The sequence below is a fragment of the Oncorhynchus tshawytscha genome, linkage group LG03, assembly GCF_018296145.1.
Source record: "Oncorhynchus tshawytscha isolate Ot180627B linkage group LG03, Otsh_v2.0, whole genome shotgun sequence".
NCBI classification, from domain to species: Eukaryota; Metazoa; Chordata; class Actinopteri; order Salmoniformes; family Salmonidae; genus Oncorhynchus; species Oncorhynchus tshawytscha.
In genome coordinates this window covers 9,240,230-9,528,587 of record NC_056431.1, presented here as the reverse complement: position 1 = coordinate 9,528,587, position 288,358 = coordinate 9,240,230, and the positions used below count along the sequence as shown (strand labels likewise).

General features: G+C 42.6%; 11 protein-coding genes, 1 long non-coding RNA gene and 2 pseudogenes across 27 annotated transcripts in view; 8 read left to right on the top strand and 6 right to left on the bottom strand.

The window, feature by feature from the left end:
- LOC112226805 (amyloid-like protein 1) overlaps positions 1–48,716 on the top strand; it is a 51,989-nt gene extending 3,273 nt beyond the window's left edge. The window contains exons 2-17 of one of the 2 annotated variants that reach the window (XM_024391382.2): positions 32,974–33,153; positions 35,461–35,590; positions 37,858–37,970; positions 38,590–38,780; positions 38,866–39,236; positions 40,059–40,186; positions 40,697–40,771; positions 40,900–41,058; positions 41,477–41,605; positions 42,194–42,293; positions 42,674–42,841; positions 42,979–43,002; positions 43,123–43,187; positions 43,562–43,627; positions 43,782–43,925; positions 45,433–48,716. In XM_024391382.2, the coding sequence (XP_024247150.1) occupies positions 32,974–33,153; positions 35,461–35,590; positions 37,858–37,970; positions 38,590–38,780; positions 38,866–39,236; positions 40,059–40,186; positions 40,697–40,771; positions 40,900–41,058; positions 41,477–41,605; positions 42,194–42,293; positions 42,674–42,841; positions 42,979–43,002; positions 43,123–43,187; positions 43,562–43,627; positions 43,782–43,925; positions 45,433–45,531 (2,142 nt within the window). In that variant the 3' untranslated portion in view covers positions 45,532–48,716. Of the gene's footprint in view, positions 1–32,973; positions 33,154–35,460; positions 35,591–37,857; positions 37,971–38,589; positions 38,781–38,865; positions 39,237–40,058; positions 40,187–40,696; positions 40,772–40,899; positions 41,059–41,476; positions 41,606–42,193; positions 42,294–42,673; positions 42,842–42,978; positions 43,003–43,122; positions 43,188–43,561; positions 43,628–43,781; positions 43,926–45,429 lie in introns of both variants that reach the window. The other variant, XM_024391373.2, reaches the window with a different exon arrangement.
- A 30,929-nt stretch (positions 48,717–79,645) lies between these two features.
- Positions 79,646–93,470, top strand: LOC112226865 (zinc finger and BTB domain-containing protein 16-like). The gene is made up of 5 exons (XM_024391500.2): positions 79,646–79,738; positions 86,260–87,470; positions 88,962–89,062; positions 91,185–91,358; positions 91,464–93,470. The coding sequence occupies exons 2-5, from the start codon at positions 86,359–86,361 to the stop codon at positions 91,691–91,693; spliced, it is 1,617 nt and encodes a 538-aa protein (XP_024247268.1). The 5' UTR covers positions 79,646–79,738; positions 86,260–86,358; the 3' UTR covers positions 91,694–93,470.
- A 10,821-nt stretch (positions 93,471–104,291) lies between these two features.
- LOC112226920 (IGF-like family receptor 1) lies at positions 104,292–107,784 on the top strand. Its single transcript, XM_024391595.2, has 7 exons — positions 104,292–104,494; positions 104,620–104,815; positions 104,954–104,993; positions 105,248–105,377; positions 105,543–105,644; positions 105,790–105,897; positions 106,732–107,784. Exons 1-7 carry the CDS (start codon positions 104,392–104,394, stop codon positions 107,043–107,045), a joined length of 993 nt encoding a protein of 330 aa, XP_024247363.1. The 5' UTR covers positions 104,292–104,391; the 3' UTR covers positions 107,046–107,784.
- Positions 107,785–114,276: 6,492 nt separating this feature from the next.
- Positions 114,277–116,651, bottom strand: LOC112244276 (histone-lysine N-methyltransferase 2B-like). Its single transcript, XM_024412024.2, has 4 exons — positions 116,408–116,651; positions 115,654–115,761; positions 115,034–115,121; positions 114,277–114,483 (listed from the first exon to the last, which is right to left on the bottom strand). The coding sequence occupies exons 1-4, from the start codon at positions 116,581–116,583 to the stop codon at positions 114,277–114,279; spliced, it is 579 nt and encodes a 192-aa protein (XP_024267792.1). The 5' UTR covers positions 116,584–116,651.
- A 16,704-nt stretch (positions 116,652–133,355) lies between these two features.
- LOC112244267 (IGF-like family receptor 1) lies at positions 133,356–137,328 on the top strand. Its single transcript, XM_042309472.1, has 5 exons — positions 133,356–133,546; positions 133,675–133,714; positions 133,981–134,101; positions 134,524–134,688; positions 135,529–137,328. Exons 1-5 carry the CDS (start codon positions 133,518–133,520, stop codon positions 135,849–135,851), a joined length of 678 nt encoding a protein of 225 aa, XP_042165406.1. The 5' UTR covers positions 133,356–133,517; the 3' UTR covers positions 135,852–137,328.
- A 428-nt stretch (positions 137,329–137,756) lies between these two features.
- On the bottom strand, positions 137,757–216,447 carry LOC112226731 (histone-lysine N-methyltransferase 2B-like). 6 transcript variants are annotated; one of them, XM_024391248.2, is made up of 34 exons: positions 216,063–216,431; positions 210,607–210,685; positions 197,454–201,773; positions 197,068–197,261; positions 196,726–196,839; positions 196,342–196,504; positions 195,951–196,185; positions 195,526–195,827; positions 193,528–193,631; positions 192,767–192,877; positions 192,139–192,252; positions 191,812–191,952; positions 191,211–191,421; positions 190,962–191,075; positions 170,547–170,731; positions 170,122–170,223; positions 169,858–169,968; positions 168,472–168,548; positions 167,059–167,294; positions 166,797–166,951; positions 166,453–166,590; positions 166,138–166,296; positions 165,921–166,038; positions 165,732–165,810; positions 165,482–165,642; positions 164,129–164,272; positions 160,730–164,003; positions 159,985–160,094; positions 159,708–159,845; positions 159,140–159,392; positions 150,509–150,616; positions 149,895–149,978; positions 141,198–141,327; positions 137,757–140,596 (listed from the first exon to the last, which is right to left on the bottom strand). In XM_024391248.2, the coding sequence occupies exons 1-34, from the start codon at positions 216,393–216,395 to the stop codon at positions 140,321–140,323; spliced, it is 12,573 nt and encodes a 4,190-aa protein (XP_024247016.2). In that variant the 5' UTR covers positions 216,396–216,431; the 3' UTR covers positions 137,757–140,320. The 6 variants fall into 6 exon arrangements, 5 of the variants coding, with proteins under 5 accessions (XP_024247016.2, XP_024247024.2, XP_042165238.1 ...); XM_024391256.2 differs by having other exon boundaries at positions 216,087–216,431; XM_042309304.1 differs by lacking the exon at positions 197,454–201,773 and having other exon boundaries at positions 216,063–216,433.
- Positions 216,448–217,278: 831 nt separating this feature from the next.
- On the top strand, positions 217,279–218,994 carry LOC112227019 (gamma-secretase subunit PEN-2). Its single transcript, XM_024391799.2, has 4 exons — positions 217,279–217,435; positions 217,812–217,922; positions 218,134–218,238; positions 218,498–218,994. The coding sequence occupies exons 2-4, from the start codon at positions 217,862–217,864 to the stop codon at positions 218,635–218,637; spliced, it is 306 nt and encodes a 101-aa protein (XP_024247567.1). The 5' UTR covers positions 217,279–217,435; positions 217,812–217,861; the 3' UTR covers positions 218,638–218,994.
- A 1,000-nt stretch (positions 218,995–219,994) lies between these two features.
- Positions 219,995–223,364, top strand: LOC112227010. Of its 2 annotated transcripts, none has more exons than XR_006080416.1 (4): positions 219,995–220,797; positions 220,999–221,164; positions 222,046–222,168; positions 222,387–223,364. It is a non-coding gene; the product is annotated as an uncharacterized LOC112227010 (long non-coding RNA). The 2 variants fall into 2 exon arrangements; XR_006080417.1 differs by having other exon boundaries at positions 219,996–220,598.
- A 78-nt stretch (positions 223,365–223,442) lies between these two features.
- On the bottom strand, positions 223,443–231,260 carry LOC112226817 (proline and serine-rich protein 3-like). Of its 5 annotated transcripts, none has more exons than XM_024391419.2 (14): positions 230,982–231,260; positions 230,660–230,744; positions 230,438–230,549; positions 230,029–230,321; positions 229,659–229,810; positions 229,081–229,187; positions 228,466–228,551; positions 228,211–228,344; positions 227,765–227,979; positions 227,183–227,622; positions 226,882–227,098; positions 226,540–226,702; positions 225,901–225,993; positions 223,443–223,620 (listed from the first exon to the last, which is right to left on the bottom strand). In XM_024391419.2, exons 2-13 carry the CDS (start codon positions 230,668–230,670, stop codon positions 225,908–225,910), a joined length of 2,016 nt encoding a protein of 671 aa, XP_024247187.1. In that variant the 5' UTR covers positions 230,671–230,744; positions 230,982–231,260; the 3' UTR covers positions 223,443–223,620; positions 225,901–225,907. The 5 variants fall into 5 exon arrangements, with proteins under 5 accessions (XP_024247187.1, XP_024247179.1, XP_024247209.1 ...); XM_024391411.2 differs by having other exon boundaries at positions 225,912–225,993; XM_024391441.2 differs by having other exon boundaries at positions 225,912–225,993; positions 227,183–227,472.
- Positions 231,261–231,352: 92 nt separating this feature from the next.
- On the top strand, positions 231,353–234,540 carry LOC112226962 (protein lin-37 homolog). Of its 4 annotated transcripts, none has more exons than XM_024391685.2 (10): positions 231,353–231,427; positions 231,811–231,857; positions 231,983–232,058; positions 232,203–232,250; positions 232,390–232,419; positions 232,514–232,599; positions 232,744–232,904; positions 233,024–233,155; positions 233,249–233,322; positions 233,499–234,540. In XM_024391685.2, exons 2-10 carry the CDS (start codon positions 231,824–231,826, stop codon positions 233,584–233,586), a joined length of 729 nt encoding a protein of 242 aa, XP_024247453.1. In that variant the 5' UTR covers positions 231,353–231,427; positions 231,811–231,823; the 3' UTR covers positions 233,587–234,540. The 4 variants fall into 4 exon arrangements, with proteins under 4 accessions (XP_024247453.1, XP_024247444.1, XP_024247461.1 ...); XM_024391676.2 differs by having other exon boundaries at positions 231,390–231,461; XM_024391693.2 differs by having other exon boundaries at positions 231,404–231,461; positions 231,989–232,058.
- On the bottom strand, positions 232,408–236,686 carry si:dkey-42l23.2 (C3a anaphylatoxin chemotactic receptor). The gene is made up of 2 exons (XM_024391580.2): positions 236,603–236,686; positions 232,408–235,984 (listed from the first exon to the last, which is right to left on the bottom strand). Exons 1-2 carry the CDS (start codon positions 236,637–236,639, stop codon positions 234,948–234,950), a joined length of 1,074 nt encoding a protein of 357 aa, XP_024247348.1. The 5' UTR covers positions 236,640–236,686; the 3' UTR covers positions 232,408–234,947.
- Positions 236,687–244,427: 7,741 nt separating this feature from the next.
- On the bottom strand, positions 244,428–246,570 carry LOC112226956 (annotated as a pseudogene).
- A 1,101-nt stretch (positions 246,571–247,671) lies between these two features.
- LOC112226873 lies at positions 247,672–254,754 on the bottom strand (annotated as a pseudogene).
- A 10,054-nt stretch (positions 254,755–264,808) lies between these two features.
- LOC112226926 lies at positions 264,809–272,313 on the top strand. Of its 2 annotated transcripts, XM_024391607.2 has the most exons (9): positions 264,809–264,968; positions 265,205–265,265; positions 265,367–265,744; positions 265,847–265,894; positions 266,034–266,072; positions 271,084–271,186; positions 271,351–271,428; positions 271,571–271,652; positions 271,973–272,313. In XM_024391607.2, the coding sequence occupies exons 1-9, from the start codon at positions 264,903–264,905 to the stop codon at positions 272,045–272,047; spliced, it is 930 nt and encodes a 309-aa protein (XP_024247375.1). In that variant the 5' UTR covers positions 264,809–264,902; the 3' UTR covers positions 272,048–272,313. The 2 variants fall into 2 exon arrangements, with proteins under 2 accessions (XP_024247375.1, XP_024294981.1); XM_024439213.1 differs by lacking the exon at positions 265,205–265,265 and having other exon boundaries at positions 264,889–264,968.
- Positions 272,314–288,358: the final 16,045 nt, after the last annotated feature.

Genomic DNA, 288,358 nt, shown 5'->3' with positions numbered 1-288,358 from the left:
TTTATTTTTTTACTGTTTACTTCACATCAGTGTCAATGAAGCTGACACAGTAGCGTGACACTCCTAGCATGATACTTTGACAGTTTATCTATACTGTCCTATGTGGCTTTACCTCAGCCACCTTGGATGCAATGACATGTGCCACTTGCAGTGCTGAGAGTATTTAGTTGATTGACAACCTAGCATAGATCTTGCCTGACGACTCAAACGGAATTCTTAATTTGCTACATACTTCAATCTGAGACTGCAATCATTGAAGTCATTTGTGGTGACGTCAAAATGAGGGGTGTTGTACAAAACAAAGCCATCAGCGATTGGATCATCTCTAACCAATCAGAGTACCAAAGGCAAAGATGAATTTTCAAAACGTCGCTTTACCCACGTGTGTTTTGGCTCTGGCCCAACCCTGGATTGCTGATGGATTGGCCATTAGAAGTCTTTGAAGCCACCGTTCTACCATATTGGCACTTCCTAGTATGAGCAGTCCTCCATAGGAATTAATGGAATTCTACAGCATTTCAATACAATTTCTCAAGGACAAAATTACATGTATTTTTTTTGTTGAACTAGTGGGGACAGTAACATCATTTGGGAAAAAAATGAATTTTTAAGGAATTTTTATACATTTTCATTTGAAATGTTTTATGTTTACCTCACATAATCTAATTTAAAAGTATGCATTAGGGTGTCTGCAGACATTAATAAATGCATTTGTATTGCTTCCAAAATATTTTTTATAATGGTTGGGAAGTGCCAAGTTGGAGGCACAGTGGTGTCAACACAGTGCCCCCTATCAGTCATATTGTGTGTGTGTATATATATATATATATATATATATATCTCTCTCCTTGGGCCCAACCCATCGGTTTCTGGGACCAATCAGACTGTCTAGAATGACCAATCAGCAGTCTAGGACATTCTAGTGTTTGCATTCTAGAAATCGTAGGGAGGTACTCCGATCCAGACTCATTGCAGAGAAGAAACTGATGTCTGTGGGCGCGGCGTAGCATTTGGCCGGAGCAAAGAGTTTTGGTAGCCAGGGAAGCAGAGGTCACCTTCCCTACAATAACACAGCATGTGTCATGACTCCGACAGACAATAACTGCTATAAAAAGATGACATTGATGATTTTAAACATTCTGTTTAACAGCACTTCAGCCTCATGCTACTTCCACCTGCCTGAAAATGGAAAGATGGCAATGATGAAGATTAATGTATTCTCAAAGACATGTTTTGTATCAAGCGGAAGTGTCAGAGTCAAGTGATGTATTAATGATGAGGAATGAGCAGGTTCTGCCAATGCATATATTTGAGTACACTACTGGCCTCCCGAGTGGTGCAGTGGTCTGAGCCACTGCATCGCAGTTGCTAGCTATGCTACTAGAGATTCTGGATCGAGTCCAGACTCTGTCGTGACCGGGAGACCCATGGGGCGGCGCACAATTTGGTCCAGCGGCGTCCGGGTTAGGGGAGGGTTTGGCCGACAGGGACATCCTTGTCCCGTCACAAACTAGTGGCTCCTGTGGCGGGCCGGGCGCATGCACACTGATGCAGTCGCCAGGTGTACAGTGTTTCCTCCGACACATTGGTGCGCCTGGGTTCCTGGTTAAGCGGGCATTGTGTAAAGAAGCAGTGCGGCTTGGTTGGGTTGTGTTTCGGAGGACGCATGACTCTCGACCTTCACCTCTCCCGAGTCTGTACGGGAGTTGCAGCAATGAGACAAGACTAACTACCAATTGGATACCATGAAAAAGGGGTAAAGTTTTTTTTTTTAAGAGTACAGTAAACTGCAAGCTTTGGGGGAAATGCACACCTCTGTGTTTTTCAAGATAAATTACTGCAGAGAAGGCCGCAGGAACCCAGGGAGACCAGAGAAGCTAATGGCCATTGGTAGATCCATGAAACACAGCTCTCCAGGTCACATATGCTCTCCAATTTATGAGGGCAGGAGAGAGGAAGGGGGAGAAAGATAGTGGGGTATGTTTAGAAGAGGAGGAGGAAGAAGATTAAACGGATACAGGGAGTTGCTAAATTGCTGCGCATGTTCCCCCTTCAGCATTTTCAGGCCTTGTGTTGGAAACACAGAAGCTCAGCCCTCCACTCCCTCTGCCTGTGACTGCAGTGCTATGGATATGTAGAAATAGTTACAGGATACTAGCATCTCTCTCGCTCTCGCTCTGTGTCTGTCTGTATATCTTTCTCGTTTAATTCATTTTCGAGGAAGGAGATAATGGTTTCATTAATGTTTCCCTTGTGCTTTGCTCTGCCGTGTGCCTGTGCTTTAGGACATGAAATGTGCTGTTTTATTGGATCCCATCTTTCCTCTCTTATTGTGCTCTTTCCAAGCGTTTGAAGTGAAAAGCACATAACAAGGACATAACAAGCACATAACAAGGACATAACAAGCACATAACAAGGACATAACAAGCACATAACAAGGACATAACAAGGACATAACAAGGACATAACAAGCACATAACAAGGACATAACGAGGACATAACGAGGACATAACGAGGACATAACGAGGACATAACGAGGACATAACGAGGACATAACGAGCACATAACGAGGACATAACGAGGACATAACGAGGACATAACAAGGACATAACGAGGACATAACGAGGACATAACAAGGACACGATCCAAAATCTTGCACAGTCAGTGTGAAATTAAACCCGGGCACAATGAAAGGAAAGGCATAAGATAAAAGAATTGCTGTAAATGTGCCTCAACAATTAAGCCATTACCAGAGGTGACAGCTAAATGAAAAGATGTTACGTGGGCCATTTAATAATGGTCTGGGTTATTCGTGCCATGACAGACATTCAAGGAAGTCCATGGTATCACGAAGTACGAAAGGCCATCGGGAGTCTCATGCAAATCCAACAGCTAAGGAGAGTTGAGAGAGTGCAGCACAAAGGGGAACTAAGATTCCCTAAAACTGTGTTGTGCATGTTTAGGAGTTAGGGGAGAGAGGGAGTGTGAGGCATATACAGTACATACATAGCCACTGATCACGTCTGGCTCCAGTGCCTGCGTGCATGTCAGAACTTCTGGCAGGCCGGAGATATCACTCCAATCCAAGGTCCCCCATCCCAAAGGCTTGGCCTGGTAAGCCTAATTGGCTACATTTCTGCTGAAAAAAATTGAAGCGAAAGGGAGCTGTGGTTCTGGCTTGTCCCTGCCGAAGCGAGCAGGAGGTTTCAGCAGAGCCGCCCGTGAGACATCTGCAGTGTAGTGATAACATTTGTCCTCTGTGTTTGGGAGGAGAGCAAGAGCGTGTCCTCCATTAGGCAGAGAGCGAGAGTGGGGGAGGCTAGATAGAGGAGACAGTTTACTGAGAGAGAGCGGCGATATAGGCTTGGTGGGTAGGAGGGCAGTAGAGGGCAAGTTGTTGGTGCTAAGAGAAACTCTAAACCCACAGGCTCTCTGGTGTCTGGAAAGGCAGAGATTCATCTCTGTCATGTACTGTATATGTATTCACAGGTGACCCAGGGAAAGTGGAGGAAGTACACTGCCTGCAGGCCATAGCACTGAGCCTAGTCATTACCCATTCACACACATGCACACACATGCAGAGAGCCAGTGAAGAGGAGGGTGAGGCGGGGCTGGACTGCAACAGGACGTTTCCATAATGACACCGGGACGCATGGATAGCTTTGTGGAGGCTGGCCTGGCTGACAGGGAGTGGGGAGGAGGCTGGCTGATAGGGAGTTGGGAAGAGGCTGGCTGACAGGGAGTTGGGAAGAGGCTGGCTGACAGGGAGTTGGGAGGAGGAGGCTGGCTGACAGGGAGTTGGGAGGAGGCTGGTCTGGCTGACAGGGAGTTGGGAGGAGGCTGGCTGGCTGACAGGCTGGCCTGGCTGGAGTTGGGAGGAGGCTGACAGGGAGTTGGGAGGCTGGCTGACAGGGAGTTGGGAGGAGGCTAGGCTGGCTGACAGGGAGTTGGGAGGAGGCTAGGCTGGCTGACAGGGAGTTGGGAGGAGGCTAGGCTGGCTGACAGGGAGTTGGGAGGAGGCTAGGCTGGCTGACAGGGAGTTGGGAGGAGGCTGGTCTGGCTGACAGGGAGTTGGGAGGAGGCTGGTCTGGCTGACAGGGAGTTGGGAGGAGGCTGGCCTGGCTGACAGGGAGTTGGGAGGAGGCTGGCCTGGCTGACAGGGAGTTGGGAGGAGGCTGGCCTGGCTGACAGGGAGTTGGGAGGAGGCTGGCCTGGCTGACAGGGAGTTGGGAGGAGGCTGGCCTGGCTGACAGGGAGTTGGGAGGAGGCTGGGCTGGCTGACAGGGAGTTGGGAGGAGGCTGGGCTGGCTGACAGGGAGTTGGGAGGAGGCTGGGCTGGCTGACAGGGAGTTGGGAGGAGGCTGGGCTGGCTGACAGGGAGTTGGGAGGAGGCTGGGCCTGGCTGACAGGGAGTTGGGGGAGGCTGGCCTGGGAGGAGTTGGGAGGAGGCTGGCTGGGAGGAGGCTGGCCTGGCTGACAGGGAGTTGGGGGAGGCTGGCCTGGCTGGGAGGAGGCTGGCCTGGCTGACAGGGAGTTGGGAGGAGGCTGGCCTGGCTGACAGGGAGTTGGGAGGAGGCTGGCCTGGCTGACAGGGAGTTGGGAGGAGGCTGGCCTGGCTGACAGGGAGTTGGGAGGAGGCTGGCCTGGCTGACAGGGAGTTGGGAGGAGGCTGGCCTGGCTGACAGGGAGTTGGGAGGAGGCTGGCCTGGCTGACAGGGAGTTGGGAGGAGGCTGGAGCTGGCTGACAGGGAGTTGGGAGGAGGCTGGGCTGGCTGACAGGGAGTTGGGAGGAGGCTGGCCTGGCTGACAGGGAGTTGGGAGGAGGCTGGCCTGGCTGACAGGGAGGAGAATTTCAGAGGGTCCGATGAGGTTGTTCAGCAGTGCACTAACATTCCACACACCGTTGGATGGGTGGAATGGATTGGCATTGAGGGAGATGTCTGGATCAGTGTCAGTGCCCTGCTCTCTGCCATCTCTAGCAGCAGAGGGATGCAACTTGGCACAGCAGTAGCGAGGGCAAACCCAGCAGCTGGTGGCAGGGAGTGAAGTGAGGTGGTGTGCAGCGGGCTAGCTAGCGGCTCATTTCCTCCTTCCTATGCTCGCATGAATACAAAAGGTGCAGTGGGTACACAATGCACCTCAATGACACACACACACCTCGACACGCATTGACGGACAAACAGCCCAGACACACGCAGGGTACACCAACACACACACACTATCCAGGCACACACACACATACTCACTGCTTTAAAAAGATGGCACGCTGCGGCAGTTGCATCAATTATTGACGGCCTTGGAAAGGTCTGGGCTCTTGCTTGTTGGATTGGGCACTGGCACTCTTGTCACGCACGCATTCATCCCCAGAACCCACCCCATTCCCCTTCCAGCCTCAGAGTGGATCCTGACTGTACACCAGCTCTTCCCTACACGTAAACTGTTTGCTCTTGAAATATTCATCCTCCACTCTCTGTTCTCACTCTCTCTCTCTCTCTCTCTCTCTCTCTCTCTCTCTCCTCCTGTCCTCTTTCTCTTTTTCTCTCTACCTCTCTCTCTCTCCTCTTTATCTCTATGTTCTCTCTCACAATACACAGACACTCTGTCTCCATCTTCCTTGTCGTCCATCGTCACCCAACCTCATCAGACCTGCTGCTCGCCTGAGTGTATATTTTTCATACCTCCGAGACAATATCCTCCACATATTTGAATATGAAATATAATGGGCAACATAATGTGTGGTGAGAGGTAATGTTGTTCTAGAGATATTTATTTATTTATTTTTATTTCACTTTTATTTAACCAGGTAGGCAAGCTGAGAACAAGTTCTCATTTACAATTGCGACCTGGCCAAGATAAAGCAAAGCAGTTCGACACATACAACGACACAGAGTTACACATGGAGTAAAACAAACATAGTCAATAATACAGTAGAAACAAGTCTATTATACGATGTGAGCAAATGAGGTGAGATAAGGGAGGTAAAGGCAAAAAAAGGCCATGGTTGCAAAGTAAATGCAATATTGCAAGTAAAACACTGGCATGGTAGATTTGCAGTGGAAGAATGTGCAAAGTAGAAATAAAAAATAATGGGGTGCAAAGGAGCAAAATAAATAAAATAAAATAAATACAGTAGGGAAAGAGGTAGTTGTTTGGCCTAAATTATAGGTGGGCTATGGACAGGTGCAGTAATCACATACAGTATGTTCTCACAGCAGATATCGCTAACTGCACTCAATTGCCATAGCACATTTCTACACCGACAAAAGTGAGTTAACAGATATCCTCTTAATGTATTGCCATAAAGTAATATATGTACCTAGGATACCATGGTTGTAAACATGTTGTAGTGACCTTAGTACAACACCTAGCAACCTTGTCAAGAGGTTCAGACCTCCTCGGCTAAGGTGACAGACGTAGGGACCTGTGTTCGATATCAGCTAATGGAAAGTCTCAGGTATTTAATCTGTAACAATTAGGACTCCGACAGAGACGGGTCAAAATGTCATCCATCCCCCAGCTCACCATGGTAAAGGCCACGCTCTCTATGCTGCACACACCAGCCAATATTCACGCTAGCGCCACTAACAAATTGGATATTTTGCATGAGTCTACTTCTGTCTGCAAAAAAATACATTCATAAAAGGCAAGAAGCTGAAGTGGAGTTTTCCAGGCTTGGACATAGAGGGTTCATTTTACAGTTTGTCTGAATGATTCAAACGTTCTTCACCCCCATCTGACAGTCTACATGATGGCCTGAGGAAATGAGATAATACTAATGTTTAATCTACTGAGGGACTGGAGCGCAGACAGACCAGCAGACTGTACCCTGCAGCACATTATCTCACCAGAGTGGCACAGGCTGAAATAACACATAGAGACAGGACATGCAGTTCCGCTCCAGCAGGTATATTTCACTGGTCATCCCCAAAGCCAGCGCTTACTTTGGCCACCTTTTCTTCCAGTTCTCTGCTGCCAATGACTGGAACGAATTGAAAAAATAACTGAAGCTGGAGTTTTGTATCTCCCTCTCTAACTTTAAGCATCAGCTGTCAGAGCAGCTTACCGATCACTGTACCTGTCCACAGCCAATCTGTAAATAGCCCACCCAACTACCTCATCCCCATATTGTTATTTATCTTCTTGCTCTTTTGCACCCCAGTATCTCTACTTCCACATCATCTGCACATCGATCTCTCCAGTATTAATGCTAAATTGTAATTATTTCTCCTCTAAGGCCTATTTATTGCCTTACCTCCCTACTCTTCTACATTTGCACACACTTAACATAGATTTTTCTATTGTGTTATTGACTACGTTTGTTTATCCCATGTGTAACACTGTTTTGTTTGTGTTGCACTGCTTTGCTTTATCTTGGCCAGGTCGCAGTTGTAAATGAGAACTTGTTCTCAACTGGAATACCTGGTTAAATAAAGGTGAAATAAACACACACAGACCGGGGCAGTACAAGACATGACATGTTATCCAGGCATTGTTTCATAACATTATTCCTGGCCTGTTATCCGCAGTGCCTATTTTTCCATCTTGCATCACGACAAGATGCCAGCCCTCAAACCATTTCTTTAACTGTGATTTAAAGAGGGGGAATAGCAGGAAAGCAATAATACAATGCAGTGTTCATATAAAGAGGCCACGAGCTGTGTCTGGGAGTGACAGGCTCCAGACAGATGACAGATTGAGTGGAGAGATGGTGTCAAGCCTCTCACAGTGATCATTGTAGCCCTACAGCATGTAACATGGTGACATGTAGCCTTGTCTAAATTGCATAGCCTACTGTTAAAGGACTAGTGCATGTAGGATTGTGTGGAGCCTTACCTAAATTGTATAGTGTACTAGACTTTGTATGGTTGACCTTTATGATATTATTGTGCTATTATCATGTGGTGAAGTGTTAGCTCCACTACAGGGTGAGTCACCTGCAGTCAGTTCATACATGGTGATAGGGGTGGCAGTGTGGATTCCATGATAATGACTGTGTCAAAGAATTGTACATGTCAAGGCTCTGGTGTTGAGTCATACGTGTGTGTGTGTGTGTCATATCACAGCAGCTGTCAGTAGAACAGATTCAGACTTGAAGATCGAAGGCGAAGATGATTAAAAAAATAAGGAAAGGGAGGCACAGCCTGTTCTGAAGCAAGATGCGTTGTCATTCCACAGTGCCCTGAGGCAGGGGGAACAGAAGGGATGTTGACACAAGATAAGGGATTGGGTAATCTAATGGTTCATCAGGAGTGGCTCTGACCAGTGGCTCATGTCTGGGAAGAGCAGGGTGATTAGACCGGGGAAGAAGAAATATCTGATTTGATTTGAGGCTCAGCAAATCAGACTGTTATGAGTTTGTTTGTTTATCAGTAGTGTTGGTAAAACAGGAGCTCTAAACATATCTATCCTCCACTCTGTTAGTGTCCTCTACTACTCATTAGTCTGGACCTGAGGCCTGAATCATTGATGTGATTACTATTAACATGACTCTCAGCCATGCAGAACTCTGATGGGATGTTTCTGTTTGGTGATACATTTTAGTGAGACAATTACATTTATTTATTTAAATTATTTTGATGTGTCAATTGTTTCTATTAATTTGTAAAGGAGGCACTCTTAAGATGGAGGTTTCAGAGAGGAGGCAGACAAGTTGTAGCAGTTCAATGTCCAGGGGGAGTACTATTATTTTATGTGCAGGAGAGTGGGTGGCAAACTCTACTGTATATATGTATACAACAAAAAGGACGATGACTAAGACTGGTACCATAAACTGGGGAAAACACAGTAAATCAAATAATACATTAAACTCAAATAATGCAGGCCTCAATCATGCCTGAACCAGCAGTATGTCAGCCTTACCCCCAAACCCTTACCCCTGTCTGCAAGAGACAGAAATTACAAGGCTTAAATTGTACCTGGGTTATCCTCCCACCTGGAACATACCAATAGTGACCAATCAAATATCACTGGCATGAAATAAAGACACAGAATTACCAATAAGCATGTGTAGGCATTTCCATGGACATTTTATAAATGCACACTCTCCAATAACAGGTTAGCAAGAAACATAAAGCATACCATCGCCCGGGGTAAGCAGTCATAATATCATGCACGGATTGACACCAGCTCCGTGTCAGAATTCTTGAAAACATTTTGTCCATCGTCTTTCCCAACAAATGCATACTCGGCCTCCCGAGTGGTGCAGTGGTCTAAGGCACTGCATCGCAGTGCTAGCTGTGCCACTAGAGATTCTGGGTTCGAGTCCAGGCTCTGTCGCAGCCAGCCGTGACCGTGAGACCCATGAGGTGGCGCACAATTGGCCCAGCATCGTCCGGGTTAGGGGAGTTGCAGCGATGAGACAAAACTAACTACCATTGGTGCGGCTGGCTTCCAGGTTAAATGGGCACAAGAATAGCTTGGTTGGGTTACAGGAAAGTTACGGGAGTGAGACAAAACTAACTAAAATATTAATACAAAAAAAAATGAAGCATACTCCCACGTTGACGGGCAATTGAATGGATGTGTAAACTAAACAACAACCATCTAAATATGCCGGACCAACCATTCCTCCAGCCATCAGTGACCTACTGAGGCCATATCACTGAGCAAACATGGAGACAAGATTATCAGACACAGACAGTGAGAGCAAGAGAGAGGGAGACCAAGTGGCATGTTTGAAATTCTGCAGGGAGCCAGTTGCTACGGTAACAGGGAAGGTAGCCAGCTCCGGTGGGAGGTGTTTCCACGGCAACGGGTCTGTGGCCAAGTGATGCTGCTGAGGGGGAGAAAGAGAAGAACGGGGTGAGGGGGGTGGAAAATGTATGCGTAAGTGTGTGATGTGAGCAAGCGAGTGAGAGATGGAGAGAGAGGGGATGATAAATGAGATGAGAGGAAGCTGATGAAAACGTGTGAGTGTGTCATCGAGGTGTGCCGTGATGCGTGTTCCATTAATTAGTCCTTTTAGCGGAGCCTCCGCTCCTCATGGAAATTTCCTACCCTCACTTCACAGAGAGGGTTAAAATAGAGATGGACAGAAGGGGTGAGAGGGACTGTGTGAGAGCTGGGATACCCCAGGGGCTCATTTATAAACCGTGCGTATGAACAAAATATACCCCACAATGTGCGTGTGCCAGTTTTCACGCAAAGGTTTGTATTTATAAAAAAATGACTTGGCATGAGAATGTGCTCATTTCCCTGCAATATGTAGACCAGGGCTCTCCAGCCCTGTTCCTGGAGAGCTACTGTCCTGTAAGTTTTCAGTCCAACCCTAAATCTAGCTCACCTGATTCTAATAATTAGCTGGTTTATAAACTGAATCGGGGTAGTTATAACTGGGTTTGGAGTGAACCTACAGGAGACTAGCTCTCCAGGAACAGGGTTGGAGGGCCCAGCTTTAGGTCATGTGTATGCACATCCGCTAGTGGTTGAAATGTTGTACTGAACACTGACAAATATGTCTTTTGTGCTAATGGGGGATATGATGAAAAGCTTATTCATAAAATAAAAAGTAAAAACAGGAAAACATATCAATGCAACCATTTGCCATTAGTGAGAAGAAATTCCTCTCAGGAAAACAAGTAACATTTTCAATTACCGACAAAGAAAAATAGCAGAGGGAGTGTATAGAGTGGGGATTGGAGCCAGGTGTGCGTAATGATGACAAGTCCGGGGTTAATGAGTGAAGGGCGTTTGCCAGTAGTAGGTTCGGCAGCAGTTAGGCCGGTGACGCTGAACGCCTGAGTTGGACAGGAGGCGCAGCCAAAGCGAAGGCTGGTGTGACAAGAATCTTTAAAGTAGCCACCCTTTGCCTTGATGACAGCTTTTCACACTCTTGGTATTTTCTCAACTAGCTTCACCTGGAATGCTTTTCCAACAGTCTTGAAGAAGTTCCCACATGCTGAGCACTTGTTGGCTGCTTTTCCTTAACTCTGTGGTCCAACTCATCCCAAACCATCTCAATTCTGTTGAGGCTAGGGGATTGCGGAGGTCAGGTCATCTGATGCAGCATTCCATCACTCTCCTTCTTGGTAAAATAGTCCTTACACAGCCTGAAGGTGTGTTTTGGGTCATTGTCCTGTTGAAAATGATAGTCCCACCAAGCACAAACTAGATGCGATGGCGTATCGCTGCAGAATGCGTTGGTAGCCATGCTGGTTAAGTGTGCCTTGAATTCTAAATAAATCACAGACGGTGTTACCAGCAATGCAACCCCACACCATCACACCACCTCCTTCATGCTTCATGGTGGGAACCACATATGCATAGATCATCCATTCACCTACTCTGTGTCTCACGAAGACACGGCGGTTGGAACCAAAAATCTCCCATTTGGACTCATCAGACCAAAGGACAGATTTCCACGTGTCTGTCCATTGCTCGTGTTTCTTGGCCCCAGCAAGTCTCTTCTTATTATTGGTGTCCTTTTAGAGTGGTTTCTTTGCAGCAATTCGACCATGAAGGCCTGATTCACATCTCCTTTGATCAGCTGATGTTGAGATGTCTGTTACTTGAACTCTGAAGCATTTATTTGGGCTTTAATATCTGAGGCTGGCAACTCGAATGAACTTATCCTCTGCAGCAAGGTAACTAATACTGGGCTTTCCTTTCCTGTGGCTTGATGCTTTTTTGCGACTGCACTTGAAGCTTTCAAAGATCTTGACATTTTCTGGATTGACTTCATGTTTTAAAGTAATGATGGACTGTCATTTCTCTTTGCTTATTTGAGCTGTTCTTGCCATAATATGGACTTGGTATTTTACCAAATAGGGCTGTCTTCTGTATACCACCCCTACCTCGTCACAACACAACTGATTGGCTCAAACGCATTAAGAAAGACATTCCACAAATGAACTTTTAATAAGGCACAGCTGTTAATTGAAATGCATTCCAGGTGACTACCTCATGAAGCTGGTTGACAGAATGCCAAGAGTGTGCAAAGCTGTCATCAAAGCAAAGGGTGGCTACTTTTGAAGAATGAAAATACTTTTATATATTTAACACATTTTTTGGTTACTACATGATTCCATATGTGTTATTTTATAGTTTTGATGTCTTCACTGTTATTCTACAATGTAGAAAATAGTCAAAAATAAAATATAAACGTGGAACAAGTAGGTGTGTCCAAACATTTGACTGGTACTGTATGTATATAAACCTTCTGCTGACAGGTCCATGACAATTTGCCAATGTTTTCTCATTCAGAATCTGACACAGTCCTTTTCCAGATACAGCATAAATGACTGATAAAGATGAAAACATTCTGCCAACACCATAAATAGACCAGTAGCTTATGTAAAATCGTTGACCGTAGGGTAGGCTAGAGTATTGCTGTGCGATAGGAGCACGATATCATTGCCTATTTAATCTCAGAGCCTATACCAAGGCAGGGTAAAGAAACCCAATAATCTATTGATGAACTAAATATTGAACAACAATTCGTCTTTTCTATGTCGTGGCCTAATGCCAATAGTTCCAAATTATGCAAATAAAGGGCGTTATTTTCACCATGAAAGGTGAAGGGAGACATTTTTCCAGGCGTTTTAATGCTCATTCATGTCCACACAGTTTTACGACCGGGCTGATTCATAACAGGAAGTTTATAAATCTCAGAAATGTCTGAAATTTAGGCAACGGTTATAAATGAGGTCCCTGGTCACCTCAGTGGAGCACAGCAGAGACCCCAGCTTCCCCACAGCTCTTTCCCAGGCAGTACCAGCTGCTCTGCCTCCTGTCCATTAAAAGCACATTAGCAGCTCCTTTATTATCATGAACAATGTGCCAAACATGCTGGAGTGGCGGGGACTGGGGAGAGGGGGATGTCGTGTGCACTCACTGACTAGGTGTTGGGGCCAGACCTCAGAGCTTGGACCTATTGCCCCCCCACTGGGGAGTGTGAAAGTAATATGTGTGCATTCAAATACTACAATAAAATGTCAGAATGGACCGGGACAATAGGTCAAACCTGTGAGGTGGGTGAGCTTCACAGTGTGTTATTGCTGTGGGCTTCACAGTGTGTGTATTGCCCGTGTGTCTGTGTGTGTGTGTGTGTGTGTGCCTTTTGTGGAGTGATATCAGCGGAGGCGGTCAAAATAATCTCTCATTTTAACCACCTCCGCCATCCATCAGTTCACTCACGCAATACCTCATTTCAAAGTCTTATTTCAATATCATGTATCTGCCATACAGGCACCCTGGAGAACTGCGTGGGCACACATTTGTGTGGGGGAGATAAAGATGTGGGAGGGGAAGAGAGAGAAAAGGGGAGAAGTGAAGGAGAGCGGGATGAGTCTCATAGGTAAAAATGTGTAGTTGTAGTCTTCAGCTGAATCTCATATAGGATCAAATAAATTAGGTGCATGCACTGCTAATGTTACTATGTTTTCTCCTCCCTCTCTCTTTCTTCCCCTCTCACCCTCCCTCTCTTTCTCCTCCCTCTCTCTTTCTCCTCCCTCTCTTTCTCCCTCTCTCTCACCCTGCCTCTCTTTCTCCTCCCTCTCTCTTTCTCCCCCTCCCTCTTTCTTTCCCTCTCTCACCTCCCTCTCTCTTTCTCCCCCTCTCTCTTTCTTCCCCTCTCTCACCCTCCCTCTCTCTTTCTCCCCCTCTCTCTTTCTCCTCCCTCTCTCTTTCTCCTCCCTCTCTCTTTCTCCTCCCTCTCTCTTTCTCCCCCTCTCTCTCACCCTGCCTCTCTTTCTCCTCCCTCTCTCTTTCTCCTCCTCTCTCTCCGTCTCCTCCCTCTCTCTTTCTCCTCCTCTCTCTCCGTCTCCTCCCTCTCTCTTTCTCCCCCTCTCTCACCCTGCTTCTCTCTTTCTCCCCCTCTCTCACCCTGCCTCTCTCTTTCTCCTCCCTCTCTCTTTCTCCATCTCTCTCACCCTGTCTCTCTTTCTCCTCCCTCTCTTTCTTCCCTCTCTCTTTCTCCTCCCTCTTTCTCCTCCCTCTCTCTCTCACCCTGCCCCTCTTTCTTCCGCTCTTTCTCCTCCCTCTCTCTTTCTCCTCCCTCTCTCTTTCTCCTCCCTCTCTCTTTCTCTCTTTCTCCTCCCTCTCTCTTTCTCTCCCTCTCTCTCACCCTGCCTCTCTCTTTCTCTCCCCCTCTCTCACCCTGCCTCTCTCTTTCTCTCCCCCTCTCTCACCCTGCCTCTCTCTTTCTCTCCCCCTCTCTCACCCTGCCTCTCTCTTTCTCTCCCCCTCTCTCACCCTGCCTCTCTCTTTCTCTCCCCCTCTCTCACCCTGCCTCTCTCTTTTCTCTCCCCCTCTCTCACCCTGCCTCTCTCTTTCTCCTCCCTCTCTTCTCCTGCCTCTCTCTTTCTTCCCCTCTCTCTTTCTCCTGCCTCTCTCTTTCTTCCCCTCTCTCTTTTCTCCTGCCTCTCTCTTTCTTCCCCTCTCTCTTTCTCCTGCCTCTCTCTTTCTTCCCCTCTCTCTTTCTCCTCCCTCTCTCTTTCTTCCCCTCTCTCTTTCTCCTCCCTCTCTCTTTCTTCCTCTCTTTCTCCTCCCTCTCTCTTTCTTCCTCTCTTTCTCCTCCCTCTCTCTTCTTCCCCTCTTTCTCCTCCCTCTCTCTCACCCTGCCTCTCTCTTTCTCCTCCCTCTCTTCTCCTGCCTCTCTCTTTCTTCCCTCTCTCTTTCTCCTCCCTCTCTCTTTCTTCCCCTCTCTCTTTCTCCTCCCTCTTTCTTTCTTCCTCTCTTTCTCCTCCCTCTCTCTTTCTTCCTCTCTTTCTCCTCCCTCTCTCTTTCTTCCCCTCTTCTCCTCCCTCTCTCTCACCCTGCCTCTCTCTTTCTCCCCCTCTCTCTCACCCTGCCTCTCTCTTTCTTCCCCTCTCTCTTTCTCCTCCCTCTCTCTTTCTCCCCCTCTCTCTCACCCTGCCTCTCTCTTTCTTCCCCTCTCTCTTTCTCCTCCCTCTCTCTTTCTTCCTCTCTTTCTCCCCCTCTCTCTTTCTTCCTCTATTTCTCCTCCCTCTCTCTTTCTTCCTTTCTTTCTCCTCCCTCTCTCTCACCCTGCCTCTCTTTCTTCCCCTCTTTCTCCTCCCTCTCTCTCACCCTGCCTCTCTCTTTCTCCCCCTCTCTCTCACCCTGCCTCTCTCTTTCTCTCCCCCTCTCTCTCGCCCTGCCTCTCTTTCTCCCCCTCTCTCTTTCTCCTCCCTCTCCCTCTCTCTTTCTCCTCCCTCTCTCTTTCTCCTCCCTCTCTCTTTCTCTCTCTTTCTCTCTTTCTCTCTCCCTCTCTCTCACCCTGCCTCTCTCTCTCACCCTGCCTCTCTCTCTCCTCCCTCTCTCTCTTTTCTCCCTCCCTCCCTCTCTCTTTCTCCTCCCTCTCTCTTTCTCCTCCCTGCCTCTCTTTCTCCTCCCTCTCTCTTTCTCTCCCCTCTTTCTCCTCCCCCTTTCTCTCCCTCTCACCCTGCCGCTCTTTCTCCTCTCCTCCTCTCTCTCACCCTGCCTCTTTCTTCCCTCTCTCTTTCTCCTCCCTCTCTCTTTCTCCTCCCTCTCTCTTTCTCCTCCCTCCCTCTTTCTTCCCCCTCTCTCTTTCTCTTTCTCCCTCTCTCTTTCTTCCCCCCTTACTCTTTCTCCTCCCTCTCTCTCTCTTCCCCTCTCTCTCTCACCCTGCCTCTCTTCTCTCCTCTCTCTTTCTCCTCCCTCTCTCTTTCTCCCTCTCTCTTTCTCCCCTCTTTCTCCTCCCCTCTTTCTCTTTCTCCCCCCTTACTCCTCTTTCCTCCCTCTCTCTTTCTTCCCCTCTCTCTTTCTCCTCCCTCTCTCTTTCTTCCCCTCTCTCTTTGTCCTCCCTCTCTCTTTCTTCCCCTCTCTCTTTCTTCCCCTCTCTCTTTGTCCTCCCTCTCTCTTTGTCCTCCCTCTCTCTTTGTCCTCCCTCTCTCTTTGTCCTCCCTCTCTCTTTGTCCTCCCTCTCTCTTTGTCCCCCTCTCTCTTTGTCCTCCCTCTCTCTTTGTCCCCCTCTCTCTTTGTCCTCCCTCTCTCTTTGTCCCCCCTCTCCTCCCTCTCTTTGTCCCCCCTCTCTCTTTGTCCTCCCTTTCTCTTTGTCCTCTCTCTTTTTCTCTTTGTCCTCCCTCTCTTTTTCTCCTTGTCCTCTCTCTTTCTTCCCCCCTTTGTCCTCTTTGTCCTCCCTCTCTCTTTGTCCTCCCTCTCTCTTTGTCCTCCCTCTCTCTTTGTCCTCCCTCTCTCTTTGTCCTCCCTCTCTCTTTGTCCTCCCTCTCTCTTTGTCCTCCCTCTCTCTTTGTCCTCCCTTCTCTTTGTCCTCCCTTTCTCTTTGTCCTCCTTTCTCTTTGTCCTCCCTCTCTCTTTGTCCTCCCTCTCTCTTTGTCCTCCCTCTCTCTTTCTCCTCCCTCTCTCTTTCTTCCCCCTTACTCTTTGTCCTCCCCCTCTCTCTTTCTTCCCCCTTACTCTTTGTCCTCCCTCTCTCTTTCTTCCCCTCTCTCTTTGTCCTCCCTCTCTCTTTCTTCCCCTCTCTGTCCTCCCTCTCTCTTTCTTCCCCTCTCTCTTTGTCCTCCCTCTCTCTTTGTCCTCCCTCTCTCTTTCTTCCCCTCTCTCTTTCTTCCCCTCTCTCTTTGTCCTCCCTCTCTCTTTGTCCTCCCTCTCTCTTTGTCCTCCCTCTCTCTTTGTCCTCCCTCTCTCTCTCACCCTGCCTCTCTCTTTCTCCCCCTCTCTCTCCTCCCTCTCTCTCACCCTCCCTCTCTCTCACCCTCCCTCTCCCTTTCTCCCCCCTCTCTCACCCTCCCTCCCCGAGACACTCCAATTTTAACTACCTTTCGTGTAGGAGTTACTCTGTGTTTGTGACAGGGCTGAGAGATCAAGCGGAGAAATATTCCAAAGCCACCGCCATCTTTTAAATATGCACACATACCACAGGCCCACGGGACCCCCCGCGCCAAGTAGCCCTGCTGAGGTAAAGCTCCTGCATACAGAGTAGGACGTAGAGAACTACTCAGGAAGCCATTTACAGAGAAAGAATGCGGGTAGTGGAGTAGTGAAGGGGAGAAAATGACACGCATATCCATTTTAAGAGCGACCGAGCAGAACAGAAGACATCTCCTGGGAGAGGGGGGGAAAGACTTCAATAAAGATGTCAGCAGAGATGGAGAGCTGCAGGGACCAAGGCCTAGAGCAGGAAAGGAGAGCTGATAGATCAGAGATGCTTCCTGACAGGAAACACACATGAATGAGTGGATCAAATGTTTATCTGGATGTTCTAAGTCTATTATGACATTGTTTTAATACCTCCCCAAATCTGGGCCCTGTGCAGTAGTCTATAATGTCTCGTGCACGCCCCCCCCAAAACAAAAATCCAATCTCACGCATATTCCCTAATCTCCAATAACCTGGGATGAAAAGTGGTCGGTTCCAAAGGTGGATTAATAATTTCACACTGGTAACATACCCAGTTCAAAGCACCGGCTGTCTGTCAGCCAGTTGTACATAGGGCGGATGATTCACCACACTCAAATCGAGGAGGAAAGGAGATTCAGCTGCCGTCCCGTCTTCTCCTGTCTTGTTCTGGCTGTCCTGTCCTGACTGCTGCCCTTTACAGCTAGAGGCCTGGTTCTCCTGCTTAGCTGAAGCCCACACGGTATTGGTTCACCATCTATGGATTTATATTTTTGGCCTATGCTTTATTCATCCCTGTAGGGATATTATTTTGTCACCTTGGCCATGGCATAAAACACACATGCAATAAAATGACAGACAAGCCACTGGGCACACAAAGGTTAATCCAGTGGTTAATCCACGTCGTTTCAATGAAATGAGGTTGAACCAACATGGAATAGATGTTGAATTGATGTCTCTGGAGAGCTGGAATCATCTTACATGGTATCGTATAAGAATGGTTTCATAATTTAATCTAGCAATTTAAACCATTGACATATTGAGTAAACATACCATCTCTGTTGCACACCAGCTTTTTAGATAAGCTTTTGCAGAGGATAATATTGTCTTTTGAGGCATGTTGAGGCTGCTTTGCATACTGCTCGTCTTTATCTGAGGCAATCAGCCAGTTGCTGAGTGAAGTCTCTAGTGCTCAATCTCTGATTGGTTGGCAGTTGAGTTGACAGTTGGGTGTTGCAGTCAGAGAGATCTGTAGTGGAGCTCCAACTAGAGCTAAGCCTTTGATTCCTTAAACCCCTGAGGGTACAGATGTAGGATATTAATTTGATCAGATTTATTATATATAGTATGTTATACAATTCTCAGCAACAAAAGAGTGTTAAAATGATGATCTTACATCTGTAACACTTTTTAGCTGGGAGGCCTTCATCACATCTGGAAGAGTTACACAACATCTGGAAGAGTTACACAACATCTGGAAGAGTTACACAACACTTGGCATTAACATGATGACATTACCAATGTGATGTTCACTGTCATGGACGACCAGGATGTTACATGGAAATTGTATTTCATGGTTTGTATCGATGGACCAGGTTATCTAATGTGAATTTCAGTGGACATGATGTTGAGCTTCTGATGGGTATTGACTGACTGCTGGACTTGCATGTTAGGAAGTCTCCTTTTGACGCACAGGAACATTTTACAGCCCACTAATGCAAAGTTAGACAAGTTCCGTTTTCAAAGTCCGTAGTCAGTCAGTAGAGACGTTGGCACAGCAGGACATTCTGGGCAGACCTCCTTATGTTGTTTGAAGATCAGAACAGTTACTGTACTGTTACTGTAGGTTCCCACTTATAGTGTGACAAAGGTGCATGACTCAGAGATGGAACGCATCTGTCAAGACGTGGGAGTCAGAGAGGGGGAGAGAGAAATGAGGTGGGGTGGCCTCTCTAACCAAACACTACATTCTCTAAAGAGAAATCCACACTACAATAGAACCGTCAATATAACAAGTCTGGTAATGAGTGGCTCTCAATAGGAATCATTCCAGAGCAGATGAATCGTTTTAGTGTCAATGGGAGTTAGTGTTGATTGAATTGTAAGGTTTTCATTGACTGTTAGGATGACTCGTGCTGTGTCTTCAGTCTCTGTTCTATTGTTTAGTAAAGGGAGAGAAAGTATTAGGTAAACAAATGGATAACAACAAAAGTGGTGCACTAGTGCTTGTTTCTGTGTAAGTCCATATTTTAAATGACTAAAGCCTTGCCTCTAATGGAAGAGAACAGCTAGATAAAACCCTTTGTGTATAAATGCATAAACAAACCACGGATAAAGGAGTGGAGAGACAATGTGGACAGAAGACAGATACATTGAATGATTAAAATGTGCTCCTACACTTGATACAAATACTGTGTGTGTGATGAGTCACGGCTGTGAACCCATCTGTGTGAATGTGGGAGTTTTGTGGAGGAGATGCCTGTTGGGTGGAATGCTCCTGGACCTGGATTGGTCTGTGGGAGACAGAACTCTGCCAGCCAACCACAGCTCAATGACTTCAGGAGAAGTTCGGGACCTTTGCAGAGGAGAGATGACAACTGTAAGTCACAACTTACTGTGCTGCTTATTCTCCAAGCGACAGCCTGATAGGTCAGGATTCATTTTTTTTAATCCGTTATTTTACCAGGTAAATTGACTGAGAACATGTTCTCATTTACAGCAACGACCTGGGGAATAGTTACAGGGGAAAGGAGGGGGATGAATGAGCCAATTGTAAACTGGGGATTATTAGGTGACCGTGATGGTTTGAGGGCCAGATTGGGAATTTAGCCAGGACACCGGGGTTAACACCCCTACGATAAGTGACAAGGGATCTTCAATGACCTCAGAGAGTCAGGACACCTGTTTAACATCCCATCCGAAAGACAGCACCCTACACAGGGCAGTGTCTGCCCTGGGGCATTGGGATATTTTTTAGACCAGAGGAAAGAGTGCCTCTTACTGGCCCTCCAACACCACTTCCAGCAGCATCTGGTCTCCCATCCAGGGACTGACCAGGACCAACCCTGCTTAGCTTCAGAAGCAAGCCAGCAGTGGTATGCAGGGTGGTATACTGATAAGCAGGAGCTCAGAGAATGGAGCTGTAGGCTAGTAAGGTTTTTTCTTCTATTGTATCTGTGATTCTGTGTATGTAGAGACCAGCGCAAATATGACTCTGAAAAATTATACACACTGTAGGTTTACTTCTAAGAGGTATAGCCACCATAGTCATATTTTGGGGATTCTATTTCTATCACCATCATGAACTGGTTTATATAACTACTGACCAATCTCTCCATCTCCATTAAATTAAATGTTGCTCTGTGGGTTTTGGCTGGTTTCTGGCCGGTGCTGTGGTCCTAAGTGACCTGTGTGGTGCCAGGGTTATTATCGACCATCTGCTCCCAGTGGGCCCAGCTGGACGGGGCACTGCTGTAATCTGGTTGGATGATGTCAGGGTCGCTGAGGGACAATGATGTCACAGCATAACCATAAGTAAGACTCTCCACCAGGGTGATCTAAAGCCATGTTTTTTTTATTTGATTGTGTAAGGTATCGACTAGTTTCTGGGTTGTTAGAAAAAACAAAAATCCTCCATTACAGGGAGAGAATGTGTTTCACTAGATGTCCAGTTAATTTTGTTTTGTTTTATATACACTACCTGTCAAGTTTTAGAACACCTACTCTTTCTTTATTTGTACTATTTTCTTCATTGTAGAATAATAGTGAATACATCAAAACTATGACGTATAACACATATGGAATCATGTAGTAACCATTTTTTTGTTGTTAAACCAATCATATATTTTGTGTTTGAGATTCTTCAAATAGCCACCCATTGCCTTGATGACTGCTTTGCACACTCTAGGCATTCTCTCAACCAGCTTCACCTGGAATGTTTTTCCAACCATCTTGAATGAGTTCTCACATATGCTGAGCACATATGCTGAGCACTTGTTGGCTGCTTTTCCTTCACTCTGCGGTTCGACTCATCCCAAACAATCTCAATTTGGTTGAGGTCGGGGGATTGTGGAGGCCAGGTCATCTGACGCAGCACTCCATCACTCTCCTTCTTGGTCAAATAGCCCTTGCACAGCCTGGAGGTGTGTTGGGTCATTGTCCTGTTGAAAAACAAATGATAGTCCCACCACTAAGCCCAAACCAGATGGGATGGCGTATCGCTGCAGAATGCTGTTAAGAACGCTGGTTAAGTGTGCCTTGAATTCGAAATAAATCACTGACCGTGTCATCAGCAAAGCACCCCCACACCATAACACCTCCTCCTCCATGCTTCACCTTTGGAAATACACATGAAGAAATCATCCGTTCACCCACACCGCATCTCACAAAGACACGGCGGTTGGAACCAAAAATCTTCAATTTTGTGTCTGTTACTTGAATTCTGTGAAGCATGTGTTTGTGCTGGAATTTCTGAGGCTGGTAACTCTAATGAACATATCCTCTGCAGCAAAGGTAACTTAGGGTTTTCCTTTCCTGTGCCAGTCCTCATGAGAGCCAGTTTCATCATTTGATGGTTTTTGCGACTGCACTTGAAGAAACTTTTAAAGTTCTGGAAATCTTCCACATTGACTGACCATGTCTTAACGTAATGATGGACTGTCATTTCTCTGTGCTTATTTGAGCTGTTCTTGCCGTAACCCTATTTGGTAAAAGACCAAATCCATATTATCTTCTGTATGGAAATTATAAGAGTACATGGCCATTAAGGCCAGATAATTCGTCAAGATATTCAAACGTTCATAGATGACCAGCACGGTCAAATAATAATCACCGTAGTTATAGAGGGTGCAACAGGTCGCACCTTAAGAGAAAGGTCAGTTGCCTTTTCATAGCAGAGGGAGAGGGAGGGTCAAAACAGTAGGTCCGGGGACAAGGTAGCATGTCCGGTGAACAGGTCAGGATTCCATGGCCGCAGGCAGAACTGCAGAAACTGGATCAGCAGCACAACCAGGTGGACTGGTGACAGCCAGGACAGGTAGTCCTGAGGAATGGTCCTTGGGCTCAGGTTCTCCGAAGGGGAGAGAAAGATGGGCGAATAAGAGGGAGCATTCTTATGATTTCGACATTCCGAAATAACCTTAGGCTTTCCCAACCGGACCCGATATGCATACATTTATTTGTTTAATATGGAGACTGCTTCTGAATGGACCCGACGACAACTAGAACCATTATGTATAGACCTGGTCAGATCCAGACCCAATCTGAATGAGGGAAGCCGCATAAAAGTTTTTTTTTCTTTAGCTACTTTGTTAACTGGAGCTGATAAAGAGCGAGAGGCAAAGAGATGCCACTCTAGCAGGCGTGGGAGGGGCTGTACTGTGAGCGAGTGACACAGGGAGGAGGGAGAGATGGCTAGCAACCAAGCTGTCTAACGTTATACAGTGCCTTGCAAAAGTATTCATCCCCCTTGGCATTTTTTCCTATTTTGGTGCATTAAATCCTTTGATTTAAATTTTAAAAAATTGGACTTCATGTAATGAACATACAAAAAATAGTCCAAATTGGTGAAGTGAAATGAAAAAAATCACTTGGTTCAAAAAACTGAAGAAAAATGCTAAACAGAAAAGTGGTGCGTGCATATGTATTCACCTCCTTTGCTATGAAGCCCCTCAATAAGATCTGGTGGAACCAATTACTTTCAAAAGTCACATAATTAGTTAAATAATGTCCACCTGGGTGCCATATAAGTGTCACATGATCTCAGTGTATATATGCACCTGTTCTGAAAGGCCCAAGAGTCTGCAACACCACTAAGCAAGGGGCACCACCAAGCAAGCGGCACCATGAAGACCAAGGAGCTCTTCAAACAGGTCAGGGACAAAGTACAGAGAAGTACAGATCAGGGGAGCACCATTAAATCCATTATTAAAAAAAAAATACACACCAGCCAAGAGCGGGCAGCCCACCAAAACTCATGGACCAGGCAATGAGGGCATTTATCAGAGAGGCCGCAAAGAGACCTAAGATAACCCTGAAAGAGCTGCAAAGCTCCACAGCGGAGATTGGAGTATCTGTCCAAAGGACCACTTTAAGCCGCACACTCCACAGAGCTGGCCAGAAAAAAGCATTGCTTAATGAAAAAAACAACAGCACATTTGGGGTTCGCCAAAAGGCATATGGCAGACTCTCCAAACATATGGAAGAAGGTTCTCTGGTCAGATGAGACTAAAATAGAGTTTTTTGACCTTCAAGGAAAACGCTATGTCTGGCGCAAACCCAACAACTCTCATCACCCCGAGAACGCCATCCCCACAGTGAAGCATAGTGGTGGCAGTATCATGCTGTGGGGATGTTTTTCATCGGCAGGGACTGGAAAACTGGTCAGAATTGAAGGAATGATGGATGGTGCTAAATACAGGGAAATTCTTGAGGGAAACCTGTTTCAGTCTTCCAGAGATTTGAGACTGGGATGGAGGTTCACCTTCCAGCAGGACAATGACCCTAAATAGCAACATTTTAGTGGTTTAAGGGGAAACATTTACATGTCTTGGAATGGCCTAGGCAAAGCCCAGACCTTAATCCAATTGAGAATCTGTGGTATAACTTTGCTGTACACCAGCATTACCCATCCAACTTGAAGGAGCTGGAGCAGTTTTGCCTTGAAGAATGTGCAAAAATCCCAGTGGCTATATGTGCCAAGCTTATAGAGACATACCCTAAGAGACATGCAGCTGTAATTGCTGCAAAAGGTGTCTCTACAAAGTATTGACTTTAGGGGGGGTGAATATTTATGCAACCTCAAGTTTTCTGTTTTTTTGTCTTATTTCTTGTTTGTTTCACAATAAAAATATTATGCATCTTCAAAGTTCTAGGCATGTTGTGTAAATCAAATTATAGAAACCCCCCAAAAATCTATTTAAATTCCAGGTTGTAAGGCAACAAAATATGAAAAATGCCAAGGGGGGGGATTATTTTGCAAGCCGCTGTTGCCATAGCTAGGTTATTTATCATCAATGACTACATAGTATCTGTCTTGAATGCATCAAACCGGGAGAAACTATTTAAGCTAACATTAGCTAGCTAGGCTATTTGAGGCTGCATGCATTTTCTCATCCTACAAACATCATCTCCTTTCAGCATATTAAGTAGCAGCCTACCTGTTGGTTGTAGCCTATCCTTCTCCTTTAACTTTTTATTTCATAAATGTAATTCCATCTTCCATTGATTAAATATCTCCTAACTTCCGTGACATTATTTCGAATTCTGGATCCAGACGCTCCCGGATCGAGTCTTGGGTATTCAGGCACAGGTAGATCCATGAAGACAGGACGCCAGATAAGACAGGACTGGAGACTGAGACTGGGGGGGTCGGGTGACACTGGCGCAGTCCGACAATACCCACGGATAGGGCCAACCAGGCAGGATATAACCCCACCCACTTTGTCAAAGCACAGCCCCCACATCACCCAAGGGATATCAACAGACCACGAACCTACTACCCTGAGATAAGGCTGAGTATAGCCCATGAAGATCATAGTAAATATTGTTCTATTGATTGAATGCATCTGAAGTGCGTTCTTGCAGTGCAATAATATTTTGTCATCTTAGCCTGGAACCTGACAGCTTTTATTGAACTGTGGCCTCTTAACCATATCCCTGGTATGTCTACTTTTATGCATATCAAATTGGATCTCTTTTGTGCATATCAAATTGCGTGTCAGATTGGCCACTCAACAGAGATGGCATACATTGGGGGTTAAGACTAGCAGGTTAAGGGTCTACCAATCCGTCACTAAGCTGGTTTGATAGGTACCCAACACAAACTGGAAACCACAACAATTTAGCAGTGGGGTTTTAATTAGTATGGAGCGATGATGGGGGTCGATGTTGATGGCACGCTATTCCATATATAGTCAAATGTATTTTATATTTATTTTATAAATATAGTGCACTATTTGTGTTCAGGGCCACCATTTTTGGACGCACACCTTAACTGTCTCCACGCTCCACCAGACCAGACTCTGCATCCCTGTGTGTCTCATGCTCCTCTCTCATTATCATGGGCCCAGCCTGCCTGGCAGATGTGGAAGAGACCCTGGCAAAGCCAATGAATAATTAAACACTGTGATTACGATGATGAATGCTCCCTAATCTATTTCACCATATAGTCTGAGCCCAGCGATGGGATGGAACAACAGCAGAGTGTGAGGCTTTGTGTGAAGGCGGTGAGGAGTGGGGATGGGAAGGTGTGGTGAAGGGAGGATGGGTGGGAAGGTGTGGTTTGGGGAGGGAAGGTGTGGTTTGGGGAGGGAAGGTGCGGGGGTGTTTGGAGGGAAGGTGTGGTGGTGAGGGCAGGGAGGCTGGTTTGGGGTGGGACAGGCTAGCTGTCTGGAGAGTGCCCAGATCAGAAGTCAGTGGGAGGTGTGAGAGAGGGAGGGATAGAAGGGAGAAGGGGATAGCAGGGAAGGATAGGACAGAGAATGGTGGTATTGAGAGGGAGATAGATTAATAGAAGGGAGAGAGGACAGAGAACAAAGGGAATGTGGGAGGGCTGGAGGGGATAGTCTAGGAGGGAAGGATAGGACAGATTGGGGGGTTGGTGAGAGGGAGAGGACAGAGATCAAAGGGAATGTGGGAGGGATAGCCTAGGAGGGAAGGATAGGACAGAGTGGGAGGGGGATTGAGAGGGAGGTTACAGAGAGCAGAGGTAAGGTGGGTGGGAGGGAAGGATGGGAGAGGACAGAGAGGAGAGGACAGAGAGTAGAGGTAATGGAGGGAGAGGACCGAGAGTAGAGGGAAGGTGGAAGGGAGGGAGGTGAGCCACACACTCTCTGACCATCTGTGCTGCAGAGGACCACAGAGACCGGCACAGCAAGGCTTCCTGGCTGTGTGTTTGTAAGTGTGCGTATCAGCGTGTGTACGTACGTGCATGCTTTTCTGTGCATCTGTTCATGTGCATTAATGTGTTTGAATCCGTGTGTGTAAGTACATTTGTGGACGGTGTTTATCCCAGTGTATGTGCTTGTCTGTCTGTGCGGTGTGTGTGCCTCGCCCTAGCGGTGGCACCCGGCCAGCCAGCCCTCAGGGAGGCGGGTTGTAAATAAGCAGGTGAAATAACCCAGATCCCTACTGCCAGGGGATTAACCCCTCAGAGGTCCCATGTCGTCGGTTTAGCACCCGACCCCACTAAACATCCATCAACATCAGTACACCAGTCTGAACATAGACTTAACATGATCCTCTCAACACACAGCCCTTAGCTACAGATCTAGGATCAGCTGACCCTCCCCAAGTCCTAACCTTAACCACTACAGGGAAGAAAACCAAAGTGACCTTAGATCAGCGTCATTAGGCTTGGACTCCTCCACCCCCCACACACAGGAAGTGATGAGCCAGATGAGTTGGTGTAAGATGTGCAGCTCAGCTAACATTTATGGCAGGGCCATCTGATGGATTAAAGGGGTTGACAGATGATGGAGTGGCTCCTCCCCCTCCGCTGCCTGGCCTTGCCATGTAGGGCTGGGAGGTTTCATCATTACAGAGGATGAAGTCATCCTGCAACAAAAGGCGGGCAGGGGGGGGAACAGGTGCTCCATATTTAATTAGACAAGGGGGTGGGACGTGGTGATGCCAGAGGAATATGTAAATTTGATGGTGGCCCTGGCCTGGCACGAGCTCAGCCCAGCTGACAGATATTTATGGGCAAGATTATGGTTTTTGTTTGGTCTCTTTATTTGTCCCCCTGTACTCAGTCACACACATCAGCTTATCACATCTGCATTGCAGCTTAACTACCTCCTATCAGAGGTGCATCTGAGAAATGAGGATGACTCTCTCTCTCTCTCTCTCTCTTCATGCTATGCTAGGATATCTCCAGACCGCTGTGCTTCCCTGTGCCCTTTGCTCTTTGTGTCAGATACTCAATAACTCCTTGTGATGTTTTCTTCCTTGGAGAATAGGGAACATAGGGACTAGGGAGTACTGTTCATGAAAAGAGTAGAGTCCATCCATCCCTAGTTAGTGGATGATGGAGAAAAAAAGAGGGAAATATCAACGGAGAATAAGGAGCAAGAGAGCGGGAAGGAACCAGAAAAAGCAAAAAGGCAATCGATGTCTCTGGGCTTGTGTCAACAGGCAATTATTAATGATGTGTGCTCTGGCTCTTTGCCTCTGTGCAGTGGTGGAGTCAGGGAGCACTCCTCTCCTGTCCACTGTGTTTAGCTCCCTCAGCAGGAAGGTGTGACATGTTGGAGAGGGGGGAAGGGGGAGAGAGAGAGAGAGGGCCTTTAAGGAGGTGCAGGGAGAAGGGTGGGGATGGGGCACCACACACACACACACACCTCAGCTCAGCTCACACTACATCTCTGGGAGACATCCAGGCCTTTACCGTCCAATTAAGGTTGACCCAGGGGGGAAAAGAGCAGAACAGAGCAGCTCTCCAGCCTCCACCTCTCTCATCTCTCTCTCCGTGGAGGAGCTGGGTAATTGTTAACAGATTGGGAAGTGTTATTGTGGATCAGGACGTCGCCCGGCCGGGGTGTCTGTCTGAGAGGCTCACGCCATTGTGGTCACAGCATAGAGGTCTTAGTGGTCTTAAGCCTAATTGACTAAGAAATAGAATGAAAAGCCCCCGTCCTGGCAGACAGAGGAACCCAGGCTGGCTCTTCTACTGAGCAGAGAATGAAGAGACAATTAGAGAGACTTAAGAGGAGTCAAACTGACAAAACATACTTTTTGTGTGAGACCAATTCCATTAGGACAAATATTAAGTCTACTGAATATATAGAAAAATAAATTACACCTAGAAATGTTTGATCTGGCGCTGTATTCCTGCTACCCTTTTGCAAGAGCATCTTCTCAGTTGACTGCCTTGTTTTGGTGGGAGCTACACTTGACTGTTTATTTGATTTGACCATTTAAACAAGATTAGTGACTGGCTGGCAGATTCCCCTAGTGTACCAAGGCAACTTCCTTCTAAAAGTAATTTAGACCAATTAGCAGAGGGCATGCTATATTGTCTGACCAACCAATCACAGCCAGATAGGTCCCTGTCAGGAGATGGGTTCTAAACGGTTAGGATGTTGATGTTCAAAATGTTCCATATTCTATTGTATAGAATAGATATGACATTATATTATGTGTAATAAGCTGTCATGCCAGGTCTATGCAGTACATTTCTATCTGCAACCCACCAGATTGAACAGGCCCTGGGTGACTGTAGAACAGGCGTGCTAAACAATTGTCAGAAGTAAATGAGTGACGGCAGCTAGTTCCTGTTCACACGCATGTAACTGTACCGTACCTTCTGTAAACAACAGTGTTAGTCAGCCTGTCTGATTCACTGACAACTGAGAGACAAGGCTTCTTTAATGAGTCTGTGTTGAGTGGGAGAGTTTACTTCTCTCCTGGGTCTCTCTATTGAAATAGACTGATTTCATGCAATTATGAATGACACACAAACAGAGATACTGTACCTTTTTTATGGAGCTAGGCAGCCTTGATGTAATTCAGAATTTGAATTGTGAGTTTGAAAATGACTATAATGCAAATATGCCAGGGCTTGTATTTACTGAACTGAAGCTCTGATTGAAACATTTAAACTTGGACTATCATAGCCTGCAGTGGTGCCATCAGACCTGTGACTCCCAGTCGGCGCTATGCTGAGACACTGCGTGGTAGGGTGGCAGTCACACCACGGAGGAGTAGGAGAGAGTGGGAGGGTGTGATGTCTGTCCTTGCGTGTTGGTTGTCATGGTGGTGAGATGGTGAAATGCAGAGTGATTATTCCCAAAGTGGGTCAAAGACAACATGTCTATAACTGCTAGCAGGACATGGTAACTTTGAAGAGGAGAGAGTGAGAGAAAGAGAGGAGGACGAGAAGATGGAACAATGTATAAACAAATCCAGGGCTCATTGAGGAAATGCAGGCAGTGTTTGTGATTAGGATTTGTTTTTCATCTAATCTGGTGGTGAATCAGGGAGAACTGGGATTGGCTGAGGTGCTGCCGAGCATCCTCTCCACGCTGGAGGTCAGGCCCTCTGGCTCCAGATGGGCTCTTATTGATCGGAGAGAGCCTGGCGATCCAGTTGCAGGCGAACATCATTGATTTTCTGCAGGCGTGGAGAGTGCAGGCGTGGAGAGTGCAGGCGTGGAGAGTGCAGGCGTGGAGAGTGCAGGCGTGGAGAGTACAGGCGTGGAGAGTGCAGGATGAAGGCTGGAGCACAGCAGAGCTGTCAGGTCATCTTCTCAAATATCCAGAATGTTTTTTTGTGGCGTTGACCTTCCCTAAGTCAAGAGACATATCTATATCTATTTAACCACTACCTCAGCATTCACAGTGGCTTGTCAGTGTGGGCTGTGTAGCTTAAGCAGGCACTTTTAATTCTCACACACACACACACACATTCCTTAACACACATCAATAACATGCTCCCAGAAAGCTGCCAGTTCAGCAGAAATCAACATCTCTTAGCACCAGTAGTCATAAAGACTTGAATGAATAAAGTCATTGCAAACCAGTTGGAGACTCTGTCCACTTACTGAATAAAGTCATATACCAGGAGAGACTTGAATGAATAAAGTCATTACAGTACCAGTAGTCATAAAGACTTGAATGAATAAAGTCATTACAGTACCAGTAGTCATGGAGACTTGAATGAATAAAGTCATTACAGTACCAGTAGTCATAAAGACTTGAATGAATAAAGTCATTACAGTACCAGTAGTCATAAAGACTTGAATGAATAAAGTCATTACAGTACCAGTAGTCATAAAGACTTGAATGAATAAAGTCATTACAGTACCAGTAGTCATAAAGACTTGAATGAATAAAGTCATTACAGTACCAGTAGTCATAAAGACTTGAATGAATAAAGTCATTACAGTACCAGTAGTCATAAAGACTTGAATGAATAAAGTCATTACAGTACCAGTAGTCATAAAGACTTGAATGAATAAAGTCATTACAGTACCAGTAGTCCTTGAATGAATAAAGTAGTCAGTAGTAATAAAGACTTGAATGAATAAAGTCATTACAGTACCAGTAGTCATAGAGACTTGAATGAATAAAGTCACTACAGTACCAGTAAAGTCACTACAGTACCAGTAGTCATAGAGACTTGAATTAATAAAGTCACTACAGTACCAGTAGTCACTCATGGAGACTTTAACCTTAGCTCTGTGCTTTGTTAATTATCGCTGAACTCCAAATAAATTGGATGTCTCTGCACCATTCTGGATCTCCAAACCCCATTCCTCAAGGCCTCGCTCGGCCACGTCCAAACAGCTTTAATTATAATCCAATGAACTCATTATCATAGTTTCCATTCATATCTAGTGGGGCTCTAATGCTCAGACTCCTCCGGTCCTTATTATATTTATTGTATATTTATTCATAGGTTTTGTATATATTTATTTCCGATATAAATGTTAATTAGAACTTCAAACACTTTAGCAGCAGTATGCTGAGGCAGAGCTTCCCTTTGATCAGACGGCACTCGCCCTGCTTTCCTCTCCCTCTCCTCTCCCCCTTACCCCTGGGCATCTCGATGCTAATAGGCTGAGTGTTGCTCTTGCCTGTCAGTCCATCTGTCTGTCTATGGAGATTAAAGCAGTCGGGCCAGTCACAAGACGGGTTGAATGGGTTCTGGGTTGCCACTTTCAGTGTGGATGGATATTGTTTGAACTTTCTGTCATATCAGTTTTCATAAGTGACTCTTGGCTGTTAAGCCAGAAGAATGGCAAGACTGAGCAAAATTATTTGTTAGGTAGATGTTCAAGCATGTCTTTGAAATATTCCTCTACTTTTTCCGCACCAAAGAGGAGTCATATCTCTGTGCTATATATAGTGTACGTGTGAACACAACACCTGATAACTCCATCCCTCTATGTCTCTTTCTAAAATAATCCTAGTGAGGCATTGACGTCATAATACTCTGCTTGTGTTACAAAACGAGCATGTTTGGTCTCTACATCTGGGGAGATTATCTCCTGCAGTGTGTACATCATTGTCTCCCCTCCCTTCTCTACTGTACTCTCCTCCTTTCCTCTCCCTTCCTCTCCTACTATCACCCCTCCTCCCTCCCTCTCCTGTGTGTTAATGTACTTGAAGTGGCCCGGCGGTCAATGAGCTTGTATTAACACCTGACTGGGAGCAGCGGGGCTGGGGCCTGGCTGGTGTTTGTTCCTCCACGGTGCCTCCCATGGGCCCGACCCCCAGGCTGCAGGCAGATGGAACGGATCCCATGATCAATAACAACATCCTAGCAGGCTGTTGAGAGGGTAGGAAGGAGGGTGGAGAGAGGGGGGAGGAAGAGGCAGAAAGAGCGGGAAGAGGAAAAGAGAAAAAGAGCGCTAAGGGAGAGAAACGGTAGGGCAGAGATTGAGAGAATAGAGGGAGTGGTAGAAAGAGGATAAAAGAGGGGCAGATGGGAGCAAGCTTTACAGTATATAGTTGTACATTTCCTATCTTTATATTCTCAACTCTTAACATTGCCAACAAAATCTGGGTGTAGTTTCAGTCGATAAATCAGGCTTATTCATCTGCTTTTGGTGTCACTCAATGCATGATCTGGAATAAATCTTTTCTGAGCTTTGTCTCTGCCAATATTCTCTATCACTGTAGCTACAGTGTGTGAGACAATGGTATATGCATTAGCTTGAAAGTCAATTTTTCTCTCTCTCTCTCTCTCCTCATATTTATATATATATCTCAGTTGAAGTCGGAAGTTTACATAGAGTTAGGTTGGAGTCATTAAAACTTGTTTTTTGACCACTCCACAAATTTCTTGTTAACAAACTATAGTTTTGGCAAGTCTGTTAGGCCATCTACTTTGTGCATGACACCTGCAAGGGGAAGAAAATCTTACTTTTTGGTGTCCTCTGGTCTGATGATACAAAAATAGATCTGTTTGGCCATAATGACCATCGTTATTTTTAGAGGAAAAAGGGGGAGGCTTGCAAGCCGAAGAACACCATTCTAACCGTGAAGCATGGGGGTGGCAGCATCATGTTGTGGGGGTGCTTTGCAGCAGGAGGGACTGGAGCACTTCACAAAATAGATGGCACCATGAGGAAAGAAAATTATGTGGAAATATTTAAGCAACATCTCAAGACATCAGTCAGGAAGTTAAAGCTTGGTCGCAGATGTGTCTCCAAATGGACAATCACCCCAAGCATACTTCCAAAGTTGTGGCAAAATGGCTTATGGACAACAAAGTCAAGGTATTGGAGTGGCCATCACAAAGCCCTGACCTCAATACCATAGAAATTGTGTGGGCAGAACTGAAAAAGCGTGTTCGAGCATGGAGGTCTACAAACCTGTCTCAGTTACACCAGCTCTGTCAGGAGGAATGGGCCAAAATTCACCCAACTTATTCTGGGAAGCTCGTGGAAGACTACCCAAAATGTTTGACCCAAGTTAAACAATTTAAAGGCAATGCTATGAAATACTAATTGAGTGTATGTAAACTTCTGACCTACTGGGAATGTAATGGGAATGTAATGAAAGAAACTATTCTACTATTATTCTGACATTTCCCATTCTTAAAATAAAGTTGTGATCCTAACTGACCTAAGACAGAGAATTTTTATTAGGATTAAATGTCAGGAATTGTGAAAAACTGAGTTTAAATAAGGTGTATGTAAATTCTGACTTCAACTGTATATATATGCATGCACACACACAGAGAATGGATGCAACGATGTATACACACAGACACACACTCTCTCTCTCTGCAGCTAAGCCATTGTTTGTGTTGGGAGATAGATCAGAGACTGTATCAGCTGGTACATTTAGACTAATCTAAGGTCCTGTCCTTCATTCTCAAACTCAATATTATCCAACCACTTTGTTTGTATGGACAATTCTTTTCTCTCTCACACAATTCAATTCAAGGGCTTTATTGGCATTGGAAACATAAGTTAACATTGCCAAAGCATGTGAAGTAGATAATAAACAAAATTGAAATAAACAATACAAATTAACAGTAAACATTACACTCTCTCTCAGGACAGTATTTCTCTCCCTCCACCTTTCTACCTACCTTCCTCCCTCTCTCCTTCCATCTATTACTCTTTCTATTTCTCAACTTCTCTCTACTCGTTCTACCACACCTCACCCCCTCTCCTCTCCCTATCTACCTCCCTCTCTCTAGGCCTTGGCCATGGCTGAGGTGAATGGACCAGGGCCCCTGGTGGCCGAGCCGCAGATTGCCATGTTCTGTGGGCGTCAGCTGCTGCACATGAACCCTGAGACTGGCCAATGGGAGCCTGACCCTCAGGGCCGCCAGGGCTGCTTCACAGAGCCCAACCAGATCCTGTCCTACTGCCAAGAGGTAGGAGCCAACAACACTGCTATGGTTATGAGATCGACCTCATACTGCACTGCTACTGCACTGTAATGCTCAGCTCATCTCCAATGCTGCTGCAATAGCATACTAGAGAGCAGATACTTTAAATAGGTTTATGGATATAAAGATAGTAGTAGATTCAGGGCCTTCAGAAAGTATTCATACCCCTTGACTTATTGTTACAAACTGAATTCAATATGGAGTAAAAAAAAAATAATGACAAAAGTGAAAATGTTTTTGCAAACGATTACAAGCATACCCATAACATGATGCAGTCAGAACTATGCTTGAACATATGGAGAGAGGTACTCAGTAGTGTGTTGTGTTGGATTTGCCCCAAACATATTCAGGACAAAAATGTAATTGCTTTGCCACATTTTTTGCAGTTTTACTTTAGTGCCTTGTTGGAAACAGAATGCATGTTTTGGAATATTTTTCTTCTGTACAGACTTCTTTCTTTTCAGTCTGTCAATTAGGTTAGTATTGTGGCATACGGTAACTACAATGTTGTTGATCAGTTTTATCCTCCACAGCCATTAAACTATGTAACTGTTTTAAAGTCGCCATTGGCCTCATGGTGAAATTCCTGAGTGGTTTCTCTCCTCTCCGGCAACTAAGTTAGCAAGGATACCTGTATCTTTGTAGTGACTGGGTGTATTGATACACCATCCAAAGTGTAATTAATAACTTCACCATGCTCAAAGGGATATATATATATATATATATATATATATATTTTACCCATCTACCAATTTGTGCCCTTCTTTGCGAGGCATTGGAAAATATCTCTGGTCTTTGTGGTTGAATCTGTGTTTGAAATTCAGTGCTTGACTGAAGGGCGTTACAGATATTTGTGTGTGTGGGGTACAGAGATGAGGTAGTCATTCAAAAATAATGTTTAACACTATTGCACACAGAGTGAGTCCATGCAACTTATTATGTGACTTGTTAAGCACATGTTTACTCCTGAACTTACTTAGGCTTGCCATAACAAAGGGTTTGAATTCTTATTGACTCAAGACATTTCAGCTTTTAATTTTAAATTGATTTGTAAACATTTAAAAACATCATTCCACTTCGACATTATGGGGAATTGTGTGTAGGCCAGTGACACAAACATCTACATTTTATCCATTTTAAATTCAGGCTGTAACAACAACATTTGGAAAATGTCAAGGGGTGTGAATACTTTCTGAATGCACTGTAAATGGGTGGACAGACTGGTATAGATACCTCACACAACATTATGAATAGGAGCAGGGGTAACCAACCCTAATCTTCCAATCTGTCTCACTTGGTTTGTCTTGTCCTATCAAATCTAAATATTTCTATATTTATATATATATAGTAGAGTGATGGTGGTCAGGAGGAAATATTTATTGATATTTCCTGAATATTAATACTACCATCCATCGATCTTCCTCCTGCCACGTTTATCCCCCTAATTCCTTTAAGTCTGCTGCATGCCAAACTTAAGGCATATCAATGGCCTGACAGGGCTAGCCACAGCCTTGGTTTGATTAGAGACTCGCTGCTCCCCCTCCCCGCATCATGCGCCACCTGGTGGCTAAATGAAGCACAGTGGGTAAAGAAAACAGCAGTCACACAGTTGAAATGGCTGTAATGTGATTACCCAGCTCATTATGCGTCTGTGATTGCTTTTCCACAAAAGCGTTCCTTTTTCCTCAACGTCTGTGGATCCGGCTCTCAGACAGCGTGCCAAATACATTCCTCAATCCATTAAACCTCATTATAGGGCTGTGCTTATGCCATTGCCCTACATTTTAATTGAAAGTAGTCAGATGTGAAATTGGGATTATTGAAAGAATTGGAAGTGGGATTGTATAGGTCAACTTGTTTTCAGACTGGAATTTTCCTTACAACTTAAGGAGAATATCAGTGTATGACCTGCATAGTCAGAAAATAGACCCTTAGGGCCAAAGTGTTTCAGACTGTTGCATGAGTCTCTCCTTTTTACCTTTCTCCCTATTGATTGTGCTATCCTCTCTCCTCCTCTGTCCCGCTCCCTCTTGCCCTCCCCTCCTATTTCCCTCTTGCCCTCTCCTCCTCTCTCCCTCTCCTCCTCTGTCCCTCTGTCTGTACTGTACGTCTCCTCCCCCCTCAACCCTCCTTTCCCCTCTGCATTTGTCTGACCCTGTTGCCTCTCTCCTCTCTGTTGTCCTAACTCCTCCTGATGTCCTGTCTGTCCATATCATCCATCCATCTGTCCCTCCCTCTGTCTTTCTGTCTGTCTCTCCCGCCGTCTGTCTGCCTGTCCATCTGTCCAACCAGATGTACCCAGCCCTACAGATCTCCCATGTGGAGGAGTCCTCCAGCCCCGTCACCATCCCAGCCTGGTGTAAGAAGGGCTGGGGCCACTGCCAGACACGCCCCTTCATCGTCATGCCCTACCACTGCCAGGGTAAGAACAACACGTCTGCAATGTCTGCACCCTTAGCATCATCCTTCTAATCTTCAGCATATCCCTACACAAACATCACTCAAAACATTGCACAACTTCCCTATGATCACCCACCCCATATCGGAGGATAACTTTATTATATTAATAAGTAACAACATGTCATCATTATGTTTAATACAAAGCATGTCATTTCAGTTATATGGTAGCGTTCAAATTCAGCCTCGGGGAAGTAATAATGGAAACGGACATAGTATGTCTAATAGTTCATATGAATGGATTCCATTGTCAAAGCTTTGTCAGGTGCACCAAAGGGCTTCACTCTATTAAAATGGTGGAAAGGTCTTTCAGTCGGTGTTGAATTTTAACCCACTTGTCCCCACATTTTTCCAAACATGCCACTATGCACATCTTATACCATTAGTAACCCTAACATGTAATCCAAATTGTTTTAAAAAATTATAGTAATGGAAAGTATGTACAAATAATTGTGAGTGCTGGTAACATACAGTGCTCTGCCTATAATAAAATGAACAGACATTTGCCCCAATATCTACTGTATATACCTCAGCTAATTTACATACACACCTCAATCCAATTACCCACACACCCCATCCCTCTCTCCCCATGCCCTAACCCTAACACCCACATGCCAATACCCTAATATTGATACAATCAAGTACTGATACACCCATATCCTAGCCCTGAATGATACACCCATATCCTAGCCCTGAATGATACACCCATATCCTAGCCCTGAATGATATACCCATTTTTATTTTTTTATTTCACCTTTATTTAACCAGGTAGGCTAGTTGAGAACAAGTTCTCATTTGCAACTGTGACCTGGCCAAGAGTTACACATGGAATAAACAAACATGCAGTCAATAATACAGTAGAAAAGTATATATACAGTGTGTGCAAATGAGGTAGGATAAGGGAGGTAAGGCAATAAAAAAGCCATGGTGGCGAAGTAATTACAATATAGCAATTAAACACTGGAATGGTAGATGTGCAGAAGATTAATGTGCAATTAGAGATACTGGGGTGCAGAGGAGCAAGATAAATAAATAAATACAGTATGGGGATGAAGTAGTTGGATGGGCTGTTTACAGATGGGCTATGTACAGGTGTAATGATCTGTGAGCACGCACACATTCTCATCGACTGACTTGCAGTGGAGCTGGTTGAGAGCTTCAAGTTCAACAAACCAATATGGTCCGAGCACACCAAGACCGTCATGAAGAGGGCATGACAAAACCTATTCCCCCTCAGCAGACTGAAAAGATTTGGTATGGGTCCTCAGATCCTCAAAAGGTCCTACAGCTGCACCATCGAAAGCATCACTGGTTGCATCACTGCCTGGTATGGCAACTGCTTTGCCTCCGACCGCAAGGAACTACAGAGGGTAGTGCGAACGGCCCAGCTTCCTGCCATCCAGGACCTTTATACCAGGCAGTACCAGGCAGTGTCAGAGGAAGGCCATAAAAACTGTCTTGGACTGTTCTCTCTGCTACCGCACGGCAAGCGGTACTGGAGCGCCAAGTCTAGGTCCAAGAGGCTTCTAAACAGCTTCTATCCCCAAGCCATAAAACTCCTGAACACCCAATCAAATGGCTACCCAGACTTTTTGCATTCCCCCCCTTCTTTTACACCACTGCTACTCTCTATTGTTATCATCTATGCATAGTCACTTTAATAACTTCATGTACATATTACCTCAACTAACTGGTGCCCCCACACATTGACTCTGCACCGGTACCCCCCTGTATATAGTCTTGTTATTTTACAGCTGCTCTTTAATTTCTTGTTACTTTTATTTCTTACTTTTATTTTTAATCATACTCGACACCTTTATAATGCATAACTTCTCTAGAGCATGTGAAGTACAAAAGTTATTATTTTCACTATTGTTAACGATGGAATCAAATTACTTAAATTAAAATCTGAAATTAAGCATATTTCACATTTTTCTGTCCTTGACTGACTGCCTGCAGCTATTGAAAGTAGAACTGCAGGCAGCAGCACACCATTGTGTTCTGGATCAATCTCCACTCCCCTCCTCAGCCCAGACAGTGCAGAGGCACTGTAATGAGTTGGCATTATATTATTATACTGAACCTTTCTAGTTCAAGTCTCTCTCTCTCGCTCTCTGGTTTATGGATGTTTATCAATGTTTTTTTATCAATTAAAAAATGTTACAACCAAGGCAAGTATTAAAATATTCTCCCTCATTCCATTTCCCTCTCTCTCTCTCTCTCTCTGTGCAGTGGGTGAGTATGTGAGTGAAGCCCTGTTGGTTCCAGACCGATGCCGTTTCCTGCACCAGGAACAGATGGATGCCTGTGAGAGCTACGTCTACTGGCACAACATAGCTAAGGAGGTGCGGGTGGAGCGACATTATATTAGCTAAGATTATATTAGAGTTAATGAAATTTCAATTAATTTCTTAAATTTTAATTGGGTTTTAACACCACTAGGACTCTTTATAGAGAGTTAGCATAGACTTCTATGAGACATTAAACTTGGACTTGGACTAATTGAGTCAATGACATTAAACTTGGACTTGGACTAATTGAGTCAATAACTAAACTGCAATGTAGACTACAGTAAAAGACTTGGGCTGGAAGCTAACTGTGCCCAGCTGGGTGTAGTGTAACATACAGTACCATACTGTATCAGCAGAGAGAGCAGCTAGAGGAGTTTAATATAGGCCGGGGAGGTGAGGCCGTTTATTGGAGGCCGGGGAGGTGAGGCTGTTTATTGGAGGCCGGGGAGGTGAGGCCGTTTATTGGAGGCCGGGGAGGTGATGTAGGTTGTAGTTTTTATAATTCACCTTCATCATGCTGGTCGTGTTCTATTCCTCCTGCTAGTTAGTTCCCTTTGATCACACTCACATTTCCTCTCTTTTTCTATACACCCCTGATCTCTCTCTAGTTCACCTTGGTCTTTTCCAATCTTGATCCATGTTTAACAGATTTCTCTCATCCTTTCTGTTTCAGGCCTGCACAGCAGACGGTCTGGAGCTGCATAGTTATGGGATGCTGTTGCCGTGCGGCGAACGTTTCCGTGGGGTGGAGTATGTGTGCTGCCCGGGGAGGGGCGGGTCCAGTGGCAGGGGGGAGACGGAGGGAGGGGACGTTCTCCCAGCAGGACCCCAGGCCCTCACCCCTCAGGTCAAAGTCAACACAGGGTGAGTCCCATTACCCCTGCTGTCTGTGGTGATGATGGGGGAGATGATGATGATCATAATGTTGGACCTTGTACCCCATTCCTAGAGTCAAAGTGATAACACCCTCCCCAAGCCCCTCTCCTGACACCGATGTGGATGAGGCAGACATGGAGGAGGAAGACGATGAGATGGTGGAAGAGAATGAGCAGGTGGTGGAAGAGGATGAGGAAGAGGAGGAGGCAGTAGAGGATGATGAGGAGGAGGAGGAGGAGGAGGAAGAGGAGGAGGAGGAGGAGCAGCAGCAGCAGGAGGTTGCAGAAGCAGCAGCAGTGAAAGACCCAGAGGAGTATGAGTACTCCATTGACTCTGGCCCCTACCAGGCTTCTGACTACACAGACTCCTTCTACTATGAGAAAGGCCAGGGTCAGACAGGTCGCAACCCCTCCACATCCCCACCCCAGACCAGGGGAGACAGCCGTGAGTAACCATCTACCTTCTATTTCACAGTTACATCTTCGCCCTGTCCAGAAACAATTCTTAGCCACTACTTACCACCTCTCAACTAGATCTGAGAGGATTTCATGGGCATAAGCTTTATTGGAATACCACTTTGCTCTAGATGGAATTTTATCCATATTGTCTATATTCTTACCTACAAAAATGGAGAAGTGGGGAATTAAGTAGTGTCTAGGTTTTGTGTCTAGTCTGGACCTTTCTCTCTAAAGGCCAGTCTCAGTAAGGGAATGGACTGTAGTTGCTACCCTTAGTGGTTAACAGGGCAGTAAAAAGACTGGGTAAATGCTGACATCACTCTCCCATCTCCCACTTACTCTTACTTACTGGGGAATGAACTGTAGTGCCCAGTTAGCATCTCCAATACTTTCTCTCTCTCACGCTATCTTTGTAATAGACTAAGGATGATTACACATACGCATGCAAGGGCATACACACACATGCATGCGCACACACACTCACCATGCCTATCTGTCTGGCTGGATATAGGAGATGGGAGTGGCTGGCTGAAGTATTTACAGCACTACACGTCTCCAAATCAATAATGCTGACTGTTCACCCTACTATCTGGCTCAATGGCTGTCTGGCTCTCTCTCTCTCTCTCTTCGGGTAATGGCAATGATTGGGATATCTTTCGGTCTCCCTCATCTTCCCCCTGTCTTTCTTTCTGCTGCACTGCCTGTATCTCTGTTTCGCTCTCTCTTCTCCTTTGTTTTTTCATCCTTTATTCTCCCTCCTCTCATTCCCCTCCTCTCCTTATCCCCCTCTCCTCCTTCTCCTCTGCAGTACCCACCCCTCGCCCCACAGATGGTGTGGATGTTTACTTCGAGATGCCAGGGGACGACAGTGAACACGCCAACTTCCTGCGTGCCAAGATGGACCTGGAGGAGCGTCGAATGAAACGTATCAATGAGGTAAGGTGGGCAGGGAGGCGGGTTTGGACAGGCAATGAACCAATAAGATGAGGCCAGGCCTGCTGTGCTGTTTCCATATCTGTGATCTCCTACAGAACCCACTGTTGACAGTCGGGGGAAAATTGCTCTGGGACCTGAAGTGAGGTCTTAATGCAATATTAATATATTGGGAGAATCACAATTGAATACTCTTTGTGTCCTCTCTCCTCAACTCCTTCTCAAAACCCATTGGAGGAGAAGGTCGGGGTTGGGGGGGGATGCTGGCTTCTCATCCAATCGGTTTTGAGAAGGTGAGGAGAGAGGATGCGAGGAGTATGCAATTGAGCTTGTCCCACTGTTCAAGTGAACCAAGCCAACTGGATACCCATAAACAGACAGACGTTCTTAGTAGCTGTAGATTGAGGCGGATATGGAGCATTTTAAACATCAGAATGGTCTTCAGTGTATTCCTGTCTGCGGAAAACTGTTTGTGTGTGTGTGAAGGACGTTAAACGCATCTTGCCTTTTCAGATCATGAAGGAATGGGCTGAGGCTGACAACCAATCCAAGAACCTGCCCAAGTCTGACCGCCAGGCCCTTAATGAGGTAAGAAGATGAAATAGGAAGAGGGGATGGAAGAAAGGAGAAGAGGATTAAAGAAGGAAGAAAAGATGGGAGACGGACACTCATATACCTATTAACACAACAATGATCCCCCTCTCCTCTCCCCCCAGCATTTCCAGTCTGTGTTGCAGACTCTGGAAGAGCAGGTGGCAGGGGAGAGACAGAGGCTGGTGGAGACCCACCTGGCCCGCGTGGTGGCCACCCTCAACAACAACCGCAGACTGGCCTTGGAGAGCTACCTGACCGCCGTGCAGGCCGAGCCCCCACAGGTCCGCAGACGGCAGGGATATCTACATTTTCTTAGGCAGAGAACTTGACTGTACAGAACTGCAACGCTGCTGGGTTTTTCACATTCAACAATTTCCTGTGTGTATCAAGAATGGTCCACCACCCAAAGGACATCCAAATAACTTGACACAACTGTGGGAAGCATTGGAGTCAACATGGGGCAGCATCCCTGTGGAACGCTTTTGACACCTTGTAGAGTCCATGACCTGAATTGAGGCTGTTCTGAGGGCAAAGGGAGGGGTGCAACTCAATATTAGGAAGGTGTTCCTTATGTTTGGTATACTCAGTGTATATTTGTTAGGCCGAGAGTATGAGTGGACTGTAGTGTGTTGTTCATTTCTTCCACACCTTCTCCACCCGCTCCATTCTCTGACTATAATATCATTCTCCTCTCAACAGCCGGAGCGGGTGCTGCAGTCTCTGAAGCGATACATGGCAGCAGAGCAGAAGGACCGCAGACACACTCTGAGACACTACCAGCACATTGAGGCCGTCGACCCCCAGAAGGCTGAGCAGATGAAGTTCCAGGTGTGAAATGAAAATATACCGGAATATACTAGGATGAAAAGATACTGTACCTCTTCCTTAAGCAGTGATGCTGCTTCATGAAAAAATTGAGGCTCATGAAATAACTCTTAAAGGGGCAATCAGCTGTTGAAACAATAAATAAAAAAGTGTATCCGCGCCCCTGTTTCGGTAAAAAGCTGAGGGATCGGGCTGGAGAAACTCTCAAGTTCATAGACAGAGCTATGGATACTGTGACTGACCATTCATGATATCAATTATGTTTTTGAGGCTATTGGAGTAAAACAAGCTTATAGGTTGGGTTCTAATGGGGTACCACAGTTGAACTAAGCTCATGGGGCATTTATAAATTATATTTGTCAAAAATCAATGGGTACATATCATGTATTTATATGTCCAAAAATGCATGTAGCAACTGCAGATTGCCCCTTGACCAAAATGATCAAAACTGATGTCATAATCATCCTTAACAGCAAATATCATTTTCACTTGTAAATGTCAATACATTAAACCAACACATGACTCTTTCAGACTCTGTGGGGGCTTTGTCTTGTAATGAACCTAACCAGCATTGATCTCTTGGGGTTGCAGGTCTACACCCACCTCCATGTGATTGAGGAGAGGATGAACCAGAGCTTGGCATTACTCTACAAGGTCCCTGCCTTGGCTGAGGAGCTGCACGATGATATCCGTACGCTACACTCCTCTCTACTCTCCATGTAGACCAGGATGTGGGGTTACTGCCCTTGTCCTAATATTCATGTTTTAGTTCCTTCATAAGACATTTAGAAAAAGATAAGCTAGCATTTATCATGACATCTTTTGTAAGACATTCAAAGTTCCAAATACACATTATCTAATTAGTAGGTTATTATTATCTTGTAATGTCTCTAGGGAACTCTCATTCAGAAAATAAAGGATTGGTGTATATAAGGTGTAAATACGTTTTACCGTAAATACATTATACTGTACTGTATATCAAGCTGGGTAGCACTTTAGTTTATTGTATTTCTCTAAACACCTTTCCTGTGTTTAAAACCTGCTTGTTTCTCCCTCCCTCCCTCCGTGTAGAGGAGCTGGTGAAGGCGGAGCGAGGAGACATCAGTGAGCTCATGACCACTTCCTTCTCTGAGACACGCACCACAGAGGAGCTACTTCCTGCTGAGAGTGAAGAGGAGAAGGATGACGAGGAGGAGGAGGAGAGAGCCTTCCAGAACAGGCCCTACCCACCCCGCATTGGTACGGACACACCCTCATGAATGCACGCATACACACAAACTGTTTCCTCTGCAAATAGTTCAGGAATTAATTCATTTATTTGAATACAAGCAGTAGTTAACATTTTTACTTTTCTCTATTGTTTCTGTCCTGTCAAGACCCACAGCCCAACACTAAGAAAGGTGAGTTAAAGGGAAGGGGCATGAAGTGTGATATTTGTCTGCCAAAATATCATTTTTAAAGAAAGAAAAAGTTGAAGTTGATCATGGCTGAATTTGTGTGTTTTCTGCCTCTGCACTCAGCCTCTACAGACGAATATGACTATGCCACATCTGAGAGAAGCCCCACATATGAATATGAGGAGAAAGTGAGAAACATCTATTTTTTTTATTGCAAACATACACGTCACTTTACAGACATGGCATCCTACTTGCACTTGTGTTTACAGCACAGCCAAGAGATACGCTGACACACATTATGTAAATCATCTCTCCCTCATCCCTACCCACTTTAAATCTCATCCCCTCGTGTGTATATGGAAAAATGGCTTGTGTCGCACTGCAGCCTCCACATGATAAACTGCTACATTTTTACTCACTTACTATAACATCCTCCCACAGCAGGAAGTCAACTCCCATAGATATGTAGTTAATGTGTTCTATTTAATTCTGTGGTACTTCCTCTGTAATGACCTATTAAATAACCCCCTCTCTCTCTCTTTCTCTTGCTCTCACTCTCTAGATTAACACCTCTGTGGAGCTCAAGCAGGTGGTCTACAAGTCTCCTGAGATCCAGACCGATGAACTGGTGAGTCTGCTACCTAGATAAGTGTCTGGATGGGCTGGGCGGACCCGTCCCCTCTTGTGGTATTGTAAGTCATTCCCATGATGATATCAACCTCTAATTTCTCCATCTTCCCCTCTTTGTGCCTTCTCTTCACCTTTTCTGTTTCTGTCCTTAGCAACCAGATGCCCTGGAGACGTTCAACCGCGGGGCCATGGTGGGGTTGCTCGTGGTTGCCGTGGCCATCGCCATGGTGATGGTGATTAGTCTGTTGCTGGTGCGCAGGAAGCCGTATGGCACCATCAGCCACGGCATCGTGGAGGTAGGAGGCAGGGAATCTGACAGAACCTGGACACTTTGATGCTTTCAGTAGATCTCGTTATTGCACATTAAATCAAATCAAAGTGTATTTGTCACGTGCGCTGAATACAACCTTACAGTGAAATGCTTACTTACAGGCTCTAACCAATTGTGTGTGTGTGTGTGTGTGTGTGTGTGTGTGTGTGTGTGTGTGTGTGTGTGTGTGTGTGTGTGTGTGTGTGTGTGTGTGTGTGTGTGTGTGTGTGTGTGTGTGTGTGTGTGTGTGTGTGAAGAAATAAAACAACAGTAAAAATACATTTGAAAATAAGAGTAGCAAGGCTTCATACAGACACCAGTTAGTCAGGCTTATTGGGGTAGTATGTACATGTCGGTATGGTTGAAGTGACTATGCATATATGATGAACAGAGAGTAGCAGTAGCGTAAAAAGAGGGGTTGGCGGGTGGTGGGACAAAATGCAGATAGCCCAGTTAGACAATGTGCGGGAGCACTGGTTGGTCGGGCCAATTGAGGTAGTATGTACATGTCGGTATGGTTAAAGTGACTATGCATATAAGATAAACAGAGAGTAACAGCAGTGTAAAAGAGGGGTTGGGGGGGGCACAATGCAAATAGTCCGGGTAAACATTGGTAAAAACTGTTGAAGCCTTTTTGTCCTAGACTTGGCACTCCGGTACCACTTGCCATGCGGTAGTAGAGAGAACAGTCTATGACTGGGGTGGCTGGCGTCTTTGACAATTTTTAGGGCCTTCCTCTGACACCGCCTGGTGTAGAGGTCCTGGATGGCAGGCAGCTTTTTGTGGGTTTAAATATTGTTTTGACTTCTCTGACCAAGGCTTCATCCGATCTCAATGCCATAAACCTTCTTCCTTGATCATCCATCATGATCATCATCCCTTCCAGTTCCATTATTCTCACAATTTGTTGATTAGTTGTTTGTTTGTACAGCTTTTAGCTGTATGCAAAATAAAACTAAACTAAAACTAAACACAATCAATCAAATGTATTTTATAAAACCTTTTGTTACATCAGCAGTTGTCACAGTGCTTTACAGATGCCCAGCCTAAAACCCCAGAGAGAAAGCAATGCAGATGTGGAAGCCTAGAGGCTAGGGAAAACTCCCTAAAAAGCATAAACCTACTATAGGATGAAACCTAGAGCGAGATCAGGCTCTGAGGGGTGGCCAGCCCTCTTCTGGCTGTCCAGGGTGTAGATGCATGTGGCCATTAAGGCCAGATCAGTTTTGTTCATAGATGAGCAGCAGGTTCAAATGATAACCATGGTGGCTATAGAGGGCGCAACAGAGCAACATCTCAGGAGTAAATGTCAGTTGGCTTGTCGTAGGCAGGTATTCAAAGTGTCTCTCCCTGCAGCGGCAGGTAAGAGAGGCACTTTATGCTTATAGCACAATACAGTGTCTCCTACTTCCTGCTGATAGCACTTCCTTATACCGTAGCATTGTACTGTATTTGTATCAGTATGACATTTGACCCTCCGTGTCTCATAGCAGGTTGACCCCATGCTGACCCCAGAGGAGCGCCAACTAAACAAGATGCAGAACCACGGCTACGAAAACCCCACCTACAAATTCTTTGAGCAAATGAACTGAGGCGGTGGGTGTGGCCTCCCGGTCATGCCCAATCACATGAGGCGCTCCCTTTCCTTGTTCACCTCCTAGAGGTGGTCCCAGTAACACCGCCTATGATGTATTACGATGTATCATTACGACCAACACTTTAATCTAACTTGACAAGCAAATAGGGGGTATATGCCCCAAATCTCTGACCAACCATGTCCCCACATCAGTTTTTGGAATGTAAACCAGTAACAGAGACGTATTACCAACTGACCCATCCTCTTACTCTTCTGGTCTAGAATAAAGGGGTGGACATTAATGCCACAGTGTAACAATCATCTCCTTTGGAGAGATTCATTCCTGTCTACTTGGATAGGAATGCCATTGGAATGGCTAGAGTTGACCCCCTTATTCTTAATAAAATGGATTGGTATTTGTCAGAAACTGACTCAATGTTTAACACTGCATTTTGCTTTGTGTGTATGCAATTTGTTTATTCTTTATTGGATTGTGTTACAGCTCTGATTCATTATATTCCAGTTCAGATTAATGGTGTAAAATGTGAACAAACAATATAGTATAGCTGATCTAAAACTCCACCCAAACTGGTTCTCTATCTAAAGCTACAATGACTCTGACATGATGACCACCAAGCCAGCCTCACCGCCATGAGTCAATGAAGGACATCTTCTTTCAAAGGCAGGCACAGTTGTAAAGGTTAAGCAGAGATGAGGAGGTTGGGAATGTGAGGTGTTGAAGCTTGATTGACTTAGTTGTTACTTAGTTATTACTTACACCAACATATATTATCAATCCATAGTAAAATGGGTTGGTGGTCTTTTGATGTTCAGCCCAACCTCATCCTTCAGTCTGTGACATCTGACACAATCAGCACCCAGAGCCTATTCCATGTCATGTGAACTATACTATATTGAACTAATGTACCAAATGTACCATTTAAGTTAAGTGAATGACTGCTACCTAAAAAAAATTGTAACAAAGTAATGAAAAGTCCATTATTTTAATGAAAGCATGCAGATTTGGTGTATGATGCTACCGTCTTTGTGTTGTTCCTGTTCTTTGCTTTTGATAAGATGGAAATGTAATATCTTTAGAAAAAAAATATGACTTCAAAATAGACATTTCTAGAATGAATTTGCATCAGTGTAATGGAATAATAACAAAAAAGAAGAATACCTTGTGCTGTTCAGAGAGAGAACATTTTCCTAACATGGCTGATTGAAAACGGACTGTTGTAAAAACCAGCACAAGATGACACAATTAACTTCTGACTGAATGTATTTTAGGTAGACGTTGAGACTCCATTTCCTCTTCGATAGTGCATCACTCCCCTAGTAGAATCCCAAGGACAAACCTGTAATCAGTAGACAAGCTACATGTCCAAAACCTTCCTCATTATCTCACTGTAGTTTAACACTGAATGTCTCTTTTCACTATTTGCAGGTTTGAATGAGAACAGTGGGAGGTCAATCATTGTTGTGGTGCAATGGACTTCAGCATTATGGAACATAGTGATGTTGGCAAACATGGTGATATTGGGTAACATTTGCATGTAAAGGAGGTATGCCGAGGACTGGACTATTGCTCAGATTGGGTGGGACCACAATATTTGCTCTAGCACACCTTAGTGAGTTATTTTCAGTTTATTGCTTCAAATTCAAGTTGAATCTTTATTAGGGACATAGCAGGTTTCAGGCAGGATGAACATATAGACGCTGTATATAAACCAGTTGAATGTTAGTCCACTAGGGAGATGTCGCATCTCACTGATGCATCTGTCACAGTTATTATGATCAATATCATGCACTGTATATAGATAATAAGGGATTGTCCCCTTTTCAATGGCTGATTGTTGACCTCTTGGATGGCTTTTATATTTAATTTATTTTCCACTACATGATTTTGTTACCAGAGAGAGTTCTTCGTGTTGGACGGTTACATACACAGTAGGAGATTTCTTCATAATCAACAGTGTCAACTGCAACTACTGTTGGCCTACTGTACTACAGATGATCCTAACCAAAACCAATCATCTTTCACTACTCTCAGAATTCTGAAAATGTTACTTTTTAAAACACCACCAGTCCTGAAACATCCTGAGAGGTTCATAATTTATTTGTAACTCATGGCTAGGTTGTTCTGCTGTGTACTCCATGAAACCACTGGTGACACAAGGGAGTAAATTATTGATCACATGTGGCTGACTCACCCTCAAACCATTCTGTTTTTTTATTCAAACACTGCTTTGAATATGAGGAAGATAAGTTCAAATACTTGACCTCAGAGATTTGAATTTTCCATGTATTGCTTTTGGATTGTGGGAATCACAGGTTGTGGTTACTGCATCAAGATAATTAGAGAGCTGAGGTAGTCTTTGTATAATTTGTACAGCTCTGTTTCGTGAAAAACGTATGTTCACAGTTTAAGTCAGTTGAACCTTGTATCGATACTACTGAAACCATAGAAGAGAATAAGCTTGCCTATGTTTCCCCAAAGACTCAAGGTTTTCCTACCAGCATTTAGCAGATGTAGAATGGTGTATACTGTAGTGACTGAACACACATTTGTATGTCCTCTCTTGATTAAGATACTTCTATGTTGGCCTTCCTCCCCTCCCCAGCCAATGAAAATGTAAACAATTATATGGAGAGTTTAATTGCTGCATTATTGCCTTTTACAATGCTGTGTTTTGGATGTAATTATGTATTTTTATTTCTAATAATCAATTGGATTGAGGGTCATGTTTTCTCACTGTATGAAAAATGTAGTAGCTTGTATAAGAATACCTATAGGCACCCTAAAGAGGTTATGTGATGTCTAACAGTTCAGATACAGTGGACATACTCTGTCAGTAAGTCTATAACTAAATTGTCCATGGTGTGGCGCCAAGCACAACTGTGAACAAATGATTGCTCTTTGTCAGACACAGATACTGGCTGTATATAATGTGAACTCCCACCATTTTGACTATACTCTGATTGGAATGATACTGATGACATCACTGAGGGAGCTGATCTTCAAATCCCTTCAGAACTTGACCAAACACATGCTTTGCTCTAGAAGAGGTCAAACAACTGACTAATTTGACCAATTGTCCCTGAGCTATGTTGAGTGTAATTCATGTGCAAGAAATCTGAGCAATGGAGATCTGATTAAGCTAATTAAAACTGTAATAAAATTTGAAATAACCCACGAAACACTGTTTCTTGAATCACTGTACTTCACCTCTGAGCACAGGAGGGGATAGTTGTCTTGATTTTATAATATCAGCCAGCATGGGGTCACCAAGACATGAGACGCCTGTGTTCTGTCACAGCTATAACTAGAGAGATATTCTCTGGTTATAATAACACATTAATAAACACACCACCCACAGGAAAGTGGAGTGTTGTAGGGTATGGCTTATGTTGTGTGGCTGGGTGTAGCCTAATGTACGATCTAGATTGGTGAAGGTATCTATACTGTGTGCAACACTATAAACAGTGTCCTGCCATATTTGGGATTTGAGGTCTTGAGATTGAAACCCACCTTCATATCTGCACAAAACATAGCTAACATAGATAGTTAAGGGAATAAAACCTCAAGTGTTCTGCAATGGTGTTTATGCATTTTTATGTCAGAACAGGGAGTTTAACACTTTCACACATCAACCAAGCACCTATTTAGATTCAATAGAATATGAAGCACAATGACATCCTGTTTTTTCACCTCAATTTCCATTCCAGTATTTTTAAACATCACAGACTGTAACTCAGTATATGCAAGAGCAGGAAGTCAACGTGGTTATGGTTTGTTCTAGGCCAAATGACAACCCTCTGCAGCAATACTGTCTTAAACACCATAGACAATGGTTTTGCTTGTCTACTAAGTCAAATTCACTTGCTCCAATTGAATGAGTGGAATTGCTTTCTGTTTTTATCATTTTTAAAAATGTAATAGCTTCAACAGGCTCAGCACATGTTATTTGGTTGGAACGTTATTAGGCATTAATTATGACTTTTGTACTGGTCGATCTGCAATGAATTGCTATTCGATCGTCAAAAATGTCTGTAAAAAAACAACGATAAAGCGTTCCTATTTTTTTCGTTTTGTGTTGTTCCCATTAGATATACTTGATTCAACAGCCCTAGCGACGCGAAGGCAAAGCGTTCCTTGTTTTAACAATTTAACCTGTTGCGACGAGCAATCCCATATCCGGGATCTTAAAGCCTCAAGCTCATTAGCATAACGCAACGTTAACTATTCATGAAAATCGCAAATGAAATTAAATAAATATATTGGCTCTCAAGCTTAGCCTTTTGTTAACAACACTGTCATCTCAGATTTTCAAAAAATGCTTTTCAAATTAAAGCTTAGGGCTCTTTCATTATGTTATCATGACATTGATTATAGCTCACTTCCTGTAAAATACATAGGTCTACATTCACATGAATGGGTACTTTGGGTAAAGGGAATTGTGCCTTTGACTTGCAAAAATGTATGTGCAAATCTCTCTTTACCCATCATTAACCTCTCTGCGCACCGAGCCCGTTAGCGGGATGAAATTCGACAACATACGGTGATCGCTACATAAATAGTCATATTAAACATTCATCAAAATACAAGTGTCTCACATGTTTCGAAAGCCTAGAATCTTGCTAATCCAGCGTTGTCAGATTTAAAAAAGGATTTACTGCGAAAGAATACGATGCGATTATCTGAGGATAGAGCCCCATAAAAAACAACTACACTGCTCAAAAAAGTAAAGGGAACGCTAAAATAACACATCCTAGATCTGAATTAATGAAATATTATTATTAAATACTTTTTTCTTTACATAGTTGAATGGGCTGACAACAAAATCACACAAAAATGATCAATGGAAATCAAATTTATCAACCCATGGAGGTCTGGATTTGGAGTCACACTCAAAATGAAAGTGGAAAACCACACTACAGGCTGATCCAACTTTGATGTAATGTCCTTAAAACAAGTCCAAATGAGGCTCAGTAGTGTGTGTGGCCTCCACATGCCTGTATGACCTCCCTACAACGCCTGGTCATGCTCCTGATGAGGTGGAGGATGGTCTTCTGAGGGATCTCCTCCCAGACCTGGACTAAAGCATCCGCCAACTCCTGGACAGTCTGTGGTGCAACGTGGCGTTGGTGGATGGAGCGAGACATGATGTCCCAGATGTGCTCAATTGGATTCAGTTCTGGGGAACGGGCGGGCCAGTCCATAGCATCAATGCCTTCCTCTTGCAGGAACTGCTGACACACTCCAGCCACATGAGGTCTAGCATTGTCTTGCATTAGGAGGAACCCAGAGCCAACCGCACCAGCATATGGTCTCACAAGGGGTCTGAGGATCTCATCTCGGTACCTAATGGCAGTCAGGCTACCTCTGGCGAGCACATGGAGGGCTGTGCGGCCCCCCAAAGAAATGCCACCCCACACCATGACTGACCCACCGCCAAACCGGTCATGCTGGAGGATGTTGCAGGCAGCAGAACGTTCTCCACGGCGTCTCCAGAATCTGTCACATGTGCTCAGTGTGAACCTGCTTTCATCTGTGAAGAGCACAGGGCGCCAGTGGCGAATTTGCCAATCTTGGTGTTCTCTGGCAAATGCCAAACATCCTGCACGGTGTTGGGCTGTAAGCACAACCCCCACCTGTGGACGTCGGGCCCTCATACCACCCTCATGGAGTCTGTTTCTGACCGTTTGAGCAGACACATGCACATTTGTGGCCTGCTGGAGGTCATTTTGCAGGGCTCTGGCAGTGCTCCTCCTGCTCCTCCTTGCACAAAGGCGGAGGTAGCGGTCCTGCTGCTGGGTTGTTGCCCTCCTATGGCCTCCTCCACGTCTCCTGATGTACTGGCCTGTCTCCTGGTAGCGCCTCCATGCTCTGGACACTACGCTGACAGACACAGCAAACCTTCTTGCCACAGCTCGCATTGATGTGCCATTATGGATGAGCTGCACTACCTGAGCCACTTGTGTGGGTTGTAGACTCTGTCTCATGCTACCACTAGAGTGAAAGCACTGCCAGCATTCAAAAGTGACCAAAACATCAGCCAGGAAGCATAGGAACTGAGAAGTGGCCTGGTCACCACCTGCAGAACCATTCCTTTGTTGGGGGTGTCTTGCTAAATGCCTATAATTTCCACCTGTTGTCTATTCCATTTGCACAACAGCATGTGACATTTATTGTCAATCAGTGTTGCTTCCTAATTGGACAGTTTAATTTCACAGAAGTGTGATTGACTTGGAGTTACATTGTGTTGTTTAAGTGTTCCCTTTATTTTTTTGAGCAGTGTATTTCAACCAGCACAGGCGTAACAAAATCACAAACTGCAATAAAATAAATTGTTTACCTTTGACGATCTTCCTCTGTTTGCAATCCCAATGCTCATTGTTACACAATAAATGGTCTTTTGTTTGAGAAAATCAATTTTTATAGCCTAACACGAAACATTTTGTGAACCGCTTGTGCCGTGAATTCCGCCTCATTCCATTTTTGACGACACATTTGATGCAAATACACACATTAAACGTGACTTTTCCAGTCATGTTTGGTTTCATTGCCATCAACTCGTTTGTTTGTAACACAACCAAACTTGATGGGTCATTTCGCGGGACGTATTGACTAAAAGAAACTGATTTGAAGACAACAAGTAATGACATCATTGTTTTGTTGATTGACTGTATTTTAACCCAATGACCACTGATCGTCTTGAAATCTAGCTGGGTAGATAGCCAATGAGCTGAGGTAAACGGCAATATGTAATGTTTATGTGTTGGAAGACCAACCCATGTAGTAAACTCCGGCTTAAAGAGGGTCAATCGTCATTGAAGTTTCATACTGGAAGGAGCAAACCATGTTACGCACAGTGTTGTTTTGGTAAAGCGCATCTTCAGCTGTCTATATGTCAATCAGTATGGCGACTAAGTCAGGGAAAGCTAAATCTAAGTCTAGATATACAGATGTACACACAATTTTAGAAGAAATTGATCAGGAAAGTGAGACAGAGATTGTTGGAGGACGATTAATTTAGAGATTCCCAAATGGAGGAATATTTTTTGAACGGAGAGGACATCGTTTTGGACTGGTAAGTTCTTCTCATGCTAATGCCGTTGTTTGAAATTAATAATATAAAATATTATTTGTGATTTTGAAAATTTTTAGTAGCAATATATAAAAATGTAATATAATGAAATATGAGATGCGTGTGTCTGCCGCCCCACCCCACCCCCACATGAACTAGCCTATTTGAGGCTGTTGAGGGGAGGGCAGGCCAACAACAATGGCCAAAGTGAAATGGAGACAGTAGATACAGCTGGTCTGTTGTAATATAATAAAGACAGTAGATCTAGCTGGTCTGCCATAATAGAGACAGTAGATCTAGCTGAAATGTCATATTATAAAATAGACAGTAGATCTAGCTGGTCTGTCAAAATATTCATGAGACAGTAGATCTAGCAGGTCTATAATAATATATTCAACCTTATGTTCCCTGTACTATATATATATATATATATATATATATATATATATATATATATATATATATATATATATATATATATATATATATATATATATATATGTTTTTATACCTGTTGATACAGGGCTCATACAGTGGGGCAAAAAGTATTTAGTCAGCCATCAATTGTGCAAGTTCTCCCACCTAAAAATATGAGAGGCCTGTAATTTTCATCATAGGTACACTTCAACTATGACAGACAAAATGAGAAAAGAAAATCACATTGTAGGATTTTTTATGAATTTATTTGCAAATTATGGTGGAAAATAAGTATTTGGTCAATAACAAAAGTTTCTCAATACTTTGTTATATACCCTTTGTTGGCAATGACAGAGGTCAAATGTTTTCTTTAAGTCTTCACAGGGTTTTCACGCTGTTGCTGGTATTTTGGCCCATTCTTCCATGCAGATCTCCTCTAGAGCAGTGATGTTTTGGGGCTGTTGCTGGGCAACACGGACTTTCAACTCCCTCCAAAGATTTTCTATGGGGTTGAGATCTGGAGACTGGCTAGGCCACTCCAGGACCTTGAAATGCTTCTTACGAAGCCACTCTTTCGTTGCCCGGGCGGTGTGTTTGGGATCATTGTCATGCTGAAAGACCCAGCCACGTTTCATCTTCAATGCCCTTGCTGATGGAAGGAGGTTTTCATTCAAAATCTCACGATACATGGCCCCATTCATTCTTTCCTTTTACACGGATCAGTCGTCCTGGTCCCTTTGCAGAAAAACAGCCCCAAAGCATGATGTTTCCACCCCCATGCTTCACAGTAGGTATGGTGTTCTTTGGATGCAACTCAGCATTCTTTGTCCTCCAAACACGACAAGTTGAGTTTTTACCAAAAAGTTATATTTTGGTTTCATCTGACCATGTGACATTCTCCCAATCTTCTTCTGGGTCATCCAAATGCTCTCTAGCAAACTTCAGACGGGCCTGGACCTGTACTGGCTTAAGCAGGGGGACACGTCTGGCACTGCAGGATTTGAGTCACTGGCGACATAGTGTGTTACTGTTGGTAGGCTTTGTTACGTTGGTCCCAGCTCTCTGCAGGTCATTCACTAGGTCCCCCCATGTGGTTCTGCGATTGTTGCTCACTGTTCTTGTGATCATTTTGACCCCACGGGGTGAGATCTTGCGTGGAGCCCCAGGTCGAGGGAGACTATCAGTGGTCTTGTATGTCTTCCATTTCGTAATAATTGCTCCCACAGTTGATTTCTTCAAACCAAGCTGCTTACCTATTGCAGATTCAGTCCTCCCAGCCTGGTGCAGTTCTACAATTTTGTTTCTGGTGTCCTTTGATAGCTCTTTGGTCTTGGCCATAGTAGAGTTTGGAGTGTGACTGTTTGAGGTTGTGGACAGGTGTCTTTTATACTGATAACAAGTTCAAACAGGTGCCATTTAATACAGGTAACGAGTGGAGGACAGAGGAGCCTCTTAACTTCTTGGATATAGGGGGCGCTCTTTTAATTTATGGATAAAAAAACGTGCCCGGTTTAAGCGCAATAATTTGTCACGAAAAGATGCGCGACTATGCATATAATTGGCAGCTTTGGAAAGAAAACACTCTAACGTTTCCAAAACTGCAAAGATATTATCTGTGAGTGCCACAGAACTCATGCTACAGGCGAAACCAAGATGAAACTTCAACCAGGAAATGGGCAGAATTCTTGAGGCTCTGTTTTCCATTGTCTCCTTATATGGCTGTGAATGCTCCGGGAATGAGCTTGCCCTTTCTATCGTTTCTCCAAGGTGTCTGCAGCATTGTGACGTATTTGTAGGCATATCATTGGAAGATTGGCCATAAGAGACTACATTTACCAGGGGTCCGCCCGGTGTCCTTTGTCTAAATTGGTGCGTAATCTACAAGCTGCACGCAGTCATCCAGTGATTGAGAGGAGAGAGGAGGCTTTCAACGAACGATATATCATGAAGAGATATGTGAAAAACACCTTGAGGATTGATTCTAAACAATGTTTACCATGTTTCAGTCGATATTATGGAGTTAATTTGGAAAAAAGTTTGACGTTTTGATGACTGATTTTTCGGGTTTTTTTGGTAGCCAAACGTGACGCACCAAACGGAACGATTTCTCCTAAACAAATAATCTTTCAGGAAAAACTGAGCATTTGCTATCTAACTGAGAGTCTCCTCATTGAAAACATCTGAAGTTCTTCAAAGGTAAATGATTTTATTTGAATGATTTTCTGGTTTTTGTGAAAATGTTGCCTGCTAATGCTAAATGCTACGCTAGCTATCAATACTGTTACACAAATGCTTGTTTTGCTATGGTTGAGAAGCATATTTTGAAAATCTGAGATGACAGTGTTGTTAACAAAAGGCTAAGCTTGAGAGCTAGCATATTCATTTCATTTAATTTCATTTCGATTTTCATGAATAGTTAACGTTGCGTTATGGTAATGAGCTTGAGGCTGTATTCACAATCCCGGATCCGGGATGGCTCGACGCAAGAAGTTAAAGAAGAAGTTACAGGTCTGTGAGAGCCAGAAATCTTCCTTGTTTGTGGGTGACTAAATACTTATTTTCCACCATAATTTGCAATTTTTTTCTAATTTTGTCTGTCATAGTTGAAGTGTACCTATGATGACAATTACACGCCTCATCTTTTTAAGTGGGAGAACTTGCATAATTGGTGGCTGACTAAATACTTTTTTGCCCCACTGTATGTGAAACTATTCTAGCTGAACATTTTCTTTCACAGTGACACTGACTCCAAATGGGAGCCCCCAGTGCCAAGGTGTCCATCCTCCACTGAAGCTGGTTCATCCAGCTCCTGCCACAAGTGGTGTTCATCTGCCCAAATGTATTTCTGCAGGCATGAAGTCCCCCATCACCTGCACCACATGCTTGGTGACCCTCTGCTTTACAGCAGAAAGGGACTGCTATGACACCTGGCATCAGCAGCACAATATTGTGTAGAGGACTGGGGGTCTTCCAAATATTGAAAGTGTTATTTTTTTATGTTTTTTCTCCATTTTTTTGGGGGGGGGTGTTAGAATACCATTTTGGTATTTTGTATATAGTTATTCAATTCAAAATGTATAACTTCACCAATTTGGCCACTTGGGTATATTTGGGCTACTTGTGTGGGACACCTGGGTGACTTCATGATAAATGTCATGTAGCACACTCATTTTGGAAGTTATCATTCTGAAACTTTGCACAAGTACTGTTGCCCTCTTATGTTTTTCACTGAAATTGTCCCCATCATCCTATCTGAATGTTTGTTTTGTCTTGTTCCTTTTGAAGATGATGATACAACAATAAAAATGAAATAACGTATGGTTTTTTGATTGTATTATCTAAACCAGATCTATTGTGTTATATTATCCTACATTCAATTCACATTTACACAAACTTCAGAGTGTTTTCTTTCAAATTAAATCAAGAATATGCATATCCTTGGTTCTGAGCCTGAGCTACAGGCAGTTAGATTTGGGTATGTCTTCAGGTGGAAATTGAAAAAGGTAGGGGGGTAGCTGTGAAATACTCCATGTCACTGACCTTTTTTAAAATCTCTGTATTCTAAAATAATTTTCAGCAAATAAACGAGGTAGAATTACAATGCTCCCCACGCCACATCATTTTCCTTTTTGATATTTTTCATTAGACTAAAATTGCCAGCTCATTTTCATCTGATTAGTATGCTATATAAACAGTTCAATGTCAATAATATGTTTTAATATGTTTGTTTTGGTTACACTGATAAAATCACCAATGTCTATTAAATTTGTTATATTTCTTTGTGCATTTATTAGGGAAAAATGTCTTACAATCAAGAGATGTCCTCTGAAAAAGATTCAAAAGAAAGTTAGATAATGAAAATAGACGTTTCAGGGAAGAATGGACAGAGAAATGGGCATTCTTACCATCTTTCTCCACTGTCAAACCAGAGTGTTTTGTTTGCAACCAAACTGTTGCTGTTTGCAAATAATTTAATATTAGACATCCTTATAAATCTAAGCATGGCACTTTCAAAAGTTACCTTTCCACCCAGACAGAGGCTTGACCGACGCAGAACAACAACGATGTTAGAGAGAATAAATACATTTTTTCTTTTGAGAGAACTTACAAATATTATGCATCAAATTATTGATAATAAAGTAAACAATGTATCGTTCTACACAACACTCAATACCTGGGCTAATGTAGAGCATGTGCTAAAAATGGAGCGAATCATGTATGACATACGGGCGAGAGTCTACAATTGGACACAACTGGTATCCCATCCCGTCTTGTGGATGATTCTGAAGAACTAGAAACAACTTTGTCTAAGATTTTACTTTATTTGTTTGAAACACCATTTCATTGTGACATGTATCATATTTGTTGTTTATATACTTATATAGCGGATGTGTTTGTTTTAAAAATTCAGCGACACAAGCCTGTAAATCTAATACAAATATACAAGGTGTTGCATGCTTGGATCGTTGAGAAAACGGTGACAAGTATCCTGCAACATATCCTGAATTGTCTGTATACGTAATACTTGATGTTTGCAAAAATAAACATTCAAAATTAAATGTTGTCGTTATTTGAAGAGAGGCAAGAAGGATGGCGGAGCAGATGTTGAAAAACATTTTTTATACTCCCTCTAACCCTGGGTCTTATGGGGGTAAGGAGCGTTTACAGAGAGCTATAGCCGAAGAAACAGGTAGCCGGTTAAGCGCTGCTCAAGTGAATGAGTGGGATGCTCATACTCTACATAAACCTGTACGAAAACAATTTCCAAGAAATATATTTTTTTTTCTACTCATCCCGGATCTATGTGACATGCAGGCCCTTGCAGATGAAAATGATGGAAATCGCTACATGCTAACGGTTAAAGATATTTTCTCTGAAATAGCATTTGTAAGGGTCTTAAAAAATAAGAACGGGGCAGAGGTGACCCGGGCCTTTGACTCTATCTTGAAGGAAGGAGGAGCCCCCAAGAAAGTGCAGACTGATGGCGGAAAATATTTTTTTAATAATACTTTTCAGAAACTCATGAAGAAGCACAATATAGTACATTTTGCTACAGGCTCAGATTTAAAAGCTTCAGTTGTTGAACGCTTTAACAGAACTCTGCAGGAGCGGATGTGGCAATATTTTACAGCTCGCAACACGCATACATATATCGATATAGTTCAAGATTTAGTAAATGGGTACAACAACAGCTACCATAAGAGTATACAGTATATAGATGAAGCCCTCCGAGGTCTCTTCTGAAAACTCTTTTCAAGTCTTTAAAAATCTGTATAGTTTGTTCCCCCTTCGCCGTAAGAAAAAAAATATTATAAAATCATAGTGGGGGACTTGGTACGTATATCCAAGTTGAGGGGTGTTTTCGACAAAAAAAATATGAGCAAGGTTACAGCGATGAGGTGTTCGCTGTTACCAAATGTCTACCGCGCATACCCTCTGTCTACAAGTTAAAAGATTATGACGGGGAGCTTATAGAGGTATCTTTTTAGGAGAAGGTATTACAGAAGGTACAGTTGGGTAAAGACAAAGTCTTTCATATGGAGGAGATTCTAGATCAAAAGAGAGAAAAGGGTATAAAAAAATGGGTGCTGGTCCACTGGAAAAACTGGCCCTGAAAGTTAAACAATTGGGTATTAGAGCACGATGTGGTGGAGGCATCAGGGGTTAACTTAAACCCTCATGCATGATAAATACAACATCATTCGTGTGTACACAGGAGTGCATCATGGAACACAGCGGCTTCTACCTGACTCTCCCCAGTAATGCGTCGGCACATATATATCGTAATAACCAAAGTTTGAATTATACAACCAATTTTCCAAAGCCTATAGAGTTATCAGAGGCCTGGGAAGTAGGTCTCAGCGAGATTACATACCCACATAGTTGGTATAATATCAAGGATAAGGACCGTGATTTTTATTGCAAAAGGATATCAGGAACCTGCGAAACGTATTAAGCTTAAAAAAAGGTTCTATAGAACCGTCGACATGATCGTCTCGGAGTTGAATGAACTCCTAACCCTGAACCATATGGAAATACTCTTGATCTACAACCCTATACATAAACAAACGTCGGTATTTTGGGTATAAAAATAATCTTTATGGAACAAAAGGAACATTTGCTGTGTAACTGGGAGTCTCGTGAGTGAAAACCTCCGAAGATCATCAAAGGTAAACAGTTAATTTGATTGCTTTTCTGATTTTCGTGACCAAACTTGCTGATGCTAAGTGTACATAATGCTATGCTAGGCTATCGATAAACTTACACTAATGCTTGGATTGCTTTCTCTGTAAAGCATAAATTCAAAATCTGAGACGACAGGGTGATTAACAAAAGGCTAAGCTGTGTTTCCCAATATTGCACTTGTGATTTCATGAATATGAATATTTGTTAGTAATATTATTTGACTGTAGCTATGCTATTCAGCGGTTGCTGGCAAAAATGATCCCGCTACAGGGATGGGTAGCGTCAAGAAGTTAGGTTGAGTTATGTGGAGATAGCCCCACTCTGCCATTACAGACAACAGTCCTATAGAATTTTTCATACCAGGCCACGGTGACAACTATCTGGACCTCCACAACACCCTGGTGCATTTACATCTAAAAGTGACCAAAAGAGATGGTACTAATATTGCAGACAATGCCAAAGTGAGTCTCATAGGCCCTTGGCTACCATGTTCTCCCAAGTGGATGTGACTTTGGGTGAACGCCTAATCAGTCAAAGCAGTGTCTAATACCCTTATAGGGCCATCATGGAGTGTTTACTCAACTACTCCGAAGACACTCTCAAGACACAATTCAGCGCCGGGCTGTTTAGCAAGGATACTGCAGGAGTCTCTATGGCATCGATAGACCCTTCCACCGGTGCAAACAAAGGACTGGAGGCACGCGCTCGCTACTGTGCTGAATCTCGAGAGTTTCATCTGCTAGGGCCTATACACTCTGACATTTTCTTTCAAGAACGTTTACTCTTAAATTCGGTTGATTTAAGACTAATATTAACCAGGGCCAAGTATGAGTTTTGTCTGATGTCTGCCCAGGACGGTGACTTTAGTTTAAAAGTGTTGGAGGCAACGCGTTTTATTAAAGTGTTGGAGGCAGTTCGTCTGGGTCACTCACAGGCTTTGATGAAAGGAAATGCCCTTTACCCTCTCCAAAGAATTACCATGAAAACCTTTAGCATACCTGGGGGCAGTAGAATCTGCAGTCAAGAAAACTTTTTTTCTAGGCCCTTTACCCCGATACTTTGTTATAGGTTTGGTTGATCACGCCTCTAATATGGGCAGCTTACATAAAAACCCATTTAATTTTCAACACTTCAATGCAGAGTATGTAGCTCTCGGTCAGGACTGACGTCAGGTCCCTGCTAAGGCTTTCCAACCACAATTTAATAACAACATATCTGTGCGAGAATTTTACAATCTATTCCTGGCTACCAGGAGGCATCTAAAATATCTCTCTTTACCTATTGACAAAAATGATTTTGCAGAGGGTTATACATTGTATGCTTTCAATTTATCACCTGATGATGACACCTCAGGAAATCTGTCTGTGGTGTCTCAAGGTAACGCTGGAAATGCGTTTCCGTACACCTTTAGCTTGTACAGTTAGCATGATTGTTTATGCATGCTCTGATTCAATCTTGGAAGTGAATGCCCGAAGACAGGTCTTAGTGGATTATTTATTAAGGATCGTTGAGCAAAGACATGAATAACCAAGAGTTGGAAGGGCTCATGAGCCGATTGATTGGCAAACAATTTTGTGGAGTGTTGGCTTGTGATGAATTACCTATTGAGAAATGGCTGGAGCGGCCGGCCATGTTTATTGTCAATACCCATCCTAAACACATGCCGGGTGAACATTGGCTAGCTGTGACGTTAGAAGACGATGGAGGAAGAAAAATCAAAACTTTTTCCCCCTGGTTTTTCACATTTCCCCAAATCTATGAAAGAGTTTTTGACCAAAAACGGATCCGTACTACAGCATCAAACAAGTGCAAGATAACCTTTCCACTACATGTGGTCAACACTGTGTATTCTACCTATGCCAAAGAGCCCGGGGAGTTACTTTTGAAGATGTTATGTCTCTTTTTAATGATGATTTAAGAAGTAATGATAACGTTGTAGCTTGTTTTGTTAGAAAATATCAAAAGTGTTCAAATATGTGTCCTTTAAGACCATATAATCAAGGCTTGTGTTCACGTCAAATGTTTCAAGAATGCCACAAATGTTAAATTGCTTAATTTTTCAAATAAAATTTATTGAATTTAATCAGTCATTCAAAAGTCTAACCACCCTGAGAGATCGGGATTAGGGAAAGGTCCGGAGACGTTCAGGGGGGTAAATGAGTTATCATCATCCCTTTCATAGGGGGAGGGGTTGTTGGGACATATTTAGGGGTGCTGTAGCTTGTTGAAGGTTTTTGTTTTAAAGCTTGAATCTGTTGACAAAGCTTATAGTTGGGTACACTCGAGAGGGGAATGTTGAGGATTGCCAGGGCCTTAAGAAACTTACGCCATCTTCTGTCATCAGCAACCTTGTTGGCAGCCGTGGTACTTTTAAGCAAGTCAAGCATATGTGAACCCTTGACAACAGCGCCCTGAAAGATAAACTCTCCTTTGTCATTCCAAGTAGCGGTCCCCTTTGAGTCTCTTATCTTGTTCATAATGTATCTGACATTTTTCCTGTTACGTGCCGGAACATGTGTCAACATGTCATGCATATCTTTATCTTCAACTGGCATTTGATCTTCAGCCGATAAGATCGCAGGTACAGGCATTACAGGGGCTTGGCTCTCGCTAGGCTCTCGTTAGGCTCTCGCTAGGCTCTCGCTAGGCTCTCGCTAGGCTCTCGCTAGGCTCTCACTAGGCTCTCGCTAGGCTCGTCATCTTTTAAAGGGTCCGGTAGGGAAAGCGTTAAATGGTTGGTCTCTCTCTCACCTTGTTTTACCAAGGGCAAATACCTTTGCAAGAGGTTTGTGTATTTTTGGACCTTATCATAGGGGTTCAACCTTTTTGGTTCAAAATATCCTTCATGGCCATATCCAAATAATTTTCCGCTGTTTGTCTGATATTTTCAGGACCCTGTAATTGCTGTTCTATCCAACTCTTGTTGAGGCACCAAGTACATTTTATTGGCCTTCACACTCTGTGTTCAACCCTCACGTCTGGCAGCAATAAGGCTGGTGATGAAGGGCACGGCTATACTTAGTAAAGGTAGAAGAAAACCCACAGACTGTTGTATGTTATGTCTTTTTTCTTTTGAAGACTGGCCCTTTTATTGGAAAAGAGTTTGATCGCAGTCTTTTGTCTCTTTCATTTTTTTAATTGGGTCAGGGTGAGTGGAATGCGTCCTTTGAGAAGATTCAAAGCAATCTCACATAGGGATAATATGAGATCTGAAGAACAGTGACCCAAGATGGCATTGAGTTCTTTAGCTGTAGCCCCAACTAGGCTTCTCAAGAGGGGCAGGTTTCTATTTAAATACAGAGACATAGCGGTTACTTTTTAGGAATGTACGCAGCCGGCACTCACATGGGAACAGACAGGTTCGTAGCCTCAGGTGTTCTGGAGTATTTGCTTTTAAATCCACGATTAATTATGAAGATGGTGCTTTCGTAGCGTCCTCATAGCTCTCCATGAAGTAGGATTTCCTTCCCGGGTACATCTGCTGAGCTAGAGTGTTAATTTGTAGTTTGTTCTAGGGTTTTTGAACAAAACCATGTAATTGGCGTTCAAACTAATGGTACGGCTATTTTTACCTTGGTGAAACACATTCTGCACCAAGTAAAGCACAGACAGGTTTCTATGATGAGTAAATTGGGTAAAAGCTTGTGCAATGTCAGGATGTTCGCTACCTGCAAATGGCATATCGTCCAAAACCAGCAGAAAACCAATGAGGAGGGAGTCCATCATCAGACAGGGATTCAGGTATTCCTTCAACAAACTTCATTTTTATTTTCTTCAACAATTCATCATACAAAGGTTGATAACATGAATAACACCACACAATATTGTCAGGCTTTTGAGATAACACATGTCCAGAATTCTCTAAAATACTTTTTACAAAACAAGTTTTACCACTATTAGATGGGCCTGCGATTAAGGCCGAAAATGGTAACCGGGGGTCAAAACCTTCTACAGCAGCCATTATATCTTAAGCTTTAAGACACACTGTGGCTTGTAGCATAAATCAGTAGCCAAAGGGCAATGTGGTCCCGTCAGGCAAAAGCAGTCTCTTGTCTTAGACTACCCTGAATCTTTTAGTAAGTGGGGCATTCCTTAGATAGAAGCCCTTTTTATCCCTAACAATTTTTTTGTCGGAGGCCAAAATCTCCAAGTCACTATTCCTGTCGTTTATGAACCCCTCGACCAAGCGTGTGATTGATTCCAAGTTTACACGCTGGGCATTTTCATAGTTTTGAGTCACGCCTTTGGCTTTCAACACCACGTGATTGTCTTTAGTCCTAAAAGTATAGCTTTTGGGACCACAGGAGGAACATTCTGTGATATGGTCACTATCTTCGAGTTCACTCGTTAAACCACCCAGATTGTTGCTAAGTTGGGGGTTCCAATCACCCTGTTTGCTTTCATAGACCACAGAGTCTGTGTCGTGGTAAAGAACCCGTCTCTGAAGCTGCTCCATGAGGGTGTACAGTTCAAGTCGGCCATAGGCCGTGGTAAATGCTGCAAGGAACACATTTGCATTACCCGGGGGTAGAACCCACTTCTCCATTGCACCAGTGCAATGTCTTGACTCAAGAATGAAAATGTGACATTTCGTATTGGTCCGAAAATACAAATTCCCCAAATTCTTCAGGGTTTTTAATGATCGATGTTGTTAACATATTGCATCTCTGCGAAAACTCTCTTTGGGGAAAGCTTAAGTACAATTTCAACATATTTCTTTTGGTTTTGTTGACCTCTATTCTGTCAGGGTCAAGAAGTATGCCTTCTCTGTCGTGATAGTCTTGAATGTACTTGTCTTTGCTCTCTTGTTCTGTGACCGATGCAGGATAGCCTGAAGCCATTTGCTTGCATCTCAAGAAGGTCTTGATATACTCTTTAAAAAGAGTGTCTGATTTCCTGGAAAAGTTCCACAAGATTTTGGCCACACGATACCCCATCTCTAGAGCCTTAGAGAATTCAACTGTGACCCATACATCTGTCAGGGCTCTTTCTTGATCTGAGTGATCACAAGGCTTTTCCTGGTTGTTGTTTTCACTGCAGGTGCGACAAAGGGGAAAGAAACATTTTCCTTGTGGTTCCTTGTAAGGCAACACTGGTATAAACAAACCCCTAGGAGGGTAGACAGTTGCTTTGATAGACCAAAATAGTTTTGGGGTAAGTCAAAGTCGCTGTGAATAATTTCAGGATGCCCCATAGAACAGCATGAGGAACTCATTACATGAGGATAAAGGGACGTAAAATCTACATATCCTATTGTCTCGTTGGGTTGCAAGGCCTGTCGTGGTTCCAAGGGTTCTGGTGCGTCAAAGCTGGAAAGGAAGGCTCGAACATGAGGATCAGACTTTCTGAGTGCATCCTTCACGAAGTATGACCATATCATTGTCACAGTGTGATTCCATCTCTTTATGGAAACCAACGGTACTGTCTCGTACCACGTCATGAATCTCTCTCGCTCTTTGGGAGACATTTGATCACACCCGTACATTTCGGGACTGGGATAAGATCCGATATAATGTAGATTCTCCTCAGATGTGAAGAAGTGGGGAAAACAGCCTTTCACAGAGTTCTCAAAACCCAAGGCCTCTGGCATTTGAGCCAATCTCATGGGTAAGAGGCTTAAACTGTCAATGTATCTCTGGTTGAAGGCAGGGTCTACAAAACACAAGATTTTACTACCTTGAGCTATGACACTGGGTGCAACGCCTTGCTGTATCAAGGGGTTCAAAAGAAGGTAGGAGTCATAGGCTCTAGAATTGTGCGCTATAATCGTGAAGTTTCTGTACTGGGGTTTTCTAAAGTGTTTTGGAAAGAGGAGTGCACAATTGGGCCCCTCTGCCGACCACTTATCACCCTTGAAAGTCATGGTAGATACAAAAATAGGCAAATGAACCCCTGACTGCTGATTTGTCTCAAAATCATAGAACACATATTTCTCTGAATGTTCATCTTTAGCCAAGGGCTGAATTTAACACTCGTGTGGCACTTCTTGAACCACTTCAGCATCTCTGCTTTTCAAAGTCCCATATTGTGCACCTCAGCCACGCTCAAGGTTCTAAACGACATCATAACCGCCATCGATAAGAGACATTACTATGCAACCGTATTCATCGACCTGGCCAAGGCTTTCGACTCTGTCAATCACAACATTCTTATTGGCAGACTCGACAGCCTTGGTTTCTCAAATGATTGCCTCGCCTGGTTTACCAACTACTTCTTTGATAGAGTTCAGTGTGTAAAATCAGAGGTCCTGTTGTCTGGACCTCTGACCGTCTCTAAGGGTGTGCCACAGGGTTCAATTCTCGGGCCGACTCTCTTCTCTGTATACATCAATGATGTCGCTCTTGCTGCTGGTGATTCTCTGATCCACCTCTACGCAGACGACACCATTCTGTATACTTCTGGCTCATCTTTGGACACTGTGTTTATAACCCTCCAGATGAGCTTCAATGCCATACAACTCTCCTTCCGTGGCCTCCAATTGCTCTTAAATAGAAGTAAAACTAAATGCATGCTCTTCAACCGATCGCTGCCTGCACCTGCCTGCCCATCCAACATTACTACTCTGGACGGTTCTGACATAGAATACGTGGACAACTACAAATACCTGGGTGTCTGGTTAGACTGTAAACTCTCCTTCCAGACTCACGTCAAACATCTCCAATCCAAAGTTAAATCTAGAATTGGCTTCCTATTTCGCAAAACAGCATCCTTCACTCATGCTGCCAAACATACCCTTGTAAAACTGACCATCCTACCGATCCTCGACCTCGGCGATGTCATTTACAAAATAGCCTCTAATACCCTACTCAATAAATTGGATGCAGTCTATCACAGTGCCATCCGTTTTGTCACCAAAGCCCCATATACTACCCACCACTGCGACCTGTACGCTCTCGTTGGCTGGCCCTCGCTTCATACTCGTCGCCAAACCCACTGGCTCCAGGTCATCTACAAGACCCTGCTAGGTTATGTCCCCCCTTATCTCAGCTCGCTGGTCACCATAGCAAATCAAATCAAATCAAATCAAATTTATTTATATAGCCCTTCGTACATCAGCTGATATCTCAAAGTGCTGTACAGAAACCCAGCCTAAAACCCCACACAGCAAGCAATGCAGGTGTAGAAGCACCCACCTGTAGCATGTGCTCCAGCAGGTATATCTCTCTGGTCACCCCCAAAACCAATTCTTCCTTTGGCCGCCTCTCCTTCCAGTTCTCTGCTTCCAATGACTGGATGAACTGCAAAAATCTCTGAAACTGGAAACACTTATCTCCCTCACTAGCTTTAAGCACCAGCTGTCAGAGCAGCTATTACTGCACCTGTCCATAGCCCATCTATAATTTAGCCCAAACAACCACCTCTCCCCTTACTGTATTTATTTATTTAGCTCCTTTGCACCCCATTATTTCTATCTCTACCTTGCACATTCTTCCACTGCAAATCTACCATTCCAGTGTTTTACTTACTATATCGTATTTACTTCGCCACCATGACCTTTTTTTGCCTTTACCTCCCTTATCTCACCTCATTTGCTCACATTGTATATAGACTTATTTTTCTACTGTATTATTGACTGTATGTTTGTTTTAATCCATGTGTAAATCTGGTTGTTGTATGTGTCGAACTGCTTTGCTTTATCTTGGCCAGAACTTGTTCTCAACTTGCCTACCTGGTTAAATAAAGGTCAAATAAAAAAATATATTGGAAAAACACATGATTTCAAAACTGGAAAATCACATGATTTCACATGTGAAATTCCCACGTTTCGCAAATACTGACCAGTAACTAGACTGTATGGATAATAGAAAGTTCAGTCTACCATTCTAGTGACATGGACAATAGAGACTTTTCTCTCCTATAAATTGAGTAGCTAATTATGTCTTAAGAACAAAAAATTTTTTTTTTTATGATTGTAATTTAAGTTAGTAGGAAGTCAAAATACTATAGAGGTAAAACAAAACAAAAAAACATGTAATAGTGAAAAATTCAATCCCAGATTTCATTTTGTTAGGCTTAAAAAAGCTAGCCACTCACGCAAGTCATGAGTAAATCCACAACCTTTCCCCTTCTCTGTAACCACAATTAGTATTTAACAGTAACTACAGGAAAAACAGTAACTACACTTTTTGGACAACAAAGGTCATTCTACCATTCCCGTGACATGGGCAATAAAGACTCATTTTCTCTCTCCTATAAATTGAGTAGCTAATCATGTCTTAAAAACAAAATACAATAATATTTGTTTATCTTGAAAGAATAATTGTGATTGAAGGTTGAATCTTGGGGAGTAGATTGGTGACTTGATGTTAGAATGTTCCACCCGAGTCACGTTTTACATATTATCTGATGAATAAACTTGTACAGCAGGTATGTCCAAAATGTGAATTAGATTATGTGAAAACTGTGGAAAAAAAACAAGCTTCAGTCTAATATGTACATAGAATTATATTGGTGCAGGCACCTGATTTTACCATATACCTCCTACAGTAGCAACACCCTTAAACTGTGACTATGTTCATGATGTAACATGACCTCATATGCCATAATCTCAGGGAGATTAACAGACACTAAACCATGTGAATAAGGCTGGGATTCAATCATTGCAGATTTTCTGCTACTTCTCTCCGGTTGTTTATGCTGTATCAGAGGTGCCTGATTATTATGGCTGATAACCTTGACTGCTTCCTGTCACAACCCTGTGCACTCAAATAATGACATTTTATTGACATTGTCATTGGATATTGATATAGTATGAAGCCACTCCCATCCGAACCTTCCTTGGGTGAATACTAACTGTAGTTGCCAATATGAATTGTTTGCTATTTTGTGGACTTGTCCATGATGAATTATTCACAATGATTCTGCCTAAATGAGCTTTGTTGATATACTTACAGTATATCCATACATTTGGCACTAGAGGGCAGTGTTTTGCTTTAGAAAGAGCGATAGAGAGACAGAGACAGGGGTTATGGTAGATATCAGGCATATCTACATCGATTTTATGGCAAAATATTACACTTTTGATTGATATCAATATCAATGAAGAATAAAGTCACACACTCCATCGTACTGTATTGTAGGCCGATTCAATGTTTGTTTGAAAATAGTGCCTCATCATTTGTTTTCCTTTTGCATGATAAATATCCCACCCTTCATCTCCCTAAGGCCTACTTTTATTGGCTTTTAAAAATATATATTTTATTGTATTGTGTTTACTTATTTTGATGGAATGTGCATCTTGTCAAATGTGTCTTCAGTTGCAATACTTCTAATAAATATGCCAGTATCTAAGTATCATTAAATTGCATGAAAACTACATTTGCACTTGTCTTTATAATTGAATTATATGAATTTGACTTCACTGAAAGTTGAATGCTTCTGCGTAATACAGTGTGAAAGGGGAACTGAGAGGGAACACCCTGTATGAAGGACCTGATTTGATGTACATAGAGTGGGTTCCCCCTCTTTAACATTGGGGAAGACCCCCTTCCCACAAACTACACCATATGCGGTTCTCTATCCCTACACAGCACGGTACAGGTTGAATCACACACCCTTTCATATAGTATATCTTAAGATACTACTGTATAGTGCATAGCAGTGAGCTACTGGCTCAGTAGCTAAGGGCTCGATTCAATCCATAGTACTGAAGACCTTTGCTACATCGCAATATACATTTAAAAGCAATGTTCCCGCGTTTGTGGAGACTAAAAACTGCATATGTTGGCTCATTTGGACATTTAAAAAAAAGTTACAACATTTAACCAGGCAAGTCAGTTAAGAACAAATTCTTATTTACAATGATGGCCTACCCCGGCCAAACCCGGGTGACGCTGGGCCAAATGCGCACCGCCCTATGGGACTCCCAATCACGGCCAAAAGTGGTGCAGCCTGGATTCAAACCAGGTAGTGCAGTGACGCCTCTTGCACTGAGGTGGCTTAGATCACTGCACCACTCGGGAGCTCCATTACATGATCTTCCGTGTTACGGATTGAATCGAGCCCAAGAACCTTGAACTGAACAGAAACACTAACTTAGAAATTACCCAGAACTTCTCAGGACTAGACAAAAGTTTTATATTCCCTTTGTTTTTTAACTTTTCTACCATGAATTATGTGCACTGTATTTACTGTATGTATAGGTTATGCAAGTATAAAGATGTATATTCATGTGTACCTTTGACGCTGTAATAATCTGAACTAAATCAATTTCCTTACAGCTTCGGATGGTACGGCAATAAAGTCTTGAATCTTGAAGGTTCCCTTCCTTCCTTCCTTGAAAAGTTAATCATGGCAGAGATGTTGCTATACATGATAACCATCTGTAGGCAATATATAGAAGGGGTAAGTAATTGGAGCTGTTATTGTGCTACCTGTGTAGTGTAGAAGTTGTCATTGAATGGTTAATGTTGGGTAGGGGGAAGGCTCTCTGACTCAAACCAGTGCACATTCAAGTTGGAGAAATTGCTTTTCTTAGGAAATAGAAACTTACACAAGAGTTTATACAGAAAAATAGTAGTGTACATGTGCACACACCCAACAAACACACACATTTAAGGCTTCATTCATTTGAATCCAGATTTGTTTGAGTGAACCAGGCCATGTCATACTGTATGATCTTCCAGGGGAGATATGGCTTTAAATGGATAGCTCTGGATAGCTAGAGATTTTGGAAATGAAGCACTTTATCTACAGTGCACTCCATAATTATTGGGACAGTTTTTTTGGCTCTACACTCCAACAAAAGTTTGGATTTCAAATCAAACAATTACTATGAGGTTAAAGTATAGATTATCAGCTTTTATTTGAAGGTATTTGTGTACGTGTTGGTTGTGCCATTTAGAAATGACAATACTTTTTATACATAGTCCCCCTATTTCACGGCACCAAAAGTATTGGGACAATTGGCTTGGCAGGTGTTTCTGGTTAGTCAGGAGTGTTCCGTCACATGATTTGTGCAGGCATAAGAAAGCTGTCAATGTGTAGTCTTGATTCTAGGCTTTGAGTTTGCCTTTGAAGTCTGCTATTGGTGTCTGTCAACATGAGGACAAAAGAGGTGTCAATGAAAGTCAGGGAAGCCATTATGAGGCTGAAAAATCCATCTGAAAAACATATATCAGAAACATAACCAAAACTTTAGGCTTACTAAAAACAAAAGTTTGGAACATCATTAAAAAGGAAGAAAGCACTGGTGAGCTCAGCAATCGCAAACAGCCTGGTAGGCCATTGAAGACCCAAAAGTGGATGACATGGAAAGGGTCTTGTGGACAGATGAGACAAAGACCAACATGTACCAGAGTGATAGCAAGAGGAAAGTGTGGAGAAAAAAGGAACTTCCCAAGATTCATACCATCTCATCTGTGAAATATGGCGGAGAGGTTGTAATGGCTTGGGCCTGTATGGCTGCCACTGGAACTGGCTCACTTGTCTTCATTGATGATATAACTGCTGACGGCAGCAGCAGAATGAATTCTGAAGTGTACAGAAACCGCTCAACCCTTATGGTGGGTCATGACCCCCTAATTGGTGGGTCAGGCAAAAACGTTTGGGAACTCCTGTCCTAAAGTACAAGCAAATGCCTCCAAACTCATAGGATGGCGCTTCTTCATACAGCAAGACAATGACCCCAAACATACGGCCATAGCAACTAGGGAGTTTTTCAGGGCCAAAAAGTGGAAAGTTATCAAGTGCATTTAATTGATTGAAGATGAGACTTAAGGGAAAAAGACATTAAAACAAACAACAGCTGAAGATGGCTGCAGTACAGGCCTGGCAGAGCATCACCAGAGAAGATACCCAGAGAAGATACAGTGGGGCAAAAAAGTATTTAGTCAGCCACCAACTGTGCAAGTTCTCCCACTTAAAAAAGATGAGAGGCCTGTAATTTTCATCATAGGTACACTTCAACTATGACAGACAAAATGAGAAAAAAAATCCAGAAAATCACATTGTAGGATTTTTAATGAATTTATTTTGTCTGTCATAGTTGAAGTGTACCTATGATGGCAATTACAGGCCTCTCTCATCTTTTTAAATGGGAGAACTTGCACAATTGGTGGCTGACAAAATACTTTTTTGCCCCACTGTATATCACTCAGATATAGGACAGACACTTCAGAACAAACTTCCTTTTGATTTTTTAAAAATCTGTTGTTCTATCTGTTGTTCCATGTAGTCAATCTCTCATTCAATGCGTTTCTATGGGATAATAGCAGTAAGAGCCAAAATAATTTTTCATAAAATATATATTTTTATTACTTAAGGGGCTCTTAAAATTCCAAATCAAATAGCAAAATGATCCTTGGTATGACCTTCTTAAAACAATTCCACATAGCTTAGTAGATCCCCCCGTACTTACAAGCCCTAAGTGTTAAGAAAGTATTTAGTAAATAAACTGAAGTAAAAAACACATATAAAAATAGAAGCCTAGAATGCTAGTACCATGCTAAAATCTTGAACTATCACTTTAAGACTAAGGAGACGAGTTTTAGCTGAAAGTAGATATCATCAGTTCTCTTGTACCATAAGGACTACTAAACTCAGACTGGCTGCCTGTTATCTCTAGGATTCCACACTTACTCAAACATTGACTACAGAAACAAGCTAGGGTTCCACTGTAAAGATTTTCACTGAACACCAGATTTGACCAACGGCTGGGGATCTCTGACCTATTGGGTTCAGACAGCTAGACTGAAAAAAAAGAGGTGTCATGGAAAATGTGTTTTCTGTATTCAGGCTTGTGTCATGAATTGTGGTTATGGTACATGCACATTAGCCAGCTATATGGTGAAATGTTCTCTACCTCCTTGTCAGGAACCACACCACCTCTTGGTTCCATTGAAACCTTTGCACATGATGCTATTGTCCCTGTCTGAACCCACACCTAATGTGGTGTTAGTTACACCCAGTCTGTCTTGGTTGAGATTCTCATTAAGCAGACGTGCTTATCCAGACTTAAGGAGAAATTGGGGTTAAGTGCCTTGCTCAAGGGAACATTAGCATATTTCTTTTGCACTAACTTCTTTGACTCATCACATACGCTGCTGCTACTGTTGACCATCTGTCACTTTATTCCTAGTTATATGTACATATCTACCTCAATTACCTCGTATCCCTGCACATCCACTCAGTACTGGTACCTCTGGTGTATAGGCAAGTTATCGTTACTCATTGTCTATCTTTTATTATTACGTGTTTTACTTCTATTTCTCTATTGTCTTTCTCTCTGCATTGTTGGGAAGGGCCCATAATTCACGGTTAGTCCACACCTGTTGTTTACGAAGTATTTGACAAATAACATTCTATTTTAGTTGAACCAGTGCTATTATTGGCAAGAGCTTATTGACCAGGGCTATACAAGGTATGGTCCCTATACAAATTATCCTGTGTAAATGGGTCAATGTCTGTCTGTGTACCAACTTTCCCTGCCCAATGATCAATACAACACTACAGTTACAACATTTTAAAAAATCATACATCTACAGTGCATTCAGAAAGTATTCAGACCTTATTCTAAAATCGATTAAATTGTTCGTTTTTGCTTCATCTATCTCCACACAATACCCCATAATGACAAAGCAAAAACAGGTTTATTTGTTATTTAAAATAAAAACTGAAATATTACATTTACATAAGTATTCAGACCCATTACTCAATACTTTGATGATGCACCATTGGCAGTGATGACAGCTTCAAGGCTTCTTGGGTAGCTTGGCAGACCTGTATTTGGGGAATTTCTCCCATTATTGTCTGCAGATCCTCTCAAGCTCTTCAGGTTGGATGGGGAGCGTTACTGCACAGCCATTTTCAGATCTCTCTAGAGATGTTTGATCGGTTTCAAGTCCGGGCTCTGGCTGGGCCACTTAAGGACATTTAAAGACTTGTCCCGAAGCCACTCCTGCATTGTCTGAGCTGTGTGCTTAGGGTCTTTGTCCTGTTGGAAGATGAACCTTCGACCCAGTCTGAGATCCTGAGCTCTCTGGTGCATGTTTTCATTAAGGATTTCTCTGTACCTTTCTCCGTTCATCTTTCCCTCGATCCTGACTTGTCTCACAGTCCCTGTGGCTGAAAAACATCCCCACAGCATGATGCTGTCACCACCATGCTTCACCGTAGGGACGGTGCCAGGTGTCCTCCAGAAATGACGCTTGGCATTCAGGCCAAAGAGTTATATCATTGTTTCATCAGACAAGAGAATCTTGTTTCTCATGGTTTGAGCGTCCTTTAGGTGCCTTTTGACAAACTCCAAGCGGGCTGTCATGTGCCTTTAACTGAGGAGTGGCTTCTGTCTGACCACCCTACCATAAAGGCCTGATTGGTGGAGTGCTGCAGAGATGGTTGTCCTTCTGGAAGGTTCTCCCTTCTCCACAATGGGACTCTGGAGCTCTGTCAGTCACCATCGGGTTCTTGGTCACCTCCCTGATCAAGGCAGGTCTAGGAACTTCTTCCATTTAAGAATGATGGAGGCCACTGTTCTTGGGGACCTTCAATGCTGCAGAATGCTGCAGAATTGTTTTGGTACACTTCCCCAGATCTGTGCCTCAACACAATCCTGTCTCTGAGCTCTACAGATAATTATTTTGACCTCATGGCTTGGTTTTTGCTCTGACATGCACTGTCAACTGTGGGACCTTATATAGACAGGTGTGTGCCTTTCCAAATCATGTCCAATCAATTGAATTTTCCACAGGTGGACTCCAATCAAGTTGTAAAAACATCTCAAGGATGATCAATGGAAATATGATGCACCTGAGTTCAATTTTGAGTCTCATAGCAAAAGGTCTGAATACTTAAGTAAATCATTTATGTTTTATATTTGTAATACATTTGCACCAAAAAATGTGCTCTGTCATTATGGAGTATTATGTGTAGACTGATGAGGGAAAAATGATTTAATAGATTTTAGATTAAGGCTGTAATGTAATAAAATGTGGAAAAAGTCAAGGAGTCTGAATACTTTCTGAATGCACTGTAATTGCAGTAGTTGCATTAGTATACATTAGACACAAGACCAAATACCTTCAGCAGTCTCTAACGTAGTTCCCAGGCTATGATCCGCCTGGTAGTCAATGTGTACAGGCTCTCATTGTCATCTCCACCATCACCCACAAATTAGAGAGAATTTCACCGACCTGTCCCCTTTATCTCTCACTGCAGCTTCACCTCTACCACACCACAACCTTTAGGCGTCTCTGCTCTACTGACTGTAAGACCCGTATACACAGATTACTCTGAACAGGGTCTGTGGCCGTACACTGACGGTTTGCCATTCATGCGTTTTGTGTAAGTCACAGTCATCTTGGTAGTTGTTCCTCTGAAGTACTCAGACACAGGCGTTTACTGTGTTGTGTTGTAGTGTACTGTAACAACGTAGCATCACATTCAGTGGTGGCGACCTTATCACTTCTGTTAACATCTCACCTGCTACTCCTGCTTTTCATTCATGGACTCTTTGATTCATTCAGAGACAATATAAAACTGTTTCTAACAGAAACAAATGTGTGTCAAGAGACTCAGATCAAAGAAGGGAGAATTAACAGTGAGTTTGTCTCATCTGAATGATGACTGAAATATAGGTGTTGTCATCCAGGTCACCTGGGACTAGGAGAACTGGAATAAACACCTGTAGCAAAGTGACAGATGTGCTGAATGGACGACCATGTCAGCAACCATACAGACATTCCACTTACATTGGTTTGGTTTATAAAGGCTAGACACACACACACTCCAGTGACACATACCAGTGAGTCAGCATAGACGCGGAGCAGAGTTAGTGAAGTGAACGTTAAACTGGCAGTAGAGGACTAGCAGGTGTTAGGGGGTGGGATGTGGGGGAGAGGTACTCTTGCTATTACTGTATAAGAGACCGTAAAGAACAGCCTCATACACCATCTCTCGCTGTCTCTGCCCGGTATCTGAAAGGGTGACATTTCTGTGTTTGGTTAGAGGGACCACTCATAATCACTTACAGCCACATAGAGTAGACGAGACAGTCCGGTGGTTTGAGTTCAAGTCATTTCAACACCAAACAGTGAAGTAGTCTCAGAGCATGACACAGGAGCTCTAACGCTAACTCTCTCTCTCTCTCAACTAAATTCAAAGGGCTTTAGTGGCATGGGAAACATATGTTTACATTGCCAAAGCAACTGAAATAGATAATAAACAAAAGTGAAATAAACAATATAAAATGAACAGTAAACATTACACTCACAAAAGTTCCAAAGGAAGAGAGACATTTGAAATGTTATATTATAGCTATATAGAGTGTTCTAACGATGTGCAAATAGTTAAAGAAGAAAATGGAAAATAAATAAACATAAATATGAGTTGTATTTACAATGGTGTTTGTTCTTCACTGGTTGCCCTTTTCTTGTGGCAACAGGTCAAACATCTTGCTGCTGTGATTGTACTGTGGTATTTCACCCAATACATACAGTTGAAGTCGGAAGTTTACATACACTTAGGTTGGAGTCATTAAAACTCATTTTTCAAACACTCCACAAATTTCTCGTTCACAAACTATGGTTTTGACAAGTCGGTTAGGACATCTACTTTGTGTATGACACAAGTAATTTTTCCAACAATTGTTTACAGACAGATTACTTCACTTATAATTCACTGTATCACAATTCCAGTGGGTCAGAAGTTTACATACACTAAGTTGACTGTGCCTTTAAAAAGCTTGGAAAATTCCAGAAAATTATGTCATGGCTTTAGAAGCTTCTGATAGGCCAAGTGACATCATTTGAGTCAATTGGAGGTGTACCTGTGGATGTATTTCAAGGCCTACCTTCAAACTCGGTGCCTCTTTGCTTGAAATCATGGGAAAATAAAAAGAAATCAGCCAAGACCTCAGAAAAAAAATTGTGGACCTCCACAAGTCTGGTTCATCCTTAGGAGCAATTTCCAAATGCCTGAAGGTACCATATTCATCTGCACAAACAATAGTACGCAAGTATACACACCATGGGGCCACGCAGCCGTCATACCGCTCAGGAAGGAGACGCGTTCTGTCTCGTAGAGATGAACGTACTTTGGTGCAAATCAATCCCAGAACAACAGCAAAGGACCTTGTGAAGATGCTGGAGGAAAGTATCTATATCCACAATAAAACGAGTCCTATATCGACATAACCTGAAAGGCCGCTCAGCAAGGAAGAAGCCACTGCTCCAAAACCGCCATTAAAAAAAGCAGACTACGGTTTGCAACTGCACATGGGGCAAAGATTGTACTTTTTGGAGAAATGTCCTCTGGTCTGATGAAACAAAAATAGAACTGTTTGGCCATAATGACCATCATTATGCTTGGGGGAAAAAGGGGGAAGCTTGCAAGCCAAAGAACACCATCCCAACCATGAAGCATGGGGTGGCAGCATCATGTTGTGGGGGTGCTTTGCTGCAGGAGGGACTGGTGCACTTCACAAAATAGATGGTGCCATGAGGAAGGAAAATTATGTGGACATATTGAAGCAACATCTCAAGACATCAGTTAGGAAGTTAAAGCTTGGTTACAAATGGGTCTTCGAAATGGACAATGACCCAAGCATACTTCCAAAGTTTGGCAAAATGGCTTAGGGACAACAAAGTCAAGGTATTGGAGTGGCCATCACAAAGCCCTGACCTCAATCCTATAGAAAATTTGTGGGCAGAACTGAAAAAGAGTGTGATTAAGGAGGCCCACAAACCTGACTCAGTTACACCAGCTCTGTCAGGAGGAATGGACCAAAATTCACTCAACTTATTGTGGGAAGCTTGTGGAAGGCTACCCAAAACATTTGACCCAAGTTAAACAATTTAAAGACAATGCTACCAAACACTAATTGAGTGTATGTAAAATTCTAACCCACTGGGAATGTGATGAAAGAAATAAAAGCTGAAATAAATAATTCTCTACTATTATTCTGACATTTCCCATTCTTAAAATAAAGTGGTGATCCTAACTGACCTAAAACAGGGGATTTCTACTGGGATTAAATGTCAGGAATTGTGAAAAACTGAGTTTAAATGTATTTGGGTAAGGTGTATGTAAACTTCCGACTTCAACTGTATGTGAGTTCATCAAAACGTGATTTGTTTTCGAATTCTTTGTGGGTCTGTGTAATCTGAGGAAAATATGTGTCTCTAATATGATCATAAATCTCACAGGAGGTTAGGAAGTGCAGCTCAGTTTCCACCTCATTTTGTGGACAGTGTGCACATAGCCTGTCTTCTCTTGAGAGCCAGGTCTGCCTATGATGACCTTTCTCAATAGCAAGGCCATGCTCACTGATTCTGTACATAGTTAAAGCTTTCCTTGAGTTTGAGTCAGTCACAGTAGTCAGGTATTCTGACACTGTATACTCTCTGTTTAGGGACAAATAGCATTCCAGTTTGATCTGTTATTGTGTTAATTATTTCCAATCTGTCAAGTAATTCTCTCTCTCGCTCTCTCTCTCACTCACACTCACTCACTCAGTTAACTCTCTCACTCAGTTAACTCTATCACTCAGTTAACTCTCTCACTCAGTTAACTCTCTCACTCAGTTAACTCTCTCACTCAGTTAACTCTCTCACTCAGTTAACTCTCTCACTCAGTTAACTCTCTCACTCAGTTAACTCTCTCACTCAGTTAACTCTCTCAGCACAATGTGAATAGTTTTCTTCTGGAAAAGTTTTTCTTTCCTGTGAGAAAGATGTGTAGGTGTGTTTCTTGACACCTACCCTTAGACCTTCTATTATCTGTGATCTAAATAATGTGATGAACAGACCACCTTGTGGTTAACCCCAACAACAGGAGTGTTTGATGATGACTAACTAAGGGAGATGCAAGGTGGCCACCAACACCTCCATGGAATGCCTACTGCACTTCATCGTGGTATTTGCGTTCAAAACAGGCAACATGCACATCCAGAAAGGCTTTTCAGAAAGTTACATTTTGGATCAATCGGATCAATCAAATCACATGATCAGTTATCTTCTCTGCTGAAACAAAGTTGTCCTGTAAAAAAAACAATTTCTAAATGCAGCTTATCTTTGTGTGGACCTATAGAGGAGGATTAGGCAGGGAACCCCACATAAAGGCTTTGACACTAAATTTGACATGGTTTCCCACCGTGTGTGTCATCGTTGCTCTTTCTGTCTCGGAAAGCAGTTGAGCTGATATGCAAAAACTGGTGTTAGGGGTGAAGGAGTAGGGGTGAAAGGGAAACCACTGGACCATTCAGATGGTTGAGTGTCCCTCTCACCCCCCCACTCACTCTCTTAGTAAAATTGAAGAAATATCCGGCATAGTACAGAACGAATGATTGGTCAAGACTCTCCATACTACAGTATGTCTTCTCAACACAATGGAGGTTAATTGATAGGGCCAATGCAGATGTTTTTATATCAATATCTAATCATTTCTGGGTAACAATTAAGTACCTTACTGTAATAGTTTTCAATTAAAATGGTCAAAAAGAATATACAAGATTTCTCAAACAATAATTTAGCTAAGACTGTCTGGGAGTGGTCTGAGTAGGGAGAGGAAAAATAGCTGTTATTGGCAGAGAAGTTTGGAACTCTCGTTGTGATTGATCTATTAAGTCATTTACCACCTGGTGATGTCACCAGCCAAGCCGAAACTCCACCCATGCAAAACCTGCTTGTTAGGTCCTGTGCAGATTGTATTTTCAACCAGCAAATATCAGGAAATAACACTGATCAAATTTATTCACACTTTTACAGTGTTAGTTTCATCAGCTGTATAATATGATACAAAATATAGGAAAACTGAATTGTGACTGAACTGGTTCTTTAATCAACATAAATATCTTTGAAAAACAGAGCCTTAAATTTCCACGCTTCACTACTGTATAACGTACTACTAAAGATGCTGCATGCATTATAAAGAGTGCAAGGTCTGACCATTGACCCCACAGTAGAAGCCTACATGCCTATATCATTAATGATAATAGTTTTCACATTATTCATCTCACACGCACATGAAATGTGCTATTTCAGGTAGACAGGTTGTAGTTGGGTTCTATGTTGTTACAGCATCTCCGGCCTCTCTGGCGTTCAACATCCTGTCAAAGCTAAACAAAGTGCAAATGGTTCTCTAAGCACTGTACTTCAGCCCATTACAACATTTCAGTAACCTGCGACTGTGATGTGGGTGGGAAAAAATGAATAAATGTTTGTGCCTTTTAGGATAAGATCAAAAATATGATTAAAGAGATTACTCTGGCATAACCTGTGCATAGCTACATTTCAAACTGTCAGTCTCAGCCTAACACATTATTTTGAAATGAGATAATCAACCAAGATCAATAGTATAGCCAGTTCAACTCTGTATACTGTAGTAACCAATCATATCTCACGGGTGCTCCCATGACAGACCAATCAGGGCCAGATGAGGTTTTAAGAGGAGGGACTGAGAAGAGAGAAGAGGTAACCACCCTTTCCCTTACCTAAACGGACACCCAGCCAACCCTGTCATTCAACAGCCAGGCCACAATGCGTGTAGGGTCGACACTCTCCACAGTGGGTGGGTTGAGTCTCTCGTGAACTGGTGAGTTTCTCCATCACACTGAAACTTCTGCTTTACTTCACTTTCCGTCCCTGCATGGTCTCCCAAGCCAATTTAAAAAAAATCTCTCTCTCTCTTTCTCTAACTCTTTCTCTTCACTATCTCCTCTCTGTTGATCCTGTCATCTAGCTGGTGTCTCTGTGGTTTTTAGCTTCAAAATGTTCCTCACATGCAACTCTAGCCTTTACATGTGAATAGAGGAGGCCCTCTGGTTTTTCATGTGTTGTCAGAGGATGTTGAAGGTATGTCAGTGCACACTAGGTTTTCCCCTTAGCTTTATGGGCTATTGAGGACATGTAGATTTGCTTGTGGTAATATTGAGGCCTGCATACTGTAGGCCTAATGTCTGTCTGTAGCCCGCTACTGTATGTGTGATATTCAGTAATCATATCGCCATCAGTACCTGATTTCTGATGGTACTGTCCTATATGCGTATAACCAGGGAAGATCTACTCATTGAACTTTGTGGATCGATTAGTTTGTATGGATGATTGCATTGATGGTGGATCAAGCTGTTGTTAAAGGTTCTTCATGTAACATTTCTACCTGCAATAGTCCTAGATGTCAATAATAATAATAATGCATTTTACTTCTATTAACACATGTCAGTATCAGTAAAGGAACATACAGTCGTGACTCAAATTATTGGCACCCTGATAAAGATTAGCAAAAAATACTGTATAAAATAAATACAAGCTATGCTGCAAAGATTTTAAAATGTTAGTATTTTTACTAATACAATTGCTCAGAAAAAAATATTTTGTTTAACAACTAATATTTTCTTTCTCAAAAAGATAGGGGTCATAATGATTGGCACCCCTGTTTTCAATACTCCGGTACCCTCCCTTTGTGAGGACAATGGCTCCGAGTGTTTTTCTCAAATGTTAGAAGAGATTGGAGAACACATTGGGAGGGATCTTAGACTACTCCTCCATATGGAATCTTTCCAGATCATTGATATCCTTTGTCTGTGCTTATGGCCCTCTTCAATTCAAACCACAAGTCCAGAGACAGAGATGGTCAATTGCAATATGTTGATTTTGTGGTCAATTAACCATTTCTATGTGGAATGTTATGTGTGCTTGGAGTTACTGTGCTATGGCCAGATGACATGAAAGTAGACATGTCTGGCCACGCAAGAAGGATGTGATAAACAGAAAAGAACCGCATACCTACTGTAAAATATGGAGGTGGATCTTTGATGTTATGGGTCTATTTTGCTTCCACTGGTCCTGGGGCCCTTGTTAAGGTCAACGGCATCATGACATTTACCCAGTACCAGGACATTTTAGACAAAATCCAGGTTGCATCTGACAGGAGGTTGAAACTTGGCCATAAGTGGATCTTCCAGCAAGACAATAACTCCCATCGCACATCAAATTCCACAAAGAAATGGTTAATTGACCACAAAATCAACATTTTTCAATGGCTCTCTCAGTCTCTGGACTTGAACCCCATTGAAAACCTGTGGTTTGAATTGAAGAAGGCACTCACTCCATTAGCACAGATGGAAGGATATCAATGATCTGGAAAGATTCTGTATGTAGGAGTTGTCTAAGATTCATCCCAATGTGTTCTCCAATCTCATAAAACATTTCAGAAAGAGGCTCAGTGCCGTTATCCTCACAAAGGCAGGGTGCACAAAGGGAGGGTGCTGGATTATTGAAAACCGAGGTGTCAATAATTGTGACCCACTATCTTTTTAAGAAGAAAAAAGGTATTGTTAAACAAAATCTCTTTCTGTGAGCAGAATTGTATTAGTAGAAAAAAATAGGATTTCCCCTTTTTTCAGCATACAATATAGCTTAGTATTTGTATTATGTATTTTATACAGTATTTTCTGCTCATCTTTATCAATAATGTCTGTCGTCACTTGATGTCCTACTGGTGGAAATAATAGAATATCATTTTTTTAAATGCTCTCATACAATTCTCTAATATACAGTAAATAGTCAAATTAATGTCAGTAAAGACGTTCTACAAATGTTCACCCTATAAAGTATTACTGTACCAATACAAATAGGGATGAAATGATGCTGGAATACATTGTACGATAACTGCTAATCTGCAGTTTCACTTACGCATGAACTTCATTGTCATTTTTGGAGAAGGGTGGTCAATGTCATTGAATTAACTTAAAGCAGTTGCTTCTCAACAATAAGAAATTCAAACATGTGATTGTGGGATCCCTCATGTTGCATACAGAAAGTTTAGCAACAACATTTAAATCCGAATATGATGATTTCTATGATCTGTTGTGTCCCCACCACCAATAACCAGCGTTATTGAGCCTTGAATGATTGGTCTTTGTATGTTTGTGTCTTGGCAAGGATAATGTATTGCACATTTGTGGACAATGTGAATCCATCATCTGGTGCATAAATACGATATAGGGGGGTGGTATATGGTCAATATACCACAGCTAAGGGCTGTTCTTAGGCACGACGCAACACAGAGCCGTGGTATATGGCAGCCCCCCGCACCTTTCTGATTCAGAGGTTGGGTTAAATGTGAAAGACACATTTCAGTTGAATGCATTCAGTTGTACCACTGACTAGGTATCCCCCTTTCCCTTTATTGGCCATACACCATAAACCCCTGAGGTGCCTTATTGCTATTATAAACTGGTTACAAACATAATTAGAACAGTCAAAATAAATGTTTTGTCATACCTATAGTATACGGTCTCATATACCATGGCTTTCAGCCAATCAGCATTCAGGGCTCGAACTACCCAGTTTATAATATGATATAATCTATAATAATACAGAGGCCATTACAGAGGCCAAACAGAGGCATCATATAACAGTTGTCCATGGCCATCAGCATACTCTAGTTGTTAGTTTTAGTTTTTGTATTTTCACTCTGGGGTCTATAGACCCATTCAGCAAACAAATCACAATTTGTGTGTTTAGTAAGCAAATAAAGGAATGTATTACTTAAAATATTGAGTTCATACTTTTGAGAGTGGAACTGACACTTTGTTTGACTATGAGTGTGTTGGAAAGAGATTAAGCATCCATTACAGTAACGATGATATTAAATTGCTGCCATTTCAGTACCGGTATGTCTACTTTCGATCTTATCGACTGTCGCCGTTGGCGGATAGAAATGGAGTTACTGTACTGAGCAGAGGTTACTATGCCAAAGTGCTCCATGGGAAAGTTCTCTCAGAGACAGGTCAGCTGGAGGAGCAGAATAGAGGATACACAACCACACATATAACTGACCACTTGGATTTTTTTAAGGAAGGGGGTTTTAATGAGTTCAAAAATAAAGTAAGTTTTAACCTGTTTTGCAGTGGTTTAAGTAAAAATACTTTAAGTACTACTTGAGTAGATTTTTTCAGTATCTGTACTTTACTATTTATATTTATAACTTTTACTTTTACTCCACTACATTCCTTAAGACAATATGTACGTTTTACTCCCATACATTTTCTCTGACACAGAAAAGTACTCATTATATTTCGAATACTCAGGCAGGACAGCTACAGTGGGGCAAAAAAGTATTTAGTCAGCCACCAATTGTGCAAGTTCTCCCACTTAAAAAGATGAGAGAGGCCTGTAATTTTCATCATAGGTACACTTCAACTATGACAGACAAAATGAGAAAAAAAAATCCAGAAAATCACATTGTAGGATTTTTTATGAATTTATTTGCAAATTATGGTGGAAAATAAGTATTTGGTCACCTACAAACAAGCAATATTTCTGGCTCTCACAGACCAGTAACTTCTTCTTTAAGAGGCTCCTCTGTCCTCTACTCGTTACCTGTATTAATGGCACCTGTTTGAACTTGTTATCAGTATAAAAGACACCTGTCCACAACCTCAAACAGTCACGCTCCAAACTCCACTATGGCCAAGACCAATGAGCTGTCAAAGGACACCAGAAACAAAATTGTAGACCTGCACCAGGCTGGGAAGACTGAATCTGCAATAGGTAAGCAGCTTGGTTTGAAGAAATCAACAGTGGGAGCAATTAATAGGAAATGGAAGACATACAAGACTACTGATAATCTCCCTCGATCTGGAGCTCCACGCAAGATCTCACCCCATGGGGTCAAAATGATCACAAGAACGGTGAGCAAAAATCCCAGAACCACACGGGGGGACCTAGTGAATGACCTGCAGAGAGCTGGGACCAAAGTAGCAATGCCTACCATCAGTAACACACTACGCCGCCAGGGACTCAAATCCTGCAGTGCCAGACGTGTCCCCCTGCTTAAGCCAGTACATGTCCAGGCCCGTCTGAAGTTTCCTAGAGAGCATTTGGATGATCCAGAAGAAGATTGGGAGAATGTCATATGGTCAGATGAAACCAAAATATAACTTTTTGGTAAAAACTCAACTCGTCGTGTTTGGAGGACGAAGAATGCTAAGTTGCATCCAAAGAACACCATACCTACTGTGAAGCATGGGGGTGGAAACATCATGCTTTGGGGCTGTTTTTTTGCAAAGGGACCAGGACGACTGATCCGTGTAAAGGAAAGAATGAATGGGGCCATGTATCGTGAGATTTTGAGTGAAAACCTCCTTCCATCAGCAATGGCATTTAAGATGAAACGTGGCTGGGTCTTTCAGCATGACAATGATCCCAAACACACCGCCCGGGCAACGAAGGAGTGGCTTCGTAAGAAGCATTTCGAGGTCCTGGAGTGGCCTAGCCAGTCTCCAGATCTCAACCCCATAGAAAATCTTTGGAGGGAGTTGAAAGTCCGTGTTGCCCAGCAACAGCCCCAAAACATCACTGCTCTAGAGGAGATCTGCATGGAGTAATGGGCCAAACTACCAGCAACAGTGTGTGAAAACCTTGTGAAGACTTAAAGAAAACGTTTGACCTCTGTCATTGCCAACAAAGGGTATATAACAAAGTATTGAGATAAACTTTTGTTATTGACCAAATACTTATTTTCCACCATAATTTGCAAATAAATTCATTAAAAATTCTACAATGTGATTTTCTGGATTTTTTTTCTCATTTTGTCTGTCATAGTTGAAGTGTACCTATGATGAAAATTGCAGGCTTCTCTCATCTTTTTAAGTGGGAGAACTTGCACAATTGGTGGCTGACTAAATACTTTTTTGCCCCACTGTATATGGTCCAATTCACACATCTATTAATATAACACGTTGTCATCCCTACTGCCTCTGATCTGGCTGACTAAATGCAACTACTGCGTTTGTAAATTATGTCTGCGTGTTGGAGAGTGCCGCTGGCTGTCCATAAATAAGAAAACCAAGAAATTCTTGCCACCTGGTTTGCTTTATATAAGGAATTTGATGTAAAGCATTTTGTTGTACTTTTTACGTATAACAATTTAGTACTTTTTCCACCATTGTAATTAAGTACATTTAAAATCAGATACTTTTAGACTTTTACTCAAGTAGTATTTTACTGGATGACTTTCACGTTTACTTTAGTCATATTCTATTAAGGTATCTTTACTTTTACCAAAGTATGACAATTGAGTACTTTTTCCACCACTGCTGTTTAGTAGGATTGTGCACAATATAGCACAGAACTGAGGTTAATCCACTTTTGTAAATTGACGTGACCCATTTCTTTTCGACACAATCCTGTCATATCAAGACTCTCTACTGCATGTTCCAATAGCACAATTTGATTTATACCTCATACAGCACACTGTTACAACTGTAGATGCCTATCTAAACCAAATTACAGTACACTATAGGTTGTTGTTTATCAAACAAACTTGTCGTCTGTCTGTGAAGCCTGTGTGTACTGGCATTAGTCATAGTGTCATATTCTGAGGAGGTTTGTGGCTTCTGAGCGTATACCTGAGAGATTCATTTCAAAGCTGACATGAAACATAACATTTCCACACGTCAACCAGACATACAGCCTCCGCCACTTATTTTTACTACAGAGGTCAAATATAAGACGTGCTAAAAACATCTGTGAAATATGCTGTACTTCATCAACCACAGAATTGAATTAGACATTTTAAGCCACAGATTGCCACACAAGGACTTCAGGGGAAATGGATTTAAAGATAATATCATAAATGGATATAATTTATTACGACCTGTTCTTGAGATTAATTTCACTTCATGCTGCAGACTATGAAATGCCACTCAATATTTATTGATATGTAACATGGTCGACATATCAATTGCTCCTGTAATGTTGAACTTTTTAAGTCATTCTTGCATTGTGTCAGTCCCTTTCGGGCTATGAATTTCCAAAACCCTAGTAACCAACAGCACGTTATCAACCGAACCTACGTCAGCAGGTGATATGATCTGCCCTCTGAGTTTCCATCCCCCTCTTCTCTCACCCCTGATAGCTTGAAAACATCCTAAACGTCTGGCATCGATGGAAAAACACTAAGAACCAGGCGTGGGTTATAATCTATTTATCACAACCTCAATCTCTGCAATTTACCTATTTATACAAATACATTTTCCAACTTGCTATCTGCTATTTTTATTTCTCAGAAACACACATTAAATGATCATGGTCTCCTTTTTCCTATAGGTTGAATGGCGTTGTCTCAAACAGTTTCCAAACCATCTCCTATCCACCTGCCCATCTTCTCTTCCCATCACTCCTCCCTTCCTCCTCCATACCTCTAAGATGATCCGAGTTCACAACACCCAGTACTCCCTCTTCCTGCGCCAGGCAGATGTCCTGCGTCGCTCGGGGACGCTGTGTGATGCTGTTATCTCAGTGGAGAGCCAGGTGTTCAGGGCCCATCGGCTGGTGCTGGCCTGCGCTAGCAAAACCCTGGAGCATCAGCTCACCCTGCAGGCTGCATACTCAGACCAGCACGATCGCCTCAACCAACCTCACCACTGTAGTCTGGAGCTCCTCTCTCCACACACCTTCCAGCAGGTCCTGGACTTTGCCTACACCGAGACACTGGAGGTCCCTGTGGATGATCTGCCCCAGCTTCTGAGGGCCGCCAAGCTCCTGGAGATGCATTCCCTGGAGGAGCAGTGTCGCAGCCAGCTGAAGAGAAATCGGGGGTGCCTGAAGAGAGAGAGAAGAGAGTTGAGAGAAATAAGAGAAGTGAGAGGAACGAAAGAAACTGGAGAAATGACAGAAACAAAACTTCAGATAACAGAGGAGAGAGATGAGAAAGAATCCCTGAAAGGAAGTCCCATTCCAGAAGAGGGGGATCCCCAGACAATTCTTTCCATTGATCTGGAGCCCCAGAGCAGCCGATTCACTGAGGATCACACTCTTCCTGACACTAGGGATAACTCCTCTGGTTCATCACCACCACAGAGAAAAAGGCCAAAGCCACTCACACCCACACTGGTGGCCACCACACCGCCTCCATCCAGAGACAGTGTCATCGCCACCACTGCTGCCACCATCCAACCCCCTCCTCCTCCTCCCCCAGCGTCGAGGGTCATGTGGCACCAAGTCAACACCCTGAGGAGGATGGCCTTGACCTATAACGACATCCTAGCAGCCAGTTCCTCTTCCCTTCACCCCTCACAGCACCTGGTGACATACCCCTTCCACCTCTCCTCTCCCCACATGTACCCCCTGCTAACGTCCTCATGCCCGCCCCAGATCCACAGCGCCGTCCTGGGCTACCCGGGCATCCTGCATCCATACCACCACCCCCTGCTCTCTGGGTCTCGGGAGCTGGGGGACATCCTGAAGCAAGGTCTGCTGGGAAAAAGAGATTCGATGGATAAAGTGTTGATAGGTGGAACTCTAGGGGAAGGGCAAAGGTAAGACCTCTCTGGAGGGGTTTTATACTACAGACGTTTTGGTCTTCATTCTTCTCCTTCTTTCCCTGTTCTCATGTCTACAATATAGTTCAGAATCCCCCTAATTTGCTTACATTAAGTAGCACATATCGACACAGCTATCTGACTCATTGTCGTTTGGGTGGATCTGAATGAAAGTTCTTTCCTACAAGCAGAGTTTCTGCTGTCTCCAGTTAACCCTCTCCTGTCTGTCATATTCACATGATGTATATTATGGATGTAGATGGTCATTCATATTAGCTGTGTCCAAACCACAGAACAGCTGCTGAAGTCATGTTATGTGGTCTGTCCCTTGATGGTGGCATTACACTGTCTCGTTTCTGGTTTTACAGTGAAGCTACTTCCTCTTTTCTAATGCAGAGACATGATGTACAGTATAGTGTAATTGAAAGGCTCTACAAAGCAGTTTTCTGCATAGTATCTAAAGGGGAGCCCCCTTAATTACTCTCCTCCCTTGCAAATATCAACCATGAAAGACATTCAGATCCACTACGGATCAGTTACAAGCTGTTTCAGTCCTGTTCTTAAACAATGTCTGCCTATTTTTTTATTTATTTAACTTTTATTTAATCAGGGGAGTCCATTGAGCCCTGAGGACAACAAATTTAACACAAACATTCCAATAAAACAATATATATAAAGAAATGCAGTTTACAATTTGGTATAAGGTCCCCGTAATACACATTGCACACACACACACACACACACACGCATAACATGATACATACTGCACTCCCTCAGATACCACCTTGACGCCCAGGTCAGAAATAACATGTGGCTCAGATCAGAGTACTACAAAGTACTACAGAATGAGTGTAAGTAGTCTTAAAACTGTGTTTATGTGATCCTGTTTCAGTGTTGAAACTATCGGTCGTCAACATCTTTCTGACTTCCTCCTCCCTCCCGTTGTTGATCTCTGAGGTTTATCTGATATCTGTGTCCATTTAATTTAGGTAGCGTAGGAAACCATCTAGCAGACTTTGTAGCAGATTTGTCACTTGTTTATTTGGGGGATTTTAGGGCCACAAAGAGCGTTACCACTCCTCCTTTAATCTCTGAAAAATCATTCACCTATGGTTTTTCAGTCGAGCTAACAAAGTGCGTCAGATGCTGTGGAAAGTCCCTTTTCTATGTGACACTAAACATACAGTATATTTGTAACGCCTGGCCTCTTCCTCAGAACTCCAGCCTACGACAGTTGGGTACTTACATTTGACATCAATAGACAGGTACATATAGCCTGGAGTTGGAGAGGCCGGGGAGAAGGACAGGATGTCTAAAGGTGGTGTGCAAATCAATCTGCTTTGGCATGACACTCATTGCAACACATCAACTGGGTTATCTAATAGTGGTTCGGTGACCACCATGCTCACGTGTTTGCCTTACAACAGTTACGTTGACTCTTGTCCTTGAAATAAGGTTTTATTTTGAACCTGTCTTCTATGGGGCCAGATACTCCCAGGAGCGTCCAGGAAGAACCCAGGACTGTCAGCACTGCAGCAAGGTCCTCCTGGGCAGCTCATGGCTGCAGTCCTCAACCACCAACCCCTCAGGTACTGTAATGTCACAACATTCACTCAGTGCTTTTTCACTAGACCTCTAACTGGGGTACATTGCAAAAAGCATCATCTCAAAATGTGAATATTGTATTGGGAGCTGTACAGAACTAAGACGTGACTGTATTCTTCATATTCTAATGGATACATGGCAGTGACATTTCTAACAAAGTGTGACCCTTAACCTCTATCGTCATAGGGACAGAGCATATAGGAAACATGAGAGAGAGAAGAGTGCCTGAGGGAGAATGAGAGAGAAAGAGAGTAAGAGAGTGAGAGAGAAAGAGTGGGGGAGAGAGAAAGAGTATGAGAGAGAGTGAGAGCAAGAGCGTGTGAGAGAGAGAGAGAGAGAGATACAGAAAGACAGACAGAATGAGTGAGTGAGTTGTGGCTTTGTGCTGGCGGTGCAGCAGTGCGGTAAGCTGGCAGAACAAACAGTACGTTCTGCAATGTTCTGGTGGTTTTGATACAGTGCCAAAGGGGAAAAAAGCTTACATCTTTTTTTCACTCTATGTAGGGTGGTCAAATCAGCCTCACATCTTTACAGTCTGTGTTTGTGTGATGGGGTTAGCACTGTCACTCGCTCGTTACAGTACGACTGAGAGACCGTATTCATGTGACTCAAGATTATCTCCACTGATTGTCTCCACCAAATTGAATGGACAGCCAAGAGTAACACATTTAGTTGAATAATGAGTGTTTCACTGACTTCAACTGGTCACTTTTATCAGACTTGATCATTTTAGTCCCTATAAGTGAGATACTTATCAAGCTTAGACGTCAGAGGTTTGTGCGTTCTAAGTGAGAGGCCAAGGAAGGTTTGGACAGGAAGCTAATTGAGAACAGGCTGAATTGTAGTGAGAGAGGAGTGAACACTTTATTGTGGTCTTGGTCCTTGCTCTCCCCCACCTCTCTCTCTCTCCCTCTCTCTCCCCCTCCTCTCTTTCTCTCTCTCCCCCACCTCTCTCTCTCCCTCTCTCTCCCCCACCTCTCTCTCTCCCTCTCTCTCCCCCACCTCTCTCTCTCCCTCTCTCCCCCACCTCTCTCTCTCCCTCTCTCCCCCACCTCTCTCTCTCCCTCTCTCCCCCACCTCTCTCTCTCCCTCTCTCCCCCACCTCTCTCTCTCCCTCTCTCTCCCCCACCTCTCTCTCTCCCTCTCTCTCCCCCACCTCTCTCTCTCCCTCTCTCCCCCACCTCTCTCTCTCCCTCTCTCCCCCACCTCTCTCGCTCCCTCTCTCATCACCCCCCCAAGCCCTATTCAGCATCCTGTATGTGTTCAACAGAGCCCCATAGTAACTGTGTAAACCAGTATCACTAACTGACACCAAAGGGCTAGAGAGCTGACAGCTCTACTTCAGAATCACACCTCGGTCAGATTATAGAGAAATGCAAAGGTACACGATGAGAGGAAACCAAGGTTCTTCTTGTCAATTTGAACCTCGTGAAAGGATGTGGTGTATTTATAGAACTATCACTGGTAAAATGAGGTCTTAGTTATGATTATCTAGGTGTGTGACAAATACAATTATGCTTCATAACAGTTGTATAATACCATTTCATACAATACCCACTGTAATATAAAAATTCACAAATGAATTCACAAATGAAGACAACAAAAAATGTTGAGTGAAGAAGGTTGCTGCTATGACAACAGTGAGCCTTTACAGTCATGAGTGTGACCCCTGTCCTACAGAAAACCCATCTGCATGCAATGTGGCTGAGCTCACATCACCCCTTTGTGCTATTAGTAGGTCATCACTCTGGCCTGACACTATTGTTTAACAGGGTAATGGTCACCAATGATTGTGCTGATAAATATAGACGTGTGAGAAAACAATTAACCCATATGCTCAATTATACAGGCTGCAATGGGGAGCACAGGGGAAACGTCAGGGGAAGAAACGCATTACAGAATAGAAATGGAGCTAAGCTAGGTTTATTAATACTGATGCTCATTGGACGGTTCTGTCTGTATACACAATGTACATTCATGTAAAGTTAACTATAACTAATTATAAGTTACTCATCACAAGATACTAAATGAAAAAAAGGAATTTATATGACATGGAATGATTACAATTCTACCCCCACCCCCAACTTGTTGCTCTCTCCTCCCCAGGCTCAGGTGAGACTTCTCTGGGGTGTAAGTACTGTGATCGTAGCTTCAGGGTGGAGAGGTCACTGCCGTCCCCCCGGCGAGATCAGGGAGGAGAGAAGCCCTACCAGTGTAAACGCTGCTCCAAGAGGTTCAGTCTCAAACACCAACTGGATACACACCATCGGGTACACACAGGTATTATATCCCCCTGTGTGTGTGTGTGTGTAGGCGTGGGTGTGTGTTTCAATTTGTCAGTCATTGTGTATGTGCTTGCCTGCTCACTCTCAATGTCAACCCCAGGAGAGAAGCCGTTTGAGTGCCGTCTGTGTGGCCAGCGGTCAAGGGACTACTCAGCCATGATCAAGCACCTGCGGACCCACGGCGGGGCCACACCCTACCAGTGTACTGTCTGCCTGGAGTTCTGTAGCAGCCTGGCTGCCATGCAGAAACACCTGAAGAACCACCCGCTGCAGGACTTCCCCCCAGACTGGACCATCAGCAGCACCTACCTGTACACATGCCATACCTGAGCTAGCTTGAAGGCAAATGTAATGTCAACAGAGAATCATTTTACTGCCAAACAACTACATCTCAGGGAAACTAACTCATAGCATGTAATGTACATACATGGTAACAAGACACCAGTTACGTAGCATTTATCCATGTACTCCAAAAGTGCATGGAGTACGTCAATGCATATTTCCACCACTAGAGGGACACTGGGTCTCAGAAAAGAATGTAAAACTTGTCTAGCACCAGCAGCATTATTATTATCAAGCACAGTATTATTACCATTCTATCGTGGCTGCAGCTGAAGAGTCAGTCACTTCCAAGAGACAAGGAAAGGAAACATCAAGACTATTTAGAGGCAGCAACAAATGTGTCCTTGTTTCATATGAATGTTTCCATCCATGTTTGGCCGTTATCTCTCTCAGGACGACTTGGAGCAATTGTTTTGTACTCAAGTTCTTGATTTTCATTTAGCCATATGTGTTTAGTACATTTAGATCTTGTTCGATTCATATTTACAGTGCCTATAGAGTCTGCACCTCCTGGAATTTTGTGTTACAAAGTGGGATAGAAAAATATTTTATACATTTTAAAAAAATCATTAATCTACCCAAAATACTCCCTAATATCAAAGTGAAAAGAAAATTCTACACATTTTTACAAATGAATAACAATTAAATAACTAAAACATAGTAGCTGCAGAAGTAATAGCCTAAATGAAGTAAAATTTGTCTTAATAAATCACATAAGTTATATGGACTCCCTCTGTGTGAAATAATAGGGCTTGACATGATTTTTGAACGACTACCTCTTGCTCTGTCCTCCATACATACAACATATGGTCCCTCAGCCAAGTATTGAATTTGAAGCACAGATTAAACTACAAAGACCAGGGAGCTTTTTGAAAGCCTCATAAAGATGACCAGTGATTGGAAGATGGGTAACAATAACAAATCAGACATTGAATATATCTTTAAGCATGGTCAAATGAATAATTATGCTGTGGATTACGTATTAAACCACCCAGAAACATCAAAGATGCAGTCGTCCTTCTGAGCTGCAGGACATTATTAAGGAAACTGCTTAGGGATGTTATTATGAGGCCATTGGGGATTTTAAAACAACTACAGAGTTCAATGGCTGCGATGGGAGAAGACTGAGGATGGATCAACAACATTGTAATGACTCCACAATAATGACCTAAATGACAGAGTGAAAAGAAGAATATAAATAAACAGAATAAAAATGATCCAAAACACACATAAAGGCACTAAAGTAATACTGCAACAACAACTAAAACATGACAAAGGAATACACGTTTTTGGCCTAAATGCAAAGCCTTATGTACTTATCTAATCAAGGTATATTAGTGTCTTCCACTTTGATATTACAGAGTCTTTTGTGGAGGCCGTTGACCAAAAAATACAATTAAATCCATTTTCATCCCAATTTGTAACACAATATAATGTGAATAAATCCAAGGGGTGTGTAGCCATTCTATAGGCATTGTCTATGTGCTTTAGCCCGTTGCTATTTTAATGATAGTATTGATATAATAAATGTACTCATTTGGCAGATGGCCTGTTTTTGTATTGAATGTAGATCCTCACACAGTCACACCCAACAACAACAAAAAACAGTAGCCTGTCAAACCTTTATGACCTTTGATTTGTTTTGGCATACATTACACAGCAGCTGGCATGCAGAGTGGATTTGTAATTATTATCTCTTCAGAGAATAAATGTTTTAAATAAATATTTATTTATTTTTGACAAGTTGTCTGTGTCAGTGTTCTACCATTTTTAATTACAGTACTTTTTAGATAAAACTATAATCTCATTATTAAACAATATCTAACATCTTATTCATCTGGTCCAAACAAGCCTCATAATTTATCTGAACTATCTATCTGAAAAGATATCTGAAAACCAGTATTCACTCATGCAGCACTTTAAACAATCAACGCGGTCAGTCTTAAATAAACGAATGTTCTACATTTAAAATTACAGTTGCTTATTATTTTAAATTAAAATATCTTAGGCGAATATAATCAGTTAATGTGGAGGCTGGAGAGCATCTGATATCACAGAGTAGTGATCTGATCCTGGCTCCCATCACACTCGGTCACTTCACCCGTTCCTCTTGGATGTTGTCTATAGTGAAGCCCCCACCGTGCGACGGCCGCTTCTCCTTCTCCTCCCTTTGCCCTCTTCTCCGTCTCTCTCTCTCTCTCCGCCCCGTCAACACAGTTCTCCGAGTCGTCGCTGGCCTTGGAGGGGCGAAGAGCGTACACTCCACCAGGACGTTAAGCTGCTTGGTCTCACGGGCGCTGCCGTGGGTGGAGTGGAACCGACGCAGGTCCACCCGGAAGGAGCCCTTCTCTAGGGTCATGCATGGCTCACATCGAGCCCCCCACTCTATCAATTCAATTTAAGGGCTTTATTGGCATGGGAAACATATGTTAACATTTGCATAGAAAGTGAAGTATATAAACAAAAGTCTATGTCTCTATGCAGGAGACATTCGCTTAGCACATCATACCTGGTAGAGAAATACAGTCAGTCAATCCAGTCACTGCATCTGGAAATGTTTAGCAAACAAGCTACTGAATACTGTCTGCTGCATAGCCCTCCAAGGCAATGCTTTGCAAATGATCATAATAAAGTTATACATAATAAAGTTATACATAATTTGAACTACATGTTTCCAATTACCCTATTCTGCCACAAGAGAGCACTATGAGCCAAAACCTGCATATGTTACGGTTGTTCATAATAACCAGTCTCTTTGTAACCACTGCTCCTTAAATTCTACTGTATGTTCTAAACCGCGCTCCCCTTCCGACGCATAGAGCAAAAACCTGAAATTATTAATCTGGTTGGCCTAATTAAATTAGATACGCATGGTAAATTGTTGTATGGTTACTTCGGGAATATTTATTCATCATGGCCATAAACGGTGAGGAATTTATTAGAAAATGGTTATCATAACAATTGCAGAATAAATAATACACAATACATATCATAATATGACAAATGTATTATGTTTATAAATGAAATATTGTCTACTCGAGAACATTTTAAATTACAGACGTAGCCTACAAATGGCAATGGAAAAGGTGAACCTCTGTTCTACTGTTAAACTGTGCTTCGGAATGGATCGCATAGAGCAAAATACTTCAACTAGCTTATCTATTTACTACTGTGAAGTGGATACAATTAAATAAGAGATTAAGCCTATCCTTACTTGTTGTAGGCTTATAAGGTTTTCAGGCAGAACATTTGCAGAACATTTGAGGAATTTATTCTGCAACATCATGGAAATCAAATAATAGGCAATAGATGCCCATTTCTAATTATTTTAGAATGGAAAGATAAAATACATAGCATTTCGCTGTTCTCACGAACGGCAGATGAGTTCATCTTGTTATTAAAGCGTATTTAGCTTCGTGTTCTTTTTAGGAATAAGAGCGTCATTATATTTTCCCCATTTCACAAGGCTCGGCTATTGCATTTGGCTTCTTGCAATGCAATACTTCAACCACTAGAAACTGTGCTTACACCTGGTCTAAAGTTTGCGGGAAGATAGGCACATTCTCACATCAAGTTGAGTTTTTATAAATGGCAACTTTTGCGTGAAAACTGTTGCATGGCATATTTTGGGGCATATTTTGTGCATATGCAATGTTTATAAATGAGGCCACTGGTCACTTCAACACTGTGTTTAGGACAGTACTCCCACAGTGCTCACTCAACACATCAGCCACAATTAAAAGGGAAAGACACCCATATCTCTGTTGCCTGCAGTTATGCCAAATGTCTCCATTTTTTTTATTGGTTGCATTTTGGCCATTTCCTGATCCAGAGACTCTCTTTGGAAGGCTTCTACCTAAAAATAAAACCTGCCTGAATAATTTATAAATCTTGGTGTGTGTTTAGTCACTGCCACTTGCATAGTCAGGGACATCACATGAAGTACTTTCCTACAAACATGTTCCTAGACTACTCCCTAGTCTAACTGGCAGCAACCCACCAATCAAGAACCATATAAAACCATGTGCAACAGAACCACTGCTGAGACCAGATATACAGTCTGGAGTTGTGAACAGTGTTTACAGCAGTAGAAGGATTTAGTAGACAGATAAAGACAGAGTAGGGTGGGGGATAGATTTTGGCTCTTAACCTGTCCACTCAAACAGGGCCTGTTGCTCTAAGCCCCTTCATCCTCTGTCTCAGCAGAATTGTGATGGTGTCCCAACCTAGCACCACACTGACTGGGACAATAATAATATATAGTATATTTTTTTATCCAGAGTGCAACTTACTGTTAAGACACATATGAGGTGAATGCAGGATTTGAACCCACAGCCATGCTATAGTGTCCGCACCTATGTGTCCATTCTCCGACTTATCTTCTCTAAACCAGTGCACATAAAAACACATGGAAAAACAATGGAGTCCACCTGGAAAGCATCTTGTCTTTATTTGGTGACACGAAATACCTCACTGGGGGGGATTAATGAGGTTGTTCTTCCAAAGATTATTTAACTCCTTCAGCACAAGGAAACACAAACAACATTTGGGAATACACTACAAAATTTGAACAAAAAAATTTAATGTCATCTGTTAATAAGAAATACATATTATATATGAATTTGCCCAGTAAAATGTTGGTACTCCGAACACAAGGTAAAAGGTAGCCAGGTCGGCCTACACTCCATCCCTACAGTCTAGGCATCGAACCATTGGTCAATGCGTATGTCTGTCTGTCGAAGAAAAAAATACTTGCTTATGATATCCTTTAGTCTGGTTACACACATTTTGCTTTTAAACAGTGGCTGTCTGTGACGTTTATACAATTATTATTTTTTATGAACATGGCCTTATTTCTACTAAAGCATATTGGATAACTGTCATTCATATTCCATTCACCCAGTTCAATGTAACAGCGATAGGTTAAGGCTAGTGCATGACACTCAAATTGATTCCATACCCATAATGAGGTTGATACAACCTAGCCTATGAATGAAAGTTTACAACATACAGTAGGTGCACAGGTCAAGAGAAATCTGAGTAATCAAGGTGACAGACATTATTAACACATTCAATACCGCTTTGCACACTATTGCTTGTATCTAGCTGATCTAGGGTGTAATCATTAGTTCAACAGTTGCAAACGAGAGTTTATTGGACAAATTCAGGTATGTTCATACCAATTTCATTCTGTTTGCTTCCGTTTAAGAAATGTTTTTCAACAGAATTAGTGGAATTTATACACCCCTGATCACGCAAATACAGTTCACTTTCATAGCAGCCACATACAAACAGCATGATCTCTTTGTTGTATAATTCCTTCTTGCATCTACGTGCTCTCCTCCTCTCACCTTTTTCCCTTCGCTTGTGGACTTCAGTCCACAACACCATCAGCTTTCTCTGACCTAATGAAAAAACTTTCCAAGCCAAACCTTCATAACATAACTGTTAAAACTTCTTAGGGATAGCCCCCTTTTTTCATTTTTCACCTAAAATGACATACCCAAATCTAACTGCCTGTAGCTCAGACCCTAAAGCAAGGAAATGCATATTCTTGGTATCATTTGAAAGGAAACAATTTGACGTTTGTGGAAATGTGAATTGAATGTAGGAGAATTTAACACAATAGATCTGGTAGATGAAAAAAACAACCGTTTACCACCATATTTGAAATTCAACAGAAAGGTCCCAAATCTAGCCATCTCTATGGTTGTAAATCCGATGGTGTCCTAGAGAGGGCGGCAGTGTATGTGCAAAGATTCAGACTGATAACTTGAAGTATGAGCAAGCTACATGACATTTAGTGTGAAGTCACCCAGCAACATTTGGGCAAATCGTGGAGGACACATTTACATGACATTTTTATGCAAGAATATCGTAAAATCTGTATACTTGCACTTTGATTTAGCTTTTACAGTATTAGTAACCATATTGTAACTTCAACATTTGTAAAACACCCAGGTTTCATAACTCTCCATATTCTTGCAATTTTTGTCCAAAGGAAAAGGCTCAATACATCAGTCAGGAAGTTAAAGCTTGGTCGCAAATGGGTCTTCCAAGTGGACAATGACCCCAAGCATACTTCCAAAGTTGTAGGAAAATGGCTTAAGGACAACAAAGTCAAGCTATTGGAGTGGCCATCACAAAGCCCTGACCTCAATCCTATAGAAAATGTGTGGGCAGAACTGAAAAAGCGTGTGCAAGCAAGGAGGCCTACAAACCTGACTCAGTTACATCAGCTCTGTCAGGAGGAATGGGCCAAAATCCACCCAACTTATTGTGGGAAACTTGTGATAGGCTACCCAAATCTGACCCACTGGGAATGTGATGAAAGAAATAAAAGCTGAAATAAATCATTCTCTCTACTATTATTCTGACATTTCACATTCTTAAAATAAAGTGGTGATCCTAACTGACCTAAGACAGGGAATTTTTACTCGGATTAAATGTCAGGAATTGTGAAAAGCTGAGTTTAAATGTATTTGGCTAAGGTGTATGTAAACTTCCAACTTCAACTGTAGCTAGCTTTGTTTGACCCCGCTTGGTGCTTATTTGACAAAGTTAGTCAAATCAAATCAAATCAAATCAAATTTATTTATATAGCCCTTCGTACATCAGCTGATATCTCAAAGTGCTGTACAGAATCAAGTGCTGTAGTCAATCAAGTGTAGACTGCCTGTGTCATCGGCGCGCCATTAAGGCATCGCTCTCTGACCAATTTGGTGTATTATAGGATATACTACACTCCTAATGATATAGTGAAGTATGGTTCCGTTCTAGGATCTCTAAGGAATAAATACGAACATCATTTGACTGGCTGAAACAACGTTTAGGGTTAGATTTTCCCAGATTCCTTTCTTTGCAAGTTTTATTTTATTTTTTATTTCACCTTTATTTAAGGTAGGCTAGTTCTCAATTACAACTGCAACCTGGCCAAGATAAAACAAAGCAGTGTGACAGACAACAACAGAGTTACACATGGAGTAAACAATAAACGAGCCAATAACACAATAAACAAGTCAATGACGCAGTAGAAAAAAAGAAAGTCTATATACAGTGTGTGCAAAAGGCATGAGGAGGTAGGCAATAAATAGGCCATAGGAGCGAATAATTACAATTTAGCAGATTAACACTGGAGTGATAAATTAGCAGATAATGATGTGCAAGTAGAGATACTGGTGTGCAAAAGAGCAGAAAAGTAAATAAAATAAAAACAATATGGGGATGAGGTAGGTACATTGGGTGGGCTATTTACAGATGGACTATGTGGAGCTGCAGCGATCGGTTAGCTGCTCAGATAGCTGATGTTTAAAGTTGTTGAGGGAAATAAAAATCTCCAACTTCAGTGATTTTTGCAATTCGTTCCAGTCACTGGCAGCAGAGAACTGGAAGGAAAGGCAGCCAAATGAGGTGTTGGCTTTGGGGATGATCAGTGAGATATACCTGCTGGAACGTGTGCTACAGGTGGGTGTTGTTATCGTGACCAGTGAACTGAGATAAGGCGGAGCTTTACCTAGCATAGACTTATAGATGACCTGGAGCCAGTGAGTCTGGTGATGAATATGTAGCGGGGGCCAGCTGACTAGAACATACAGGTCGCAGTGGTGGGTGGTATAAGGTGATTTGGTAACAAAACGGATGGCACTGTGATAGACTGCGTCCAGTTTGCTGAGTAGAGTATTGGAGGCAATTTTGTAGATGATATCGCCGAAGTCGAGGAACGGTAGGAGAGTCAGTTTTACGAGGGTAAGTTTGGCGGCGTGAGTGAAGGAGGCTTTGTTGCGAAATAGAAAGCCGATTCTAGGTTTGATTTTGGATTGGAAGGAGAGTTTACAGTCTAACCAGACACCTAGGTATTTGTAGTTGTCCACATATTCTAGGTCGGAACCGTCCAGGGTGGTGATGCTAGTCGGGCGGGCATGTGCGGGCAGCGAACGGTTGAAAAGCATGCATTTGGTTGCACTAGCATTTAAGAGCATTTGGAGGCCACAGAAGGAGTGTTGTATGACATTGAAGCTCATTTGGAGGTTAGTTAGCAATGTGTCCAAGGGAGGGCCAGAAGTATACAGAATGGTGTCATCTGCATTGAGGTGGATCAGGGAATCGCCCACAGCAAGAGCGACATCATTGATATATACAGAGAAAAGAGTCGGTCCGAGAATTGAACCCTGTGGTACCCCCATAGAGACTGCCAGAGGTCAACATGCCCTCCGATTTGACACACTGAACTCTGTCTGCAAAGTAGTTGGTGAACCAGACAAGGCAGTCATTAGAAAAACCAAGGCTACTGAGTCTGCCGATAAGAATACAGTGATTGACAGAGTCGAAAGCCTTGGCCAGGTTGATGAAGACAGCTGCACAGTAATGTCTTTTATTGATGGAGGTTATGATATCATTTAGGACCTTGAGCGTGGTTGAGGTGCGCCGTGACCGGCTCGGAAACCGGATTGCACAGCGGAGAAGGTACGGTGGGATTCGAAATGGTCAGTGATCTGTTTATTTACTTGGCTTTCGAAGACTTTAGATAGGCAGGGCAGGATGGATATAGGTCTGTAACCGTTTGGGTCTAGGGTGTCACCCCCTTTGAAGAGGGGGATGACCGCGGCAGCTTTCCAATCTTTAGGGATCTCAGACGATACGAAAGAGAGGTTGAACAGGCTGGTAATAGGGGTTGCAACAATGGCGGCGGATAGTTTTAGAAAAAGACTGTCCAGATTGTCTAGCCCAGCTGATTTGTACGGGTCCAGGTTTTGCAACTCTTTCAGAACATCTGTTATCTGGATTTGGGTGAAGAAGAAGCTGGGGAGGCTTGGGCGAGTAACTGCGGGGGGGCTGAACGAATGGAAATACAAAATCGATCATGCATGCTATATGGACCTTTTTAGGATATGAAAAATGATTTTATCTAAGAAAACGACACTTCATGGTATCTCTGGGACCCTTGGGATGATAAATCAGAGCAAGATTTCAGAATGTAAGTACACATTTCACCTTCAGAGGTGAATTTATCAAACCTATCGCCGTGAAAAAAGTGTTTTGTTGTTAGGAGCTCTCCTCCTCCTATTGTAAATTGGACAGTGTGGATATATTAACAAGATTTTATGCTTTCAACCGGTATAAGACAACCGACATTTGTTGTTTCTCTAAAATCTGCGATCGTGACACACGGTGCTGCATGATTTACAACTGTCCCGTTGACGGGACGCCTATCCCTAAGAAATTTTAACCACTACACACAGCCTACATCGTTCTCACCATATTAACATCATAGTCAACATAGCTACTAGAACTAACACGCTACAAACATGCAGTACAGTGTACAGTAAGCAGCTACATCGGCGGGCCCCGGTGGCAATACATTTATAAAACCAAAAGCTTACTTCGACTTGGAAGAGTTCCAGTGTTTGATAGCCATATCCAGCTAGCTAACCTAGCATCCCTCTCTGTTTGAGCCAGGTGTTTGAGTAGGCTAAACTAGTAGCTAGCTGCATTTGCTAGTTTAGTGAAGGTGAAAGTTTTTAAAAAATACAACAAAATATAGCTCTCTCTCTCTCTTGCATCTCCTTAATTTAGGAATAAATTAATTTGTTCAAAACTGTTATACTATTGTTTTTCTCTTTTTGAGGCAACTACTCACAACGTTTTATGCTTTCAGTAATAGATTCATTCTCTGATCCTTTGATTGGGTGGACAACATGTCAGTTCATGCTGCAAGAGCTCTGCTAGGTTGGATGAGGTCCTCCGGAAGTTGTCATAATTACTGTGTAACTCTATGGAAGGAAGTGAGACCCACAAGCCTACTAGGTTTTGTATTGAAGTCAATGTGCCCAGAGGATGGAAACTAAATTTGCCCTGGCTACACCATGGTGCTACACCAGAGGGTGCTGTTGAGGCTACTGTTTTTATTTTTATGAAATTCACTGAAGGGGATGGTCCTCCACTTCCTCCTCTGAGGATCCTCAACTGCCTTTAACTAATGAATAAGATGAACAAATAACGTAGACTGCATTTACACAGGCAGCCCAATTCTGATCTTTTTTTTAAATGAATTGGTCTTAATTGGCTCAGCTCTTTTGCCCATAATTGAGCAAAAGATCAGATTTGGGCTGCTTGTGTATGTATCTCATATCTAATAAATAAGCAGAGGCCTAATGTAGTTGAGCTCTATCTACTGCCACGTAGCCACCTCCCACAAGCCAACCCTCCTACCCTTTTCCAGGGCTGGTAGCAGAACAAATCAGTTGGACGGGCCTTTGATTTCCATACAGGGACATGTTTTTTCATGGGATCTCCTGCAAAAAAAAATCTAAAAACCTATTTTTGCTTTTTCTTTATGGGGTATTGTGTGTTGATTGATGAGGGGGGATGATTCAACCCATTTTAGAATAAGGCTGTAACGGAACAAAATGTGGAAAAAGTCAAGGGGTCTGAATACTTTCCGAATGCACTGTATTTGTGGTGTACCTGGTGAGATAAGACAATAAGAAATAAGCCATTGCCAAATGGGCACTTTCCTACATATGAATGCATTCTGGAGAGAGAAGCACCATATCTTCGCCACACAACCCTCTCCTTCTTCTTGTTGCAACATTTTAAATTACACTCAAGGCACATTATGTTCACACGTTTTAGACGCTTTTCACTGACAGTTGTAACTCAATCAGCTAGACCTACTGCCACATATGCACTACCCAAATTGGGGCTTCCCAAACACACTTGTGATTTGAAGCAATACACAGATAAAAAATAAACAAATGATCCTCCGTGGCAATGTCATGCTCTCTGGTGAAGTATTTTAATGATATTATTTAGACAGGAGTAATTATATAATTTTGGTGTAACATCAATTTACTTTAGGGCAATCAAGCATCCTAACAGTTCACTTTTCACCCACCAACTATCCTTTACAATTTGCAAGGTGCTGACACCAGAGATCTGTATATAATGATGAGATGTTCATGTCTCCACCCTTAAAATGTGAGTCTTTGTTCCAAAGGTGGGAAGGCAGGTGACAAGGTCTGCATATTAGGTCTGCAGATTTTGGTGAGAGTGAGCACTCTCGCTTCATCTGTGCTGAAACGATATCACCAAAGAAAGCACAAACAGACCCCACAGACCCCCAGAACAGCAACACAATTAGACAAAACCAAATCATGAAAAAACAAAAAGATAATTACTTGACACATTGGAAAGATTTTTTTTTAAACGGAGCAAACTAGAACGCTATTTGGCCCTAAACAGAGAGTACACAGTGGCAGAATATCTGACCATTGTGACTGACCCAAACTTAGCTTTGACAATGTACCGAAAACAGGCTATGTGCACACAAAATGAGGTGGAAACTGAGCTGCACTTCCTAATCTCCTGCCAAATGTATGACCATTTTAGACACACATATTTCCCTCAGATTACAATGATCCACAAAGAATTAAAAAACAAACCCAATTTTGATAAACTCCCATATCTATTGCGTGAAATACCACAGTGTGCCATCACAGCAGCAAGATTCGTGACCTGTTGCCACAAGAAAAGGGAAACCAGTGAAGAACAAACACCATCGTAAATACAACCCATATTTATGTTTTTTTATTTTCCCTTTTGTAATTTAACTATTTGCACATCGTTAGCACACTGTATATAGACACAATGTGACATTTGAAATGTCTTTATTCTTTTGGAACTTCTCTTGTTTATTATCTACTTCACTTGCTTTGGCAATGTTAACATGTTTCCAATGTCAATAAAGCCCTTGAAGTGAATAAAATGTAAAGCATCCGAGCGAGAGAAATACCGCTCTCTATATGTAGCCCATATAGGCCTATCTGATGCTGTCTGGACAGAAATAGGATGACATGCCATACACTTTCGGTCCAGACAGAATCCGATACAAGGTCGAAACATACTGAGCAGTGTTGCCAACTTATTGACTCGGTCGCTATATTTAGCGAGTATTCAGACCCCTCTAGCAACACATTTTCAAAAAAGCGACTAGCAACAAATCTAGCGACTTTTTCTGGTGTTATTGGAGACTTTGGAGACTCTGATGTGAAAGCACGTATTGTTCTTACTCTTCTCAAAGAGCTGCGGGTGCTGCCGTGGGCCTCACCCCCATCCCAAAGCACTGACAGGCGGCCCAGTCCTCGAGCAGTAGTCCCTCCCAGCTGCAGTCAGAGCAGGAGATGTTCACCCCTCCGCGGTCCAGACTGCAAATGAATAGCACATGCGGGAAGCCGCCGCTGGCTGATCCCGCCCTGGCTTACATTCAGGGAGGGAATATAAAAAACAAAATTTTAAAAATGTAAAATAAAATAAGTAACTCGGTCAGAGTGTTTCTTTTGCAGGTCCCAAGCCCAGATAAAGGAGGAGGGTTGGAATTGTGACATAAAAATTTAAAAAAGAATCGAAAGAAGAAAGTTCATTTGTAGTTCAAAAGATATTTAGGGTGTTTTTTACTCACTTTTTGTCTCCCCACCACATTATTCCTCTCTTCTACAGCGTTCATCACAATTACATGCACATGGCCAATTATGCAAATTAGTCTATGACGTCATTTGGCGACTTTTAGGACAGCCAATAGCTACATTCCTTATTGAGGAGTTGGCAACACTGAATTACTTAGACAGAGGGTTGCTGTTTCACTTCCACTAACAGAGCCTAGTCTATTCCTTACGTCTTCTCTGAACGAAATGGACCACTATTCTCATAATTGCTCTGATGACTTGGATACATTTTGGGATGAGTTGAGTAATACATGTGTGCCATGTCATCAACATAATCCGATCCGACCAGGTAAACTCGACATGCTGCAAAGATAACTTGATTTAAAATAAAGATTTCGATGTTGCTACGTTTTGATGTTTTTCTGTGCACAGCGGACACTTGTAGTCTACAAATAATGATACATTTTTGACCAGGGTACGAATTTAGTCCAAACTGTGGCAAGCATGATGATGGGGGAAGATCGGAAATACCGTATCGACCGTGTGTCGCCGCCCAGAGCTTCAATAACGGCAGCTTCGTGAAATGCCAACCCTGTTCTCGCTGCGCTCCAAATCATCAAAAGCTGTCCGAATGCAACGCAACGACAGACACGCAATGCTGCGTAGCGAGGTGAGCGCAAATTCTCTCTGGGATAGCTTCAAATCTTGATAGGAAAAGAAAGGATGGCCATTTGTTTTCAATCTGGTGCTGAAACTATGGGTGCTTGTTTGTTTGAGTAAAATGTTTAACTGTAGACCCTATGTCTAGGGACCAGACACGGTGTTGGAAAGGAGCCCTGAGTACCACGGTGAGTTTCACCTATGACGATGAAGCTGATGAAGAGCGTTTGTGTGCTAGACTTTGAAGACCTCTCTAAAATGTATCATGGCTGTTATTAATCTGTGGACTAAATACATCGACAACAGTGCCCCAGGGAGGGTATTTATTCACAAATGTTTTCAATTTTGGTCAATGTTTTCTCAGTAGGGCAATGAGCAAACAAAACAAATGTATTACATTAGGAATGACAAAGTTAATATGTTGACTTCACATCAATTTCAGACTCAACAGGTCCAACGGTCAACAACATTAAGGTTCCAAGTGTCAACATCAAATCCCACCACAGCCAAACACATTGATCCAAGATTACATGGTGATTCTGCAACTTCACATGTCAACCATCAGACTGCATGTAAGTTCCAACCCCCAAATATGAGCCATTTTAGAAGTCATTTAAAAGGTACTGAGTTTGATAATACCAGTCCTTCACCATTCAAAAAGATGACTAAACTGTTTTGTTAGGATACTGCTGAACATGTCTAACTGCTCATTGTCACGCTCCTCTGTGTTCTTTCAGGGATAGTGCTTACTGTCGTCTTGGTTTTCTCTGTACTTGCATTTCTCTTATTCAACTATATTGAGACGAGAAGGAGAAGATCAAGACCTTTTTGCTTCAGAGGTGAGCAGGATGATGAGCATTAGGGAGAATAAAAAATGAAAACTGTCAGGCTGCTTAAAACTGCTTCAGCTTTTCCATTTGCCGTACTCTGTGTAAAAAGCACTTTTTTCCTGTCCTATGTTTGAATGGTTGTGGTTTGACACAGATCAGGAGAATACCCACCAATGGTCACGGAGCAATAAGACAACAGCAGCTGTCAATGAAGAGGTTGCTCTGCTACAGTCAGAGACCAGGAGCCTAGAGGACATTTTGAGTGAGTTATCAAGTGCTATTACTAATAGAGCTACTACCAGTCTGTTATTCATTGGTATTACCAGTACCTCTACATCACTACTCTTCCATAAGTTGCAAAAAGGCTGGAGGTTTCAGTTTGCCACTCGAATTTCAGCACAAATCTCCCATGATATGTGGGTGGTTCCACAAAATGGGTCCCCTTTGTGTCTTTTTTATATTTTAAGTAGAAATTGTGCCCCATATTTAATTTTAAACATCTGTTATATTAAATGAAGTGCCCTTTAATGTAGACCACATGGATAATTCAATGAAGACTGAAAAGATGTTAAACTGTTCCTTTAAGTAATTGCTTCAAAAGAAACATTGAACATCTAATAGTCAAATCATAGTGTAAAAGCAGGTGAGCTGGTTCTACTGTCAATTTTATGGTAGAAAACTGAGTGGGTCGAGCAGAACACGTCAACCCTGTTACCCAACAATTTACATTGTGAAGCTTGCATTCATTTGCCCCTCCCTGTTACACACAAGCTTCCATTCACCCTGTCAAAAGGGGATTTATGGCTGATTTAAGACAAAATCGTCAATCATGTTACATTATTTGGCACTTAATATAGTCATTATTTTATTTAACCTCGTGATGGGAAAACGTGTTTTTGATTAAGTTGACAGTGTGCTTTTCATGACAGAATGTTATAATCAGATTTTTTTTAAACCAAGTTACACTACCCCAAAGGGACTAATTTAGTGGAACGACTCATTAATACATGATTTACGTATTTGGCTCTGGATTGACAGAAGTCAGCATTCCAGACACGTCACTCATCCGTGGTGATATTTCCCCATGTCTTACCAGGTTCTGACCTCCAGTCTGCGCCACTGCAGACGGTTCTGGACAACCTGGATGTTCTAGAGGAGCTTGTGATCCTGCTGGACCCGGAGAGCCCTGGGGTGAAGAACACCAGCCACCTAGCATCTCGCTGCTCCTTCCCCGCCACCTGGATTACCTACACCTACTCCCTGAGGGAGAGCAAGAGCCCCCTGAGGGCCGTGCTGGAGGGGGTCACCACCAAACACCCAGAGTGGACTGTAGGACACCTGGCCAGGTTGCTGAGAGAGATGGACCGGAACGACGCAGTGGTGGTGCTCACCAAGCTCAGCTTGCTTTAGGTTGTCTAATCTGGATGTGTTCTGTGTTGGGTCCGGAAGAGATGGCTCCATCCAGATACAACTGCGAGTCTCTACCCCATGCCAACTCACAGATATGTGACTCGTTTCAGGAAACTAGGCTTATGTCACGACTTCACAGGAGAGGCATTTTCCTGGGGGACACCGAAGTCCCAAGGCAGTGATTGGGAACACTGCTCCTTTGCATTAAGGTTCAAAAAAGATATTTATCTTCGATAAAATGGCACTTAAAGCAAGGATGGTAAATCTGGTGTCCAGGCCAAGCTCCCAACCGTGGCCAACTAATCATCTTATGTCAAATGTATTATCACCAACCAATGATATTGCTTTATTTATACATTGCATGTTATATAAATGACATTTCAGCATGTATTTGTTGTTTAAATCTCTTTTCGAATGACTAAGTCTGATTTTAGGCTTATAACATAAAATAAAAGTGCATAGAAAAATTAAACAGGTTTAGAAATATGTATACAATTATTTACAAACTCAGGGTTTATTTGTACAAGGTAACAAAGACAAGTTGACACATATGTTCATGTCTTTAACACTTTGTTATACTTTAAAATAACCCTACCATATAGAACATACAGCTTTCTGAACCAGTTCTGGGAGAGATCGTCATGGTAACTTCAGGTTTCCAACTAGTGCTTTGTATGTTTCATCGAACACACAGGCCAGCTCTGCAGGACATTAAAACCAAGTTACTCTTATTATATTATCATCATTTTTTTGCATTGGTATTCTTTCTGTCAGAACAACTGAGGTAGAATCCTGGCAAGAGGTTAGGGAGTGGAGTGGGCATAGAGAAACCTGCTCTGAGCATTGTTACAACATCAGGTTTTCAGCGAAAAAGGAAGCTAGGTTAAGGATAGCCATATCCCTGAAAAACAGATGCAAACTCTGCTAAGGGTGTTAGATGATTGACACTTGGGACTACAGGCTCCATCTCACTGATTGGTCAGTCAGGCAGATGGGCTAAAGCTCTTCCTAACTGGGTAATAAATTCCAAAAGGACAGTGCTCATTTTCTTTAGAATATTATCTGTACCTTGAAGGGTTCTCTGTAGCACGCAGATGTGAAGAACCGCATGACTCGAATGCTTGATTTTCTCCTGTTAAGGTCTGCCAAACTAACTCCATAAAAATTTTACCAGGACAAAAACAATTAAATACCTGCTTTAGAACAATGTCTTGTGTAAAGGCTGAAATGTAATACACAACTGTCCTCAAACATCAAGGTTCAAATAAGAGAAAGAAGAAGTAACAAAGTAAACAAAAAGAGGAAACGAGGGGAGGAGGATTTCCCACTAGACCACCATTTATACAAAGCACAGCTAGTTTCACCAGTCCAAATCTGAACAGAAACATGAATAAATACAACTATTCTAGAGCTCAAGCAATCTCTTATTGTAAAGATGTGAACAACAGGGTGTACATTTGATGTCCTAATATGTCTGACTGAACTGACTGACAGCGTTGTCTAAAGTTGTACGACAGCAAATGTTAAGGTGCTGAGTGCATCATTCTCTCCCTATCTTGGTTTTACACCAAGACATTATTCTCTCTTAAAGCCATCCTATTGAGCAACATACAGTACAGTACTGGCCTAATGCTATGCTTGAGATCTCCAGTGCACAGGGGTGCAGTCAGTCCACAGTCGGGTATATATAGAGTTTATAACACATCTCTTAGTGGTGTAACATGGACAGTGTTCCACCCTTTGTGGATGGCAGAGAATGTCAGAAGGAGAAGTCAGTACTTTGTTAACTCCACTGACTGTTGAGAAATATGGAGTCTGGATTTTGTTCATTCACTAAAGATGTGCAACTGTAGCGCAGCAAAGAAGTAGGCCTAATATTATTGCAAAAGGTAATCAGCATTTGCCATGATAGTAATAAAATATATTTTTAAATAAAAAAAGAGCTACACTCGTCACTCTTGGATTGGGTAGTGTTTGCTACATGCAAAAATGGTGAAGAGAAAGTTCTTAAAGATATGATGTAGCTGCAGCAAACTCTTTAAGGGTGACACTGTTATCTAACCGTTTAACTGAACATAATGGAGGTCTCTTCCCCGGTCTGTGTGACAGGGAAGTGGAGAATGGATTGAAAAATAGGTATTATTTGCTGGGTCTCTGACCTAGGAGCCACAAAGTCTATGGCCCATCATATCTAGCACCATGGTTCTATGAACAGTCAACGGAAAGCAAATATGTACAACCTGGCGCATGATGAGCACTGTGAAATATAATTTCAAATAAATAAAACAATGATTAAAGTAAAGATAGCTATATCTCTAAGGGATCAACTAGAAAGGATGGAGCCAACATGATTATGGGTGTCGAAAAAAAAAGTCCCCCGCCTCCTGACAAAAAAAGATAAGGAATCTCTCGAAGTCTAGTTTATCAGGTCCACCCTTATTTCAACAGAAAGGGATTGACATTATACATAATGGGAAATACATTCATGCAACATAGAACCAGCATAACCACAATATGTCTGCAGCGTTCAGTTTCCTGTTCTCAAGAAAAAACCCATGCCATAACAGTAGCTTCTTCAGCTCTTTCCTGTGGCGAACTTGCCCAAACTCTGGCAGGTGCATATCGGTTAGGAGCCAATGTGAGCTTATGGATGCATGTCCCTATGTGGCGCTCCTCTTCCCTCTTGCTCCCCATCTCCTGACCCTGGTTCCTCTCCCAGTCTCTTTGTAGTGGCCCATCTTCCCCTGTATTATCTCCTCCTCCAGAGCCTATTAACCTCTGTTGTCTTCCCATGTTGCCTCTGCTCTCTTACCCCTCCCCTAGCACCTTGCTTACCCTGCTGGGACTGAGGCAGTCCCACTTCATCCTGCCCCTAGTTGAGGAAGCATCTACATTTCTGGGCTCTGTAGTTGCAGTTGAGATTGCTTGCTGGGTCTTTGATGGGGAACTTGTTTCATTAATCTAATGACTGTTATTTATTTAATCTGTTAACTATGTTTAATTGTTACCCGATTAAATAATTCTGTCACAATTAACTCCACCATGGAAGAGGTTGTTTAAAGTGTTACCATCTTGAAAACTGAACTCATATAAGGTATACATCTATTTCAATGATAAACAGTCCTCTTATTTATGATTACCTCATCATATCATCATTCTGAACAGTTGTAACCTCATGCATCTGCAAAAACCCCAGCCTTACTTCAGTACTACACAAATGGGTTTAATTGTCTATTTACTAGCTAACTAAATAATAACAGGATAACATACACACTTAATACATGAGACAAAGGTCCCTAGCGGACTTCTACAATATACTGGCTTTTTACACAACAACATGGAGAGAAAGAGAAAAAGATACTTATCTTTGATACATTTTGGAACTTTTCTGACATTAATCATATACAGTTGAAGTCGGAAGTTTACATACACCTTAGCCAAATACATCTAAACTCAGTTTTTCACAATTCCTGACATTTAATCTTAGTACAAATTCCATGTCTTAGGTCAGTTAGAATCACCACTTTATTTTAAGAATGTGAAATGTCAGAACAATAGTAGAGAAAATGTTTTATTTCAGCTTTTGTTTTTTTCATCACATCCCCAGATGGTCAGATGTTTACATGCACTCAATTTGTATTTGGTAGAATTGCCTTTAAATTGTTTAACGTGGGTCAAACATTTTGTGTAGCCTTCCACAAGCTTCCCACAATAAGTTGGGTGAATTTTGGCCCATTCCTCCTGACAGAGCTGGTGTAACTGAGTCAGGTTTGTAGGCCTCCTTGCTCGCACACGCTTTTTCAGTTCTGCCCACAAATGTTCTATAGGATTGAGGTCAGGGCTTTGTGATGGCCACTCCAATACCTTGACTTTGTTGTCCTTAAGCCATTTTGCCAAACTTTGGAAGTATGCTTGGGGTCATTGTCCATTTGGAAGACCCATTTGCAACCAAGATTTAACTTCCTGACTGATGTCTTGAGATGTTGCTTCAATATATCAGCGTAATATTCCTCCCTCATGATGCCATCTATTTTGTGAAGTGCACCAGTCCCTCCAACAGCAAAGCACCCCCACAACATGATGCTGCCACCCCGTGCTTCACGGTTGTGATGGTGTTCTTCGGCTTGCAAGCCTCCCCCTTTTTCCTCCAAACATAACGACGGTCATTATGGCCAAACAGTTCTATTTTTGTTTCATCAGACCATAGGACATTTCTCCAAAAAGTACGATCTTTGTCCCCAAAGTACGTTCATCTCTAGGAGACAGAACGCGTCTTCTTCCTGAGTGGTATGACGGCAGCGTGGTCCCATGGTGTGAACGTGGTACCTTCAGGCGTTTGGGAATTGCTCCCAATGATGAATCAGACTTGTGGAGGTCTACTATTTTTTTCTGAAGCTGATTTCTTTTGATTTTCCCATGATGTCAAGCAAAGAGGCAATGAGTTTGAAGGTAGGCCTTGAAATACATCCACAGGTACACCTCCAATTGACTCAAACTTCTAAAGCCATGACATAATTTTCTGGAATTTTCCAAGCTGTTTAAAGGCACAGACAACTTAGTCTATGTAAACTTCTGACCCACTGGAATTGTGCTACAGTGGGTCAGTGAAATAATCTGTCTGTAAACAATTGTTGGAAAATGACTTGTGTCATGCACAAAGTAGATGTCCTAACCGACTTGCCAAAGCTATAGTTAGAACTTGTTGAGGATAAGGGGAAGTATTTTCACTTTGGATGAATTGCGTGCCCATAGTCAACTGCATCCTACTCTGTCCTAGATTGCTAATATATGCATATTATTGGATAGAAAACATTCTGAAGTTTCTAAAACTGTTTGAATTATGTCTGTGAGTATAACAGAACTCATAGGGCAGGCAATCTTCCAAACAAGAAGTGAAATTCTGAATGTGGGTCAACATTGACGTCATCGCCCCCTCCTTTACCAACAAGATATGGATCTGGTAGCACTTCCTACGCCTTCCACTAGATGTCCTCATTCAGTAGAAAGTGGAATGAAGCATTTGCTGTGAACTTTGACCGAATTGGAGGGGAAATAGTCACTGTCCCAACAGAATGCCATTTTCCTGTGGCGCATTTCTCTGTGGGTGCCACCGCCGTTCCATTTGGCTGCAGCTGAAAACGTATGATCCGGTTGGAACATTATTGGATATATATGAAAATAACACCCTGAAGATTGATTCTCTACTTAGTTTGACCAGTTTATTCGACCTGGAATATATCTTTTTGAAGTTTTCGTGCGAGTTGTCCTGGACCAGCAGTCAGTTTTTGGGCACGTGAGCTGAAAGTGGTAGCATATGCAGCTAATTGGACACTAGTATTGGACATTAATGGAACAAAACAACAATTTATTGTGGAACTAGGACTCCTTGCACTACATTCTGATGAAAGATCATCAAAGGTAAGGAAATATTTATGATGTAATTTCGTATTTCTGTTGACTCCAACATGGCGGAGAAATACTTTTACGTCTGAGCTCTGTCTCAGATTATTGCATGGTAGGCTTTTTCTGTAATGTTTTTTAAAATTCTGACACAGCAGTTGCATTAAGAACCAGTGTATCTTTGATTATATGTAGAACATGTATCTTTAGTCAAAGTTTATGATGAGTATTTCTGTTATCTGGCGTAGCTTTCTATAATTCCTCCGGATATTTTGGAGGCAGTTCTGAACATGGCGTCAATGTAAACTGAGATTTGTGGATATAAATATGCATATTATCGAACACAACATAAATGTATTGTGTAACATGTCATATGAGTGTCATCTGATGAAGATTTTCAAAAGGTTAGTGATTCATTTTATCTCTAATCCTACTTTTGTGGCTATCTTTGGCTGGAAAAAATGGCTACGTTTTCCCTTTGATTTGGTGGTGGTCGAACATAAATACATGTTGTGTTTTCGCTGTAAAACATTTTAAAAATCGGACATGATGGGTAGATGAACAAGATGTTTATCTTTCATTTGGGGTATTGGACTTGTTAATGTGTGAAAGTTAAATATTTCTAAAGAATATTTTTGAATTCCCTGCGCCACCTTTTCAGATGAATGGGAGGGTGGAGTTCCCCTCGGGGAACTACTTGCCATAACAGGTTTAATAACCAGCAATTTGTGGTGTGGTTGAAAAATTTGTTTTAATGACTCCAACTTAAGTGTATGTAAACTTCCAACTTCAACTGTACTTTGCACACGAATCGCTGCACCTTTGAAATAAGAAATCATTAATATATTTACGTGCAAGTTCCTTTATTAAGTCGGAACCAGCCCTCGTTAGGAAGGTTGTTGGCCTTTCAGTGGAAAACTGTATGGCTCTGATTGCCCAAAAGGGGTATCCCTTTTCTTGTCTTCTACTGTTGTTCACTCTGGAAGATAACTAATCAGCCATGTCGACGGTTCCCATTGGTGATGAGCTTAGTAGAAAAGTCTAATTTAGATTCCCTTTTCTAGATATTTGACTCGATAGCTGTCTCAGTGGTTGTCTGGGAGGTGAGCTTCTCGCCTACACCTCGTGTTGATTATTCAGGATTCATACTACTATGGTCTTGAGATGCAGCTTGCCGTCTCTCTGGTCTAAAGGAAGGTGAGTTTATTTCTTCACCTCGTGTTGAGGTTCAAAGTTCCAACCATTTCAAACATGTAGCTACTGCCTCACATTTTCTGGTCTAATGTTAATTTCGTTACCAAGCTTTTTCATGCACTTTGGCCGAAAAGGACAGTTCCATCAGTCTGACATGCTCTCCGACCTCACTCGGGGCTTGGCTACTTACTTATGCACAGTTTATAGGAGATAGATTCTCTTATACCTCCTAAAACCACATTAATATCTTAACAACAATACTTTAATCATTTTTCATATTATATGCACAATGTATTAGATGGAAACTTGACAGATAACGGGGATTTACTTTCCAAGTTACAGTTTTTTGTCCATAGAGTTTAATGACATCACAAAATGAAAACCAATGTTACATTCATTTTCCATAGCTCTCCACTGACCATTCCCCACATTCTTATGTTAGAATTATTGTTCCATTAGACCGTGTTAGAGTTTCGGGGGGAAAAGTTAACAGAGAGCATTACTTGGGTTAAATATTGGAGGAGGAGAGAAAGTCTACTTACATTTACGACAGGGCTCCCTCCTCCCCTCTTTAGTGGGTGAGAGAAGGTCTGGTTATTGTCAACCATTGCCAGGCTGATCTGACCCATTGTAATCCTCACAGGACAGTCATGACAGTAAGCTCCTCGCCCTGGTAGATCTTGCACAGGGCAAAGATGACGATGTGCTTCTGGCCCTCCACGTTGATGACGCGTGAGTAGCAGTTGGGCTCGCACAAGTGGTTGATGAAGCGGTCCGCATTGCTGCGCATCGTGGCGTCCACCACGTCAAAGTCATCAATACGGAACATGTAGTAGCCGATACCCTGTGGAGGAAGGAGGGAAAAGAGACAGGGGACTTAGTTTTAATTTAAGGAACATGTATTATGTTGGTATCAATAACATGTATTTATTCAAACCCACAATTATTGGATCCACCAAATAAGGTCTCGTTGGGATGAACCATAGGATTTATGTCGTCTCCGCAAACACACTCTGGACTGATTGAACACCAGTTTCCATAGCTAATCTCCTTGGCTATTCAATTTATTTATTTAAATCTATTTTTATGTATTTATTATCTGACGCTAAGTCAATGGGAATTCATGTCACTCATTTTGCAGCAGAATAACAGCCTTCACTCTGACACTTCTTGAGGAAGACTTAAAAAGGGAGAAGCAGGAAATATAAACCATGACTCTGTCCCTAGTTTGCTGTGACAGCTGTAGAGAACCACAGTGACTGCTTCCTCTCCAGGCAGACCACAAATGATCTATTGTGGGGTCAGTTGGCCACATCACTGAGAAGCACATGAGCTCTTTAGCCCAGACTCATGATCATAGTCACAGGCTCTGGGGACCAGGACTAGTTGTGTGCTGACCTGTAGACGCCTACAGCCTCCTTAGATGTCCTCTCCAGATATCTGAAGTGCATGGCCATGGGGAGGTCCAAGCTAGTGGCACGTCTAGGAGAAAAGGGATAAGCAGAGAAGATGACGATGTGCTTCTGACCTTTCACATTGAACTCTGAGAAAAGAGTCACTAGAGACTAAGACACAAGGGTAGAACACATTTGTAACGTTGCTTGTTTGGGGGAGGTAGTTGCAGAAATGACGGAAAGGTTTAGTCCAACCACAAAGAACACTTTAGGGGAGTTACAAATACAGGAATGGACAACATTTCAATAGTGAATTAGTCACAGCTATAAAAACGATTGTGTAAACCTGTAGCTGTACAGCTGGCTCCTTTGTTACTCATCAGGCTGAAGGAATACATTGATATGTCTACCAACTAAAAATGGATCATTTGTTGATGTGAAAGTTGTTTTTCAAAGGAACAACATTTGCGGCCACGTAAAACAAGTTCTAAGAATGTTCCGCTAGACAAGATCTTTCATGGACTAGCTACTGCAGTAGTATTTAAGCCAAAGTTTCCTTTTTTAAGATATTAGCTAGCTTCCTTTGCGATGGCCAGCATACAATAACTCTGTAATCTGACCTTGTGGATTTGAGTGGGACTTCATCCTCCTCCTCATCGTAGTGGTTGATGTCAGGGAGCTGTCGGTGCTGGGAAGCCAGGAAGTTGAACATGTCGAAGGTGGACTTCCTGTAAGAGAAGACAGGAACAAGGTGTTACGTTAAATTGTACAGTATGCAGACTTTCTTTATCATAGTTATTTTGCCCAGAACTGGTTTAGAATTTGGAATGTGGACATCACCCACACACTCTTCATATGTTAATGAAAGGAGCAGCATAGACGTCATACAGGTCTTATTTCCAGCTTACTCAGACTGTGGAGTTGGAGTTCACACTCACATCGAAACACAACAGCCACAGACATCCTTTGTTCCTCTAAACCTGACAGCTGTTTACATTCAAAACAGACATTTCACCAATACTCCACACAGAGACTAGCTTCCACTTTGAAGTTGAAAACCACCTACAGAGGGGAACACCCAGATTCTCTAGACATTTGCTAGACAGTGGTATGGGTTGACCAACTGCAAGGTGAGGACAAAGTAATACATGTTTTCACCATTACACTTGTGGTGATTCACCAATTCTCTGAAATTTCGACTAAGACTCATGATACCTAGGAAGTGTTGGTTGAAATATTAACAAGATATGTAAGATGAGTATGTTAGACAACTTGGACTCAATTTCTGATTTACATTCCAAAAAAAACTTCCCTTGTGATTTCTATATTTAACTTCCAGGGCACCTGTAGTGGACAGAACACAGGGACACTGACCTGAGGTAGACCTCAGAGCGGGCACATCTTGAGGGGTTGTCAGGCAGGTCCTCCTCTTGGCTGATCTGTTTAAAGAAGCGGAAGGCGTGGCTATGGCAGCGGCGGGCCCCCTGGAGCTGCTCCACCAAGAAGACCACCGTGTTGTGGAGCAGGCCCAGCATACGGACACCTGTCATCCCAGAGAAGGACAGCTGCCTAAGCCTGACCCCAGCCAGCGCCCCCTGGACAGTTTATCACTACCCTCCAGGCCACTGAGGGAAAGGAGGTAGAAGAAGAATGGAGAGAGAGAGTAAGGTGTGAGTAACACAGGATAACACAAAAATGTAATTCATATGGAAATTAGCCTACATTTTGTGCTAGATGGTTTATTACACAAGTTAATTCTAGCCAAGTACGAGAACAAGTATTTTTCATAATCTTATGTTTAGTCACATGTAGAAATAGTGGGTATTTGTACAGAAATCATTGCCTTGAGTGTTGGGAAATGTAATTATTTCTAAATGAACACTCCACAGATAAGACACATGCAGTCTATTAATTTGCCCTTTCCTCCCTGAAACCTCACCCCCTATGCTGTCTGTCTCCACACTGAAGCCATCATCGCTTTTGATCTCGAAGCGAAGGTGGGGCTGGTCTCGGCTGGGGGGACACTCATCGTCCTCGTCTGATGGCAGCAGCTCATCATCTGAGCCTGATACAGCACCTGGCAGGATGGAAATACCACAGGGTATTTTCAAATCAGGCACACTTATTTACAGGTATAAGAAGTATCATCAGTCATCATCATCCAAGTCATCGTCATACAGGCATACTGTTCATACGGTACCATTACACATAAAGTGGGGAGAACAAGTGTTTGATACACTGCCGATTTGCAGGTTTTCCTGCTTACAAAGCATGTAGAGGTCTGTATTTTTATCATAGGTACACTTCAACTGTGAGAGACGCAATCTAAAACAAAAATCCAGAAAATCACATTGTATGATTTTTAAGTAATTAATTTGCATTTTATTGCATGACATACAGTGGGGCAAAGTATTTAGTCAGCCACCAATTGTGCAAGTTCTCCCACTTCAAAAGATGAGGCCTGTAATTTTCATCATAGGTACACTTCAACTATGACAAAGAAAAAATCCAGAAAAATCACATTGTAGGATTTTTAATGAATTTATTAGCAAATTATGGTGGAAAATAAGTATTTGGTCAATAACAAAAGTTTATCTCAATACTTTGTTATATACCCTTTGTTGGCAATGACAGAGGTCAAATGTTTTCTGTAAGTCTTCACAGGGTTTTCACACTGTTGCTGGTATTTTGGCCCATTCCTCCATGCAGATCTCCTCTAGAGCAGTGATGTTTTGGGGCTGTTGCTGGGCAACACGGGCTTACAACTCCCTCCAAAGATTTTCCATGGGGTTGAGATCTGGAGACTGGCTAGGCCACTCCAGGACCTTGAAATGCTTCTTGCGAAGCCACTCCTTCGTTGCCCGGGCGGTGTGTTTGGGATCATTGTCATGCTGAAAGACCCAGCCACGTTTCATCTTCAATGCCCTTGCTGATGGAAGGAGGTTTTCATTCAAAATCTCACGATACATGGCCCCATTCATTCTTTCCTTTACACGGATCAGTCGTCCTGGTCCCTTTGCAGAAATACAGCCCCAAAGCATGATGTTTCCACCCCCATGCTTCACAGTATGTATGGTGTTCTTTGGATGCAACTCAGCATTCTTTGTCCTCCAAACACGACGAGTTGAGTTTTTACCAAAAAGTTCTATTTTGGTTTCATCTGACCATATGACATTCTTCCAATCTTCTTCTGGATCATCCAAATGCTCTCTAGCAAACTTCAGACGGGCCTGGACATGTACTGGCTTAAGCAGGGGGACACGTCTGGCACTGCAGGATTTGAGTCCCTGGCGGCGTAGTGTGTTACTGATGGTAGGCTTTGTTACTTTGGTCCCAGCTCTCTGCAGATCATTCACTGGGTCCCCCTGTGTGGTTCTGGGATTTTTGCTCACCGTTCTTGTGATCATTTTGACCCCACGGGGTAAGATCTTGCGTGGAGCCCCAGATCGAGGGAGATTATCAGTGGTCTTGTATGTCTTCCATTTCCTAATAATTGCTCCCACAGTTGATTTCTTCAAACCAAGCTGCTTACCTATTGCAGATTGTCTTCCCAGCCTGGTGCAGGTCTACAATTTTGTTTCTGGTGTCCTTTGACAGCTCTTTGGTCTTGGCCATAGTGAAGTTTGGAGGGTGACTGAGGTTGTGGACAGGTGTCTTTTATACTGATAACAAGTTCAAACAGGTGCCATTAATACAGGTAATGAGTAGAGGACAGAGGAGCCTCTCAAAGAAGAAGTTACAGGTCTGTGAGAGCCAGAAATCTTGCTTGTTTGTAGGTGACCAAATACATATTTTCCACCATAATTTGCAAATAAATTCATTAAAAATCCTACAATGTGATTTTCTGGATTTTTTCCCCTCATTTTGTCTGTCATAGTTGAAGTGTACCGATGATGAAAATTACAGGCCTCTCTCATCTTTTTAAGTGGGAGAACTTGCACAATTGGTGGGTGACTAAATACTTTTTTGCCCCACTGTAAGTATTTGATCACCTACCAACCAGTCAGAATTCTGGCTCTCACAAACCTGTTAGTTTTTCTTTAAGAAGCCCTGCTGTTCTCCACTCATTACCTGTATTAACTGCACCTGTTTGAACTCGCCAAGACCAGAGAGCTGTGTAAGGACATCAGGCATAAAATTGTAGACCTGGACAAGGCTGGGATGGGCTACAGGACAATATGCAAGCAGCTTGGTGAGAAGGCAACAACTGTTGGAGCAATTATTAGAAAATGGAAGAAGTTCAAGATAATGGTCAATCACCCTCGGTCTGGGTCTCCATGCAAGATCTCACCTCGTGGGGCATCAATGATCATGAGGAAGGTGAGGGATCAGCCCAGAACTACACGGCAGGACCTGGTCAATGACCTGAAGAGAGCTGGGGCCACAGTCTCAAAGAAAACCATTAGTAACACACTACACCGTCATGGATTAAAATCCTGCAGCGCATGCAAGGTCCTCCTGCTCAAGCCAGCGCATGTCCAGGCCCGTCTGAAGTTTGCCACTGACGATCTGGAAGATCCAGAGGAGGCATGGGAGAAGGTCATGTGGTCTGATGAGACAAAAATAGAGCTTTTTGGGCTAAACTCCACTCGCATTGTTTGGAGGAAGAAGAAGTATGAGTACTACCCCAAGAACACCATCCCAACCATGAAGCATGGAGGTGGAAACCTCATTCTTTGGGGATGCTTTTCTGCAAAGGGGACAGGACAACTGCACCGTATTGAGGGGAGGATGGATGGGGCCATGTATCGCGAGATCTTGGCCAACAACCTGCTTTCCTCAGTAAGAGCATTGAAGATGGGTCGTGGCTGGGTCTTCCAGCATGACAACGACCCAAAATACACAGCCAGGGTAACTAAGGAGTGGCTCTGTAAGAACCATCTCAAGGTCCTGGAGTGGCCTAGCCAGTCTCCAGACCTGAACCCAATAGAAAATCTTTGGAGGGAGCTGAAACCTTTTTGAAACCTGAAGGATCTGGAGAAGGTCTGCATGGAGGAGTGGGCCAAAATCTCTGCTGCAGTGTGTGCAAACCTGCTCAAGAAGTACAGGAAACGTGTGATCTCTGTAATTGCAAACAAAGGTTTCTGTACCAAATATTAAGTTCTACTTTTCTGATGTATCAAATACTTATGTCATGCAATAAAATGCAAATTAATTACTTAAAAATTATACAATGTGATTTTCTGGATTTTTGTTTTAGATTCCACCTCTCACAGTTGAAGTATACCTATGATTTTTTTAAATACAGACCTCTACATGCTTTGTAAATAGGAAAACCTGCAAAATCGGCAGTGTATCAAATACTTGTTCTCCCCACTGTAAGTACCTGAGTATTTGTTCCAGTCAGTCAGGGCACTGCGACACAGTTCTGTTGTTTACCTGTGTCCCCCCCTAGTCGAGGTATAGACAGGCATTGCTAAAGGCCCTGGCCTGTGAGGAATACAAGAGAAACACTGAAATCGACTGACTACAGGCTGAATATCAATCACTTTATCAGATACACACCTTAGGGCAGAAATGCAGTGATGACAATTGGAGATTGTGGTTACTACATGATTCCATATGTGTTATTTCATAGTTTTGATGTCTTCACTATTATTCTACAATGTAGAAAATAGTCAAAATAAAGAAATACCCTTGAATCAGTAGGTGTTCTAAAACTTTTGAACGGTAGTGTATACAGTGGGGGAGGTTTGGTAGCAGGGAGGACAACTCCGGTTGTAGACTCGGGAGGGTTGCCAAGGGGTGACTGATCTGGGACAGGGCTTCCAGAGTCTGCACTTAGACCATTTGTTGTCGTTTCAACATCAAGCGGAGCATCTTCCGTTTGAGCTGGGTTCTGGACTTGACTGGCGCTCTTCAGTTTGAGCCCCGTCCATGGTTGTCATGCTGGCATCACTCTCCATCCCATTGTCTATGCCGTCCAGCTGAGGGATAGATCTTGAGGAGGGAGAGGCAGGAGCCTGGGGCGGGTCCCTGGAGCCTGTGCGACTGACCACAGCGCGCGTGGAGTCAAAATAGTGCTCCATGTCCTCATCGGAGGAAGTGTTCCCCCAGTCTTGCCTGGTGGATGCAGCTGAGCGGGTCAGGGCTGTATGTGTTTTCCCCTTGCAAAACTCTGGCTCCCAGAACTCCTCTTGATTGTCGTCGCCCTCCACGTCTATCTGGGCACCACAGTTCATGGCCACTCCCTCATTCACTAGCGTCTCCTCAACCTCAAGCTCAGTCTTCAACTCAGAGGCCATGGCCACGTCAGAGTCCTCGTGGAATTGTGTGAAAGAGCCCCTAAGTGGTGAGGTGCTGTTAGATACAGGGTTATCCTCCGGTTCTGGGGAAGCCAGGAAGTTGTGTGGTACCTCCACTGAGTCTGACTGGTTCAGGTCAAAAACAGCCAGGGTCTAGGGGAGTGCTGGACAGTTGGGGAGAGGGAGAGGCAAGGGAAGCTGCCCACACTGTCTTCCCACGGTGGCTGGGGAAAGAGTCCTGAGGTAGAGTGAGTCATGTTCCCGGGGCAACGGGCAGAGGAAGCACTTCGACCTCCGACAGGGCGGTCAGAGGGAGAGGTCAGGAGGATATCAGTAGCACCGATTGGAAACAGCGGAGATGTGGGTACGGAGGCCTTGGGATGCATGGAGCCCCCAGTGCAGAGGACAATTAGTCCAGGTGCAGTTGGAGAGCCCAGGGGTGGGGAGGACATGTCCCTGCGGGTTTGGGACTGGGGGCTGTGGCGACGTGGGCCTACGCGTCTCCTCCAGGTCACTGATGGTCAGCATGTGGTGGGGTTTGGAATCCTGCGGAGGAAAATCAGATAGCAGTAAGGCAACTGAACAGACACACAAACAATCAATGCTTTATGGGTAATATCTATAAATCACTCAAAACCTGACACTTAAGAGTTCTAACAAAGTTTATTTTTTCAAACCCAGATATGTTTTAGAAAACAACATCAGCCAACCACAGAACAGATGTCCGTCCCCGGGAACAGTCCTCCAGTTGGTCTCCTGATTTTGGGCCTTGCCCCTTGGTCAAGTTTAGGAAGTGGAGCCGAGAAGCTGGGAGTAGTGGGTCGGGAATGTGCCACATCAAACTCTTGGGCATCAGATTCTAGAGGTGAAGCAACAACAACTCTGTTTCCTATGCCACAGCTAAGTCTTGCCAATATCCACGTTGCAGTGTAAGAAACAGTCACACATTCACATTAATATTTTATACTGAACAAAAATAGAAACGCAACGTTCAACAATATCAGATATTTAAATAAACTCATTATGCCCTAATCTATGGATTTCACATTACTGGGAATACCGATATGCATATTTTGGTCACAGATACCTTAAAAAAAAGTAGGGGCGTGGATCAGAATACCATTAGAGTATCTGGTGTGACCATTATTTTTTCCTCATGCAGCGCAACACATTTCCTTCACATAGAGTTGATCATTAAGTTTGCTGAGGACACAACAGTGGTAGGCCTGATCACCGACAACAATGAGACAGCCTATAGGGAGGAGGTCAGAGACCTGGCAGTGTGGTGCCAGGACAACAACCTCTCCTTCAATGTGAGCAAGACAAAGGAGGCAATTGTGGACAAAAGGAAAGGCGGGCCGAACAGGCTCCCATTAACATCAACGAGGCTGTAGTGGAGCGGGCCGTGAGTTTCAAGTTCCTTGGTGTCCACATCACCAACGGTCTATCATGGTCCAAACACACCAAGACAGCCGTGAAGAGTGCACGACAACACATTTTCCCCCTCAGGAGACTGAAAAGATTTGGCATGGGTCCCCAGATTCTCAAAAAGGTCTACAGCTGCACAATCGAGAGCATCCTGACTGGGTGCATCACCACCTGGTTCGGCGGGTAGTGCGTACGGCCCAGTACATCACTGGGGCCAAGCTTCCTGCCATCCAGGACCTATATACTATGTGGTGTCAGAGGATAGTCCCAAAAATTGTCAAAGATTCCAGTTACCCAAGTTCTCTCTGCTACTGCACGGCAAGCGGTACTGGAACCAATTCTAGGACCAAAAGGCTCATGCTCAATGGGTGACATGTCTGGTGAGTATACAAGCCATGGAATAACTGGGCCATTTTCTACTTCCAGGTAATGTGTACAGATCCTTGCGACATGGGGCCGTACATTATCATTCTGAAACTTGAGGTGATGGCGGTGGATGAATGGCATGACAAGGGGCTCAAGATAGCATCATGGTATCTCTGGAGCATTCAAATTGCCATAAATAAAATGCATTTGTGTTCGATATCTGTAGCTTATGCTTGCCCACATATGTGGACATTCCTGCAGTCAGCATGCCAATTGTATGCTCCCTCAAAACTTGAGACATCTGTGGTATTGTATTGTGTGATAAAACTGCACATTTTAGAGTGGGCTATTATTGTCCCCAGCACAAGGTGCACCTGTCTAATGATTATGCTGTTTAATCTGCTTCTTGATATGCCACACCTGTCAGGTGAATCGATTATCTAGGCAAAGCAGAAATGCTCACTAACAGGGATGTAAACCAAATATGCTTTTGAGCGTATGGAAAATTGCTATGATCTTTACATGTTGAGCTTATATTTTTGTTCAGTGTAGTAGTGAGGGTTTGATGCAGTATTGTGTTACCAGGACTCCCACCTGACTGGTTGCAGAGGGGCTGTGTGCTATAGTGTTATTCTCTCCCTTGTCAGGCATCTCTTCAGCAGGTTTCTCAGGGACCGGAGGGCGGACCTCACGGATCGTACACGTGTATTTGCATCGCCGCAGTGGGTTCACCATGCTCCAGTACCCACAAGAACACCTGGGGAAAGGGGAGGAGTTAAAAGAAAGGAAGTCATACAAAACCAAGTCGTATCATGCATATTTCTGTTTCACTATGAATTTCTGCTACTTACCGGTAACCCACTGGGAAGAATTTTCCTTGCTTTGCAGACAGCTCAGTCAGCATACCTAGCTTTTCAATCTGCAAAGAGCCTGAAATCAGAAAATAATAATGATTAGATGGGCAAAACCCATGACCAGTCCTGCGTCCACTGCACTGTGATTCCTGTCCTCAAGTGAGCTAAAAATAACAATGTAACGTGTCAAGAAAATATACCAATCATCAAATTGATCCAGTCCGGTCCGGTCAAGAACGTCCTGCGAAGACTGATCCCATCAAAGTCCACGTACATCCTGCGATTCACCTCAAACCCTTGGTCGGTGATGATCTGCAATGGAACAAGAACAAATGTACACATGCGTGAGGAAACTCATTCAGATGTTTAAAAAAACAACAGTCCCACTGCTGAGTAGTCCCAGGACTTTACCTTGCCACTGATGAGGTTTCTGTGTTTGTAGCAGTAGACCTTCTTATCGTCCTGGAATACACAGTTGCGGGAGCGGGCACACATGAATTGGTAGTTGCTCTGGCAGGAGGAAAGACAGCAGCCCCCTGTGGCACCTGTATGGTTACAGCACTGAGAGAACAAGATACAGACAGGTATCTTCCAGGAGGAGAGAATAGGGGTGGATAATGAGTTTGAGAGAGTTGGACAATGATACACAAACTATAGCAGCTGGAAAAACAAGAATTCACTGCACAAAAAAGTGGAAGCCTCATAGGTACCAAATGGAGCCGATGATTCAACACCAATATTACCCAGTCCAAGTTCTGCAACCAATTGGCACCTGGAATTGGTCCCATCTATCCCTCGTTACCACAAATTAGTATTAGTAGAAGTGCAGTCACTCTGCTGGTCGGGCAGACAGGCAGGACCTATTCCCAGACAGTATGCCACCCGGCGCAAGTTGAGAGCAATGATTGAAACCACAAATTAGTCTCCCGCTGTCTTATTGTATTGTGAGTTTCACCTCTGACTCCGCTGCCACAATTCATAAGTCACTTTTTCAAGATCCTGGCCATAAATGTTTATTTTCTTGCTCACATTTAGTTTCCCTTTTTGTGTCTCATGCTGCTCTGCTGAACTTACACTTTAAAACTTTCCACACCTTCTCAGGGGATGCCTTTTTCATATGGAAAACTGCAATATAGAAAATGTAATAAAATAAAATCCCTGTTATCTTTTCTGTTTTCCTTTTAGAGCAAACAAATCATTGGAATTACTTTTTCAGAAAATATATAAGAAACTATTAACAAATCATGTTAAAATAACGTTCATTAATATTTAATGAACATCCAAGTAAACATTGATTCCCTCACGTTGATGAGGTGAGTGATCGTGAACGTTCTCCCCTTGAGCTCTGGTCTGGACCATCATGGTGGCTTTGGGCTGGTTAGTGATGGATGTCTGCCGGCCCCGTGGACCCTCCTGTATGGTCCCTGTGGAACCCTTGGCCTCAGCACTAGGGGCCTCTTTAGCCCTTGTCAACATACTATAGCTGAAGGTGAGGTGCCAGATATGGGAACAAGGTTGATGGCAGGGGAGAGACTCCCAGTCATTCAATACCTAAATAAACACAAGAGCATGTCAAAAACAATTATAAACTGGTTGGTTCGAGCCCTGAAAGCTGATTGGCTGACAGCCATGGTATATCAGACCGTATTCCATGAGTATGACAAAACATTTATTTTGAATGCTCTAATTACGTTGGTAACCAGTTTATAATAGCAATAAGGCACCTCAGGGGTTGTTGATATAATGTAGAACACAGGAACCTTTGAGTACTTGGTCTTGAAATAACCAGCAGGACATGAGATCCCAGGTATCATTACATGTCCTACCCGAAATGAAGCATGTCTGGACTTCTGTTAAGGTAAGATCCCAGGTGCATATTTTTCCAAAGCACCACCCAATCTTGGGGGTTCGGATCATAATATGGTTCAGCTCATCCCAATCTACAATGCGAGAGAAGGCTAAAAAGGTGGAAATTAAAACCTGGACTCCTAAAGCCCTCCAGGACTGACTGGGCGGGACTGATGGACAGTGCCGATGACCTGGAAGAGGCAGTGGATACCGTCTCGGATTACCTCTGTTTGTGTGAGGATCTCGTTATTCCCAAAAAGAAAGTCAACATCTTCCCCAATAATAAACCATGGGTAACTCGGGAATTAAAATAGCTCCTCAACCAGAAAAAAATAGTGTTTAAATTGGGTGGCAGTAAAGAGGAAAGGAAAAATATTTAGAGGCAACGCAAAGCAAAATCATGAAGTGCAAGACAGCATACAAAGACAAATTAGAAAACCTTTTCAAGGACAAGGACAGTAGGAAAACCATCACAGGCTTCAAACTAAACAGACAATGCAGGACTGTTGAAAATGACCTTGCTTTTGATTGTAGGTTTGACTTGTGATTTTGCATCGCAGCAGAAGGTGGCCTTGGACAGTATAGACAGTATAGACAGCATACCAGTTGTTGATATACAGATCTCTGTGAATGACGTCAAGCAATAGTTTCAACGTGTCAACCCACGAAAATCATATGGTCCAGACGGTCAACAGCAAGGCACTTCAGTCATGCGCAGACCAACTTGCATTACCGTTCCAGAAACTGTTCCATCTGTCACTGAATAGTGGGATAGTTCCAGACTTATGGAAGAAGTCACTGACTATATATACCTAAAAACAACAGGCCAAAAGAAAATAATGATTTACGCCCTGTAGCCCTAACATCTGTAAATATGAAATGTATTGAAAAAAATATTCAAAAACAAATTATGGTCTCTCATTCCAATTAGACTCAAACCATTTTGCCTACCGTACTTCCAGGGGTGTTGTTGATGTGTTATTGGTCATGTTGAACAATATCTACGAACATTTAGAAAAGGCAAATAGCCTAGTGAAAATTGTATTCATTGACTTTAGTAGAATGTTTAACACCATCCAACCCCACCTACTGATGGATAAGCTGGTGAATGTAGGTGTCAACTCTCTACTGATCAGGTGGATAATTTGTTTCCTTGTGAACCGTACTCAACAAGTGAAGTTTAACTCTGCCATCTCTACATCTAGAATGGTGAATACGGGAGCCCCTCAAGGTTGCGTACTTTCACCGATACTGCACACGATTGTCAAGCCTCTGACGCAGCCCACACAGTTTACGCAAACTGAACCATTTTAATGTTGACCACCATAAATTGCAAATCTTCTATAATTCTATCCTGCAGAGTGTGCTGTCCTTTGGTCTGATATGCATTTTCAGTAACATGCGAGTGCAAGACCAAGTCAAGCTTCAGCGCTTAATTGAGGTGGCGGGAAGGATAATTGGTATAGATCAAGAATCAGCCAACAACCTGTACACAAATCTCATCCTCATTCAACTTTAAAGCGTTTTACAGGATAGTTAGTACTCATCCCCTTCACTCAATTCAGTCACAGCAGCAGCCGGACAAAGGGAAAGACTTCTTCAAAAGAAAATGAAAAAACATAGATATGGGGACTCTTTTATTCCAACAGCCATTAACTGTTGTTCCCTCGAGTATACAGCATATTGCACTTTCCCTTTAAATGTGTAGCTATAGCACTTTGAATGAATCAAATTGTGTAGTTTTTGTTTTAAATACATTAACAAATCAATTTTTCCCTGATGGGATATTAAAGTTGATCTGAATCTGAATCTCCAGAGCAGCTGGTTATAGCTCACTGGGCACTGCTGTCTATTCCACGTTGGGTCAACGTAATTTAATTGAAACAACCAGTATGCCCAGTGGGTGGTCATTTAACCAGGCAGTCTGAGCTCATTAAAAGCTGCTTACATATTACTGGTACACCCATGATGACCAGAGAGAGGAGATACAGTACACTTCCATAACTATTTTGTGACTCGAGCAAACCAAAAATTGTCAAGGGGCATGGTCATACAGTTGGAAGTCGGAGGTTTGCATACACCTTAGCCAAATACATTTAAACTCAGTTTTTAACAATTCCTGACATTTAATCGTAATAAAAATTCCATGTCTTATGTCAGTTAGGATCACCACTTTATTTTAAGAATGGGAAATGTCAGAATAATAGTAGAGAGAATTATATTTTTCAGCTTTTATTTCTTTGATCACATTCCCAGTGGGTCAACAATTTACATACACTCAATTAGAATTTGGTAGCATTGCCTTTAAGTTGTATTACTTGGCCCAAAATTTTCAGGAAGCCTTCCACAAGCTTCCCACAATAAGTTGGGTGAATATTGGCCCATTCCTCCTGACAGAGCTGGTGTAACTGAGTCAGGATGGTAGGCCTCCTTGCTCACACACACTTTTTCAGTTCTGCCCACACATTTTCTATGGGATTGAGGTCAGGGCTTTGTGATGGCCACTCCAATACCTTGACTTTGTTCTCCTTAAGCCATTTTGCCACAACTTTGGAAGTATGCTTGGGATCATTATCCATTTGGAAGACCCATTTGCGACCAAGCTTTAACTTCCTGACTGATGTCTTGAGATGTTGCCTCAATATATCCACATACTTTCCCTTCCTCATGAAGCCATCTATTTTGTGAAGTGCACCAGTCCCTCCTGCAGCAAAGCACCCCCACAACATGATGCTGCCACCTCTGTGCTTCACAGTTGGGATGGTGTTCTTCGGCTTGCAAGCCTCCCCCTTTTTCCTCCAAACATAACTATGGTCATTATGGCCAAACAGTTCTATTTTTGTTTCATCAGACCAGAGGACATTTCTCCAGAAAGTACAATCTTTATCCCCATGTGCAGTTGCAAACCGTAGTCTGGCTTTTTTATGACGGTTTTGAAGCAGTGGCTTCTTCCTTGCCGATCGGCCTTTCAAGTTACGTCGATATAGGACTCGTTTTACTGTGTATATAGATACTTTTGCACCTGTTTCCTCCAGCATGTTCACAAGGTCCTTTGCTGTTGTTCTGGGATTGATTTGTACTTTTGTTGAAGGAATTCTAAATTCCTCTGTGTTATTTCCCAATCAGAATTAAATACTCTGTCAATGCATTCGAAGGGTTTGTAAGACCCTATATTTTTATAAGAATGGACAGAGCCCCGGTCTTAAAAGTCAGGTAACAGCGTTTAATTCAAGAGAGTACTGCGTACATACACATTTTTCCACAGGTTATAAACTGAAAATGACGTCAGCGTTTTCTAAATGTTCTATCTCTTCATGACACTGGTAGAGAGGCCCTATAGTTCTCGAACCTTCACTCCTCGCCTGAAGCCAAGCACAGTCAGTGTAGATAGCATTCTAGACAGTCTGGAGATAGTCCGTCCCTGCCATCTGGAGATAGTTCATTCATTTGTACCAAGGCACTGTTCTAAACTCCTGACTATATTATATACAATTGGGAATGGGAGCAAGAGAGAAAATTCATATATGTACAGTACATAATAGCATTTGGACTAGTCAGTCCTGATTGAAATGTATACATAATTAGTCATCATTGATGAAAATTCCCTTAACAACTTTTCGCACCAAAGTACGTTAATCTCTAGGAGAGAGCGGTATGATGGCTGGCTGCATGGTCCCATGGTGTTTATACTTGTGTACTATTGTTTGTATAGATGAACGTAGTACTTTCAGGCATTTGGAAATTGCTCCCAAGGATGAATCAGACTTGTGGAGGTCTACAATTTTTTTTCCTGAGGTCTTGGCGGATTTCTTTTGATTTGTCCATGATGTCAAGCAAAGAGGCACTGACTTTGAAGGTAGGCCTTGAAATACATCCACTGGTACACCTCCAATTGACTCAAATGATGTCAATTAGCCTATCAGAAGCTTCTAAAGCCATGGCATTTTCTGCAATTTCCCAAGCTGTTTAAAGGCATAGTCAACTTAGCATAAGTACATTTCTGTCCCACTGGAATTGTGATACAGTGAATTAATTATAAGTGAAACAATCTGTCTGTAAACAATTGTTTGAAAAATTACTTGTGTCATGCACAAAGTCAGTGTCCTAACCGTCTTGCCAATACTATAGTTTGTTAACAAGAGATTTGTGGAGTGGTTGAAAAACAAGTTTTAATGACTCCAACCTAAGTGTATGTAAACTTCCGACTTCAACTGTATATATGACTTGCCTCGTGAAATATTGATAATCCGAAATCAAAGTAAAGGTAGCCAGGTGAGCCTGCACTCCATCCCTACAGTCCAGGTGTCAACCATCAGTATGTGAGTCTGTCAAGGCAGACGTGCTTGCTTCTACTCTCCTTTTGTCTGGTTGGTCACAGGATGAGCAGTACATCATACCTGGGATTCATGCGAACCCAGTACACACATTTGCCTTTACACAACTTTTAAACAGTGGCGGTCAGTGAACATGGCCGTATTTATATTACAGTGTATTGGATGACTGTCATTCATATTCCATTCACCCAGCTCAATGTAACATCGATTGTTTTAGGTTAGTGCAAGATACTAAAATGTTCTCTATACCCATAATGAGGTTGATACAACCTAGCCTATGAATGGAAGGTTACAACTTACAGTAGGTGTACAGGTTAAGAGAAATTAGAGTAATCAAGGTGACAGACATTGACACATTGACTACCGCTAGCTGATCTAGCTGATCAAGGCTGTAATCATTAGTCCAACAGTTGCAAATGAGAGTTTAAATTGGACAAATTCAGGTATGTTTATCCCTGTTTTGTTCTGTTTTTCCATTTAAGAATCGTTTTTCAACAGAATCAGTGGAATGAATACACCCCTGATCACACACAAATACAGTTCACTTTCATAGCAGCCACATACAAACAGCACGATCCCTTTGATTGTTGTATAATTCCTTCTCGCATCTACACGCTCTCCTGTCTTGTCATCATTACACAAACCTGGTTCCAATCCCCACTCTATCACTGTATATATATTTCCCCTGTCATTTGTCTTTGTTGGTCATTGTATATGTTGCTTGTTTTCCTGAGAGGAATCTCTAGTTTATTTTCCTGAATACTTTATTATTTTGCACTTTGGGTTTTGTCCAGCTTTTATCTATGGTGCTTTAGTAAATTCAGTAGTTCTAAACCTGTGGCTGCCTTCTCCCTACTCCTCTCTACACTTGTGAAATTAGCTCTGTGTACTTTCAAGGGCCAGCAAATTGCAATTTTCCTAAGTCCTTTTTTGTGGTACCTGACCACATGACTGAACAGTAGTCAAGGTGTGACAAAACTAGGGCCTGTAAGACCTGCCTTGTTGATAATGCAGAGCTGCGCTTTATTATGGACATCTCCCCATCTTAGCTACTATTGTATCAATATGTTTTGACCATGACATTTTACAATCCAGGGTTACTCCAAGCTGTTCATGCATCTCAACTTACTCAATTTCCACATTATTTATTACAAGATTTAGTTGAGGTTTAGGGTTTAGTGAATGCTTTGTCCCAAATACAATGCTTTAAATGTATTCCTTGCCACCCACTCTGAAACTAACTGAAGCCCTTTGTGTGTTGCAGTCACTTCAGTCACTGTAGTAGCTGACTAGTATAGTGATGAGTAATCTGCATACATAGACACTATGGCTTTACTCAAAGTCAGTGGCATGTCGGTAGTAAACATTTTAAGAAGCAAGGGGCCTAAACAGCTACCCTGGGGAATTCCTGATTCTACCTGGATTATGTTTGAAAGGCTTCGATTAAAGAATACCCTCTGTGTTCTGTTAGACAAGTAACTCTTTATCCACATTATAGCAGGGGGTGTAAAGCCATAACACATATGTTTTTGCAGCAGAAGACTATGGTCAATGATGTCAAAACAAGATAGCCCCCCCAATCATTTTCTCATCAATTTCTCTCCGCCAATAATCAGTCATTTGTGTAAGTGCTGTGCTTGTTGAGTGTCCTTCCCTATAAGCATGCTGAAAGTGTGTTGTCAATTTGTTTACTGTGAAATAGCATTGTATCTGGTCAAACACCCTTTTTTCCAGAAGTTTACTAAGGGTTGGTAACAGGTTGATTGGTCAGCTATTTTTCAAATCAAATCAAATTATATTGGTCACATACACATGGTTAGCAGATGTTAATGCGAGTGTAGCGAAATGCTTGTGCTTCTAGTTCCGACAGTGCAGTAATATCTAACAAGTAATCGAACAATTTCCCAACAACTACCTAATACACACAAATCTGAGCCAGTAAAGGGGACTTAACTATTTTTGGGTAGCAGAATGACTTTAGCTTCCCTCCAGGCCTGAGGGCAGGCTTAAGTTGAACATGTGGCAAATAGAAGTGTAAATTTCGTCTGCTATTATCCTCAGTAATTTTCCATCCAGACTGTCAGACCCCAGTGGCTTGTCATTGTTGATCGACAACAGTATTTTCTTCACCTCTTCCACACGGACTTCACAGAATCCAAAAGTACAATTGTCTTTCATAATTTGGTCTGATATACTTGGATGTGTAGTGTCAGCATTTGTTGCTGGCATGTCATCCCTAAGTTTGCTTATCTTGCCAATGAACAAGTAATTCAAGTAGTTGGCAATATCCGTGGGCTTTATGATGAATGAGCCATCTGATTCAATGAATGATGGCACCGAGTTGGCTTTTTTTCCACAAAAATTGAATTTAAGGTTCCCCAAAGCTTTTTACTATCATTATTTTGGATAATTGATCTTTGTTTCATAGTTTAGTCACATGATTTTTTAATTTGTAGTATGTTTGCCAATCACTTGGGCTGCAAGAATGATTTGCCATACCTTTTGCCTCATCCCTCATCAATCCAAGGAGATTTGACAGTTTTTACAGTAATTTTATTAATGGGTGTGTGCTTATTAGGAACAAGCAATTTCATAAACGTGTCAAGTGCAGCGTCTGGTTGCTCTTCATTACACACCATAAACCAGCAAATCTTCTTTACATCATCAACATATGATTCACTACACAACTTCTTGTATGACCTCTTATATTCTATATTAGGCCCTATATTGGTTTTCCTAGATATGGCTATTATATTGTGATCACTACATCCTATGGATTTGGACACAGCTTTAAAGCAAATTTCTGCAGTATTAGTAAAGATGTGATCAATACATGTTGATGATTTAATTCGTGTGCTGTTTGTAACTACCCTGGTAGGTTGACTGACAACCTGAACCAGATTGCAGGCACTGGTTACAGTTTTTCTTGAGTGGGCAGCCTGATGATACTCTGCTTTCAACAACTTTTATTTTACTAGCAAACAGCACTGTAGCCTACTCTATTCTACACGTTTCTCTTAACGAAATGGGCCACAATTCTGAGTATTGCTCTGATGACTTGGATACATTTTGGGATGAGTAAAACATGTGTGCGGTGTTTTACATTCACAGCATCTGATTCGACCAGGTAAGCTCGACATGCTGCAACGATTGTCTTTGTTTTAAATCCAGTTTCGATGTTGCTACGTTTTTATCAGTGCACAGCGCGCACTTGTGGTCTACAAACAAATCTTATTTTCGATCAGGGTACGAATTTAGTCCAAACTGTGGCAGGTATGACAATGGGGGAGCAGCGGAAAGACCGTATCGACCGTGTGCCGCCCAGAGCTTCAATAACGGGAGCTTCGTGAAATGCCAACCCTGTTTTCACTGCCCTCCAAATCATCAAAGGCTGTCCGAATGCAACGCAATGACAGACACGCAATGCTGCCTAGCGTGGTGAGCGCAAATTCTCTCTGGGATAGCTTCAAATCTTGATAGGAAAAGGATGGCCATTTGTTTTCTAACTGGTGCTGAAACTATGGGTGCTTGGTTGTTTGAGTAACACTGTAAAACCCTATGTCTAGGGACCAGACAGGCTGTTGGAAAGGTGCCCTGAATACCACGGTGAGTTTCATCTATGATGATGAAGCTGATGATGCTATTTAATTAAGGACATTTATGTGGTAGTTTTGTGAAGACCACTCTCAAATTTATCATGGCTGTTATTCTTCTATTGACCTAAAATACATCAATAACAGTGTCACAGTTAGGCAAATTATTCACAAATGTTTTCAATTTTGGTCAATAGGGCACTGAGCAAACAAAACAAAGTTATTCAATCAGGAATAACAGAGTTAATGTTGACTTCACATCAATTTCAAACTCAACAGGTCCAATGGTCAACAACGTTAAGGGTCCAAGTGTCAACATCAAATCCCACCACAGCCAAACACATTGATCCAAGATTACATGGTGATTCTGCAACTTCACATGTCAACTATCAGACTGCATGTAAGTTCCAACCCCCAAATATGAGCCATTTTAGAAGTCATTTAAAAGGTACTGAGTTTGATAATACCAGTCCTTCACCATTCAAAAAGATGACTAAACTGTTTTGTTAGGATACTGCTGAACATGTCTAACTGCTCATTGTCACGCTCCTCTGTGTTCTTTCAGGGATAGTGCTTACCCTCATCTTGGTTCTCTGTACTTGCATTTCTCTTATTCATCTACATTAAGAAGAGAAGGAGAAGATCAAGAGCTTTTTGCTTCAGAGTTGAGCAGGATGATGAGCATTAGGGAGATTAAAAACTGTCAAACTGTCAATGCATAACACAGAACATCTGGTTTGACATGTTTGCTTAAAACCGCTTTAAATCTTCCACTTAGCTTACTTTCCTGTCCTGTTTTTGAATGGTTGTGGTTTGACACAGATAAGGAGAATAAGCCATGCTTCATGGTCAGCCTTAAAGACTGCATCCCATCAGACAATATCCTGTATACCAACCAACATTCACGGAGCAATAAGACAACAGCAGCTGTCAATGAAGAGGTTGCTCTGCTACAGTCAGAGACCAGGAGCCTAGAGGACATTTTGAGTGAGTTATCAAGTGCTACTACTAATAGAGCTACTACCAGTCTGTTATTCATTGGTATTACCAGTACCTCTACATCACTACTCTTCCATAAGTTGCAAAAAGGCTGGAGGTTTCAGTTTGCCACTCGAATTTCAGCACAAATCTCCCATGATATGTGGGTGGTTCCACAAAATGGGTCCCCTTTGTGTCTTTCATATTTTAAGTAGAAATTGTGCTCCATATTTAATTTGAAAAGTCTGTTATATTAAATGAAGTGCCCTTTAATGTAGACCACATGGATAATTCAATGAAGACTGAAAATACGTTAAACTGTTCCTTTAAGTAATTGCTTCAAAAGAAACATTGAACATCTAATAGTCAAATCATAGTGTAAAAGCAGGTGAGCTGGTTCTACTGTCAATTTTATGGTAGAAAACTGAGTGGGTCGAGCAGAACAGTCAACCCTGTTACCCAACAATTTACATTGTGAAGCTTGCATTCAATTGGCCCTCCCTGTTACACACAAGCTTCCATTCACCCTGTCAAAAGGGGATTTATGTATAATTTAAGATGAAATTGTCAACCCTGTTACTTTATTAGTCACTTAATATAGTAGTTATTTTATTTAACCTCGAGATGGGAAATCATGTATTTTATTAAGTTGACCGTATGCACTTCATGACAGAATGTTAAAATGAGGGGAAATCAGGTTTTTCTTGACCAAGTTACACTACCCCAAAGGGACTAATTTAGTGGAACGACCCATTAATACATGATTTACGTATTTGGCTCTGGATTGACAGAAGTCAGCATTCCAGACACGTCACTCATCCGTGGTGATATTTCCCCATGTCTTACCAGGTTCTGACCTCCAGTCTGCGCCACTGCAGACGGTTCTGAACAACCTGGATGTTCTAGAGGAGCTTGTGATCCTGCTGGACCCGGAGAGCCCTGGGGTGAAGAACACCAGTCACCTAGCATCTCGCTGCTCCTTCCCCGCCACCTGGATTACCTACACCTACTCCCTGATGGAGAGCAAGAGCCCCCTGAGGGCCGTGCTGGAGGGGGTCACCACCAAACACCCAGAGTGGACTGTAGGACACCTGGCCAGGTTGCTGAGAGAGATGGACCGGAACGACACAGTGGTGGTGCTCACCAAGCTCAGCTTGCTTAAGGTGTTCTAGTCTGGGTGTGTTCTGTGTTGGGTCCGGAAGAGATGGCTCCATCCTGATACAACCGCGAGTCTCTACCCCCTGCCAAGGCACTGAGATATAACAGGAGGTCCAGTAGGAGGCATGCTTTTCTTGGGGACCCCAAAACCCCAAGGCAGTGATTGGGAACACTTGCATTAGGGTTCAAGTAAGATATTTAACTGCGATAACATGGCACTTATCACTTAAAGCAGGGATGTTAATCCCGGTGTCCTGAAAAAATGGAGCTACATACTCTAGGTTAGTTTATTATTGCATCTCCTAATAACCAACGTTTCGACAGACAAGCTGTCTTCATCAGGGTATAATGACAAACACTGTGGGGTGACTAGTTTATATTGTGTCGAAGGACACACACAAGTGTCTGTAATCATGACCGGGTGTGGCTTGATATCATTGGTTCATTTTCAGATATAAATAGAACATACATGAATGGATAGCATACAATCATAGATAACATTTTGCTACATAGGCCTACAAACATTTATAATGAATAGCAAGATCACAGTAATGGCTTCAGATCAAAGTCTACGCTGAGACCGAGGGGAGCAAGGGTCTTTAAAGTAAAGATCCAGGCAGCCTCTCGTTTTAACAAATTGTCGAGGTCACCCCCTCTCCTTGGGAGAGGTGCCGATATAACGTAGGGACGAAATCGAGTGTTCATTTTTACCACAAGGACAAGTTGTAAGATAAATAACTGCTTGAATAGAGCACGTGATAACACCTTTGATCGGGATCGGTTTCCCTGTTTGGGGGTGTTTAAAGGATCTACATTTGTAAGTGACATTGTGTTGAGCGCAGCTGTTACACTTATTGTCTCCAGAGTTTTTTGGGGTGGTAAATAAGTTCACCAATTGATCAGAGATTTCTGCCCCGTGAAAATATGACCAAGGGAGGGTCCGAAAACACATTACCGATAGTGTCATCGGATCGTAGAATGTGGCGATGTTTGTGAACAATTTCCTTCATTTGTTCAGAGCACTTTAAATGAGGGGTAATGAGGATGCAAGAATGCTTCTTTTTGCGAGACTGTCCTTGAAAGAGATTAAGGGACATTTTGTTTTTGCCATTCTTATCTAATTTCTGTGTTCATGCAAGTGGCTGACTGGACAAATCACACCTATGAGTAGCTGCAATTTGGCACTAGGCCCAGACCGTGTTTTGAGAACAAACGAAAGATCTGTTTCAAGGTATCAGCTTAGAGAAAGAATCCTCGTGATGTGTTGGTCTGTCACGTTATGAAACCGTATTGGTGGGTAACATGGATGAAACAAAACGGTAATGATGAATGAATTATGCCAAATCATGCAAATATAACTTGTCTTATATACGGCTATACATAGACAATGGTTGGGACTGCAGAGTTTTTCTGACAGACATGTGTACTATGCTGCATTGAGTTGGTTGGAACCTCTCCAGCACGCTGACAAATAAACAATTATTCAGTTAAGATTGAGTGTCCCTGTGTAAGAATTAGTTATGGATTTTTGTACCCCCTCTTTTTTTTGCATCTCAGCCATATCTGTCAATCTGATTGTTTTTTATTCGACAGAATTGGCTGTAGGGCAAACTGTATTTCATGGGAAGCGGGTGACAGCTATCAGCCCTCAAACTGTTACGATCAATAGGTTTCCTGTAAAGATCAATATATAGAACATTATCCTCACACAAAATCGGAAGATCAAGGAAACTGATTTGATGTGCGTGACAGATGTGTGTCAGATCTCAGGCGCTCAGAACAAGTGTTAAGTTCCCAACCTGGCCCTCACAATAATTTTCTTCTTATGTCAAACGTGATATTGCTGTATTTATACATTGCATGTTATATAAATGTCATATTAGATTTGTTTAATTCAATTTTCAAATGATCAAGTCCAATTTGTTCAAACATCTTAACATCTTTATTAAGCAAATAACATTATAAATAAAAAAAGTGCATAGAAAAATTAAACGGGTTTAGAAATATGTATACAATTATTTACAAACTCAGGGTTTATTTGTACAAGGTAACAAAGACAAGTTGACACATATGTTCATGTCTTTAACACTTTGTTATACTTTAAAATAACCCTACCATATAGAACATACAGCTTTCTGAACCAGTTCTGGGAGAGATCGTCATGGTAACTTCAGGTTTCCAACTAGTGCTTTGTATGTTTCATCGAACACACAGGCCAGCTCTGCAGGACATTAAAACCAAGTTACTCTTATTACATTGTCATCATCCTCTTTTTTGCATTAGTATTCTTTAACATCTGTCAGAGCAACTGAGGTAGAATCCTGGCAAGAGGTTAGGGAGTGGAGTGGGCAGAGAGAAATCTGCTCTGAGCATTGTTACAACATCAGGTTTTCAGTGAAAAAGGAAGCTAGGTTAAGGATAGCCGTATCCCTGAAAAATATGCATCCTGTTATTGGCAAACTCTGCTAAGGGTGTTAGATGATTGACACTTGGGACTACAGGCTCCATCTCACTGATTGGTCGCGCAGGCAGGCGGGCTTAAGCTCTTCCTTACTGGGTATTATATTTCAAAGGGACAGTGCTCATTTTCTTTAGAATATTATCTGTACCTTGAAGGGATCTCTGTAGCACGCAGATGGGAAGAACAGCATGACTCGAATGCTTGATATTCTCCTGTTATATGGCCTGCCGATACTAAGGCCTGCTGTACTTTCTCCATGAAAATTCTACCAGAACAAAGAAATACAATCAAAAACAATTAAAAATACCTGCTTTAGAACAATGTCTTGTGTAAAGGCTGAAATGTAATACACAACTGTCCTCAAACATCAAGGTTCAAATAAGAGAAAGAAGAAGTAACAAAGTAAACAAAAAGAGGAAACGAGGGGAGGAGGATTTCCCACTAGACCACCATTTATACAAAGCACAGCTAGTTTCACCAGTCCAAATCTGAACAGAAACATGAATAAATACAACTATTCTAGAGCTCAAGCAATCTCTTATTGTAAAGATGTGAACAACAGGGTGTACATTTGATGTCCTAATATGTCTGACTGAACTGACTGACGGCGTTGTCTAAAGTTGTACGACAGCAAATGTTAAGGTGCTGAGTGCATCATTCTCTCCCTATCTTGGTTTTACACCGAGACATTATTCTCTCTTAAAGCCATCCTATTGAGCAACATACAGTACAGTACTGGCCTAATGCTATGCTTGAGATCTCCAGTGCACAGGGGTGCAGTCAGTCCACAGTCGGGTATATATAGAGTTTATAACACATCTCTTAGTGGTGTAACATGGACAGTGTTCCACCCTTTGTGGATGGCAGAGAATGTCAGAAGGAGAAGTCAGTACTTTGTTAACTCCACTGACTGTTGAGAAATATGGAGTCTGGATTTTGTTCATTCACTAAAGATGTGCAACTGTAGCGCAGCAAAGAAGTAGGCCTAATATTATTGCAAAAGGTAATCAGCATTTGCCATGATAGTAATAAAATATATTTTTAAATAAAAAAAGAGCTACACTCGTCACTCTTGGATTGGGTAGTGTTTGCTACATGCAAAAATGGTGAAGAGAAAGTTCTTAAAGATATGATTTAGCTGCAGCAAACTCTTTAAGGGTGACACTGTTATCTAACCGTTTAACTGAACATAATGGAGGTCTCTTCCCCGGTCTGTGTGACAGATGAGTGGAGAATGGATAGAAAAATAGGTATTATTTGCTGGGTCTCTGACCTAGGAGCCACAAAGTCTATGGCCCATCATATCTAGCACCATGGTTCTATGAACAGTCAACGGAAAGCAAATATGTACAACCTGATGCATGATGAGCACTGTGAAATATAATTTCAAATAAATAAAACAATGATTAATAAATCAAGTAAAGATGGAGATATGGCTAAGGGATCAACTAGAGAGGATGGAGCCAACATGATTATGGGTGTCAAAATTAAAAATCTCCCCTGCCCCCCCCGACAAAAAAAGATGAGGAATCTCTCCAAGTCTCGCTTTTCTGGTCCACCCTTATTTCAACAGAAAGTGCTTGACGTTATGGCGTCAAGGAAAATACCTTCATGCAACATAGAACCAGCATAACCACAATATGTCTGCAGCGTTCAGTATCCTGTTCTCAAGAAAAAAAACACACGCTATAACGGTAGCTACTTCCGCTCTCTTCTGTGGCGAACTTGCCCAACCTCTGGCAGATGCATATCGGTTAGGAGCCAATGTGAGCTTATTGATGCATGTCCCTGTGTGGCACTCCTCTTCCCTCTTGCTCCCCATCTCCTGGCCCTGGTTCCTCTCCCAGTCTCTTCGTAGTGGCTCATCCTTTCCTGTATTTTCTCCTCCCCCGCCTCCCAACCCAGTAAAACCTTAATTTAAGGCTTTTAACCTCTTCCTCTGTTGCCTCTGCTCTCACCCCCTTCCCTTGTGCCTTGTTCCCCCTGCAGAGACTGTGGCAGTACCAAGTCCTCCTCCTGCCCCTAGTTGAGGAAGCGTCTGCATTTCCGGGCCCCGCAGTTGCAGTTGAGCTTGCTTGCTGGGTCTTCGATTGGGAACTTGTAGTCGTAGGTGAGCTCCTCGCCCCGGTAGATCTTGCGCAAGGCGAAGATGACGATGTGCTTTTGGCCCTCCACGTTGATGACGCGCGAGTAGCAGTTGGGCTCGCACGAGTGGTTGATGAAGCGTGCCGCATTGCCGTGCATGGTGGCGTCCACCACGTCAAAGTCATCGATACGGAACATGTAGCAGCCAATACCCTGTGGAGGAAGGAGGGAAAAGAGACAGGGCACTTAGTTTTAGTTTAACATGTATTATGTTGGCCTCCCGGGTGGCGCAGTGGTTAAGGGCGCTGTACTGCAGCGCCAGCTGTGCCACCAGAGACCCTGGGTTCGCGCCCAGGCTCTGTCGTAACCGGCCGCGACCGGGAGGTCCGTTGGCCTAGCGTCGTCCAGGTTAGGGAGGGTTTGGCCGGTAGGGATATCCTTGTCTCATCGCGCACCAGCAACTCCTGTGGCGGGCCGGGCGCAGTGTGCGCTAACCAAGGTTGCCAGGTGCACGGTGTTTCCTCCGACACATTGGTGCGGCTGGCTTCCGGGTTGGATGCGCGCTGTGTTAAGAAGCAGTGCGGCTTGGTGCACCAATGTGCACCACCAACAATTGGATACCACAAAATTGGGGAGAAAACAGGGTAAAATTAAAAATGAAAAAAAAAAAACATGTATTAAAAAAACATGTATTATGTTGGTATCAATAACATGTATTAGTGGACTTTAAAAAAAGTCCACCAACTAAGGTCTCGTTGGGACAAACCATAGGGCTTATGTCATCTCAAACACACTCTGGACTGATTGATCTCACCTTGCCATCGTAATACTTCTCTCGCTTGTCTGTGAGCACTGAGCGAATGACGATGCCGGCATACTCGATGACCATCTCCTGAGCATCGATGTTCCTCTTGCAGAACAGACCTCGGCCGTGGATAGCAGACCTACACCAGAGAGATGTCAGAAGAGGTTCAAGTATGAACAACAGTTCCCATAGCTAATCCCCTTGGCTATTAAAAGGATGCAATGGATCACATTTTTATTATCTGAGTCAATGGAAATTCATGTTACTCATTTTGCAGCAAAATAACAGAATAGCAGAAAAGGGAGAGGCAGGAAATATAAAGCATGCCTCGGTCCCTAGTTTGCTGTGATAGCTGTAGAACAGTGGTTCCCAAACTTTCTATAGTCCCGTACCCCTCCAAACATTCAACATCCAGCTGCGTACCCCATCTAGCATCAGGGTCAGCGCACTCCGATGTATTTTGCAATCATTGTAAAGCCTGCCACACACAAACACACTATACGATACATTTCTTAAAAATAAGAATGAGTGTGAGTTTTTGTCACACCCCAGCTCGTGGTAAGTGACAAAAAGCTCTTATAGGACCATCGCACAAATAATAATAATAATCAATTTCTCTCTTTATTTAACCATCTTACATATAAAACCTTATTTGTTCATCGAAAATTGTCAATACCTCACCACAGGTTGAGAAGGGTGTGCTTGAAAGGATGCACATAACTCTGCAATGTTGGGTTGTATTGGAGTCTGTCTTAAATCATTTCACACAGTCTCTGCCTGTATTTTGTTTTCATGCTAGTGAGGGCCGAGAATCCACTCTCACATAGGTACGTGGTTGCAAAGGGCATCAGTGTCTTAACAGCGTGGTTTGCCAAGGCAGGATACTCTGAGCGCAGCCCAATCCAGAAATCTGGCAGTGGCTTCTGATTAAATTAGATTTACACAGAACCGCTTGTTGCAATTTCAATTTCTCTTCTTCAGATATCAGTAAGTGGACTGGAGGCAGGGCATGAAAGGGATAACGAATCCAGTTATTTGTGTCATCGGTTTCAGGAAAGTACTTGTGTAATTGCACACCCAACTCACTCAGGTGCTTCGCTATATCACATTTGACATTGTCCGTAAGCTTGAGTTCTTTCGCACACAAAAAAAATCATACAATGATGGAAAGACCTGTGTGTTGTCCTTGTTAATGCAGACAGAGAAGAGCTCCAACTTCTTAATCATAGCCTCAATTTTGTCCCGCACATTGAATAGTTGCAGAGAGTCCCTGTAATCCTAGATTCGGATCATTCAGGCGAGAAAAAACATCACCCAGATAGGCAAGTCGTGTGCGAAACTCGTCATCATGCAAGCGGTCAGACAAGTGAAAATTATGGTCAGCAAAGAAAACATTAAGCTCGTGTCAATACTTTGCCCCATGCATATAATTGGTAGATTTAGATAGTGTTCTCTAAAGTTTCTAAAACTGTTAAAATTATGTCTGTGAGTATAACAGAACTGATATGGCAGAAACCCAGAGGACAAACCCCCCCCAAAAAAAAATCTGTTTACCACTGTTTTCAATGGCAAGTACTATAATTATAAGCCCAAGTCCTCCCTGATTTGCAGTTCCTAGGGCTTCCACTAGATGTCAACAGTCTTTAGTTATAGTTTCAGGCTGGTTTTTGGAAAAAAATGACCCAGAAATTGTAGTGTTTCTAGGTGGCTCCCATTTTGGCTGTAGTGTTTCTAAGTGGGTGGAGGAAAGCGCGTTTTCTTATTTATCTCCGGTAATGAACATACTATTCTCGGTCTTAAATTGTATAGTTTATTTGCGTATTAGGATACCTAAGGTTTGATTATAAAACGTTGTTTGACTTGTTTGGAAAAGTTTATTAGTAACGTTTGGGATTCATTTTGTATGCATTTTGATGGAGGGAAACTGGATGGATTATTGACTGAAGCACGCCAGCTAAACTGAGTTTTTATGGATAAAAAGAAGGACATTATCGAACAAAAGGACCATTTGTGATCTTTTGGAGTGCCAACAGAAGAAGATCAAATGTAAGGCATTTTTTATATCGCTATTTCTGACTTTCATGTCGCACCTGCCTGGTTGAAATATGTTTTTCATGTGTTGGTATGCAGGGCGCTGTCCTCAGATAATCGCATGGTTTGCTTTCACCATAAAGCCTTATTGAAATCTCACACGGCGGCTGGATTAACAACAAGTTAGGCTTTATTTTGATGTACTACACTTGTATTTTCATGAATATGAAATATTTATGGTAATTTAATTTGAATTTGGCGCTCTGCAATTTCACCGGATGTTGTCGAGGTGTCCTGCTAGCAGCATGCCTTTCCCGAATTTACAAAGTTAACCATTTTCACTGTAGTGTCCAAAACGTCTTCAAGCTGTCAGGCATTCCCTTGGCAGCAAGAGCCTCTCAGTGGATGCTGCAGTGAGCAACTGTTTGCACGTGTTATCACTCCACTGTGTCCCCCTGTCATGGCTTTTGCACCATCAGTACAGATACCAGTTAACCTGTTGAATCTAGGGGGCACTATTTTCATTTTTGGAAAAATAACATTCCCAAAGTAAACAGGCTATTTTGTCAGGACAAGATGCTAGAATATGCATATCAAATCAAATCAAATTTCAAATAAAATTTTATTTGTCACATACACATGGTTAGCAGATGTTAATGCGAGTGTAGCGAAATGCTTGTGCTTCTAGTTCCGACAATGCAGTAATAACCAACAAGTAATCTAACTAACAATTCCAAAACTACTGTCTTATACACAGTGCAAGGGGATAAAGAATATGTACATAAGGATATATGAATGAGTGATGGTACAGAGCAGCATAGGCAAGATACAGTAGATGGTATCGAGTACAGTATATACATATGAGATGAGTATGTAAACAAAGTGGCATAGTTAAAGTGGCTAGTGATACATGTATTACATAAGGATGCAGTCGATGATATAGAGTACAGTATATACGTATGCATATGAGATGAATAATGTAGGGTAAGTAACATTATATAAGGTAGCATTGTTTAAAGTGGCTAGTGATATATTTACATCATTTCCCATCAATTCCCATTATTAAAGTGGCTGGAGTTGAGTCAATGTCAGTGTGTTGGCAGCAGCCACTCAATGTTAGTGGTGGCTGTTTAACAGTCTGATGGCCTTGAGATAGAAGCTGTTTTTCAGTCTCTCGGTCCCAGCTTTGATGCACCTGTACTGACCTCGCATTCTGGATGATAGCGGGGTGAACAGGCAGTGGCTCGGGTGGTTGATGTCCTTGATGATCTTTATGGCCTTCCTGTAACATCGGGTGGTGTAGGTGTCCTGGAGGGCAGGTAGTTTGCCCCGGTGATGCGTTGTGCAGACCTCACTACCCTCTGGAGAGCCTTACGGTTGAGGGCGGAGCAGTTGCCGTACCAGGCGGTGATACAGCCCGCCAGGATGCTCTCGATTGTGCATCTGTAGAGGTTTGTGAGTGCTTTTGGTGACAAGCCGAATTTCTTCAGCCTCCTGAGGTTGAAGAGGCGCTGCTGCGCCTTCTTCACGATGCTGTCTGTGTGAGTGGACCAATTCAGTTTGTCTGTGATGTGTATGCCGAGGAACTTAAAACTTGCTACCCTCTCCACTACTGTTCCATCGATGTGGATAGGGGGGTGTTCCCTCTGCTGTTTCCTGAAGTCCACAATCATCTCCTTAGTTTTGTTGACGTTGAGTGTGAGGTTATTTTCCTGACACCACACTCCGAGGGCCCTCACCTCCTCCCTGTAGGCCGTCTCGTCGTTGTTGGTAATCAAGCCTACCACTGTTGTGTCGTCCGCAAACTTGATGATTGAGTTGGAGGCGTGCGTGGCCACGCAGTCGTGGGTGAACAGGGAGTACAGGAGAGGGCTCAGAACGCACCCTTGTGGGGCCCCAGTGTTGAGGATCAGCGGGGAGGAGATGTTGTTGCCTACTCTCACCACCTGGGGGCGGCCCGTCAGGAAGTCCAGTACCCAGTTGCACAGGGCGGGGTCGAGACCCAGGGTCTCGAGCTTGATGACGAGCTTGGAGGGTACTATGGTGTTGAATGCCGAGCTGTAGTCGATGAACAGCATTCTCACATAGGTATTCCTCTTGTCCAGATGGGTTAGGGCAGTGTGGTTGAGATTGCATCGTCTGTGGACCTATTTGGGCGGTAAGAAAATTGGAGTGGGTCTAGGGTGTCAGGTAGGGTGGAGGTGATATGGTCCTTGACTAGTCTCTCAAAGCACTTCATGATGACGGAAGTGAGTGCTACGGGGCGGTAGTCGTTTAGCTCAGTTACCTTAGCATTCTTGGGAACAGGAACAATGGTGGCCCTCTTGAAGCATGTGGGAACAGCAGACTGGTATAGGGATTGATTGAATATGTCCGTAAACACACCGGCCAGCTGGTCTGCGCATGCTCTGAGGGCGCGGCTGGGGATGCCGTCTGGGCCTGCAGCCTTGCGAGGGTTAACACGTTTACATGTCTTACTCACCTCAGCTGCAGTGAAGGAGAGACCGCATGTTTTCGTTGCAGGCCGTGTCAGTGGCACTGTATTGTCCTCAAAGCGGGCAAAAAAGTTATTTAGTCTGCCTGGGAACAAGACATCCTGGTCCGTGACTGGGCTGGATTTCTTCCTGTAGTCCGTGATTGACTGTAGACCCTGCCACATGCCTCTTGTGTCTGAGCCGTTGATATAATTGACAGCTTAGGATATAAAACACTCTAAAGTTTCCAAAAGTGTAAAAATATTGTCTGTGAGTATAACAGAACTGATATTACAGGCGAAAGCCTGAGAAAATCCAATCAGGAAAGGACTCTTATTTAGAAAGCTCTGTGTTCCTATGCGTCCCTATTGAGCAGTGAATGAGATATCAACCAGATTCCTTTTTCTATGGCTTCCCTAATGTGTCTAGTGTCACAATACATAGATTCAGGCTTTTATTTTGAAAAATGAGCCTGAACGTCAACATTGCGTCAGTGGTCAGCTGGAGTCTCAGAGTGTTTTGTGCGTAAGAGACAAATGCGGCCATTGTTTCTCTCTTTCCTACTAAGAAGCCATCTGTCCCAGTTGATATATTATCGAATAGATATTTGAAAAACACCTTGAGGATTGATTATAAACAACGTTTGCCATGTTTCTGTCGATATTACGGAGCTAATTTGGAATATTTTTCCCCGTTGTCGTGACCTCAATTTCCTGTCGAATTCTCAGCCAAACGTGAAGAACTAACGGAGTTATTTCGGCTACAAAAATTATATTTTGGGAAAAAAGGAACATTTGCTATCTAACTGGGAGTCTTGTGAGTGAAAACATCCGAAGCTCATCAAAGGTAAACACAAATGCTTGTCTTGCTTTGGCTGTAAAGCATATTTTCAAAATCTGAGATGACAGGGTGATTAACAAAAGGCTAAACTGTGTTTCAATATATTTCACTTGTGATTTCACGAATATGAATATTTTCTAGTAATATTTATGTCCATTGCGTTATGCTAATTAGTGTCAATTGATGACAACGCTCCTGGATCCGGGATGGGTAGTTACAATTAACAAACAGATTACCGACCATTTCGAATCCCACCGTACCTTCTCCGCTATGCAATCTGGTTTCAGAGTTGGTTATGGGTGCACCTCAGCCACGCTCAAGGTCATAAACGACATCATAACCGCCATCGATACGAGACATTACTATGCAGCCGTATTCATCGACATTCATCGACCATGGCCAAGGCTTTCGACTCTGTCAATCACCACATTCTTATTGGCAGACTCGACAGCCTTGGTTTCTCAAATGATTGCCTCGCCTGGTTCACCAAGTACTTCTCAGACAGAGTTCAGTGTGTCAAACCGGAGGGCTTGTTGTCCGGACCTCTGGCTGTCTCTATGGGGGTGCCACAGGGTTCAATCCTCGGGCCGACTCTCTTCTCTGTATACATCAATGATGTTGCTCTTGCTGCTGGTGATTCTCTGGTACACCTCTACGCAGATGACACCATTCTGTATACTTCTGGCCCCTCTTTGGACACTGTGTTAACCTCTCTGGGATATGTGGGACGGTAGCGTCCCACCTGGCCAAAAGCCAGAGAAAATGCAGAGCGCCAAATTCAAATAAATTCCTATAAAATCAAACTTTCATGAAATCACACATGTAAGATACCAAATTAAAGCTACACATGTTGTGAATCCAGCCAACATGTCAGATTTCAAAAAGGCTTTTCGGCGAAAGCAAACGATGCTATTATCTGAGGATAGCACCTCCGTTAAACAAAAGAGAGAAAACATATTTCAACCCTGCACGCGAGACACAAAACACAGAAAAAAATATATAAATCATGCCTTACCTTTGACGAGCATCTTCTGTTGGCACTCCAATATGTCCCATAAACATCACAAATGGTCCTTTTGTTCGATTAATTGCGTCCATATATATCCAAAATGTCAATTTATTTGGCGCGTTTGATCCAGAAAAACACCGGTTCCAACTTGCGCAACGTGACAACAAAATATCTCAAAAGTTACCTGTAAACTTTGCCAAAACATTTAAACTACTTTTGTAATACAACTTTAGGCATTTTTTAAAGTAAATCATTGATCAAATTGAAGACGGGATGATCTGTGTTCAATACAAGAAGAAAACAAACTGACGCTAGCTTTCTGGTCACGCGCCTCTATCAAACAGTATACATGAAGTGACCCTCGTTTTGAACAGGGCTACTTCTTCATTACACAAAGGAAAAACCTCAACCAATTTCTTCAGACTGGGGACATCCAGTGGAAGCGGTAGGAACTGCAAGCAAGTCCCTTAGAAATCTGGATTCCCAATGAAAAATCATTGAAAAGAGAGTGACCTCAAAAAAAAAATCTGAATGGATTGTCCTCAGTGTTTCGCCTGCTACATAGGTTCTGTTATACTCACAGACATGATTCAAACAGTTTTAGAAACGTAAGAGTGTTTTCTATCCAAATCTACTAATACTAGTTATATCTTATCTTCTGGGGATGAGTAGCAGGCAGTTGAATTTGGGCATGCTTTTCATCCAAAATTCCAAATGCTGCCCCCTATCCTAGAGAAGTGAACTAACCTCCAGACGAGCTCCAATGCCATACAACTATCCTTCCATGGCCTCCAACTGCTCTTAAATGCAGGGAAAACTAAATGCATGCTATTCAACAGATCACTGCCCACACCTGCTAGCCTGTCCAGCATCACTACTCTGGACGGCTCGGACTTAGAATACGTGGACAACTACAAATACCTAGGTGTCTGGTTAGACTGTAAACTTTCCTTCCAGACTCACATTAAGCATCTCCAATCCAAAATTACATCTAGAATTGGCTTCCTATATCGCAACAAAGCATCCTTTACTCATGCTGCCAAACATACCCTCGTAAAACTGATCATCCTACCGATCCTCGACTTCGGTGATGTCATCTATAAAAAAGCCCCCAACACTCTACTCAACAAACTGGTTGCAGTCTATCACAGTGCCATCCGTTGTGTCACTAAAACCCCATACACTACCCACCATTGCGACCTGTTCGCTCTCGTTGGTTGGCCCTCCCTTCATACGCGTCGCCAAACCCACTGGCTACAGGTTATCTACAAGTCTCTGCTTGGTAAAGCCCCGCCTTATCTCAGCTCACTGGTCACCATAGCAGCACCCACTCGTAGCACGCGCTCCAGCAGGTATATCTCACTGGTCACCCCCAAAGCAAATTCCTCCTTTGGTTGCCTTTCCTTCCAGTTCTCTGCTGCCAATGACTGAAACGAACTGCAAAGATCTCTGAAGCTGGAGACTGTCTCCCTCACTAGTTTTCAGCACCAGCTATCAGAGCAGCTCACAGATACACTGCACCTGTTCATAGCCCATCTATCTACCTACCGCATCCCCATACAGTATTTATTTATTTTACTCCTTTGCACCCCAGTATCTCTACTTGCACATTCATCTTCTGCACATCTACCATTCCAGTGTTTAATTGCTATATTGTAATTACTTCACCACCATTGCCTATTTATTGCCTTAACTCCATTATCTTACCTCATTTGCACTCACTGTATATAGACTTTTTGTTTTCTTTTGTTCTACTATGTTTTGTTTATTCCATGTGTAACTCTGTGTTGTTGTATGTGTCGAATTGCTATGCTTTATCTTGGCCAGGTCGCAGTTGCAAATGAGAACTTGTTCTCAACTAGCCTACCTGGTTAAATAAAGGGGGAAAAATGAAAAATAAAACCTACATGAGCAGCAGAACTCCCGTGAGAGAGTAACAGTTAATGTGATTGGATGTTAATTTTTGACATTGTGTTTTTATTTTACTTAACACTAGATGGTTTAATTTTATTTTTGGCAGTGAAACGAGGCTACTCAGACGAGAAAAAAACCTCACCCAAATGTTTAGCCCCGTTGGAAAATATAAATGGACTGTTTGAAAAAGTGAAAAAAAAGTGAACCCACATTTTTATTTAGCGTACCCCCGACGGCATTGCGCGTACCCCAGTTTGGGAAAATCTGCTGTAGAGAACCACAGTGACTGCTTCCTGTCAAGACAGACCGCAAATGACCTTTGTGGGGTCAGTTTCCACGCCACTGAGAAACGCATGAGCTCTTTAGCCCAGAATCATGATCATAGTCACAGGCTCTGTCCATAGTTTTGGCTTTGACCAGGACGAGTTGTGTGCTGACCTGTACACGCCTACAGCCTCCTTCGATGTCCTCTCCAGATGTCTGAAGCGCATGGCCATGGGGAGCTCCAAGCTCGTGGCACGTCTAGGAGAAAAGGGATAAGCAGAGAAGATGATGTGCTTCTGACCTTTCACATTGAACTCTGAGAAAAGAGTCACTAGAGACTAAGACAAGAGGGTAGAACACATTTGTAACGTTGCTTGATTGGGGGAGGTAGTTGCAGAAATGACAGAATGGTTTAGTCCAACCACAAAGATCATTTTAGGAGAGTTACAAATACAGGAATGGACAACATTTCAATAGTGAATTAGTCACAGCTATAAAAATGATTATGTAAACCTGTAGCTGTACAGCTGGCTCCTTTGTTACTCATCAGGCTGAACGAGTACATTGATATGTCTACCAATTTATAAATGGATCAGTTGTTGATGTGAAAGTTGTTTTTCAAAGGAACAACATTTGCGGCCATGTTCAACAAGTTCTAAGAATGTTCCGCTAGACAAGATCTTTCATGGACTAGCTACTGCAGTAGTATTTAAGCCAAAGTTTCCTTTTTTAAGATATTAGCTAGCTTCCTTTGCAGTGGCCAGCATACAATAACTCTGTAATCTGACCTTGTGGATTTGAGTGGGACTTCATCCTCCTCCTCATCGTAGGGGTTGATGTCAGGGAGCTGTCGGTGCTGGGAAGCCAGGAAGTTGAACATGTCGAAGGTGGACTTCCTGTAAAAGAAGACAGGAACAAGGTGTTACGTTAAATTTTACAGTATGCAGACTTTCTTTATCATAGTTATTTTGCCCAGCACTGGTGTAGAATTTGGGATGTGGACATCACCCACACACTCTTCATATGTTAATGAAAGGAGCAGCATAGACGTCATACAGGTCTTATTTCCAGCTTACTCAGACTGTGGAGTTGGAGTTCACACTCACATCGAAACACAACAGCCACACACATCCTTTGTTCCTCTAAACCTGACAGCTGTTTACATTCAAAACAGACATTTCACCAATACTCCACACAGAGACTAGCTTCCACTTTGAAGTTGAAAACCACCTACAGAGGGGAAACCCAGATTCTTTAAACATTTGCTAGACTTTAGTGCTATGGGTTGACCAACTGTAAGGTCAGGACAAAATAATATCGGTTCCCACCATTACACTTGTGGTGATTTACCAATTCTCAGAAACTTCCAAATGAATACATTTGTATTTATTAAACTTCTTCCAAACTATGACTCATGATTTGGGTTGCACATTTTGGGGAATATTCAGAGGTGGAAACTTTCCGTGGGAATTAACGGGAATATACGGGCATTAACGGAAATACACTACCGTTCAAACGTTTGGGGTCACTTAGAAATGTCCTTGCTTTTGAAAGAAAAGCACATTTTTTGTCCATTAAAATAACATCAAATTGATTAGAAATACAGTGTAGACATTGTTAATGTTGTAAATACTATTGTAGGTGGAAACGGCTGATATTTTATGGAATATCTACATAGGCGTACAGAGGCCCATTATCAGCAACCATCACTCCTGTGTTCCAATGGCACGTTGTGTTAGCTAATCCAAGTTTATCATTTTAAAAGGCTAATTGATCATTAGAAAACCCTTTAGCAATTATGTTAGCACAGCTGAGAATTGTTGTTCTGATTAAAGAAGCAATAAAAATGGCCTTCTTTGGACTAGTTGAGTATCTGGAGCATCAGCATTTGTGGGTTCGATTACAGGCTCAAAACGGCCAGAAACAAATAACTTTCTTCTAAAACTCGTCAGTCTATTATTGTTCTGAGAAATGATGGCTATTCCATGCGTGAAATTGCCAAGAAACTGAAGATCTGGTACAAGCTGTGAACTACTCCCTTTACAGAACAGAGCAAACTGGCCCTAACCAGAAAAGAAAGAGGAGTGGGAGGCCCCGGTGCACAACAGAGCAAGAGGACAAGTACATTAGTGTCTCTAGTTTGAGAAACAGACGCCTCACAAGTCCTCAACAGGCAGCTTCAATAAACAGTACCCGAAAAACACCAGTCTCAACGTCAGCAGTGAAGAGGTGACTCCGACCTTCTAGGCAGAGGACCTCTTGCTCAGTTGTGCACCGGGGCCTCCCACTCTTTCTATTCAACAGTCATTTTCAACATTAACAATGTATTTCTGATCAATTTGATGTTATTTTAATGGACACATTTTTGTTGCTTTTCTTTCAAAAACAAGGACATTTCTAAGTGACCCCAAACTTTTGAACAGTAGTGTACATGCAAATTAATATTAATACCGTTAATACCATCCTGATGTCCTAGCCGTGTCTGAATCCTGGCTTAGGAAGGCCACTAAAAATTCTGAAATTTCCATCGCCAACTACAACATTTTCCACCAAGATAAAACTGCCAAAGTGTGTGGAGTTGCAATCCACTGTCTGCAGAGTTCTGTCATGCTATCCAGGTCTGTGCCCAAACAGTTCAAGCTTCTACTTTTAAAAATCCACCATTCTAGAAATAAGTCTCTGACTGTTGCCGCTTGTTATAGACCCCCCTCAGCCCCCAGCTGTGCCCTGGACATCATATGTGAATTAATTGCCCCCCATTTATCTTCAGAGTTCATAATGTTAGGTGACCTAAACTGGGATGTGCTTAAAACACCGGCCGTCCTACAATCTAAGGTAGATGCCGTCAATCTCACACAAATTATCAAGGCACCTACCGGGTACAACCCTAAATCAGTAAACACGGGCACCCTCATATATATCATCCCGACCAACCTGCCCTCTAAATACACCTCTGCTGTCTTCAACCTGGATCTCAACGATCACTGTCTCATTACCTGCGTCCGTAATGGATCCGCGGTCAAACGACCACCCCTTATCACTGTCAAACGCTCCTTAAAACACTTCAGCGAGCAGGCCTTTCTAATAGACCTGGTCCGGGTATCCTGGAAGGATATTGACCTCATTCCATCAGTAGGATGCCTGGTTATTCTTTAAAAAGTGCTTTCCTCACCATCTTAAATAAGCATGCCCCATTCAAAAAATGTTGAAGAAAAGAAAAAGCCCTTGGTTCACTCCAGACTTGAATGCCCTTGACCAGCACAAAAACATCCTGTGGCGTACTGCATGAGCATCAAATAGCCCCTGTGATATGCAACTTTTCAAGGAAGTTAGGAACCAATATACACAGGCAGTCAGAAACGCAAAGGATAGCTTTTTCAAACAGAAATTTGCATCCTGTAACACAAACTCCAAAACATTCTGGGACACTAAAGTCCATGGAGAATAAGAGCACCTCCTCCCAGCTGCCCACTGCACTGAGGCTAGGAAACACTGTCACCACCGACAAATCTACGATAATCTAGAATTTCAATAAGCACGTTTCTACGTCTGGCCATGCTTTCCACCTGGCAACTCCTACCCCGGTCAACAGCTCTGCAACCCCAACCTGCCCACTTTCTCCTTCACCCAAATCCAGATAGCTGATGTTCTGAAAGCGTTGCAAAATTTGGACCCCTACAGATCAGCTGGGCTAGACAATCTGGACCCTCTATTTCTAAAACTATCCACCGCAATTGTTGCAACCCCTATTACACCTCTCTTTCGTATCGTCTGAGATCCCTAAAGATTGAAAGCTGCCGCGGTCATCCCCCTCTTCTAAGGGGGAGACAATGTAGACCCAAATACAAACTGTTACAGGCCTATATCTACACTACCCTGCCTGCCTTTCTAGTCTTTGAAAGCCAAGTTAACAAACAGATCACCGACCATTTTGAATCCCACTGTACCTTCTCCGCTATGCAATCTGGTTTCCGAGCTGGTCATGGGTGCACCTCAACAACGCTCAAGGTCCTAAACGATATCATAACCGCCATCATTAAAAGACAATACTGTGCAGCCTTCTTCATCGACCTGGCCAAGGCTTTCGAATCTGTCAATCACCACATTCTTATCGGCAGACTCAATAGCCTTGGCTTCTCAAATGACTGCCTCGCCTGGTTCACCAACTACTTCTCAGATTGAGTTCAGTGTGTCAAATCAGAGGGCCTGTTGTCCAGACCTCAGGCAGTCTATGTGGGTGCCACAGGGTTCAATTCTCGGGCTGACTCTTTTCTCTGTATACATCAATGATGTTGCTCTTGTTGTTGGTGATTCTCTGATCCACCTCTACGCAGACAACATCATTCTGTATACATCTGGCCCTTCTTTGGGCACTGTGTTAACAAACCTCCAGAAGAGCTTCAATGTCATACAACACTCCTTCCGTGGCCACCAACTGCTCTTAAATGCAAGTAAAACTAAATGCATGCTTTTCAAACGATCGCTGCCCGCACCTGCCTGCCCATCTAGCATTACTACTCTGGACGGTTCTGACTTAGAATATGTTTTACATTTGCACACACTGTATATAGATTTTTCTATTGTGTTATTGACAGTAGTGTTGTTTGTGTCACACTGCTTTGCATTTATCTTGGCCAGGTCGCTGATGTAAATGAGAACTTGTTCTCAACTGGCCTACTTGGTTAAATAAAGGTGAAATATATATATTTTTAAATGTAGTTGTTTTTTGCATAAATCATTCAGGAGGATCCTCTTGATGGGGCTGTCCATATCAGCAGACTGTGATATGGCCATTTCTTGGAGAGACTCCTTCCCCTCCAGGAGACTGTCAAATATGACAACACCACCCACAACGGGTGTTGCTGTGCAGCTTCCATGTGGGACTCTTATGCTTCTTACTTTGCTTGGTGAGGTAGATTGCTGCTATAACTTGATGACACCTCACACACCTAACCATTTCCTTGGCTCTCTTGTAGAGTGTATCCATTGTTTTCAGTGCCATGATGTCCTTAAGGAGCAGATTCAACGCATGAGCAGCACAGCCTATGGGTGTGATGTGAGGGTAGGACTCCTCCCCTTTAGACCAAGCGGCCTTCATGTTCGCAACATTGTCTGTCACCAGTACAAATACCTTCTGTGGTTCAAGGTCATTGATGACTGCCTTCAGCTCATCTGCAATGTAGAGACCAGTGTGTCTGTTGTCCCTTGAGTCTGTGCTCTTGTAGAATACTGGTTGAGGGGTGGAGATGTAGTTAATTATTCCTTGCCCACGAACATTCAACCACCCATCAGAGATGACTGCAATACAGTCTGCTTTCTCTATGATTTGCTTGACCTTCACTTGAACTCTATTGAACTCCGCATCCAGCAAATTAGTAGATAAAGCATGTCTGGTTGGAGGGGTGTATGCTGTGCGAAGAACATTCAGAAATCTCTTCCAATACACATTGTGACCAGAGGTGAACCAGTTGGATACACAGCTCGAGCAAGACATTCATCAGCATCTCTCTGACTACGCTCCTCCATTGAGTCAAAAAAAATTCCAGGAGGACCACGAGCTGTTGCTATGGATAAGGTGTCTCATCATTTTCACCTCGAATAGGAGTAGAGGGACTTTTGTCAAAGGTTGCTTGTTGTGAGCACAGAGGGAACGTTATTCACTTTGCCAGATGATTTTTCATGTTTGTTGCATTCCTCACATATAGTGGGGCAAGAAAGTATTTAGTCAGCCACCAATTGTGCAAGTTCTCCCACTTAAAAAGATGAGGCCTGTAATTTTCATCATAGGTACACTTCAACTATGACAGACAAAATGAGAAGAAAAAAAAAATCCAGAAAATCACATTGTAGGATTTTTTATGAATTTATTTGCAAATTATGGTGGAAAATAAGTATTTGGTCAATAACAAAAGTTTCTCAATACTTTGTTATATACCCTTTGTTGGCAATGACAGAGGTCAAACGTTTTCTGTAAGTCTTCACAAGGTTTTCACACACTGTTGCTGGTATTTTGGCCCATTCCTTCATGCAGATCTCCTCTAGAGCAGTGATGTTTTGGGGATGTTGCTGGGCAACACAGACTTTCAACTCCCTCCAAAGATTTTCTATGGGGTTGAGATCTGGAGACTGGCTAGGCCACTCCAGGACCTTGAAATGCTTCTTACGAAGCCACTCCTTCGTTGCCCGGGCGGTGTGTTTGGGATCATTGTCATGCTGAAAGACCCAGCCACGTTTCATCTTCAATGCCCTTGCTGATGGAAGGAGGTTTTCACTCAAAATCTCACGATACGTGGCCCCATTCATTCTTTCCTTTACACGGATCAGTCATCCTGGTCCCTTTGCAGAAAAACAGCCCCAAAGCATGATGTTTCCACCCCCATGCTTCACAGTATGTATGGTGTTCTTTGGATGCAACTCAGCATTCTTTGTCCTCCAAACACGACAAGTTGAGTTTTTACCAAAAAGTTCTATTTTGGTTTCATCTGACAATATGACATTCTCCCAATCTTCTTCTGGATCATCCAAATGCTCTCTAGCAAACTTCAGACGGGCCTGGACATGTACTGGCTTAAGCAGGGGGACACGTCTGGCACTGCAGGATTTGAGTCCCTGGCGGCGTAGTGTGTTACTGATGGTAGGCTTTGTTACTTTGGTCCCAGCTCTCTGCAGGTCATTCACTAGGTCCCCCCCCGTGTGGTTCTGGGATTTTTGCTCACCGTTCTTGTGATCATTTTGACCCCACAGGGTGAGATCTTGCGTGGAGCCCCAGATCGAGGGAGATTATCAGTAGTCTTGTATGTCTTCCATTTCCTATTAATTGCTCCCACTGTTGATTTCTTCAAACCAAGCTGCTTACCTATTGCAGATTCAGTCTTCCCAGCCTGGTGCAGGTCTACAATTTTGTTTCTGGTGTCCTTTGACAGCTCTTTGGTCTTGGCCATAGTGAAGTTTGGAGTGTGACTGAGGTTGTGGACAGGTGTCTTTTATACTGATAAGTTCAAACTGGTGCCATTAATACAGGTAACGAGTGGAGGACAGAGGAGCCTCTTAAAGAAGAAGTTACGGGTCTGTGAGAGCCAGAAATCTTGCTTGTTTGTAGATGACCAAATACTTATTTTCCACCATAATTTGCAAATAAATTCATTAAAAATCCTACAATGTGATTTTCTGGATTTTTTCCCTGATTTTGTCTGTCATAGTTGAAGTGTACCTATGATGAAAATGACAGGCCTCTCTCATCTTTTTAAGTGGGAGAACTTGCACAATTGGTGGCTGACTAAATACTTTTTTGCCCCACTGTATGATTTGGCACAGTATTTGCAAATGTACACAGCTTTTCCTTCTACATTAGCTGCAGTGAAATGTCTCCACACGTCAGATATTGCACGTGGCAATATCCTGTAAAGATTAGAAACAAACAAGTAAAAATAAAATAAAAATACAATTCCATGTAGAGAAAAATAGTTAACCTCTTTGGGCTGGGGGGCAGTATTGAGTAGCTTGGATGAATAAGGTGCCCAGAGTAAACTGCCTGCTACTCAGGGCCAGAAGCTAAGATATGCATATTATTAGTAGATTTGGATAGAAAACACTCTGAAGTTTCTTAACTTCTTAAGGTGTAGGGGGCAGCATTTTCACTTTTGGATAAATAGCGTGCACAATTTCAACTTCCTGCTAGTCATGCCAAGAATATAAGATATGCATATTTTTACTAGATTTGGATAGAAAACACCGAAGTTTCTAAAACTGTTTGAATCATGTCTGTGAGTATAACATAACTTATGTAGCAGGCAAAACCCCGAGGACTAACCGTTCTCTGTCTGTTCAGTGAGTTCTCATTGGCAAACGATATTTCTTAGGCACTTGTTTTCAGCTCCTACCGCTTCCACTGGATGTCACCAATCTTTGGAGTTTGGTTGAGGTTATTCCTTTGTGCAATGAAGAAGTACGGCCATCTAGGAAATGGGTAACACTGTTGAGTTGCGCAAGACTTGAAAAGTAGCGTTAGTTTCCTCTCGTCCTCTATTGAAAACAGATAGACCAGTCTTCAATTAGATCATTTATTAACGTTTAAAAATACCTAAAGTTGTATTACAAAAGTAGTTTGAAATGTTTTGGCAAAGTTTACAGGCAAATTTGAGATATTATGTAGTGACGTTGCACAATTTGGAAGCTGTTTATTTCTGGATCAAACGCGCTAAGTAAATGGACATTTCGGATATATATGGACGGAATTAATCGAACAAAAGGACCAAATGTGATGTTTATGGGACATATTGGAGTGCCAACAAAAGAAGCTCGTCAAAGGTAAGGCATGTTTTATATTTTATTTCTGCGTTTTGTGTAGCGCCTGCAGGGTTGAAATATGCTACTCTTTGTTTACTGTTGTGCTATCATCAGATAATAGCTTCTTATGCTTTTGCCAAAAATACTTTTAAAAATCTGACATGTTGCTTGGATTCACAACGAGTGTAGCTTTAATTTAGTATCTTACATGTGTGATTTAATGAAAGTTTGATTTTGATATAATTTTATTTGAATTTGACGCGCTGCATTTTCCCTGGCTTTTGGCCAAGTGGGGCGCAAGCATCCCCTATACCATAAGAAGTTAAACTGTTTGAATGATGTCTGTGAGAGTAACAGAACTCATATGGCAGGCAAAAACCTGAGAAAGAATCCAACCAGGAACTGGGAAATCTGAGGTTCGGAGATTTTCAAGTCTTTGCCTATCCAATATACAGTGTAAATTTGGTCCGATTGCACTTCCCAAGGCTTCCACTAGATGTCAACAGTCTTTAGAACCTTGTTTCAGGCTTCTACTGTGATGGGGAGCGAATAAGAGCTGTTTGACTCAGGGGTCTGGCAGAATGCCATGAGCTATGTCACGCGCGCAGCCGTGAGAGCGAACTGCGTTCCCTTTAATTTCTAAAGACAAAGGAATTGTCCGTTTAGAATATTATTGAAGATTTATGATAAAAACATCCTAAAGATTGATTCTATACATCGTTTGACATGTTTCTACGAACCGTAATGGAACTGTTTTGACTTTTCACAAGTGCCTGCACCAGAGATTTGTGCCTGCAAGTGCCTGCAGAGATTTGCAATTCCATTGAATTGAGGATAGTTTAACCAAAATATGTCACACAACCTAGAATTGCCTTGTGTATCCCAGAAAAAATGTTCCCAAAAAAATTCCCATGGGCAATTTCCAGAAATTTACCGGAATGTTTCCGACCCTTTGCAACCCTACTCATGATACCGAGGAAGTGTTGGTGAAATGTTGACAATATATGTAAGATGAATCTGTAAGACAACTCAAACCCAATTTACAAATTACACTCCAAAATAATGACTTCCCTTATAATTTCTATATTTAACTTCCAGGGCCCCTGAAGTGAACAGAACACAGGGACACTGACCTGAGGTAGACCTCAGAGCGGGCACATCCAGAGGGGTTGACAGGCAGGTCCTCCTCTTGGCTGATCTGTTTAAAGAAGCGGAAGGCGTGGCTATGGCAGCGGCGGGCCCCCTGGAGCTGCTCCACCAAGAAGACCACCGTGTTGTGGAGCAGGCCCAGCATATGGACACCTGTCATCCCAGAGAAGGACAGCTGCCTAAGCCTTGCCCCTGCCCGCGCCTCCTGGACACAGTCTATCACTGCCCTCCAGGCAACTGAGGAGGGAAAGGAGGGGGCAGAGAAATATAGAGAGAAGAGTAAGACGTGAGTAACACAGCATAACACACAAATGTAATTCATATGGAAATTAGCCTACATTTTGTACTAGATGGTTTATCTAGCACAAGTACGAGAACAAGTATTTTTCATAATCTTATGTTTAGTCACATGTAGAAATAGTGGGTATTTGTACAGAAATCATTGCCTTGAGTGTTGGGAAATGTAATCATTTCTAAACAAACACATGAAGAACACATGAAGATAAGACACATGCAGTCTATTAATTTGCCCTTTCCTCCCTGAAACCTCACCCTCTATGCTGTCTGCCTCCACACTGAAGCCGTCATCGCTTTTGATCTCGAAGCGAAGGTGGGGCTGATCTCGGCTGGGGGGACACTCATCGTCCTCGTCTGATGGCAGCAGCTCATCATCTGAGCATGATACAGCACCTGGCAGGATGGAAATACCACAGGGTATTTTCAAATCAGGCACACTTGTTTACAGGTATAAGAAGTATCATCAGTCATCATCATCCAAGTCATCGTCATACAGACATACTGTTCATACGGTACCATTACACATAAGTACCTGAGTATTTGTTCCAGTCAGTCAGGGCACTGCGGCCCACTGCGTCGCAGTTCTGTTTACCCATGTCCCCCCCAAATCGAGGTATAGACAGGCGGTCCCAAGGCCCTGGCCTGTAAGGAATATAACAAGAGAGACACTGAAATCGACTGGATACAGGCTGAATATCACTCACTGTATTAGATACACACTTTAGGGCAGAAATGCAGTGATGACAATTGGAGAGCATCGTGCAAACTAGGAGCTGTATTGTAGATTGGTAAATGAGTGGTGACAATGACAATCTCAGTTATGACTTCAAAAAAGGTTTCTATGCATGACCTGCTCTTTATAGTTACTGACCTCTACATAGCCTATTGACAGTTCTATTTCAGGAGTAAAATGCCTTGTTCTATTTGTCATATCATACTGTAGGTTACTAGTAGGGAGAGGAAGAGTTAAGAATAAGGTTAAAAATAGCCAGACATGATCTTATCGACAGTAAAGAGAAGAGGCCCACACTGGAAACATGAGCGACATGCCAATTTGAAAATAAATAATATTTCAATATGAATCTGACTTTGAGCATAGTTGCAGATGTAGCAACTTAATCACTTTAAATTAAAACGGAACTCTACAGGAGACTCACTGGTCATTAAACATCAAGGCATGACTATTCTTGTATTATTCATTGGAAATAATATTTGTACATTTTGTCTCATTACTCATTTTATTAGATCACTGCCCTGATAAGTTCCAAAAGACTAACCTTGTGCTTTCAGAGTCACTCAAGTGCTCCTCCTTTAGCTTGTCCAGGTCCAACACACCTTTCACCGTTGGGGTTTTAATGCGAACACCCCCAGCCCTGCTGGAGACAGCAGCAAAGCTGTCTTTGGGTACCGACAGGTCCTCCTTAGCACTAGGGGGCTCTGGCTCTAGGAAGTCTGTCTTGGACTTCTTTGTGGCACCAATGCGATCTGAAAGGGAGGACACCCTCTTCATACGGACATGGGCGCGAGAAGGGCGGGGTGTTGAAACAAACAGTGTGGTGGCTGCGGGCTCGGGTTCGATGAGTAGTCCTGGGGGCAGGACTACAGATTTCAGGGAAGGATTGTTACGGAATGTGGAGGGACTCAGTATGCGCGGACCGGTCCGGTTGGGGGTGTAGTTACTGGCCATGGCTTGGTTGATGATGGCTTGGGCACTCTCAGTCTTGGTCATGGAGGAACTCCCGTCCTGACCAGCAAACTCAAACAGGTCTGCAGCTTTGTCAGACTTCTCTCTCTTAGAAGTTGTCGAAGGTTCTTTCTTCTTTCTGGGTTTCTTCATCCCTGGTATAGCTCCATCTGCAGATACGCTTGCGTTCTTCCTGGGTTTCTTGACCGCAGTTGCTGCCACTGTCCCATTGCTGTTATGTGTGAGCAGTTGAGTGATGGTAGCTGGGTTCTGAACCACAGGTGTGGCCATCCTAGGGACATGGGTTGGCATGGCAGTCCCTGTAACTGGGGTGGACATTGTACCAGCTGCTGCCAAGGTGGCAGACAGGGCATTGCTCTGAAGGAGGCTGGCTATCTGAGTGACACAATTATAGGAGGGACAGCTCTGACTGGGAAGCTGGAAGGTGTTGCTCTCTGGGTTCTTCACAAAGATCTGGCCCAGGCGGTTGACCAGTAGAATGTGAGGTGTAGGGTCCACGTTAGGACCACCCACTTCCTTCACAGTAAGTATAGCGTGGCCAGGTAGTCCCTGAGTTAACAGCGGCTGTTGGGGCTCCAGTGGCGGCCTGGGGGTGGAGAAGTTGATGGAGATGGTGTGTCCCATGGCAGCTTCCTTCTGCAGAGACGTGGAGCTGTATCCGTTAATCATCACAGGGGCAGAGGAGGGCTGAAGCGAAGAGAGCATGGGGTGACACTGGGTGGAAAGAGCATCGGAGAGAGAGGATACGGAGGGAGCGGAGGATACAATGGTAATTGCTGTGGAGACAATGGCCTGGGATTGTGTGGAGAATATAGGCAGAGAGACAGATCCATAAGATGGGAGCCTGACGCTTGATGTTGCAGATAAAATGGGATCAGTTTGAGAGGACAAATGTGGAAGTGCACTGTCTGGAATAGGTGCTGATAATTTGGTACAAAAGGTCTCCATGGGCGGCAAGACTGTTGACCCTTGGGAGGATGTCAGGGGTTGTAGTGAGATGCTACTGAGAGGTGGCCTTGAAGGGTTAAAGCCAGGCAAACAGGACTGCACAGAGGGACTCATTTGTAAAGGGTTCATCTGTGCTACGCTGGGGTTAGGGAAGTCAGAGGAGATAAGAGAAGACGGTTGAAGAAGCTCCAACAGGGTGCCCTGACTACTGCTCAACGAGGGATCTCGTGAACTCTCTGTCAAATGGTTCATGTAAATGGCAGATCCATCTGTGGGCGATACAAAGTGGCCGCTGTTAGAATCCAAGAAGAGGTCTTTTGGGTCTTGAGGCTGATGAGTTTCCATGGGAGCATCAACCTGGACAGGGACCAGCTCAGTGAAACAAGTGCTGGGGGAGGGAGGATCACACCTTTCAAGAACAAGTGGAGCCCCAGGGACAAAGTCCAGACCGGAAACTTGAAATAAATCCTCTGGGTAGACCGTATCAGGCACCTTAGTATGGACAAAGTCCAGCAGAGTTCCTTGAAGGGGTGCAATCAGCACTGGTTCGTGGGAGTCTAAGGAGGGGACTGAGTTATTTTGCTCTACAGGAGTTGGGAAGGTGTATAACTGCAGGGGAGTAGTATTCACATCAGCAGGGCTGTATGTTGTGGAAGGGTCCACTGCAGCTGGTCTTCGAGCTTCTGGTGAGTTCTCAGTTGGCGCAAGGGTCACACTGTCCAATTCAGTCCTAGCTAGTTGTGTGGCATTAAAGGCTTTGGATGGATCATGGGGTCTATACGCTGCGGGAGGTTTTGTAGTGGGGAGGAAAGCTCTGGTTGTAGACTTGAAAGGGTTGCTAAGGGGTGACTGATCTGGGACAGGGCTTCCAGGGTCTGCACGTAGACCATTTGTTGTAATTTTTACTTCAGGCGGAACATGTGGTTGAGCTGTGTTCTGAACTTGACTGGCACTCTTCAGTTTCTGAGCCCCATCTGTGGTTGTCACGCTGGCATCACTCTCAGTCGCATCGTCCACACCGTCCAGCTGAGGGATAGATCTTGAAGAGGGAGAGGCAGGAGCCTGGGGTGGGTCCCTGGCGCCTGTGCGACTGACCACAGTGTGCGAGAAGTCAAAATAGTGCTCCATGTCCTCATCAGAGGAAGTGTTCCCCCAGTCTTGCCTGGTGGATGCAGCTGAGCGGGTCAGGGCTGTACGGGTCTTCCTCTTGCGAACCTCGGGCTTCCAGAACTCCTCTTGGTTGTCGTCGCCCTCCACGTCTATCTGGGCACCACAGTTCATGGCCACTCCCTCATTCACTAGCGTCTCCTCAATCTCAAGCTCAGTCTTCAACTCGGAGACCATGGCCACGTCAGAGTCCTCGTGGAATTGTGTGAAAGAGCCCCTAAGTGGTGAGGTGCTGTTAGGTGCAGGGTTATCCTCCGGTTCTGGGGAGGCCAGGAAGTTGTGTGGTACCTCCACTGAGTCTGACTGGTTCAGGTCAAAAGACAGCCTGGGTCTAGGGGAGTGCTGGACAGTTGGTGAGAGGGACAGGCAAGGGAAGCTGCCCACACTGTCTTCCCACGGTGGCTGGGAAAAGAGTCCTGAGGTAGAGTGAGTCATGTTCCCGGGGCAACGGGCAGAGGAAGCACTTCGACCACCGACAGGGCGGGCAGAGGGAGAGGTCAGCAAGATATCAGTAGCACCGAGGGGAAACAGCGGAGAGGTGGGTACGGAGGCCTTGGGATGCATGGAGCCCCCAGTGCGGAGGGTGATTAGTCCCGATCCAGTTGGAGAGCCCAGGGGTGGGGAGGACATGTCCCTGCGGGTTTGGGAGTGGGGGCTGTGGCGACGAGGCCTGCGTGTCTCCTCCAGGTCACTGATGGTCAGGATGTGGTGGGGTTTGGACTTGGTAGCTCCTGCAGAGGAAAATCAGATAGCAGTGAGACAACTGATTTCTGGGTAATATCTAGAAATCACTCAAAACCTGACAATTGTCCTTTTTTTATTAGAAAACAACATTAGCCAACCACGGAACAGTTACCTGGGGATGGCAGAGGCCGGAACAGTCCTCCAGTTGGTCTCCTGATTTTGGGCCTTGCCCCTTGGTCAGGTTTAGGGAGTGGAGCGGAGAAGCTGGGAGTAGTGGGTCGGGAATGTGCCACGTCAACCTCTTGGGCATCAGATTCTAGAGGTGAAACAACAACAACAACTCTGTTTCCTATGCCACGTCTAAGTCTTGCTAATATCCACGTTGCAGTGTAAGAAAGCCAACAGTCACATTAATATTTATACTGAACATAAATAGCAACGCAACATCCAACAATATCAACAATTTAATTGAATGACAGTTCATAAGTAAATCTGGCTATTTAAATGCAAAAAAGGTAGGGGCGTGGATCAGAAAAGTATCGGGTGTGAGCACTATTTTTGCCTCATGAAGCGCAAGATCTACTTCACATAGAGTTCATCAAGCTGTTGATTGTGGCTTGTGGAATGTGGTCCCCTCTCCACTTAAACGTCTGCATGAAGTTGCTGGATAGTGGCAGGAACTGGAACACACGGTTGTACACGTCGATCCAGAGCTTCCCAAACATGCTCACAGAGTGACATGCCTGGTGAGTACGAAGGCCATGGAAGAACTGGAACATTTTCAGCTTCCAGGAATTGTGTACAGATCCTTGCGAGATGGGGCAGTGCATTATCATTCTGAAACATGAGGTGATGGCGGTGGGTGAATGGCACGACGGGATCGTGTTATGGTATCTCTGTGTATTCAAATTGCCATCAATAAAATGCAATTGTGTTCGATGTCCGTAGCTTATGCCTGCCCATACCCGCATGCCACGATGGGGCACTCGGTTCACAACATCAGCAAAACGCTCACCCACACGTGGCCATACAACGTGATCTGCAGTTGTGAGGTCGGTTGGGCATACTGCCAAATTCTCTAAAACAACTTTGGAGGCAGCTTATGGTAGAGAACTAAACATTCAATTTTCTGGCAACATGTCTGGTGGACATTCCTGCAGTGAGCATGCAAATTACACGCTCCCTCAAAACATGAGACATTTGTAGTATTGTGTTGTGTGATAAAAATGCACATTTTAGAGTGGCCTTTTATTGTTCCCAGCACAAGGTGCACCTGTGTAATGGTCATGCTGTTTAATCAGCTTCTTGATATGCCACACCTGTCAGGTGAATGGATTATACATTATTAGTAAACAAATTAGTGCACAGAATTTGAGCTAAATAAGCTTTTGTATGTATAGAAATTGATATAATATTTAATTTCAGCTCATGAAACATGGCACCAACACTTTACATGTTGCGCTTATATTTTTGTTCAGTGTAGTAGTGAGGGTTTGATGCAGTGTTGTGTTACCAAGACTCTCACCTGACTGGGCGCAGGGGCTGTGTGCTATAGTGCTATTCTCTCCCTTGTCAGGCATCTCTTCAGCAGGTTTCTCAGGGACCGGCGGTCGGACCTCACGGATCGTACACGTGTATTTGCATCGCCGCAGTGGGTTCACCGTGCTCCAGTACCAGCGAGAACACCTGCGGAGAGAAGGAGTTGAAAGGAAGTCATAAAAAAAACAAGTCTAAACATGCCAATTTCTCATTCATTATTAATTTCTGCTACTTACCGGTAACCCACTGGGAAGAGTTTTCCTTGCTTTGCAGACAGCTCAGTCAGCATACCTAGCTTTTCAATCTGCAAAGAGCCTGAATTCAGAAAATAACTATGATTAGATGAGCAAAACCCATGACCATTCCTGTTATACTTATACTCAAGTGAGCTAAAAATAACAATATAATGTGTCGAGAAAATATACCAATCATCAAATTGATGTTTTCTGGCTCGAGTCCAGTCAAGAACTTCCTGCGAAGACTGATCCCATCAAAGTCCACGTACATCCGCCGATTCACCTCAAACCCTTGGCCGGTGATGATCTGCAATGGAACAAGAACAAATGTACACATGCGTGAGGAAACTCATTCAGATGTTTAAAAAAACAACAGTCCCACTGCTGAGTAGTCCTAGGACTTTACCTTGCCACTGATGAGGTCTCTGTGTTTGTAGCAGTAGACCTTCTTGTCGTCCTGGAATACACAGTTGCGGGAGCGGGCACACATGAAGTGGTAGTTGCTCTGGCAGGAGGTCAGACAGCAGCCCACTGTGGCACCTGTATGGTTACAGCGCTCACAGCGCTGCGGAAACAAGGAGACAGGTTAGATCAGTCCAGGAGGAGAGAATAAGGGTGGATAATGAGTTTGAGAGAGATGATGGACAGTGGACAAAAGATACACAAATTACAGCTGCTGGAAAAACAAGAATGTCACTGCACAAATAAAGTGAAGCCTCACCATGAAGCGCCCCCTAGCGACGGCACTGTGCACATGCATCAGAGAGCCATTGTCCTCCTCGAACACCTCGGCGGACCACATGGAGCAGTTGATGTGAGCCCATTCGTTCTGGCCCAGGTACAGCAGCCTGCCCGCCTCCTGAAGGACACACGGAGGAGGTTAGAAATACAGTACTGATGGGTTACCTACTGTGTGGTTTTGGTTGACTTAATTTCCTGTGAGTCAAGGGCTGTTATGTTGAAAAAGGGTTTGAAGGCTCAGTGCTCTGAAGTCAGAGTGCGGTTTGTGTTTCTTCCACCATGCTGCTCAGAAGTGTTCTGACACCTAGTTTCAGTCTTACTCACATTGGACTTAGCATCTCCATACTTTTGGCACAGTGAGCATTGCCTCCCGTCGTCCTTGGACCACCCTGTGTCTAGGTCAGCCTTGGACAGCCGTCCCTCAGACTTGAATGGACGTCCCTCAGACATGGATTGCCGTCCGGCTCTTCCCCTTTTCCCTGAGAGACAAATGCCAAACATCAAACCAAAACAATTCCCATAGGAAATTGGTTGATTCAATATTTTCGTTCTCATAGTTTTTCCTCCCCTCAGTTGTATAAAGTACCTTTGAGTTTATTAAGCCTGAAAGCCCTGTTTTTCCTAAAGTGGAGACCCCTGGTTGGCTCTGTGATCAGTGGGGTGGTGGGGTGAGGCACCTCTTCTTGTTTCACCTCCAGGCGTGGTACATTCTCCGTCTGCAGGCTCCCTAGAGGGGCCCTGGACCTTAGCTCCTCCCTCTCACGCCACTGGGCATACACATGCTCAGTGGTGGGGGGCTGAACCGCATGGGACAGCATCCCACTGCAATGGGAAAGAGAATGGATGGAGAAATGGAGGGGTGAGGAGATGAAAGAAGAGGAAGTCAAGTTCTGTGTTAGACACCAGCACAAAACTCAAATTTGGATGGTTTAGGCAAACATCTGAGTTACATGCGCACACAGTTACTCAAGTTAGGATTTGACTTTGGGAATACAACTGCGACAGTGGCTCACAACTAGCTAACTTTAATGATGACACTCATTTACATTAAGAAACAATTCATGTTTACAATTCATGTTTATTAATCAATCTTTCCCCCAGAAGATAAGGTGACAGACAGGTCAAGTCCTGAGCTTACCACTCTACCTTTACCACTCTGTGCATCACCCTGCAATGAGTTAAATGAAGTCACTACTCTGTGTCCTCCGTCGCAGTGAAGGAAAGATGTGAACTGGGAATGTATGGGAGAGGAGGGGGACTGTCCTGGCTTTAACATACAGAAGAAGAAAATAATTATAAGACTAACTTCTGTAACTTCCTGTCACATTGGATTTTAATGACTATTCCCCCCTCTTTAAGGTCATTGTTGACAGTACATTTCAAATCAACTTCTCATTTCCCATCAGGATGTGAACAACAGGAGTGTCATACAAATGTGTGGCAAACCAGAAAACATAATCAGTTGCGCCACTGAATGTAGGCTTATGCTGCTTCATGGGAAAATGCATAAATCACTGCAGGGAAATAGTGAAGCAATATGTCACCAACGTTAATCCAACGTTAAACTGGAATTTCATTGAAATTTTCCCATATGAGTCAATATCTAAGTGTTAAATCCAAATCCCAATGTCTGAGAAATAACTCCCAGACAGATAACCTTCTAAGAGCCTTGGTAAATCATACGCCGAGTTCACAAGCATAACAAAAACTAGGTTTAACAGACTAGGACAGGGATCATCAACTAGATTCAGATGCGGGTCGATTTTCTCTTGAGCAGATGGTCAGGGGGCCGGAACATAATTACACATAATTTGTTGACTGCTATATGATCGCAAGAAGCCCAAACAGATATAATAATTTGACTAAAACAATCATTTCAAAACCTGCTTAAATTGGTATAAAACCACATTTCTCTATTATGCGTGGGAAATAAAAACACTGTGGGCCACCAGTTGAGATACCCTGAACTAGGAGATTTAAGGAGAAGATTGCTACTCACATAGGCAGGTCTTTGGATCGGGGGTCCCACACTTTGGGGTCCTGGCTGTTGAACCAGTTGAAGACCTCCTCCAGAAGCTACAGAGAGAACAGTGAGGAGAGGGTGAATCTACACTACTCTGTTGGCCATTTTACAACATGTCGTTCATTTTTCTTTCCAATAAACATTGCAAATGTTATTGGATTGAACCATCTTCTATGATTTTAGTTTGAACTTATGACCACCAGGGGAGTCATGACCACCAGAACCACAGCCCTACTGAGCCGCATAACTCATTCCCAATCACATACTGTTCTGCAAACTAGACAGCCATTTGGAACAGCAGACACTTTAACTGACAACTAACCTGTAAGTCTATGTCGTTTTTTGTTTGAAGTGTTTACGTGTTCGCTATGCGGGGGAAATTATAAAACAAGCGGAACTACGTAGCTAATAACTGTTGTAACGGGGACAGTATTGTAGCAACACACCTTTGGAGGGAAGGCAATCCCGCGCTGTGTTAGCTAAGTTTTCATGTCATCAGGTGTAGTTCGTAAAAGTTGAAGCGTGTACGTTATGATGGTAACGTTATAATAATTAAGGATGAAGTGTGAATTCATGCCAGGAATAATAAGTGTGAAGTTTGATTTCCTCCCTTCTGTAATAAGCAGCCAATGAGGTATTTTTCCTTTATTCATGTGTTTAATCTGATACTGTTATAGCTCCGGCTAAATTGTTTATGTGCGTAAGCACTTCAGAGTTATACCAAGCTAATAAGTCACTCGTAAGATAAGAAGGCTGTAAGAGTGTGCTTAACTGTATTTTCATTTACTTTATAGTTCTCACGGAAGGTGATAATTCTGACTAAAACTACAGAATAAAGCCGCCAGTTAAAATCAAGGAACGGTTGTGCTCGTGGTTACTGAAGGGAGCTACAGACACCACAAGACATATACTGAGGACTGATATCACTGACTGAGTACAGACCATGTATTGCGTTAGGATGAGGGTATTCAAGTGTCTGTTGTCTAACTTCTGATATTGAATTGTATGAAACATTTAAACTAGTGTGTACAGTCTATACACATAACTTCAAAATAAGTTGAGAATGTTTCAAGCAAGATGAGCGTAAACAGCTGTGTTCAAAGTGCAGCCAAGTGTATATCCGTTTACTATCGTGTGTGTGTGTGTGCTTTTAACAAAAAGGCTGTGGTTATGTAACTAAAGTACAGTAAAAACGTGATAACATTGCAGATGACTTATAGTTCATCCAACTGTTTTCTGTCATACTGAAAGTACTGTGCTTGTAGCTACATGGTCAAGTAAATACTTCTGATTTGTACTGTACAATTGCCTATGTAAAGAGTTTTCCTCCCCGAGTGTTGCTGTCTGAGTACTCCGCATTACCTTCAAGTAGTAGGAGCGGGCCACGGCTGTGGGCCTTTCATCCTCCGGGAGAGACTCCTCCTGGTCCAGACGCCTCCGCACCACTTGCACCACATCTTCATGGAACGATTTCTACAACATCAACAGACATAGCTAAATAACTATGTTTATATATTTCTGACACTACTCATTCATCTTCCTTTGAAAATGTTCCTTCAAATGAGAGTTTCAATGTAGAAGAGATCCTGTCCTGCCAATTCAGTTGCTATATAGACAGACACTGACCAGGGTGGTGTAGAGGCCTTTGTCAAACTTCTTGCCCACAGCACGGAGGTCACAGGCTGGCTGGCCCTCCGCTCCACTGTCAGGGTCAACCTGGGTCACACACTACAGGAGTGGAATAGGGACAAATTTAGTATGTTAGAGAGAAACAACACTGAACATATAGCCACACAAGCACCACTTATGTGCAACAGTTCAAGATGAACAGGCAAATAGTCCCAGCAGAACAGGACTATATCAGCTAATAAACTTTTAAAAAGAGAGGAGAGTCGTTGCACTCGTTCTGTGAAATTATTTCTTCAGAAAAGCCACATCAAAACTTGACAAGTCATGATAGGTGTTAAAGCCTGCTGCTATTTTCAGCTTGCGCATCTGGTCTCATTTAGCATCCTGTGACAAGAAGCATTGTACGGCCTGGTATCTCCCACCTGTGAGCAGGTGATGAGGTGCTGGGTGAGAGTGGAGGTGAGCAGGCAGGCCAGCACCTTCTCTACCCCGGCTCTGAGCTCCATGTGGAGCAGCTCCCTCCAGGGGCTGGGCTGGGACTGGCTGCAGGGCCGGCAGGAATACGCCACACTCTCTGGCAGGCTGGACAGAATCTCATACAGGTCACCTGGAGGGGAGGAGAGGGACGGACAACCATCAGAACCATTCCACTACATCAAAATCATGGGAGATAACAGCATGTGATAAACTCAGATTTGGGCTGTCCCAGATAGTCGTTGTCTGTTCTTTAGACCAATCAAAATTGTAAAACACATTTTTCAAATATAGACACACTCTATAATTGGAATAAAATCAACTATATGCACTGAGCCTGTCTGACGCTTTAAGCACACTGTTTGATTAAATAATTAAGACAAATTACTCATGAGGGAGGGAGCCCATTGGCCACACTGAGTTTACATTTATAACAAATGACAGCAAGTCTCTCCTCCCTGGTGCAGCAAACAGACACCACAGCAAGTGTTTATTACTCTGTCTGTGCCAAAGCTGCATCATAAGAGATTTAATTTCTTACTTGTTTCTGAACTGAAAAGTTCTGTTACCGAAATACCTACATTTGTTAAGGAAAAACATTCCCTAGACACTTGCTCTCTTGAAGTGAAACATGTATGCATGTGTCCAATAGGGCCTGGCCTATAGCCTATCATAATCACATCAATAAATTGGTTCTAAAATGCCGAACACATGACAGCAAAATGGATGTGAAAAAGAAACGTTAAAGTGCCAAGAGTGTGCAAAGCTGTCATCAAGGCAAAGGGTGGCTACTTTGAAGAATCTCAAATATATTTTCATTTGTATGTTTACTACATGATTCCATGTGTTATTTTATAGTTTTGACATCGTCACTATTATTTTTACAATCTAGAAAATAGGAAAAATAAAATAAAAACCCTTGAATGAGTAGGTGTTATAAAACTTGACTGGTACTGTATATGGATAATTTATAAAACCAGGCATGTTTAACAGTTAGGCTATTCATTAATTAAGTTGGTGTTTCCCCTCAATTTTCTTATGACAATTAAGGCAAGACCTGTTTCCTCGTCTCCTCATTCAGCTGCTGCCTCCTCCGCATTGTTCTCAACAACAACATGCTGGTTAACTTTGCTATTATGCACATAGCAACATATAGGGGGAAAGGCGCCAATTCAACGGCGCACTGAAGATTATGTATCAGAACCACTATCCATTGCGGGGAGAATGCGCATTTGTTATATAATATTCTATTTATTAGCATTGCACCATTATGGTTACATAATATAACCATTTACAATTTCAGTAGCACGTTTTGGAGTTATGGGCTGTGTCATCCTCATGGCTTCGGTAATGGAGCAGTCCACTGAGATAGGAGCGAATTAGACAGCCGGCTTGTGCACCATGAAGAAATACATACATTTGGGACTGTTCGACTAAAGAATGCTCAGTCGACCAACAACCCATTGACAAAACAATCGACCAGTCCACTTAATGGGGTTAGTCTTAATAGAGATACAGTGCCGTCAGAAAATATTTACACCCCTGGACTTTCTCCACATTTTGTTGTGTTACAATCTGAATTTAAAATTGATTAAATTTGTCACTGGCCTACAAACAATACTCCTTAATGTAAAAGGGAAATTGTGTATTTCTAAATTTTTACGAATTGAAAATGAAAAGCTCAAATTTCTTTAGTCAATAAGTATTCAACCCCATTGTTATGGCAAGCCTAAATAGGTTCAGGAGTAAACATTTGCTCAACCGTTTACTGCAGTGGGCTAAATCAGTTTCACACAGCATTTCTTGGTAATCTTTTATTTATTTATACTTTTAAACCCTTTTTTTCTCCCCTTTTTTGTGATATCCAAATTGGTAGTTATAACAACTCTCGTATGGACTCGGGAGAGGCAAAGGACGAGTCATACGTTCTCCAACACACGACCGTGCCAAGCTGCACTGCTTCTTGACACAATGCTCGCTTTACCCAGAAGCCAGCTGCATCAATGTGTCAGAGGAAACACCGTACAACTGGCGACCGAAGTCAGCATGCATGTGCCTGGCCCGCCACAAGGAGTCGCTAGAGCGTGATGGGACAAGGACATCCCGCTCAGCCAAACCCTCCCCTGGGCCTGGGATCGAACCCGGGTCTGTAGTGACGCCTCAATTAGTTCTTCCATGGCCTGCATACTCACCAGGCATGTCGCCCATTAAATATGTTTGGAATGCTCTGGATTGACGTGTATGTAAGCACGTTCCAATTCCGCAAAGATCTAGCAGGTTTGCACAGACATTGCCGTGTGGGACAACAATCCACAATCAACAGACTGAACACTATACGAAGGAGATGTGTCGCACTGCATGAGGCAAATGGTGGTCACACCAGACACTGACTGGTTCTGATCCACGCCCCTATCATTTTATTTAAGGCATCAGTGACCAACAGATGCATATATGTATCCCTAGTCATGTGAAATCGAAAGATTAAGGCCTCATTTTTTTTCAATTGACTGATTTCCTTATATGAACTGTAACTCACGTTTACATTTTTTTCCCAGTTTACTTTTAAACAAAAGTATACACCTCACACACATAGTCATGGGCTTAAAAAAATACAAATAAACCAGTACCATGTCAGAGAGTTGAAATGTATTAAATTGAGTTTGATTCCAAATACTGCACTTTATATACACATCATAAAATACTAAAATAACGAAAGACATAGAAACACCGCATTTTCGGCTGGCTTTTTAAAATAATGTTTATTCATTTAAATATTATTAACGTTCGACCATGAGGCCACAAGACAGTGATTTGGTCATTTGGCTGCAGGAAAGAGTTAACATGTCGCATAATACGTTGTATGGACTAACATTGTGCAATAATAGTGTTTAACATGATTCTTTAAAATCTCTGTACCACACACACAAATTATCTGTAAGGTCGCTCAGTTGAGCAGTGAATTTCAAACACAGAATCAACCACAAAGACCAGGGAGGTTTTCCAATGCCTCACAAAGGTGGTCACCTATTGCTAGATGGGTTTAAAAAAAAAGAAGCATAAATTGAATATCCCTTTGAGCATGGTGAAGTTATTAATTACAGTTTGGATGGTGTACCAATACACCCAGTCACTACAAAGTTGCCAGAGAGGAAGGAAACCGCTCAGGAATTTCACCATGATGCCAATCGTGACTTTTTAAAAACAGTTAAAGAGTTTAATGGCTGTGATAGAAGAAAACTGAGGATGGATCAATATTGTAGTCCCTCCACAATATTAACCTAATTGACAGAGTGAAAAGTAGTAAGCTAAAAATACTCTAAAACATGCATCCTGTTTGCAGTAAGGCACTAAAGTAAAACTGCAAATAATTTGACTAAGAAATTAACTTTGTCTTGAATACCAGTGGTGTAAAGTACTTTATACTTTACACTACTTAAATAGTTTTTTTTCAGTATCTGTACTTCACTATTTATATTTTTGACAACTTTTACTTCACTACATTCCTAAAGATGTACTTTTTACTCCAAACTTTTCCCCTGACAACCCAAAATACTCGCTACATTTTGAATGCTTAGTAGGACAGGAAAATTATCCAACTCAAGTAGTTATTAAGAGAACATCCCTGGTCATCCCTACGGTCTCTGGCGGACTCACTAAACACAAATCCTTTGTTTGCAAATTATATCTGAGGGAGAGTGTGCCCCTGGCTATCCGTAAATACATTTTTTTTTAAATTACAAGAAAATTGTACTGTCTGGTTTGCTTAATATAAGGAATTTGCAATGATTTAAACTTTTACTTTTGATACCCAACTATATTTAAAACCAAATACTTTTAGACTATTACTCAATTAGTCGGGGGCGGCAGAGTAGCCTACTGGTTAGAGCATTGGACTAGTAACCGGAAGGTTGCAAGTTCAAACCCCTGAGCTGACAAGGTACAAATCTATCGTTCTGCCCCTGAACAGGCAGTTAACCCACTGTTCCTAGGCCGTCATTGTAAATAAGAATTCGTTCTTAACTGACTTGCCTGGTTAAATAAAGGTTAAAAAAAAAATATATATATATATTACTTTCACTTGAGTAATTTTCTATTAAGGTATCTTTACTTTATCTCAAGTATAACAATTGAGTACTTGTTCCTCCATCGCTGAATACAAAGCATTATGTTTGTGGCAAATCCAACAACACATCACAGAGTACCACTTTTCATATTTTCAAGCATGGTGGTGGCTGCATCATGCTATGGGTATGCATGTAATTTGCAAGGACTAGGGAGTTCAGGTCTGCATTCTAACAGATACTGGGAGACAAATTCATCTTTCAGCAGGACAATAACCTAAAACAAGGTGAAATATACACTGGAGTTGCTTACCAAGACGACGTTGAATGTTTGAGTGACCTAGTTAGCTTTGACTTAAATCTATGCAAGACTTGAATGGCTGTCTAGCATTGATCAACAACGAACTTGGCAGAGCTTGAAGAATTTAAAGAATAATGTACAATCCAGGTGTTCAGAAACTCTTAGTTAGAGATTTACTCAGAAAGACTCACAGCTGTAATCACTGCAAAAAGGTGATTATAACATGTATTGACAAAGGGGGTTGAATACTTAATCAAGATCATTTTATTACCAAGATGTTATTATTTTTTATTATAAAAAAAAAAGTTCAAATACTCTTTCAAAGTAGAAGAGATTCTGAGTAGGCGACAACTAAATCCATTGTAATCCCACCTTGTAACAACAAAATGTAGAAGTGAAGGGGTGTTCCCCCCTTTGAAATGTATTTTCAATGACCATGTGGCCCATTGGCATCGGTTACTTCTATCATTACTTCATATAGAAGAATAATTACTTGGGGAAGGTAGTGTATAGATTGTATTGGGGGGGATAATAATGTCTCAATTTACGATGTGCTGGTCCTAGACATCCTTGTATGTAGCCTACTGTTTAACACCTTTTCCTGCTTCTTCCTTTACTCAGACAAGGGGTCTCTCCAACTGGAAGGGATTCTTCCAGCGTGTCCAGGGCCTCATCTGCACTTGTGAATTCCATTCTTTGCTTTCCCTTCCATACTCACAGCATTGCCAGGAATCGTAGATGAGTTTAGATTGAACTTTTCTCCAGTGACGGTCTGATCAGAATGAATTCGTAGTGCTTTTTCGCAGCCTAGCAGACAGGTCATGGATGAATCTAATGGATTGGCCGTGGATTTTAATCCCCTTACACTCCTGTGCATTCAGAATGTTGACTTTAGTCTGATAGTTCTACAATTTGAAGATTACCATGCAAGGGTATTTAGCAGGGGTGTGGACTCGAGTCACAAATCTGACGACTTGAAACTCTACTTTGACACCAATGACTCGTGACTTAACTTGGACTTGAGCCTTTTGACTGGAACTGACTTGATATCCTCCCCAAGCCCAAATATATAAAAATGATGCTATTAAAAGAGTGCAGCACGTCAACTCTTCATTTTACAGATTACAGTTTGAATCTGACAGCAGCCAATCAATCAAATTGTGCCAGCTGAGAAAAAGTTGTGCGTGGCAGTGCAGAGGAACGTTGGCGGGTGAATTCAGATGGAGCCATTGGAAAGATGATACCCAAAATTATTATTTTCGGATATAAAGACTACACTGTATCAACAAAAAACAGATTGCAACTTGCAAAACATGCGGGAAGAAAATTACAGACGGAGGCGCAACAACTTCAACTTTGTTCGACATTTGAAGCTGCACAAAGAACGGTAAGTCTTAGCTAATATAGCCGACAGCTACATTATTTATAACTTTCTCATGGCTACCCATGTATTTCCATGGAAATATAACGTTTATTTGCAAAGTAATAAATGTCTATTTTTTTAAAAGCATTCATGATTTGCGTAAATGTAATATACTAACTATTACTCTTGTTAAAAATATGAAATGGTATTACATTTGGTGAAGAGCACATTATCACTTTTTTCGGACTCGAAACTCAAAGTTTAGGACTTGAGACTTGCCTGTCTTGACTTGGGACTTGAGTGTTAAGACTTGAGACTTACTTGACTTGGTCCCACCTCTGGTATTTAGCGGTCTTCTATTTCACGCCGATCCAATGGCATCATCCCAGATCCAGTGGTGATATACCCTTAACAAGTTCCTCTGAAATCAGTTTGACCACGTAGCTGGAAAGGGCTTCTTTTTCCTCGTCTTCTGGTAAAGACAATAATCTCGTGTTTCTTCTCGTTCTACAGTATTTTCAATTCCTCTTCCAAAGTTAGCAGCTTTGTTTCCAAAAGGCAAATTTTGTTGTCTTGTTCGCTCACACATGCCTTGTTGGTACGTGTCTGACACGATAGACTACTTCCTTTTGAGCAAATCTATTTTTTTCAGCACAAATTTTAACTGTTTGTTTTGGTGAGCATCAAGAGCCTTTCAGCTACACTTTCCTGGATATCCTTTAGATGTTCATTACTCTCATTTGCATCTCCAAGTTGTTCCTTGTCTTTTCCTCTGAGGGAAGCAATGGTTGTGTCGCCGCGTTGCTTTACCAACTGATTGGTTTGCTGATATTCACAGATTACCACTCACTCTCTCCCAGGTACTTGAGGATATATTGATCTATCGATTTTATGGGCTTAATTTAAACTGTTGTCTGGCTTCTACATATAACAGTTTTGTCGGTAAAAAAAAAAAAAAAAAAAAAAAAGAGAGCTACTCACTCCCCATGCGTCCTAAACAGAGCTACTCTCATCCTATCGGCCCCCACATGCCCCTCTCATATGGCGGCAATTCCAAGGAAAACAAACTGAAACTAGACAAACAAAAAATGTGAGAAACATTTTCCTGAGAGCTAAGGTCAACCTCTTCGTACCTGGAGAAACAAAAACCCACTATAAAACAAAAGATGGGAAACGTTGTTATTATATGTGTTTCTGGGTAACCCTGACAGCAAAGGGACAAAGCAAGGAAGGAGAACTCCTTTAGGCAGAAAATTACATCATGCCATTACGTTAACTATTTTGAGAATCACCCACGTAATTCATTCGAACTTTCATACTAGTTCTCTATTGGAAACTCCTGTCCTTACTGTTATGAGTCATTTGTTGAATGCTCTTTAATGCTACTGGGGTCATTGCACCTGATGCACTGACTTGTGTCTCAATATACACAGAGGCTTGTCACAATTCCAACATTATATAAACAATACCAGGCGAAGTATCACGATACCGAGATTCGGTGGCCCAGCATCCCCTGGAAGCTTTTCTAAACTTTCTCCAAAAACATGTCACTGAAATTCACACTTTCACTTAATACAACAAATTGAACTAATAGAATACTGCATAGAATGGCTGATGTGCTCATATTTGCAAAGCTCTACCTGTGATATGGCTGGAGGAATGGGAGGAAGGAATATACATCAGTGGAGGATGCTGAAGGGAGGACGGCTCATAATAATGTCTGGAACATCACAAATGGAATGGCATCAAACACATAGAAACCATGTGTTCAATACCATTCCACTAATTCTGCTCCAGCCATTACCACAAGCCTGTTCTCCCCAATTAAGGTGCCACCAACCTCCTGTGATCTACATGCATAATGATCTGCATGTCATTGTGTCAGTAAGGAGGGCATGAAACCTTTACTCTTCAGTTGACACACACACAATCTCCCTCACTCTCATAAACACTCTCTCCCACAAACACACACACTGAGACCAACTTAAAAAACATTAGGCACCAAACAGAATAAGGAGCACCAGAAAGAAAGATTTTTGATATAGTTTAGGTTTACATTAGGCCTATATGAAGCACATCTCATGAGTAGGAGACCCATTTCCTTTATTTGTGTACCAATCAAATTTGCCAACACCTACTGTCAAGTTACCAAGTTGTTAGCTAGCTAGGTAACATGACTGAACAACGTTAGTTGATGTCAAATCAATAATTAGCAACCCTTGGTTTGTTCAAAACGGCCCGTGTCATGGTTTGTGATATATAAAATGTGCGAATCCTGATACAAATAAAAAAGGCATCTCTGGTAATATGGGTCATATTTTTGTAACCGTTTGGGCTAGAGACAAGCCATTTTCTTTGCTGTGAAGCTGCAAGCATGCCTGTCCATTTTCCCTCTCCGACAATAAGAGGCTGCATGAGAGCGAACTGATCTGTGCTCTTGGTTATAACAGGCGATGAAATTATACAATGTATCAACATTGCTTGTGTTGCGTGCTGCTCCAACATAACATAAGTACAAATCTAAAACAGAAGACTAAGGGTCTGCATCCCCACTTGCCATCACAAATAAATTACATATTTTCAAACTGACGGAGGAATAGACGTGCATGAAGAGCGGACGGAGAGAAGCAGGTGAGGACTGGCAGGGGATGAGGATGGCTGATTACATCTGCCACACGTGATATGCTAATCAATTTAAAATCAGCAAAAAAAGAAATGTCCTCTCACTGTCAACTGCATTTATTCTCAGCAAACTTAACATGTGTAAATATTTGTATGAACAAAACATTTGTATCAACAGCTGAGACAAACTGAGCAAGTTCCACAGACATGTTAATAACAGAAATGGAATAATGTGTCCCTGAACAAAGGGGGGTCAAAATCAAAAGTAACAGTATCTGGTGTGGCTACCAGCTGTATTAAGTACTGCAGTGCACCTCCTCCTCATGGACTGCACCAGATTTGCCAGTTCCTGCTGTGAGATGTTAACCCACTCTTCCACCAAGGCACCTGCAAGACATTTCTGGGGGGAATGGCCCTAGTCCTCACCCTCCGATCCAACATGTCCCAGACGTGCTCAAAGAGATTGAGATCCGGGCTCTTCGCTGGCCATGGCAGAACACTGACATTCCTGTCTTGCAGGAAATCACGCACAGAACGAGCAGTATGGCTGGTGGCATAGTCATGCTGGAGGGACAATGTCAGGATGAGCCTGCAGGAAGGGTACCACGAGGGAGGAGGATGTCTTCCCTGTAACGCGCAGCGTTGCGATTGCCTGCAATGACAACAAGCTCAGTCTGATGAGACACTCTGCTCCAGACCATGACGGACCTTCCACCTCCAAATCAATCCCGCTCCAGAGTACAGGCCTCAGTGTAAATCGCATTCCTTCGACGATAAACGCGAATCTAACAATCATCTCCCGGTAAGACAAAACCGTGACTCATCAGTCCTGTCTGGTCCTGCGATGGTGGGTTTGTGCCCTTAGGCAACGTTGTTGCCGGTGATATCTGGTGATACCTGCCTTACAACAGGCCTCCAAGCCCTCAGTCCAGCCTCTCACAGCCTATTGCGGACAGTCTGAGCACTGATGGAGGGATTGTGCGTTCCTGGTGTAACTCGAGCAGTTGTTGTTGTTGCCATCCTGTACCTGTCCCGCAAGTGTGATGTTCGGATGTACCAATTCTGTGCAGGTGTTGTTACACATGGTCTGCCACTGCGAGGACGATCAGCTTGCCGCTCCTTGTAGCGCTGTCTTAGGCGTGTCACAGTACGGACATTGCAATTTATTGCCCTAGCCACATATACAGTCCTCATTGCAGCTCCTTGCAGCTTGCCTAAGGCATGCTCACGCAGATGAGCAGGGACCCTGGGCATCTTTCTTTTGGTGTTTTTCAGAGTCAGTAGAAAGGCCTCTTTAGTGTCCTAAGTTTTCATAACTGTGACCTTAATTGCCTACGTCTGTAAGCTGTTAGTGTCTTAACTATAAAATGAATGAGAAATACCAGTTTCTATTCTATTTTACCATTGGTTTATGAGATACTATTATTTCCTTATGGAGTTATCAAGAGTTGTAATTCTAAGTTGATTGGTTATTCTTGATTTAACATGTTTTTGAATCCCGATGCGAATCATGGGTTCGAAGGGAAAATAATCGGTTCCCTCGGGTTCCTGGTTTTTGGGTAAATACACAAATATACTTTGTTCAGTCTGCATACAGACTAAAAATACAGTGGGGCAAAAAAGTATTTAGTCAGCCACCAATTGTGCAATTTCTCCCACTTAAAAAGATGAGGCCTGTAATTTATCATCATAAATCATAAATCACTTCAACTATGACAGACAAAATGAGAAAAGAAATCCAGAAAATCACATTGTAGGATTTTTAATGAATTTATTTGCAAATTATGGTGGAAAATAGGTATTTGGTCAATAACAAAAGTTTCTCAATACTTTGTTATATACCCTTTGTTGGCAATGACAGAGGTCAAACGTTTTCTGTAAGTCTTCACAAGGTTTTCACACTGTTGCTGGTATTTTGGCCCATTCCTCCATGCAGATTTCCTCTAGAGCAGTGATGTTTTGGGGCTGTTGCTGGGCAACACAGACTTTCAACTCCCTCCAAAGATTTTCTATGGGGTTGAGATCTGGAGACTGGCTAGGCCACTCCAGGACCTTGAAATGCTTCTTGCGAAGCCACTCCTTTGTTGCCCGGGCGGTGTGTTTGGAATCATTGTCATGCTGAAAGACCCAGCCACATTTCATCTTCAATGCCCTTGCTGATGAAAGGAGGTTTTCACTCAAAATCTCACGATACATGGCCCCATTCATTCTTTCCTTTACACGGATCAGTCGTCCTGGTCCCTTTGCAGAAAAACAGCCCCAAAGCATGATGTTTCCACCCCCATGCTTCACAGTAGGTATGGTGTTCTTTGGATGCAACTCAGCATTCTTTGTCCTCCAAACACTACAAGTTGAGTTTTTACCAAAAAGTTCTATTTTGGTTTCATCTGACCATATGACATTCTCCCAATCTTCTTCTGGATCATCCAAATGCTCTCTAGCAAACTTCAGACGGGCCTGGACATGTACTGGCTTAAGCAGGATTTGGCACTGCAGGATTTGAGTCCCTGGCGGTGTAATGTGTTACTGATGGTAGGCTTTGTTACTTTGGTCCCAGCTCTCTGCAGGTCATTCACTAGGTCCCCCCGTATGGTTCTGGGATTTTTGCTCACCGTTCTTGTGATCATTTTGACCCCACGGGGTGAGATCTTGCGTGGAGCCCCAGATCGAGGGAGATTATCAGTGGTCTTGTAAGTCTTCCATTTCCTAATAATTGCTCCCACAGTTGATTTCTTCAAACCAAGCTGCTTACCTATTGCAGATTCAAACTTCCCAGCCTGGTGCAGGTCTACAATTTTGTTTCTGGTGTCCTTTGACAGCTCTTTGGTCTTGGCCATAGTGGAGTTTGGAGTGTGACTGTTTGAGGTTGTGGACAGGTGTCTTTTATACTGATAACAAGTTCAAACAGGTGCCATTAATACAGGTAACTTCTTCTTGAAGAAGAAGTTACAGGTCTTTGAGAGCCAGAAATCTTGCTTGTTTGTAGGTGACCAAATACTTATTTTCCACCATAATTTGCAAATAAATTCATTAAAATCCTACAATGTGATTTTCTGGATTTCTTTTTCTCATTTTGTCTGTCATAGTTGAAGTGTACCTATGATGAAAATTACAGGCCTCTCTCATCTTTTTAAGTGGGAGAACTTGCACATTTTGTGGCTGACTAAATACTTTTTTGCCCCACTGTATATGTTAAATAGGGATGACAGTTACTCCAAATTGATTTTTATATGTGATTTGCTGAATTCATTTTTTCGATATAAATTTCACCAGATTGGGACTGCTGGATTGTTGGTGGGATTCTCCGATGGATTAGGGTGCCAACTCCCTGATCGGGTAACTCTTCCGACAGGTCGCCAGTAAAACAAGGGAGTATGAACTAATGTTGAAAATGGTTTCAACAGTAACCGTATGTTATGCTCTTTGACCTTTGTCATAGAGATGGTGTTAAGAAAATTGGGAATGTAATAATTTATATAGTATAGTTATATAGTCAACGCTTGTCTGAATTTCCTGAAACAGGAGGGAATTTAACTAAACTGTTGTTCTGGTCTGTGCTTTTTTGAGGTTATCATGGAAGGTGACGTCAGATTGTGTCTTAATGCATTGTATGAATCATTTGGACACAATCTTTGTGTGTGAACCTCAAAACTCTCCCAAACTGGTTGAAGAAAGAGCGACAAAGGTGTTCAATGTGACAGTGACTTTTAACACTTCATTATGAGTCAGAGCCATTAACCTGGGTATGGGCGGCAGGAGTGCACTAGAGTCCTGAGATCGCGCATGTGGAGTGAGCGTTGAGAGAGATAACATACACATTTCTCTCATGTTTCTGGGGTGCTGGTGGGAGGAATAGGCCAGACAGGATGGTGATAGCAGCACAGGTGAGAGGCTCGTGTACGTGGGAAAATCGGACGTATCCATTTGGATATTGAAATTGGGACATTATCAAGGACCATCAAATGTGACAGACAAGAGTAACATGTGCAATTAGGAAGATTAACTGCAACGCTATCTGAATAAGACACGCTAGAATGATAAGTGCAGGGAGGGGGCATTTAGGCTAAGTATGCATTGAGATACTGATCTTTCTGGCTGTTGCGAGAGTGCGCTTGCAGGCTAGGTGTGAGTCAGACAGAAACTAGATAAAGAGAAGTAACCACTGTCTGGTTTTGACATTTTGATCTTGTGTGACCATAGACAATGCTAATACATTCAGAGAAGCTACTGTACTAGGTTGCCTTATAAGGTAACCTCAGCTTATTGATACACACATACATTGACGTAGGTGATCATACCACTAGGGAGTGATCACATGTATAAAATCAGCTGTGCACTTAGGTGGGGTGCAGAACTTAATCGGAAACATGCGTGCTATGTTCCCGTTGTCAACTTCTGTCTGCAATTGCATTAATAAAGGTTTAATTGATTTACTTAAAGAAGATATTGTCTGATTGCTGATTTCACCAATAAGCCAATGATTGACAAGGAACCTACCACGATAAATTCGAGTCAGACTCACAGTAAGCACTAAGGACTGTCACTCTATTTGGGTTGGATCATTTACAAAATGTTTTAGTTATGATTCGGATAGAGAAAGAGGGGCTCTAAAACGCTGAGGGGTGAGGGCACTGCTAAAAATGTATAAGTCCTAGGGAGGCTCTAGAAAATTCATCTCTTAAGTATCCTCTGACAGGGAGGTTGTTAGAGAACTCACTGGATGATAGCTTGGGTCAACCATGAAGGTTAATTTAGTTCTCTTTTGTCATCAGAATTTTAATGTTAAACCGCATTGATAAATAGAGATTGCTGGATGATACGGTACAATTAATTGCAAACAAGGCTCATAGTCTGTGTTTTGCGATAACACACAAGGATGAAAATGAAGGAGATGGCATTGAGACCAGCATCACGAGTATAGAACGTAATGGAGTTTTAGTCGCATCAAAGGTGGTGTGAAGTTATTAAACGTGTACTTTTTCGCTCTTTCCTTTGCAAGTCAATATGTTTTTAGGTTTCGTGGAACATAAGAGTGATCATTGTTCCAGAGGAGAGACTGATGTATATTGACTGATTTGAGAATGTTTTAGTATGTCTATAACTGTAGAAGTGCATTAGGAGTAGTGACTAGTGTGTTATGGGTTAGATGGAATGATATATGTACAAATGTATCTGTAGCAGGAGGCGAGGTACACATGAGGTGTGTTTGAGACAGAATGATTACATAGGGCTGTTAAGTGGGATGGAATGTGACTGCAGTGGAGATCTGTGGGGGGCTCATATATTAAGGTTGTGGTGATAGAGGGGTATCATTCCCAGAGACTATGTATATTGTTACAGGAGATGGCTCATAGGAGAGGGAGGACAGCTAACTGTGCACAATATAGGGACTATTATGAGGTTAAACTACAGTTAAACATTACACATACCCAGATCATGGTGAGAGTAGAAAAGATAGTGGTGGCATTTCAGACAATAAGGTAAAATTTCAGGAAACACGTGATTCAGTTTTGTTAGGTTGGATATTCTTCCAACTCATTAATCTCTTTCCCAATTTCTAACAGCCGGCGAACACTTGACAGATTACATGCAGTAGTTATTCTCACGGCAGTCGATGTAGGGACAGTAATTGAAGGAGGCTATAGTCATGGGCCATGTTAGTAGTAGCAGGGGTTACTTTAGTAGCATTGTTGGGATATCAGTTTATGAGGACTCATGCCAAATGTCTGGGTAGCTGGTAACTGGGAGACTGATGGGAGTACCGGGGGCTGTTATTCAAATGGCACAAATTAGTGATCTTGCCATAAGGGAGTCTATGTTGTCAGGAAATGACCAATGTGTTGCAGTGTGTATATCCTCAGGAGAAAGCAGCACATGAGAAGCAGGAGATAACCAAGGGCACGGGCTGAATTCTGGAGATTGAGTGTACATCAAGATACACCAGGCAGGGGTGTTGGGACAGTGTTGGTCTGGTCTACGCACAGTACATGTAGCGGTAAAGATCGTCATGTCTCTCCTCGGTGGGTTCACAGATCTCACAGGAAGTGAGGTCCAACTGCATAATGGGTGAACTTGAAGACGCCATGACAGAGGAAGCAGAGCTAAAGAGAGAAAGAGAGAGAGAGACTAGATTCCACTGTAGACATGTAGATGGGTTGGGTCAGGGAGCTACTTTAAACATCATAGTTGGGTTGGGTTAGCTGATTTATTGGTTAATGCATCATTTGAAAGGATAGATGGTGGGGTAATTGTACGCTAAACAACATTTTGGAGGCATTGATGTAAAAGTCTCTACAGTGCTGAGTTACCTCAAGAGGATGTAGCGTTGATTTGTTCCCCAATGGAGGAGATGGGGAACAAAGTGAAAATGACATGGCTTGGGAACACCTCTCAGAACCTAGGGCCGGGAAAGGGGAAGACTGGGCGAAAGCATGAGGAGGCTTTTTAGGGCTTTCAATTTTGTGGAATCCAGCAGAAAAGTATCCTAGAGGCATAGAGTCAGGTGAAGAGAGAGAGTGGGAATTGTCATGGTCTCAGACTTATTTTTCATGCATATATAATTATGCATAGCTTAACACATTGTTAATGCTGTTGTTTTGTGTTTCTTTTCGGCTTTCCAAGTCTTGTGCTATCACTCTCCTAAGAACCAGAAAGAGAAAGTGGAAAAGCAGCTCCAGCTGAAGTGTAGAAAGCCAACAGCTTCAGCTGGAATGGCATTCTGTTGTGTGATGAGAGATGGAAATAAGAGTGTGCATATAGAACAGAGGCCATAAGCCTAACTGTGAATGTTAATCATGTTTTATTTTTTACTGTTTGTCCATTTAAAAGTCATTTCCAAGTGTATGTATTGTTGAACAGTACGGAGGAATATGTTCGATACAAGGGACTGTTAGATTCTGGGTTTTGACTTCTTAACTTCTTTGGGATAGGGGGCAGTATTGGGTAGCTTGGATGAAAAACGTGCCCAAATTAAGCTGCCTGCTACTCAGCCGTAAAAGCTAGAATATGCATATTATTAGTAGATTTGGATAGAAAACACTGAAGTTTCTAAAACTGTTTGAATGATGTCTGTGAGTATAACAGAACTCATATGGCAGGCAAAAACCTGAGAAAAAATCCAACCAGAAAGTGGGAAATCTGAGGTTTGTAGTTTTTCAACTCAGCCCCCATTGAAGATACAGTGGGATATTAGTTATGTTTCACTTCCCAAGGCATCCACTAGATGTCAACAGTATTTACAAACTGTTTTGAGGATTCTACTCTAAAGAAGGGGCTCATAAGAGCTCTTTGAGTGAGTGGTCTGGCAGAGTGCCACAGCCTCGGTCTGGCGCTCACGTGAAAGGTAGCTACGTTCCACTTCATTTGTACAGACAAAGGAATTGTCCGGTTGGAACATTAATGAAGTTTTATGTTAAAGACATCCTAAAGATTGATTCCATACTAAGTTTGGCATGTTTCTCCGGGCTGTAACAGAACTTTTTGTCCGACGTTCGGCTCGACCTCAACGCGCTTTTGGATTTGTTTACCAAACGCCCTAACAAAAGAAGATATTTGGACATAACTGATGGACATTATCGAACAAATCAAACATTTATGGTGGAACTGGGATTCCTGGGAGTGCATTCTGATGAAGATCATCAAAGGTAAGTGAATATTTAAAATGCTATTTCTGACAAATGTTGACGACCCAATATGGCAGGTATCTTTTTGGCTACTTTGTTGTCTAAAGGCTGTATTATTGCAAGGCTCAGATTATTGCATGGTTTGCTTTCTCCGTAAAGTTTTTTGAAATCTGACACAGTGGTTGCATTAATGTTTATTATGAGTATTTCTGTAATTTGATGCGGTGATTGTGCAGAGAGCCACATGTTTTAGAACTTCTGAACTTAACGCGCCAATGTAAGCTCAGATTTTTTTATATAAATATTAACTTTATCAAACAAAACATACATGTATTGTGTAACATGAAGTCCTATGAGTGTCATCTGATGAAGAGCATCGAAGGTTAGTGATTCATTTTATCTCTATTTCTGCTTTTTGTGACTCCTCTCTTTGGCTGGAAAAATGGCTGTGCTTTTCTGTGGCTTAGTGGTGACCTAACATAATCGTTTGTGGTGCTTTCGCTGTAAATCCTTTTTGAAATCAGACACTGTGGCTGGATTAACGAGAATTTTATTTTTTTAAATGGTGTAAAATACTTGTATGCTTGAGGAAGTTTAATTATGAGATTTTTGTTATTTTGAATTTGGCGCCCTGCACTTTCACTAGCTGTTGCGGGGGGGGGGGAACCTAGGCAGGTTAAACTTGGAACATTGTCCTAGACAGGTTCAACTTGGAACATTGTTATACTAGAGACATGATGGAACAAAAGTAATACGATAGTATCTTAGGATTGATAGAGACTGGTTTTTATATCAGAAGTTAATGGTTATCTGTAGGAGCCAGATGGCTTTGGAATATGCTGTGTAGAAGGGAGGCAATCACGATTGCTATAGGTGATACGGGTGGAGAGCTTTGGAATAGGCATCAAGGGGGTTGAGGTCAGGTCACCTTAAGGGAGAAGGAACAGTTTATTATCCCATCACTTCGTCTTCCTGTCGAAACATAACAGATGTAAGGGTTGGAGAGAAGGAGGAGTGCATCTAAATTGGAGCATATATACTTGTGTTGGTGGAGACATGTTTTGTCTGAATGCAGCTGTATTGACCCTCTGGGAAGAATAAACTTGTTTAAAACCTGTTATGTCTGCTGTCCCCGTACAGGGACCAACATCAGGGGAAATTTCAGAGTGACAACTAAAAATACAATTTCGTAACATTAAACATTCTTGAAAATGCAAGTGTCTTACACCCTTCAAAAGATTAGAATCTTGGTAATCAAACTATGTTTTCCAATTTAAAATAGCTATTACAGAGAACAAATCCCATGCTTTTGTTTGAGAACAGCAATCAAGAACAGAAACATTTTCCGCCATGACAGTTTTTACACATTTACATCTGAAGGTAAAATTATGACTTACATTCTGATATCTTGCTCTTATTTCTCTTCCTGAGTATCCCATTGATCAAATGAAGTGCCGCTTTCTTTGATAAAATCCATTTTTATAGCCTAAATCTAAACATTTTGTAAACTATTTGTGCAGTGAATTCCATCTCTATCAATTTTTTACGGAGCATTCAGCGTGATTCGCCCCTGTAAACAATTGTTTATTTCCTCATGGTGGGTTTCAGTGCATTCCTCTGGATGTTTGCAACACAGTCAAACAACGTTGTTTTTTGCGGGGAGAATTGACCGAAGTGAGCTGATTTGAAGACAACGATAAATGACTACCTGACGCACCAATAATTTTAGCGAAGCTTCATTGATTGACTATATTTCTGCCCAATGACCACTGATCTTCTTGAAATCTAGCTGGGTAGATAGCCAATGAGCTGAGGTAAACGCCAGTATGTAATGGTTTGGGGTTGGACCACAATTCCTTGGTTGTAATCGCACGCGCAGGGAACTCCATTTTCGCCTTGACGATCAGAGGGGTTGCTGTAAGGCTTTTTACACGCAGCTGTATTTCGGAAAGTTGTAGTTTCAACGATTTCATTGAAGATATCCTGGCGAATACTTAATGTAAAGCGAAGTCAAACTCTAAAGTAAAAGTGAAAGTGAGAGATTTTTTTTGATCTTGGAGTGTTATGATTCAAACGAACTGAGGAGCTGTTTCTGCAAGGACAGGACGTAGTTCTGGACGGGTAAGTGCTTATGCCGTTTTATGAAATATAAAATATATATATATTATATATAAAAATAAATGAATAAAAAATATATATATTTTGCAATGAAATCTGTAGTTTGTTTTTGTGTGTGTGTGTGTGTTGGTTTGTTTGGGTGTGTGTGTGTGTGTGTATATATATATATATATATACACACACAACAATGGCCGGAGTTGAATGGAACACCTTAGTGACTGTTCCCTCTGCTCTATACAATCAATACATATCTGTTTATTTTATGTGATGATAAAAGGCTCATACAATACAAATATATTTTTTGTTTTCTTTCACAGTGATAGCGACTCCGACTGGGACTGGGAGGCCCCGGTGCCAAGCTGCCCGCTCTACTTGTGGGGTTCATATGCCACAGTTCATTACTGCAGGCATGACTGTGCCTCAGAGCCAAAAGGGCACAGCATGGAGGTGTCGTTGTGTTCTGTGTCGCATGAAATGCACCACTTGTTCAGTTTGCCTCTGCCTTACATCAGAAAAAGACTGCTATGGGACATGGCACAGGCAGCAAAATATTATGACGAGGACTTCCAAGGGGTGTGTACTGTTTTTTTTTTATATATTGATTTTCTAATATTTAAAAAAAAAAAAATTGTGTGTGTGTGTGTTATAATTGCTTTTTGATATGTTGTATATAGTTATTTGCACTGCTGTATATAGTTATAGGTAATTTCACCAATTCGGCCACTTGGGTACATTTGGGCAACTTGTGTGGGACACCTGGGTGACTTCATGCTAAATGTCATGTAGCTCACCCATTCCTGAAGTTATCAGTCTCAAACTTTGCACACCTACAGTTGCCCTCTTGTGTTATCCATCACAATTATCTCCAGCACCCTATCTGACTGTGTGGCTATTCTAGTACGTGTGAAAGATGACACTACAACAATAAAAAACAGAAAACGTATGCTCTTTCTTTCTCTTTTCTTCCACCAGATCTACTGTGTTATATTCTCCTACATTCAATTAACATTTCCACAAACTTCAGAATGTTTCCATTCAAATGATACCAAGAATATGCATATCCTTGCCTCTGGGGCTGAGCTACAGGCAGTTAGATTTGGGTATGTCTTCAGGCAGAAATTGAGAACAAAGGGTTGCAGCCATAACAGGTTTTAAGCTTTCATAGTATCCATTGAGTTTGACTCTGAGAATTAGAACCTAACAACACACACAGGAAACTTGTGAAAAGCCCAGCAGCTTTGCAGTTCTTGACACTCAACTCCAGTGTGCCTGGTACCTACTACTAAAACCCATTCAAAAGGCACGGAAATATTTTGTCTTGCCCATTCACCCTCTGAATAGCACACATGCACAATCCATGTCTCAAGGATTTAAAAAAAATCCTTCTTTAACTTGTCTCCTCCCCTTCATCTACAATGATTGAAGGTAACATCCATACGGGCTCATAGCTCTCAACTGGATTCACCTGGTCAAGCTGTCAAGGAAAGAGCAGGTGTTTCCAATGTGTTGTACCCTCAGTGTATGTTCTCTATTGTGAAAGCAGGGATGCAAACTGGTGAGGGCCTAAAAAAAGTGACAGAAATTCTTCCTACAGAAACACACAATAAAAGCTACGCAAACTGCAAGAAAATGTGCCTATTTTCAGAGTGGGGTTGTCACCACACCAACACTTTACTAAGGATGTGCTACCAGACCAAGTATCATAATACAGAGTAATATGTATCCACTTCCCTTGCACTGCGAGCAGCTCCAATTATTTAACAAATGTACACAAACCACATCACTATCTGCACACGCCAGCTCGCCATCACGGCTAAATAGCATTTTGAAAGTGATAGAGATGTGCAGAAAAAACAGATGGAGAGATGCCGCTGAGCAGGCTATTGGCTGGTTAGTGGGACGCAGCTAGCTGCTCACAGCTGTCATGCGTGATATGTCATATCAGAACAAGTGCTTCATCCAATATCTGACATCACGATCTAAACCCTGGTATTCTATTTGTAGGACGCAGAGGGTAGGGATGCATTCTGTACAGTCGGTAGTGATCACACAGGGAGAAGATCTGTTGGGGCCTCGACGTTATAACTCAATGAGTGATACACTACACCTACGCACTTTTTGTCAGATCTACATGACTCACATGGATGACCTTCTGTATTCTGAGATCAAAAGGCAAATATCACTGAAAAGTGACGAGTTTGCATCCCTGTGAAAGGTACGGCTGAGCATGGGAGCCCGTTAACAGCATAAGTTGGGCGTAACACTGGAAGACTCACCTGTCAGGTCCTCACACTTGGCATGGACCCAGTGGTTACAGGTGGCACACTGCATCATCTGACTGTCGTAGTCACTGTCCTCATAGCACTTGAAGCAGATCGGACAGTAGTTGCCTTTAGAAAGTGATATCGTCAATATCCTGCCATTCCCATATGAATAGTGAAATCAAATAAATGAGCTTGTCTTTTATCATGTTTTAACATTTGTGTTTGCAGATCGACTTCCGCAAAGCGTTCACTTCATCTTACCTTGGTCGTGGAGCTTGGTGCAGTCTGGACAGAGTCCTTTATCGTGGTTCCACTCAGTGTCCCAACTCTTCCCTGGTGTAACCCCACAGCTTTTACACCTGATGCACGTCATACATACCCAGGCCTTCCTCCTCCTGTTGGGTTTGGGGTAGTTAGGCCCCAGGCATGAAGGGTGATAACAGTTCTGACATCTGTCACACTCCAGCAGAGGCTGAGGAACACCAGAGAGATACAGTATTACAGTTACACATAGATTGGTGGCAACACTTATGTCACAGTTTTTTCCTGATCAGTGAAAACCAAAGATGGTGGATATATGAAGATTGTTAACGGCCGGAGTGTGAATTATTGAACAAAATGTCAGTTCTGATGTAATAAAGTAAGTTCCTCTCCTATAGGCATCAATGCAATATCAGCTAGATCTGGTCTACTTAGTTCATCGACTCTCATTGAAGCAGAAAAAAAAACAGTGAGTGGGGTGTCTCACTTACTCTTCAGTCTCTGGGTTAACTATAGACCCTGGATATAGCCTAAAAACTAGTGACCAGGTGGTTCAGTCCTCAGGTGAGACAAGTGACTGGGGCCTTGCGTGGACCCATACCTTGGAGTGCTTGTTTTTTCTGCCACATATATGGCAGCACTTGCAGCGGCGACAGCACCAGTTCTCCTCAGAGGGCCGTTCCGTTGCCTCAAGGCAAAACCGGTGGAAGGGATCACAGCACACCTGGCAGTACAGCATTTGCTAGGATAGGAAGAGGCAACAGTCTGCAGTTTTAAGACTTTCCAATGCAGATTCAAAAGATCCATCATGGCCATACATTGACAAAAACATTATAAATGTCAAAACATCATAAAGAAAATAGCAGTTTTGAAAAAGACATTCCTCCAATGGACATTGTAATAACAGAGCCATGTTGTGAGCCTTTACTTCTTGTTGTCCTTTACTGGCACACAGCAGGCAGACACAGGGGGGCATGATGGGTACAGAGGTCAGGATACTCAGGCCTCCCATCATCCACACATTCTGGAGGTCACAGTCCTCCTGCATGGCAGACAGGGGAGGCTTAGACACAGCTTTCACCTCTCATACTGAGGCCCGCAGGACAGAGTCAGACACAGGAGTGGGAGATACAGAGATGGGAAACAACAGCCTTTTGGACTCTTGATGTAGAAGAACACTGACGTCCAGTGGATAGATAAGGGTATTACAGAACTAAACCAAACCAAAGACAAAACCTGATGATGATAATGGCTAATTTAACCATGGTTATAAACTGAGTAGTTTGGGTCCTGGGTGCTGATGGGCAATCTTGCCGTGTATTTAGCATACAATATATCACAGGTATGACGCAAAACAACTTATTTACTGTTATATTTATGTTGGTAACGGTTTATCATAGCAATAAGGCACCTCAGGGATTTCTGGTATATTGGCCATTAAAACTGGGTGGTTCAAGCCCTGAATGCTGAATGGCTGACAGCCGTATACCACAGGTATACCTGGTAAATGAGATCTCTAAAACCACAGCTATAAGAGTCAAAGAAAAGCATCTGACCTTGAAGTCCACGCCGATCTTGTGCGTAGGCTCGGAGGGCTCCCTCTCCCTCTGGTCAAATCCATTGGCCAGGGCGGCCAGGACGCTAGGTGGCATCTGTTCCATAGGATTCTGGGAAAAATACGGACTAAGCATAAAAATAGGCTCGTCCCCACCCCGCCTCCACCAACATTCTTCCCCTCTCACCCCCTACCCTCACCCTGGCCCTTGGCCACCCCGGGGTGGCCCCAGTGTGGGATAGCAGGTGCCAGGGGTGGGGAGACCCTTGGTCCTCGGGGTAGGAGGAGGATAGCTCCAGGTCTGACTGTAAGTGTGGGGGCGACTGCGTCATCTGCAGCAGTAGCTGCTCCGCCGACAGCCCCTCTGACTCTCTCTCTCTCTGGTGGTCATCATCCAGCCAGCTGTAGACACCACCGCTCCACAGGCCTGTCTGCTTCTGCTGTGCCTGTGAAGGGTGGGACTGCTGAGGCCAAAGCAAAAGAGAACTAGCGTTATCTGCCACGAGCACCTATAAGCAAGCAGCAGCTTAACTCAGAATGAGAGGAGAGAGAAGGAAGAGAGGACAGGGAATCCCACCATGAGGTGCAGCAGAGAGAAGATGAAGTAAGTGGAAAGATAGAGATTGGAGAGAGAGAGAGGGAAGGGTGGGGAGTGGGTTGTGCAGATCCTGTGTGTTATTCACCTAGGCGACCCAGAAACGGTCAATTCTTGCACCGCCTGCTCAGTGGCATCAGAGCAGTAGCCCTGTTGTGATTCTTTACCTTGTCAGTTTTACGGCGACCAGGAGGGACTCGGTGGTGCAGCCTGCGATGTCTCAAACCGTCGTCTGATAGGTCGCCCAGGAATCCATCCAGAGAGACAAAGTCTGAAGACAAAAAGAAACCATTGCAGTGGTGATTAGACATACAGTGTTAATAGTTCAGAGTTAATGCATTACCTCACAGCTTTGACAGGGATCTTCTAGAACAGTTGTTCCCAATCTTTTTGTAGTCCCGTACCCCTTCATACATTCAACCTCCAGCTGCGTACCCTCTCTAGCACCAGGGTCAGCGCACTCTCAAATGTTGCCACCATTGTAAGCCTGCCACACACACACTATACGATACATGTATTAATGAGTGTGAGTTATGGTCCTATAAGAGCTCTTATAGGACCATGGCACAAATAATAATAATCAATCGTTTGGCTCTTTATTTAACCATCTTACATATAAAACCTTATTTGTTCATCAAAAAATTTGAATACCTCACCACAGGTTGAGAAGGGTGTGCTTGGATGGATGCACATAACTCTGAAATGGTGGGTTGTATTGGAGTCTGTCTTAAATCATTTTCCATACAGTCTCTGCCTGCATTTCGTTTTCATGCTAGTGAGGGCAGAGAATCCACTCTCACATAGGTACGTGGTTGCAAAGGGCATCAGTGTCTTAACAGCGTGGTTTGCCAAGGCAGGATACTCTGAGCGCAGAGAAGAGCTCCAACTACTTAATCATAGCCTAAATTTTGTCCCGCATATTGAATATAGTTGCGGAGAGTCCCTGTAATCCTAGATTCAGATCATTCAGGCTAGAAAAAACATCACCCAGATAGGCCAGACGTGTGAGAATCTCGTCATCATGCAAGCGTTCAGACAAGTGAAAATTATGGGCAGTAAAAAAAACATTAAGCTCGTGTCAATACTTTGCCCCTTGATAACCAGCGCACACAATTATCTTGTAGAAACTGTAGTCTGCAAAACATCTTTCAAGCTGTCAGGCATTCCCTTGGCAGCAAGAGCCTCTCGGTGGATGCTGCAGTGTACCCAACCGGCATACACTGCCGAGAGCAACTGCTTGCTACCACTCCACTATGTCTCCCTATCATTTCCTGCCATGTCACTGATGCGTTGTGAAACAGTGTTGTTTGATGAAGGCATTGTCTGTATCGTTTTTTGGGCCTTTTCCCACAGCATTGTCCCAGCCATATCCACGGCAGCAGGAAGAATTAAGTCCTCCACAATAGTATGGGGCTTGCCTGTCCTAGCCACTTGGTAGCTCACCATATAAGACGCTTCTAGCCCATTCCTATTAATGGTATCTGTTGATTTTATACATGTCTTACTACTCGAAAGTCATCTTAATTCTCTCTCAAAAAACTCCCATGGCTTATTTTTCAAATTGGCATGTTTTGTTTCTAAATGTCTGCGCAAGAGTGAAGGTTTCATCGAGTTGTGAGATAGTACTTTTGCATATAACACACTGTGGCTGAGGAAAGGTACTACTCCCAATATAAGTGAACCCCAAATCAATGTAGTTCTCATCATATTTGCGCCTTTTCGATGGTCCAATGTCCCTGTCTGTTGTTTGATGCTTTCCCGGGTTAGGGGATGGTAGCTCTTTGGCTGCATCAGATTCACAACTGTCAGTATCCATGCTAGCTGGGCTAACAACAAATGTAGAATTACTGATGCTAGCATTGGATGTGCTCGTGGAAGCAACACAACTTGTGTTGTCGACAGGTGCAGGTGTAGTACTGCTGGTAGTAGCAGTACTACCAGTAGAGCTGGTATGCGTCTCTATGGACGCAGGCCTTACTAAAATGGACTGTTTGAAAATGTGGAGAAAAAAATAAAGTTAAATGTGAATCACATTTTTATTTGGCATACTCCCGACGGCATTGCACGTGCCCCAGTTTGGGAATACCTGTTCCAGAAGATCTGACAATATTAAATAGAGTAAAATCCCTGTCTATGATCACTTCCCAATAATGTTACATTACTACCTTGGATGCGTGGGCCGGGGCCTCTCCTCCGGCCGGGGGAGGCAGAGTTGGAGCCCACAGTGATCTCCAGGTCGGAGTCATAGTCCAGCAGGTCAAAGTAGGAGCGCGGCTTCACACAGCGCCGCGGCTGCTTCCTCACAGATGGGCTCTGGCTGTCTCCCACCTCCATCCCATCAACTTCCTCATTGCTAGACTGACCCACGCTGAAGGAGGAGTGCCGCCTGCGCTTCCCAGGACCTCCAGGGAACTTGCCACTCAAACGACGTGCTTTTCTGTCTTCAATCTGATCACATCTTTTATATCTTATGGAGAGAGAAAAAAATGGGTCATTTAGTTGTCTAGTTGTTTAGTTGTTCAATCTATATAATTCAATAGCATATATGCGAGTTGGTCACCTTTGCAATTCTGATGAGCAGTACACTTACATGCAGCACTGTCGCTTCGTATTGGGCCCTCCAAACTTGGGTTTGTCCAGGCAGTTCATGCACTCGCCACAGTCCTCCTCATGGTTGCAGCCCTTGCAGATCCCACACCTCCGAGAGCGGAGCCCAAAAGGTCCAAGGCTCTTTTGTTTAGCAAAACCTGCTCCCGACTTCCTGACCTTGGTAACCTTTTGGTCCAGCAGCCCAGGGCTGTCTGGCCCAGAGAGAGACTGACCACCTTCAATAGATACGGTAAATAATTAAGATAGATAGATAGATATCTTTCATAGGAAAGTCAAAGAAAGTTGCGTGGAAAGACCAGAACTCATGTCACTTAAAAATGTTTGTTGAGAGATTTGCCTTGATAATCGGTTTTGAAAGCTTGTGGCTCTACCTTGGTTCTTTCCAGAGGGGGATATGCCAGTTCTCTCATGCAGAGGCAGCGCACTGAGTCTGGGGATCATGTCTTCGGGCACCAGTGCACGAGGCTGGCCCAGCACCACAGCTGCTGCACGGCACACATGCTTGATGCGTGGACCCCCCGCTCTGCGGAACTCCTGTTAACAAGGAGAGAGGGGGGACAGGGAGGGATGCTGTTTCATCACAATGAAAAATGTATTTATGACCAGAAAAGGTGGATCTTAGTGAGGAAGAAACAACAAACTGATACTTTATTAATTAAGTAAGAGACAAAGCAACATTCAGACACATTGAAAAGTGAGAGAAACTGAAGATGCAGAGAACAGCACAGACCAGGATTGTGTTCATATGCCCATACCTGTGACAGAGGAGGGTCAGTCATGTTTGAGGCAACAGGCTCATGCTGCTCTTTCGATTTCCTCCTTTGTCTCTTCCCTGCTGCATCTCTGGAGCCAGCAGGCCCTGATAGAAGCTGCAGGTAACATGTTTCATCACTATGGGCTTACACAGGAAGCTCTCCAGAGATATCACAATATTGGTGTTAATGAATATCATCCTATTTAATAACAATGAAGAGAAACAAAGCATATTCTGTATCAGAAATAAGTCCCATCATGCATGTTGTTTACTGAAAAAAAAAAAAAACTGTCTGCATGGCAATTTTGAAGTGTATTCTTTTTATGAGTGGGCCAATTATTACCCCTGAAGACTTCAGTTGTTTCTGCTGGTCGATCTTGTTGAGCTGGACCTTGGCTTTCTTGAGCAGATTGAACATCCTCTTATTGGCCCCTGTGAAGCGAACTCTCTGGGTGGCTCCTTTCTCCTCAGCAGCAGCACGGTCAGCCTCTGCGATCATGTTCAGATGCAGTTCCTGTGGCTCAAGCTTTCCTGCTTCTAGGACAGAGAAAGACCATAAAGTATGTCACTACTTTCCAGGGTAGTTTAAGCAGTAAAAACATACTCAGAGACATTAAACCAAGTAAGATACAAATAAACAAAAATACCAGGTTTACATATTGTGCAGTTATTTATCAAGCAATCTAATGTTAAACAACTATCAGCATTAATTGATTGATCTTTGCTTACCTGCAATAACATTCTCAGCATTTGTTTTGTCTTCCTCTGTCAACTCCTCATGTTCTCCATATTGAAATGTTAAGAACTGTGAGTTCATAGTCCGAACACACACAGAGACTTTTCGCACAACCCCAGGGCTATCAAGGTCCTCAATCTTGAGCTTGGATTTGCCTTGCTTTGATTTGGGTTTGCTTGGAGCTGTGATTGTGGGACGTTTCTTTAGACAGATGCTCTTGACTTCATCATCCAGACCTTCCGCTAGCATATGAACAGAAGATTGAAGAGTATTGCAAACACCATCTGTCATCACATTTTTTCTTCTCTTTTTGGGAAGTCCTGGTTGCAGCTTCTTCAGTCGCTTGTACATATTTAGGTGAGATGTTTGCTTGTTGAACTTGCAGGGGCTTTTTTTCTGAACCTCCTGGGGATCGGTTGATTGGTCAGAAGCAATTTGGAATTCTTTGGATAAAAGTAAAGTCTCATACTTGCTCTGTAGAGTTTTGTCCAGTGTATATACCTCCTCACCAGACTCTCCTGGCACATGCCACTTGAAACTGGGATTCCTCAAAAGGGACTTCCTCTTTTCAGACTGCTTTCCGGAGGATAAGCTGTCACTCACGTCAGTGGTTTCCTGTTCGAGTTCCTGAGTTGAGAACATATCGACATCTAACTGCGCCTCATTCAGAAATTCTTCCTCGTCGACAGGCAGATCAGGAGTAAGCTCTCTACCTGTGCCATCTTCTCGTTTCCTTCCAGTGCGTGGGTGTAAGCCAAATAGTTGGCCTTTCTTCGGGGAGTTTCTACGGGGCAAAACGGACATGCCAGCATCATCCATAAACCTCTGTGGAGTCTTGATCACCCGTGAGGACCGGACACTGACAACAGGCATGATGAAGTGCTTTATGTTTTTAAGGTACTTTGATTTACCATGCTGTTCATCAAAAGCATCAGGCTGTGGTTCATCATCCACCGTGTCTTGTATATCCTGCTCCTCCAAAATTTGCTGGGCGAGATCCATTTCTACCTGCTTAGATAGAGTTTTAGGCCTGGCTCTTGGTCTTTTGGTACCAAGGAACTGAAGGCTTGAATTGGGGACCTTTTTCCTTCTGTACTTGGTCTTGAGGATGCCAATGAACTTAGATCTTGCAGGTATGGAAGCAGCCTCTGGGGAGAAAACTTCCTTTAGGTCTACCTCTTCAACAGTTTCAGGACCCTTACTTTCAGGTGATTTACTCTCATCACTCTTTCTCCCTCTTGGCCTCTGCCTTTGTTTCTGCCTCTGTCCAATCAAGGCTCTTCGCTTCTTTTTGCCATGTTTGAACAGACTTCTATGACGGCGTGGTTCTGTCTTTTCAATAACAGGGGGCTCCAACAGCAGCACCTTTCCACTCTCTATTGGCTGGGTCTCTTGCTCCACCTTTACCGCTGGTTGAGTGTCAGCCAAAGTCAAAGGTTCAGATCGGCCTACTTCTATGTTTGGAGTTGCAGATGATGTTGGTGTCTTTGACTTCTTTCTAATTGAAAGGCTCAAATTTCTTCTCCTTCTAGATTTAGAGACAACAGACAATGTGGAGATCTCCCCTGTCTGTGGTTCAAATGGAGCCATCTCTGTGATTGGAGTTTCAGATGATGTTGGTGTCTTTGACTTCTTTCTTATTGAAAGGCTAGAAGCTCTTCTAGGTTTAGAGACAACAGACAATGTGGAGACCTCCTCAGTCTGTGGTTCAAATGGAGCCATCTCTGTGATTGGAGTTTCAGATGATGGTGGTGTCTTTCTTGACTTCTTTCTTATTGAAAGGCTAGAAGTTCTTCTAGGTTTAGAGACAACAGACAATGTGGAGACCTCCTCAGTCTGTGGTTCAAATGGAGCCATCTCTGTGATTGGAGTTTCAGATGATGTTGGTGTCTTTCTTGGCTTCTTTCTTATTGAAAGGCTAGAAGTTCTTCTAGGTTTAGAGACAACAGACAATGTGGAGACCTCCTCAGTCTGTGGTTCAGATGGGGCTAACTCTGTGTTTGGAGTTTCAGATGATGTTGGTGTCTTTCTTGACTTCTTTCTTATTGAAAGGCTAGAAGTTCTTCTAGGTTGAGAGACAACAGACAATGTGGAGACCTCCTCAGTCTGTGGTTCAGATGGGGCTAACTCTGTGTTTGGAGATTCAGATGGGGTCTTTCTTGACTTCTTTCTAATTGAAAGGCTAGAATTGATTCTCCTAGGTTTAGATACAACAGACAATGTGGAGACCTCCTCTGTCTGCTGTTCAAATGGGGCCATCTCTGTGATTGAAGTTTCAGATGATGTTGGTGTCTTTGACTTATTTCTTATTGAAAGGGGAGAATTTTTTCTCCTAGGTTTAGAGACAACAGACAATGTGGAGACCTCTGTCTGTGGTTCAGATGGGGCTAACTCTGTGTTTGGAGATTCAGTGGGTTCAGGTAACAACTGTGTCTTCCCTGGCCCCTTTCTAACTGGAACACTCGAACGTCTTCTCCTTCTAGGTTTAGAGACAGACAAGGTGGAAACCTCAGTCTTCAAAACCTCATTGATCTGTGGTTCTGCTTCACTGGCAGGTACATCAGATGGATGTTCCACATTTGGACTTGATTGAAGCTTGTGTTTGTGGGTTGTCCAGGGTTTATGACTTCCACGCTTCTTCCGTGGTGTAGACATATTTGCCAGTCTTCTCCTCCTTGCTTTGGGAGTTGGCACAGCATTTGTGTCTGATAAAAAAACATTTTCCTCCAGAATTTCACTTGAATCTTTTGTGTTCACCAGTATCTTGTTTTCTTCAGGCGCAGGACACGTTTGATGGATCAGGAATGATGGTTTTGAGCGTTTAGGTTTACCGGGTGAGGAGACCTTTTTTATCTGAAGGGGTGGAACGACCTTTGTCACAGTATCACCACAGTCAGTTTGAGTGGCCTCCTCTGGATGTGGTTGCGTTACCTGTCCCACTTCAACATGAAGAGGGGACTTTTCCTCAAGAGACGAAGTCTCCTTAGTCTTCTTCTTGGAAGACTTCTCATTATGTGTGTGCTCAGCATCTCTGGAAGTGGTAAAACTCGTGGCCTCTTTCTCTTCGGGGTTCTCTACACTCTTGATCACACTGGGTTCAAAAAGAGAGTCTTTGTCTAATTCAGTGGTACTCCGCTGCTTCTCTGTTCCTTTGACAGTATTTCCAGAGCCCTGCACTTGGGTGTCCTTTATTTTCCCCTTAACTAATGTAAGTGTCCACACAAACTTGCTTCGTTTCTTCTTACGAGAGGAGCCCTTACTGTCAGACCGAGATGAGCCTTCCAATTTGGGGTTTCTGATTTTAATCAGCTTAAAACTTGGAATCCCGATAATGTCATCGTCATTTTTAAAAGCCAGACCGTCATTGGATTCAAGAATTGGCTTTTCAGGTTCTGTGGCTAATGGAACATGGATTTCTGTGACCATCTTCTCTTCTTGATGTGCCTTGCTTTGTTTACGCTTACTCTTTCTGGGTGGTGGTTTGGCTTCCTCTATTCTTGAAACCTCTAACAAAGACTCTGCCAGACATACTTTGTCATTGCTCTGGTTTTTTGATTCTGTTACAAGGCCTTCATGTGTTTCGGAGGGTGGATTAGTAGTTCTACTTCTTCTCCGGATCACCAGTTTATTGACTTCAGTGCTTACCTCTGTGGTTCTTTCTTTCCGTTTGAATTTCTTAATGTCTGTTTTTGGCTCCGCATTTCCACTTTCCAGTGCAATGTCATGTTTTCCTGTTGATTTTATACCCCCCTCTGATTTTTTGTCATCAACCTCGCCAACTTTGGCCCCACTTTGAACACAGGGTTCAGTGATCTTGGAGGCAGATCTACCACGCCTCCTTGCCGGTATGGCTCCTCCGCCTCCCTCATCCTCAGTGCCATTCAGATGCTGTGCCTCATCAGCTTGTGTCTCGGTCTTTAATTTGACATGGGCACTTGAGATCTGGTCACCTTTGACGTCATTAGCTTTTGATTGAAAATGTAATCCTTTTACCTTCAACTTCTCCACAGATTTTAGATGTCCTCCCTTTTCCTTTCTTACCGTCTTCTTGGCCACCAACTTGATGGTAATCCTTGGAGTTAAAGCCGCCCCGTTTTTCGCAGGACGCTTCTCCTTTGCTGGGTTTGAGTGCTTGTTTTTTGAACCCTTCCTACCATCATTGGAAGGCACTGCATCAGGAGGAATGGCACAGTGGACCTCTTGTGAAGATGGTGCATCTTCTTCAGGAGTTGGAGACCCCTCTGTCTCCTTTGGGGTGACTACAAGGGATGGCTTCTCTCGTATCCTTTTTAATTTTGTTTGGACAGGATCACCTTATGGAGGAAAATAACAAATAAGAGAGGAAATTACTATCATATCTAAGCTGATATACAATGCCTTCAGAAAGTATTCATACCCCTTGTCTTATTCCACATTTGTTGCATAACAGCCTGAATTCAAAATGGTTTAAAATGACATTTCTCACCCATCTACACAATACCCCATAATGAGAAAGTGAAAACATGGGAAAAAAAATAATAAAAATAAAAAAAGTTAGCTAATTTAATGCAAATGAAAAACAGAAATCTAATTTACATAACTATTCACACCCCTGAGTAAATACATGTCAATCACCTTTGGCAGTGATTACAGCTGTGAGTCTTTATGGGTGAGTCTCTAAGAGCATCACACCACTGGAATGTACAATATTTGCACATGACTCTTTTTAGAATTCTTCAAGATGTCAAGTTGGTTGTTGATCATATAGCAAGATGGCCATTTTCATGTCACGCCATAAATTTTAGAGCAGATTTAAGTCAAAACTCTAACTAGGCCAATCAGTTACCTTCAAATGTCATCTTGGTAAGCAACATTTAAACTCAGTTTCACAATTCCTGACAATTAATCCTAGTAAAAATTCCCTGTCTTTGGTCAGTTAGGATCACCACTTTATTTTAAGAATGGGAAATGTCAGAATAATAGTAGAGAATGATTTATTTCAGCTTTTATTTCTTTCATCACATTCCCAGTTCGTCAAAAGTTTACATGCACTCAATTAACATTTGTTAGCATTGCCTTTAAATTATTTAACTTGGATCAAATGTTGTTTCGGGGAGCCTTCCACACGCTTCCCACAATAAGTTGGGTGAATTTTGTCACATTCCTCCTGACAGAGCTGGTGTAACTGAGTCAGGTTTGTAGGCCTCCTTGCTCGTACACACTTTTTCAGTTCTGCCCACACATTTTCTATAGGATTGAGGTCAGGGCTTTGTGATGGCCACTCCAATACCTTGACTCTGTTGTCCTTAAGCCATTTTGCCACAACTTTGGAAGTATGCTTGGGGTCATTGTCCATTTGGAAGACCCATTTGCTATCAAGCTTTAACTCCCTGACTGACATCTTGAGATGTTGCATCAATATATCCACATAATTTTCCTTCCTCGTGATGCCATCTATTTTGTGAAGTGCACCAGTCCCTCCTGCAGCAAAGCACCCACACAACATGATGATGCCACCTCCATGCTTCAAGGTTGGGATGGTGTCCTTCGGCTGGCAAGACTCCCCTTTTCCTCCAAGCATAACGATGGTCATTATGGCCAAACAGTTCAATTTTTTTGTTTCATCAGACCAGAGGACATTTCTACAAAAAGTAGGATCTTTGTCCCCATGTGCAGTTGCAAACCGTAGTCTGGCGTTTTTAAGGCGGTTTTGGAGCAGTGGCTTCTTCCTTGCTGAGTGGCCTTTCAGGTTATGTCGATATAGGACTTGTTTTACTGTGGATACAGATACTCTGTACCTGATTCCTCCAGCATCTTCACAAGGTCCTTTGCTGTTGTTCTGGGATTGATTTGCACTTTTTGCACCAAAGTACATTCATCTCTAGGAGACAGAACGAGTCTCCTTCCTCAGTGGTATGACGGCTGCGTGGTCCTGTGGTGTTTATACTTGGGTACTAATGTTTGTACAGATGAACGTGGTACCTTCAGGCATTTGGAAATTGCTCCCAAGGATGAACCAGGCTTGTGCAGGTCAACATTTTTAAATTCTGGGGTCTTGGCTGATTTCTTTTGATTTTCCCATGATGTCAGGCAGAGGCACTAAGTTTGAAGGTAGGCCTTGAAATACATCCATAGGTACACATCAAATTGACTCAAATTATGTCAATTAGCCTATCAGAAGCTTCTAAAGCCATACCATTATTTTCTGGAATTTTCCAAGATGTTTAAAGGCACAGTCAACTTGGTGTATGTTAACTTCTGACCTACTGGAAGTGTGATACAGTGAGTTATAAGTGAAATAATCTGTCTGTAAACAATTGTTGTAAAAATGACATGAAAATGCAAAGTAGATGTCCTAACTGACTTGCCAAAACTACAGTTTGTAAACAAGAAATTTGTGGAGTGGTTGAAAATCAAGTTTTAATGACTCCAAGTATATAAACTTCTGACTTCAACTGTATGTTTGTACAGTGGGGAGAACAAGTATTTGATAACCTGCAAAATCGGCAGTGTTTCCTACTTACAAAGCATGTAGAGGTCTGTAATTTATCATAGGTACACTTCAACTGTGAAAATCCAGAAAATCACATTGTATGATTTTTAAGTAATTCATTTGCATTTTATTGCATGACATAAGTATTTGATACATCAGAAAAGCAGAACTTAATATTTGGTACAGAAATCTTTGTTTGCAATTACAGAGATCACATGTTTCCTGTACTTCTTGACCAGGTTTGCACACACTGCAGCAGAGATTTTGGCCCACTCCTCCATGCAGACCTTCTCCAGATCCTTCAGGTTTCGGGGCTGTCGCTGGGCAATACGGACTTTCAGCTCCCTCCAAAGATTTTCTATTGGGTTCAGGTCTGGAGACTGGCTAGGCCACTCCAGGACCTTGAGATGCTTCTTACGGAGCCACTCCTTAGTTGCCCTGGCTGTGTGTTTCGGGTTGTTGTCATGCTGGAAGACCCAGCCACGACACACCTTCAATGCTCTTACTGAGGGAAGGAGGTTGTTGGCCAAGATCTTGCGATACATGGCCCCATCCATCCTCCCCTCAATACGGTGCAGTCGTCCTGTCCCCTTTGCAGAAAAGCATCCCCAAAGAATGATGTTTCCACCTCCATGCTTCACGGTTGGGATGGTGTTATTGGGGTTGTACTCATCCTTCTTCTTCCTCCAAAAACATCAAGTGGAGTTCAGACCAAAAAGCTCTATTTTTGTCTCATCAGACCACATGACCTTCTCCCATTCCTCCTCTGGATCATCCAGATGGTCATTGGCAAACTTCAGACGGGCCTGGACATGCGCTGGCTTGAGCAGGGGGACCTTGCGTGCGCTGAAGGATTTTAATCCATGGCGGCGTAGTGTGTTACTAATGGTTTTCATTGAGACTGTGGTCCCAGCTCTCTTCAGGTCATTGACCAGGTCCTGCAGTGTAGTTCTGGGCTGATCCCCCACCTTCCTCATGATCATTAATGCCCCATGAGGTGAGATCTTGCATGGAGCCCCAGATCGAGGGTGATTGACCGTCATCTTGAACTTCTTACATTTTCTAATAATTGCGCCAACAGTTGTTGCCTTCTCACTAAGCTGCTTGCCTATTGTCCTGAAGCCCATCCCAGCCCTGTCTAGGTCTAAAATTTTATCCCTGATGTCCTTACACAGCTTTCTGGTCTTGGCCATTGTGGAGAGGTTGGAGTTTGTTTGATTGAGTGTGTGGACAGGTGTCTTTTATACAGGTAATGAGTTCAAACAGGTGCAGTTAATACAGGTAATGAGTGGAGAACAGGAGGGCTTCTTAAAGAAAAAATAACATGTCTGTGAGAGCCGGAATTCTTACTGGTTGGTAGGTGATCAAATACTTATGTCATGCAATAAAATGCAAATGAATTACTTAAAAATAACACAATGTGATTTTCTGGATTTTCACAGTTGAAGTGTACCTATGATAAAAATTACAGACTTCTACATGCTTTGTAAGTAGGAAAACCTGCAAAATTGGCAGTGTATCAAATACTTGTTCTCCCCACTGTATATGCCATTGTGTTGTAGGTTATCGTCTTGCTAAAAGGTGAACTTGTCTTCCATTGGCTGTTGGAAAGCACACCAAACAAGTTTTTCCTCTAGGATTTTGCTTGTTGTTAGATATATTCCGTTTCTTTTTGTCCTTAAACTCACTAGTAGTTGCTGATGACAAGCAAACGTTTAACATGATGCAGCCACCAGCATGCTTGTAAATATGAAGAGAGTTACTCAGCGATGTGGTGTGTTGGATTTGTCCCAAACATAAAGCTTTGTATTTCAGGACTAAGGTTGCAAAGGGACGGAATTCTCCCGGTAGATTTCAAGAATTTTCAGGAAATTGTCCATGAAAAGTTAAGCCCAGGAATTTAGCTAAAATTCATCAAAAACGTTAGCTTATAACAGTGAACCTTTTTTTGTGGGATACACATGAGGCAATTCGAAGTCTTGACATATTTTGGTTAAACTACACCCAGATAAATGGAATTGAAACCCTCTGCATACACAATGTATTCTTCCATCACATGTACAGCTGATACTAAAGATCTTGCACACTAAAGAGATGCTATTGAGCCCAAACTACTACACTTTCTGAGCCAATGAATACATACTTTCTGGTAAGTTTTGATTACCATACTGGGTGGGGTGAATATATTTTTTAAGACATACAATATTTTTGGTTTACCAGTAAATAGTAGCCTACAGCAAAGTGTGTTTAAATCATTTCTAACTTGTTAACCGTTCTTGCTAGTTAGTTTTTGCTACCATGTGGGTTTTAACTTGCTTGAGCCTGCTTACTGAGGTGTTAATTCACCTGTTTCCATACAGGTTTCATTTAAAAAAATGTATCTTACAAAAGGAGTTGTTTAATCTAACTGCTTAACTATCTGTACATGGAATTGTACACTGCTCAAACAAATAAAGGGAACACATCCTAGATCTGAATGAAATATTCTTATTAAACACTTTTTTCTTTACATAGTTGAATGTGCTGACATAAAATCACACAAAAATTATCAATGGAAATCAAATGTATCAACCCATAGAGGTCTGGATTTGGAGTCACACTCAAAATTAAAGTGGAAAACCACACTACAGGCTGATCCAACTTTGATGTAATGTCCTTAAAACAAGTCAAAATGAGGCTCAGTAGTGTGTGTGGCCTCCACGTGCCTGTATGACCTCCCTACAACGCCTGGGCATGCTCCTGATGAGGTGGCGGATGGTCTCCTGAGGGATCTCCTCCCAGACCTGGACTAAAGCATCCGCCAACTCATGGACAGTCTGTGGTACAACGTGGCGTTGGTGGATGGAGCGAGACATGATGTCCCAGATGTGCTCAATTGGATTCAGGTCTGGGGAACGGGCGGGCCAGGCCATAGCATCAATGCCTTCCTCTTGCAGGAACTGCTGACACACTCCAGCCACATGAGGTCTAGCATTGTCTTGCATTAGGAGGAACCCAGAGCCAACCGCACCAGCATATGGTCTCACAAGGTGTCTGAGGATCTCATCTCGGTACCTAATGGCAGTCAGGCTACCTCTGGCGAGCACATGGAGGGCTGTGCGGCCCCCCAAAGAAATGCTACCCCACACCATGACTGACCCACCGCCAAACCGGTCATGCTGGAGGATGTTGCAGGCAGCAGAACGTTCTCCACGGCGGCTCCAGACTGTCACATCTGTCACATGTGCTCAGTGTGAACCTGCTTTCATCTGTGAAGAGCACAGGGCGCCAGTGGCGAATTTGCCAATCTTGGTGTTCTCTGGCAAAAGCCAAACGTCCTGCACGGTGGTGGGCTGTAAGCACAACCCCCACCTGTGGACGTTGGGCCCTCATGCCACCCTCATGGAGTCTGTTTCTGACCGTTTGAGCAGACACATGCACATTTGTGGCCTGCTGGAGGTCAAATTTTCAGGGCTCTGGCAGTGCTCCTCCTTGCACAAAGGAGGAGGTAGTGGTCCTGCTGCTGGGTTGTTGTCCTCCTACGGCCTCCTCCACGTCTCCTGATGTACTGGCCTGTCTCCTGGTAGCGCCTCCATGCTCTGGACACTACGCTGACAGACACAGCATTCTTGCCACAGCTCGCATTGATGTGCCATCCTGAATGAGCTGCACTACCTGAGCCACTTGTGTGGGTTGTAGACTCCGTCTCATGCTACCACTAGAGTGAAAGCACCGCCAGCATTCAAAAGTGACCAAAACATCAGCCAGGAAGCATAGGAACTGAGAAGTGGTCTGTGGTCACCACCTGCAGAACCACTCCTTTATTGGGGGTGTCTTGCTAATTGCCTATAATTTCCACCTGTTGTCTATTCCATTTGCACAACAGCATGTGAAATGTATTGTCAATCAATGTTGCTTCCTAAGTGGACAGTTTGATTTCACAGAAGTGTGATTGACTTGGAGTTACATTGTGTTGTTTAAGTGTTCCCTTTGTTTTTTTGAGCCATGTATTTTTATTTTTTTCTAATCTTCACAGGAAAATGCCCCAGGCAATATCTGACCTGTGGAGACATTTCACTGCAGCTAATGTAGAAGAAAAGCTGTGTACATTTGCAAGTACTGTGCCAAATCATATGTGAAGAATGCAACAAAGATTAAAAATCTGGCCAAGTGCATAAAGTTCCATCAGTTCCCACAACAAGCAACCTTTGACTAAAGTCCCTCTACTGCTATTCAAGGTTAAAATGATGAGACACCATATCCATAGCAACAGCTCACGGTCCTCCTGGAATCAGAAGTTTTTGACTCAATGGAGGAACGTAGTCAGAGAAATGCTGATGAATGTCTTGCTCGAGCAGTGTATGCAACTGGTTTACCTATGATGCTCACAGGCAATGTGTATGGGAAGAGATTTCTGAATGTTCTTCGCCGAGCATACACCCCTCCAACCAGACATGCTTTATCTACTCATTTGCTGGATGCAGAGTTTAACAGAGTTCAAGTGAAGGTCAAGCAAATCATAGAGAAAGCAGACTGTACTGCAATCATCTCTGATGGGTGGTCGAATGTTCGTGGGCAAGAAATAATTAACTACATCTCCACCCCAGTATTCTGCAAGAGCACAGACACAAGGGACAACAGATACACTGGTCTCTACAATGCAGATGAGCAGAAGGCAGTCATCAATGACCTTGGACCACAGAAGGTATTTGCACTGGTGACAGACAATGCTGCGAACATGTAGGCTGCTTGGTCTAAAGGGGAGGAGTCCTACCCTCACATCACACCCATAGGCTGTACTGCTCATGCGTAGAATCTGCTCCTTAAGGACATCATGGCACTGAAAACAATGGATACACTCTACAAGAGAGCCAATGAAATGGTTAGGTATGTGAAGGGTCATCAAGTTATAGCAGCAATCTACCTCATCAAGCAAAGTGATAAAAATAAGAGCACCACATTGAAGCTGCCCAGCAACACCTATTGGAGTGTTGTCGTCATATTTGACAGTATCCTGGAGGGGAAGGAATCTCTCCAAGAAATGGCCATATCACAGTCTGCCAATATGGACAGCCCCATCAAGAGGATCCTCCTGGATGATGTATTTTGGGAGAGAGTGGTATAAGCAGCCTGAAACTCCTGAAACCTATAGCAGTAGCCATTGCACGGATTGAGGGAGACAATGCCATCCTGTCTGATGTTCAGACTAGAGGTCGACCGATTAATCGGAATGGCCGATTAATTAGGGCTGATATCAAGTTTTCATAACAAAATCGGTAATCAGCATTTTATCTTTGAATCACAGCCTACTTCCCCAAACGGTGATGATTTAACAAGCTCGTTCGCAAAACAAATCACTGTCGTTGCACCAACCTAACCATAAATATCAATGCCTTTCTTAAAATCAAAACATAAGTACATATTTTTAAACCTGCATATTTAGTTAATATTTCCTGCCAACATGAATTTGTTTTAACTATATAAATTGCGTCACTTCTCTTGCGTTCTGTACAAGCAGAGTCAGGGTATTTGCAGCAGTTTGGGCTGCCTGGCTCATTGCGAACTGTGTGAAGACCATTTCTTCCTAACAAAGACCGCAATTAATTTGCCAGAATTGTACATAATTATGACATAACATTGAAACTTGTGCAATGTAACAGCATTATTTAGACTTAGGGATGCAACAAGTTAGATAAAATACAGAACGGTTCCGTATTTCACTGAAAGAATAAACGTTTTGTTTTTTGAAATGATCATTTCCGGATTTGGCCATATGAATGTATTTCTGCGTGTTATTATATTATAATTAAGTATATGATTTGATAGAGCAGTCTGACTGAGCGGTGGAAGGCAGCAGCAGGCTCGTAAGCATTCATTCAAACAGCACTTTCCTGCATTTGCCAGCTGCTCTTCGCTGTGCTTCAAGCATTGCGCTGTTTATGACTTCAAGCCTATCAACTCCCGAGATTAGGCTGGCAATACCAGTGCATATAAGAACATCCAATAGTCAAAGGTAAATTAAATAAATGGTGTAGAGATAAATAGTCCTATTATTCCCATAATAACTACAACATAAAACTTCTTACCTGGGAATATTGAAGACTCATGTCAAAAGGAACCACCAGCTTTCATATGTTCTGAGCAAGGAACTTAAACGTTTTCACATGGCAAATATTGCGCTTTTACTTTCTTCACCAACACTTTGTTTTGCATTATTTAAACCATATTGAACATGTTTCATTATTTATTTGAGGCTAAATTGATTTTATTGGTATATTATATCAGGTTAAATTAAAAGTGTTCATTCAGTATTGTTGTAATTGTCATTATTACAAATATATATATATATATATAAAATCGGACGGATAATCGGCATTGGCTTTTTTCAGGTGCTCCAATAATCAGTATCGGCGTTGAAAAATCAATCGGACGACCTCTAGTTTGTTAATTTGTGCTCGTTAGCATTTAGCTAAAAGTGTCCATGAGAATTCGCCATTACTTGTGCTCATTTTGTTGGAAATCTGGTAATAGACTGCCAATGGGCCTTTTTTGCGTTTTGAGCCCCTTCTGTGCTATACCAGTTATACTGTAAATCCCGGGATGGCAGAATAACGGTATGAAAATCTCGATTCCACCCAAGAATAATAGTTCTGTGGCAAGGGATGGGAATAGGTTTAGAATAGGCTAATACTTACTTTTGGAGGGATTATGTCTGGACCGTATGGGGCCTTTATATCCTTTACGATCAGATTCAAATCCTGTGAAATCATCTTCCTGAAAGGCAAGGTCAGATTATTAACTTTGGACACCCAACATTCTTTTTCCGACTGCTTCACAATTTTACATAACCTCACAACAGTTTGATAACGAATATGTATTTGAAATTGATGAATAGTAGTTTACATGCAACAATTAGGCCTAAAAGCTTTGATAACAGTGACAATAATCTAACACACACACACACACACCTGAACACAACTAGGCTTATGCAATAGATAGCTAGTACTGGTACTGTTGACTACAGAATATTTTTTTTATATCCCAACCTTGAGGGAGAAGAGTAGCATGGCAATCAAAAATTATTTCAAATTAGATTGTGTAATGTCATGTAGTGAGTAGATAATTCCCTGGTAATGGAATTACGCTGAGACTCCTATTTTTTACATTCAATATATTCTAAACAAAAAACATTGATTTCAATGTAGAACAAACCACACAACTATGCACAAGGACTACTTTGAACAATTTACACAGAACATTTAACAAAAATACATTTACTGGAAGAACTGTGCAGATTCTAAATTTGGTAACAGTAAAATCTCCCTCTGTTCATGCAACTGCATTTCCCCAAAACTTCAGAGATGTACGCAGAAAGAATGGAGTGTCAGCCTAGTGGTTAGAGCGTTGGACTAGTAACCGGAAGGTTGCAAGTTCAAACCCCCGAGCTGACAAGGTACAAATCTGTCATTCTGCCCTTGAACAGGCAGTTAACCCACTGTTCCTAGGCCGTCATTGAAAATAAGAAATTTGTTGACTTGCCTAGTTAAACTGACTTGCCTAGTTAAATAAAAGGTTAAATAAAAAATAAATAGTACAGCACATACTAGGGATGCAAATAAATAGTTTTTATGGGCTACCTTGAAGCAAGGTAAGACATGCTTCATTTGAAGTCAAGTAAAACTTTCAGGTTTCAAACAATTATACTGCCTAAAGCTCATGCTGCAGTGGTGGGTGACGCACTGCTAGCCTGACTATGGTTGACTATAGCATATGTACTCGAATGGGGAATGGGAAGCGAGTTTAAATTAGGAGTTGAGATTGAGAAATAAAAAATAATATATAAAAGCATGTTTCACTCCAGTACCATCTTTTGAGGAGCTGCTCTCTGACAGGTGATAGGCTATTCTCTGTATGCTGGGGCGTGTGACAGATAAGATACATGACAGCCAACAAAAATACACACGGCCAATTTAAATCCCCTAAATTATGCAAAATTAACCTATAGACTGATAAGCATGAGCGGTCAAATGTATTTTCGGCTGCTAACCAATTAACTGTTAAGATCCCTACTCAGTACAGTAGACTCTACTGTACCGGGAGTCGCGTTAGAGTTCAGAAATCAAATTCTGCGTTTTAAACCATCTCCCATGCGTTTTGTTGAAAGACCGTGTTTTTTTTGTTTCAATTGAGTGATCAGGGGTGTGCAACTATAGTTCTCCTTCACAAAAGATACATTAGTGCAACACATTCAGCAGAAAATAGCTTCATTTTCATCAGATGACAACAGAAGTGAAACACTATTTGGCTAGCAGCCATACAAGTAAATTAGCTTACAATGAAAAAAGCAAGGTATTTTTTTTGCAAAAACGATGCATGGCCATCATATTTCTATTGTTCATCATAGAAAAAGTGTAGCCAGCTACATTTCCTAATGTGTTGCTTGAAGTTAATCTTGCATTTTACCGGAGAAAAGTAGGCTACACCGAGAAAAGTGGAGAAGTGCAACTGAAGCACAAAAAAAAGTGTTTGATGCTGAGCAGAAATTACTATAAGAAGCATTTTAGATCTGTGCTTACAAAACACAGCAGGATACATTATCTTAGGAGTTCTCTTTTTTTGAGTGAAAAACGCAGAATTCTGCATTAACGCGTAATGAACTATACTCTTATTGTCTTTACTTTACCCAGCTGTGCTTCACTGTACTGTGCAAACTAACAGGCGTCAAGGATTGGTGATCGGACCAAATCTGAACCAATCTTGGACGTTTTTGTTAGGGCCAAATCAAGGCTGGTCTAGAACGACCAAAAGAATCCAGACTCCTTGACTTTTTCCAACAACAACAAAAAATATTTTACAGTCTTATTCTAAAATGTACCACTCCCCCCTTCAATCTACACACAATACCCCATAATGACAAAGCAAAAACAGGTTTAGACATTTTTGCAAATGTATTTTTGCAAATAATTTTTGCAAATAAACTGAAATATTACATTTACATAAATATTCAGACCCTTTACTCAGTACTTTGTTGAAGCATATTTCAGGTCTCTCCAGAGATGTTCGATCGATCGGGTTCAAGTCGGGGATCTGGCTGGGTCACACAAGGACATTCAGTGACTTGTCCCGAAGCCACTCCTGTGTTTTCTAGCCTAGTGGTTAGATCGTTGGGACAGTAATCGAAAGGTTGCTGGAACGAATCTTTCAGCTGGCAAGGTAAAAATCTGTTGTTCTGCCCCTGAGCAAGACAGTTAACACACTGTTCCCTGGGCGCCGAAGACGTGGATGTCAATTAAGCCAGCCCAAGGGGGGTAGGGTTAAATACAGAAGACACATTTCAGTTGAAGGCATTTAGTTGAACAAATGATTAGGTATCCACCTATCCCTTTCTTGGGTGTGTGCTTAGGGTCTTTGTCCTGTTGGAAGGTGAACCTTCACCCCAGTCGGAGGTCCTGATCGCTCCGGAGCAGGCTTTCATCAAGGATCTCTGTACTTTGCTCCGTTCATCTTTGCCTCGATCGTGACTAGGCTTCCAGTCCCTGCCGTTGAAAGAAAAACATCCCCACTGCATGCTGCTGCCACCAACAAGCTTCCCTGTAGAGATGGTGCAGGATTCCTCCAGACGTGACTCTTGGCGTTCGGGCCAAAGAGTTCAATCTTGTTTTGCATGGTCAGAAAGTTTTTTAGGTGCCTTTTGGCAAACTCCAAGCAGGCTGTCATGTGCCTTTTACTAAGGTGTGGCTTCCATCTGGCCACTACCATAAAGGCCTGATTGCTGGAGCTCTGTCAAGGAACTTTGGAGCTCTGTCAATCAGAGTGACCATCGGGTTCTTGGTTGCCTCCCTCTCCAACACCCTTATCCCCTGATTGTTCAGTTTGGCCAGGCGGCCAACTCTTAAGAAGAGTCTTGGGCACTCCGAACTTCTTCCATTTAAGAATGATGGAGGCCACTGTGTTCGTGGGTACTTTCAATGCTGCATAAATGTTTTGGTGCCTTGACACACAATCCTGTCTCGGAGCTCTACGGACAATTCCTTGCTCTGACAAGCACTGCTAACTGTGGGACCTTACATAGACAGGTGTGTACCTTTCCAAATCATGTTCAATCAATTGAATTTACCACAGGTGGACTCCAATCAAGTTGTAGAAACATCTCAAGGATGATCAATGGAAACATGATGCACCTGCGCTCAATTTCGAGAGTCAAAAGCCTGAATACTTACGTAAATAAGGTATCTTTTTATTTTTTATAAATTTGCTATAATTTCAAAAAACCTGTTTTCGCTTTGTCATTATGGAGTATTGTGTGTAGATTGAGAACAATGTTTTTATTTCACCCATTTCAGAATAAGGCTGGATACTTTCCGAGTGCACTAACAGTATGCCAATGGGAGTGAGGACAGTAGCAGGTGATTCAACGGAGGTTTGTGAATATGATTTCCCATTGTTGACAATTGCAGTCATTCCATTAATGATTACTTAATTGATAAACGAAAATGGGTTATAGGTAAAAACATGAACTAATTGGTAGGTCTACATTTACTTGTTACTTCTGTGAACTTTCGTTATCCTCCCTCCACGTGAGGGAGAGAAATGTGAAAATATCTTAAAGACGTGGGATTTTGGTTAACAGAATTACAAGGCACAAGGAAACATTTCTTCAACTTAAAGGCAAATAATTTCTCTTAAACAAAATATGAATTGCTTATATAAGTTGGCAGGGGGTATTTACTTCAACATTGTGCTTTGATGTATTTCTAATACCTTTTATGACTTCCTGGTAGATATTTTTAAAGACCCTATCCCATCTATTTTGCCAGAAATCAATGACAATTTTTATTTTATAAATACGTTTTTCTTATGCATCTGTTCCTTCATTTACCAAAAATAGACTCTTAGCTTTCATTTGACACCCAATTTGATATGCGCCTACGAACTTAACATTGGTGCTCGTGGGTCCTTTTACATGGAAATTACCAAGTATAGTGTAATTGGTTACTGCCTTCTTGGAATAGGTCTCCCATGTCAAATGTTTACCATCATTGGGATGCCCAGTTGATTATCGTGCTAGTCTTGAGCACCAAACTATACCATTACAAACCCAACACAAGTGCACTGGACAAGCCATTACATCAACTAGTTAAGTTAATCATTAAAAAAAAAACAGTCCAAGCACATCTTTCAAATTCTCTTCTCCTCCAGGTAATGCAGTTTTGTTCATGGATGGCGAGGCATTACCAAGAAACCAGCAGCAATTTACCCAGTCATGCCTGGGAACTGGGGAGGGGTTGGGCCTCTAACTACATCTGCTACATGCCTGCTAATATGCAAATAAAGTCGATATTGTGGCAGCGGCATTTTGTCAGCGAATGTGGAGCTAGGGTCCAAGTCAGATTATTAACATATGAATACTTATCATTAGGAAGGCCTAGGTCATTTATATGTCAAATTGAAACATCTAATATGCTTGGTGGTCCTCTCTTGCTTGTAATGAAATAGAAAATGGACTGCAATAGCAGGTCAAGTAACGTTAACATCTCACATCATGGAAAATTTACCCACTACCGGGTTTCGTTATCATAGGTTTCCCTCCAATGACTTCTCCAACAAGCTAGTTACATTATCAAGCGTTACATTAATTGACTCAGTGACTGCGACAAAAACTGACCTGGGTGACACTCTGCAAACCTTGTTCTTGAAAGGAACGTGAAATGATCCCCATACACCGTAGTTAGTTAGCTATCATAGAGAGTATGTATCTGACATAGCCCCTCCCCCTCTTGAATTCATAGAAACATTTATGTAGCTACGTTCGTTACTCACTGCAGCAATTACAGGCATAAACCAGCTAAACACTGATTTAAGACAAATACCTGGCTAGCTAGCGTGGGTATAAGTTATTCGTGGTAAATGGTGTCTAACTATCCATAGAGCTCCAATGCAGACAAATATTACATTAGCCTTCCCCTTTGTTAGCTAGCTTTATTGACGAACATCTCATGAAGTCGCTCCTGCTAACGTTAGCTAACTAATGTTGACACTTAAAGCAAAGTATTATGAAACGGAGCTAACTCTACATGACACACACACACACACACACACACCAACATAGGTAACCAAAATGACATGATAAAAGAAGCAAAAATATACTAACTCCAGCAGCGATTTGGGCTCTCACCTCTTCGCTCCCACTTGAGCTGTACCCAGCCTCCGCTAAGCTCTTGTGGTTCGACTCTATCCCAAGTAAACGCAAGTGAGACTGGTCCTCGTTTAACGAGATAACCAGGCTTGTGGGCCTTGGGCCTCCAGCATTAGTCACATCGTCAGCTTCTGCCCCTGATCGGTCGAGTTGCCATCGCTTCTCAGAACGCAAGCGGCTGCGAGACGACCATGGCCGACCAGGGAAGCGACCTCGGGGTGCAGCAGTACCAACTTGGCCTCCTATGGCAGCCGCGGTTGCTGATCCGCATCCCGCTGCCGCCATCATAGCTTCAAAAACAACACCGATAGCAACTTGAGGTGAGACAAGAGGGAAGGCGCGAGATAGGGAGGGGGGACCCCGCAAGGCTGCCGGGAAATGAAGTAAGTCCAAGAAAAGCTTCACAGGGTAAATGGCAAATCTTTATTTAAATTATGATTGGAATTTATAGGAGTGGTGTGTACAATGCAATATGTAATGCAAGTAATAAACCCATTTGATATTAAACAAAGGACACATTGTTCGATCATCGTTTGATTACAGCCATTACGATTATTGATAAGTAACTACAAGGCCCAGCTTCCCTCAATGCAAAAAAAATAATACACATTTTGTGAATGGCCATCTACCGCTGTACCAAGATGTTTAGGCTTGTCCCTATTCCTCAGTGGCCGAGCGGCATGTCCTCGTCTTCTGATATGATCATACTGAATGAACCACTGTACATTATGTGCACGCTCCTTACATGAGAGAGAGTCTATGCACTTAAATCAAGCTCTAAACATAATTTGAGAAGAAGAGAGTCAATGCACCTGAATCAAGCTCGAAACATAATTTGAAAAGAAGAATTGAAAACATCCACACGTCAATGCCTATATGTTTTGCATTGATAAGAAGAGAATTGTGTTTGTATATTGTAGTAAACTTCATTGATGGAAAATATTCCCAGAATAAGACAGGCGGGTTAACAGTAATTTTGCAACGGCAAGGCACATATTTTGCATATCTTTTGCATGGCAATTCAGATAATCTGCACTGTCAGAAATCATGGGTGATTTACTACGAGCAAAAGTGAATTACATTGTTGAAATATATTTACATTTAAATGCCAAAACATACGTTTCTATTTACGCTATCTGAACTACATTACCCACAATGAACTGGCGGGAGGGCAGCATTGATGTCACATCCCCCGCTTCAGAAAACTGGAGCAGGAAGCGGAAATGAACGAGTTGAAATGCTCTTTTGTGTTGATGTTTTGAGCTGTTTAACGTTAATTTGTCAAGCAATTTAGAGCTATTTGACATCTATTTAATTAAAGATTACAGGTAAAAGCCTCGGAAAATATTATTAATGCTGTCTTTTCTGTAATAGAGGTTCCTATAGAGGACAATGTTAACATTGTAGTATATATTGTTAGCCATCCAGCACGCAGTATTTTCGACTGCAAAACTTAGCTACTAGCCTACACATTTCCCCTTAAAATACTTAAATAGTTCGCAAAATTGTTGTTTAAATGTTATTTTATCGTGTAATCTGGGAAGATAGCCAGGCAAAAGTTGGGTGGAAACACAAGACTTGTTCCACTCTTATCTATAGGGGGCACCCTCATTTTACAGAGGGGCAGTTCCACGAAGCCGACATGTGCCAGTCTAGAGCTTCAAAAGACCCTCTCACTTTTATACTCTTCCTTCGTACTTCAAGGTCTCTTTGAAAAGCTGTCAATACTAAGGGGGAAATAACAGGAAATTGACATGAACCTAGAGCGCCTTCCAAATGAGGAGAAACTCACCCTCTGCAGGAAATACTATTTAGGTAAGTGAACTACCAAGTGTTGTGCTCTAATTATAAGCCATGTGAAATCATGAACTACCCAATGTTAGTGTTGTGAATTGATGTTTTCACAACGTTGTTTGTATATACAGTGGTTGAAAAACACGTTTTAATGACTCCAACCTAAGTGTATGTAGACTTCAAATGTATGTGTGTGTGTGTGTAGTAATACTGTAATGACTTTCTCTCTCAGGGGGATTTGCATTCCTTCCATTCCTGTGGCTGGTGAATGTGGTGTGGTTTTTCAAAGAGGCCTTTGTAAAGCCAACATATACTGAACAACTCCAGATCAAAACATGTGAGTACACAGATAAAGTTCTGTGAATTAATATAGCTAAAGATTCCTGTACAAATTATTAGTTGTCCAGGTTTCCTGTGGCTCATCCACATACTGGATAAATAATACATTTATGTTACAGGTTGTGTGTCTTATGAGCTGTAGGCCTATGATCCATGATGAGATAAGATGATCCAGCTAAAACAAAGTTGGCTTTGTATTAGTAAAGCATGCAGTTTCTATGCAAACATGATTACAATAAATTACATCTCTCTTTCAGATGTAAAGCGTTCAGGGCTGGGGTTGCTACTGTGGGTAGCAGTACTCACCACATGGATAACCATATTCCAACACTTCAGAGCAGAATGGGGTGAGGTTGGCGACTACCTCTCCTTCACCATTCCACTTGGCATTCCCTGAGACAGACAAGGCGGGAAACAAGAAAGCTTCCTACTGTATAAAACTTGACCATGACAGAATTAATAGACAAATCTAACAGGTTGAAATAGTTAAATGTGTAGTTGATCTCAATGGATAATCATAGTAATTTTTTTCTGGGCTTTAATGAGTGGGAAGATGTCTTGTGAACACTGCACCTTTTTCCCCAAATTGTGTGTAGTGTGTGAATGTCTCAACACGTTTGAGTAAATTTGGAAGGTTAAACAGGCGAATGGTATGTATGACAAAAATAAATGGCAAATTCATAAACGTTCTAAATTAAATGGAAGTGTATGCTTTTTTTAATTTGCCGTAATAAAGTTTTGAGCTTATACGCTAGATCGTGGTCTAGTGTGCATTTCATTAGACATTTGGCTCCTTTTGATAACAATATCCAATTAGCTTTGTGTTTAGTAAGTCAGTATTTGTGTAACACTGCTCACGATAACAACATACTTATTCCAGATCATTTATTCATATTCTCCTTTGTACTCTCACAGTGTAAACAATTCCGACAGTGATGAGATGAGCCAGTAAAGTACTTTATGATTGCAGCATTATGATTAAGTCCTTAAATGGGGTGGCAGGGTAGCCTAGTGGTTAGAGTGTTGGACTAGTAATCAAAAGGTTTCAAGTTCAAATCCCTGAACTGACAAGGTACTACAAATCTGTCGTTCTGCCCCTCAACAGGCAGTTAACCCACTGTTCCTAGGCCGTCATTGAAAATAAGAATTTGTTCTTAACTGACTTGCCTAGTTAAATAAAGGTTTTTAAAAAATGAGGGCCTCTGTCGCAAATGTTACCACCCCTCCTCTCTTCAGGATCATGGTTGATGCTGTTTTTAGGTACTCGGTCAAAGACTACTTCTATTACCAACCAATGCCATGGCAGACACGCCATCCTACCAGCTCCAGTACTCCAGATAAACACCGTTTATACGGTGTAGGCCTAATGGATAATCATTTTAAGCCTGTCACAAAATAAAATTGCAACATCTAATAACTTTTCAAGGAATCTGTAACAGCAATTATTGAGCAGTCCAGTCCGTTATGCAGTGTATCCCTAGAAGGAAGAGTCTGAACTGTTGCCTGGCAGAACACTGTATTCAGATTACCGCTTTTGGCTGTGTTGAATGCCAATTGCCAAATCACCAAAAGGGGCTCCACCAGAGCTCCCAACAGGTGTCAAGTAAAACAACTATGTTAGGTTAATTAAAAAGGTGCATGAGACAGAAACATTCCTATTATCACACATACACTGGCATGTGAATATTGCCACGTTTACGTTGGTCGTGGTTTTACAGTACACTTGCCGCATGCAATCAGTTAGCAAATCAGACATTTACGAGTTTCCTAGTTCTGACTAACACTTGAACGCGGCATATCACCCTTTACTGTCACATGCTGTCTGGCACGGATGCACTGTTTGGGGGGTTCACCCCTTTGATGTAATTTTTAAACAGACAATCCCGGAAAGTACTGGATAAGATACAGCAAAAAACTCTTAGAAAGTGAAATTGTATAATGCATACAAATGATCTCAAATTAAATGAAAAAGCGATATGATTTTGAAGGAGGATTGTAACAGTTAAAAAAAGCGATATGATTTTAATGGATAATATGGTAACATTTCCTCATATATAGGTTGATATGATAGGGAGGAGTGTTCCTTAATAAAGCAGGTGCCTATTCTATCGAAGCCTTTGATCACAACTAAAATAAAATCATAATTCCCAGGGGGTCTGGTGGTGAATCCAAAGCAATCCAGCGTGCCCCACAGCGAAGTTCCCGCCTCATTATGTAACTCCTGCTATCATAAATACGGACCTTAACTGGCACTTCCACAATTTATGTCAGGGAAAAGGCCAGAGTCAGATACACGGACGCAGCAATCCATCCTATTGGCAGTCAGAACATAATACGATTTGCAGGCATCTCATAACGGTAAACGCTAACGACTTCTGCGTCTCTGGGATTTTACACTGTGACCCTTCCCACCAACAATTTGAAAGGTCTTTGAGGGTCAAGCGGATTTGGTATTATTTACTGCAATATTCCAGATTTGACAAGGACTATAAAAACCATCGCGGTAGCTAGCCTTTACGAATCAATCACTTTCTGAACCTCAGCAGTGAAGCAGCGGGTATTTTATGGTTTAATTATTTCTTGCTTCATTTTAACAACTTTTATTTGGTTAATATTTTCTCGAATAGACCTACATTTATTGGACTATAATTTTTCCCATTTGCTATTTCTTTCTGTGGCCTAGAATATTTGTAACATCATCGGCCCATATGGGTGTGAAAGGCTGTAGTAATCACTGCATATTTTATTTTGATCTCAGACGTGAAATGGACTTCGATCTGCCACCCGGTTTTACAGCCAGTGGTATCGCATGGGAGAGGGTCCTGCCGCCTCTTCTTCCCGGGCTGAACGGGACATTCGGGCTGTACTCATTCACTCCGTCGGAGCTGCTCACCCTAGTGACAGAGCACACTGGCCCTGCACAGGTCAAATCAAATCAAATCAAATCAAATCAAATTTTATTTGTCACATACACATGGTTAGCAGATGTTAATGCGAGTGTAGCGAATCAAATTTATTTTATTTGTCACATACACATGGTTAGCAGATGTTAATGCGAGTGTAGCGAAATGCTTGTGCTTCTAGTTCCGACAATGCAGTAATAACGAGCAAGTAATCTAACTAACAATTCCAAAAAAAACTACTGTCATACACAGTGTAAGGGGATAAAGAATATGTACATAAGGATATATGAATGAGTGATGGTACAGAGCAGCATAGGCAAGATACAGTAGATGATATCGAGTACAGTATATACATATGAGATAAGTATGTAAACCAAGTGGCATAGTTAAAGTGGCTAGTGATACATGTATTACATAAGGATGCAGTCGATGATATAGAGTACAGTATCAACGTATGCATATGAGATGAACAATGTAGGGTAAGTAACATTATATAAGGTAGCATTGTTTAAAGTGGCTAGTGATATATTTACATCATTTCCCATCGATTCCCATGATTAAAGTGGCTGGAGTAGAGTCAGTGTCATTGACAGTGTGTTGGCAGTAGGTTTATTCCCGTTACACTGCATGCATGCAGTGCTCTAATCTCTCACTGATAAAACCATTTTTAGATTCATTTTTCATGACTTTGTTCTGTATCAATGAGGTAGCCTTGATTAATTAATTTTGTGTTTTACTTTCTATATTCTACTGACATTTAATGAATGCCCATTTATGGCAGGTGCTCTTGCATTTTCTTATCGTTTGAATATAATTACATAGAAGTAGATTAAACCAGCAGTAATAGAGCAGCAATAGTGTCAATTTGAGTAGTAATATTGGGTATCTTCCCCTGTTGCCAGGTGTGTTGTGACCACAGTAGATTCACAGTTCAGGTTGATGTGAAACACTTCAACCCAGAGGAGCTGATGGTCAAGGTGACAGGAGACTTTGTGTAGGTCCAAGGGAAACACAAAGAGAAAAAAGTAAGCAACTACTGTGTTGCATGTATTATGCAAGAGTTGTTCTCTATTCATAATCACATTTCCATAGTTTGTGATGACAGACATTGAATATAGCCTGGTTACTATGCAGTCAGTTTATGCTTCAACCAACTACCGACCAGACTGGAAACCAGACCACTTGTTAGCCTGAAAATGAGCATTCCTCACTGACTGTGTTCACTATAAACGTGTGTTTGCAGGATGGGTCGGGGGTGGTGACGCGATAGTTCAACCGGTGCTACAGGATTCCAGAGGGAGTGGACTCCATGGCTCAGTAGTCGGCTGTGTCGCCTGAAAGCATCCTCATCATATCTGCCCCTATGCTGCAGGGGGAGAACTCCGGACACCTGTCCCACTCAGAATCATGAGCATTCACACCCTAGGAACAAACACACAATCCATAGGAACCAGTGTTGGGGAGTAGTAAACTACATGTAGTTCAACTAGTAATTTAACTACTTTTTGCAGTAGATGGTGGCAGTTCAAATCTTGGTAGTATTTAGTAGTTAACTTCTTTTTTTGCCATGTAGCAGTGTAGCTAACTACTGGGATTACACTACTTTTTTTGCAAATAGAAAAATAATTATGGGTGTAGTAAGCAATAATTTCCTTTCTTTTTCAGTATTACTCCTTTCTAGTTCTCACTTGAAACATAGTTGTTTAATATGCTAAATTACACATTCTGTTAACATCTTACTCCAGAGTGAACTGTTCTTGCAATTTGTAGTCTGACATTTCAAACTTAAATATGATAATTTATCAAAGTAGTTTGATGTAGTGAACTCTTTTCAAATTCATTTTAGTTAAAGAAAATAAAAATGTAGTTAAGGGTAACTTTATTGTAGCTTAACTTCTTCCAGTGTGAAGTAATTGGTAGCTTGGTAAACTATGCACACACAAAAATACAGGCACTCTCCTCCAACAGACATATCAAACACTCACCAAGGAACTGGTGCCTGCCTGTACCAAAACACCCATTAACTACACCATCACACCATTAAAATTCCCTGCTCTCTCTTTCTCTGAGGTTTGTACATATTAACAGGACAGATTCCTCATTTAAAAGCATCCCTCATCCTAAAGAATCCCATTTAACTCAATCTTAAAATGTTTTTAATGGAACCGTTCATTGTAAATATGATATAAAACCATTGAAAATGTTGATTTGTATTGTGTGGAGTGTCTAATGCTCTCTAAGTCATGAGTAAATGTTTTAACACTCCGAGATTATCAAGTATGTTCACAAAACCCAACAGTAAGGTTGTTGTATATTTTCTATTTATTGTAAGAAGAGAATTAGTTCAAAATAAATGCACTATATATTTTTGTACAAAAATAAAAATGCTGTTGAATTGATTGGTTGTTTTTGTTCCATGTGTGCACAACACCAGTGCTCACTCTTCCTGGAATTCATCCAACAGCGAGTCCACCTCGCTGAAAGAAAAAAACATGTTTTTAGAGCATGTTCTAAGGTTGCTTCAACACTTTGCATAGCCAAATATTATACCACTCTAGGAATCATATGGGTCTGCAATGTTATAAAATAAAATGTAAGATTTTACTCCAAAGACAGCATAACATGATTTAACTATACAGTGTATTTGGAATGTATTCAGACACCTTAACTTTTTCCACATTTTGTTATGTTACAGCCTTATTCTAAAATGGATTAAATTGTCCCCCCCCCACCCCCACAATACTCCATAATGACAAAGAAAATAGGTTTTTAGAAATGTTTGCAAAAAATAAAATAAAATCTCAATCACAAAAGTATTCAGACCCTTTACTCAGTACTTTGTTGAAGTACTTTGACAGCGATTATAGCCCCGAGTCTTCTTGGGTTTGACGCTGCAAGCTTGGCACACCTGTATTTGGCGAGTTTCTCTCATTCTTCTCTGCAGATCTTCTCAAGCTCCGTCAGGCTGGATGGGTCATTGCACAGTTATTTTCAGGTCTTTCCCGAGATGTTCGAACAGGTTCAATTCCGGGCTCTGGCTGGGCCACTCAAGGACATTCAGAGACTTGTCCTGAAGCCACTCCTGCATTGTCTTGGCTGTGTGTTTAGGGTCATTGTCCGGTTCTAAAAACCTGTTTTTGATTTGTCATTATGGGATAGTGTGTGTAGATTGATGAACATTTTTTATTTAATCCTTTTTAGAATAAGGCTGTGCCTTCAGAAAGTATTCATACCCCTGGACGTATTCCACATTTTGTTGTGTTACAGCCTCACAATTGATAAAAAATAAATAAAAACATTCTCAACCATCTAGGTTTTTGCAAATTATTGCACATTTATTGAAAATGAAATACAGAACCTTGTAGAAGCACCTTTGACAGTGATTACAGCTGTGAATCATTCTGGGTAAGTCTCTAATAGCTTTTCACACCTGGATTAGGTAACATTGGTCAATTATGCTTTTCAAAATGTTTCAAACTGTCAAATTGGTTGTTGATCATTGCGAGAAACCTTTTCAAGGCTTTCCATAGATTATCAAGTAGATTTAATTCAAAATTGTTACTCGGCCATTCACCGTCTTCTTGGTAACCAACTCGTGTAGATTTGGCCTTGTGTTTTAGGTTACTGTCAGGTTAATTAATCTCCCAGTGTCTGGTGGAAAGCAACCAAACCAAGTTTTCACTAGGATTTTGCCTGCTCCATTACGTTTTTTCTTTATCCTGAAAAACTACCCAGTCCTTAGCCATTACAAGCATACTCATAACATGATGCAGCCACCACTATGCTTGAAGATATGGAGAATGGTACTCAGTAACGTGTTGGATTTGCCCCAAACATAGCACTTTGTATTCAGGACAAAGAGTGAATTGCTTTGCCACATTTTTTGCAGTTTTACTTCAATGCCTTATTGCAAACATTATGTATGTTTTGGAATATTTTTATTCTATACAGGCTTCCTTATTTTCACTCGGTCATTTAGGTTAGAATTGTGGAGTAGCTACAATATGGTTGATCCATCCCCTGCAATTTCCTATCACAGCCATTAAACTAACTGTCACCATTGGCATCATGATGAAATCCCTGAGCGGTTTCCTTCCTCTCCAGCAACTGAGTTAGGAAGGACACCTGTATCTTTGTAGTGACTCTTATTGATACACCATCCAAAGTGTAATTAATAACTTCACAATGCTCAAAGGAACACTCAATGTCTGCTTTTTTCCTATTCTTCTTTGTTTACCCATCTACCAATAGGTACCCTTCTTTGCGAGGCATTGGAAAACATCCCTGGCCATTGTGGTCGAACCTGTGTTTGAAATTCACTGCTCGACTGAGGGACCTTAAAGATAATTGTTTGTGTGGGGTACATAGAGGTAGTCATTCAAAAATCATGCTAACCACTTTTATTGCACAGTGAAACCATGCAATTTATTATGTGACTTGTTAAGCACATTTTTACTCCTGAATTTATTTAGGCTTGCCATGACAAAGGGCTTGAATACTTGATGCAAGACATTTTCAGCTTTTAATTTGTAAAGATTTCTAATAACATAATTCCACTTTGACACTATGGGGTATTGTGCAGGCTAGTGACCAAAAAACAAATCTCAATTTAATCCATATTAAATTCAGGCTATAACACAAAATGTGGATAAAAGTGAATACTTTCATAAGGCACTGTAATTACATTTTAAGTTCATTATCTTAATGAGTAAAATAAATAAATGACGAAGGATGTATTGTATCTAGGGAACATATACCAGTTCTTTACCCGATTTGCTCCTTCACCCACTTCCTCTGCTGCCTTAAGACCTTCAGTAAGGGGTCATCTTTAAACTCCTGCTCGTCTGAATCTTAAGGGGGGAAATATATGCAGTTAAAATGTCACTGTGCAGATAACAAAAGTAACTTTAGGAGCATTTGATTATATTACCGATTATTTTTGTTGTAACTTTAGCTACTTTCTAGCAAAGCTATGCCAGGAGTTCATAATTATTATTATTAATTAATTATTATTATTAGAGCACATGTTAACTGTACACAGGTATAAATAGCCAGAAATGTACACATGAACACCAGCAAGGTGAAGTGAAAATAGATAACTGGCACTGGTCCACACGGTCAATGTACTCCTGTAACAGAGAGGACTATGGCATCACTCAATTGTTATGCCATCCAAAACACCCCTTTAGCATTTAGGGCAAAATCCTAACTTATTATTTAGAGTAAGAAATGTATGTACAGGAATGGGATATTCAGGAAAAGGTTCAAGTTAGGATTCAGTCCCGGAGGAACTTGACTAGAGGCTATATATACACACTATTACACGGCCAGAGTCTATTCCACCTCTGCTACCTAGAATTAAGGTCAGCAGTCCCCACTGCACCAAGCAGTCTCACCTTCAGCCTCCTGAAGCAGCTGAGCTACAACCTCCCGTGGATGCTGTGCACTGGGAGGCGGGGCAGGGGACTGCGGGGGCACATATCTGGGAGAGTCAGAGGACACAGGAGTTCTGGGCGGGTCCGGGGAGTCCGTGGTCAGGAACAATACCTCTGAAACTACCTGCCAAGGTAAATTAATATGCTTTACTCAGCTAATATCTTTATTTAAATTAAACTAACCTGGATAAATGAATAAAGTAAATTAATATTATTGTAACACTGAAATTCATAACAGCCTTTCTTCAATGTGTTAATGGCATCTAGCGTCAGTGATGCTGATGACCCACGGTGTTAACTGACCTGTCCCAGGGCGCTGTGTATGGGAGAGGGTGGTGGAGCACGATCTCCAGGGCAGCCCTCTCTCACTACCCCCGGCCCCCTTTCCTGTTGCCCCCAGTCTCTGCTGGGCTCCTCCCTCCATGGGATGACCCGGTCTTTACCTCTGGTGTGGTGTTGGCTCACACTCCAATCTGCATAGCTGGGCCTCTCAGCATGGTCCCCGTCACCAACGTGACACCTACAGAGATATTGTCATTGAGTTTACAGACTGGGCCACATGTCATTCAGTCAAACTGTCACCCCGCTTAGATACAGGTCATACCTGGCTAATTTCTTCTTTCTGCAGGACGGCCCTGTCCGCTTCTCACTCCTCTCCTTCTGTAGTGTCTCCTTTTTTGTCCTCTCGGTTCTCCTCTGTTGAACTGCCCACTCTTCCTCTGTGGTCACAGACAAGGCGGGCGGTGGTGGAGAGGACTCATGTTTACTAGTGGGCTCCTCAGTGGAGGTGTCTGTGGAGCTGAACTGGGCTTTGGGCTGCCTGACGGTCCGGTCGGCCCCAGAGACCTCACTCCTCTTTGGGCTCCTCTGGTGGCTGGGTGGAGGGGAGTGGGGCTGAGCGGTACAAGAAAGGATGTCACAGAGGAGGTGCATGTGGGGACGGACAGGGGCATCCGGCTGCAACTTAGAGACGGTGGGGCTGGTGATGGGGAGGGAGGGGGCAACTCTATGAGAGGAATAGGCAGGGAGAGGATTCCGCTGTACCTAACGAAGGAGAACAAATCAAATCATATGATCTGTGATCCGCTAAATGCATTGGATAATACTACCACACAATGGCAGACATTTCAAAGAGACTTCAAAACCTCTTTCAAATAGCAGGTGTAGTAGACAAGGGGGTAAGTACCTTGTGAGCCTGACAGCTCACAGAGTGCTGATGAAGGGTGTAACCCTGCTGTGGGTTTGACCGAACCCACTGACTGGCCTGCTCCATCTTTCTCCTCAGACGCCACTGAAACAGGATGTCCTCCTCTGGGCGTGTGCGGGGGTCCGGGGGACCAACCACAGACGGTTTGGGCACGGTTCCAGCATAGAGGTCTGCTGAGCTTAGGTTCCCCACAACTTGAGGAAGCGGTTGCACAAGAAGAGTTACTGCAATATGTGTATTCAGATAAAGTGAGAATAAAGAAAGTTGCAAAAGGAAACTAAATCGTGACCATGAGAAATGAGGTACGTGGCAAGAGCACAGAATAAGAGTGGCTCTGGGAGTTTGAAAAAGTAATATCATGTGGTTGAGACAAGGGAAAATTCATGCAAATCAGATGTTTTGAACTTCCCAACCCCAAGGCTCACCAGTGGTTGAGTCGATAAGACTGGTAACTATAGGCCTTCGGACTGGCTCATCTATGCTCACAGGGGAGGAAAAATTGGAGCAGCCCAGGCCCTCAGAGCTGATGGGAATAGATCCACTACTGAGTGAGTGCTCACTGAAAACATAACATTTAGTTTTTGTAAGAGTAATCCAATTCTCCTCATTGCAGCTGACTGAATTACATTTAATTGCCCCCAACCCTGCTCAGTGTATTCCATTCCTCCCAGCATATCTACCTTCTGTGAAGGAGTCTACTGGCCTTCTCCTGCAGATGCAGTATCTCGGAGTCTCCAAGGTCACCGTGAGAAGAGTCTGACAGGCCCTGCCAGGGGATCAGAAAGAAAGAGGCCAGTGAGTGCACCAGAGGCATCATCTCCCATCACCATTTCTATCACCAACATTCTAGAACATTCACAATGTTGTGTAACTGAGCCCTCAGCGGGTTCTGTTTTGAACACGCTTTATGGATCAGTTCTATAAAAGCTCACGTCAGTTGCATAGAGTTTAGCTCATTCCCTCAGGCATATGCAGCAAGCTGGATATGGAGCGGTGTTTTGACCAGAAGGGGTATTAACAAAGGCACCAAACACAGTTGCATAATCAAAGGGAACAGCTTCTAACTAGTTCATATAAACACAGTGGTTGGGCAGAACATGTCGTCTGGTGTTGGTATGCAAATATTATTGCGGAGCAGCACCTTGCATGGGGAGTCTTTCTTCTAATACATCTCAGCCATTCTGGCTCTTGCACATTTGACAGAATTACATTCACCTGTCTAATACCAATATATCTCACCATCTCAAAAATAATCTTACCAAAACGGAGCATGAACACAACGATGATGTACTCACCATGGCACTAAGATCAAGGAGTCCCCTGCATGGGGAGAGGGTGGTGCCATGCCGAAACTGCCCAACTGGACTGAGGGTGGTGGCTGAGTCTTTTCTAAGGGAAAGGCCTGTGTACATAAAGAAATAGGAAATTAATGAGAAGACATTGTATTTTACTTTTTATACACACAGCATATTTATTGAAATACTTGATTCTTGATATATCTCACTAATATAGCTACTGCTGTACATATTCATCCAGTGTATAGATTGAATTTTGAATCAGTGCTATTTGGGTTGTTAATTGTATTCGTCCTGAAGTTCTTGATTTCTTTCCTTTAAAAAAATACATGTTTTAATTGTTTGACATTTGACTGCATTGTTAGGAGCTAGTAACAAAAGATTTTCACTGCACCCGCTATAACATCTGCTAAACTGTGTATTTGACCAATAAACTTTGATTTGAAATGGAGAGCAGAGCAAGACAGTTGGTCAAATGCATCACAACAATCACTACAGTCCTTGTTTTATAGAGCCAGCAAAACTTTTAGTGAGTTTCAATGAGATGTAAAGAACAATGAATGATCCAAGTGAAGTACCTATGTCAGTGGTTTGAGTGGGTGTAGAACTGGAGGGTAGAGGGGAGGAGGACAGCCACCAGAAAGGCTGCTGGCCCTCTCCCACCATTGCCGACATCTGCTGACGCACCTCTCGACTCTGTGGCCTTCCGTGACGAAAGCGTTCAATGTACCTGGAAAAGGAATTATTGTAGTTACTAATGAGACAAGTAAAGGGCATAACACCATAAATCAATAAAAAAATCTTATGAACTCATCACCTGCAAGCTTATTGTGGATATCATGATACACACTATAATGAAGACATACATAAGGATCACAAATGCTGTATGACATGTCACAAATAAATCAAATTACCATTATGTAATTTTAGAAATAGTATTAAGCATACTTTGCCAACACTGAATCTTCCTGCTCTCCTCCCCCAGTGGAGACCAGGGACTTTCCCGATGTTGGGTCCCGTGTCAGTGTGTCTGTGTTCGGGGAGGCGGCAGAGTTGGCCGGGGAGGACCCAAGGTCAGTGGAGGGCCAGGACTCTAAGAAACTAGGCTGGGCCTCTGTGGCAGGAGGAGAACAGAGGACAAAGTGGTTGGCTGCCCCAAGGAAGCACTGGTCCTCTGGGCTCAGTGAGTGTGTCTGGAGAAGAGGGCTGGACAGCTGGGCAAGGTGAACAGGGCTCAGGGTCTAAGACAAACCAGGAAAAAAGCACAAGTTTGATGTAATGACAATACATTTATTTACTGTATTGAAGCATGTATATTTGGAAAAGACCCTGACAGCCCCTGAAGTCCAGTATTTACGGTTTTTCTCCGTTGCTTTGGAAGCTTCTTGGTGCGTGAAGGGTTGTAATGGGTTTTTCCCAGAGGTGGGTCTGGCGGGAAGGGATTCTTCCTTGTGAACAGAGCAGCACCACTAAGAGAGCAAGAGAGACAAAAGGTGACAATTTTCATTGTGGTAAAAACATATCGTTCTGGTTTGAAAAAGGTAGCTCTGCATTCCTAATTACTTGTTCCACGTCTCACCTGGCTTTCATGTTGACAGTACCACCGGCACCAACTCACACACTGGGCAACGAAGTGTTATAGCCCACATGTAGACAACTCTTAGCTATAATCATAGGATGAGACAGTGTTAAAGTGTGTGTCAGGTAAATACCTAGCACACACGCATTTGATTTAACAAGAGAGTGAAAATAGACAACTAGCTAATTAGCTGGCACTGCAAAAAAAAAGTTATCCCTGTAACAAGCTAACAACATTGCAGTTGAAAACAGTTTTTGTTCATTTAGAAAGGCTAGACCACTGACATCGATGACGTATTAAATACTTTTTTTATAGCACGTACTTTCCATGTAAATGTTACTTGAGCATCTCGTTTTGATCACTGCCTGGGTGGGTTGATTCAATGAAAGGAAAACATAGTGCGCCTTCCGGGTTTTCATCCGGTTTGGGCTTTTGTCAGTTACCGGGCAACCAAACGGCGAAATAAAATAGTTAGATTAGTAAAATCATATGCATAGTCTAGACAATTAGTTCTACTTTTCTAAATGGTACATTCCTCGCAGGATAACTTTTTATTCACCCATTTGACAGATTCAATAATCTTGAGTTTATCTTTACCGAGAACATCATTATCGTCAACGATCGATTCTGGCCAATCTAGAAAAAGTTGGTAAGTGACAGACATTGATTTGAACCAATGATAGTCGACTCCACATTGTCCAACCAGCAGAAAGGAAACGACCTGCGCGCGGAAGAGGAAAGTCCACTGAAACAAATCTGACCACCGAGGTAACCAACCAGGCAGCTAGTTAGTTGTTGGAGGGTAACAAAACTATGTTCTATGTATAGATACGTGGCATTTGGACATTAATTGTGCAATAATTTTCTGCTGATGAAAAGTTATGTATCAAATAGACATAATTCCAATAATGCGTCTCACACGCTTACTCAAAAAAAAGACTGCTTCAATTTGCGTTAACTAGCTACTTTAGCTAGCTACGGCATCCAGGCACAACAACAGTCCTCTTGGGTCATTTAATATCTAGCTACATATTTTTGCATCAGTGTTTCCCTGTACATAAACTTTTTAGCAAGCTTGTCGTTGTAGCTAGCTACCAACTAACTTGTATTTTATATTTTGTTTTGGGGATTTCTGAATGTCGGTGTGAAAGGGGTAGACTGATCATGCATCACGTCAAGATCAAGACTGAGAAGCCAGGTGAGCGCGTGAACATTTCAAAACCAAAAACCAATTCGGCTGACGATACAGTGGGACTTAACACTAGCTACTGGAATTTGTATATCTCTCCGAAGTAAAGTCGACTGTTTATTTATATTTGTCAGATGCAGAGGAGAGTGGTGCACGCAGCCGACTGGATGCAGTATTACAGGGGCTGGTAGAGAAGAGTGACAGTGAGAGGTTGGTGTTTTTATTTTATTTGGAAAGATACAGTACATTAACTGTCTTGACACTGAAACTTACAGCTTCAGGAACCTTTCATTGGCTGTGCACTATCTAATCAAGCCTAGGTGATGGGAAATGTTGGTTTTGCTGTTTTTCCAGGGAGCAAAATGAAGATGAGACAAAGATGGCAGAAGAGTCTCTGAGCAAGTATGGCCTTAACATTTCTTTTCTTCCTCTGGTATTCCAACTTTTTATATTAAACGAAGTATGCTATTTAGACTCACTCAATAGCCTATTGTGGTTCCACTACTTCTGTAGTAATTCCGATTGCCTGTTTCTTCCATAGGGATGTGTCTCCATCTTCTGCTGGGAAGCGGTAAGCCTTATTTGAGTTTTTTTTTTAACATATCTGACTGTTAGACACTGAAAGGCCTTTACCTGTTACCTTTCCCTCGTTGTTGATGTCATAGGCCATCATCACGGTTCCCACAGCACCGGAGGAAGAAACGGAAAGAGATGGATGATAGCTTAACGGAGAGTAACCAACATAAACAAAGTAAGTCCGCTGCACATGTCAATCCCCTGCCAAACACAGATCATTTGACTTTTAAAAACCTTTCTCTCTCACTCACTGACTACCCTTCAAGCTCTAGATATTCACCTACATATACAATCATTTGTTCTCCTCCCTCTCTGCTAGATGCCTACATTATCAAGTTGTTTGACCGCAGTGTGGACCTGGCCCAGTACACCACCAGTACCCCACTTTACCCCATTTGCCGGGCCTGGATGAGGAACAACCCGGCAGTCAGAGAGAGAGCTGCATCCCCAAGCCCCCCACACAGCATGGGGGAAGAGGAGGTAAGCTCACAACCAAAAAGCAGGACAAAGATGCCCACAATGTGGGCATAAATATATTTTTTTCATTAGTGCTCTCTGTCCAGTATTTGTTTTCTCACTTTTCACCTACATCTTGCCAGGCTGCAGACATGCTCAATGGTAAGGGACAGAATGTGTATCGCCTCCCTCCGCCCACCTCCTGTCCTCTCAACCCTTCTGGAGATCCTGTCAATCTGAGGATCCCATCCACAGAAAAGCCTATTGTCAGCAAGGTACTGTATAACATCTGCTACGCCTAGCCATCATTTTCATATTTGCCACAGTAAAATGGTGGATTGCTTCAATCTGTCTGTCTTTGTCACCAGTCTACAGATACAGCTCTTGTGTCTGGTCCCCTCATATACAACCACATAGAACGCTGGAAAAAGATCAGGCAAAAGTAAGTCAAAGGCATCTAAATAATCACAAAAGATAACTTTGTTGACATGAATAGATTGTGGAGTCGAATATCAACTATTAAACCGAATTTAATCTTGATTGGAAAAAAAGTTGATACAAATTCTGTCAGTAAACATTGTTTATCTAGCTGCGATCAATCTTATTAACTGTGTTCAGATGGAAAGAAGCGTCCAACAAGAATCAGCTGAGGTATAGCGAGAGCATCAAGATCCTGAAAGAGATGAAGGAGATGTACGACCGCTAGCTGGGAATCCCCCAGGCAGTATCCCACAGCAGAGGGAGGAGAAAAGAATAGAGCAGGTAGGAGCCACGAGCAAGTGATCTACCCCAGGACGCTGCACTAGTCCTCTCCCCAAGGAGGACATGACGTGTGACAATGTCAGAGGAGCCTCATGGAGCCCATTTCTACCATATACTGCCACAATTAGGGACCCAAAGTCCTCGTTTTGAAAAATGTAGCAATACTTTCAGTAAGTTGATGCTTCTGGTGGGCCCAAGTTCATCTGTTTAAATAATTATTACATGTTTTTTGTCATATTACAGAATATCTGGTAATGCATTATATAGTCTGTTGTCAATCACAACAATGTGTCATGAAAAGTTTGTAAACAGGTTGAGTAGTGTGCAACATTTGTCTAAATTCCGGAATACTCTAAATTAATTCCAGGCTTCCAGTGGTAAATATTTGTGTTTTAGGATCACCAGTTTCCCAGACAAGCAGTGCTCTTATGAATCTTTTTTGTTTAAACATTCAAAAGAAAAGTCTCTCACACATCTAAAATTTTAAGTAAACTGTAAAAAAAAAAAAAAAAAAAAAAAGTTGTAAAGAGCTATTGTAATTTATTAATTGCTATAATATATCTGCCAGTGCTGTTTTTACAATTGATTGATTTCTGAAATGTAATTTCTCCACAAATGATTTCTCCACCGCAGTTATTTTGGGAGAGGGTTTTTCAGAAGGATCTTGTCATCTGCAGGTCAGAAACACAGTCCACATGGAAGAAATAGGTCCAAGATATCTATCACATACAGGCAATAAATGTTCTGTTTGTTTTGGATCACAAAAGGAATGTTGTCTGAAGTAAAAAAGAATTGTAAGTGTTTTTCTTTGGTCAGATTTCAAAGAGCCCTTTCAGGAGTCAACTCTTGTATTAGCTACAAGCAAAATATAAACAAATAAATTAATAAATTACCTTAAGAGGTTTTTTGTTATTTTTGATACCAAAATTGATCTGTCTGGTCGAACAGTCTTGTAAGAATTTGAAATTAGAGGTTTATGAATGTTGTTGTCTATTTGTGTGTGAGAATTTCCCCATAATGTCAACATAACATCAAAATAAGGTCTCCATAACTTCAACATAACATCACTATAACAGAAGTTAAATCTGGTAACTGCATCTGCATTGCTTGCTCTTTGAGGTTTTAGGCTGGGTGTCTGTAAAGCAATTTGTGACAACTACTGATGTAAAAAGGGCTTTATAAAATACATTTCATTGATTTCATTGCCACCATGAAAACCACAATGACAACAGCTACAGTCAAATGACTCTAATACAGATGTACTAGCCCTGTCTTTTGCAGATGTCTCCCATCTCACACCTCAGTTTACACTTTACTATCAGGCTGGTCACCAGTGAGGTGTAAATGTCCTCCTTCTCCTGGAGCCAGAGACTCAGACTTACGGGAGATCCGGGAGAGATGGGAGCTCAGGGAGCGCGTTGATGACACAAAGTTCATCCCGTGGTCCTCTGCAAAAGCATTCTCGAATACGAGCAACACGGACTGACGCAGCTTCTTCTGGAACTCGTCACACATGAAGACGTACAGGATGGGGTTCAGGCAGCTGTTGAGGAAGGCCAGGCTAGCGGACAGGGGAGTCCCTATATGCACGACCAGCTTGAGGCCTTGGTTGTCTTCTTCCATGAAGTCCAGAAACTGGAAGACGTGGAAGGGCATCCAGCAGATGAAGAAGGCCAGGACAACGGAGACGATGATCCGGAGGGACCTGTGCGTTCTTCCTTTCTGAAGGCGCCTGGCGCGTATCCATATGGCAATGTAAGAGCCTATGATGACCAGGAATGGGATGAGAAACCCCAGCAGAAAGCGGAACACAACCAACTTCCTGTAGGAAGAATGGGGAATTGAATAACTGCACATTGTCCTATTATCATGGTGTATGATCTCCCGAAAGATGGTGAATGGGAGGCTACAGACCAATGAGGCTAACCAGATCCCCACACAGATGACCTCAGCTCTGCCTGGCGTACACTTGTTATGGGCCCACACAACCACCCACGTGGACAGGCAGCGGTGCAGACTGATGGCCGCCAGGAGGAAGATGCTGGCGAACATGTTGAGCATAGTCACCATGCTGTTTAACTTGCAAAGGATGTCACCGAAAGGCCAATCATAATCACGGGCAATGTAGATGATATAGAGGAGCAGAAAGGAAGTGAAGAGGAAGTCCGCCAAGGCCAGGTTGAGGAACCAAACAGAGTTGACATTCTTCTTTATCCTGCAGCTTGTCACGTAGATCACCAAGCCGTTGCCAGTGGGGCCAAGCACAAACGCCACACAGTAGACAACCAGAGATAGTATTCCCATCCCAGTTGTCACATCAGAATATACCATGGTAGAGTTTTCTGAAATTAGAAAGAAATATTACCAATTGTCTTTTAGGCTCTGACACATTGTAATCTTAAATATAGTGCTGATTAGTAGACTTTTCTATAAGAGATTATTTGAAACGGATGTTATCTGAAAGTTATTTGCAAGGGAAGTCAGTATCTTGTAAAATCGTGTATATTTTGTGCAACCTTGCACGCGTACTGCACTGCTATAGATAAGCCTTAAATATCTATTTGTTTATTTGGATAAATTATTCACAAGAAATGTCCCAATGGAATGGGGAAAAAGAGAAGGTTACATTGTGGTAATTTGTTACCCCAGTTTTCATTCATTTCCCACCTACTATGACCAGGTATGACTTTCAACAAGGAAAGTCATTAGATTTATTGAAGACATTTAGTACATGACTTAGCCCTCATATGTTCTCTATTCACACATAATGCAACAATTCTAATGCATAGGAGTTTCTAAAAAAGTAAAAAGCAATTGACAAAAATCGAGATGACATTAAGAATGGCATGTTTGTCATGAAACTCTACTTCTACAAATGAAGCATCAGTCTGAGTGAAAAGTTAAAGCACCCGGTGCAGAGATCATAAGGGTAGAAAAAAATAGACTATAAAGCGTCTTACCCATTTCCATCTTATTCTCTATAGCAAAGAATATCATCCACTCTCTCGCCACAAATGAAACAGCTCTCTCTCACGTGCGCGCACTGTCGCCCTCTGCCTCCCTCCCTCCCTTTCTCTTCAAACATCCTCTCAAAGTTTAAAGTGCCTTATTTCAAATCAAATCAAATCATCAAATCAAATTTTATTTGTCACATACACATGGTTAGCAGATGTTAATGCGAGTGTAGCGAAATGCTTGTGCTTCTAGTTCCGACAATGCAGTAATAACGAACAAGTAATCTAACTAACAATTCCAAAAAAACTACTGTCTTATAACACAGTGTAAGGGGATAAAGAATATGTACATAAGGATATATGAATGAGTGATGGTACAGAGCAGCATAGGCAAGATACAGTAGATGATATCGAGTACAGTATATACATATGAGATAAGTATGTAAACCAAGTGGCATAGTTAAAGTGGCTAGTGATACATGTATTACATAAGGATGCAGTCGATGATATAGAGTACAGTATCAACGTATGCATATGAGATGAATAATGTAGGGTAAGTAACATTATATAAGGTAGCATTGTTTAAAGTGGCTAGTGATATATTTACATCATTTCCCATCAATTCCCATGATTAAAGTGGCTGGAGTAGAGTCAGTGTCATTGACAGTGTGTTGGCAGTAGCCACTCAATGTTAGTGGTGGCTGTTTAACAGTCTGATGGCCTTGAGATAGAAGCTGTTTTTCAGTCTCTCGGTCCCAGCTTTGATGCACCTGTACTGACCTCGCCTTCTGGATGACAGCGGGGTGAACAGGCAGTGGCTCGGGTGGTTGATGTCCTTGATGATCTTTATGGCCTTCCTGTAGCATCGGGTGGTGTAGGTGTCCTGGAGGGCAGGTAGTTTGCCCCCGGTGATGCGTTGTGCAGACCTCACTACCCTCTGGAGAGCCTTACGGTTGAGGGCGGTGCAGTTGCCATACCAGGCGGTGATACAGCCCGCCAGGATGCTCTCGATTGTGCATCTGTAGAAGTTTGTGAGTGCTTTTGGTGACAAGCCGAATTTCTTCAGCCTCCTGAGGTTGAAGAGGCGCTGCTGCGCCTTCCTCACGATGCTGTCTGTGTGAGTGGACCAATTCAGTTTGTCTGTGATGTGTATGCCGAGGAACTTAAAACTTGCTACCCTCTCCACTACTGTTCCATCGATGTGGATGGGGGGGTGTTCCCTCTGCTGTTTCCTGAAGTCCACAATCATCTCCTTAGTTTTGTTGACGTTGAGTATGAGGTTATTTTCCTGACACCACACTCCGAGGGCCCTCACCTCCTCCCTGTAGGCCGTCTCGTCGTTGTTGGTAATCAAGCCTACCACTGTTGTGTCGTCCGCAAACTTGATGATTGAGTTGGAGGCGTGCATGGCCACGCAGTCGTGGGTGAACAGGGAGTACAGGAGAGGGCTCAGAACACACCCTTGTGGGGCCCCAGTGTTGAGGATCAGCGGGGAGGAGATGTTGTTGCCTACCCTCACCACCTGGGGGCGGCCCGTCAGGAAGTCCAGTACCCAGTTGCACAGGGCGGGGTCGAGACCCAGGGTCTCGAGCTTGATGACGAGCTTGGAGGGTACTATGGTGTTGAATGCCGAGCTGTAGTCGATGAACAGCATTCTCACATAGGTATTCCTCTTGTCCAGATGGGTTAGGGCAGTGTGGTTGAGATTGCATCGTCTGTGGACCTATTTGGGCGGTAAGCAAATTGGAGTGGGTCAAGGGTGTCAGGTAGGGTGGAGGTGATGTGGTCCTTGACTAGTCTCTCAAAGCACTTCATGATGACGGATGTGAGTGCTACGGGGCGGTAGTCGTTTAGCTCAGTTACCTTAGCTTTCTTGGGAACAGGAACAATGGTGGCCCTCTTGAAGCATGTGGGAACAGCAGACTGGTATAGGGATTGATTGAATATGTCCGTAAACACACCGGCCAGCTGGTCTGCGCATGCTCTGAGGGCGCGGCTGGGGATGCCGTCTGGGCCTGCAGCCTTGCGAGGGTTAACACGTTTAAATGTCTTACTCACTTCGGCTGCAGTGAAGGAGAGACCGCATGTTTCCGTTGCAGGCCGTGTCAGTGGCACTGTATTGTCCTCAAAGCGGGCAAAAAAGTTATTTAGTCTGCCTGGGAGCAAGACATCCTGGTCCGTGACTGGGCTGGGTTTCTTCCTGTAGTCCGTGATTGACTGTAGACCCTGCCACATGCCTCTTGTGTCTGAGCCGTTGAATTGAGATTCTACTTTGTCTCTGTACTGGCGCTTAGCTTGTTTGATAGCCTTGCGGAGGGAATAGCTGCACTGTTTGTATTCAGTCATGTTACCAGACACCTTGCCCTGATTAAAAGCAGTGGTTCGTGCCTTCAGTTTCACACGAATGCTGCCATCAATCCACGGTTTCTGGTTAGGGAATGTTTTAATCGTTGCTATGGGAACGACATCTTCAACGCACGTTCTAATGAACTCGCACACCGAATCAGCGTATTCGTCAATGTTGTTGTCTGACGCAATACGAAACATCTCCCAGTCCACGTGATGGAAGCAGTCTTGGAGTGTGGAGTCAGCTTGGTCGGACCAGTGTTGGACAGACCTCAGCGTGGGAGCTTCTTGTTTTAGTTTCTGTCTGTAGGCAGGGATCAACAAAATGGAGTCGTGGTCAGCTTTTCCGAAAGGGGGGCAGGGCAGGGCCTTATATGCGTTGCGGAAGTTAGAGTAACACTGATCCAGGGTCTTTCCACCCCTGGTTGCGCAATCGATATGCTGATAAAATTTAGGGAGTCTTGTTTTCAGATTAGCCTTGTTAAAATCCCCAGCTATAATGAATGCAGCCTCCGGATAAATCGTTTCCAGTTTGCAGAGAGTTAAATAAAGTTCGTTCAGAGCCATCGATGTGTCTGCTTGGGGGGGGATATATACGGCTGTGATTATAATCGAAGAGAATTCTCTTGGTAGATAATGCGGTCTACATTTGATTGTGAGGAATTCTAAATCAGGTGAACAGAAGGATTTGAGTTCCTGTATGTTTCTTTCATCACACCATGTCACGTTGGCCATAAGGCATACGCCCCCGCCCGTCTTCTTACCAGAAAGATGTTTGTTTCTGTCGGCGCGATGCGTGGAGAAACCCGCTGGCTGCACCGCTTCGGATTGCGTCTCTCCAGTGAGCCATGTTTCCGTGAAGCAGAGAACGTTACAGTCTCTGATGTCCCTCTGGAATGCTACCCTTGCTCGGATTTCATCAACCTTGTTGTCAAGAGACTGGACATTGGCAAGAAGAATGCTAGGGAGTGGTGCACAATGTGCCCGTCTCCGGAGTCTGACCAGAAGACCGCTTCGTTTCCCTCTTTTTCTGAGTCGTTTTTTTTTTTGGTCGCTGCATGTGATCCACTCGGTTACACTGGTTGTAAGGCAGAACACAGGATCCGCATCGCGAAAAACATATTCTTGGTCGTACTGATGGTGAGTTGACGCTGATCTTATATTCAGTAGTTCTTCTCGGCTGTATGTAATGAAACCTAAGATGACCTGGGGTACTAGTGTAAGAAACAACACGTAAAAAAACAAAAAACTGCATAGTTTCCTAGGAACGCGAAGCAAGGCGGCCATCTCTGTCGGCGCCGGAAGTAATTGAAGATGGTGTGGATTAGGGTTGAATAACAGGAACTGGGTTACCGAGATTTCCCGGCCAAACCTACTCCATTTTCCCAGTATGAATAACTGCGAAAAACCGGTAAATTATAATAAATTATTTATATGAACAGGCTCAGCATGATGTGAAATGGAATTCTTACATTATATGCCATATCTAAATCTGGCTTCTTTGGAAAAAGTGCTAAATTGTCATTATTGAGTAAAAGTAAAGAAAATGACTCAAGTAAAAGTGAAAGTCAGCCAATAAAATACTACTTGAGTAAAAGTCTAAAAGTATTTCGTTTTAAAAATACATAAGTATCAAAAGTAAAAGAATGAATAATTTCAAATTCCTTTATATTAAGCAAACCAGACATCACAATTTTCTTAACTGTTTTTATTGTCGGAAGGCCAGGGCACACTCCAACACTCAGACATAATTTACAAATGAAGTACGCGTGTTTAGTGAGTCCGCCAGATCAGATGCAGGGATTTTCCCTTGATAAGTGTGTGAATTGGACAATTTTCCTGTCACTGTAACGAGTACTGCTGGGTGTCAGGGAAAATGTATGGAGTAAAAAGTACATTGTTGTCTTTAGGAATGTAGTGTAGTAAAAGTAAAAATTGCCAAAAATATAAATAGTAAAGTACAGATACCCCATCAACGCTTCTCAGTATGGAGCGCAGTTCACAATGCATGTATCATCTCATCATGGTAACTTTATTTTCTTGTGAAAGGTAGAACTACGTTTGCTGCAACATAGCCTATGCTACAGTAATAGCTATGTACAGACTGAATGCGGTCCAATTTACTCTTCTCCATCTGGATTTCGGGGTCACCATTTTTTTCACTGTTAAGATGCATTTTTTAAATTGCAACTGCATAGTTTTTAAACAGTCTATCACTCGAATATCATTACTTTAAATCAGTGCGCATGCAAATACTCTTTCTGTGTTTCTCGTTCCATCAATTCCATTCAAATTGCATCCAAAATAGATAGGCCTAATCCTGGTCAAGATTGATGTACTGTACAGTGCATTCGGAATGTATTCAGACTCCTTAACTTTTTCCACGTTTTGTTATGTTACAGCCTTATTAAATTGTCCCCCCCATAAATCTACACACAATACTCCATAATGACAAAGCAAAAATAGGTTTTTAGAAATATTTGCAAAAAATAAATAATAATAATAACCTCACATTCACATAAGTATTCAGACCCTTTACTCAGTACTTTGTTGAAGCACCTTTGGCAGCGATTACAGCCTCCAGTCTTCTTTGGTATGACACTAAAAGCTTGGCACATCTGTATTTGTGGAGTTTCTCCCATTCTTCTGCAGATCCTCTCAAGCTGCCAGGTTGGATGGGGAGTTTCGCTGCACAGCTATTTTCTGGTCTACAGAGATGTTCAATTGGGTTCAAGTCCGAGCTCTGGCTGGGCCACTCAAGGACATTCAGAGACTTGTCCTGAAGCCACTCCTGCGTTGTCTTGGCTGTGTGCTTACGGTTGTTGTCCTGTTGGAAGGTAAACTTTTGCCCCAGTCTGACATGCTGAGCGCTCTAGAGCAGGTTTTCATCAAGGATCTCTCTGTACTTTGCTCTGTTCATCTTTCCCTCGATCCTGACTTGTCTCCCAGTCCCTGCTGCTGAACAGCATCCCCACAGCATGATGCTGCACCACCATGCTTCACTGTAGGGATGGTGCCAGGTTCCCTACAGACGTAACGCTTGGCATTCGGGCCAAAGAGTTCAATCTTGGTTTCATCAGACCAGAGAATCTTGTTTCTCATAGTCTGAGAGTACTTTAGGTGCCTTTTGGCAAACTTCAAGTGGGCTGTCATGTGCCTTTTACTGAGGAGTGGCTTCCATCTGGCCACTCTACTATAGAGGCCTTATTGGTGGAGTGCTGTAGAGATGGCTGTCCTTCTGGAAAGTTTTCCCATCTCCACAGAGGAGCTCTGGAGTTCTGTCAGTGACCATCGGGTTCTTGGTCACTTCCCTGACCATGGCCCTTCTTTCCAGATTGCTCAATTTGTCCGGGCGACCAACTCTAGGAAGATTCTTGGTGGTTCCAAACTTCTTCCATTTAAGAATGATGGAGGCCACTGTGTTCTTGGGAACCTTCAATGCTGCAGAAATGTTTTGGTACCCTTCCCCAGATCTGTGCCTCAACACAAACCTGTCTCGTTGCTCTACGGACAATTTATTTGACCTCATGGCTTGGTTTTTGCTCTAACATGCACTGTCAACTGTGGGACCTTTTATATAGACAGGTGTGTGCCTTTCCAAATCATGTCCAATCAATTGAATTTACCACAGGTGGACTCCAATAAAGTTGTAGAAACATCTCAAGAATGATCAATGGAAGCAGGATGCACCTGAGCTCAATTTCGAGTCTCATAGCAAAGGGTCTGAATACTTATGCAAATAAGGCATTCCTGTTTATTTGTAATACATATGCAAAAATGTCTAACTCTGTTTTTACTTTGTCATTATGGGGTATTGTGTGTAGATTGATGATGATTTTTTTTATTTAATCCATTTTAGAAAAAGACTGTAACGTGACAAAATGTGCACAAAGGAAATGGGTCTGAATAATTCCTGAATGCATTCTATAGCCTATAGATCTTTGAGCCTACCTCTTTCAGGTAATACATTAAATGCAGTATTAGCCTTACATTTAGCTAATGAATGATGGGTAATGCATAGGCTAAGCTTTTAATTTATAGCTGTCTCTTGCATAATCCACACCTACGCTCCACTGGCCTCTTAAAAAAATGCTCCTTAGCTCTTGGAGTCCCAGGAAAAGCTAGACTAGAATAATAGCTTGCTGGACATTTTTTTAAATCATTATTAGATTATCAATATTATCAATAGACTATTGGAAGAGGGATACAGTCTCTTGTTTGCTGAATGTTAGAAAGGCCTACAGCAGCCAATAGAACTCGTAGGGAGTTTAAAAGAGGAGAGAATGCACAATGGTAGGTTCTGACAGGAGTGAATAGATAGCCATCTGCATCTTATTCTAGTCCTATATTTATTATTCAAGGGTGTCATTACAATGGCGAAGATAAGGACAACAAAACGTATTTAATTTAACTGTTGAAAGCAAAGAAGGAATGAAGCAACAATGGAGAAAGGAGGTAGGCTTATACACACATTAAGGGAAATGTTTTGAAAGGTATATATGGCAGCCTGCAAATTATACACATTTTAAAATAGGCCATATTATATTTCCAAATATAGTTGTGACTTTGTAGGCATCATGTCCTGCACCAGCATCACGTTCTCTCACAGCTTCATGGTTTGAATATGGTCAGTAATTCCAGTCCTTATAATACAATACAGTATACTAATACAGTCCACACTCAAAAAGATTAGGCTACTGGAGCTTGTTTCCTTTATTTACCCAAGAGAGCATGTATACATCTATTGGCTTTTATGTTTTTGTGTAATGTGCGGTAGCCTATATCATAAACAATTTATTGGATAATGGCACTATCATTTGGGCTTGGGATCATAACATGTCGTTGATGTATGACTCATCAGGCTTGGATGTTCATGCCGATCAAAGCTCTAATCAAATCCAGACACATTTATATTCTTTATATAGTTTAGAATGGCGCTTCAGGTTTTGGCCTGAAATACCGGGTTCGTCGTGTGACAAGTAATTTATGTTCAGGATGGAACATTTGTAAAATACCAGGAAAATATTTAACCCTGTTATGGCTTGCTTGCGTGACACATTTTTAAATACTTTCCATATTTGCTGTTTGGGGAAAAGTTGGGGGGCAAAAAAAACATTACTTTCCCAAGGACAGTTCACACGTTTAAAAAAAAAAGGGTTACTATGAATTTATTTTTTTATGCATGTGTGCGTTTTGTTTTGTTGGTTATGTTTTTCCTCAATGGCCTCTCGGCACTGCTCTGACTTCAAACAGAAAAAACCTTTATACAACTTTAATTGAATGCATCTTTTTCAGTTCCATTGAAAAAAATTAGACTGTGGCCACACAGTGAGCGGCTGTGCATGAGACAGGTTGAAATATCACTAGCTGATGGGAAAGCTAGCCGGATCAAGCCTGTGTGACATCACACACTCATCTGTGGGACTACTGTTTGCAGGAAGAAGAGTTTGTGTAAGGAGACATGCAGCTGGGGTCCACTGTGACTCTAGTTGGATGCGACGGTCTGGTCAATCCAGCCACACAGGTAGGTGACACGGGAGTAGACGACAGGGGTACTGACGTTGCAGTTGGTGGTGCCCTAGGACACAATGCCCAACTGAAACCACACACCACTGCTCTGACACACCAGAGGACTGCCAGAATCACCCTGGAGATGGAGGAGAAGAAGGGAGAGGTTAGGAGCACTGGCACTGGTAGAGATGAATGTATTAGGGGCCGAGTTGTAGCCTATCTGACTTCCATTGTCATGCCATTGCCAGATAATTTGGTTAAACAAATCTGTACCTGGCTACTTTAAGATAGCGCATGTGTTGGTGAAAGGTTGTTGCCGGACGACATGATACGAGAGTGATTAGAGAGAAATGTTCAGTAACTGACTGGAGAAAGGTAGCCTCAACTTGCTCCAGAAGGACATGGGAGGTCAGTCAGTTACCTGACACTCCGGAGGCTCCAGCGCAGATCATGGCTTCAGTGATCCTGTTCTGGCCCCAGTACTGCTTGCACTGAGCAGAGCTCAGCAGAGGAAGGGCCACCTGCTGGAGGATACGGGGGCTTGCTGGGGACAGGGGACATGGTTAGGAAGGAGCTCAGTGCTCTTAATGAAAGCTGAAATTTAGCAGACGCTCTTATCAAGAACACCATACTGTAGTGAGTGCATACTTTTCCGGAAATAATGCAATAGTGCTACATTTGCAAGTGCAGTGTGTGGCAGTTTCTTTCCACAAACTGATAATGAGGAAGGAAATCAAGATGCAAACATTAGGCCTTTATCTATGATGCAGCTGTTTTCTTAAGAGCCATGCCCATGCTGACTGGTTTACTGATTAAAACAGTTTTTGTATTTTACCATCCATTTGCACATACACTTGTATTAACTGTAAATCTATCGTGTATCAATAATGGTTCAGTAGCTTGTGTGGCCACTCACAGGTGGTGCCAGTCTTGCCCCAGCCAATGGTGACACAGCAGGTTCCAGAGGGGAAGGGGGTGCTAGAGGAGGCCAGGCACACAGGGGACACGCGGGAGGTGATCTGGACGGGGGAGGACAGCTTCAGCGGGGTCACGTTGTTGTTAAAGTTCTGGCTGTTGTAGTAGGGGTGGGTGATAGCCTACAGGGATCAAGGAAAGATGTAGACACAGATAGTGAAGTGATTCATCTTCGAAAGTGAACCTCAGAATCTCAGAACTCTGGTAAAACCTATGAAGCAGGCAGGCATGTTGTGGTTAAGTGAGTGGATCTCTCCCCAGGCTCCTGGACTTACCCTGGAGATGCTTTTGACCTGGATCGGCTCAGCATTGGACTGACGATCGTGCTCTGACAGGATCACTTGGTGACGGCTAGGACTGGAGAGAGAGAAAACAGATTATAGTGTGTATGAATGAACCCAGCTTATCTGAGTGCAACTAAGAGGAATGCTGTATGTACTTATGAACATGGTGCTAATAAAGCACTATTGAATGGAATTACATGCATTTATGTGACACGGCAATGGGCAGCAGTGACAACCCAGTTCTGGCTGATTAGGGAGCCTCCACAGAAGTGGAATCCAGAGGTATCCTGAAGGAGAAAGGAAGATTTGGAAGACAGTAGATAGTATGGGTTTGACCGTAATGTGAAGACAGTAGATAGATAGTATGGGTCTGACCATAATGTGAAGACAGCACTTCCCAACATTGTCAACATACATTTACTGTAAGTGGCTAACAAGAATAATCAGTGATTGCAGTGTGAAAAAACAATGTATAGAATGAAAGGGTGGAAATGGGGTTACCTGAAGGGAGACTTGCCAGGGCCAGGAGCCAGATACGGCGTTCTGTCCGTTCACAATCTTCAAGCCGCTCACCTGCGGCGGGATGCTAGGCACTCCGCAACCTAGGGCACAAACACACAGTCTCAAACAACACCCTATCCTCATATATAGTGCACCACTTTTGACCAAAATCCTACATAGTTTTGATTGGCCTCAGAGTATGGACTGACATGCCTTCAGTAACTACCAAAGTATAATACAACACTTCACCTCCTTGTTGGCCAGGGCTTCTTTTAGCTATTCATCTCAATAGGACTTACCTATGTGAATAAGTCAAGGATCAAAAAGATCAAATCAGTTCATGTTACCAGACATGGATGATATGGCCATAGTCTAGTAGATTGTACTTGATGTATTTCTCCCTCTTATAACCTGGCAGGCCCATCAGTCATGTCTCCCACTCACCCACAGGTTCCCCCATGGTCTGATAGAGCTGGGAACAGTCAGGTGGAACAGGTGGGAAAACCTCACGCCTCAGGGACAGTCGGATACACGCTTGTGTTTGCCATGTAGTGTACTGTACTCTATGTGGACCAGGCCTAAGCAAAAAAGTATTTGGACAATGATTCCAGGGAAAGATGCAGTCATAATTCTTTGTCTTTATGCTGAGTGGAAAATATGCCCAGACCCTAAATTTGGTCCTCTGAAATGCCCTTGATGCCTATTTTTCTGGTTTCTTATCACGCTGTCCAATTGGAGTTCTGATGATGGTCAGAACAATAACATTTTGTAACCTTGTGTTGCAATCCCACAAGCAGGGTGGAAAACTATGGTCAGACCGTTCTGTTTCTATGCAGCTGAACGTGACCGCAAAACAATCAAAAACAAAACACTAGATTAACATTATGGATTCAGATCATATGTTTTATGGAGCCCTCTGTGACAAAAACATTTGTTTTATTAAGAAAGGAAGATATTGTTTATTCATCTATACAAAGTAGCAGTAAGGACATGTGTTAAAATTGCTATTCCATTTCATACTTAGACACATTTAAAATGCCACTACATTTGAGGGTTGATGAATGTCACTTTTGAGGGAACTTTTCAGATGAGCAATAGTGCAGAGGTTCATACAAGTTTATACAAGTTTATAAGACTTTAAGCACTTTGTGACAACTGTTAATGTAAAAAATGAATTTGTCATATCTAACCTCAGGGAGGGTATTTGGGGGGAGGTTAAAGAAAAACACAACAAATGCTTATCAGAATCCAGCTTTATTGGTTGTGATATATCCAATCTGATTAAAGTGAAGGTTGTGTGAACTGCACAACAGCACAAGGCTGTAGGAGCCTGTCGTAGATATAAATATTACACAGGATGTTCTCAAGAAGGGAAGTGATGACACAGGCCAGGTCTGCCGTAGGTGTTGTGTGAAGGGAGCTGAGATGTGGACAGGATGTGGATTCTCTCCTGTAGAGGTCAGGGATTTTTGTCAACCTCCTTGATGTTTGGGCCAGAGGAGGAGCCAGCTCCAGCACCTCCAGGGAAGCCTCCAGGCATACCACCTGGCATACCTCCTGGCGGGCCTCCGGCACCCTGATACAGATTGGTAATGATGGGGTTACTTACACACCTTCTCCAGCTCCTTCTGCTGGTGCTCATACTCATCCTTCTCTGCTGTCTAGATAAAAACAAGGGGGTAGACAAGAGAGGAAGGGAGAGGGTAAGAGACACAGGTGGTGATCACAATATTCTATCTTTCAAACTTACTGTGAAGCCTACTTTTACCATGGGAGGAAATGCATCAATGTGAAACCATTGCTAACCACTAAGAACACGTCCTCCGGGCTGATCTTTTCCGTGAGCTTCTTGTCGTCCACTGTGCTCTTCATGTTGAAAGCCAGGGACTCCAGCGAGTTCTTAGCTGTGACGTTCTCCTTCTGTGCCTCGTCCTCAGCCCTGTACTGGTCAGCCTCTTGCACCATGCTCTCAATGTCCTCCTTGGTCAGACGTCCTGGGGATAACAAGATACAGACACATCATTATATAATTGCCCATATGTGACATATTCATTATCTCCTACTCTCTCCTGTTGTCTCTCTTTCTTTTTGAGACTCTTTTCTTTGAGGAAAGGGTTGGAAATTGATAAGATCTTTGATTATGTCGTGAGGTTCAAGGTTAATGAGGCATACCTTTGTCATTGGTGATGGTGATCTTGTTCACCTTGCCGGTGCTCTTGTCTACCGCAGACACATTGAGGAGGCCGTTGGCGTCAAAGTCAAAGTTCACCTCGATCTGGGGGACGCCCCTGGGGGCAGGGGGGATTCCGGTGAGCTCAAACTTGCAGAGGATATTGTTGTCCTTGGTCATGGCTCTCTCCCCCTAATTCAACTGAGAAATAAATAATGGGAATGGATTAATACTAGATAGAATCATGGAGGGTATAGGTGATCTGGCTACTTTACACAAATGTAGGCAACTGATAAAGACTCACCTGGATGAGCACTCCGGGTTGGTTTTCTGAGTATGTTGTGAAGGTCTGAGTCTGCTTGATGGGGATGGTGGTGTTCCTCTTGATGAGCACAGTCATGACCCCTCCCGCCATCTCAGTACCAAGCATCTCAAGTCCAGCAGCAGCAGGTCCTGCACGTTCTCTGACTTGTCACCGGCCAAGATGGCAGTCTGCACAGCTGTGGAGGACAGAGAGAAGATGTTGGATGAAACATTGTATCACATACACTTGACACAGTGAAATGTTCCTGCAACACACAGTGAGATACCTACAGGCGCCATAAGCCAGAGCCTCATCAGGGATGATGCTCTTGTTGAGGTCTCGCCCATTGAATAAGTCCTGCAGAAGCTTCTAGATCTTGGGGATACGTGTTGAGCCTCCCACCAGGACGATGTCGTGTATCTGGGCCTTGTCCATCTTGGCATCTCTCATAGACTTCTCCATGGGTTCCAGGGTGCTGCGGAACAGGTCAATGTTGAGCTCCTCCAAGCGAGCCCCGGTAATGGAGGTGTAGATGTCGGCACCTTCATAGAGAGATTCAATCTCGATGCTTGCCTGGGTACTGGAGGACAGGATGCGCTTGGCCCGCTCACAGGCAGTGCGCAGGCGCCGCACCACCTCTTGTTGCCGCTGATGTCCTTCTTGAATTTACGCTTGAACTCGCTGATGAAGTGATTGACCATGCGGCCTCCCAGGTGGGTGTCGCCGGCGGTGGACTTGACCTTAAAGATACCATCCTCGATGTTCAGGATGGACACGTCTAAGGTGCCGCCACCCAGGTCGAAGAACAGGACTCTTGCGCTCACCGCCGACCTGATAAGAGAGAGCAATTAAGTCAGTAGGACTTTCAAAGGACTAATCAAGCAGACCTAGTGTGAGTCGTACAAACCAGTGTTTTTTGTTTGTTTTGTGGTTTCTGTACCTTCTTGTCCAGGCCACAGGTGATGGCTGCAGTGGTGGGCTTGTTGATGATACGCAGGACATTGAGTCCAGAGATCACTCCAGTATCTTTGGTTGCTTGGCGCTGGGAGTCGTTGAAGTAGGCAGGGACTGTGATGACAGCATTGTTCACTGGCTGAAGAGGGAAAAACAGTATTAGTTAGGTCCAGTGTGTATCATCCCTAAATAGATTGTCAGTTGGAGTTATTAACATACAATGTATACCCATCCAATCTTTTCAAACCTACATGGGGTGCATGGAGTGGGTAGGGGCTAAGACTAGATTTGGAATTCAGGTGGTTATTCCATTTGGTTAGTCAGACTCCCTACCTTGCCCAGGTAAGCTTCAGAATCTCCTTCATCTTGGTGAGCACCAAGGACATTGGACAACATGTGTGTCCAGAAACAGAAAGTCATGCGATAGACAAATCACTGTTCCTAGGCCGTCATTGAAAATAAGAATTTGTTCTTAACTGACTTGCCTAGTTAAATAAAGGTAAAAAATATATAAAAATTAAAACAGGCTTGACAATAACTTTTGGCTTCATGCTACTTAAACAATTTGAGATAAGCTTTATGCTAGTTCTTAATGCTCCTCCGTCAGCCAATAGCTGACATAAAGCATAATAGTGTCATTATGAGAGTGGGGTCATGTCCCTTGAATTGGACAGGAGCTGGCAAGTCAAGCTGAAAAAGCAAAGCTGAATGCAACGCTTCTTAGAAAAGGAGTTACCTTGCTCAGTCAGTTGTGCAACGCTTCAAAGATTACCACACAAACCTCAGAACAACGGCTGCTCAATTCCACTGAAGCACTCCTCTTCCTTTCCTGTACAGAGACTAAGAGGACGAGTACCGTGTCTCTACAGAGTATATAATGACAGACAGACAGCAGATGGCTCACTGAGATTCCATCAGGGAATCAGGTGGCTCAGGTAGGGAAAGTTCCAGGCCCACGTAGTTTGTGTGCCCATTCAGTGCTAGCCAACTAACTTTAGACACTGTTAGACATTGCTGTTAGAAATTAGAAAAGGAAGACTATTGTATTTTCTCTGATTTATAAAAATAAATGTGAAACAAGTTTGTCCTGTCCACAGAGAAAGGAGGTTTTCTCAGGGCATGTTTAACTTGGTTCACATGGTCTGGGGGCTGTTCAGTGATATAAGCACTGTGAGAAGACTACAGATATCTCCTACCAGCAACCGGCCTGTGGATTCACATTCATTAGAAAAGCAGGAAAGCAAGCAGCAAAGCACATTCTAGTTTGTACAGTAAATGACAGGCTGTAATGAATTGACAGTAATGAATTGACAGTATTTTTGAATAAATGAAGCATTTTTTATATAGTTGTCTGAACCTTTCACTGCATGCTCCATGAAAATACTACACTAACCATGAAAGCATTTCACCAAGGGCTCAAGTCAAGTAGGTCACACAAAGGCTATTCTAAAAAGGTTAAATTAAGAAAAGATTCACACGCCTTTAATGTCCCACAGTTTATTACATTTAACCCTTACATAATAACAGTCCATACATACAATGACAATCCTGTCCCTCCAACATACTGAAACCTATTCTTCACTCTCCAACTCGCAGGCCGAGGAACTGAAATGTCAAGCAGCTATACATCTGGAAATAATCCTCAATTTTTTTATGAATTGCAACAAACCCAATTATACTCGGAATTACATGTTCACTCCTACCTGCCTTAACGCACTGGACACCTGAAAGTGACATCTCCTTTATGGCAATTAGCTGGATCCGAATAAAACATCTTTAAATTACTAAAAAACTAACCCAAACACATAATATCAAACTTTCACTAAGCTAGATTGTGACAGACATGTATATGCACATATAGTATTCCAGACAGTATTGGCACACTGTCTGGAAAGTGTGCCAATACTGTCTGTCACAAAGTGTGCCAACCCTGAGGGATCTTGTAGAACTAATCGAACCTGACCCCACCTCCCGGCTCTTTCTCGGAACTGAACCAATGAACAGCTACTCCGGTCACACAGGTCCACTATGACACATAGGTCAGCAGCTGGCATCCTCTTTATATCCTTAGAAATAGACTGACTAGAACAGGCATCCCCATAATTCTATTTCTATGTTTACCAATCACCAGGGAGTCACAACACATGCAAACTGTTGCTACATGCAATTTTTCAGTGGTCTTGATGCAGTTCCAAGACTTGTTTTCTTCCAGTAGTATCACATATTACGTAGTTGAATCTCAGATCAAGGGTGAGAACGACCTTTTGGACACATCATAGTCCTAGGTAGATCCCACAGCAATATTAATACTTCAACGTTAGTGGACAAGACATGTAAATAGTACACACTCCTCTTAGGAAATAAGTCCCTTGTTTTGAGTCCACCCCACAGTTACTACAGGTTGTAGCTGAATGTTCAAGAGGTTAAGTTAAGGACTGATCTGAGTTCAGGAGAAGAAGCTGCGGAGCTGGAACAAGAAATGGTCCTCCTTGTTTTTACCTGTCCTGCAGCGGCCATTCATATAGTCCCAAGCAGAGCGCTTGCAGTAGTTGTAGAAATGCTCCTCTGCTTTCTTCAGTGTGAGGTTCAGGTCCAGAGTTCCCTGCAAACTGCACAGAGAGAAACACGGAGCGAAAGACTGATGAGTCTGGTTGTATTGCTTTGTAATGACAAGGCAAATATTTCAGAGGATGGACGGACACACACACACACACACACACAACCAAACAAACCTATTGGTGAACTGGATGAGCTGCACGTTGTTCCTACAGCTCAGCAGGGCATCTCTATTGTCCAATAATATGGTGGCACAGATGAAGAGTTCATAGGTGAATTCCGTGTTGATGGCCTGTGCCTCAGACACTGGTTTATCCTCTGGAACCATCCCAGAACATCCGTTAGAACACAAACAAACCACAAGAAGGACAACATACCATTGTTATAAGCAAATACAGAAGGACCAAAACGGGCTTCTGTAAATTCATATTACCAATTGTATGGACATATACACAACATGACCAAACGTATGTGGACACCTGCTCGTGGAACATCTCATTCCAAAATCAGCGGTGGTCCCGTTCTGTGAGTTTGTGTGGCCTACCACTTCATGGCTGAGGCGTTGTTGCTTCTATATATTTCCACTTTACAATATATAGTGTATTTGGAACCATAGGCTGTGCACTGTTTCTTATGTACTGTCACACATTATATACTGTCACACATAGCCTGGGACTTGGAAGGATGGCCACAGGAGACTACCGTCTGTCCTACACCGTGACTACAGTCTCACCTATAAGTGACTACCGTCTCACCTATCCCGAGCCTACCGTCTCACCTATACCGCGCCTACCGTCTCACCTATACCGCGCCTACCGTCTCACCTATACCGCGCCTACCGTCTCACCTATACAATTCCAGTGGGTCATAAGTTTACATACACTAAGTTGACTGTACCTTTAAACAGCTTAGAAAATTCCAGAAGGAAGAAGCCACTGTTCCAAACCGCCGTAAAAAAGCCAGACTACGGTTTGCAACTGCACATGGGGACAAAGATCGGACCTTTTGGAGAAATGAACTGGCCATAATGATCATCATTATGTTTGGAGGAAAAAGGGGGATTCTTGCAAGCCGAAGAACACTATGCCAATCTTGAAGCACGGGGGTGGCAGCATCATGTTGTGGGGGTGCTTTGCTGCAGGAGGGACTGGTGCACTTCACAAAATAGATGGCATCATGAGGAAGGGAAATTATTTGGATATATTGAAGCAACATCAAGACATCAGTCAGGAAGTTAAAGCTTGGTCGCAAATGGGTCTTCCAAATGGACAATGACCCCAAGCATGCTTCCAAAGTTGTGGCAAAATGGCTTAAGGACAACAAAGTCAAGGTATTGGAGTGGTCATCATAAAGCCCTGACCTCAATCCCATAGAAGATTTGTGGGCATTACTGAAAAAGTTTGTGCGAGCAAGGAGGCCTATAAACCTGACTCAGTTACACCAGCTCTGTCAGGACGAATGGGCCAAAATTCACCCAACTTATTGTGGGAAGGTTGTGGAAGGCTACCCGAAACTTTTGACCCAAATAAAACAATTTGAAGGCAACGCTACCAAAGACTAATTGAGTATGTACACTTTTGACCCACTCAGAATGTGATGAAGTAAATGAAAGCTGAAATAAATCACTCTCTACTATTATTCTGACATTTCACATTCCTAAAATAAAGTGGTGAACCTAAATGACCTAAGACAGGGATTTTTTTACTAGGATTAAATGTCAGGAATTGTGAAAAACTGAGTTTAAATGTATGTAAACTTCTGACTTCCATCTCACTTATACCGTGCCAACCGTCTCACCTCGACCGCGCCTACCGTCTCACCTCGACCGCGCCTACCGTCTCACCTCGACCGCGCCTACCTCGACCGCGCCTACCGTCTCACCTCGACCGCGCCTACCGTCTCACCTCGACCGCGCCTACCGTCTCACCTCGACCGCGCCTACCGTCTCACCTCGACCGCGCCTACCGTCTCACCTCGACCGCGCCTACCGTCTCACCTCGACCGCGCCTACCGTCTCACCTCGACCGCGCCTACCGTCTCACCTCGACCGCGCCTACCGTCTCACCTCGACCGCGCCTACCGTCTCACCTCGACCGCGCCTACCGTCTCACCTCGACCGCGCCTACCGTCTCACCTCGACCGCGCCTACCGTCTCACCTCGACCGCGCCTACCGTCTCACCTCGACCGCGCCTACCGTCTCACCTCGACCGCGCCTACCGTCTCACCTCGACCGCACCTACCGTCTCACCTCGACCGCGCCTACCGTCTCACCTCGACCGCGCCTACCGTCTCACCTCGACCGTGCCTACCGTCTCACCTCGACCGTGCCTACCATCTCACCTCGACCGTGCCTACCTTCTCACCTAGACTGTGCTTGCGAGCAATCCTCTCCTGGTAGCGGGCGCGGCCCACCTGCTGGGAGATGAGCTCCAGGTGGTCACAGCTCAGGATCTCAAAGAGACGCAGGGCATCACAGTGCTCAAACTCTCTTTGGAAACCCAGCAGCAGCCATCTGGGAGAGGGTACACACAAGTGTAAGTATACATATTTCATGCAAATACACCCCCTCCAATTAGTGGATTCTGCCATTTGAGCCACACCTGTTGCTGACAGGTGTATAAATCGAGCACACAGTCATGCAATCTCCATAGACAAATATTGGCAGTAGAATGGCCCGTACTTACGAGCTCACTGACTTCCAACGTGGCACCGTCATAGGATGCCACCTTTCCAACAAGTCAGTTCATCAAATTTCTGCCCTGCTAGAGCTGCCCCGGTCAACTGTATGTGCTGTTATTGTAAAGTGTAAACATCTAGGCGCAAAAACGGCTCAGCCGCGAAGTGGTAGGCCACACAAGCTCACAGAATGTGACCGCCAAGTGCTGAAGCGTGTAAAAACCGCCTGTCCTCAGTTGCAGCACTCACTACCGAGTTCCAAATTGCCTCTGAAAGCAATGCAGCTGCACACAAGTCTGAGATCACCATGCGCCATGCCAACCACCGGCTGGAGTGGTGTAAAGCTCGCTGCCATTGGACTCTGGAGCAGTGGAAATGCGTTCTCTTCATGCTTCACCATCTGGCAATCCGACGACAGAATTTGGGTTTGGCGGATGCCAGGAGAACGCTACCTGCCCCAATGCACAGCGGCAACTGTAAAGTTTGGAAGCCCTCTTAGTTCCAATGAAGGGAAATTTCCTGTTTCTACATGACAATGCTCCTGTGCACAAAGCGAAGTCCATACAGAAATGGTCGAGATCAGTGTAGAAGAACTTGACTGGACTGCACAGAGCCCTGACCTCAACCCCATCAAACACCTTTGGGATGAATTGGAATGCCAACTGGGAGCCAGGCCTAATTGCCCAACATCAGTGCCCGACCTCACTAATACTCTTGTGGCTGAATGGAAGCAAGTACCGGCAGCAATGTTCCAACATCTAGTGGAAAGCCTTCCCAGAAAAGTGGAGTCTGTTATAGCAGCAAAGGGGGGGACCAACTCCATATTAAAGCTCATGATTTTAGAATGAGATGTTCGACAAGTAGGTGTCCACATACTTGTGTAGTGTATGTACCGCAAACACATGTAGATGCAGTATATGCGTGTGTGTTGTGTTGTGTACCTGTGACAGAAGGTGAAACTCTCCATGCTATCTGTGATCAGGTGGGTGTGGAGCTGAGGGTCCAACTCCTTCAGCAGTGCTGCCTCCAGCTCTGAGTGACAACAATCCAAACGTAAATAACATTACCTTATTATCAAGTCTACCATATTATTACACATGTACAGAGAAGACAAAAAATGTATTAAAACTAACAACAAACCTATCTTCCTGTGCAGGCCGTCAGCGCGGAGGTCCTTGGAGAACTTCTCCATGTAGCAGGAGAAGCTCCAGTAGGTGTCCACCTCAGAGTCCAGAACCTCCAGGAATCGGCTACAAAGGTCATTCATCCCTTGGGCATAGCTTACCTCTGACCCCCAGCACATCAGCATGACACACACACAGTATGAGGAAAGTAAATACAGTTAATTTAGCTTACTACTAAGACTAAGGGGATAATTTGAACATATATGCATGTACATTTCTCATAAGTTCTGAATTTACTTCCATGGCAGATCGGGGCGGAAACGTACACGCACATTTGTCAAGTTAGGATTGTGTGACATTTTACTCCGCCAACATATATTTCGCCATTAGAGGGCTCTCTAACGACACTCTCTTTCAGTGGTTGGGTGACAACCGGCTCATGACTTTGATGACCAATATACAGTATTTGCAGCACTAGAAACTGAGATAGGCAGGATCAAAGATGAACAGAGAGAGAGAAAATAAAGGAAAAAAATGACAGAAGAGAAAGAGAGACAATAGGAGAGAGATTACCTGGGTGAAAAGCAGCATATGTGATGAGAATATCCCTCAACACCAGCAGGTTGCCCAAGCCTTCACCCCTGTAAAAGCAAACAAACCAAAAACACTAAGGTTGCAAAGGGGGAGAAAGTTACCGGTAACGTTACCAGTACACTACTGGAATATTGGACACTTTCTAGGATTTTAGGTAATTTTCATAACATGTAACAGATAAAATAAGATGTTTTAAAATGTGACAAAGCTGTTAAACATAATCCTTAATATGACACATTCATTTTTGAATAAAGTTGGTGTTTAATATGAGTGTTTCAGCATAGAAAGGATATTCCATCTTTTTTTATACGCTTTTCTTTATTTGACTATGGGTATGTCAATATGTCTTTGTTGTAAACGTTTTGGGGCTGAACTGATGGCAGTAGTGAAAGGTAAATAGTTGGAAGAGTTGCAGAAGTAATTGCAAACAATTTCATGATATTTCCTATGTTTTTTCATTATGTAGGTCTATACACTAGAACAGGGTTTCCAGGTCTTTTTCTTTGCAACCGCACCATGTAAAAACAGTGATGTAATAAAAGGCCAATGTTTCCTTTTTTAATTGGGTCTATGGCAGTCTATTACAAATCAGTTTGACAGTACTTCAATCTAAAGGAAGTGTGGTTTGAGGCGACTGAAATGCATCAGAAAGGTATTGGGAAGTTCAGAAGATCATCAAGCAATAATTTTACATGGTATTCTGTGTAGAAAAGATCATAATTGATGATATTCTATTCACCCAGTCTGATTTAGAGCCTGGTCTTGTCCACTCTGTTCTAATGAGTCCTGCGCAGCTTGAGGGAAACAGAAGACACATACGTATTCCTTGTCTTTCACGCAAGGGGTCATAATATTTTGTAGCTTAAACCGTAAAAGAAATTGAGACACATTTGTAGGAAGAAAAGAGAAACTGCTCTGTTTATTACAACCGTATCTAGCGGCTACTGGAGGTTACTGACAGAACCCCGGTTCTATGAACCAAGAGCAATTATTTATTTATTTTTATTTCAGTCGCAACCCCTAGTTTGGGAAATGCTGCACTAGAAACTAATAGACAATATGGACACACAGATGTAAAGATGAAGAAAATATCACTATTTTATATGAATATTTTTTTAAGTTACCATAGATAAATTAACTGTTAATTACCAAAATGACTGACAAAAATCTGATAACTTTGGTAAATGACCAGTAGTTTTGCAACCCTCGTTAAAACAAATCAGATCAAATACACTGATACCTCGCACAAAAAGACTGAGAGCCTTAAAATGAGAAACTACATGTAGCCTACTGGCTTTATATGGGTTGTAATGTCAAGCTAAAAACCTTTAACGTTGTAACGACACAGCCTTCTTATCCTAAAACCAACAACAGGTAGTCAGTGTGTCACTGCTTACACATGTTGACAAAACGAACACTTAAAGCCCTACTCTAATATGCCCTGTTGATTTAAGTGTTGAACTGTTTGTAGCTGACAGCCTGACAGAGGAGTTTAAACAGAAATCCTGTTAAGCTTCCTGTTTCTGTTAAGTATTGAGCAATGTTCCCTGTAAAGGCATCAGCATGCTTTAGTTCGCCTGGCGCCTAGCCGAGCTCGGCTAACCGAAACCAAACGAATGTGATCGCTTACTCCAATAAAAAAACCTTCGCTTGAAAAACTAGAAAAAAAGTGGCAATAGTACTGTTCGTCCATTTTGAGATGCCGAAGCCAGTATACACTTCCTCAATAAATCAGGATTCATTTAAGATAAAAATTAATAACAGATGTCTTGAGTTGGAGGTTTTTCCAGAGGAGATCTTAATCGTGCAATATTGCATCTGACTAGAATGTTTGGTGCAGTATTTCTCAAGTGAACAAAATGTGCATGAGGACGAGTCATCTCTCGTTGAATGACAACGGGCACTTCATTGAAGAATCCCTACTGGTGACCAATCTCCGACAAGGGGGTGTAGACTCTGCCTACCGACTTACTATTTGATCACCACAAAGTAGAGAATTCATCTGTGAGCTAATTTCATTGGTGCTCTGTCTCAATGTACAGAGACTGAAGTTGATAATGAACTAAAGCCACTCACAAGTAGTAGGGTAGGTCTCGGTCTGTCCGAGGCACGTCCTTGTCGATGATTCGGATGGCCTCTTGGAGCTCCTCCAGATCAAAGGTCACCCACTCAAACAACACCTGGGTTCAGGGGTCAGAGAAACAAAGATATTAGTGATCAGATGGACTATGTCATCATCTCAGACTTCAGTCTGTAACATACTGTAGACTGTAAAGGTCTGTAACAAGACATGTCAACCTCTGAGAGTGTGACCAGCTGTTAAGAGATTGTAAAATATAATATATATAATATTCAGTGATGCGATGACAGAGTGGATTATATTGACATGTCCATGACTAAAACACACAGTTTGTAACCTAACACCCATATTCTGGTGCAATATAAACTGACAACATTTCAAACAGACCCAAGCTAAATTACTGTAGTACATTTTCAATGCATAGCACTTCTGTTGAACATATTAACTATGAATAAGTGAATGGTCAACAGAGAACCTTTATGGTAATTTTGATCTCTTATACACTCAAAAATGTAAAGAGGGAGAAGCAGTTAAACCATATACTTTGCAGGGGTTTTGAGTGTACTTTTTGAGGCTGGTGGTTTACCTGGGCCTGTAGCTCCAGGAAGGACAGCCTCTCCCTGACCTCATCACTCTGGTTCTGAGTCTGCAGCTGGACCCTGTCCTGCCTCACATCGTAGTACCGCACTGCTGCCACCAACTCAGCTAGAAACACACACAGGGAGGGAGGAAGAGAATGGGAGGCAGGTGAGTGAGAGTGAAGGAAGTAACTTTACAGGAGGAAACCAGGGAGAATTTACAAAATTGGTTGAGCTCAGATTCCAGCATAAAGTTGATGAGTCTAGAATGAGGTGCTGAACAACAATAGATAGCAAGAGAGAGAGAAAGAGAGAGGAGTATAAGTTGATCTACATCCGGGCCCTACCATCGGTGCCATTTATACGCAGTTGGACGGCGGCAGGAAAAAGCTGCTGCCACTTCCTCTTCATGGAGGAAGTGGCAGCAGTGGCAATATAAATATATATTTAAATATATATATATTTAAATATATATATATATATATATATATATATATATATATATATATATATATATATATATATATATATTTAAATATTTAATATAAATATATATATTTAATATATATATATATATATATATTTAAATATATATATATATTTAAATATATATATATTTAAATATATATATATATATATATATATATTATAATATATATATTTAAATATATATATATATTTAAATATATATATATATATATATATATATATATATATATATATATATTTAAATATATAACCTTTATTTAACTAGGCAAGTCAGTTATGAACAAATTCTAATTTACAATGACAGCCTACACCGGCCAAACCCTAACAACGCTGGGCCAATTGTGCGCTGCCCTATGGAACTTCCAAACACGGACGGTTGTGATACAGCCTGGAATCGAACAGCGTCTGTAGTGACGCCTCTAGCACTGAGATGCAGTGCCTTAGACCTCTACGCCACGCGGGAGATAAAGTGGCTAATTTATTCCTTCTAGCTAATTTATCCCTAAACAAACTAGGCTTTTCAAGGAATGAGTGGCTTATAATCGTTAGTCTGCAAAACAAGTCTTGATCCCCAGCGTGGAGACCTTTAGCCCCCTTCTTAGGGCTCTGACAGTGATCATTATATAATGTTTTTGCACCATAGTCAATGCAGCTAATGATATCGCACCAGAGGAGAGAAGGAATGTGCATCGATGAAAAGGGGGGATTTTTCCCCATGTTCCTGATTTCCCCATGTTCCAGATTTTTCCCCTGGACTCGTCCACTCTCCCTTCTATGTCCATAACTCCAGGTAACCCGAGAGGTGTCGTGGAAGGAGCAGGAGCGTTTACCAATGGTACTTGGTACAACTGCTGGTTGCCAAACTCCGCCGTGACATGATTGGCAGGTGAACTTCTTTCCGTTGTTCCATTATTGCCCTTTGTTTTAATAAGGGGAGTCCCACATACCCCGAGTTCTTTGGCGGTACTTTCACGACCGGGAATATCGAGTGCAGGTGAGTGCGGTAGCCCGTTCTCCTGTAGAGTGTCCATGATGTATATTCTCACTAACGACACGAAGTGTAAAACACAAACATTCCTCCCCGTGAAACCGGTTTGAGTGCCCGCTACATTTGTTTGTTGCAAAATAAAAAGTTGCGTTTTACGTTCCTTTCACTTTTATGTTTATGCTGCACCCCGATTTTAAATGGAATAGGCTTCAATACACAGGAGTTAGGACATGTTCCAGTTCAGGCAGGAATGATGTGTAAGACTTCTATGCTCTGCCCACTTAAACCTCACGACCAAAGATCTTCCTGTGAGTCAGTCATTTGACTGAACCTTACTGTTTTGTGTGTGAGGCCTACATTCTGGTTTTTATGTCGGGTTGAAAGCCGCAATTCTTCCGCTACATGAGCATTTTAACGCTTACCTAGTGGTTTTTACGAGATAACTAGTTCTACTGTATAAGGCTAGGCTACACATGGTCAATCTGACATAAGCGTTTGAAAGTGAAACGCCTTCATTCATATTCTTGGCATTTTATGATGGACTAGGCCTACAGCTAACTAGTCTAAACTGCTCTTTTATCACCCTACACCCAAATATTTACATTTCCTCCCACACTATGAATGGAAGTGATCTGTGAAATGCAAATTCAGTGCAATACTAAAAGTACAAACTAAATCAAATCAAATGTATTTATATAGCCCTTCGTACATCAGCTGATATCTCAAAGTGCTGTACAGAAACCCAGCCTAAAACCCCAAACAGCAAGCAATGCAGGTGTAGAAGCACAGTGGCTAGGAAAAACTCCCTAGAAAGGAGTTCTAATTCATGACTAATATAATGACCATACAATATGTTGGGCTTTTTTCCATTAATGAATTGATTAACTACTTCACATTTTTTTATTTAACCTTTAAATTGTCCAAATTACATCTTTAAGAACTGATTGTGAGTCCTCCAAGCACTATGATGACCAACAGCTTCACTGCCAGAAAAGCATAAAAATAAAAGAGTTGCATCTCTGAAGTATTCTCCTCTTCTGCACCTTAAGAACAAAATCGTATTGAAAACATTAACTACAAAGGGAAGGACAACTGTCATCTGTATGATAACTTGATACATTTTTGAGCAATACAATAGCAAGGGAATAAATGTGATATTTTTTTAACCTAATATGTGCATTTTCTTTGTTGTATTACCTGGGATAACTGAGGTAAATATTAACCCATAAGGTGTGTGTGTAGCCTCGCTGATGAGGAGTCTTGTCCCATTGCCATGGTACTGCTTGTCCTTCCCATTGACGCAGCACTGAAGAGTGCAGAAGTAGTAGCCTATGTCATGCAGCTCTAACCAGATCATCAGGATGCTTGTATCTGTTGTGTTCAGGTCATAGGTTTTCTGAAACCTCCCCTTGAATCGGGGCAAGTCACCCATCTCCCTCCACACCTTCCTCTGGCCATGTGTGGCCGTGTTGATGTACCACTCTGCCCTGCAGCCAGTGATCAGCTCCCCGCTGTCCGACAGGACACGGCATCCCATGGAGACTTTCTGGCCCAGTGTGCTGGTCACCACAGGGTCCTGGTCCACCCATACATGACAGAAAGCCTGATGAGGGACTGGACAACAGAATAGACAAATACTTGTGACAAATGTTCTCGTTATGGTATAATTAAGCAATAAGGACCAAGGGGGTGTGGTATATGGCCAATATGCCACGGTTAAGGGCTGTTCTTACGCTCAACGCAATGCGGAGTGCCTGGACACAGCCCCCTTAGCCGTGGTATATTGGCCATATATCACAAACCCCTGAGGTGCCTTATTGCTATTATAAACTGGTTACCAACGTAATTAGAGCAGTAAAAATACATGTTTTATCACACCCGTGGTATACGGTCTGATACACCACGGCTGTCAGCCAATCAGCATTCAGGGCTTGAACAACCCATTTTGTAAATAACTATATTTCTGTCAAGAGGATGACTTTCTTTGCCATCAAGACAAAAGAGAGTATACAATAGTGAAACTAGATGCACCTGTTTAAATCTCTCCTATAGTTAACATTGGGGTTTGTGTCTGCCAACTGCACAAAACTAAATTAAAACCCAAACAAGATAAAAACCATTACCTTTGAGAAGGATGATCACAATTAGGACAATGTGAAAGGTAGTCATTCCTTACAGCAACAAGAAGAGCCAAATAATTAGCATGTTGTATTATACCTAAAGTCAGATTTTATGGGTTGAATAGTGGAAGAATTTCATCCAGACAAGAGATTCAAAGAAGAAATTGACTACATTTGTCATTAAAGTCTTACCTTATGCCCCCAAATAGTACCGCAACAATTACAATAACCAACTTTACTTCCTTAACTTCCATTTCCTGTTGCTCTAGCTACACTGTTGAGGTAAAACATATATATATAGATGTGTCAAACCCACTGTGGTTTCCAATGTAGGTTTTTGTGAGCATCAGGTTGTGGATATCAGAAATATTTAATGTTTAAATCATTGACCTTGCAAAGGCCTAAAGAATAAAAAGTGGTTTTGTTTTTCTACTTTAAAAGTTCCAGAGAGGGGTGAGAGAAAGACAGAGAGGGGTGAAAGATAGAGGGGTGAGAGAAAGACAGAAAGGGGTGAGAGAAAGACAGAGAGGGGTAAGAGAAAGACAGAGAGGGGTGAGCGATAAAGAGGTGAGAGAAAGACAGAGGCGTGAGAGATAGAGAGATCGAGACAGGGATGAGAGAAAGGCAGAGAGATTGAGAAATATGAGAAATGTTTTCTGCGTTCCTGATCATGCATCAGTTACACTCATACTCACTACCCCACAATCCCCACCCCGTGGCAGCCCCTCTCTAACATAATACCTAGCTAACAGAGCTCTACCTTGTGTGCAATGGAAGCCTCATGACTCTCAGCTTTTCAGCATGACAAAATCTCTTCGGCAACCACAGGTTAGAGATGATTGTATTTACAGTCCAAAACTGTATACCCTGGGTCATATCTCTCTTTCTCATATCTCCCTTACTGATAGAGTGAGAGAGAGAAAAACATCTGGGTCCTTGGCAGTTGTGGGAATGAATGTACATTTTTAGTTACCCATGGGTTCTGGGATCGAAGCCATAAGTTTCCTGACCGGTAAAATGTTATGTTTTTTAAACATTCTGAGAACAGACGTGACAATTTAGCCTGTTCTGGGAATGTTAATTTTTAGGGTACAGGGAGGTTCTGAGAACATTTCATCATGGAACCCTGAAAGTTTTCCTGGGACATTTTATTAACATTCTGAGATCAAAAATGATAGGCTATTTGAAGGTAATTAAATAACATTCTGAGAACATGTTTCAATAACACTGATGGCTTAGTTTGGGTTAACTGTTTTGAACCCATGGAAATTCATTTGTTTAGGCATTTATTATTGTTGTGGCAAGGCATCGGTGAGATTCAAACCTATGATCTTCTGTTTTCTATTCATGGATTAGTCCACTGCGCCAACAGGATGTACAAACAGGCCCAATTTAAAAAATGTATTGTGGTTTTTATGAAAAGTTATCTTAATGTTCTGAGAACATGACGTTAAATAGAACCATGAGGAAAACCTGCAGAAAACATGCTGAAGTACTGAAATTCCCACCCAACAAACATACGGTTCTCAAAACGTAATGTGCCATCTGGGTATCCTGCACCGTTCCCAGAATGTTGTGGGAAGGTTGTGTTCAAAATAACCATAGGACAACCACACTCTCACCAAGCTCTAAGACGGGGCGGCAGGCAGCCTAGTGGTTAGAGCGTTGGACTAGTAACCGAAAGGTTGCAAGATCAAATCCCCATGCTGACAAGGTCAAATCTGTCATTCTGCCCCTAAACAAGGGTAGTTAACCTACTGTTCCTAGGCTGTCATTGAAAATAATAATTTGTTCTTAACTGACTTGCCTAGTTAAATAAAGGTAAAAGAAGAAACATATGGTTCTCAGAACATTATGTGCTAGCTGTGTCTCAAGTAATTAGCCAACTTTCAGTTTTCACATTTACACTAAACTTCCTCAATTTGTTTTGTTCAACCACCATCATTGTTAAGTAACAGGAAATATACATGCAATACTTTTGACACCACTCTCGATATAACTGCTAGTCACTCATTTTATTGGAAGCAGTTGGCTTTTAAGACATGTGCCGGTGCCATGGTCACTGCTGGTGTTTTCCTTGGACCTGTAGCCTCATGTTTTGGCACCTCTTTTCACAACACAGTGAGTATCCTCTGTAGCTTTGAGTTTTTATTTTGTTGTTGCTGAACCAACATTATTTCCCAGTGCTTTACAGTCTGTGCTATGCTTGTTGGTCAGTGGTAATGTTGTATTTGGTTTGACACAATTATGATGGGAGCGCCATCTGACACCAGGTATCTTTAACACAACGTAAACGATATTAGGAATCCGATGCGTCATTAGTTAGAGTTAACTTTTAAATCTCTCTGTTGGACCAGATGAGCCCATTGATGTGGATTGTGATGATGCTCATTTTGTCTCAGGCCTCTGGCACTAGTGGTATGTGAATCATTTTTATGTCAATATGCACTCAGTGTTTTCTTATGTTATGTCTAAACAACATGAACTGAATAATACCTTTGTCGTTAATTCAAACACAGGTGTGGTTTGGAAAGCTGATTACCCGAAAGTTGTTTTTACCAAATTGGGAGAAGATGTGACCATACCATGCAATGTTACCTATCCCCCGTCCCAATCTAAAGGGCCTATCCAAGCATACTGGAAACGCCGGGGAAATACTACACTAAACATCAATGATAACGACAAGAATGAATTCCTCTATCACCCCAACAACACATTCGTCATCAAGAGTTTTCAAACCAGGACCAACCTGACAGGAAATATCACCAAGGGAAACTGCTCCCTGAAGATCAATATAATTCAACATGGCGACATTGGGCACTTCTACTACTTGAGAATTGCCACTGGAGCCGACAACTTCAGTTTTAAAAAAGAACTTGTCTCCATTCAAATATCTGGTAAGCAGTAGAGGATGCAATGTAAAGTGCCTTTGTTCAGTGCAGTGTGTCATTCCTTTGATTTGGAGGAAACTAATCCCTACTGTATTTTTTTCCATTCAGGAACCTCCGGGACTATTTCAACCATACCAAAGGACATGTCAAACACAGGTGAAATACTCAGCTTAGAATTTTCACGTACACACCAAATTTAAAATGTTGCTCTGAATCAGATATTGGTTTACTTTAGAAATGACTAGTGGACCTGACACAGTTGATAACAGCAATAACAATGTCTTTGTCTTCTCAGTTGATTCCACAACTATAGTCCCACTAGCCACCACAGAATGTAAGTAGACTCTAGTAGACACTGCTATATCTACAGTGCCTTCAGGAAGTATTCATACCCTTTGACTTATTCCACATGTTGTTGTGTTACAACAACATGAATTCAAAATGGATTCAATATTTTTTTCTCTCTCACCTATTTACACCACAGGAGGTTGCTGGCACCTTAATTTGGGAGGACAGGCTCGTGGTAATGACTGAAGCAGAATTAGTGGAATGGTATCAAATACATCAAACACATGGTTTCCATGTGTTTGATGCCATTCCATTTACTCCGTTCCAGCCATTATAATGAGCCATCCTCCCCTCAGCAGCCTCCACTGATCTACATAAAATACCCCATAGTGAGAAAGATAAAACATGTTTTTAGAAACTATTGAAAATTAAATAATGAAATAGCTTATTTACGTAAGTATTCACAACCCTGAGTCAATACATGTTATAATCAGCTTTGGCAGTGATTACAGCTGTGAGTCTTCCTGGGTAAGTCTCTAAGAGCTTTGCACACTTGAATTGTACAATATTTGCACATAGTTTTTTTTAATTCTTCAAGCTCTGTCAAGTTGGATGTTGATCATTGCTCTTGAAGCTAGGTGGCACTATTTTTATTTTTGGAAAAATAACGTTCCCAAAGTAAACGGCCTATTTCTCAGCACCAGATGCTAGAATATGCATATAATTGACAGCTTAGGATAGAAAACACTCTAAAGTTTCCAAAACTGTAAAAATATTGTCTGTGAGTATAACATAACTTATATTGCAGGCGAAAGCCTGAGAAAAATCCAATCAGGAAGTGACTCTTATTTTGAAAGCTCTGTGTTCCTATGCGTCCCTATTGACCATTGAAAGGCATATCAACCAGATTTATTTTTCTATGGCTTCCCTAAGGTGTCTACAGCCTTTAGACATAGTTTCAGGCCTTTATTTTGAAGAATGAGCGTGAACGACCACATTACGTAAGTGGTCAGGTGGGGGCTCTCAGTGATTTTTGCACAAAAGAGAGAGGCGGCCATTGTTCCTCCCGGTCCTAGTGAAAAGCCAACTGTCCCGGTTGATATATTATCGAATAGATATTTGAAAAACACCTTGAGGCTTGATTATAACAAACGTTTGCCATGTTTCTGTCGATATTATGGATATAATTTGGAATTTTTGTCTGCGTTGTCGTGACCGCTATTTCCGGTGGATTCCTGGGCATAACGCACCAAACTAACGGAGGTATTCGGATATAAAAAAGATCTTTATGGAAAAAAGGAACATATGCTGTCTAACTGGGAGTCTTGTGAGTGAAAACATCCGAAGATCATCAAAGGTAAATGGTTCATTTGATTGCTTTTCTGATTTTCGTGACCAAGCTTTCTGATGCTAAGTGTACATAATGCTATGTTAGGCTATTGATAAACTTACACAAACGTCTGTATTGCTTTCGCTGTAAAGCATCATTTCAAAATCTGAGACGACAGGGTGATTAACAAAAGGCTAAGCTGTGTTTCGCTATATTTCACTTGTGATTTCATGAATATGAATATTTTCTAGTAATATGTTTTTACTGTTGCGCTATGCTATTCAGCGTTGCTGATGACACATATACTGGATCCGGGATGGGTAGTTCTAAGAGGTTTTTAACAGACATTTTCAAGTCTTGCCATAGATTTTGGTAAGCAACTCCAGTGTAAATTTGGCCTTGTGTTATAGGTTATTGTCCTGCTGAAAGGTGAATTTGTCTTCCCGTGTCTGTTGGAAAGCAGACTGAACCAGGATTTCTTCTAGGATTTTGCCTGTGCTTATCTCCATTCCATTTTTTTTTTACAATTTTTTAACTCCATAGTCATTGCTGATGACAAGTATACCCATAACATGATGCATCCACCACCATGCTTGAACGTATGAAGAGTGGTACTCAGCGATGTGTTAGATTTGCCCCAAACATAATGTTTTGTATTCGGGACATAAATGTAACAAAAATAATAATAATTTGCCAACAGGATGCATGCTTTGGAATATTTTTATTCCGTACATACTTCCTTTTTTTCACTCTGTCAGTTAGGTTATTATTGTGGAGTAACTACAATGTTGTTGATCCATCCTCAGTTTTCTCATATCACAATCATTAAATTCTGTAATTGAAATCACTGTGTGGCCCATACATTTTCCATAGGCTTGAGGTCAGGGTTTTGTGATGGCCACTCCAATACCTTGACTTTGTTGTCCTTAATCCATTTTGCCACAACTTTGGAACTATGCTTGGGGTCATTGTCCATTTGGAAGACCCATTTGCAACCAAGCTTTAACTTCCGGACTGATGTCTTGAGATGTTGCTTCAATATATCAACATCATTTTCCGTCTTCATGATGCCATCTACAGTGCCTTGCGAAAGTATTCGGCCCCCTTGAACTTTGCGACCTTTTGCCACATTTCAGGCTTCAAACATAAAGATATAAAACTGTATTTTTTTGTGAAGAATCAACAACAAGTGGGACACAATCATGAAGTGGAACGACATTTATTGGATATTTCAAACTTTTTTAACAAATCAAAAACTGAAAAATTGGGCGTGCAAAATTATTCAGCCCCCATAAGTTAATACTTTGTAGCGCCACCTTTTGCTGCGATTACAGCTGTAAGTCGCTTGGGGTATGTCTCTATCAGTTTTGCACATCGAGAGACTGACATTTTTTCCCATTCCTCCTTGCAAAACAGTTCGAGCTCAGTGAGGTTGGATGGAGAGCATTTGTGAACAGCAGTTTTCAGTTCTTTCCACAGATTCTCGATTGGATTCAGGTCTGGACTTTGACTTGGCCATTCTAACACCTGGATATGTTTATTTTTGAACCATTCCATTGTAGATTTTGCTTTATGTTTTGGATCATTTTCTTGTTGGAAGACAAATCTCCGTCCCAGTCTCAGGTCTTTTGCAGACTCCATCAGGTTTTCTTCCAGAATGGTCCTGTATTTGGCTCCATCCATCTTCCCATCAATTTTAACCATCTTCCCTGTCCCCGCTGAAGAAAAGCAGGCCCAAACCATGATGCTGCCACCACCATGTTTGACAGTGGGGACGATGTGTTCAGGGTGATGAGCTGTGTTGCTTTTACGCCAAACATAACGTTTTGCATTGTTGCCAAAAAGTTCAATTTTGGTTTCATCTGACCAGAGCACCTTCTTCCACATGTTTGGTGTGTCTCCCAGGTGGCTTGTGGCAAACTTTAAATGACATTTTTTATGGATATCTTTAAGAAATGGCTTTCTTCTTGCTACTCTTCCATAAAGGCCAGATTTGTGCAATATACGACTGATTGTTGTCCTATGGAAAGAGTCTCCCACCTCAGCTGTAGATCTCTGCAGTTCATCCAGAGTGATCATGGGCCTCTTGGCTGCATCTCTGATCAGTCTTCTCCTTGTATGAGCTGAAAGTTTAGAGGGACGGCCAGGTCTTGGTAGATTTGCAGTGGTCTGATACTCCTTCCATTTCAATATTATTGCTTGCACAGTGCTCCTTGGGATGTTTAAAGCTTGGGAAATCTTTTTGTATCCAAATCCGGCTTTAAACTTCTTCACAACAGTATCTCGGACCTGCCTGGTGTGTTCCTTGTTCTTCATGATGCTCTCTGCGCTTTTAACGGACCTCTGAGACTATCACAGTGCAGGTGCATTTATACGGAGACTTGATTACACACAGGTGGATTGTATTTATCATCATTAGTCATTTAGGTCAACATTGGATCATTCAGAGATCCTCACTGAACTTCTGGAGAGAGTTTGCTGCACTGAAAGTAAAGGGGCTGAATAATTTTGCACGCCCAATTTTTCAGTTTTTGATTTGTTAAAAAAGTTTGAAATATCCAATAAATGTCATTCCACTTCATGATTGTGTCCCACTTGTTGTTGATTCTTCACAAAAAAATTACAGTTTTATATCTTTATGTTTGAAGCCTGAAATGTGGCAAAAGGTCGCAAAGTTCAAGGGGGCCGAATACTTTCGCAAGGCACTGTATTTTGTGAAGTGCACCAGTCCCTCCTGCAGCAAAGCACCCCCACAACATGATGCTGCCACCCCAGTGCTTCACGGTTGGGATGGTGTTCTTCGGCTTGCAAGCCTCCCCCTTTTTCTCCAAACATAACAATGGTCATTATGGCCAAACAGTTCTATTTTTGTTTCATCAGACCAGAGGACATTTCTCCAAAAAGTACGTTCTTTGTCCCAGTGTGCATTTGCAAACCATAGTCTGGCTTTTTTATGGCAGTTTTGAAGCAGTGGCTTCTTCCTTGCTGAGCTGCCTTTCAGGTTATGTCGATATAGGACTCGTTTTAAAGTGGATATAGATACTTTTGCTTTTTTTTCCTCCAGCATCTTCACAAGGTCCTTTGCTGTTGTTCTGGGACTGATTTGCACTTTTTGCACCAAAGTACGTTCATCTCTAGGAGACAGAACGCGTCTCCTTCCTGAGCAGTATGACGGCTGCGTGGTCCCATGGTGTTTATACTTGCGTACTATTGTTTGTACAGATGAATGTGTTACCTTCAGGCGTTTGGTAATTGCTCCCAAGGATGAACCAGACTTGGAGCTCTACAATTTTCTTTCTGAGGTTTTGGCTGATTTCTTTTGATTTTCCCATGATGTCAAGCAAAGTCACTGAGTTTGAAGGTAGGCCTTGAAATACATCCACAGGTACACATCCAATTGCTCAAATGATGTCAGTTAGCCTATCAGAAGCTTCTAAAGCCATGACATCATTTTCTGGAATTTTCCAAGCTGTTTAAATGCACAGTCAACTTTGTGTGTGTAAACTTCTCACCCATTGGAATTGTGATACAGTGAGTTGTAAGTGAAATAATCTGTCTGTAAACAATTGTTGGAAAAATTACTTGTGTCGTGCACAATGTAGATGTCCTGACCGACTTGCCAAAACAATAGTTTGTTAACAAGGAATGTATGGAGTGGTTGAAAAACAAGTTTTAATGACTGCAACCTAAGTGTATTCCTCAGTCCTAATCAGAATGTTTTTCACAGACGCGCCATCCACGGCCACATATATTGCCACCACGGTCCCAGTGGTTGCAGTTCTACTGGTTGCTGTATTGGGGATTGTTTGGTTCTTCAAGTACAGGAAAAGGTGGGTCCGGTTGATGGGTGTCCCCAGAGGGATGCACTCCAGCTTGACTGACATTGATCCATTTCTATAGCAACATCTTGTCCTCTGCCTTATATTAGTCACTGCAGATACATTTTAAATACATTTTTCTCACATTCACTAAAATAACTGAATTGATTTAATAGGTCCAGGGGTGTCACTAAGCAAGAGTCTGGATATTATGCTAATTTCACCATGACAACTCCAACGACCAAACCTGAAAGGTATGCTTAAAACTATGAAACATCCTTCAGTAAATTGCTAGTTTGACATATTTTGTTTTTTCTTCTGAACATTACTCTAAAATGTGTTCTTTGAGTTGACCTACAGTGTCAGTGAGATACTTGTCTTCCCCTATCTCCACAGAGTCAATACTACAAAGAAGAAAGATGACACCCAAGTTCCTCCTCCGAAGGTCATTGATGAGCCCGTCTATGGCAACGTCCAGGTACATTACAGCACCCTGAGCAGATCTGTTTTAAACTGACAGTACTCTTTATAGTGATATCAACAGTCTAAATGTACTAAGTCATCATCTTTGGACATTATGGTCTTTACCCACTGGGCACACACTGGTTGACTCAACGTTGTTTCCATGTCATTTCAATGACATGACATTGAAGCAACGTGAAATAGACGTTGATTTGACATCTGTGGCCAGTGGGTATTATATATGTTTACCATGTTGGCCATTTAGTGTTGTGCGCATAGCTTGATGATAGAGAAAGGGTTAACTTCCCTGCCTGATTTCTCCATTTCTCTTTACAGGGTCCAGACGATCCGATGGACAGTATGGATCAAATGGACAGTGTATATGCAAATGTGGATCATGCAAAACAGTGATGAAGCTGCATCTCAGATATCAGCACTGCTTAATAATGCTTGTTGAATGTGTGTGTGTGTGTGTGTGTTTTTTTATCTTGATTGTTTTCTTGTCAAAAGGCAGCTTACAGTGTCAGCCCTCATTTCTAGTATCCTGTTTGACTTTCACTTGGTTAGACAATAATATGTGCAGTTTGTTTGTTAAATGTAATATACATCATTCAGTATGTAACTATTTTTTAAAGGACTGGCTTTCAAATAAACATACTTACAGAGATGATATGCTACAGGTTGTTTGATTCAATCTATGTCAAAACATTTCACAAAAGCAGCTCTCACAGTCCTATATTGAAAAGCATTCACAACTAAATGTAACATTTGTGCTGAGTTGGACAGAAACAATATATTGCCAGAATTTTTGTATTTTTTTTTGACAAAGGCTTTCTGGGTAGTCATGAGTGAGTGAAGTCATACACACGAGATTCACTTGTCAAAGTTAATACATTTTTAGAGTTTTGATTGGTAGAGTTTTAAGTTTTATATGTTGCGTATGTGAACAAAAAGTATATAATAAGAAACTTTGCAGACAATAACTGCCACTGTTAGCTTTTTTTTCAGAGGGGATGCATATATATAGGCCTTGATTTTGGTACTCAAATGCAAAGTCTCAGGGTAAGAGTGGGTGAAACTCTGGCATATTACTGGACATGAACTAAGGAAACACAGAAAAGGTACCTCTGCTTTCTTATTTTTTTGGTTCAAACCCATACATTGTCTTCTGTGAATGAGAGCTTTTCCAATTGCTTTGGTTTTAGGATTTCATCTCTGGCATCTGTTTTAACACATTCCCTCTCTTTTCTTCCACAGTCACCTGTGATGGAGATCAAACTGCTGTTTCATATTTTGCTGTTATACGGGATCTCCTTAAAACCTCTTAAGGATCGGACTCTTTTTTTTCAATTTTTATCTAAAATTACGTACCCAAATCTAACTGCCTGTAGCTCAGGACCTGAAGCAAGGATATGCATATTCTTGATACTGTTTGAAAGGAAACACTTTGAAGTTTGTGGAAATGTAAAATTAATGTAGGAGAATATGACATGTTAGATCTGGTAAAAGATAATATTATCATTATTATTTATTTATTTTTTCATCATCTTTGAAATGCAAGCAAAAGGCCAGAATGTATTATTCCAGCTTAGGCACAATTTTGGCCACTAAATGGCAGCAGTGTATGTGTAAAGTTTTAGACTGATCCAATGAACCATTGCATTTATGTTCAAAATGTTGAATCAAGTCTGCCCAAACGTACCTAATTGGTTTATTAATACATTTTCAAGTTCATAACTGTGCACTCTCCTCAAACAATAGCATGGTATTCTGTGCAGTTAGATGAACAAGAATTTAAGCTTTCTGCCCATATCAGATATGTCTGTCCTTGTCACACCCTGATCTTTTCACCTGTCCTTGTGCCTGTCTCCACCCCACTCCAGGTGTCACCCATCTTCCCTGCTATCCCCTGTGTTTTTATACCTGTGTCATCTGTCTGTCTGTGCCAGTTCACCTTGTTTGCCAAGTCAACCAGCGTTTTTCTCTGAGCTCCTGTTTTTCCCATTCTGTGTTTTTCTCTCATCCTCATGGTTCTGACCCTTGTCTGTCCTGACTTTGAGCACGCCTGCCTGAACATTCTGCCTGACCCTGACCCCGAGCCTGCCTGCCGCCCTGTACCATTTTGGACACTGACCTGGTTAGGAACTCTTGCCTGTTCCCAACCTTCCTTTTGCCTGAACCTTGGACTACAATAAATGTCAGAGCTCAAACCATCTGCCTCCCGTGTCTGCATCTTGGTCTTGCCTTGTCGTTATAGTCCTGGGAAATGTACTTGTTACTTACAACTTCATGCTAATCACATTAGCGCACGTTAGCTCAACCGCCCCGGGGGGGTAATTTCCTGATAATATTACAGCAGTCATGTTTGTGCAAGCGGTCCATTTACACTAGGAAGAATTTATTTTAACTATTGATTGACTTGAGGCCAATGACTGCTCCAGTAATCCATGGGGTCCAGTCTCAGGTCAGCAGACGTCCCATGTATCCTGTACGTTCAGGTACCCTCCCACATGGACACACATCACAGACTATGGAGGCTTCTGATAAACCCTCTCCTGGTGGGGGAAGGTCAACTGAATCTACAACCTACAGGAGAACACCAGGTGGCCCCAGAGTTTGCACCCAGATCCTGGGAGACCTGAACAAGGGAAACTGCATCCTGAGTATTGATAATGTTCAGCGCGATGACGTTTTACCGTTCTGTTTCAGGACTGACATGCCAGAGTACAACCAGTTCTCCTATGTTAGTAACAGGGTTTGCATCAATGTGAAAGCTGGGTAGGCCTATGTTAATTTGGTTGAGGATTTTTTGGCTATCTATACCCTGTTGAATTGTTGAACGTGGCTTATTAAATGTGCCTTTCAAAAGACCATATATCAGTCTTTGACTAACTGTTCAATGAATGCTTTTCTTCTGTGTCATGCTGTCCAATCCCCCCTTTCTGTCAGTGAGGGAGGAGGTAAAGGAGGGGGAGGAGGTATCTGTCTCCTGCTCTGTGTCTCACTCCTGCCCATCTGATCCCCCTCTCCTCACCTGGAGCCACTCTGGAACACCCAGCATCCAACCACAGCAGCATACCAAGGGCCAGTGGGAGGTGACATCATCCATGACCTTTACCCCCGCCATCACTGGTAACAACCAACCTCTGGACAGTGAACCGGTCAAAGACTCATTGTCAAATGTCACTCTCTATGTCAAAGTCCTATATAGTACAAATGAGAGTGGTTATATTTCCTAACAATGTTGTTCCAAACCAAGTGGCGTGGCAGCTGTTGGGCTGAACAAACAAACTCATGATTGTTGTTTGTGGGAAAGAATGACCCAGTCAGTGGCTCATCTGCATTGTCAGTGGCGATTTTAGCATGTACATCTTGGTGGGGCAAACAAAAAATATTTTTTTTTAGGATGCATGCCAGCAAAGCCTCTACACAACACAAAACCCCTAAACATTAGATTAATTGCACTATAACGGTGACAAACGGTGCCCACAAGCTTTTAGGGCCTACATAAAGCTGCCTCAACAGCAGAGTTCCAAAAGCAGTCCACAAACCTTACCACTGCTACACCTGGCTATCAGCGGAGCCTTGTCTGGCAGCGAAACAGTTAATTCAGCCTCATTTACTGCCTTAAAAAAACATAGCTGATATGGCTGACTTAAACAAATGTGGTTTCTTCTACTGACAATTGAGATGTACAAACTATGGCAAGAGGATAAGAGGCAATCCGTAATTTCGAATAAGACATTAATGAGCGAGCTAGGTCGAACGTAGTCAATATGGCTATTTGTTCAGCCCTTTTGAAATGTACAGCGACAGAAATCAGAACATGGGCCGTTCTTACAGTGTTCTCCCTAAGTCAGAACCGTAGGATAAATAAATGGGGCATATAAGTAGACAATGAAATCTCTTACAATATTCAATAATTTCATTTCTCTAAAACAGATTATAGGCTACATGTGCACCACCAAATGTTGTCATCAAAATCTGGCATTCTCTGGATTTATGGTGCTTTCAAGATAACTGGAAACTCTAAAAAAAAAACAAGGTTGAATCATGATGACGTCAGTGATCTTCAGATCGTAACTCTAGAAAGAGGCCCAAGTTCTGACTTACAATTCCGAGTTTGATGACCGTTCAAAATGTATTTACTCAGTCGGAGCTTGTTTTTTCCTGAGTTCCCAGTTGTCTTGAACTCACTGAAGTCAGATTTCCCAGTTCCGAGTTAACAGTTGTTTTGAGCGCGGCAGAAATCATGCTTGATTGACAGAATGGCCAATGTTAAGATTTTAAACTTGGAAAAGAGACCCTTAAACCAAGACGTATCACCACACAGTCACTCCACTAAATTGTAGGCTAGTGATTGCTTTGCAATGCTTGCAGTTAGCCACTGATTCCTTCCAAACCACTCATTGTTGAATTTGCAATGTCCAACTTGTTGTGAAATGTTTATGTCCAATGGCTAATGAGCACTGATACGATTTATCTACAATTTGTCTTAATTATTTATCTTTGTATGGCAATGATTAAATAGGATTTGCCAGTAGAATGTTAACTTGATTCATGATGATGACTGCTAGCTATGATTTTGAAAGTATGATGTTGACATGATCAGTCCAATCAAAGCTACTGTAGATATAATGTGATTTGACATAATTTTGTCTGTGGCCAATGACCTTGAGCCTTCTTGGATGGGCACTTCTAATGTAACTCTATGACAGCACCCAAGGGGCTTGCATTTTCTAGCTCTACCCTTAGATTTGGCAGCGACGTAGTATCCCCATGAGTGACAGAACACTGAGCCAATCACGGCTCAACTAGAGATTATTACCAACCCCTACGCTCCGAATTTTCAGCTGGCCGCAACCCACACCACCACCACCACCACCACCACCACCACCACCACCACAGATATCACTGAGCTAGGCTGAAACATGCATTTTGGAGCTGCCTTTCTCAAGAAATCAAAAAAAGACCATGGTTGCATGCGGCTTAACTAACTCAATGATTATTTATTATGTTTAACATTGTTTGCGAACTGATGTGACATGTATTAAAAAAAAATAAGCATTTCGCAACACCCGATATAACATTTGCTAAACTATGTACGTGACCAATACATTTTGACCAGACCGAAGCCCTCTACTGCACTGCCGTCAACACAGAGGGACATGGGTGCTCCAGACAATGGACAATTACGGTAGATTGTAAGTACCAAGCATCTATAACTTATATTCCAAAGTTTCTCCTTTAGTCAGGTAGAGTCAGGTAGAGTTGACAAGCACTTCCTATAACTGGATACACACATTCACATTTCTCATTAGTTTTGGTTGTCATGCCAAGTTAACAGGGGTAAACCTATTCCCCCTCAGGGGAATAGGGTTTGGCATGGGTCCTCAGATCATCAAAAGGTTCTACAGCTGCACCATCGAGAGCATCCTGACTGGTTGCATCACTGCCTGGTATGGCAACAGCTCGGCCTCCGACCGCAAGGCACTACAGAGGGTAGTGCAAACAGCCCAGTACATCACTGGGGCCAAGCTTCCTGCCATCCAGGACCTCTATAACAGGCAATGTCAGAGGAAGACCCTAAAGATTGTCAAAGACTCCAGCCACCCTAGTCATAGACTGTTCTCTCTGCTACCACATGGCAAGCGGTAGCGGAGCGCCAAGTCTAGGTCCAAGAGGCTTCTAAACAGCTTCTACCCCCATGCCATAAGACTCCTGAACATCTAGTCAAATGGCTACCCAGACTATTCACATTGCTGCCCCCCCTCTCCACACCACTGCCACTCTCTGTTGTCATCTATGCATAGTCACTTTAATTAACTCTACCTACATGTACATACTACCTCAACTAACCGGTGCCCAAGCACATTGACTCGGCAATGTGTATATGTATATGTTATGTATATGTTGTTATTTTTTACTGCTCCTCTTTAATTACTTGTTACTTTTATCTCTTATTCTTATCCGTATTTTTTAAAACTGCGCTGCTGGTTAGGAGCTCGTAAGTAAGCATTTCACTGTAAGACCTACACCTGTTGTATTTGGCGCATGTGACTAATAAAATGTGATTTGATTTCCTGAAGATCACAGTAATTGGGTTCCAGAGTTATCGTAGCTCATTGCAGTTCTGAAGTGGTCTGTAAAAATATGCTGTGTGGCTATAAACAAATGGCCCATATTCTCCCAACAGACCTTCCAGAAAAATATGCAGATTACTCGGGCTGAACCAACGAAACCACACGTTTGACTTGTCAACCTCTACAGTTTTAGTGGAGGGGGAGTTTGAAGATAAGGACACTTTCCTGCACTCCCAGGAATTAGTATGGGGAGGCCTTTCTCACAAAATACATTGAATACATTTAAATGTTTCTATGCCTTTCAAATCATATGAAGGATTTGTTCCAAAACATGTTTGGTGAAACTTTATTTTTTTTCTCCAGATTTAATAATGTATACAGAGCTACAATCAGAACCTAATAACAATTAATAATTGTCTGCATTTTGATTTGTATGCCCGTGGCCGATATGTTCTTATAGAGAGGGTCAAGAAAGCTGACAAAATCAGTATTGTGAAATAGCTCAAACCCCATGGAAATAAACAGACGTTGAAAATCTCAATAAATGAAAGGGGAACCCCAAGTGGAGAAACACTGAAAGTTCCACACTCGTAATCTATCCTCAGATTACACTCAAGACACTATTTCAACAGACAGCTGGGGAATTATGAAACAATCTATCGTTAAATACTGGTTGATTTATTGTGCATATTAAACATCTTGTAAAAACTCTTCTGAATCACCCAAGCCATAGATGATACACAAATGCCTTGTGAAAGCCATAACACAAAGCCACAGCCCAAATACGAATGTACCATATTCATTAGCTGTAAGAACCATAAAGCTACATCAAGCTAACAAATATAAGCAGTCACCAGCTCTGCTACATTGGTTAAGAATGTTAATATTTTACTGGAACCTTTGACAGACTGAGTACCACTGCCTCTGGGCCAGCTGACTTCCACATGCTTCCTGTTGTGTTCACACGTTACCATAGACTGCATCATCTCCACCATCCCACTCATATGGGTCGCCATCCTCTTCAGCCTACAGGAAACCGGATCAGAGATACTGTCATCAACAACACCTCTATTGTTTTTTATATCCTTTTTATTTAGAGCAAACTTTTCTCAGATCTCTACAGCAGCTGTAAATGTCTGCAGTAGAACCACAGTACATACCTCCAAAAAATACCTTGATGTTGAGGGATCTGAGGAAGCACACTTTGATGCATCAATGTCCTGCTTGCTGGTTACTGGCTGGTCACAATGACTCCCACTGATTAAAAAAAACAATGCCAAGTTGAACAAACAGAACAAAACAGCTAAAAACAAACACAAATCTGCGTAGCTCACTCCAAAAATAAATACTAGAGTAACTAACCCCTTCTTGTTCAATACGCAAGCTGACATGGGAATTAGTATTACTACCACCACTAATGCAGCAATACCAATTGAAATGTACAGCATCAACATCTTATCTGTCCAAAAACAAATAAATATGTTGTATTAATGTACTAATAATATCCTTTATGATGTTAGTATAGTATGTAATACTTCATTTATGATGCACTTCCCCCACTGTTTCCTTTACCATTTGTGGACACAGTGAAGGACAAGGTGGCATTGCCCTGTGTGTTGCTGGCATGGCAGTGGACGGTCTCGGAGAAGCCTAGTGCCCTCTGTAGGGTCACCATGGTAACTGACCCTTGCATCTCCACCATGGTACTGGGCAAAGTGGGCAGGGGTCCATCTGGAAGAGACCACTCCACGGTGGCAGTGGGCTCCGAATCCACAATGCACAGACAGGTTACCATGATGTCTGAAGTGCAGGCAAAGCCCACTTTGATCTCAGGGGGGTCTGGGATGAGGATGATAAACATTGGTTTCAAATGAAGAGTATTGTCTTCATATTATATACACAGAAAGGACATGATCCATATTAAAAGAAGGGCAGCATCTACTTACACTCTACATTGAGCTTTATTGGGCTAGAGTGGCCTTGTCCCTCTGTGTTGATGGCAGTGCAGTATAGTGCTTCAGTGAGTCTGGTCACATTCTCCAGTGTGATGGTAGGTCCAGTGGTGGGCAGAGGTCCTCTACTGTTGTGCCAGCGGTAGCTGTGGGCAGCAGGATTACTGTCACTGGAGCATCTCAGCTCCACAGAGTCTCCCTCCTTCACACTGGACACTCCCTCCACCTTCACATCACTGGGGCATCTATGAATAACAACATTAGTAAGAATTCTATTACTATGTTATATATATATTTATATATATATATATATATACATTATATATTGTAGAGCACGGTCAATTTACTAAGGTAACCTGCCTAAATGACAACCAACCCGAAGCACTCACGTCTGAAGCCATAAGGTGCTTTGAAAGGCTGGTCATGGCACACATCAACACCAGTATCCCAGAAACCCTAAACCCACTCCAATTTTCATACTGCCCCAACACATCCACAGATGATGCAATCTCTATTGCACTCCACATTGTCTTTCCCACCTGGACAGAAGGAACACCTATGTGAGAATGCTATTCATTGACTACAGGACAGGGTTCAACACCATAGTGCCCTCAAAGCTCATCAATATGCTAAGGACCCTGGGACTAAACACCTCTCTCTGCAACTGGATCCTGGACTTCCTGACGGGCCGCACTCAGGTGGTAAGGGTAGGTAACAACACACCCGCCACGCTGATCCTCAACACATGGGCACGACAGAACCTATTTGTTGGCCAGCAGCATACCACCCTGGCTTGCTTCTGAAGCTAAGCAGGGTTGGTCCTGGTCAGTTCCTGGATGGGAGACTAGATGCTGCTGGAAGTGGTGTTGGAGGGCCAGTAGGAGGCACTCTTTCCTCTGGTCTAAAAAAATATCCCAGGGCAGTGACTGGGGACACTGCCCTGTGTAGGGTGCTGTCTTTCGGATGGGACGTTAAACAGGTGTCCTGACTCTCTGAGGTCATTAAAGATCCCATGGCACATATCGTAAGAGTAGGGATGTTAACCCTGGTGTCCTGGCTAAATTCCCAATCTGGCCCTCAAACCATCACAGTCACCTAATAATCCCCAGTTTACAATTGGCTCATTCATCCCCCTCCTCTCCCCTGTAACTATTCCCCAGGTCGTTGCTGCAAATGAGAACGTGTTCTCAGTCAACTTACCTGGTAAAACAACGGATAAATAAATAAATAAAAATACATATTTCCTCTCAGGAGACTGAAAAGATTTGGCATGGGTCCTCCGATCCTCAAAAGGTTCTACTGCTGCACCATCTAGAGCATCCTGACTGGTTGTATGGCAACTGCTCGGCCTCCGACCGCAAGGCACCACAGAGGGTAGTGCGAACGGCCTAGTAAATCACTGGGGCCAAGCTTCCTGCCATCCAGAACCTCTATAGCAGGCAGTGTCAGAGGAAGGCCGAAAAAAGACTCTAGCCACTGTCGTGATGTTGTATTAGTTAATGTGACGACTGTTGCTCATCGAATGATTACAAGTTTCTAATTGCGTGATTAACTGAATCAAGCAATTATTAACTCATTAACCTGGGGCACCATGGGAAAACTAGTTTTTATTGAGTTTCTATTTCCCAAATTATCTTAAAGAATATCAATTTTACAACAGCCACTAATTAACCAGTTACCTCTACCAATCTCGTTCTGAACGTCGTATAGCCCGTGAATCTGCACGGACCCGCGTCTCACCAATGAGTTCGTACCACACCAATCTTAGTTGAATATTTATTTACTAAAAAGCTAAAATGATGATAAAAGATACACATAGACAAAACACATTATAGGCTATTGATTAGAACTTAGTATACCGGGCCAACACACTATGGCGCGTGTTACCCAAAATGGGGATTTCAAAAGAGAGAAAAAAGAAAGTACACGTCACGACTTCCGCCGAAGTTGGCTCTCCTGCCTATTCAGGCGGTGCTCGGCGGTCGTCGTCACCGTCCTACTAGCCACTACGGATCCCTTTTTCGTTTGTCTGTTGGTTTTGTCTTATTAGTTTCACCTGTGTGTATTTTAGTTTAATTAACGTCCTTATATGTAGTATGTTGTCCCGCCCTTGTTTTGTGCGGGATTGTTTTTGTATTCGTGTCATTTGGTGTAGTACTTGTGTTTTATTCTCTGGTCTATTTTGATCCTGTGTTGGATTATTCACCCTGTGTGTTGGGTTGACCGTGTTTTTTGTGCGCTGGAGAATAAACTGTTTGAATAATTGAAACCTGCTCTCTGCGCCTGATTCCACCCACCTTGATAAAACGTGACAGAATCCCGCACCACCATGGAATCAGCAGGAGCAGCCGCGTCTCCTCTCCCATCGATGGAAGAGAGGGTCCTCCATCACACCAGCGTGCTTCACCGGATTGGTTCTGCCATGGACCAAATAATGGAGAGGATGGATCGATGGGAGAGGAGTGGCCTTCCCACCTCATCTCTAGCACCCACTTCTCCAGCACCTCCTGTTCCTGTGACCACATCTGGCTCCGGGGCTCTTCGGCTGACACTCCCACAGGAGTATGACGGAACGGCGGCTGGGTGCCAGGGTTTCCTCCTTCAACTGGAACTATACCTGGCTACCGTGCATCCTGCTCCCTCCGGAGAGGAGAGCGTGAGCGCCCTCGTCTCCTGCTTGACTGAATAAACTGTTTGAATCACTGAAACCTGCTCTCTGCGCCTGATTCCACCCACCTTGATAAAACGTGACAACACAAGAGAAATATACATTTGGGTGAATTTGTCAGCTATGCTATTCTAACCCTAGCCTTGCCCCAAACTGCCACTCTTATGGGTCAGAATATAATGATATAATTATGTGGGGATGATCTCCGAAGATTCTCTGCGTGGACCGTTCAGGCTGCTCGATGACGCACTACTCCGGCGCACCTCTCTGATCGTCCTCCCGATGTCAGTGTCCTTTTGGCTTAGGACTGTGTTCCCTCACCCTGGTTATGGAAGGGGTCTTCTGATGACAGACAGCTCTGAGCACAGCATAGGAATGAAACCCTTTAGATACCACGATTCGATGGGAGATGGAGGCTAGGTGGTGAATTCACCCGCTTAGACACAGCTACTCATCCGTAGCTTGGGTAGAAAAGGATTTCTTTGTCTTCAAACTTGCGTTGCGTTCTGGATTCGTTGACTTTTTAGACCTTGGCTGCAGCTTGGGTCACGTAGTCCTCTCTGTGAATTCTTTACTCACAGGTTTAATACCCTTGGGTCAGAAGTGGGCGTAACCGCCTTTAGGGCAATTCTCTGGGCGTACCAAGTTAATGAGGCAAGGTCTATATTTTATTCAAATCCAATTTTAGACAACTTAACATTTCATCTTCCCCAAAACATTCTCTTTGATTTGGATATTTTCCATACAATGTATAAACATGAAACATATACTAGGAAAACCCTTCACATTACAATGTTTTCGTAATAACGTCATCTATTAACCTTTAATAACAAAACAAAAATGACGTACATTTTCATATTCCATCTATCGTCATGACCACCATTGTGGCTGACGGAAACCATTGTTCCAAAGTCCCTTTATTTCATGTTTAATGTTCTGAGGCTGGTTCTCCATAGTAACAGGACAAAGGAACTTGTCTCTGGCCTGATTTACCAGGGGCGTGAGGGGTCATAACCCCCCCCACACACACACACATCTTCAGACCACTAAATTCTCCTCTTCTGTTGGGGTTGAGAGATAATCTGTAGGGTTGTGGTCTCCTGTAACCTGACCTGGTCAGGACAGTCATGACACCACCCTAGTCATAGACTGTTCTTTCTACTACCGCACGGCAAGCGGTACTGGAGCACCACATCTCGGTCCAAGAGGTTTCTAAACAGCTTCTACCTCCAAGCCATACAGACTCCTGAACATCTAATCAAATGGTTACCCTTCTTTTTTACACCACTGCTACTCTCTGTAATTATCATCTAAGCATAGTCGCTTAAATAACTACCTACATGTACATATTACCTCAACTACTCTGTACCGGCACCGCCCTGTATATAGTCTCTCTATTTTACTGCTGCTCTATAATTACTTGTTACTCCTATTTCTTATTCTTATCCGTATTTATTCTGAAACTCCATTGTTGGTTAGGGGCTCGTAAGTAAGCATTTCACTGTAAGTTGAACACCCGTTGTGTTTGGCGCATGTGACTAATAAAATTTGAGATTTTTCAGTTGTCATCTGAGGCATTATCATCAATGATAGGATGACATAAACGGTACAGTGGAAAGTCTACACATTATAGTTATCAGATTCACATGGAATTGTTGTGCAATTTAAATGTTTGTACTGTAATCCTAATTCTGCTCACTTACTCCAGGCTACAGTATATGGTTCTACTAAACTCAAATATATTTCACACACAGCCTCACAGAGACAACTGCATACTAGACTTCAGTTCCTGATATTATATCTTAAGGATTTAGAGTAACAGTAATATGTTATACACCAGTGCCCCCTGGTGATAGAAATTAAAGTAAAGTAACTTTCTATGAAAATCTCTACAGAACTTCTTTGTAATACTTTTACTGGTATACTAAGGGTTGTACATTTCCTATAGTGTCCTATGGTAGGAGAGTGTCACTACCAATTATGTTCAACCTTTTATTCAAATAACTTCTGTCCTACTCCTAACTTTTCATTCCATCGTTGGGCCATTACCCAATTAACCCCACCATAATCCACAGACAAACAATGAAACATACAATGCACTATTCATAAACAACTCAACTCTTTCACTGGGTAAATTTCACACAGAACTACCACTATTCAAAAACAACTCAACTCATTCACTGGGTAACTCTTCAAAATGTTAATGAACCACCCTCCCGTGTGCGTGCCCAAATTAAACTGCCTGCTACTCAGGCCCAGAAGATAGGATATGCATATAATTCTGTATATCTCTGGCCCTTCTTTGGACACTGGGTAAACAATGCTCCAGACGATTATAAGGATTGAACATAAACATCGTTTGACATGTTTCTATGAACTTACTGATGCAATTTGGATTTTTTTGTCTGCCTGTTGTGACTGCGTTTGAGCCTGTGGATTAACTGAAGAAAACGCAAACATAAAGAGAGACTCATTGAAAGTGGTGTTTCTCCCTCATTTTTCAGAGTAAAAGCCTGAAACAATGCCTAAAAACTGGCCACATGTAATGGAAGCTATAGGGATCGTGAACTGGGTCATAAGTCTTTGCATGGTGGATAGGCTTTCTTTGGAAAAACAGCCATTTCAAAATAAAAGGACTTCCTGGAAGGATTTTCCTTAGGTTTTCGCCTGCCATATCAGTTCTGTTATACTCACAGATATTATTTTAACAGTTTTGGAAACTTCAGAGTGAGAGATGTGCAGTAAATAACTGTGGAACAATATTACACCTTATAATGCATATATATATAAATATACATACACTGCTCAAAAAAATAAAGGGAACACTTAAACAACACAATGTACCTCCAAGTAAATCACACTTCTGTGAAATCAAACTGTCCACTTAGGAAGCAACACCGATTGACAGTAAATTTCACATGCTGTTGTGCAAATGGAATAGACAACAGGTGGAAATTATAGGCAATTAGAAAGACACCCCCAATAAAGGAGTGTTTTTCGCGACGCGGATCCTGTGTTCTGCCTTACAAACAGGACAACGGAGTGGATTCCATGCAGCGACCCAAAAAAACGACTCCGAAAAAGAGGGAAACGAGGCGGTCTTCTGGTCAGACTCCGGAGACGGGCACACCGTGCACCACTCCCTAGCATTCTTCTTGCCAATGTCCAGTCTCTTGACAACAAGGTTGATGAAATCCGAGCAAGGGTAGCATTCCAGAGGGACATCAGAGACTGTAACTTCTTTGCTTCACGGAAACATGGCTCACTGGAGAGACGCTATCCGAGGCGGTGCAGCCAACGGGTTTCTCCCCGCATCGCGCCGACAGAAACAAACATCTTTCTGGTAAGAAGAGGGGCGGGGGCGTATGCCTTATGGCTAACGTGACATGGTGTGATGAAAGAAACATACAGGAACTCAAATCCTTCTGTTCACCTGATTTAGAATTCCTCAAAATCAAATGTAGACCGCATTATCTACCAAGAGAATTCTCTTCGATTATAATCACAGCCGTATATATCCCCCCCAAGCAGACACATCGATGGCTCTGAACGAACTTTATTTAACTCTCTGCAAACTGGAAACCATTTATCCGGAGGCTGCATTCATTGTAGCTGGGGATTTTAACAAGGCTAATCGGAAAACAAGACTCCCTAAATTTTATCAGCATATCGATTGCGCAACCAGGGGTGGAAAGACCTTGGATCATTGTTACTCTAACTTCCGCGACGCATATAAGGCTCTGCCCCGCCCCCCTTTCGGAAAAGCTGACCACGACTCCATTTTGTTCATCCCTGCCTACAGGCAGAAACTAAAACAAGAGGCTCCCACGCTGAGGTCTGTCCAACGCTGGTCCGACCAAGCTGACTCCACACTCCAAGACTGCTTCCATCACGTGGACTGGGATATGTTTCGTATTGCGTCAGATAACAATATTGATGAATACGCTGATTCGGTGTGCGAGTTCATTAGAACGTGCGTAGAAGATGTCGTTCCCATAGCAACGATTAAAACATTCCCTAACCAGAAACCGTGGATTGATGGCAGCATTCGCGTGAAACTGAAAGCGCGAACCACTGCTTTTAATCAGGGCAAGGTGTCTGGTAACATGACCGAATACAAACAGTGCAGCTATTCCCTCCGCAAGGCTATCAAACAAGCTAAGCGTTAGTACAGAGACAAAGTAGAATCTCAATTCAACGGCTCAGACACAAGAGGCATGTGGCAGGGTCTACAGTCAATCACGGACTACAGGAAGAAATCCAGCCCAGTCACGGACCAGGATGTCTTGCTCCCAGGCAGACTAAATAACTTTTTTGCCCGCTTTGAGGACAATACAGTGCCACTGACACGGCCTGCAACGAAAACATGCGGTCTCTCCTTCACTGCAGCCGAGGTGAGTAAGACATTTAAACGTGTTAACCCTCGCAAGGCTGCAGGCCCAGACTGCATCCCCAGCCGCGCCCTCAGAGCATGCGCAGACCAGCTGGCCGGTGTATTTACGGACATATTCAATCAATCCCTATACCAGTCTGCTGTTCCCACATGCTTCAAGAGGGCCACCATTGTTCCTGTTCCCAAGAAAGCTAAGGTAACTGAGCTAAACGACTACCGCCCCGTAGCACTCACTTCCATCATCATGAAGTGCTTTGAGAGACTAGTCAAGGACCATATCACCTCCACCCTACCTGACACCCTAGACCCACTCCAATTTGCTTACCGCCCAAATAGGTCCACAGACGATGCAATCTCAACCACACTGCACACTGCCCTAACCCATCTGGACAAGAGGAATACCTATGTGAGAATGCTGTTCATCGACTACAGCTCGGCATTCAACACCATAGTACCCTCCAAGCTCGTCATCAAGCTCGAGACCCTGGGTCTCGACCCCGCCCTGTGCAACTGGGTACTGGACTTCCTGACGGGCCGCCCCAGGTGGTGAGGGTAGGCAACAACATCTCCTCCCCGCTGATCCTCAACACTGGGGCCCCACAAGGGTGCGTTCTGAGCCCTCTCCTGTACTCCCTGTTCACCCACGACTGCGTGGCCACGCACGCCTCCAACTCAATCATCAAGTTTGCGGACGACACAACAGTGGTAGGCTTGATTACCAACAACGACGAGACGGCCTACAGGGAGGAGGTGAGGGCCCTCGGAGTGTGGTGTCAGGAAAATAACCTCACACTCAACGTCAACAAAACTAAGGAGATGATTGTGGACTTCAGGAAACAGCAGAGGGAACACCCCCTATCCACATCGATGGAACAGTAGTGGAGAGGGTAGCAAGTTTTAAGTTCCTCGGCATACACATCACAGACAAACTGAATTGGTCCACTCACACAGACAGCATTGTGAAGAAGGCGCAGCAGCGCCTCTTCAACCTCAGGAGGCTGAAGAAATTCGGCTTGTCACCAAAAGCACTCACAAACTTCTACAGATGCACAATCGAGAGCATCCTGGCGGGCTGTATCACCGCCTGGTACGGCAACTGCTCCGCCCTCAACCATAAGGCTCTCCAGAGGGTAGTGAGGTCTGCACAACGCATCACCGGGGCAAACTACCTGCCCTCCAGGACACCTACACCACCCGATGTTACAGGAAGGCCATAAAGATCATCAAGGACATCAACCACCCGAGCCACTGCCTGTTCACCCCGCTATCATCCAGAAGGCGAGGTCAGTACAGGTGCATCAAAGCTGGGACCGAGAGACTGAAAAACAGCTTCTATCTCAAGGCCATCAGACTGTTAAACAGCCACCATTAACATTGAGTGGCTGCTGCCAACACACTGACACTGACACTGACTCAACTCCAGCCACTTTAATAATGGGAATTGATGGGAAATGATGTAAATATATCACTAGCCACTTTAAACAATGCTACCTTATATAATGTTACTTACCCTACATTATTCATCTCATATGCATACGTATATACTGTACTCTATATCATCGACTGCATCCTTATGTAATACATGTATCACTAGCCACTTTAACTATGCCACTTTGTTTACATACT

Excerpts from the sequence above, each read along its gene's own strand:
- LOC112226817 (XM_024391411.2), bottom strand. Across the intron at positions 226,703-226,881 it reads TACACAGCGCCCTGGGACAG|GTAGTTTCAGAGGTATTGTT; the intron begins GTCAGTTAACAC and ends TTACCTTGGCAG. Across the intron at positions 223,621-225,911 it reads TGGGTGAAGGAGCAAATCGG|CGAGGTGGACTCGCTGTTGG; the intron begins GTAAAGAACTGG and ends TTTTTCTTTCAG.
- LOC112226920 (XM_024391595.2), top strand. The coding sequence starts at position 104,392 with ATGGACCACTATTCTCATAATTGCTCTGATGACTTGGATACATTTTGG. Across the intron at positions 104,816-104,953 it reads ACGCAATGCTGCGTAGCGAG|GGACCAGACACGGTGTTGGA; the intron begins GTGAGCGCAAAT and ends CCCTATGTCTAG. Across the intron at positions 105,898-106,731 it reads GAGCCTAGAGGACATTTTGA|GTTCTGACCTCCAGTCTGCG; the intron begins GTGAGTTATCAA and ends ATGTCTTACCAG.
- LOC112226926 (XM_024391607.2), top strand. The coding sequence starts at position 264,903 with ATGGTCACTGCTGGTGTTTTCCTTGGACCTGTAGCCTCATGTTTTGGC. Across the intron at positions 265,266-265,366 it reads TCAGGCCTCTGGCACTAGTG|GTGTGGTTTGGAAAGCTGAT; the intron begins GTATGTGAATCA and ends ATTCAAACACAG. Across the intron at positions 271,187-271,350 it reads TTCTTCAAGTACAGGAAAAG|GTCCAGGGGTGTCACTAAGC; the intron begins GTGGGTCCGGTT and ends TTGATTTAATAG.
- LOC112226865 (XM_024391500.2), top strand. The coding sequence starts at position 86,359 with ATGATCCGAGTTCACAACACCCAGTACTCCCTCTTCCTGCGCCAGGCA. Across the intron at positions 87,471-88,961 it reads ACTCTAGGGGAAGGGCAAAG|ATACTCCCAGGAGCGTCCAG; the intron begins GTAAGACCTCTC and ends CTATGGGGCCAG. Across the intron at positions 91,359-91,463 it reads ACACCATCGGGTACACACAG|GAGAGAAGCCGTTTGAGTGC; the intron begins GTATTATATCCC and ends TGTCAACCCCAG.
- LOC112227019 (XM_024391799.2), top strand. The coding sequence starts at position 217,862 with ATGAACCTAGAGCGCCTTCCAAATGAGGAGAAACTCACCCTCTGCAGG. Across the intron at positions 217,923-218,133 it reads CTGCAGGAAATACTATTTAG|GGGGATTTGCATTCCTTCCA; the intron begins GTAAGTGAACTA and ends TTTCTCTCTCAG. Across the intron at positions 218,239-218,497 it reads ACAACTCCAGATCAAAACAT|ATGTAAAGCGTTCAGGGCTG; the intron begins GTGAGTACACAG and ends TCTCTCTTTCAG.
- si:dkey-42l23.2 (XM_024391580.2), bottom strand. The coding sequence starts at position 236,639 with ATGATATTCTTTGCTATAGAGAATAAGATGGAAATGG. Across the intron at positions 235,985-236,602 it reads AGAGAATAAGATGGAAATGG|AAAACTCTACCATGGTATAT; the intron begins GTAAGACGCTTT and ends TTCTAATTTCAG.
- LOC112226962 (XM_024391685.2), top strand. The coding sequence starts at position 231,824 with ATGCATCACGTCAAGATCAAGACTGAGAAGCCAG. Across the intron at positions 232,059-232,202 it reads GAGAAGAGTGACAGTGAGAG|GGAGCAAAATGAAGATGAGA; the intron begins GTTGGTGTTTTT and ends CTGTTTTTCCAG. Across the intron at positions 233,156-233,248 it reads AAAAGCCTATTGTCAGCAAG|TCTACAGATACAGCTCTTGT; the intron begins GTACTGTATAAC and ends CTTTGTCACCAG.
- LOC112244267 (XM_042309472.1), top strand. The coding sequence starts at position 133,518 with ATGACAGACACGCAATGCTGCCTAGCGTG. Across the intron at positions 133,715-133,980 it reads AAGGTGCCCTGAATACCACG|GTCCAATGGTCAACAACGTT; the intron begins GTGAGTTTCATC and ends CAAACTCAACAG. Across the intron at positions 134,689-135,528 it reads GAGCCTAGAGGACATTTTGA|GTTCTGACCTCCAGTCTGCG; the intron begins GTGAGTTATCAA and ends ATGTCTTACCAG.
- LOC112244276 (XM_024412024.2), bottom strand. The coding sequence starts at position 116,583 with ATGACAGGTGTCCGTATGCTGGGCCTGCTCCACAACACGGTGGTCTTC. Across the intron at positions 115,122-115,653 it reads GTCCCACTCAAATCCACAAG|ACGTGCCACTAGCTTGGACC; the intron begins GTCAGATTACAG and ends CTTTTCTCCTAG. Across the intron at positions 114,484-115,033 it reads CTGTAGGCGTCTACAGGTCA|GGTATCGGCTACTACATGTT; the intron begins GCACACAACTAG and ends CTTCCTCCACAG.
- LOC112226731 (XM_024391248.2), bottom strand. The coding sequence starts at position 216,395 with ATGATGGCGGCAGCGGGATGCGGATCAGCAACCGCGGCTGCCATAGGA. Across the intron at positions 191,953-192,138 it reads CCAGTAAAGGACAACAAGAA|CAAATGCTGTACTGCCAGGT; the intron begins GTAAAGGCTCAC and ends TTCCTATCCTAG. Across the intron at positions 140,597-141,197 it reads AGAAGTATTACGATGGCAAG|GGTATTGGCTGCTACATGTT; the intron begins GTGAGATCAATC and ends CTTCCTCCACAG.